A 251753-nucleotide genomic window follows, 5' to 3' on the forward strand; every position below is an offset into this window, starting at 1 on the left:
ATAGTTCCCCAGTTTGAGGAATGTGCTGATCTTTGTATGTTATGAGAACTACTTATTTCAACTTTCTGCACTCTTCCAGTTAGGTACGAATTAAACCATTTGTGCACTGTCCCACTCATGCCACAATACTTGAGCTTGTCTAGCAGAATTTCATGATTTACACAATCAAAAGCCTTTGAGAGATCACAAAAAATCCCAATGTGACGAGAGGGCTGACTTGGTAACTGTTGAGAGGCTGAATGCCTGCCAGCATGTGGCAAGAGCACTGTTACAGCACCCTTCGTCACCACCAAAATGACATGCTCCAGCAGGGTAATGTAAGACCCACACTGTGGTTCACAGCTCACAAGCATCACAACGACTATCAAGAACAGATTACTGGAAACTGATGTGAGATCTCCAGAGTCCATGCATTGTTTACCTCTGATACCATTTGCCAGGTGACAAGAGACTTGCAGAGCGTAGAATCAGTCAACTAGGACACTGAGTGGCAGTCTGTGGTGTTCAGCATGAGTCATTTGCAGCAGTCAGATCAACACCAAGGTAAATGTAGACGATTCGGTGAATGTCACAGGAGGCAGCGATACTCGAGACCTGTATCTCTCCAGCTCCTGGACTCGTGGTGTAGGGAGCTACTGGATATGACAGAAGGTCTGATTTGGTAGCTGTTGAAATGTCAAATGCCTGGCAGTATGTGGCACGAACCATGTTATCACACCCCTCATGACCAGTATACCAAATGGCATACTCCAGTAGTAAAACGGGCAATCCATTGTGCAGTTCACACCACAAACAGTTTGAGGAATGTACAGAACATTCACTGTCCTTCCTGGTATCTTCAGTTGTCGCCCACAGACCATGTTTGGGACGTGATCAAAAGATGTATACCTTAATACTAGCCTCTGGCTAGCAGTCTTCAACTAACACAGCATGCGTTTCCAGTGTGGGAAGAAATTGCTCAGGATCACATTTAAAGGCCGTTTGCTTCCATGCCACATTGAGTGCATGAATTTATTCATAATCGTGGATGTGACACGTCATACTGATGTTGAGCGTGGACATAACTTGCGAAGGGAATGAAAGTTTAATCATATGATACTCGTTATGTAATGAACATCTCCGCAAAATTTGATAGTTACTGGACTGGTACTTGATGGTGTAATGCTTACCTTTTGTGGAGATAGAGCCAATGTCATGTTTTACAGCATGTTTTGTAATAAAAAAAACTGCTTCTAAAAGATTCTTCTCTTTGTGAAAATATAGCACAACATTATTTGAAGTTTCCAAAACCTGACTAATGCAAAACTGATTAAGAAAGAACAGATTTCAGCAGTCTATCAAAGATAATTTGTGAAAGATAAGATAGACATACACTGCAAATGTTATTGGATCGATGAAGATTCAAAGTTTTACGTTCGCACAGACACTATACCACACATTCAACTTGAGCACCGCACCTTATTCGAGAAACATAGAAACAGTAGTCCATTTCATTCCACGCGCGGATCAACAGGTTCCTGTTTATTGGATTGATAGCTTCAACAATTCGATTTCTCAGCTCTTTAAGTGTAGCTGCCAAAGATGGGACAAAGATTCTGTTTTTTAATACCACCACAGGAAAAAATTGCAAGGTGTGAGGTCTAGTGACCTGGGAAGCTAAAAGCAATTGTTGTCCACCTGTTCCAATCCAGCTTTGTGGGATGGTGGTGTTAAGATACCGCCGCACCTGAAGGGGAAAGTGAGGTGAGACACCGACATGCATAAAAAGGAAATCATTCAGGTAACAAGAAATTTTGCAACATGTCTAGGCCCGACATTTGTGTCATAGTTCGATAAAAAAAAAAAAAAAAAAAGTGTAACCCCCAAATTTGTACATTATGACAGTTTACTTTACCCGACAGATGATACATCGATTCACCCAAAAACATCAGTCATTCAGTAAATATGTCCTCTGCCATATCCTGAAGAACTGAAATGCAAAATTTGTGCCTTCTGTTATGGTCGCCGTGCGCAACTGCTGTAGTAACTGCAATTTGCAAGACTTCATATCCAGCCGTCGTTTCAGATCACACCACACCTTTCTTCCTGCAGTGTGCAGTGTGCAATTTGCAAGGGTGGGGGGTGGGGGGGGGGATGGGGGGGGGACGGGGGGGGATGGGGGAGATTTCCCCCCCTCTGCATCAGACCATCCCCTCCTCTGGTTTTAGTTTATGCATCCCAACCTGGGATGTTTATTTCCCATGCACTGGAGTAAAACTTTACATATAATTTAAATTTGTGGAGCCGAACACTGAAAGTTTTTAATACAGTCTTACTATTATAACTATTAATATGTTTGCTTATTAATGTAATTGTTCTTGGTGATTTTAATGTTAACTTTAAGAATGATTGTAGTAAACAACAGCAACTGTGATTCATATATTGAGAAAGGTAACAACAAAATGAAGTCAACTTGGGAGGTAATAAATAAAAATATAGATAGACACAAAAGAAAAGATAGCAGCTTTGTCATTAAAAGTGGGGGTGAAGCTGTTAAGTACCCACTTCAGACTGTCAACATATTTAACAAACATTTCACAAATATAGCCATAAATTTAATTAAAACTAAATGCAGTTCCAAAAGCAAGGTAAAAATCTCCATGAATGACATGACAATGTTCTTTTATCCAGTAACTGAATCAGAGGTACTAAATGCTATAAATAAGTTAAAAAATAAAATGTCATGTGGGTGTGATGGGATTCCTGACAAAGTCATTAAGCAAAGTGCAAGAAACATAGCCTCACATCTCACTGAAATTATAAATCAATCTTTTAAGGCAGGGGTGAGTCCATCAAAACTTAAAATGTCAACTATAAAGCCACTTTACAAGAACGGTGATAAATATGATGTTAGTAACTTTAGGCCTTTATCAATGTTGTCAGGTTTCTCAAAAATAATAGAAAGGATAATGTATCATAGGCTATACAAATTTCTTATTAAGAATAGAATATTGGTTAATGCGCAAAATGGTTCCCGTACAAATTGTTCTAAATTCCATAAATAGAAAGGAATTAAATTGTGGATTGTTTATAGACTTATGGTGCTCTACCAGTGAGGGAATATGGTATAGTTGTAGGTAAACAACTAGAATTCTCTCATATACAGATTTATTCACACTTAGCGTCTACACAGATACAAGTCCGGAGGCTAACTCATGGTGTATGTCGTGGAGATGCAGCAGCATTTCCATATGTTACATCCGCAACTTAGAAGACTTGGTACACTCCACTAGCCACTTGTTTGTCCAAGATTGCAGCTCCAAGGATAGGTTTACACACTTCTTAGCTCAGCACACATGTTTGGTGTTAGCCGAACTGTCACTCGGCGAAGCGAAAGGAATATGTTTGTTAAGGGGGGGGGGGGGGTAAAACACAGTATTTTGCACAAAATCTAGTGCTTGAGGAAATCAATTCCGAGAATAGGTTGTTCAATTGTTGACACTAGAAACGTCCACTCCAGCTTGCACTCGGGCGAAAGTTTAACTGTATACAAAGTGAAACCCGAACACTGTAGGGTGGACAAGTTCACTGCGCGAAGTACTGTTTTGTGTGGTTGCACTCTATTGGTTGCTAGGCGAACCGGCAGCAAACAGACGTCTGCGCCAGTGTCTACCAGAAAACGTACACCTGATCGTAAATCGCGAACATAGACTCGACCACACTAACTGTTATTGTCTGAAACGGAGTGCAACGTGGGATGGTGCCCGTTGTTTACATCGCAGGAAGTGGCACCGTAGCCTACCTGCGGTCGGAGTTTGGGTAAGAACACGGTGACTGGCATTTGCGAGCTTGCTCCCCGAATCTCGCGTGGAAGAAACAGTAAGGTTGGGCGGGCCTGTGCCCTTGTGGGTAGTTGCTAGGCGACGGAGTATGTGCCCCAGAGTCTTCCACAGAGGCCGATGCACTGTCGTTGCGAGGAGTTGAAGGTGCAGGCAGGGTGGCTAGTTTAAAAAACTTGTTATCATCAGCACTAGACAAGGGCGTGGCGTCAGAAAGCGTCTTAGTGCGGTCACGTCCAGAATGCAGTGCACGGAGCTCACGTTGCCTGGCGGAGTATGCTCTGTCGGCGGCGCGTAAACGTTCATTTACTGGCCTATCTTCATACGCAGAGATTGCAGTCTGGACAGGCAAAGGCAGCTTTTCAGTCCAGATTTCTGCGAGTGTGTCATCAGGCATAACTTGCTCATCGACGAGAAGACGGATGCACCACCACAGCTGGGATGGAGACCTGTCGCCGAGACGCTCTTCGTAGATGAGCAGTCGCACATTTTCTCTCCTGGTTTTAGAGACCCGCTCCAGTATCGTTTGTTTCGCCACAGCATACTTCCCTGCTAGGGGGGGGGGGGGGTGCTTTGACCAGATCATAAATTAAATCAACGCGGTCGTGAAGATGGTTCATGGGGCAGGCGAAGCGTGCGTCATCGTCCAAAGCACAGACATTGAATGTTTGCTCAACCAGGTTAAACCAGAACTTCAGGTGAGCGGGTTTGAAGTCTGGTAATTTCAGCAGATTCGGCACTGCAGTCGCTGCGGAGGTGCGCCTATTACTTCGGACGGAAGTAGAGCATGCAGAAGATTGCGAGTCCGGATTATTGGCGTCCCGTAATGCGGGAATCGCGAAATTCACTTGACGCCGGGGGGGCGGCTGAGAAGCGACGGACGCTCGAACGGTGTGAGGATTGTAGTCAAAATGTGCATTCTCATTAACGTGGTAGCTCGGAGAGAAGCCACAAGTGCTTAAGTACGCCGGTGAATGTCCGTTATGCACACAGTATTCACTCGACCGTGAGTGGTGGGGCTGGTTGTAGATGTCGGAGTAATTACTATCCAGCACAGAATTGTTGACCTGATTAGAAGCAACACAAGGATCCCACACACGTCCACTAGGATACACACTCGGTGTGATATTTGCTGTTTGGCAAGCATTGAACACCTGTTGACTAGCCGGCGCGGAAGGATACACACGTGGTGGGAACTGATTCGAGTTTGAATTTACTACTGGATTTTCCAAAGTAGCAAAATCTCGCTCGACGCCACGAACTGTACTGAATTGTGTGTTCGACACAGGAGTAGAAATGTTCCGACCAACACACTGTGGAGAACACGTGGGAAGGTCCCGGCTAACAAAGCCAGAGTCCACGACCGTTGGCGGTTGGAAGAAACTGGCGGCACTCAATGAATTCCACTGCATGTTCTGGCTGAAGGATTCCGAAGATTCTTGCGGCATGTCCACTACGACGGCAGGAGTGCTGGAGAGATGTTGCTGGAATCCTGGCGGCGGTGAATGCTGAAAGGTCATTGTCTGGAGCTGAACAAAGGCCCTCGCGATCGCGGAGAAACCCGACGCGGTAGGCACGTAAATAACTTTCAGGCGGTAACTCAGACGCGTATTACACAAAAACGGGGTCAGACTTATCAAAGGCCTTTGATGTCATTGACCATAAGTTGCTGCTTAGGAAGTTATAAGCCTATGGGATACGTGGAGTTGCCCTCAAATGGTTTGAATCACATCTGTCGGACAGGTATCAGAAGGTGGAGATAAGCCATGCAGATAGAACATATTCATCAAGATTCGAGAGAGTTTTGTATGGAGTACCCCAGGGATCTGTATTAGGGCCTTTACTGTTTTTAATGTTTATCAATGACCTACCAAGTCAACTATCTGAAGCAGAGGCAGTTCTGTTTGCTGATGATACAAGTTTGTTTGTTAAAGCAAATAGTGAAGCTGACTTACAGGAAAAAGTCACATTAGCAACAGACGAAGCAGACAGATGGTTTAATGAAAACAGACTCATTGTGAATGCCAAAAAAACAATGTGGCTCAACTTCAGACATATTACAAATAAAATAAAAGCTAACCTTACAGTAGAACTGAGTAAGTGTAAGATTGAACAAGCATCATACACTAAATTCTTGGGAGTATGGTTTGATGAACACTTAAGATGGGAAAAGCATGTAATATCATTGAACAGAAAATTAAGTCAAACATGTTATATACTTAGAATGCTTAAAAACTCATGTAATATTAAAACAGTGTTATGTGTTTATTCCTATTCATGCATAATTTATTAAGATACGGTGTACAGTTTTGGGGGAACAACAGTCTAACAAAACATTCATTTAGACAACAAAAGAAGGCAATCAGAATAATAAAAGGTATAGGATATAGAGACTCTTGTAGGCATGCTTTCAAAGAATTAAAAATCATAACACTATCAGCCTTATACATATATGAAAGCATATGTTTCTTAAAAGAACATGAGGAATTTTCTACATAAAACAGAGAATTTCATAATTGCGAAACGGGTTCGATTCCCGGCGGGGTCAGGGATTTTCTCTGCCTCGTGATGGCTGGGTGTTGTGTGCTGTCCTTAGGTTAGTTAGGTTTAAGTAGTTCTAAGTTCTCGGGGACTGATGACCATAGCTGTTAAGTCCCATAGTGCTCAGAGCCATTTGAACCATTTTGAATTGCGAAACAAGGAATAGGGATGATTTCCACAGTGAAATTCATGAAACAGCTATGTATCACAAAAGTGTACTGTACCAACCCAAAATCCTCTACAGTGCTCTCCCCTAAGAACTAAAAATAATACCAAAACTGCACATATTTAAAAGAGAATTAAAAAACATGTTATTGAGCAATAGTTTTTTACAGTATTGAAGAGTTTATGAATCATTGACTATAAAAGCGCAGTTAATATTTCCCTGACATAATAAATATGTGTAATTGCTCACATTTAAATACTTGCTGTTTCTACGAAAGTGTGAAACAGTGTTAATGTAAGAATGGAAATAATCTTTGATGTGAGAACCACTAGCTTTTTTTTTTGTATGTTGTTATCCTACTAGTATATTTTTATGTTAATGTTCTTATAGTTCTATTAAAATTGTGATGTCTAAGTGACAAGTAAATTCAATTATAAATTTTCATGTACATGTATTTTAATTGTAATGTTTACTGACAAGTCCTGTGTCATTTTGATGATGCTAATAAATTGAATTGAATTCTGAAAAAGTGTTATGTAGCAGTAAAGCATTTCAAAACATTTAGAACTAAGTCATCATTCTCAAGTTGTCATTGTTCCTTTCGTGTAAGGTGCGTCATCCGCTTACTTGCGAGGGAAGTAGTGTGGTAGTCATACCGCAGAGTTGGGTGAGCTGGGGGCTGAAATTCCCACCCCGGACCCTGACGCAGGGTGGTGACCGGCCCGGTACCTGTGCCAACATTTACCGTTAGGCCACCTTTTGGCAACGGTATGCCGCGGACTAATTCGCCTCGGACAGTCTGACTTCCCTAGCCGCGAACCACGTGGGTGGAGCTTAACACAGGCTCCCCAGCGTCGCGTACTCCAAATTAATTGGTGCCGTTCGTTCGTTGCCTCGCGTCCAACAAACACACGGCGATCTTCACACGTTCCCGTTTCAGTAGCTTCATTAGTGAGTTGAGTGCGTCCGGGCCTGCAGGAACTACGGAATTTCAGGATGTCATTCAAACAAAGCAAAATTTATGATTTCCTTAAGAGCAGTGTATTACCTGATACGTGTACAAACTCTGACAGTCAGAGTCCGCCCCTGGTAGCTGAGTGGTCAGCGTGACAGACTGTCAATCCAAAGGGCCCGGGTTCGATTCCCGGCTGGGTCGAGGATTTTTCTCCGCTCAGGGACTGGGTGTTGTGTGGTCCCAATCATCATCACTTCATCCCCATCGACGTGCAGGCCGCCGAAGTGGCGTCAACTCGAAAGACCTGCACCAGGCGAACGGTCTACCCGACGGGAGGCCCTAGCCACACGGCATTTCATTTCATTTCTGACAGTCAGGATACTAACAGTGGTACTAAAAGAGTTAAAATACACAGTGGATGTAAAAAACAAAACGGTAATGATGGTGCTAATACAGGGGAAGAGGCTGAATCTCTGGTGACTGAAAACTGTGACACGTCTCAAGGTAGGAACGGGAGTAACAGATTGAGATTATAGTAGGAAATTGAGTTGCCTTATCACGTTTTCAAAACTGGCAAAAGGCGAAGCCGTGGCTGTCCGTAAATGACAAAAACTTAGTAATATGCACAGTGTGTTCACAAGTTCGTGAACTTCAGGTGGAAAGCAGTGAACGTGTGCGTATCGATAACGCGTTTTTAGCTGGTGTTTTTGCTAATAACGCCAAAAACTAAATGATAAAATCGGGAATCGTGCAAAGTGCAAATCACACATGAAGCGCGTAGAAATCAAGAAAGAAAAGTTTAGAAAAATGCGTGAGTGAAAGTGAAAAGTTGTGGGGAAAGCAGCATCAAGAAAAAGTAATCGCAACTGCTTCGTTGTTCAGATCTGCATATGTAATAGCTAAACAGAAATTATCGTTCAAATCGTATCCTGCAGTAATCGAACTACAAAAGCTTAACGGTTAATCAGTCGGTAATTTGCTTCATTCTGACCATGCATGCCGAAATATCATTATGTCTGTAGGAGAAGAAATGAAAAAGAATCTTGCTCACTTCCTTGTAGAATCGGGTACAAACTTAAGTATCATAATGGACGAAAGTACAACGGTTTCCAATATAACTTGTTTAATAATATATTTACGTTTGTCCTGTGAGGGAGTTGCTTGCAATTATTTTTTTGACATTGTTGAATTAGAAAGTTGGACAGGAGAATGCATTTTCAGCACACTGTTAGCAGCTCTTGAAAAGTATGGCATTACAAATGATGTACTAAAAAACCACCTTGTAGGTATCGCAACAGATGGTGCCTCAACAATGCTTGCACCTTACAAAGCCGTAGCCGCTCTACTGCGTAGTCAATTACATAAGGATTCATTGTATGAACCACAAAATGAAATTAGCTGTACACGATGCTATGAATGATGTAGCAGATGTATACCATATACAGGTTTTTTTAGATTCCTTACATTCTGTGTTTTCTCGAAGTCCCAAAAATCAGAGACTACTTGTAATCTCCCCACGGAAAATTACCCTCTACCACGCAATAATTAATAATGGTCAATCAAATCATCCACATTTATTCACTTTTGAAAAGTATCTGATCGGATTTTCTAGTAATATATGCGCCGACAGCTCGTCGACGCCAAGGTATTTTTCTAGTACGTTTATTCTTTGGAAGAACAGAGATACATATATGTATTCTCCATGGTTATTATAGACGGATAACTAGGACAGCTTCGGAAGTATCTGTTGGAAGATTGTCGGGTTGCTAAAAGAGACATATTTGCTCTTCTTCTCGCTAAAGCGAGCTATTAACGTTTGTGCCACTAGCGGGTTATTTGAAGAGAGAGAAAAACTGTAAACGCAAATTAAGTAAGACTTGGAATCAACAGAAAACGGAACATGTAATGGAGATGGATTGAATACACAATTTTCCTCAGAAATAAGGTTTGTGACCCTTTTATTCTAGAGTGAATGACGAATGAGTTCTCAGTCTGAATCATGGATGATTGTCTTGGCCCTGTAATTAGTGGGGAAGTTTCAGTTGTGACGAAGAGAGCCTGCAAGTCTTTATAAAATCGTCCAAAAAGGCTTCGGACACATCTGAAATTCTAAATCTGTCGTAAAATGAACGAATTGTTCAAACGATCGATTTTCCCAACTGAATGCAGCGCTTAACAATAATAATAGATATAAAGATCTTTTACAGCAAGCCAGCCGCTGAATGTTAAGACGAAGGGCTCCACCAGAGATTCTATTGGGCTGATTTCACGTAATGAAATATTATATTTAAAACTGTATATAGATAAAGGACAGAGAGAGAGAGAGAGAGAGAGAGCGAATGAAAATAGAGAAAATACGCAGAATCCTCCATTAGTATAATTGTTTGCCTGTCTTATCACGGATCAGCCTAAAGATAAAACAGGTGGCCCTTACTTTACTGTACAGGTTTATGTGTGAGAGACATTACACCAAGTTAGCGGCAAGCTGCATTCACATATATTCATCATTTACAGTATAAATCTATTATAATGGCCAATCCGTGACAGGACACGTTTTTGGACGTTGTTAAAATAATTTTGTTCTCTGTTTCATGTGAACTATGACGAGCCAACTTAACTGACGCTTGGAAAAGAGAAGAAATACTCGCAGTCACATTAAGTGGATCTACAAATAAGAACATAAGACATCACGCTGGGCGCAGAGAAAAGGACAGATCTATAATTTTATTATTAAAGCTTGCTAGTATAGATGAAGTATACGCTTTTCTATTTAGTATTATTGGATATTTGAACACTGATTAATTGTGTTCATGCTAGATGTAGTTTGATTGACTTGCCCCAGTTGCATTTATTTGTATAAGTACAGTAAGAAACTAGCCACAGAAGTACTCTTGTGTGAACGGAGTTACAAATAGTGACAGTAGAAGGGAGATATATATATATATATATATATTGACGGTAGAACATTTATATGGTTTTAACTAGGGCAATGTTTAAGATGAGTCAAGCAGAGCAGAGCAGCACTCAACAGCTTTCAGCTGTTAGCACTGATAATAATGATTCAGTAAGAAGTGTTGTAGGACCGATGGCTACAGATAGCGCAATAGAACGCCCTGTAGATACGGAGGGATATGTAACGGCAAGTACGCAACATGGATTAGATCCATTAGTCATTATCATGAGACACATGCAGATGATAACCGAGAGCATGAATAATATGAATACAAAATTAGCCTCAGTTACTGAAGGGCAGGAAAATTTGAAAAACGACATGAACGCGAAACTAGCCTCAGTTACTGAAGGGCAAAATGATTTGAACGCGAAATTAGCCTCAGTTACGGAAGGGCAGAAAAATTAGAAAACTGAGATTAAGCAGCAGTTACAAGACAGTTTTTCCGAATTAGAGCAGCGGATAGAGGCGAAGACAAAGGAACTTAAAGATCAGGCCGAAGAGACGGAACGAAAATTAACTGCACAAATAGAATTGGTGAAAGCTCAATGTGAGGAATCTACTCACCGCGTACGTGTAGAAATGAAGGAGTATGTGGCTATTAAGATAGATACCGTACGGGAACAGGTGGAAATGGTTCCGCAATTAGTACAAAAGCAAGATGCCATGTCATGTGCAATTGCGCAACTTCCTGAATTGGCACGTATGCAGACTAACCTAAAGGAAAGTGTTGAACATCTGACAGAGCGTCAAGATGTTATAGACCACCAAATTAATGTATTAACGGGTAAATTATCCGAAATCACATTAGAAAACAAAAGGCTAATGTGTGAAAACGTTGAGCAAAATGTTAAGGTAGCATTCCAGAGTCTATTTGGCAAACAGGAAGAGAATTTGTTTGCGAAAGGACTTGAGGAAGTGCGACAGCAGTTAGGTGCTGATTTAGAGCATTGGAAACAAACGATAGAAGAGTCGATGCGCGTTTCACAACAAGGCTCAGAACAAATGAATACAGGCCAGCAGCAGAAGTTGGCAGCGACTATAGAGCCAGTTACTGCACATTCGCATACGATACCGACTCGTGTAAGTAACTCAAACATTAAATTGCCACGAGCTAGTTGTTCGCGTGAAGTCTTATCTAACGGAGATTACGAAAGCCTTTGCCATGCCGAAGAAAAAATGATAAAGCATCGGCAATTCCAGATTTTTAACACTGACAAAAGGGGGGTCCATCCAATTGTTTTTATTCGAAGTTTCAGAGGAGTGCTACCCAGAAATTGGTCGGAGTGGCAGAAGATCAGTTTCGTTACAGGATATATACAAGGTTCGGGGGCGATCTGGGCTTCGGACATGACTTCTGTTTGCTCGACATATGACGATTTTGAGAAGGCGTTTTTAGCAAAGTTCTGGTCAGAAGGGGTACAGGAACGCCTGAGGCAGAGGTGCTCTACCCAGAGCCTTTCTCCTTTTCAAAAGGAAGCCTTAGGAAGTATTTTGAAAAATATATAAATAAAACTAGATACTGGGACAGACCTATGCCCTTGCCAGACATAATAAACATACTTAAGGCAAGACTACCAACTAGCATCCGGAATCAATTGATTTACGGCAATGATAAAGACTTGGAGTCGTTCCTCACGACGTTAGACCATATAGATATTATTGAAGAGAACAACCAGAAAGCCCGTAATAACAGATTCCAATATAGGGAGATAGAACCTCCGCCAAATGGTAGGCAAGGGAATGCACAGAGATCGTTAAATAGTGGAGAAACCCCTCAAAATCTCAATAGTAATACCGGCAATAGTCTTGCGAGGGGCTATCCAAGGAACAACAGGAATGGGAAAAGATACAATCCCGTGTGGGGGAACGAAAGGAATTTCAGACCTCAAGCCTGGAATAATAACAGTAATAGAAAGTGGAATCAACCGGGGGGAATGAACTCAAATAACCAACATCAGTGGGGACGGACATCTGCGAATCAACCGGTAATTACCGAAGTGACGGACGATGTCAACCAGCAGGCAAGTCAAAATCCAACAAACTTGTAAGGATCCACTCGTGCCCCGGAGGAGCGGTCAACAATTGGTTGAGGGGCAACAGGATATGTGTACCCATGCTAACGTATAATGATGGACGAGTACTGGCAGATGAACTGACCGAGGACTTAGAACCACAGAATGAGGATAAGGAACAGGTGGCAGTAGCCGAAGTGCAAGTCATTTTGGAGCCTGTACCTATAGTGGCGGTTTTAGACACAGCTGCAACCACAAATGTTATTTCGGAGGCACTATTCAACAAGATCAGAAATATAAGACGAGTACCAATTTTTCCAGTTCAAAATTGCAGAATAATAGGCGCCGTTGGGGCTAGATCGGCTAATGTAAAAGTGCAGTCACTACTTAGTGTAGAAGTCGGAATGTAGCAATATTAAGCACATTCCTTGTTGTGAAAAATTTGGTGGTAGACTGCATTATCGGAGTCGACAGCCTACGTCAATACGGATGCAGAATAGATTTTAAAACAGGAAAAATTTGGTTAAATGTAAATAAACAAGAAATTGAGTTGGACTTGTTGAAAAAAGAAAGCCTTACCAGAAAATATAATAGTGGGATCAGTGTGCAAGTAATCAGGACGGCACAAAATTCTAAACAGCACGTAATTAATGAGTTCCAAGTCAAAGGAGATTTCGGTCAATTAGTGTATGAGAAGTTAAATGAATCCGACTGCATTATTGAAGATCAGAAGAAGCAGCTCAAAGAATTATTATTGGCGTATGAAAACGTGTTTGATGAAAGGCCAGGAGTTATTAAGGGATACATATGCCATCTCTACGTTAAGCCGCACGAAACGTATTGTAGAACTTTCTATCCTGTTCCCTGGAGGTTAAAGGCTCAAGTTCAGAAAGAAATAGATCGCATGTTGAAATGGGGTTTGATCGAACCCTCTACAAGCCCACACTGCTCCCCATTGTTGGTCGTGCCAAAACCAAATGGGACTGTGAGACTGGTACTCGACGCCAGAGAAATAAATAAAATCATAATTCCAGTGAGAACACATCCGGAAAACATAGACGAACTTATACAACGGTTCCAGGATGTCCAATATTTGACAAGCATTGATTTGCGGAGTTCTTATCGGCAAGTCAAGCTGGATGAGTCATCAAGGAAATATACGGCTTTCATTTATTCCGGAAGAAGTTACCAATTTACTGTAGTTCCTTTCGGACTCAACATTAGTGCTGGAATCTTTATAGCAGCTCTAGATTATGCACTAGGCCCAGAACTAAGAACCAGGATAACAGTGTTTGTTGATGATTTGCTTATTGCATTGAAGACTTGGGAAGAGCATATTACCTTACTGAGTATTAGTCAAAAGACATACCAAATCATCCTTAATAAAGAAAAGTATAAAGAAATGGGAGTTACTATATACTGGCCCATACATTATCCTACAAATTCCGAATCCTGGGACTTATCTATTAGCATACCCGAGATCGAAGAAAAATAAAAGGGTTATTTTCCCATAACGACCTGAAAAAAATTTAATGAAGATTAGAAGATAGGGAGGAATGGTGTTGCGAGTGACAGAGATGAACGCTCGTGAAAAACATAACAATAAACTCTGTGTGTAGTGTTAGAAAACTTTAAATTGAAATAATTAATCAGTGACATAGATTATAGAAATAGTGACTAACTATTACTATCGAGTGTTGTAAAGAAGATAGTGGAGATAGGCTTCACCTGTGGTTTGGGTGAACATGGAACTTTAGCATTGCTAATGTCATCAAGATGTATAAAGGATCTAACTGACCTTCAAGAACAATGAAATGTTTCCCGTAAATGACGCTGAATAATCAAAAGAGGTTCCGAGTGAAGGTTCATATATAATTTCAAGTGCACGCTTAGATGTGTAAACGTGTGAAGGGATGTGTTGAGGTAGGGAATCATGAGTGACGGTTAACGCCACAAAGATAATTTCCCGCGCAAAACAGTTGACGTCGGCGCGAGAGGTAGAATCGATATAGACGACACAGATATGCTTCGTAAGAGACTCGCACCAAACGCGAGGGTAAACTGATTCATGTTAAACTTTAAAAAGAAAAGGTGTTATAATTAGAAGTTAAGAGTTTTTAATTTATTATTGAATGTTTAAAGAAAGTAATATTCATAGAATTAATAGTTATTTAATGGGTCGTGTTCGTTTGGAATTTTTGTTTGAAAAAAAAAAAATCCATTTCCATATATGTGCATGTGTGAACGCCGTATGAATCAGAGAATAAATGAAAGAAGTGAATCCGCATTCCTCAATGCTAATAGCTTTTACATTACAACAATCAATTGGAGAAATATGTGTATTTAGGATAAAAAGTTTTTGAGTATAGATAAATTTTATGACTTTCAAGGAAATGATGGATTATGTCTTTGTATAAAATGAACTTCACTTTCCATTATTCGATGATTTGAATCAAAATCTATTGTAAGTTGCATGAATCCTTTAAATTACGAAGAACAAATCAGTGATAGAAAATGTATCAGGATTTTTGGACTTATAAGCACAAGTGGGGATGCAAAGTCAAAGTATTCAAACGAGAGTAAATATGATGATGCTTTTGGCAACATCATTAGTTAATGGCTAAATTCCTTGAAGTACGTCGTAACAAAAAGGATCCATGAAGCCATAAGGATTTTGCTTTCAAAAAGGAGAATCTTGGATGGTGCAACCTAACCAGTTCTCTTACAGGAAGAGTTTCCCTTTTGGTCATTGCTAATTCTTTTGGAATGAATGTTGCATGTGAATTCGAGTATCCCTGTCCCTTCTACTCTTCCCATTGTGGGCCGCGTAGAAGACCGACTACAAAGTGGGCCGCGTAGAAGACCGACTACAAATGTGGACGTCGGGGACATGCAAGACCCGGGGGAGTTTTAGCACCTCAAGATATTGTCCTAGGAACAAGATTGTAAAACGAAAATTCACGTTATTTATTGTAAAATGTTTTTTTTTTTTTTTCTAGAGGCACAAATCACTCTTCTCCAAATCGTGATATAAATTGATCCCTGTCTTTCCTTTAGAGATCTATTTCAAAATTATTTTTTTTCTTCTATAGGCTTTCCTATCTTCTATGTACCGTAAGCTGGGGATCTAGGCTTAAGAGGTTTTCCAAGGTTTCCCTGCTTAAGAAAGTTCCCGAATGGGTAGACCCTGATAACAGTTTCATGAAAGATCATCTTCCTTGGTTGTGCACAGCAGACATAACACCTTGATGCACGTAAAAGCAATACAGCCGCGGTACCTGTCTCTTCATTTCTTCTGTTTTCAATATTTCTTTTCTTCGTCTGTCTTAAACATAATATTCTTTTTCAGTCGGAGGACTGACAATCATCACTTCCGGGTTATCCACACTAATAGATAGCTCGCGAAGTGTGTTCGGTAAATCAAAATTGAGCTCACAAACTTCGCTCGCTGCGAGGGGCATTGTAATCTCCCCACGGAAAATTACCCTCTACCACGCAATAATTAATAATGGTCAATCAAATCATCCACATTTATTCACTTTTGAAAAGTATCTGATCGGATTTTCTAGTAATATATGCGCCGACAGCTCGTCGACGCCAAGGTATTTTTCTAGTACGTTTATTCTTTGGAAGAACAGAGATACATATATGTATTCTCCATGGTTATTATAGACGGATAACTAGGACAGCTTCGGAAGTATCTGTTGGAAGATTGTCGGGTTGCTAAAAGAGACATATTTGCTCTTCTTCTCGCTAAAGCGAGCTATTAACGTTTGTGCCACTAGTGGGTTATTTGAAGAGAGAGAAAAACTGTAAACGCAAATTAAGTAAGACTTGGAATCAACAGAAAACGGAACATGTAATGGAGATGGATTGAATATACAATTTTCCTCAGAAATAAGGTTTGTAACCCTTTTATTCTAGAGTGAATGACGAATGAGTTTTCAGTCTGAATCATGGATGATTGTCTTGGCCCTGTAATTAGTGGGGAAGTTTCAGTTGTGACGAAGAGAGCCTGCAAGTCTTTATAAAATCGTCCAAAAAGGCTTCGGACACATCTGAAATTCTAAATCTGTCGTAAAATGAACGAATTGTTCAAACGATCGATTTTCCCAACTGAATGCAGCGCTTAACAATAATAATAGATATAAAGATCTTTTACAGCAAGCCAGCCGCTGAATGTTAAGACGAAGGGCTCCACCAGAGATTCTATTGGGCTGATTTCACGTAATGAAATATTATATTTAAAACTGTATATAGATAAAGGACAGAGAGAGAGAGAGAGAGAGAGAGAGAGAGCGAATGAAAATAGAGAAAATACGCAGAATCCTCCATTAGTATAATTGTTTGCCTGTCTTATCACGGATCAGCCTAAAGATAAAACAGGAGGCCCTTACTTTACTGTACAGGTTTATGTGTGAGAGACATTACACCAAGTTAGCGGCAAGCTGCATTCACATATATTCATCATTTACAGTATAAATCCATTATATACTACAAAGTGTTTCACAAGAATTATCCTTGCAGCTATTAAAACTAGGCTGTATTTTTCGCGTACGTTGGGTTGCTTCCTCATTTAATGCTGTTCGAGCTCTTCTTGAAAGTCACGGTTCCATTGTCCATCTTTTTGAAAAACTGAGACATGATGGTTCCCGATCAACTCAGGAGAGATCTAAATTTGAAGGTTTACTAAAACATCTCACAAAGTGGTTGCTTGTAATGAAATTAGTTATGCTTTATGAGGCCCTAGAAATTCTGCAAGTATTATCATTCTTTATGCAGAACAGAAATTCTTCAGTCCTTAAAACAAATGAGGAAATTGACGTGGCTATAAGAACTCTTGAAACACCGAGAACAAATGACTCACCACGAATTAGGATGATAGTACAAGAGTTGGAGGAAAAGCGCACATTCGAAGGGGTATTAATTAAAGAACCATCTTGTGATGAATATAACAGATTTCAGACGTTTCGGAAGAAATTTTTTGTCTTTGATAGATAATATAAAAAACCGCTTTGAGGACCTGGATTTCTTTTCGGATGTAGCCGTATTAAATTCAGATACATGGCCTTCAGATGATTATGAACGTGTGTTTTATGGTGACATGTCAATTTATCGCTTGTGTAACAAGGTGGATTTTAAATTACGTGAAAGCACGTGTGCGTCACTAGTTAAAGATTTTCGAATCTATAAAGAAAATCCTCAACACATGCCCAATTCTGTGAAGGAACTTGTGAAAGCAGTCGAAGTTATACCTATGTCTACGGCTAAATGTGAACGCGGATTTAGTGCCATGAATTTAACACTGACTGATCAGAGAAATCACAAATTCCGTCACTTTATTCCGACACTTTCAAATCTACTTTTCATTTTAGTAAATGAACCTCCACTGCATTGCTTCGATGCAGAAAAATTTGCTGCAAGGTGGATCAAGTCTCAGCACCATAGCGCCCTTGGCAAACCAACATGCAAACCCTCGAATCTTCAGGAGGAGTCTCATTAATCTCGTCTCTTCAAGTAAACTCTTTAAGTTAAAATGACAATTATATACTGTAGTACTAGCTGAACCGGCCACACTTTGCTGTGGCTTTGTCATAATACGATGATATAACAAATTAACGTTCACTTATAATTTCAGAGTGTTAAAATTAAGCACAAAACACAAAAATTTTAATTTTATTCATCTCATATTTTAGTATAGTTTGAGTATCGTATATTACATGAATCATTTATATGAAGATTTATAAATTTTATACATGAGGTAAATAAACGCGGCATTGCCCGGATGTCTCTACCTTCCCCTTATGTCCATCTCCTTTTCCCACTCCCCATCTTCTACTGCCCTTCTCTCTGTCCATCTGCTTCTCTCCTCTATCACCTCCTGCCCCCTCCGTCACGCTCCCCTTCACTAAGGTCAGTTTCTCTCCCCCTCTAAGTCAATCTCCTCCTCCCCTCTCTTTCCGTCCCTGTGACATCCAACGTTTACACATTGAAAGCAGTAATTTCTGTCTGCAATTGCCATAAGGACAATGCTGAATGTTTTTTTTGTAGTTGATGTATTCACTTCCAGTACTCGGAGGACACGTAATTTGTACATGTTTGCCATATATGGCTCCTATGCAGCGAGGGAAATTCCACTTCACTTCGCCGGCCGGGGTGGCCGAGCGGTTCTAGGCGCTAAAGTCCGAGACCGCGCGACCGCTACGGTCGCAGGTTCGAATCCTGCCGCGGGCATGGGTGTGTGTGATGTCCTTAGGTTAGTTAGGTTTAAGTAGTTCTAAGTTCTAGGGGACTGATGACTTTAGAAATTGAGTCCCTTAGTGCTAAGAGCCATTTGAACCAAAATTACGTCTCTTGTGGTGTAGTCGCAATGATGCTACAAACAAAGCGCAGCTGTCTCAAAACTTTGACCTTTCCTCTATACAGTGACATGCGCAATATGTTTCTATCTTTTATTGTCATCTGCACCTTATTTTTGAATCAACTGGTATTTTTGCCAAAATCAGACGTTTCCAAAATTGTCACAGTGTAACTTTAGTTTCTATCAACCACTACTTTAAAAAAGAACATTCACAGAATGATAATGAAGTTAGGAATATGTCGAGTGTTCTTTGCAGCTTTTTGCAGTGCTATAGCAGTCCAACAGCAGAATAGCAAGCAGCTACCAGCAGCAGTCATACCTGATTTGTACACGACATTTAGTTTAATCGTTTCCTTACATGTCTCTGTAAGTGGACATGGTCGCAAGAGCATTCATTCGTATTTCTGTGAACGTCAACAGTAACTTTTTATACACTACGTGATCAAAAGTATCCGGACACCTGGCTCAAAATGACTTACAAGTTCGTGGCGCCCTCCATCGGTAATGCTGGAATTCGATTTGGTCCACCCTTAGCGTTCATGACAGCTTCCACTCTCACAAGAATACGTTCATTCAGATGCTGGAAGGTTTCTTGGGGAATGGCAGCCCATTATTCACGGAGTGCTGCACTGAGAAGAGGTATCGATGTCGGTCGGTGAGACCTGGCACGAAATAGGCGTTCCAAAACATCCCAAAGGTGTTCTATGGGATTCAGGTCAGGACTCTGTGCAGGCCAGTCCATTACACGGATGTTATTGTCGTGTAACCACTCCGCCACAGGGCGTGCATATGAACAGGTGCTCGATCGTGTTGAAAGCTGCAATCGCCATCCCCGAATTGCTCTTCAACAGTGGGAAGCAAGAAGGTGCTTAAAACATCAATTTAGGCCTGTGTTGTGATAATGCCACACAAAACAACAAGGGGTGCAAGCCCCCTCCATCAAAAACACGACCACATCCTAACACCACCGCCTCTGAATTATACTGTTGGCAAGACACACGCTGGCAGATGACGTTTACCGGGCATTAGCCATACCCACACCCTGCCATCAGATCGCCACATTGTGTACCGTGATTCGTCACTTCACACAACGTTTTTCCACTGTTCAGTCGTTCATTGCACCAAGTGAGGTGTCGCTTGCCAGTTACCAGCGTGATGTGTGGGTTATGAGCAGCTGCTCGACCATGAAATTCAGGTTCTCACCTCCCGCCCAGCTGTCATTGTACTTGCAGTGGATCGTGGTGCAGTTTGCAATTCCTGTGTGATGGTCTAGATAGATGTCTGCCTATTATACATTACGACCCGCCTCAACTGTCGGTGGTCTCTGTCAGTCAACAGACGAGGCCGGCCTTTCGCTTTAGTGCTTTATGTGTCCCTTCACGTTTCCACTTCACTATCACATCGGAAACAGTGGACCCAGGGATGTTTAGGAGTGTGGAAATCTCGCGTACAGACGTATGGCACGAGTGACACCTAATCACCTGACCACGTTCGAAGTGCCTGAGTTCCGCGGAGCGCCCCATTCTACCCTCTCACGATGTCTAATGACTAATGAGGTCGCTGATACGGAGTATCTGGCAGCACAATGCACCTAGTATGAAACATTTATTTTTTTGAGGGTGTCCGGATACTTTTGATCGCATAGTGTATGTGTTGAGCCGTGTTTAGTAATTCTGTGTCTGCTTGCGTTTATTGTAAGCGCGTCTGTTACGTAAGATGATTGTAGGGTACTACTTGGCGTCAGCCACAGCCTGCAGCAGCAGGGTGGTAAGTAGTGGATTGAACACGTACACTCCTGGAAATTGAAATAAGAACACCGTGAATTCATTGTCCCAGGAAGGGGAAACTTTATTGACACATTCCTGGGGTCAGATACATCACATGATCACACTGACAGAACCACAGGCACATAGAGACAGGCAACAGAGCATGCACAATGTCGGCACTAGTACAGTGTATATCCACCTTTCGCAGCAATGCAGGCTGCTATTCTCCCATGGAGACGATCGTAGAGGTGCTGGATGTAGTCCTGTGGAACGGCTTGCCATGCCATTTCCACCTGGCGCCTCAGTTGGACCAGCGTTCGTGCTGGACGTGCAGACCGCGCGAGACGACGCTTCATCCAGTCCCAAACATGCTCAATGGGGGACAGATCCGGAGATCTTGCTGGCCAGGGTAGTTGACTTACACCTTCTAGAGCACGTTGGGTGGCACGGGATACATGCGGACGTGCATTGTCCTGTTGGAACAGCAAGTTCCCTTGCCGGTCTAGGAATGGTAGAACGATGGGTTCGATGACGGTTTGGATGTACCGTGCACTATTCAGTGTCCCCTCGACGATCACCAGTGGTGTACGGCCAGTGTAGGAGATCGCTCCCCACACCATGATGCCGGGTGTTGGCCCTGTGTGCCTCGGTCGTATGCAGTCCTGATTGTGGCGCTCACCTGCACGGCGCCAAACACGCATACGACCATCATTGGCACCAAGGCAGAAGCGACTCTCATCGCTGAAGACGACACGTCTCCATTCGTCCCTCCATTCACGCCTGTCGCGACACCACTGGAGGCGGGCTGCACGATGTTGGGGCGTGAGCGGAAGACGGCCTAACGGTGTGCGGGACCGTAGCCCAGCTTCATGGAGACGGTTGCGAATGGTCCTCGCCGATACCCCAGGAGCAACAGTGTCCCTAATTTGCTGGGAAGTGGCGGTGCGGTCCCGTACGGCACTGCGTAGGATCCTACGGTCTTGGCGTGCATCCGTGCGTCGCTGCGGTCCGGTCCCAGGTCGACGGGCACGTGCACCTTCCGCCGACCACTGGCGACAACATCGATGTACTGTGGAGACCTCACGCCCCACGTGTTGAGCAATTCGGCGGTACGTCCACCCGGCCTCCCGCATGCCCACTATACGCCCTCGCTCAAAGTCCGTCAACTGCACATACGGTTCACGTCCACGCTGTCGCGGCATGCTACCAGTGTTAAAGACTGCGATGGAGCTCCGTATGCCACGGCAAACTGGCTGACACTGACGGCGGCGGTGCACAAATGCTGCGCAGCTAGCGCCATTCGACGGCCAACACCGCGGTTCCTGGTGTGTCCGCTGTGCCGTGCGTGTGATCATTGCTTGTACAGCCCTCTCGCAGTGTCCGGAGCAAGTATGGTGGGTCTGACACACCGGTGTCAATGTGTTCTTTTTTCCATTTCCAGGAGTGTAGTTTAGTTGCAGCAGTCCTTAGATTCCATGACACAACTGGCTGGGCTGGCTTTTCTTATTGTACGGTTGAACGCAGGAAAAGATGGACAGTGACTCCTATGATGTGGATGTCCCTCCCCCCCCCCCCCCCCCCCCCACCGTTCCACACCTTCCAAATGTGACATGCCATCAATCACTTCCGCATTGAACACGCCACCAGTGCCAACGATTTTGACAATAACAACACTGACAGAAAGAGAGAACTGAACACGAAGAAGGAGTTGTGCGAGATAATTGGAAGTCGGTAGGCGTATTACAACATACGACATATGTCTATCCTAATGTCGCACTAGTAACGCCACTATGAGGATGCAAATCAGGTTTGCTGTAAATATGAGAAGTAACGGTCGTGATCATTAGTAACCTTTGAGATTGGACATAGTGATTTGATTTTAGACAAGAATGCCTTAAAAAAAACGACGAAGACGCCATTATGAACAGCTCACTGAGTTTGAACGAGACAGTGTAATAGGGCTATGAGAAGTTGGATGTTCCTTTTGTGGCATTGCAGAAATACTTTCGATACCACATTTGCATGCAGGGTGAAAAGAAGGAGGTACCACAGAGCTGGTAAGCTGGGTCCTGGAGAGAAAGCCACTGGACTTTTAGAACAACAATCTATTAGCGGACGAAGTTACAAATTGTTTGTCACTAAGCAACAGTTATTTTAAAAACTTTCCCCCACTGTAAAATTTCTGGGGACTACCTCACTGCAGCAGCTACTTTAGAATTAACATATGCAGAATAATAAATAAATTCACGGGCACAAACTCACAAAGTAGTTTTTTAAACACCATCTAAGAACTACAGGGACTATCCAACTGCAGCAGTTACGGTACTCTTTGTTAAACAGCATACGCTGGATATTGGACACTTTAAAATATTAAGTGTTTCCTCATGGAGCAATGTACAGGCGCAAGAAGCAATTACTCTTTCTTGAAAATTTTTTATTGAACTTTCAACTATCTTACAGCCAGCAGCTCAGCGCGACACTTGTCTTCAAAGAACGAATTTGTGTATACACTCCGTTCAAACTGTTCGACCATTAACAGTATGACATATTTTGACAAGAAGCTAGATTCAACTCCATTTACGAATGCTACATCCTGAGGCAGTTACTAACAAACTAGCAACAGTTTTATACAGTGCTTATCAAATGAGTTAATCACTGTTAACAGGCAACAGCACGTATTCTCCAACTAGAGACACGAATTCAAATGCATTTTCGAGTGCTAACACCCGGTTATGACGACTGCCAAATAGAAACGGTCTGTGCTACCGTTCCAATGAAATTTTCCGCCATTAACACACTGACATTTATACTTTTACTTTAAACAAATATTCAAATGCATTGAAGTGCGCTAACAGACTGTGGCAGTTACTCTCAGAACAGATACAGCCCTATACTGGCTATTCAAATGAAATTTTCAGCCATTAACACAATGTTACACCTATTCTCTGGGAGACAAACCAACGAAGAACCATAGGAAGCTTCCTAACCTTGTAACTATCTTTCAACCAGACAGTGGAAGATACGTAACTTGGTATATCACCCGCTGTCCTCGGCTCGTAGCAGATTGTGCCAGGGTGCTGCCAAATCAACCAAACTGTGCTTCGCGACTATGACGGTCACAGCCTCTTCCTCTCTACCGCTTCACACGCTAGACCTCAATCTGCAGAGTGTTGTGCTCCAAATCGACGGGTCCTTGACACACGACTGCTTCCACTGGCCTTCGCCAACCAATTACTGCTCGCGCCACTCACGGATGTTATCAAGAGCGCTGTTGATAAAATATCGATATATCGGCAGATCGATATTTTTCCATAAAGATATCAATATATGTACAAGCGATATTATTTCCACCGAGATATCGATATGAAAATGGCAATACCAAGTGTCGATATTTTTACTTTGTATTATTTTTTTCGCAACTCTCGGTAACTATTTGAAATTATTTCTTTGAAATTGTAGTAGAACAAAATTTTACTCTCAGTGGGTGAGGGAATCTTACTACTTTTTGAGCTTTCATCACGTCCAGTCTCTCTCTATGACTGTGCGAAGCAAGTACAGGGCTATTACAAATGATTGAAGCGATTTCATACATTCACTGTAGCTCCATTCATTCACGTACGGTCACGACACACTACAGATACGTAGAAAAACTCATAAAGTTTTGTTCGGCTGAAGCCGCACTTCAGGTTTCTGCCGCCAGAGCGCTCGAGAGCGCAGTGAGACAAAATGGCGACAGGAGCCGAGAAAGCGTATGTCGTGCTTGAAATGCACTCACATCAGTCACTCGTAACAGTGCAACGACATTTCAGGACAAAGTTCAACAAAGATCCACCAACTGCTAACTCCATTCGGCGATTGTATGTGCAGTTTAAAGCTTCTGGATGCCTCTGTAAGCGGAAATCAACGGGTCGGCCTGCAGTGAGCGAAGAAACGGTTGAACACGTGTATCTGGACATGCTGGAAAATTGGCTCGTGCCACAACTGGAGACCGACACCACCGACTTCATCTTTCAACAGGATGGTGCTCCACCGCACTTCCATCATGATGTTCCGCATTTCTTAAACAAGAGATTGGAAAACCGATGGATCGGTCGTGGTGGAGATCATGATCAGCAATTCGTGTCATGGCCTCCACGCTCTCCCGACTTAACCCCATGCGATTTCTTTCTGTGGGGTTATGTGAAAGATTCAGTGTTTGAACCTCCTCTACCAAGAAACATGCCAGAACTGTGAGCTCGCATCAATGATGGTTTCGAAGTCATTGATGGGGACATGCAGCGCCGAGTGTGGGAGGAACTTGATTATCGGCTTGATGTCTGCCGAATCACTAAAGGGGCACATATCGAACATTTGTGAATGCCTAAGAAAACGTTTTGAGTTTTTGTATGTGTGTGCAAAACATTGTGAAAATATCTCAAATAATAAAGTTATTGTAGAGCTGTGAAATCGCTTCAATCATTTGTAATAACCCTGTATAGGTGGCACAAAAGAAGAAGTCCGATTCCACTAGGGAGGTAAGGCGGGGGGCAGGGACGGGGGGGAGGCGGGGTGAAGGGAATAACAAGATTTCCGAGGTGAAGAAATAGTACACCAGTTACGTTCAAAAGCAATTTACAACACAACTAGTGTGCTATTTGTCCACATCGGCAGTCTTCGAAAACAAGTGCTGCAAATGTTGAACAAAAATCAAAATGACAAGATTGGTCTTTGCGTTGGTCGGAGACGGGTGAGAGCAAGTGCTGACATAACTGGCGCCACCAACAGAAACTGCAACGTTTAGCTTCATCGCACAATTATGACACTACACCTGCTAGGTCGCTGGCATTGGCAGATACGAAAAAAACAGGGAAGTCGACTTGAAGCATTCAGAAAAAATTCGATATGCGGCGAAACTGAACGACGGACTCGTCGAAGCCTATTGTTGTGCCACTTGCATGCAGTCACCATTGTCTGCAAAGTAGTCATCGCCAAGTGTGAACTCGCGTCGTTTTCTTTCAACTCTCACTCTGAGGGTGGTAGGCAGGCTGCTAGCTTGTTGATGTACATGTTGTCGTTGTTGTGGTCTTCAGTCCTGAGACTGGTTTGATGCAGCTCTCCATGCTACTCTAACCTGTGCAAGCTTCTTCATCTCCCAATATGTACTGCAGCCTACGTCCTTCTGAATCTGCTTAGTGTATTCATCTCTTGGTCTCCCTCTACGATTTTTATCTTCCACGCTGCCCTCCAATACTAAATTGGTGATCCCTTGATGCCTCAGAACATGTCCTACCAACCGATCCCTTCTTCTTGTCAAGTTGTGCCACAAACTCCTCTTCTCCCCAATCCTATTCAATACTTCCTCATTAGTTATGTGATCTACCCATCTAATCTTCAGCATTCTTCTGTAGCACCACATTTCGAAAGCTTCTATTTTCTTCTTGTCCAAACTATTTATCGTCCACGTTTCGCTTCCATACATGGCTACACTCCAAACAAATACTTTCAGAAACGACTTCCTGACATTTAAATCTATACTCGATGTTAACAAATTTCTCTTCTTCAGAAACGCTTTCCTTGCCATTGCCAGTATACATATGCCATGTACAGCATATAGAATAATAAATCAATACTTAACTTTACAGCTCTAATGCTGGCAGTATATTTACTATGTGCAGCCGATAGTTTTATAGACCCGTACGTCAATATATCTTGCACTGATATATCGATATACTTTTTCGAAATATCGAAGGCCGATGCTGACATTTTTAAATACTTATATATCGGATTCCCGAATTTTTTTAAAAAATATCAAGAGTCCTAGTTATCACAACGGCCAGTTTCCTAGCCAGTGCAGGCAAGCCTCTCTGTAGCGCACCGATACTAAGGTCGTTTCGGCAGAAATGCATCAATGTGGCAGGAATGTAGCCACCGTACAAGATTGATGGCAGCGGCGGTCACTGTCGCAAGAAAACCGTGCTTCGGACGGTCACGTGCCACTACCGAGAGAGAAGACCATTGTGTCTGGCACTACTTCCTAATGCATCTGTAGCAGCAATCTGAGCAGCGGTTGACACTCCAGTGACAGAACGAACTGTGACAAATCGGTTACTTCAAGGTCAGCTCCGAGCCAGACGCCCTGTAGTGTGCATTCCAGTGCCCCCAGACCACCGCCTGGGGGGCGGACTGGAGGTCTGTTGAGTTTTTCGATGAAAGCTCATTCTGTCTCGGTACAAATAATGGCTGTGCCTTGGTTAGGAGGAGGCCAGGGTGCCTATTCTGTATCTTTCCGCCATTGTGCCGATCATTTCGGTACTCAATAGCACCGAACGGTCTAGTACTCGAATTAGAGTCCTTGCGTTATTCAGTATGCATTCGGTAGCGATACCGTTCGGGTCTAGAGAACCGAAGTGCTGTTGTCGGTTCGTGTCGCGCAAGCCGATCAAAAGCAAGGGGCTGCAGATCCGCGCATGCGCACTGCAGCGCGCACAGCGCCACGAACACAAAGCGGCTAGCAGACGACACAGGAGCGCTATTCTTCCAAGTACTGAAAATTGCGTTTACGTTGCCATAGCGCATGACGACGCATTCCATCGAGCTGACGTGCCCGCCTTCAGCGCCCTTGCCTCCTCCTCAACAGTATCAGGCGCAGTATATTCATTTCCATGGTTCTCAGCTGAAATGCATGAAAATTTTTACAGTTTCTCTGACATGCATAATAACGATAGCGTATTTGACAGTATTCTGCAGATTGTCGTTTTGGATTTTACATCTTGGAAAATGAGTTAGGAATAGTGTGTAGTACCACATTGTACTAATACATCTATAAAAACACCCGAAAAATTGATTCTGAGAGTTTCAAAGAATAAGAAGATAAACAGAATGTTGTTATAACAAGCTCCTAGAGATGTAAATGATTAAGTAGCCCACTTCCCTATATGATGCGTCAACGATTTGGGCCTTAAAAGTAAAATTGAAAAAAAAAAACGCATTTTCGAGAGCTCCTTCAGTTCGTGGAAGTATATAACATGCATCTCATGAATGAAAATGTTTCGTATATGGTGCTACAGTCTAAAAATATTACGGCAGAGATCTTTCATCTCTGTCTACTGTGGCTGAGGATTCGATCGCAGATAAATACTTGTGACAAGCAAGATTATGAAGATGACTGTTGCTAGTTACATTCCCAATAATTTAAGTTGTGCTCTTAGATTCCTGTCTAAGCGCATACTCGGAAATCGTTACATATTCGGAAAAAATGGTGAATTATTTCTGACAAGAAAAAATATAAAGGTCACGGTCGGTTGTTTCACTCACAGCAATTTCATATTTCGTATTTTAAACACCACAGAAATCACAAAATAATTACTGAGGAAGTGCGCTCTTACATGTGAGTAATAACGAATACTGCAGAAAAATCTTGACTTGCACGAATAACAGTATCTCACAACGTGTTGCATTTTGGTCTGGGCGGACGTCGCAAGACATCTGTTCCATTTGATCGTTGATTCTTTGACTGAGTTTTTTTTGTTACAGAGAGCACACAGCCCTCTGACCGAACACGCTGAGCTACCGTGCCGGCAATCAGCTGGCCACGCCAAACAACAGACATGTAGTGCTCAATTCTTGTAGTATTGTGTAGAGGAACGTAGGCTGAGTTCGTTGCCAAACGGTGGTGCGTAAGTCTTAAATGCGTGATAGTTTGGAAGGTTTCCAATATCAGGCTTCAAATAATTGCTTCCCATTGTTACTTGAAAGTTGTAAACTCGTTTAAATAATTACTAAGTAACGCATTTGTGGGAAAAAGTACACAAAGGCACTTGTAACGTCAGTTCACACTCACGTAATATACCTAAGCAGAGCCGATGTCTTCATTTTTATGTTGTTTAAACTCTTATTTGCATAAAAATAACTCATATTTTGAGAGAATATTGACAGAAAATTTTTTTATGTAATCATTCAAACAACCTAACCTAACAATAATCTAACAAAGGAAAATAGTCTGTTACGAACTCACTTCCCAAGCAGACGCGTCCTCTGGTGATTCTTTGGTAACACAATCACTAAATCCAAAGCTAGAAGCTCTAAATATGTTTAAAATATCAAATTATAGGTGTACATAAACCACAGCTCACCGATCGACAGGGCCAGACCGAAATGCAAAACCTCTCGGTACAATTGTCGTAAAGTCGGTGGGAGGACTATTCGGTAACAAGTCTCAGAAGCTTACTGAGTAGGATATTTCGATAAAGAACCGAAAATGACGTCACTACCGAGACTAACCCACTACACCGATCGGTATGAACGATACAGAATAGGGCCCCAGGCAGGCGCCTGCAGCCAGCCTGTCTGCTGCCTAGGGACACTGGACGTACACCTGGAATTATGGTCTGATGTGGGGCTTCGTATGACAGCAGGACCACTCCTGTGGTTAACCCAAGCACCATGACTGCAAATTTGTACGTCAGCCTGGTGGTTCGACTTGTGCTGCCATTCATGAACAGCGTTCCAGAGGAGGGGGGGGGGGGGGGGTGTTTTCCAGCAGGATAACGCACGCATACATACCGCTGTTGTATCGCAACACGCTGTACAGACTGTCGACGTGCTGCATTGGCCTGCTCGCTCACCAGAACTGTCTCCAATCGAACACATATGGGACATTACCAGGCGCCGTCTCCAGCATGATCCACAGCCAGCATTAACTATCCGTGTATTGACTGACCAACTGCAACAGGCACGGAATTCCGTACCACAAACCGACACCCGGCACCTGTACGACACAATACATGCACGTTTGCATGCTTACATTCAACATTGTGGCGGTTACATCGGTTACTAACGTACCAGCATTTTACATCTGCAATGGATTTTCTCGCACCTACATTAACCTGTGACCTTGCAATGTTAATCACTTCATGGTTGAATTGATCGTTAAAAGGCGACTGGTTGCATATTTATTACCAGACAAACGCCAGTTTAAATTACAGTTGCAGTTCGTTATCCACAATGGATACACTGAAACTTAAAAATGTTACCTAGGCAAATATTTTCCCGAAATTTCATTACTCTAAATTAATTATTTCATTACTCTAAATTAATTATTTCTTGGCGTAGGGATTTTTTCCGTCAGTTTCAGGACAATAATAATAATCCCAACTAATACTATTAATGCGAAAGTATGTTTGTCTGTTACCTTTTCATGAGTAAAACGCTGAACCGATTTCGAGGAAATTCGTTATGGAGATAATTTGAACTCTGAAGAGGAACGTAGGCTATTTTAGAAAGTAAAAAAAGGATCGACCCCTAAGAAATGAGCAATGGAACGTTTTTTTTTACACCACGTTAAAAAATTACTAAATTTGTCACGTAATGTACACATTGTATTATGCTTAGCTACTTTAGTAGCACGGTGTATAGATGAGCGCAGCCGCTCACACCCCTCTGTATCCACCGCTCAGCAGCGACAATGTACATGCTGAATCGTCATGCGTTATGGAAGATCGGAGGGGTCGCACATCGGTGCTTTCGAAACAAGCAGACATGTGAGAGCATCTGACGTTATTGCATGCGCAGTAGCCTACTTACGAGCAATCACTCACCGTAACGAAACTACTGACATGCGAGCTCAGCTTCAGGTAAGAATTAGTAACAGTAATGGTTTGTTTGAATCAGTGTTTTAGTACATCCCTTTAGTATGACAGCCAAGAAAATTAAACTCTCAGAAACATAGAAAACTAAAACATTTTTTTTTTTCAAAAATTCACTTATGTCATGCAACTGGTTGAAGAAGTACACTCAAAGAAAATAAATGGTTGGAGGGCCCTACCCATAATGCACCAAATGTTCTCAAGCAGGGAGAGATCCGGAGACGTTGCTGGCCAACGTAGGGTTTGACGATCATGAAGACAAGCGGTAGAAACTCTCGCCGCAAGCGGACAAACATTATCTTACTGAATTGTAAGCCAGAGTGGCTTACCACGAAGGGCAGAAAAAAATGGCTCTGAGCACTATGGGACTGAACATCTGTGGTCATCAGTCCCCTAGAACTTAGAACTATTTAAACGTAACTAACCTAAGGACATCACACACATCCATGCCCGAGGCAGGATTCGAACCTGTGACCGTAGCGGTGAGAAGGGCAGAAAACGGGGCATAGAATATTGTTGACAAACCGCGTTGCTTTAAGGATGCCGCGTATGACAACCAAAGGGATCCTACTATGAAAAGAAATGGCACCCCGGACCATAACTTCTGGTTGTCGGGCTGTATGGTGGTTGACATTCGGGCTGGTATCCGACTGCTGTTCGAGGCGTCTTCAGACACGTCTTCGGCCTGGAATCTCACTGACTGCAGTATAACTGTCTTCAGTGATGAGTCACGCTTCGAAATGAGACCAATGAAGATATTTCTGGAGATGCAGTGGTGGGATACCAACTTGACAGTCATCCGACAACGAGGAGAGATGGTTCACTTCATACCAGGACCCATTTGGTTACCATCTGCGGCTGCCTTAGAGCACAACGATACGTCGACGATATTCTACATCTCGTTTTGTTTCCCTTCATGGCAAGCCATCCTGCGCTTACATTTCAGCAAGGTAATGCCCGCCCGCACGCGGTGCCAGTTCTGCTGCTTTTCTTTGTGCTCGCGAAACCCTACCTTGGCAAGCAAGATCGTCGTATCTCTCCCCAGTTGAGAACTTCTGGAGCATTATGGGCAGGATCCTCCAACCATCTCGGGATTCTGACGATCTAACGCGCCAGTTAGACGGAATTTGGAACGATATCCCGCAGGAGGACATCCATCTACATCTAAATCTACATCATATTGCGCAAGCCGCCTAATGGTGCGTGGCGGAGGATACTTTTTGTACCACTAACTGAGCCCTCCAACCCTGCTCCATTCGCGAACGGCGCGTGGGAAGAATGATTGTCGGTAAGCCCCTACGTTCGCTCTAATTTCTCGAATTTTCTCCTCATGGACATTACGCGAGACGTGTGTGCGGGGGAAGTAATATGTTGTCCGATTCTTCCCGCAAAGTACTCTCTCCAAATTTCAATGGCAAATCTCTCCGTGACGCACAACGCCTCTCTTGTAACGTCCTCCAATGGAGTCTGTCTAGCATCTCCGTAACGCTCTCGTGCCGACTAAACGATCCCGTGACGAAACGCGCCGCTCCTCGTTGGAACTTCTCTATCTCTTCTATCTGGTAGGAATCCCAGACAGATGGATATATTCGAGACTCGGTCGAACAAGCGCCTTATAAACCTTCCTTTGTGGATACGTTACACTTCCTTAAGATTCTTCTTATGAACCTCAGTCTGGCATTCGCTTTTCCCACTATTTGTATTATGTTGTCATTCCTTCCAGCGGTTTGTCATCAACTGTGTGGCTACACAGCAGTGGATTTCTTATCCTATGTACGCGCAGTATGTTACATTCAGGGCCAACTGCCAGAGCCTGCACCATTCATCAATTCTCTGGAGGTCGTTCTGCAAATCTTTACTATCTTCTGGTGTTGCTACTTTGTTACAGACAACCGTATAACTTGCGAACAGCTTTAGATAGTATCCGACATTTTATACTACATCATTTAAAAGTATTGTAGATGGTATCAGTCCTGTCTCGCTTCCTTGGGTTTCTCCGGAAGTTACTCTTGCATCTGTCGATTTTGTTCCGTTAAGAGCGACGTCTTGAGTTCTGTCTGCAAGGGAGTCTTGAATCCAGTCGCAAATCTCCTCCGATACTCTATAAGCTCGCTTTTTTTTTTCACAGAACGGCAGTGCGGGACGGTGTCAAGTGCCTTGCTGAAGTCAAGGAACACGGCATCGACCTGAGCGCCATCGTCTACGGCGCTGTGGAGGAACAGAGCGTGCTGAGTTTCTCAGGATAGCTGTTGAGGAATCCATGTTCATTTTTGTAGAGGAGATTTTCCTTCTCCGTGAACGTTATAATTCTTGAGCGTAAAACATATTTCATAACTTTACAACAGATTGACGTCAGCGATATAGGTCCATAATTGTGTGCATCTCTTCTGCAGCCCTTCTTAAAAACAGGAATGACCTGCACTTTCTTCCAGTCGCTAGGTATCCTTCGAAAGCGATCTACGATAAATTACTGCTAGAAGGTCTAACAACTCTACCACAACTAAGGTCAAAAATTAATTATGATTGTAGTGTTGCTCACGCTGCTAAATATTGCATTTTCGGGCAACAACAAAATTATATTATGTGGCAGGTGTCATTAGAGCACAGTTATTAAAGTCATTTCTTGAAATAATGGATAAACTAGGCACTCATCTTTTCGTGTTTCCCGCGTTGGTCTCGTTGTGAACTCATGGCTCAATCGTCGAAAATCTAGGTAGTGATGATTCCAAGACCGGATGCAAAGAGGCCTAGGTATTATTCTGCGATATTCAAAAGTTTTATAGATGTGTTTCATAAACCATTCTTGAAGATTAAACTTTTGCAAGTTAGGACAATGGTGATGTAAAAAAGTAAGCAGTACTCCGAATTTAAGTTACACTTCTTTTTTATTACTTTTGTTGCAACATCACTTCACAATATAAAACATACTTGAAAATATTTTCCTCACTGTTAAAGTTTTTATTTCATAAACTGACTACAATTTGCGTCTTTTCAACATGACGATCAAGACTTGACTCTCTCTAATAACCGCTTATGCGCCCAAAAATCAGAGCTACAAGTACGTCAAAGACCATAGTGACAAAAGAAAGAATACCCATAAGAATAATATCATTGCAATATAAACATATCGATGTAACAAAGTACCTCCACATTAATGAAACGAGCGGTTCTAGGCGCTCCAGTCCGGAGCCGCGCTGCTGCTACGGTCGCAGGTTCGAATCCTGCCTCGGGCATGGGTGTGTGTGATGTCCTTAGGTTAGTTAGGTTTAAGTAGTTCTAAGTTCTAGGGGACTTATGACCACAGCAGTTGAGTCCCATAGTGCTCAGAGCCATTTGAGCCAACCATTAATGAAATCAAATCTAAATGTTGTCATAGAAATATAACTATTTTACAGAAACACAGTAGAATATTGCTGGTATCGAGAGGTTGAGGTGTGGTGCCGCAATGGTTACGTAATTCAAGTACCATCACAAAGGGGAGCAAATTCTTTTGCATTATCTTATAGGTATCTCTTCTGGTACTGACGCCGCTCCACTACTAAGCGATTGTGGCTGCTTTCCAATTCTGCGATCGGTTATGTCAATATCTGCATTCCTACGTTCGTACGAAGATTGAAAGGAGGAACAATATTACGATCTTACGCGGTGAAACAACTTCGGAAGACCAAATTCAGTATTTCGGCCTTCTCTCTGTTTCTTCCGTTTCGGTGCTGTGTTGTTCCTGCGAGAATGAACAGAAGATTTTGACTCACTGGTTTTACATATGCCACCAAAATCTCTTAGGGTTTTTACTCAGGTCGGTTGACAACGTCTTACTTTCAAAATCATTGAACGCTTCTATCATTGCTCTCCTTATGTTCATTTTCGCCTTGTTCAGCTTTTGTTTGTCGGCTAGGTTTCTACTTCTCTTGAATCTGAGATGAAGTGCTCCTTGTTTACGTAGCGCTTTTCCAACACGGCTATTAAACGATGGTGGACCTTTCCCATCCTTAAAACCTTACTCGGAACATACTTGTCTAGGGCATATTGAAGATTCCTTTGAATTTTTATCATTTGTTCGCCACATCTTCGTCCTCATCATCGAATATTTGATGCTGACTGCTGAGATTCTGAAATTTGTATCCTGTCATCTTTGCTGAGCAAATATCTTCCTACCTTTCTTAACATTCCTTATAAGACCTGTCGTCACAGATGCTGTCACAACCTTATGTTCACTGATACTCTACGTTCAAAATGGTTCAAATGGCTCTGAGCACTATGGGACTTAACATCTGAGGTCATCAGTCCCCTAGAACTTAGAACTACTTAAACCTATCTAACCTAAGGGCATCGCACACATTCACGCCCGAGGCAGGATTCGAACCTACGACCGTAGCGGTCGCGCGGTTCCAGACTGAAGCGCCTAGAACCGCTCGGCCACTTCGGCCGGCTCCTCTACGTTAAATGATTCGATAAGTCCAGGTCTGTTTGTTGCCAGGAGCTCTAAGGCGTTACCCTCACGAAATGGTTCTCTAACCATCTGCTCAAAGTAATTTTCAGACAAGACATCCAGAACAGGGTCATACGAATCCCTGTCACTGGCGCCAGTTTTCATAGTGTGACACTCCCAGTCTACACCTGGCAAGTCGAAGTCACCCCCTATTAGAACGGCGTGATACGGAAAATTACTAATGATATCTGATGGTGTGTGGCGGAGGGTACCTTGAGTACCTCTAGCGGTTCTCCCTTCTATTCCAATCTCGCATTGGTCGTGGAAAGAAAGATTGTCGGTACGCCTCTGTGTGGGCTCTAATCTCTCTGATTTTATCCTCATGGTCTCTTCACGAGATATACGTAGGAGGGAGCAATATACTTCTTGACTCCTCGGTGAAGGTATTCTGCAAGTTCTGTCTGAAGCTCCTGACCCACCTGGTCTAAAAAAGCATCCATTTCTGACCGATCGTTGATACTGAACTTCACCGAGATAAATTCACTATCGCCGGCTGGGGTGACCGAGCTGTTCTAGGCACTACAGTCTGGAACCGAGCGACCGCTACGGTCGCACGTTAGAATCCTGCTTCGGGCATGGATGTGTGTGATGTCCTTAGGTTAGTTAGCTTTAAGTAGTTCTAACTTCTAGGGGACTGATGACCTCAGAAGTTAAGTCCCATAGTGCTCAGAGCCATTTGAACCATTTAATTTACAATTGGGATCTGTGATAACCTTGCTAGATTTTATTGTATTCTTTACTGCAATAACCACGCCGCTACCATTGGTGACTAACCCATCCATATGATTGATATTCCAATCTGAATTTAGGATTTCGTTGTCATCAACGTCTGGTTTCAACCAACTTTCTATTCCTAATACTATCTGTGCATTATTGCCTTCAGTAAGCGATACTAATTCTCGGACCTTTCCTTGAATGCCACCGCAATTTACTAAAATTATATGAATCTTTCCTATCTCTGATCTGCGACGACGAACGTTCTCTGAGGACATCGTGGCTAATTCATCAGGTAAATCGTCTTTGATCCCAAAAGAGGGTTTCTCTAACCTAAAAAACTCTCTTAATCATTGTCAAGTCGAATAACTGCTTGCATGAGGGCCTGAGGAGAACCATCACGCTATTGACTTGGTCAATCTGTGAGGCTCTTTCGCTTGAATAACTCATCAAATTTTTTCTGAAACTGTAATAATTTGTTTGTATGTAGATATACACTACTGGCCACTAAAATTGCTACACCACAAAGATGACGTGCTACAGACGCGAAATTTAGCAGACAGGAAGAAGATGCTGTGATATGCAAATGATTAGCTTTTCAGAGAATTTACACAAGGTTGGCGTCGGTGGCGAGACCTACAAGGTGCTGACATGAGGAAAGTTTCCAACCGATTTCTCATACACAAACAGCAGTTGGCCGGCATTGCCTGGTGAAAGGTTGTTGTGATGCCTCGTGTAAGGAGGAGAAATGTGTACCTTCACGTTTCCGACTTTGATAAAAGTCGGATTGTAGCCTATTGCGATTGAAGTTTATCATATCGCGACATTGCTGCTCGCGTTGGTCGAGATCCAATGACTGTTAGCAGAATATGGAATCGGTGGGTACAGGAGGGTAATACGGAACGCTGGATCCCAACGGCCTCGTATCACTAGCAGTCGAGATGACAGGCATCTTATCCGCATGGCTGTAAAGGATCGTGCAGCCACGCCTCGATCCCTGAGTCAACAGATGGGGACGTTTGCAAGACAACAACCATCTGCACGAACAGTCGACGACGTTTGCAGCAGCATGGACTATCAGCTCGGAGACCATGGCTGCGGTTACCCTTGAGCTGCATCACAGAAAGGAGCGCCTGCGATGGTGTACTCAACGACGAACCTGGGTTCACGAATGGCAAAACGTCATTTTTCGGATGAATCCAGGTTCTGTTTACAGCATCATGATGGTCGCATCCGCGTTTGGCGACATCGCGGTGAACGCACATTGGAAGCGCGTATTCGTCATCGCCATAGTGGCGTATCATCCGGCGTGATGGTATGGGGTACCATTGGTTACACGTCTCGGTCACCTCTTGTTCACATTAACGGCACTTTGAACAGTCAACGTTACATTTCAGATGTGTTACGACCCGTGGCTCTACCCTTCATTCGATCCCTACGAAACCCTACATTTCAGCAGGATAATGCACGACCGCATGTTGCAGGTCCTGCACGGGCCTTTCAGGATACAGAAAGTGTTCGACTGCTGCCGTGGCCAGCACATTCTCCAGATCTCTCACCAATTGAAAACGTCTGGTCAATGGTGGCCGAGCAACTGGCTCGTCATAATACGCCAGTCACTACTCTTGATGAACTGTGGTATCGTGTTGAAGCTGCATGGGCAGCTGTACCTGTACACGCCATCCAAGCTCTGGTTGACTCACTGCCCAGGCGTATCGAGGCCGTTATTACGGCCAGAGGTGGTTGTTCTGGGTGCTGGTTTCTCAGGATCTATACACCCAAATTGCGTGAAAATGTAACTCATGTGAGCTCTAGTATAATATATTTGTCCAATGAATACCCGTTTACCATCTGCATTTCTTCTTGGTGTAGCAATTTTGATGGCCAGTAGTGTATATCACGTCTAACGATTCCCGTTCCATTCAGATAATTGCATCGAGGTGCGTCGTTCTTTTCTTTGTGCTCTAGTGCAGGGGTCTCCAAAGTACGGTCCAGGGCTGAAACCGGCCCTCGAGAGCCGGCAAACCGGCCCGCGTTAGCTGGCCGGACATCCCCGGTATCCGGCCCGCCAGATATTTGAGGTGGTGCCTGTACTGCCAACAATTGTGTTTCGAGGCATATCGCGACCAATACACCGCGGCATTGTCGGAGCTCTATCTTTACAAAGCGGAAGGTCATGGTTAAACTTGTGGTTATCCACAATAAACAGATAGACCCATTCCATTCACCGTGCGATAGTGGAAAAAAAAGAAAAAAGAAAATTAACAGACTAGTTGGGCGAAAACATTTTAAGTAAAAAAATTCTTTGTATTTTATTCTACTCACGTGCCTGGTGCAAGTCTTTCAAAGGGACGCCACTTCGGCGACTAGCCTTAGTAATCAGTCATTATGGAAGATGCTTCTTAAGCAAGGTTTCATTTTCTTTTGATCATGTTGTAAAATACACATAGCAGGTAAGTCGTAAAAAATATTTTTATTTAAAGGCAATTTAAAGAAAATACAATACATGGTGTACTTAATGATATTGGATATTTTAGTTGTAACTGATGTATAAAAATAACTGTAATTAATTTATATCTTGAATACTTACAGTGTTAGAGTATTCACGTAAAGAAATTTAACATCTTAGTGATAATTAGTGTGACTTTTATGTAGCTGTAACTTTCCTTTCATAATTACCTCCAGTTGTGGATCAAGTTTACTGGTAGAGATAATCATCAGTGACTTCAAATGCTGATCACTTAATTTTGATCTGTAAATACTTTTAGCACGTTTCATATAGGAGAAAGTTTTTTCACGCAAATAAGTAGTGCCAAAAGCGGAAAAAAGCCACGGGCAAATTTATGTAAATTTGGAAACTGTGTGGATGGAAGACACTTACAAAATTCCAGTAATGTTGACTTTGAATGTTTTTCTTTAAAAAAGTCGCTACATCGCAAATTAATAATTTCAACTGAAGTTCTGCGGGTAACGCTTCTATAACGACGTCAAAGGGATTTTGAAATATCTTGATATCGTTTGAATTTGTGTCGATATCTGAAAAACGTGATTCAAAATTAATTTTTAAAGCGCCCAAAGCTTCAGTTGCTAATGTTACAGGAAACGGAATCTTAGTTTGCTGACTGAATGTTTGCCATGTATTAAAATACGGTGCAAAAATATTCAAGTCGTGCTATACATATTTCGATTTTCAGATTTTCCTTCTCTCTTCGAATTCAAACTTTGAATTGTCCCACACTTCGTCGTCTCACCTACTAGTACAGCGCATAAAACACTAAAAAACCCGTGAGACACTCGCAACATAGACACAATCACGCAACAGAACTATCAAATATATGCTCTGGCTCTGCTACTCGCTACAAGAGTACATAACTAAACTTATTGTTGCGTCGCTTGAAATAACAATGCGTTGACAACTCTATCTCTGTTACGTCTTGCAGTAATAGTGCTGCTAACAATGATTTTGAGATTTCGTTAACTTTGCAGGACGCTTTCGTGAAGAATGTGCAAGAACATACTTTTTTGTCGGTGAAATTCTCCAGAATAAAATACGCCAGAATTTCGGTCAGATACGTCCACCAATCAAAATTATGTAATTAAATAAATATCATAGTTGGTTTCAGTGCTAGCTATTCCCACAACCTTAGATTTTTTGCGATTTCATCTTTCCTTTAGCCTTACATTATGGTGATCGTGAAGTGCTAGGGAGCTTTAATCCCACTAGGCAGATCTAGGCCTTTATGACTTCGTGGAGGAGTTAATGTGGCCCGCGGACTAAAACGTTTGGAGACCCCTGCTCTAGTGTATAATAAGAACAAGCTCTCACAACCATGGCACTAGATTTTACAAAAGTGTGCGTTCGTTGGTGTAAGTATTTCAATGACAGGACCGTCCACTGTGGCTAGGCAAAGTATGTAAATGAGGAGAATACTGCTTTCTTTTAGTTATCTGCACCTATGTACGGGAACTGAGACTGTCTGTGTGTTTGTTTTTTTTTTCCTTAGTGGAAAAAGGGGGGGGGGGGTAATTCCCTTTCTGAGTTTCCTTGCCAAGCGTTCTGTGGTTTGCTAGGAATATTCGTGAGCATTCGAACCGCGTCTGTGGCAGGTGAAGTCAGCTTGTGAATGGGCCACTTTGCCTAGCTGGAAAGTTCTCCGCAGACATTCTGTACTCAGCTTGTCGTAGAGGGCCATTCCGAAACGCCCCTTGTGAGCCAATGAGCGCACAGTAGATGAACTGTCGACTACAGACAGGCCTGAGAGCGAAACATTCGGCGCCGCGTGCTACCAACACCGACTCAAAGGAAGGCCTCGGCGCTTGTTCGTGACGTCATGGTCAGCTAGGCACGGCGAACGCCAGGTCTGTTGCATGCATACTGATAATGGTGGTGTCTCCCTCTCTGACATAGGAAAATGTGAAACTATTGGCGGTAGTTGACCAGCACACATTGTTCTGAGAGATTTCTGCAATCAATTAATTGTGCAATTCATTAAACTTCTTAACAAATAGTGCACTCCTGAACTTAAATTTCCACCTGTTTTAAGGATTGACATACAAAAACAACTTCATGGTCCAGCAGCAACAGAATTCGTGCTTCTTTACCTCATGAGGAAGTTACGTTTGTACTGGGTTGCTTTTACAAGAAACTGTGAACATGTTGGTGGTCTTCTTTAGGTATCTTGGTTGACTATGGGGTGAGGAGCACTGAATGTTAATGAAATATCTTGCGATTGTACACGTTGGGGAAGGGGGGTGGGGGACAGAAGAAGCGGCAAAAGAGAGATACTTGTTTTATCAAATGAAATTTGTTTATCTTATAAAGTTTCTCCTTTCAGTTGCAATAAGGGAATATTTATCTTATCTAATGTGCATGTTTAAAATAAGTTTTAAGCTCAGCAGTATTTTCGATGCATGAAGCTATTTTGTTTCCTGTTTAGAATTCCGTTCGTTGAAAACAAGTGTAATCTAGTGACTGGCAACAGTTGGACATTTACACATGTAAATTAGTTCACATTTACAGTGACGATGTCAAACGAAAATAAAAAAGAAACGAGTTCATTGTAAGGGGGTTGGGGGAAAGTTTCGATAAGAAAATGGATCAAGTAAATATAGTTACTTGAACGTAAAATTTCCTAAGCTTGCAATGGGGCAAAGCACCTTCTCATATTGGTCTACGTTTGTTTCGACAGGATTCAGTAATACAAAACTATTATCTTCATTTGTAGCTTTACGATAGTAAGAAAATCTTTCATCTAAATAAAACTGCAGAATCCAAAACAATACCGAACAATTTGCCCAAAAATAAGAGATTTATAGTGATAAGCACGCCGAGGCGTTTGTGCCTGCAACAGACCTGGCGTTCGCCGTGCCTAGCTGACGTGACGTCACCAACAAGCGCCGAGTCCTTCCTCTGAGTCGGTGTTGGTGCTACGCACCGCATGTCGTCAGCGGAGAACGCGTCGTGGTAGCGCTCCCCCACCCCTCCTCCGCCCCCACCCCCTCCCCAGTCCCCACCCCGACCACACGGGAACGGCGGAGACCGCGAGGCTGGGTCGCTCGCCACAGTCCTCAAGTGCGCGGCGCACACACCACGCGCTCTTCGCTTCCGCGGGCCTTTTTACGACCTGCTCTGAGGCGCTCAGGTAATCCGCTCACACGCAGCGCACTACACCACCACCTTGTCCGCTGCTGCGCTAGAACTCATGCATCTCAGCTTCGTTTCCCGGTTGCACGGCATCTACATCCACGCTCCTATAAACCACTGTGAAGCGTATGGCAAAGCGTACCTTCCACTGTTCCAGTAATTAAGGCTTTTTTTCTCGTTCCATTCACGTATCGAGCGTGGGAAGAATGACTGCTTAAATGGCTCTGTGCGCGCTGTAATTAATCTGATCTTGTCCCTGCGAACCTTCGGGAGCGACTTACGTCTATCTTCAAGAGCCTGCTACTTCAGTTCTTTCAACGTCTCTGTAACACTCTCCCGCGGGTCAGATAAACCTGTCACCTTTCGTGCTGCCTCCTCCCCTGTTAATCATATTTGGTACGGTGCCACACACTTGAGCTATACTGTAGACTGCGTCGCAAGAAGCAATCTTCCTTGTAGAGTGATTGCATTTGCCTGATATTCTATCAATAAACCGATGTCTGCTACCTGCTTTATCAACGCCTGAGACTTTGTGATCATTCCATCCTACAATGTCTTATACCCCAGTATTTATATGAGCTGACCGATTCCAGCCGTCACTTACTGCTACTATAATCATAGGATAAAAAGTGTTTTCGTTTTGAGATGTGCACAGTTTTACATTTAAAGCAGGTTGCCAATCTTTGCACGCCTTTGAAAACTAATTAAGACCTGATTGCATATTTGTGCAGCTACTTGCAGACTGTACTTCACCACAGGCAACTGCAGCATCTGCAAAAAGTCTGAGGTTACTATTAATGTTATTCCACAAGGTCATTACTATACAACATGAACAGCAAGAGATCCAACACACTTCCCTGGGGCACGCCCAAAGTTACTTCTGCATGTGTCGATTACTCTCCATTCAAGATAACTTGGTGCGCCCTCCCTGTCAAACAGTCCCCAATCCAGTCGTAAATTTTGCTTGATAGTTGATACCCCATGCAGGCGTAATTTGATAACAAGCGTAGGTGTGGTACTGCGTCAGATGTTTTTCGTAAATCGATAAACACTGCATCTACCTCACTGCCTCGATCCATGGCTTTCACTATGCCATGTGAAAAAAGTCTTTCTTCTTGATGCGACTACAACATTTTTTAAATTTGTGCGTAGTGTGTGCACTGATTCGAGTTAAGAAATTAATGATAGTGTAACATTAGCTATTTACATTGTGAAATAACTTTGTTCCAAGAATGTACAAATGAGGCAGTATTCCAGAATGAGATTTTCGCTCTGCAGCGGAGTGAGCGCAGATGTGAAACTTCCGGACAGATTAAAACTGTGTGCCGGGCCGAGACTCGAACTCGGGACCTTTGCCCTTGCCGGGCAAGTGCTCTACCAACTGAGCTACCCAAGCACGACTCACGCCCCGTCCGAGGTACTGGCAGAAGTAAAGCTGTGAGGAGGGGGTGTGAGTCGTGCTTGGGTAGCTCAGTTGGTAGAGCACTTGACCGCGAAAGGCAAAGGTTTCGAGTTCGAGTCTCGGCCCGGCACACAGTTTTAATGTGCCAGGAAGTTTCAAGGCAGTATTTTACACTAGGGATAAACCGAACGAGGTTACGCTGTTTTAAGCTTAATGATCTTGTTTTCGATGTATGGAGGGTCAAATCCCCACCTTGTCATCTTGGTTTACGTTTCACGAGACTTCTCTAAATTACTTCAGGCGAATGCTGGGACCGAGAGAACTGGCGCAGTGGTTAGCACTCTGGACTCTTATTCGGGAGGACGACGGTTCAAACCTGCGTCCGGCCGTCCTGATTTAGGTTTTCCCTGAGTTCCCTAAATCGCTTCGGGCAAATGCTGGGTTGGTTCCTTTAAAAGGGCACGGTCGACTTCCTTCCCCATCTTTTCCTTTATTCGACGGGACCGATGACCTCGCTGTTTGGTCCCCCCACCACCAAATCACCCATCTACTTAATTGTTGCAAATGCCAGAATTTTGTTACTATAAAGCCACGGTCGACTACCTGTCCAATCCTGGTTGTATTAGACGCGTGTGTATGTAGTTGCTTCTATATGTGAATTACGTGCCGGCTGTGGTGGCCGAGCGGTTCTAGGCGCTACAGTCTGGAACCGCGCGACCGCTACGATCGCAGGTTCGAATCCTGCCTCGGGCATGGGTGTGTGTGATGTCCTTAGGTTAGCTGGATTTTGGTTCAAATGGCTCTGAGCGCTATGGGACTTAACTTCTGAGGTCATCAGTCCCCTAGAACTTAGAACTACTTAAAACTAACTAACCTAAGGATATCACACAGATCCATGCCCGAGGCAGGATTGGAACCTGCGACCGTAGCGGTCACGCGGTTCCAAACTGAAGCGCCTAGAACCGCACGGCCACTCCGGCCGGCTTAGTTAAGTTTAAGTAGTTCTAGGGGACTGATGACCTCAGAAGTTAAGTCCCATAGTGCTCAGAGTCATTTCAACCATTTGTGAATTACGTGTTTGTGTCTAAAATTGTAATACTGTGAAATATCCCACACCGTGTAAAAGTGATCCACGGCTGAATAAAACTACTACTAGATATATGTTTCTCCCCGTCCATTCGAGCTAGAAATGTTCAGCCATCGACTATACGAATAAATTTGTTACTAAACGACTTTTACGATATCCACATTTATGTTGCAGATATCATCGCATTCTTTTATTCATCTATCATCCTACCGCTCCACTGAAGCGAATTCTGAAATGGTTACTGTGAATAGACCATTGCATAATTCGTTTCCCAATTTTGTCCAAGCACCAATGATCTCTCCTTAGAAGAGACGTTAAACTGCAATCTTTCTTTCTGACAGTTATTTCCATGGATTCTGGGAATAAACATTTATTATCTCCAAATTTCCACCGAAATGTATTCGCTTTTATTACTGTACTAGAGCGATGGTCATGTACAATCCGCGTTCATAATCTGGACCGTTGAATCGCGTACATCCGGTGACATTCAAGCTAGAGGTAGTCGATTAGAAGAATCATGATAGTGGAATAATTGTTCAATAGTCTTTGGCCCACAAGGTGAAAAGAAACGGTGGTGAACAATTCCTGATTACCAAAATGGACGCCTGTCTTCTTATGTTCGTTTAGTGTTTGTCTCACTGTGGCAGTTCCGACTTCTGATGAACAGTTGCCCATCTACGGTTTAGCTGTTGTTTTATTATTTTAATTCTGTATTCACATGTCCCTCCTGCTGCCGCAATATTGAGTTTTTCAGCTGTGCGATTGGGCGATTGGGTTCATTTCCCGCCTGAAAGGTCACAGGTGGGAAGTCAACTAGTGTAACCGAAGTCATATCTGGGGCTTCCCACAGGAAGAGTTATAGCCCCTCTTCTGTTCTTAATCTATTTAAATGATATAGGAGACAATCCGAGCAGCCCTCTTGGAGTGTTTGAAGATGACTGTGTCGTTTGTCGTCTAGTAAAGTCATTAAGAGATCGAAACGAACTGTATTGGACCGCAAACAATGATATTTGTGATGTCCTGTACATGAGTACTATAATCCGATCCACGAACGATGGCGTTTCGCCCATGTCGAGGCGCATACGTTGCGTTATTGACGATTGCAAACGACGGACGGGGTTTCACGATTCGAAACGAAAGTTGCGGTACGCGAATGCGCAAGTTATATCTCTCGCATGTTTCTGCAGAATTTACCACTTACGCCACCATCAGCGATGACAACTCACAACAGATGGAACAGTAATTCGCTAAGCAACTCGCTAAGATCCCGCTTACTGAACCCATTAGTTACGGTACTAACGGTAGAACGCTCACAATACTACTAAACGCTCACTGGCTTACGAAGAATGCGGGACATTCGCGCAAACAAAGTTGACATTCGGCACGGTGGCCGATGTGAGCGACTGTAAGTGGGAAATGCCTTTACGGTCGCTCCCATCAGCCACTGCGCCGAGTGTCAACTTTGTTTGCGCGTGCGCAGAGCAAGACTAAACTCGACCGCCATCGTACGGGACTCCCAACTGTAGAAAACCTCGGTTTCACGGTAAATCGCGCAAATTTAACGGTTGACGATTCAGCTGAGGATATAGGGGTTACAATATTGCCTATAACTTAAATTGAAATCATTACGTACAAAATATTGTGAGAAGCGTAACAAAAAATTTCGTTTTATTGGCAGAACACTTAGAAAATGCAACAATTCTACCAGAGAGACTCCTTGCACTACGTTTGTTCGTCCTCTTCCGGAGTAATGCTGAGCAGTATAGGATCCTTTCGAGATAGTATTGACGAAGGACAACGAAAAAGTTCGAACAAGATCGGCTCGTTTTGTATTGACGTCGCAAACTTCCTCCTCCGAATGCCAAAATATTTTTTTGACTACCATCTACTTAGGGAGAAACACCCATCATAATAACACAAGAGAAATCGTAAGCGTTACGTGTTCACTTTCCCACGTGCTGTTCGAAAGTGGGAGGTTGACAAAAGTAGTCTTAAAAGTGTTTATATGAACCTTCCCCCCATGAACCATGGACCTTGCCGTTGGTGGGGAGGCTTGCGTGCCTCAGCGATACAGATAGCCGTACCGTAGGTGCAACCACAACGGAGGGGTATCTGTTGAGAGGCCAGACAAACATGTGGTTCCTGAAGAGGGGCAGCAGCCTTTTCAGTAGTTGCAAGGGCAACAGTCTGGATGATTGACTGATCTGGCCTTGTAACAATAACCAAAACGGCCTTGCTGTGCTGGTACTGCGAACGGCTGAAAGCAAGGGGAAACTACAGCCGTAATTTTTCCCGAGGGCATGCAGCTTTACTGTATGATTACATGATGATGGCGTCCTCTTGGGTAAAATATTCCGGAGGTAAAATAGTCCCCCATTCGGATCTCCGGGCGGGGACTACTCAAGAGGATGTCGTTATCAGGAGAAAGAAAACTGGCGTTCTACGGATCGGAGCGTGGAATGTCAGAACCCTTAATCGGGCAGGTAGGTTAGAAAATTTAAAAAGGGAAATGGATAGGTTGAAGTTAGATATAGTGGGAATTAGTGAAGTTCGGTGGCAGGAGGAACAAGACTTCTGGTCAGGTGACTACAGGGTTATAAACACAAAATCAAATAGGGGTAATGCAGGAGCAGGTTTAATAATGAATAGGAAAATAGGAATGCGGGTAAGCTACTACAAACAGCATAGTGAACGCATTATTGTGGCCAAGATAGATACGAAGCCCACACCTACTACAGTAGTACAAGTTTATATGCCAACTAGCTCTGCAGATGACGAAGAAATTGAAGAAATGTATGATGAAATAAAAGAAATTATTCAGATTGTGAAGGGAGACGAAAATTTAATAGTCATGGGTGACTGGAATTCGAGTGTAGGAAAAGGGAGAGAAGGAAACATCGTAGGTGAATATGGATTGGGGGACAGAAATGAAAGAGGAAGCCGCCTGGTAGAATTTTGCACAGAGCACAACATAATCATAACTAACACTTGGTTTAAGAATCATGAAAGAAGGTTGTATACATGGAAGAACCCTGGAGATACTAAAAGGTATCAGATAGATTATATAATGGTAAGACAGAGATTTAGGAACCAGGTTTTAAATTGTAAGACATTTCCAGGGGCAGATGTGGACTCTGACCACAATCTCTTGGTTATGACCTGTAGATTAAAACTGAAGAAACTGCAAAAAGGTGGGAATTTAAGGAGATGGGACCTGGATAAACTGAAAGAACCAGAGGTTGTACAGAGTTTCAGGGAGAGCATAAGGGAGCAATTGACAGGAATGGGGGAAATAAATACAGTAGAAGAAGAATGGGTAGCTTTGAGGGATGAAGTAGTGAAGGCAGCAGAGGATCAAGTAGGTAAAAAGACGAGGGCTAGTAGAAATCCTTGGGTAACAGAAGAAATATTGAATTTAATTGATGAAAGGAGAAAATATAAAAATACAGTAAGTGAAACAGGCAAAAAGGAATACAAACGTCTCAAAAATGAGATCGACAGGAAGTGCAAAATGGCTAAACAGGGATGGCTAGAGGACAAATGTAAGGATGTAGAGGCCTATCTCACTAGGGGTAAGATAGATACCGCCTACAGGAAAATTAAAGAGACCTTTGGAGATAAGAGAACGACTTGTATGAATATCAAGAGCTCAGATGGAAACCCAGTTCTAAGCAAAGAAGGGAAAGCAGAAAGGTGGAAGGAGTATATAGAGGGTCTATACAAGGGCGATGTACTTGAGGACAATATTATGGAAATGGAAGAGGATGTAGATGAAGATGAAATGGGAGATACGATACTGCGTGAAGAGTTTGACAGAGCACTGAAAGACCTGAGTCGAAACAAGGCCCCCGGAGTAGACAATATTCCATTGGAACTACTGACGGCCGTGGGAGAGCCAGTCCTGACAAAACTCTACCATCTGGTGAGCAAGATGTATGAAACAGGCGAAATACCCTCAGACTTCAAGAAGAATATAATAATTCCAATCCCGAAGAAAGCAGGTGTTGACAGATGCGAAAATTACCGAACTATCAGCTTAATAAGTCACAGCTGCAAAATACTAACACGAATTCTTTACAGACGAATGGAAAAACTAGTAGAAGCCAACCTTGGGGAAGATCAGTTTGGATTCCGTAGAAACACTGGAACACGTGAGGCAATACTGACCTTACGACTTATCTTAGAAGAAAGATTAAGGAAAGGCAAACCTACGTTTCTAGCATTTGTAGACTTAGAGAAAGCTTTTGACAATGTTGACTGGAATACTCTCTTTCAAATTCTAAAGGTGGCAGGGGTAAAATACAGGGAGCGAAAGGCTATTTACAATTTGTACAGAAACCAGATGGCAGTTATAAGAGTCGAGGGACATGAAAGGGAAGCAGTGGTTGGGAAGGGAGTAAGACAGGGTTGTAGCCTCTCGCCGATGTTGTTCAATCTGTATATTGAGCAAGCAGTAAAGGAAACAAAAGAAAAATTCGGGGTAGGTATTAAAATTCATGGAGAAGAAATAAAAACTTTGAGGTTCGCCGATGACATTGTAATTCTGTCAGAGACAGCAAAGGACTTGGAAGAGCAGTTGAATGGAATGGACAGTGTCTTGAAAGGAGGATATAAGATGAACATCAACAAAAGCAAAACAAGGATAATGGAATGTAGTCTAATTAAGTCGGGTGATGCTGAGGGAATTAGATTAGGAAATGAGGCACTTAAGGTAGTAAAGGAGTTTTGCTATTTGGGGAGCAAAATAACTGATGATGGTCGAAGTAGAGAGGATATAAAATGTAGGCTGGCAATGGCAAGGAAAGCGTTTTTGAAGAAGAGAAATTTGTTAACATCCAGTATTGATTTAAGTGTCAGGAAGTCATTTCTGAAAGTATTCGTATGGAGTGTAGCCATGTATGGAAGTGAAACATGGACGATAAATAGTTTGGACAAGAAGAGAATAGAAGCTTTCGAAATGTGGTGCTACAGAAGAATGCTGAAGATTAGATGGGTAGATCACATAACTAATGAGGAAGTATTGAATAGGATTGGGGAGAAGAGAAGTTTGTGGCACAACTTGACCAGAAGAAGGGATCGGTTGGTAGGACATGTTCTGAGGCATCAAGGGATCACCAATTTAGTATTGGAGGGCAGCGTGGAGGGTAAAAATCGTAGAGGGAGACCAAGAGATGAATACACAAAGCAGATTCAGAAGGATGTAGGTTGCAGTAGGTACTGGGAGATGAAGAAGCTTGCACAGGATAGAGTAGCATGGAGAGCTGCATCAAACCAGTCTCAGGACTGAAGACCACAACAACAACAACATATGAACCTTCGTAAGCGTGAACTGCAGAGTAGTCTTCTGGACGCAAATGTCACGTGTCTTCTCAAAGGTACTAAGTAAGGAAAGTTTTGCTCACCATCCGCCTCTGAATCGTCTGTTTTCTTATTTTAGCTGACCGTTTATTGAATATCACAGGTGGATATGGGAAAACAGCCCGACATTTGCCTGCACGAATGTGGAAAACAATGCTCTTGTGTACCATATTAATGGTCGCAAATCGGAACCTGTCACCCTCATGTCTTTGGAGTCAATGCATAGCGAGCAGGTGCAAACTTCGCGTCAGTGTCTTGTGTTCAGTCCGAAACAGTTCCTCCACGTCCCATCGAGTAAAGACCAATGGCGTAGTTAATGATTCGCCCGTCGGATGATGACGGTTCACTTATGAGCGCTTTTTAGTCAGATTTCAGAGGTTTTCTTTCATCAAATTACACCTTCTCCCTTCATTTCATTTCCAAATTCATCCGTAACACTCACTACACTGGCCCTAACCCAAGGAAGGAAGAGAGATTAGGGTTTAACGTCCCTTCCACGACAAGGTCGTTAGAGATGCAGCACGAACTCAAATTGAGTGAGTGAGGGAAAGGAATTCGGTTGTGTTCTTTTCAAAGGAACAACCCCGGCAATGGCCTTAAGCGTTTTAGAGAATGGCCGGATAGGATTTGAACCACTGTCATCCCGAATGCGAGTCCAGTATGGTTCATTGTGCACAAGTCAGTTGCAGGTTGCCTATCTAACGGCTTCGAGGGGTAAGGAAAATTTGATTTTAAATGGCTCAGTTTCGCCAAATTTAAAAATTCAAAACGCTGTCATAATCTACTCATTAAGAGGCATAATGTTATATTAAAGGCTTACCGAAATAAGACAAGTACTGCAGTTAAGGACTATGTATACGAATACGTCGTGAGGTAATGTACTTCACAGCGCTCAAATTACGCTCTGTTCGTCCAGTATTTGAGAAAGAGAGCACTTAGCGACTTGCAGCAAACATTACAGATAATTTTAAATCTTTAGGCTGACACCACTCAGAAAATGTTTATCGCTTACCGGTACTACATTTCGGTTTTTCATGCAGCAAAAGTTCAGCATTAGGCTTGACGTTCTAACTTATTACTTAAACTTATGCCTCCAACCCCATGAAGCCCGTACAAAGAAAGACTTTTTGTAGTCTCTTCCTCCTCCCTGCACCCTGCACCGCCCCCCCCCCCCCCCCCCTACCTCACACCACAGTGATGGTAGCAGATTGCCAGCTATCAAACCAAGTATCAAATGGCCTGTTGGATTTCATCTAAGAATGCACGGAAGATAGTAACAGCCTTTCTTAGCAGTGCCGTGTTAGTTCCATCTAGCTCCCTGTGTACAAGAGCATGTTCTCTCGAGCGCTTAACACCTCAAACACAGACTTGTGTCAAATTCTTCTGACGTCACAAAACATAGCGTGGTGGTGCTGTCTATGCACTATATCCTGGAACAAGAATACTAATAGATAAATACAATAACTTTTCCTTCAGCAGTCTTCATTACTATAAGCTTCATGACCACAGCCTACCACGAGATTGAATGCCGCCTGGAAGCGTTGCAGACACATGAGGCGTTGCTTAAAGTACACTGCTCTGCAAAACTTAAAGGACGTGGTAGATAAAGTAACGCAGCACGTTAATAACTCGGTGGAAATGAATGACAGTGCGGGAGCACTGTTAGCAGAGATCTTCCGGTCGTGCACAGAAAACTGGACATCACATGCATGAGGTTAGGGTGACTGTAGCGCCAAATGTGACTCTCCCCGCAACACGAGGCAGTTGAAGGAACGGGAAAAGTCAATGTTTATCAATCAGCGAGCAGTTTTTGTGCACTGTGGTGGTGTCCTTCATTAAAACATGGCCTAGAGACGACATTTGGATGATTTCATACGGGAGAGAACCATCGGGAAACTGGAAAGAGGACGAAATGTGACAAAAGTAGCCCAGTAGTTTGATATTGTCCACAGCATTGCTTAAGAGCATAGGGGGGCGTTCCGAACCACATGTAGCCGGCCGGAGTGGCCGAGCGATTCTAGGCGCTGTAGTCTGGAACCGCGCGACCGCTACGGTCGCAGGTTCGAATCCTGCCACGGGCATGGATGTGTGTGATGTCCTTAGGTTAGTTAGGTTTAAGTAGTTCTCAGTTCTAGGGGACTGATGACCTTAGAAGTTAAGTCCTATAGTGCTCAGAGCCATTTGAACCAATTTGAACCACATGCACTGCTGTCGGCAGGAGCGGAGGTGGGCGACAGCAGCAGATGACCGCAACATTGTGCAACAGGCAAAAAGGGACCAATGTCAAACAGCAGGTGTAGTTTCAACCACACTTAACAGGACTACAAGACACGCAATCCCATGCTCCACAGTAGCACGGCAACTGCATGGGGCTGGTCGCTTTGTCGGTGACCACTACGTTGTATTTCATCGGCGGCACCAAATGTGTGCTATGATTTTCAGCTAACACTGACTGTTTTGATAAACTAGGAGTATTTTTAATGTAACAGCTGGCTCTTCTTATCTGCAAAGGCCAGTTTTTTGAATTTGTTAGGGAGTTGCGACGTAATGGTTTAGGTTACTGGTGTCCGGGCACTGAGCCCCAAATCTAAGGGTCAGTTCGTAAGGCTACATTGTTATAGTTGGAGTCAAGAACGATCGCGGTCGAGTTTAGGCTTTTTTTTGCGCACCTGGGTCACGTATTCTCCGACTGCGAATGGGGGTTCAGCATGTTCAGAGCGCTCTGCTGAGAATGCCGTAGCTGATGCGAGCATTAAACGTGATCGTAGCGAATTGTTTAGTGAATTTCGATTCCGTTTTTTGCGATTCGTACTCGCTGATTGTGGTGGTAAGTGACGAATTGTACATAGGTGAGCGGGAGACGTAGTTTGCAGGATATACGCTTTCTCCAAGCGAAAAACCCGCCAGGGTAGCCGAGAGCGCTGACGCGCTGCTTCCTGCACTCGGGTAGGCCCCGGATCGAATCCGCCCGGCGGATTAACGACGAGGGCCGATGTGCCGGCCAGCCTGGATGTGGCTTTTAGGCGGTTTTCCACATTCCGCTAGGTGAATACCGGGTTGGTCCCCAGATTCCGCCTCAGTTACACAGCTCGCAGACATCTGAATGCTTCCACACTATTCCACGGATTACACTCTACGCAGACAGTTGGGGTACACTAATTCCGTCCCGGGCGGTACGGGGTGGCGGCAGGAAGGGCATCCTGCCACCCCTTAATCATTAACGTGCCAAATCCGATTATCGATGGCTGACCCTGCGTAACTGTGGGACAAGGCTCAAGCGATAGAATAGAATAGACGCTTTCTCCAAGCGAAAAGCACGCGCATGCGCGAACCGCATCTGTCGCTTGGAATCGTCAACACTGCAGTCCGCGAACCTCCTTCGTTTGTGGATCGGACTACGGTCGATCACACGTCTCACGGATCACTGCACGCAACACTTCCCTTCGCAAAGACCGCGTCCAGTTCGCTACCGCATTCTCCGATAATTATTCTTTTGTTTCTTTGGATCTCATGAGTGTAATTATTTGGCATGAGTATTCAGGTGCAATTTTTTTCAAAGTTTCGTTATGAAACACGGGCAATAATTCGACTTAGTCCAAAAGTTTATAGCCATTCTGAAAATGATATATGTATTTTTCAGGAAATAACTGTTTACCGAACTTGTGTTTGTGTTGCGAATGCTACAAATGGTTCTCGACGTTCAGGGGTAAGAAGAATATGTGTTCTTAGGGAAATGCCGACATGATTTGTTGTACGGAAGAAGAAAATGACCAAACCGATCACAGTTTCACTTCTCCAAAAGTCTACTAGCTTCATGATAAGCCATATTTCATTCTCTGTTGAGTAAGTGGTTGTTCCTGACTCGATATATCATGTTATATTCCAGTAGCTGATCACCACTTCGTTTCTTATTTCGACGAACGCAAACAAAAAAGTTAATTAGCCCATGTTCTGTTAGATCGTCCTGTTATATCTTCTCATTTCCATTCCAATTTCACTCCTATCTGTTCTTTTGCTCATATGTTAATCTGTCTGTCCCTTTATCCTAAACGTGGTTCTTTCCGTTGGCTATTGAACAACTCTGAATTCTTGGATAGCTTTCTGGAACAGGCAGTGCATGGGGGTCGTCGATTGCATGTTTCAAACACAATGGAAATTTAAATACATTTTTAAATTTCCCAAATGCAATCCTAGCTATTTTTATTCTTCTGTTTATTTTTTCTTTTCTAGTTTGCCCTCACGTTGTTTTCAGTTTCCCAAGGTACACGTATTCGGCTACTGTTTTGTAAACTTTCTATGAAAATGTCTGTATGTGAGAAACTGAATTTATTGATTTCAAAAATTTTCTCCTGATATAATGTGTACCTGTGGTATCGTGTTCAACTGCTCAGCAAAACTAGCTGTTGTTTGACCCTGTGTTGCGTGTGTGCACGGTGTCTACAATAGAACTTTGAAGTTCACGAAACGCAAAATTTGCAATAAGGAAAATGAATCTAATTAAATGCCAAAAGAAACTAATTGTGCGCTCAACTAAAACTATATAAACAAAAATCAGTACCGATGTACGTTATGAATGTTGCGTGATACGAAGTGCAGTGTTTGACTTGGAATATTCACAGGAATAAATTATCGGCAAATTACCAAACTACGCTGTGGCGGTGTACATGAAACAAAAAAAACCTTCCAGTGTTCCTCTTCAAAATGACATGTGTATGAAATCTGTGAAATGTTTGGTTCTTGTGCAATAAATAAGCGAAAGTATTCCCGGACTTTATGTACACCCTGTATAATCACGGAGGTGGGCTTCACTTGAAAGAAAATAAACTCTGGTTATTACTAAAAAGACTGCCCAGCATCTGACAATTACAGAATCCCCTCATTACAAAAATTAAAATATTTCAACCGGTTGCGTTATTCGTGAGTTAATGTAAACAAAGAGAGAAAATTAACACTAAACTTGGATGTTATTAGTTATATAAGGGACAAAGTTTTTCTTCAATTAATAGTTCTGACAAACAGACGTATCATTCTTGAGCATTCGACGGTTACCTTGTAATTCCTACAAAATTTTCTCCGTCCGTATAAGGAACGAGACATAATTAAAAATGAGTTTTCATCTCAATAATAAAGTATTCCAGATAGCTTCTCCCCGATTCACAGAAAAACAAATCTCATTCTCTGAGAAACTCAGCTGCTCGCCACTAAGCCCCAAATAAGAATTCCCCAGTACTGCACAACTAACTAGCAAATAACCACAGATAAAATATTTCGTCGAATGGAACCACCAGCATTCTTTTAATAAGCTTCTTCTTTCTACAGCTTAGTGTACAACTCTCAAGCTATAAAAAACATACACTGAGGTGACAAGAGCTATTGGATTCCTCCTAATATCATGTCGGACCTTCTTTCGCCCATCGTAATGCAACAAGTCGACGTTTCATGGACTCAACAAGTCGTTGGAAGTCCGCCGCAGAAACATTGAGCTCCGCTTCCACTATAGCCATCCGTCATTGCGGAAGTGTTGCCGGAGCAGGATTCCGTACACGAACTGACCTCTCGATTTTGTCCCATAAATGTTCGATAGGATTCATTTCGGACGATCAGACTAGCCAAATCATTCGCTCTAACTATCCAGAATGCACTTCAAACTAATCGCGATCATTTGTTGCCTGGTGACATGGCGCACTGTCATCCACAAAAATGAAGTCCATGAATAGCTGCGACTGCTACGGTCGCAGGTTCGAATCCTGCCTTGGGCATGGATGTGTGTGATGTCCTTAGGTTAGTTAGGTTTAAGTAGTTCTAAGTTCTAGGGGACTGATGACCACAGCTGTTAAGTCCCATAGTGCTCAGACCCATTTGAATAGCTGCTAATGGTCTCCAGGTAGCCGAACGTAACCATTTCCAGCCAATGATCGGTTCAATTCGACCAGAGGACCCAGTCCTTTCCATGTATACGCAGCTCACACCATTGTGACACCAGCACCACCAGCTTGCACAGTCCGTTGTTGACAACTTGGATCCATGGCTTCGTGGGGCCTGCGCCACATTCGGACCCTGCCATCGGCTCTTACCATCTGAAATCAAGACTCATCTGAGCAGGCCACGGTTTTCCAGTCGTCTATGGGGCAACCGATATAGTCATGAGCCCAGGTGAGGCGCTGCAGGCGACGTCGTGCTTTTAGCAGACACTCGCGTCGGTCATCTGCTGTCATAGCCGATTAACGTCAAATTTCGCCGCACTGTCGCAACGGATACGTCCATCGTACGTTCCACACTGATTTCCGCGGTTATTTCACGGAGTGATGCTTGTCTGTTAACACTGACAACTCTACGCAAATACCGCTGCTCTCTGTCGTTAAGTGAAGGCTCTGTGCCACTGCGTTGTCTGTAGTGAGAGGTAATGCCTCAAATTTGGTATTCCCAGCACACTATCGGCACTGTGTATCTCGGAATATTGAATTCCCTGAGGACTTTTGAAATGGAATGTCCCATGCGTCTTGCTCCAACCACCATTCCGTGTTCAAAGTCCCTTACTCCCGTCGTGCGGCCATAATCATGTCGGAAACCTTTTCACAGGAGTCACTTGAGTACAAATGACAGCTCCGCTACTGCACTGCCCTTGTATACCTTGTGTACGCGATACTACCACCATATCGCTGCCTCATGACTTTCGTCACTCCAGTGTATTGTTTCCTGCCTGGAGACAGAGCAGCGTTTGTAAGTTCATTCTGACAAATTGGCAATCTTCCGTCCAGTTCCTCACCAACTAAAGGACTGAAGATTTAAATAATCGTTTGCCGTGACTGCAGTACTGTTTTGCAGCGAGTGTGTACGGGGCTAATCCGGAAAGTAAGGTTATACGAATTTTTTGAAGTACAAAAAATGACTATTTTAATAAAATTTACATGCATTGTAGTACAGGTCTTGCATTATTTTTCCACACAATCACCATTTACCCCAATACATTTTGTCATCGGTGAGACGAGATTTTTGATTCCTGTGTCATAGACGTCTCCCGCCGCCTCCTTCGGCCAGGTTTTTACTTCGATTTACATCTCGTCGTCGTCGGAAAAGTGTTTTCCAGCAAGGTGTTCCTTCAATTTAGTGAACAGATAATAGTCACTAGTTGCTGTGAGAGGGGTGGCTTAAAACGTACCAACCAAACGAAGTCAACAACTCTTGTGTTGGACGAGCGGTGTGCAGGTGCGCGTTGTCATGAAGGTGACGGACTCCCGTTCTCTGCATCCCATGCCGTTGTATGGCTCTGCGAAGTTTCTTCGTGGTCTCACATATATTGCAGCATTTATTGTTTCACTTCTTTCCAAAAAAATCAACCAGCAGAATCCCTTTTCTGTCGCAAAACACTGACACTATGAGTTTCCTCGCTGTTTGTTGAGTCTTGAATTTTTTTGGCTGAAGGAGAATGGGAATGGCACCACTGTATTGATTGTCGTATACTCTCTGGAGTATGGTGATAAACCCAAGTTACATCTCCTGTCACTATACAGTTGAGAAAAGCCTCGCTCTGAGTCTCAAAACGGTCTAGAATTTCGTGAGGGGCACGGACTATTCATTTTGTGTGCTTCGGTAAGCATCTTGGGCACCCATTGTGCACGCAATTTGCGATAATTTAGTCGATCAGTTACGATTGCAGTTCGTGAAATGTTTGGATAAACTGCATGCAGATCGTCAGTTGTCGAACGGCGGTCAGAGAGAATTTGTTCTTCAATTTTCTGCACTACATCATCAATCACAACAGACGGTCTTACAGTTCTGTCATCATCGTGAATTTCCGTCCTTCCAAAATTGAAATTCCGCACCCATTTCGTCACGTGCTGCCTTGAGATTAGTCCCTCTCCATACACTGAAACAATTTCGCGATGAATCGCAGCGGCGTTGATGCCCTTAGCATTTATGTAGTGAATTATAGCGCGCATTTAGTACTTGGTGGGAGCCGGAATGAGAACGCTCTAACAGTCACCACAACACTAATCGACGAACTACTGATTGTTGCGAATGCTCGTACCTTCCACAGGCTTTTTGCTATACGGCAGTGAGACCAAATTCTCCCAGGGACATTCCCTACTAAACTCCCTTAGTTTTCTGATAACCCTCGTAATAAAAACGATTATATGTTCGCTGAGAAATTACTTCAGTTTTTATAAATGATTTTACACACTATCGCGAAGGCGAACCATAGAACATCAAATCAAGTACGTAACTAACAGGCCAAACACTCGTTCCGAGAATTACGGTCACACTGTAACAAACCCCACCCGCAAATTTCGCATCAGGCTGTTACGTAAGCTAGTTTGGTGGTGTTCACTTGTCTTCCTCCAAACCCGCACACTTCAGATGGTTCCGCGTAGTAAAAGCGTGGCTCGTCAGCCCATCCACCACGCCAAGAAACGTCTTGCCACTGTCTTGTGGCGACGTTGCATACGTCACCTGAGGCAACACCGCCTCTCAATCACTGTCACCACGTGAAGGGCCTTCGTGCAGTAAAATCACGGCGCTGGGAATAGAGACAAACTCGGTAAGCATTGCCGTTTTTCCGAGGCTGCTGGTTTAAAATAAGAGCAGTGGCTAAGAGATTGGACTCACACCCGGGAGTGCAGGAGCTCAAGTCGCTGTCATCCGAGATGGCTTCAGCGGAATGTACAAAGGCCTCTGTGAAACATAGTACGGCCGCTCTGCCCCACGTACTGCTCAAATGGAGGGCTCCGTCTCTGATGATCTCGATGTTAATGGAACATTTCATGTATATGGCTACGTTCCGAAAGCCTTCATAATGTTAATGTTATACTTGTATTTCATTTATTTATTAATGGTGCCGGCTTAGGTGGCTGAGCGTTTCTAGGCGCTACAGTCTAGAACCGCGCGGCCGCTACGGTCGCAGGTTCGAATCCTGCCTCGGGCATGGATGTGTGTGATGTCCTTAGGTTAGTTAGGTTTAAGTAGTTCTAAGTTCTAGGGGACTGATGAGCTTAGAAGTTAAGTCCCATAGTGCTCAGAGCCATTTGAACCATTTTTTTTTAATTAATGGCGCTTATTACTTGTTTGTCGCTGATTTCAAATTGCAGGCGACTGTTAGCGCCGAAGTTCACAAGGAATGGAGTTGGACCTGGATACGTGAGACTGGTTAACTGAGAAAATCCTGTATGTGAGCGTCATAGTTAGGCTAGATATTTCACGCCCAAAACTCTTATATGAAATATTATTTTTCATGTACGGCATCTTCGGATCTCTTTATATAGGTCCACCCGACCTTCCACCTCCGTAAGTGAGACTGATTTCCAGGAAATGCGAGGAAACACTCATTTCATCTACACAGTCAATTTATCTGTAATTTGAAATATATGCATAGTGTTCTTACTTCGGGATTTAGATGAATTGAATGCTGATTGTTTGTACCCTTGGGAATGGAATGCGCCGTGCATGTTTTGGCAACAATTTAATTTAACAGTGCAATTTTCTCCCTTAAAACTTAACTCATTCATTTGCTTTCTCTACATTCAGGTTAACTTTATTGGATAGTGGCCAACTGTAAACTTCCTTGCTTTCCGTTGAAGGAGTTCTTTGGTTTTTTCAGTGATTGGAACCTTGCTGTCATTAGCAGAGAAAGTTTTTTCCGGTGACTAACACTATTTTTTGTTTGTGTCTGTATGGTGAAACTGAAGTGCAACTAACTTTGGGGCTGGACTTCAACGTGGTAGGTAGAAGGGCAACAACATTTTTATTTATGTCTTATGAGGACTATGGGCTCATCATCCTTAATCCCTTATTACAGGTAGGTTACTGGTGTTGACGTAATTGAGGGACTTCAATGAGGGCACGAGGCGCCATATTGCAGTGCTAGCGTTGAGACGTGACAGAGCCCGTGGATTCCAGGCGTCTCGAGTGCGGACGCAGGAGTTCGACCTCACACAGCAATTTGGTGGTGCATATGATCGACCATTGAACAGTCGGCTGGTACAGATCAGCATGTAGATCTGGGACTCGTGCCCACCTCGGTGCCCCCAGGATGAGACACAAGCACCGGTTCTGAAGTCTTTGAATGAATTGGAGATTGGAAGGACATGTTCCCCACAGAGAACAGCCGTACAAGGTCATTGGGGGACTGTTGCTCGGAAGAGGCGAAGTTTCGCGTGGACTTGCATTTCAGTGCTGGCAAGCAGAGAGTAAAGTTGAACGATGAGGCGAAGGATCTGAACCCATTTCTCCTGGACATGTTGTTTAGAGATGAGTTTGCTGTCCAGAATGACCTGAAGCATTTGACATGGTCAGCCCATTGCAGTTCTCTAGAGTGAAGAGTGAGCCTGTCTCGGAGGTCAGGGCGCTGTCGTATAAACATTAAAGCGCGGGTCTTGGCAGTGTTGAGGGTGAGGTCATTGTCTGCAGCCCACCGTTCAGTGGTAATGAGCTGTTGCTGAAGATGCCAAATAACTGCAGTCACTCAATGAATGCCCGTCAGCAGGGTGCTATCATCAACGTATTGGGCCAATATTAGCCACGGCAGAGTTAAAAATCTTTCACATAGGTGACGAATAGTAATGGTGACGCCATCCACGAGGTGTTTCAATCTGGAGCGACGCCCTTCAATCTTAACTAAGAGATGTCGAAGCTGGAGGAAGCTCTCAATGAGACAAGTGTAGGGGATAATTGTGCCCAAGTTATGAATTTTGACCAGTAATTTTTCTTTCCGTACATGATAGTAATCCTTCTTCATACCAAGCAACCGTATATCCATAATGAGATTTTCACTCTACAGCGGAGCGTGCGTTGATATGAAATTTCCTGGCAGATTAAAACTGTGTGCCGGACCGAGACTCGAACTTGGGACCTTTGCAAAGGACCTGAGTTCGAGTCTCGGTCCGGCAAACAGTTTTAATCTGCCAGGAAGTTTCAGCAACCGTGCAGTTTGATACATTAAGGTTGTAGATGATGTACCCTGCCACTCGTAAATGATGGGGTTTGGTGGACCGTTTGAGCTTGAACGCAAGCTGATTGGATCTGATAATGTGTGAGTGTGTGTGTTGCTGCTTGCAGGCGCCCAACGCCGAGGTTATCAGCGCCCTGACACACATTGAAAGAAACGAATGTGGACAAAATTAGCAAAAATGGGATCATTCACGCAAACACAGCGGGCAAAGACGAAAAATACTGCATAAGGAAATCAAACGTAAGTAAAACGTGAAAGGAGCGTCAAGGACGCCACAGTAAATTGTTGCTGGAAGATATGGGCGAGCCAATCACCGTATGAACAAATTAAGACCCTCTACCTAAAATCGTGGTAAAAACATTGGACAAGTCACAGAACTTTAAAACTTTAACCACATTCGTTTGATTATTTCGTAAAGGGGATGGCAGATCCGCCGGCAAGTCAGTCGCGGCCCGCTGGTCAGAAAATAAAACTCAATCCAATAAAACGTGGCGCACAGTGACCTGGACGCCACAAGCACCACACATTGGAGGGTCCTCTAGCCGGAGCAGGAAGCCATGCGTCACAGGGCAGTGGCCTGTGCGAACACTAGTGAGGAGATACTCGTCCCACGTATGTGGCTGAAAGGAAGTAAGTACACCACAAACGCGTTGTGGGCTTGACTAAACGGAGCTTATTGTCAGTCATTTCCTGCTACTCTTCCTCCCACCGACGCAAGACTCTTGATCTCAACAGCGAGGTGAGTGCGTGCAGGGGGATGGCACAGTGAAACACCTGCTGGTCGAGGTAAGCCTCGTTGGCTGGGAGATCTGCCCGTTCACTCCCAGCAATGCCGACGTGCCCTGGCACCCAGCAGAAAGACACCTGCTTCCCCAGTCGTCGTAGTTGCACGAGGGCACACTGGATGGTCTGGACTATTTTAGTTGCTGGATACAAATGTTGCAACAAGTGAAGGGCACTGAGTGAATCGGAACAGACAAGAAATTTAGGACAGGGAGAGTGTCTCATCTGCTCCAGTGTCCACAAGATAGCAGACAACTCTGCATCAAAGACAGTAAACGCTTGAGGCAGTCGGACCTTGAGGACATGATCCAGGAAAACAACAGAGCAACCAACAGAATCCCCCCTGTTTTGATCCATCCGTAAAAACAGCTACATAGTCGGGGTGCTCAGGTAAAATGGCAGTAAATGTTGCATTAAAAACAGAAACAGGAGTGCAGTCTCTCATGTACCACACAAAATCTAAAATCACTCAGGGCTTCTCCAGTAACCAGGGTGGCAACTGGTTAAAACCCTGGATTTGGGGCTGGATGGGCTCCACACTGAGGGCTCCAGCACATGTTGCACGTGGATCCCAAACGACATCGTGGCTCAGGGACGGTGGGAAAAAAGATGGTCCAGAGGTGGATGAGCAACCGTGAGTGAAGTTGGAGCCTCAAGAAACTTACACACCTGGCGCACCAGAAGGAGCTGCCACCAGATGGTAAGTGGCGGTTCCCCAGCCTCAGCACAGAGGCTGGGTATGGGACTGGTCAGATAATCACCCATGGCCAGTCAAATACCCGCATGGTGGACAGTGTCAAGGATCCACAAATAAGAGGGCCTCGCTGACCCATGCACCGTGCACCTGTAGTCCAGCTGTGACTGCACAAAAGCCTGATAAAACTGGGGGAGACACATCCTGTCTGCTCCCCATTACCTGTGGCTGAGGCACTTGAGAATGTTCAGTGCCTGCAGGGTTCTGGCTTTCGAGTCTCACAGGTATGGCAAACCTGACAATCTGGAGTCACAGAGGAGGCCCAGAAACCGCTCTGTGTCTCTAAACTGTAGGGTAGTGTCCCCCATATTCAAAGTAGGCAAATCAAAAAGACGACGAGACCAATTAAAATGAAACACACACTTATCGGAAGAAAAGTGAAATATCATTGGACAGAATTGGTTGTTTCAGTCTGACAAGGATGATCCATTCGAGAAGTTTTGATAACTTGGATAGTAATCTGATTGGTCTGTAGTTGCTAACTTGCATCAGATCAGGCTGTGGCAGCTGGACTGCATGGGCAATCCTTCACTGAGGTGAGACAAATCCCAGGAGCAGGCTCTGGTTAAAGATCCGGGTGAGAAGCACAAATGGCTTTCTTGGTAGGTGTCTGATTTGCATGTTAGTCATCCTGTCTGGGTTGGGAGCTGAATGGATTCCCAACCAACAGATTAGGGTCTTGGTTTCAGCAGGTGTTGTCAACTCTGACAATATCAGAAGAGCTGTGGCTCTGATCTCCCGTGCTAGTTGTCGCGTCCATGCCATGTCTTCATCGCCATCATTAGAGCTATTGTATTTTGGGCCTTAAATGTTGTGGTGAAGACTTTGACTTTGCTTAGAGGATCATAACTCTGGCCTGTTGGGCCATAGATGGCCAGTTCTGAAGGTTGTATATGTTGGATTGGTCGTAGCACGCTCCATTCTTTCCTAGAGTGCAGAGTGAGAAGTGGCTATCTTGTTCTTCCATTCTTCAATTGAGAATTCAATGGCTCGGATGTGATGCTCCTGTTGCAGTCTCTTCATCTCCCTGCTGTTGGGCAGACAAGGTTGTTGAGCCATACCGTGTACTGATCCCAGTTCGTGACCGTAGATATGGGGAGTTGCATGTGGTCCACAGCATTCCTGATTGTACCAGTGACCAGGTGGTGGTCTGAAGTGAGGTCCACAATGGTGTCGAGCTGGAGATCGAGATAGAGGTTCTTTAGCATCGCCACATAGAGCACATCAGGGCGATGGTTCCTGTTGTGTAGAACATGTGCTGGATCATCACGGCCGAAAGTAATTGCTCCCAGGCGCTCCTCAAGGGAGTGGAGTTGCTCTACCTTTGGGTGGTTTCAGCGAGAGTTCCATCTGTAGTACTTCGCATTTAGATCTCAACATAGGAGGATCTGATGAAATTTTTGTGAAGTCTCTTTCGTCGAATTGTCTCTGCGGACTCAGGTAGGCTGCTATCATTATAACAACACCATGGGCCGTGTTGATTGTGATAAACATCACCTCCAAGGTGATAAGTTGAGGAAGGGTGATAGGTGTATGCGTGATAGCCTTGTTGATGAATATGACCATGTCCATGGTCTCTGGCACGATCAGCACAGTAACCAATCATATTTCCTGAGCTTGAAGAAGAGTGTGCGCCAGAAATGGGTCTATGTCAAAAACAGAACTTGAAAGTCGCGAGCTCTATCTTCTTATCTCGTGTTTTCTACTGAAAATCTCGTGCTTGTACTCTTGTTAACTTCACTATTACAGAGATCGCCTGAACTTTATTTTTTTTATTGGTCCTGTGCGCAACAAATAACTTACTTGGTCTTTCTGCTGCCACAGCTTGATCTGCTGCATTCCATTATTTAACAAAACATAAAAAAACCTACTATTCATGCTGAGTGCAATGCATGTTCTGTATGGCGGCTGCTGCTGTTGCTGCGGCTGCTGCTGCTTACTACAACTACATATAACTCAAGAGAAAGGGTTTGGTCAAATCTAAACTCGATAAATAATATCCCAAACAATTAATTCCTTTCTTCAAAAACTATATTCTGGAAGCGATTCTTTCTTATTCAATTAACAAAACGCTAGAAGCTCTTTGAACAATCGCTTCGTATGTAAATCTGCCTCCAGTGGCATTAAAGCAATATTACAAATTAATCAAACTCTTGAGACAGATTGAAATACTTCTCAATTAAATATATAGTGAAACAATTCCCTGACAGTTACAAAAGAAATCAATGACAAAAATCAATACTTAATCTTTTCGCCTAACAATGGTTTCCCTTAAGAATTCAACTCCTGTCATTATCAAAATTACCGTCTGCTGCTACGCACCTACACAAACCCTTTTCTTTAAATTAATAATCGCGCTGCAAATTGTAAAAAATATCAACTAAATACCAAATCCTGTGTCGCTGCTGGCGGACACGGCAGTACGGCAGCTCGGCGTCGACCCCTCGCCCAACACACGTGCGCACTACAGCAGGCGGGCAGGCGGGCTCCTACACTGGCTTCCCAGCTGCCACTAGTCAATCCGTGCGCTGAGAAGCGTGACAACAATATCTTAGATTCCAGAGCTTGTGTATGTGCGCTGTAGCCAACCTTTAAATCCTAAGACAGTATTGCCAACTCTCAAACTTTTTTACATATATGCCTGCTACTACGCCTTCGTGACTTTCCGTGTTTCTGTAGCTATCTTTAGTACAACTGAAAAGATGCTTCACAATGAAAAATTCGACGAAAAGGAATAACGTCCGTGGCTAGCGTAACGGAATCTGACGAAAATAAATGGTTAAAATTTAGGATATCCTTCTCATGCCACCAAATCATATAGTTACAAGAAGCATTTCTGAGAAATGCTGGTTCTATCAGCGTTTGTTATGCAAACGGTACTGTGTTCTGGAAGTCGCTAAAGATCAATTTACTAAATCATTTAAGCTGTATTACTTCAGTGAAGACAGGTGTTTGGGGAGTGTAGCTGGATGTTTAGACGAAAAGGGGAGGGGGAGGGCGGGAGGCAGATGTCTGATGTGGTAGTGTGCTGTGAAGCAGGTTACCACAGTCTGCACGCACATACACGTCATAGGATATCGTCTTCGTCTCTGAGCCATGAGAGCAACGCACGACCTACTTTGATGTTCTGTTTATATTCAAAGCGGCCAGTCGGAAATTTGTCTGTCTATACTTTCTATTACTCTATACGTAAGAAGATGTACACTTCCAACGATACATACTTTCAAAAAAATACCATACAAATGCGTAACAAATCTAATGGTTCGTTTTGCTGCGAGGTGCCGAAGCACCTGCTTCTGTTCATAGTAGTGTCAGAAATGGGGCTGGTACACTTTGTGTAGTGTGACACTTGTGCGGAAGGACATCTCACTGGAGCCTAGTGTTCTTACAGTCTGGTTGTTAGGCAGAGCCAACGAATGTGAAAACGCGAACCGACCCAAAGTGCCGTGTGCTCCCTAGAAATGTCAATATGTTCCATCTCTACACAAGTGTCACTTTGCATAAAACTTAGAAACAAGTCACAAACCTAGACTTTTTGTTGTGCTCATCTTGTTTTCTTGCTCAGATGAACCATCTATTGTATAGCATCCCAGGCCACGTCAAGTACAAATTTACACAGAATAGACAATACTGCCTTACGAAACACAGTGAAAATCTTGTAAACGAAATTCTTTTATTGTATTTCTCAACGTCAGGTCACAGAAAGTTAACGTAAGAGATTTTACTTTTTAGTAAGACATCGTCAAACTATTTGAATTCGTTACACAGAAACTCCTCGAAGTACAACTGAACAGGGCAGGAAAGGCACTCACGTTGTGATATGTCGAAGCGAGTTGTGATACACTTCGTGTGACCTGAAACTGAGAAATACAATCAAAAAGTTAATGAGTTGTACATTGTACAGGCCCTCAATTCTCAGTGATTTTTTTCGTGTGTTTGCACTTTTTAGTTCTGCAGTGACGACGTATAAGGAAGATGATCGCAGATTAGAGCAGTCGCAGAATTCCCATGAGTTCTATCTCACTTCTACCGTTATGCGTACACTCCTGGAAATTGAAATAAGAACACCGTGAATTCATTGTCCCAGGAAGGGGAAACTTTATTGACACATTCCTGGGGTCAGATACATCACATGATCACACTGACAGAACCACAGGCACATAGACACAGGCAACAGAGCATGCACAATGTCGGCACTAGTACAGTGTATATCCACCTTTCGCAGCAATGCAGGCTGCTATTCTCCCTTGGAGACGATCGTAGAGATGCTGGATGTAGTCCTGTGGTACGGCTTGCCATGCCATTTCCACCTGGCGCCTCAGTTGGACCAGCGTTCGTGCTGGACGTGCAGACCGCGTGAGACGACGCTTCATCCAGTCCCAAACATGCTCAATGGGGGACAGATCCGGAGATCTATCTGGCCAGGGTAGTTGACTTACACCTTCTAGAGCACGTTGGGTGGCACGGGATACATGCGGACGTGCATTGTCCTGTTGGAACAGCAAGTTCCCTTGCCGGTCTAGGAATGGTAGAACGATGAGTTCGATGACGGTTTGGATGTACCGTGCACTATTCAGTGTCCCCTCGACGATCACCAGTGGTGTACGGCCAGTGTAGGAGATCGCTCCCCACACCATGATGCCGGATGTTGGCCCTGTGTGCCTCGGTCGTATGCAGTCCTGATTGTGGCGCTCACCTGCACGGCGCCAAACACGCATACGACCATCATTGGCACCAAGGCAGAAGCGACTCTCATCGCTGAAGACGACACGTCTCCATTCGTCCCTCCATTCACGCCTGTCGCGACACCACTGGAGGCGGGCTGCACGATGTTGGGGCGTGAGCGGAAGACGGCCTAACGGTGTGCGGGACCGTAGCCCAGCTTCATGGAGACGGTTGCGAATGGTCCTCGCCGATACCCCAGGAGCAACAGTGTCCCTAATTTGCTGGGAAGTGGCGGTGCGGTCCCCTACTGCACTGCGTAGGATCCTACGGTCTTGGCGTGCATCCGTGCGTCGCTGCGGTCCGGTCCCAGGTCGACGGGCACGTGCACCTTCCGCCGACCACTGGCGACAACATCGATGTACTGTGGAGACCTCACGCCCCACGTGTTGAGCAATTCGGCGGTACGTCCACCCGGCCTTCCGCATGCCCACTATACGCCCTCGATCAAAGTCCGTCAACTGCACATACGGTTCACGTCCACGCTGTCGCGGCATGCTACCAGTGTTAAAGACTGCGATGGAGCTCCGTATGCCACGGCAAATTGGCTGACACTGACGGCGGCGGTGCACAAATGCTGCGCAGCTAGCGCCATTCGACGGCCAACACCGCGGTTCCTGGTGTGTCCGCTGTGCCGTGCGTGTGGATCATTGCTTGTAGAGCCCTCTCGCAGTGTCCGGAGCAAGTATGGTGGGTCTGACACACCGGTGTCAATGTGTTCTTTTTTCCATTTCCAGGAGTGTATTTAGGCGAGCTAATCGCCCGCCCAGTATTGGTAGGAGATGAAATAGTTGTACAGCTGAACCCTAGCGGGCCAAGGTTCCAGAGGGCGCGGCGGCAGTTCCGGATTCCGGCTAGGTGACCGATAAGAGCGAGTCCAGGTAAAAAGGACCGGATGTGTAAAAATCCCAGTACAGGGAATTGTGGCGACGGATGGTCGCTTATGAGGACAGACAATGCTCCAAGAAATGGCGGAGTGTCAGATAATCTTAAAGTTGGCTAAGTTACAGCTCTCTGAACTTCGACAATAAGTCACAGTTACATACTAAAGCGAATCTGAATACGTTTGCGATCTCAGGAAAATGAGGCACATCCAATGGCACAACAATATTTCATATCTTTAAAACTATAGAAGTTAATATTTCACAGTGAATAAACATTTACACAGTGAACATCTGAATTAACAACTTTTAATCGATTCATGTGATTTCAACAAACGATGTGTCTCAGACGATAGTGTTGCATTATAGCTATCATCCTTGAAAGCTATAAATCTGCATCTATTTTTTATTGATTTATTTCGTCTTTTATGTCTTTTTTATTACGCAGATGTTTGTCAGAACATCGTATCCGCCACAATTAGACAGTAAATGAGCACAGCTACTTATTTAATTAACAGTTTACTTTTTTCCAGTAACTTTATTTAAGTCTTGATCGCAAGTGCTATTAAAAACTCTGCTAATTTATAAGTGGTCAATCTCAGTGTTAGCGGATACAACAATTGAAAAGCGAACGAAAAGACGCTTCTGTCAAGCAGGCATAAAAACTGTTTAAACAATACTTAAGGACAGTCTACCAGGTGTACCGGTATGAAATGAGCGTTTTTTTGTGAAAATGAAACACTAATTTTAAATTGAAAAGTAAAAATATTTTATTCAAAGTACTGACCATTGCTTTCTATACATTTTGACCACCTTTCTGGCAATTTGTGGACACCGCGCCAATAGAAATGTTCGTCTTTTGAAGCAAACCAATCAGACAGCCAATTTTCTACTTCTTCGTAGGAATCAAAGTGTTCCTCAGCCAATGCGTGTCTCATTGATGAAAACAAATGGTAGTCGGAAGGGGCCAAGTCTGGTGAATACGGCGGGTGGGGTAGCAGCTCCCAGCCAAGTGTTTTGATTGTATCCTGAACCAGTTTTGCTTTGTGTGCAGGTGCATTGTCGTGTAAAGAAATTACTTTGCCATGTCTTTTGGCCCATTCTGGTCTTTTTTCGATCAATGCATAGTTCAAATTGATCATTTGTTGTCTGTAGCATTAGTATTCACAGTTTCACCGGGTTTTATTTAGATGCTCATGATACACCACACCTTTCTGATCCCACCAAACAAGGAGCATTCTCTTCTTGCCGAATCGATCTGGTTTTGCAGTCGATGTTGATCGTTGTCCCGGATTAACCCGTGATTTTTCCGTTTAGGATTCTTAAAATAAATCCATTTTTCATCGCCAGTAACAATTCGATGCAAAATTGATAATCTTTCATGTCTTTGAAGCAAAATTTGACAAATGGTTTGTCGGTTTTCCATCTGTCTTTCATTACATTCATGTGGCACCCATTTTCCACACTTTTGGATTTTTCCCATAGCTTTCAAACGCCCAGACATTGTTTGTTGTGCAACATTTAGCATTGCTGCCATTTGCTTCTGACTCAAAGTTACATCTTCATCTAATATTGCTTGCATTTCGGTGTCTTCGAACTTTTTTGGTGGTCTTCCACGTTCTTCGTTTCTTACATGAAAATCACTATTTCCGAACCAATGAAACCATCTTTTGCATGTTGCTTCTGATAGAGCATGATCACCATATGCCTCGAAAAGCATTCGATGCGACTCTGCAGCACTTTTTTTTCAAATGAAAACAAAAAATTAATGCTTTCCGCAAATCATCACTTTCTGGTACAAAATTCGACATTGTTAACACGATGAAAACATATGATGTTGTTTCTTCCATGACTTGATGTGTACTAAATATCTTTGACAGACGTCATACCATCCATACAAAAAAAAATAAAGGCTCGTTCACAACAAATGTTCCCTATCGACACATTTGTATCTTAACGCTCATTTCATACCGGTACACCTGGTACTATCGTTTATCGCATCACATTTGCACTAGAGTGCTGGCTTATTTATTTATGAACCAACTATAGCTTACTTTTGTTGTAAATGAACTGAGTGAATGTTAAAGACATTTCTTTATTTAAATATTGTTGTAATATATTAGTTTAGTTCGTAGAGCTTAAGGACAATGTATTTTTGGTGGGGATGGCTTTCAGCCAATGGAAAAGCAGAGAGTAGTCAAGTGGAGACTGGAACCTCTCGAGTGAAGAGCTCAAGGAAGCGATTCTGGACAATTTTATGTCGAGTGCTGAAGTCACGCAGACCTGCCTATGGTAAAGTGCGTGCTTCGGTCGTATAGGTGACGGATTTTGGGGCTGTGAACGGCCGCTGTAATACACTAACTTTTGAAGGGACTTTATATTTCGAGAGGTCTGAATGCGCGCTCCAGAACAGGTCTCTATATAGTTTTTCTTGTTTGTATTACGGAACTGAGGACAGACAGAGTATGAGTTACTAGTCTTTGTATCGCGTGTGTCAATTTGTGAATCATCATGTTGAAGTCTGAACTGTTTCGAGCTCTAATATATTTCATATATCGTAATTGCGAAGCGGACTTTGTCAAGACCGACGTTCACCATTAATGGATTAAAGTTAAGTATTCCACCAGCTACGTCCGTTTTTCTAAATTCTAATTTCCTTGTCCTGTCCCAGACCTCACGCCAGCCCGCGTGAGATAAAACGCGTGCCTTTCGGCCTCCTTCTAGTAACACGCTGTTGGCTCTCCTGCCAACCAAAACAGGGGCAGTGGACGTTATTAGCAATAAATAAATGATTATACGTTTACTTTAGTCTCTGAAGCAATTAATCGTACATATCTTACTTTTGACAAACAGTACGCATTATACCACTTTGGCTTCTTCTGCTGATCAAATACAAAGCCCATTTCTAGGATATATAAAACGGATTTTAAAAAATGTTTTAAGTAATCATAGGCTTAATGTGGCTTGGGGTATTAATCGTTATTATCAAAAGATCATCTATCATGTTAATCATTTAAAATCATACGAGTGGTCTTACTTCAACAGCTCAACGGGCTTATTAATCAGTCTTAACAGATTACCGCCCATCGTCTCCTTAACAGCAGCTTCATAAGAAATGTAAAACTGATCCAGTTGGTGAAAAAAAACCTAGGAATTAGAAGAAATAATGAGCTTGCTGAAGGAACGAGGCCAACATACGTGTCGGATAACCGCACAAAATCGTAAGAAACGTTAGTCTATGTTGGGCCTTAATGTATTGTTCATGACATGAGGCCCGATCGGCTACGTGGCTGGACGTAGACTTGTCTGAACAAAAAAAGAAGAAATCCTGTTTTATTTGCCAACGAGTCGTCGCGAAAACTTTCGCAGAAGGTGTGTGTGTGTCTGGATACGCGAAGAGAAGGTATTGTGAATTCTAGCGAGTTCTAACGGTCGGCCGCTGTGGCCGAGCGGTTCTAGGCGCTTAAGTCTGGAACCGCGCGACCGCTACGGTCGCAGGTTCGAATCCTGCCTCGGGCATGGACGTGTGTGATGTCCTTAGGTAGGTTTACGTAGTTCTAAGTTTAGGGGACTGATTACCTCAGATGTTTAGTCCCATATTGCTCACAGCCATTTGAGTTTTAACGGCAAACGTGATCTCCTGTTCCTTATGGAGCACCAGTCTGGAGATGGCATAAAATATTTTGCAATACAGGACTCATCTGTCACCGATGAAAACATGGCTGAGTGGAAATCTTCTTCATAAACCGCTAAAATCCGCTCTCAGAGCCAGCCAACACATGTATTTCATTTATTTGTTTATAAATTTCCTTTACGTCTATCGTCACAAACTTTTTGTCAACAGATGGCATAAAATTTGTGACCATAGACGTAAAGTAAAGGAAATTTATTCTATATTCGGGTCACTGTTTTACTTGCGTCGATGTCGCAGCTTCTGATATTTGTTTATATATCTATTTCTCTTCTTTTGATCCGTTACCGGACAATTAACGCAGACAATATATTCTGATCATACTGTGGGCTTTCACCAAAAATTATAGGCTAGTCTTTCAATTTTTTTATTTGAGATCAACCTCCTCGACTAACTAAAATTCCCTTGCCGTTAGCTTTTTGCTTCATCTCATTTTTGAAAGGACCTTACGGAACTGTAATGTATGATTAGGTATACATAGCCTATGAAGCACCAGACATCGCAAACATAAATTAAAATCCAGAATGAGATTTTCACTCTGCAGCGGAGTGTGCGCTGACGTGAAACTTCCTGTCAGATTAAAGCTGTATGCCGGACCGAGACTCGAACTTGGGACCTTTGCCTTTCGCGGGCAAGTGCTCTACCACTGAGCTACCCAAGCACGACTCACGTCCCGTCCTCACAGCTGTACTTCTGCCAGTACCTCGTCTCCTACCTTCCAAACTATACAGAAGCTCTCCTGCGAACCTTGCAGAACTAGCACTCCTGAAAGAAAGGATATTGCGGAGGCATGGCTTAGCCACAGCCTGGGGGATGTTTCCAGAATGAGATTTTTCACTCTGCAGCGGAGTGTACGCTGATTTGAAACTTCCTGGCAGATTAAAACTGTATGCTGGACCGAGACTCGAACTCGGGACCAAGTCTCGGTCCAGCATACACTTTTAATCTGCCACGAAGTTTCATAATTTAATATAATTATTGCATGAAGGTCTTGGAACTAATCTTAGTCTGAAAGCTACAGTCAGACTTCGAGCACGTATTTATCGAATTTTTTCCTGCCATTAAAGATGCTAAAAATAAAAAAAAGAAGAGAGAAGCGTGTAGACAAGCACATAAAAGTCTTTTAGACGGTCAGGTTGCGGAGCTGTCTGATGGTGGTGGGTGGCAGTTTCTTCTCGTTCCCGTTCCGTTCAGGAAGCTACATCCACGCTAGTGGCAGTTCTCCAGGGCTCGGAGGCCGCTGCCCGCCGACGGGACGAGCAAAAATAGTTCGCACGCTCATTCCGTGGCTCCACGCAACTCTCCGCAAAAATTTGCCTACGTCCGACGTCGGGGCCCCAATCCGTTCACACACGCGCACATATACACGCGCTGCCCTCACTACGCGCTGACGGAGACCGGCGACGAGCGAAAAGTGTTTTCTGGCTTCTGTTCCGACACAAGGAGTTTGTTCCCTTCACACACTGGGCTCTTTGCAAGGTACTCCTCCTCATGCACTCAGAAGCTGTTTCACAGTTTCGTTTACGAGAGACATTCAATAATTAAAGAGAAAAATTGATTTAAATATGAAACAGTTTGTAGGAGGAGTTATTTACTTTCACGATTTTAGGTTGGTATCACTGGGATGAGATGAGAACAGCTGACGGATACAAATTGTTTTGTTTGTAGCCTAGGTATTGCACTCAACGACGCCGCGTCCGCTTGAAGTTTCCACGTTAGTTGAACAACGTTCAGTGATCCGTTTTTCCTTTATTTCTGGAGGTGAAAAAGCGTCTAAAATCTTTCCTTGCAGGATTTTACAGTACGGTGAAATTTTTATAAGTGGCTAGAAAAGTTGAAGATTGCATTTTACTACGGCAGCAGTGGCGTAGTGTGCTGAGGTTGGCAACGAACACTGAATGCTGGGAATTATGTGACGTTCATACTAACGCAAACGTTTTGTTATGAAATGGTGACTTTACGAGGATAATTAATTTACTGAACGGGCAAGGGTACAAACGAGAATTTGTCAACTATAGAGCAGGAACAGCATTAATTATTTACTTCATGGCCGGTCGTTGCCAACATTAGCACACTACGCTGCCGCTGCCGAAGGTAAAATTTGACCCAGTTCAAAAACGGTCGAACCTCAGTGATTGACGAGCGACGTCCTAGCCGGTCAGCTGAAGTCTCAACTCCTTCACTCGAAACCATCATTGACGGCATCATTCGTGAAGGCCGACGTGTAATTGTTGAACCTACAGCAAAAACAGTTGCAGTAAGTGTTGGCACAGTTCATATCGTTAACAGTAACAAGCTCAAGTACAGCATACCACATGCAAGGTGGGCCCTGAAAACAGTCAACGCGACAACGCAAGGAAACAAGACTCCAAGTGCGTGCAGACTTGAAAGAAAGCTCTGAAAAGGAAGATGACCTTTTGTTAAATAAGATTTTAGCGTGTGATGAAACTTGGGTTCACCATTTTGATCCAGATTTGCGACGGTCCCTTTTTAATGGATATTCGACTGAGTAGTTGCTTCTCTAATCGGTATCTCATACGAGCAAAGCAATTCCGACTTTACCTGATGTTGCTCGCACCTTAGACAACTGTGTTATGCACGGCACTGTTAAAAAAAAAGGCTTATAATGTCGTAGGGTTGAGGGCCGCACGTCTGCTTTCATAGCCAGTAGCTAACTCGCTGCAGGTAGAAACCTGTAGCTGTGATTCTGTAGTAAAATAGTCTATGCATAGGCTAGATTTGCCAATTAATAAAATAAACAGAAATATTAAATATAAGACAAATGAATAATTGATAAAAAGGCTTCTACTCCAATATCTGTAATTTATGCAGACGACACCAGAGAATTATGTTGAATAACGTTTGGTTACGATAGTAAATATCAAGTATACAGAAAGTGGTCCTACAATATTCGTTTATAATGCTGACAGAAAATAGCCTCGTTAAACGGAGTAAGGTTGCCTTGAGAGCGTTACAAGAATGTTAGCAGAATCCAAAAGCTATCTAATCATACGATATGCATGGAAAACTAAGTCCATTTCGTGGCCACAATACGCGAAATATTCGCCAACTCAAAATATTTCATACTTTAGTATTGCAATTTAGACAACAGCACACGAGAGATAACGAGTAGAAACTCGTATTCTCTCTATTCTGAATTCTGTAACGCAACTGGAATCAAAGTATTGCACTTGAGCACGTCCAAACCACACGAAAAAGAGTCCCTTCAAATGATAAAGTATTGTAGCGCCGGTTCACTGCCCGGAACCAATCACCCACATGAACGCATCTTACACTTCTCTCAGCTGGCATCTGTACAGATATCATTGGCGATCTTGCAGCTCTCGAGTTATGATATAATCTAGACCTTTCGCTGCTTACAGGTGTTGATAAATATCAACGAGCACAGTTGAAAAATGTGTGCCCTGACCGGGACTCGAATCCGGGACCTCCTGCTTACATGGCAGATGCTCTAACCGACTGAGCCACCGAGGATCTTCTTCAGTGCGGATGCACTCAAATTGCCCGAACTCTTACGGGAATCGGTAGACTGAGTGCCGCGAGTAATGAGTATGGTGAACAGGGGCACTACAAATGTAGTGTGTGGTCAGAAAGTTTAAAGTGTGTGTATCACGGGGAGCGTGCCAGCGATAAATCCCTGCAGTCGCACTCGGTGACTCAGTCAGATGGAGCCTCTGCCATGTAAGCAGGAGGTCCCGAGTTCGAGTCTCGGTCGGGGCACACTTTTTTTCAACCGTCCCCGCCTGTAAGCAGCGAAAGGTCTAGATTTCATTATAACTTGATCCTTCAGATATGTCGGTCTTCTTCCAGAATCTCTCTCCTGAGTGCTCCATTCGACAAGTGTCTGTCTCTACTTGATCCAGTAGTGTTCTGCCACTGCCTACTTCTCCACTGGCTGAAGGCCGTCCCCACCAAAATACTTCCTTCTATGTTCTGCAGACATGACTTACACTCATCTTGACCACTTCCTTGAGCTAAACTATTGTAACAATATTTAATTAAAGAAATGTTATAATGATCCAGGGACACACCATCCACAATAAATTTGTAGATATAGGTTTGTTTATAAACAAATAAGCTAGCCTACTTGGGGTAGAGCCCCTCATGTTGAAATGTCATGAAATATTTTCAAACAATTTTTATATCTGGTTTATAGAAGAGTGTTTTGGCGCTTTTTCCAACGATGGTGTTAGCTAACACATGCAGTTGATCGCTTTCAAATTACACTGGTCTGTTATATCGACTGTAACGATATTTAAATAACGCTGTTGGCAAAATAGTAACATATTCCTTAAATAACTACACAAGTATGACAAGATATGAGGTATTCATGTTATATGATAAGATATGAGGTATTCGTGCTGCTTTCAGTTGCTGTTTTATTGTGGATGATACGATGTTCTAACAAACATTTGCAAAATGAAAAAGATGTAAATACATAATAAATCAATAAATAAATGTGATAAAGATTAGTGACTTTCAGGGATGATAGATGTAGTGTAATGGTATCACCTGCGAAATCATTTGTCGAAATTACATGATGTGTTTAAAAGTTGTTAATTCCAAAGTTCATTGTCAAAGTATTTAGTCACTGGAAAATATTAACTCCTGCAGTTTTTAAGTTATTGAAAATATTACTGTTTCATTGGACGTGCCCCATTTTTCAAATATCGTAGATGTGTTTAGGTTTGTTCTGTTATGTAACTCTGATTTATTACAGAACTTCTAAGAGCTGCAAGTAGCCATATTCCAGACTGTCTTACGCTCCATCTTTTGTGGTGCGTCATCTGTCCTTTCGGCTAAGCGAACCGTGCCACAAAACTTTTCCCTGTTTACCCGTTGCTGGCCACGCTGTCAGCTTTTGCACCTGGTCAAGGCCGCACCGGTCACCTTGCTGGACGGGCCGCAGAGCGCCGTCAGCCCTCAGACTGATGACTAGTAATTCAGCTGCGCAAAAAAATTCATCACCTACCAATTCTAGGCGGCCGAATAACTCGTCTTCAGCCATGTAAGATTACAGAGTTTAAAACACATTACGAATTGGAAGCTCACACGTTCAAAAAAGTGTCCGTGGGAGAGGTCATGTTGACCATTTACTGGTATGCCTAAGGTATCGTAGTTTGTGATTATTTGGAAGATCAGCATACTGCCTACTACTCAGACATGTTGATGAACAAAGTAAAGCCAGCAATGAGAAAAAAAACAGCATTGATCTGAAAGAAAAGAGGTGATATAGCTAGCACACAGGTGACTCAGGAAACCATTGGAAAAGCTGGTTGGGAGACACCACCTCACCTTCTCTACAGTCCAGATTTGGCTCCCTCTGATTTTCATTTGTCTGGTCCACTGATGGCGGCATTACGTGGAAAATTTTCACTAACAATGATAAGGTAATACAAATTGTGGGGAAGTGTCTCAGACTACAAAAGAAAGAATTCTTTGCATCAGGCACAAAAGAGCAATTCATTGTTGGGTCGATGTATTAATATTGGTATAAAAAAAGCAGTTCACCATTGGGACGATATGTTAATATGGCGAGGATTGTGTTGAGAAGAATTAAAGTGTCATTTTGCAAAAATATTTTTTTTTCTACCTCAGTGTCTCTTTAATTATTGAATGTCTCTCAGAAATGAGGTCAGTTATGGCTTTTGATTATGTAGACAAATCGGCTAAAAACTAGTCACCGTCGTGCTAAGACCGAGCAAGTCGCCGTTAGCAATGATGGCGACTCAGTTCGGAGAGGGAGAGGACCCACAAATTTCTTCACGTATGCACATCCAGCTGAAGCCGCTCACTGGCGGCTAGATTTCCTAGAGCTACACAATTTCGGGGAATTTTCGTTGGTACGTTTCATTCGCTGTTTGCAGAGTCACACATTTTCTGGTGATATAGCGATCCATTCAAGGTGCGACTGGGTGTCTTAGTGTACGTCAAATCAGTACCGTATGTCTGAAGCCCTATGAACACGGCTGTTGACATCTTGGATGAAGATTGTATCCACAGCATACGTATGCTGAAGATGTAGGAGAAAGGGCAGCACTTGCTCACTGTTGTTGAAATAAACATCGTGGCTCAGGTTCAGTGCAAGCTGAATGAGTGAGTCCAACTCACAGTACGAAAAACACCGCCGAAACACCACAGAACCCCTCCAGACTGGAGCATACCTTCCTCACACTGAGGGTTGAACGCCTCATAGGGCAGGTCGGTGACCTCGACGCCTCCAGTTGTGTGGCGAATTGTACAACTGCAGCTTTATATGGCGCTGTGACAAGTGGTCTTTTGCGAGGTACTCGACTCCAACTCTAGTGACGCTGCATCCATTGACAGTACCAATTCCTGTTGTGTTTGAAACTGACAGTCATTGGCAAGGCGTGGATCTCGTCTCCCGATCTACTGGACTGGTGTACAAGTTCATAGCGTTTTTCGATAAGTTTAATAAGCACAACAGATACACACAAAAGAGACTTTAGTCATCAATAACATGAGCGTACCCAGCGAGGGGCAGGGGGGGTGGGGGGGGCAGCTGCCCCCCCCCCCCCCCCCCCTAGATGATACTCGCAGTTTTTTACTAGTTTACTGTTTTATTTAATAAGAAATGCTGCATGTTTTCTCGGATTGTACAAGTGCATTCTTGTATTTAAAATGTTTATTAAAAGCAGTTTTTCACTGGTTTACTATTTTCTTTAATAAGAAGTGCTGTATGTTGTCTCGAGTCCTTGTTTCCTGAGACTAGTATGACCTGACCCCTCCCTCCCCCCCCCCCCCCCCCGCCCCCCTCCCCTCGATCAGATCCTGGGTACGCCCTTGATCAATAATACATTCTCCTTCAGTGTTCACAACAATCTGCCAACGCTGGGGTAACTCTTCGATCACCCGACTGTAGAAACCACGTGGTTTTGAGGCCAAGAACTCGTCCAGCCATATTTGGAGAGCATTTTCATCGGGAAAGTAAGTTCTTTGAAAGTTGTTCGATAGACATCGGAAAAGGTGAAAATCTGACGGCGCAAGATCAGGCGAATAAAGTGGGTGCGGAATGGCTTTCCTACCCAACCCCTGTACAGTGCTTTTGTCAGTCTGACATATTGTGGGCGACCGTTATCGTGGAGTAGCATTACTTCACGCAGTATTCCTGGTCGTTGTTCTTGAACTGCGCCTGCGAGACGCCTCAGTTTGTCGACAGTAAATGTCAGCAGTTATGTTTTGTGGATGCGTGCATGTCTTCGTGCGGGGAGTTGCATCTCTGTTTGCGCTCAACCGTTCCTTTCTTTTCCTTGTGTGGGCATAAAGACATCATTTCTCGTCACCAGTAACGCACAGTATAGGAATGGTCGGTGTTGTTCACGAGCGAATTGATGACGAGCAAATGGAGATGCACATCCGTCCACCCACTGAGTTTTCTGATTTTTGGCTTACAGCATGTGGTCCCCAAACATGCTATTTTTCAACCTCTTCCATTGGAAGCTAATTTCGCACGGTGGTGGAATGGTTGGTTGGTTGGTTTAAAGGCGGGAGAAGGGACCAAACTACGAGGTCATCGATCCCTTGTTCCTAATAAAACGATGCCACAAGTTTGAGAATAAAATGAAGGAAAAATATAACACAAAACGGAAAGAAAGGAAAAGCCACAAGAACGAAGGGAGGGCAAAGAACACTAAAAGGAACAAAAGAGGACAAGAAAACAACAGAGAGACGCTAGAAACAGAAGAGAGTAAAACATGAAAGCAGATTACAGTGGTTGGGCAACCACGAGATTAAAAAGGGAAAGCCAGCCACTCTGCAACTCATTAAAACCTCCACTCTAAAAGCGCTATGGTGGAGGAGACAGAGGGACAAAGAACTTGCGCTAAAACCTACATAGAAGTATAAAACCCACTCTCACGGGTAAAACGTAAAACTAAAGATGCTGTGGTGGCATTGTCGGCCAACACCGAAGGCAGGGTGCTTGGAAAGTTAAAAGTCTGCCACAGAGCGGCTAAAAGTGGGCAGTCCAGCAAGAGGTGGACGACTGCCATTTGGGAGCCACAGCGACACTGAGGTGGGTCCTCGCGACGGAGTAGGTAACCATGCGTTAGCCACGTATGGCCAATGCGGAGTCGGCAGAGGACAACTGATCCCCTGCGAGAGGCCCGCGTGGAAGACTTCCATACATTCACAGTCTCCTTAATGACACGCAGTTTGTTATGTATGCTGTTATGCCATTCCGCCTCCCAAAGCTGGAAAACCCTGCGGTGTAGAACGCACGTCAACTTCGGAGATGCGTATCTCCAGAAACGGTTTCAGCAGCCTGCCGGCAAGTTCGTTCGCGGGGATTCCGACGTGTCCTGGGGTCCACGCAAACACTACGGAGAAGCGGGACTATTCCAGGGCATAGATGGACTCCTGAATGGACGCTACCAGAGGGTGGCGAGGGTAGCACTGGTCGACAGCTTGTAGGCTGCTCAATGAGTCAGTACACAGGAGAAATTACTCGCCAGGGCATGAGCGGATGTACTCAACAGCACGAAATATGGCCACCAGCTCTGCAGTGAAAACACTGCTGCCAACTGGCAAGGAGTGCTGCTCAATATGTCCTCCATGAACAAATGCGAAGCGTACGTGACCATCAGCCATTGAACCGTCGGTGTAAACCACTTCAGAGGCCCGGAACACGTCAAGAATCGAGAGGAAGTGACAGGGGTTAATGGAGCCCTTAAGGCCATTCAAAACACGTCAAGACGAAGCTGCGGCCGAGGCGTACACCGTGGAGGCGTACGTAAACGGACCACAAGTAGAGGTGGTAAAGGGAAGGACTCCAGTTCGGAGAGAAGGGACCGCACGCGAACCGCAATCGCTAGCCCCGATTTGGGCCGCCGATGCAGGAGATGGACTGCCGCGGGCGGGAAAAGGAGACGGTTGTTCGGATGCCCAAGGGAACTACGAATGTGTGCTGCGTAACTGGCGAGCAGTCGCGCACGTCTGATCTGCAGTGGAGGGACACCAGCCTCCACCAGTACGCTGGTCACCGGACTCGTCCTAGAAGCTCCTGTCGCTGATCGCACCCCACAGTTCATCACATTTGTCAGTTCTCGAGTACGCCGACGTGGATCATTGTGGATTTATGTGTTTCAACGATCTTCATCAATGTCCGAAGGTCGTCCTGAACGTTGAGAGTCACTAATGTCAGAACGATAGTCCATAACGTGAGAAAACCATTTTCTTGCATTGCTCTGTCCAACGGAATTATGCTCATAAACGGCGAAAATGTTTCTCGCAGCTTCCGCTGGTGTAATCCCTCTATTGAACTCAAACAGAAGAATATGTCGTAAATGTTCCAATTTCTCCTCCTTGGTACTCCGCTTTCTGGCGTCCACAACTCCACTATTTGCGAATGTCAAAACGATGATGTGTAAACTCAAATAGCAACAGTGAACTACAAACAGTCCACGTTGATACACGAACAAATCGGACAACTCCATTCATGGCGTGGTCATGTGCACGCCAAAAACGATAGGCCGCGAGGGGTAGCCGTTCGGGCTGAGGCGTCTTGTCACGGTTCGCGCGGCTCTCCCCGTCGGAGGTTCGAGTCCTCCCTCGGTCATGTGTGTGTTGTCCTTAGCGTAAGTTAGTTTAAGTTAGATTAAGTAGTGCGTAAGCCTAGGGACCGATGACCTCAGCAGTTTGGTCCCATAGTCCTTACCACAAATTTCCATAGACGATAGTTCCTCTGTGCCAATCTTGTATGTCTCAGCGCCGACCCAAGTTACTGGTTAATTCCGTTTGACCCCACTGGCAGATCCAGTCCACTTCGCTGCTACGACTGACGCCATCCTTAGAGTATCATATGACCATTTGGTACCAGCCGTGCAGTATCTACAGCGTTCCGAAGTGACATCTGTGCTCATTTGTCTTCTGAGCTTTTTTTGCTCCTCGACACAGTGATATACGCATCTTACTTTATCTTGGAGCGAAGTAGTGCATTAAGATCGAGGGAGTTAGGACAGCCTAAGACAGTGGACTCATATGTTGGAGAAGTGGCGTCCAAATTCTCGTCAGGCCATACTTATCTAACTTTTGGGTGTTTTCACTAAACTGTTCTACAGGTTTTGGATAGGTTCTTCAAAGAGACCACAATAGATTCCTCCACAGCTCCATGAAATGCTGCCTGGAATTTATTGAGCTCGATGTAGATATGGTTCTGGGATGGAACTGCGCCGCTACCATAAATAAATACGAACCGTTATTGGTTCCGCTCGGACAGTGGTTATCTTCAGCTTGCCGATATATAAAAGGAAGAGACAGAGACTTATTAGTTACTTGGGAGATTTTACAGATTCAATAATCATTCTCTTCCTTTCTGTTGATAGGCGGAAGATGACCACAGGGTGGCTGAAACCAGTTACGGAATTGTGTAATGCTCGTGTGAATGTTTCCTAGCACAAACGGGAAATAAAAGAACGTAATCGATCTATCGCATAAGCTCCATGGACAGCTTACCATTTATTCCGAAAGGAGACTTTCGGCCGACTTAGATGTGAGCCCAATGTGTAATGCAAAACATATCCAGGTGACAGTCCCACTTCGTGGAGGTCGCTCAGGCAAGTCTGGTGTGATATTCTACTATAATTTTTTTAATGTAAGGTTCGCCCCACCTTCTGAATATTTAAAAACACTAATACGAAACAGCAGTGCCTGTGTTACTGACAAGTACGATGGCATGCTTACATGCATGTCCGTAGGAACCCAGCATAGTACTTCTTAATAACTCAGGCGCTGTTATTTCGCCGATACCGTGCCGTCGACTTTCAATAAATATGTCCTTTCTAGTTCGACAAGGGATGGATCTCATGTAAAAAACAAAATTGCAAATCTAGCCTTTAAACCAGTACAGAGATAATCGATTTTTACTGACTCCAAGGACACTTACCCTAAGACTCCCATCGCCATGTTTTCTTTCATGGTGGATGTGTCCTCTATCGCGAAATGTTTCATTACATCTGCGAACCGATGTCGGAGGAGGAATAGGAGATCCAGTTTGCCGTGTGAAGCCCCTTAAACAGCAACACTTTCTCTACGCCTATGTCCAATCACACACCAGCTACGATCGGCCTACATTCCACGTTCTACGAGAACACTTCCGGTTAAATATAACATTCATGTGCGTCTACACTACAAGATTTCTTCTTTGAGAGTGTAATAAGACCATGAACTCTAGAAAATCAGTTGCGTACCTTTTCTGTATGATCTCTGCTGACATAAGACGCGTTATTCACATTTAATCCGCACGTCAAAGAATGGCAGATAACGTGACGTATTACGGTATTTAGAAGCACTTTGCAGGAAGTGATCCCTGTGCAACAAGTGTGATAACAAATTTTTATTATGTGAAGGTAAGTTGATATCTCACTAGAGTGTTGGTTTATATAAACGCAGAACTTCGTTGCATGAATCGAAAGCAAAAGAGAGCGACGGCTAGGCACCAGGGATTTTATCGCGACACAATAACTGACAGTGCGTACGCGAGAGCATCGGAATAACTGAGGAAGATTAGAACGAAAGCCAGGAGAAACGTGAGTACTTCACGTAGTTGGGTTACCGAAAATATTCATTGATTACTTTCACTATAGTCATTAAGTCGAACACTAAATAATATCTAGGACGTACAATCTGATGGTGATGTTGGTGTCTATATTACTCGTTATATCGTCAAAAAGTAAAGCAGTATCGCTCAGTTTAAAGCAGACACTGTCAACGTAGAGCGTTCGTAGCGGCTTTGTTACAGCTAACGCAAGACGTACATCAAGAAGTTCGAAATCTCTGAAAATTCACAACGAAATCAAAAATACACAAAATTACAAGATTAAAAATTCCACTATGTAATACGACGGTAGTCCACAAAGTAAGTTACATTTCTATTTCTGTTCGCGGCAGCGCTACGATCGCACTTCCGAGCATGTGCGACAGTTACTCTGACTCAGGGAGAAGACGTGTACACCATTTTCAGATCGCTCCTGCCGACTTGTGCTTTTTAGTGCTTCTTTATAATGCCAGCCGTAATTGAAAATGCCGCCGCTTGTGAAATCAGATCTGTGATTCGTTTTCTAAATGCAAAGAAAGTTAAACCAAAGGAAATTAATCGGCAAATCTGCGAGGTTTACGGACAAAATGCTATGAGTGATTCAATGGTTAGAAGATGGGTCAGACTGTTCAATGAAGGACGTGATCAAGTGCACGATGAAGGACGAAGTGGAGGCCCGTCTGTGGTTACTGATGAACTGGTTCACACAACTGAAGAGAAGATTAAGAACAACCGTAAGTTTTAACTTAGTACCTTTGCTATGGAAGTTACGCAAATCTCACGATCACTAATTCATGAAATTGTTAATGAAAAACTGAAATTTCGAAAACTGTGTTCACTTTGGGTACCCAAAATTCTTACTGAACAACACAAAAAACAACGGATGGGCAGCGCACTTCAGTTTTTGACACGCTGCGATGAAGAAGGCGGTGGTTTTCTTTCTCGGGTAGTCACGGGGGATGAAACGTGGGTATCGTACGACACCCATGAATCAAAACGGCGATCAATGGAATGGAGGCACATCTCATCCCCAACGAAGGTTAAGCCTAAGTAAATCTTGACACCTCGAAAAGTCATGTGCACCGTTTTTTGGGACAGAAAATGCATTTTGCTGATTGATTTCTTATCACGAGGCAAACAATCAATGCACATGGTTACTGCGAGACCATTAAGAAATTGCGCTGTACAGACCAGAACAAGCGCCGAGGATTACTTTTCAAAAGGTGTTGTTTTTTTTCCACCATAATGCCCGACCTCACACGGCGAATGTGACCAAACTAGTCATACGGGAATTTCACTGGGAAGCGTTTGATCATCCTTCGTACAGCCCGGACCTCGGTCCTAGCGACTTTAATCTCTTCTTACACCTAAAATCTGTCCTTGGTGGTCAACACTTCAAGATGATGACGAGCTGAAAGAACATGTTACCACATGGTAGAATACACAGGCGGAAACCGTCTATGAAAAAGGCATACAAAAACTTGTGGCACGCTATGACAAGTGCCTACAAAATTTCGAAAGCTATGTAGAAAAGTAGTTTAAAAGTTGTAGATTTTTGTACAATAAATATATTTTCTGTATCTGTACACGTTTGTTTTATACAACCGCCGGCCAGTGTGGCCGAATGGTTCTAGGCGCTTCAGTCTGGAACCGCGCGACTGCTATGTTCGCAGGTTCGAATCCTGCCTCGGGCGTGGATGTGTGTGATGTCCTTAGGTTAGTTAGGTTTAAGTAGTTCTAAGTTCTAGGGGACTGATGACCTCAGATGTTAAGTCCCATAGTGCTCAGAGCCATTTGAACATTTTTTTATATAACCAAACAGAACTTACTTGTGGACATACCTCGTATAAAAATGCAACGATCATTTTGTGGGAACACTGTTCAGCGGGGTAACATCCCTGACGATCGATGTGGCTGATATGCAAAAGACTCTTTGACCAACATTGGCCTAATAACTTGAATGTGTTCGGATGCCTATGTATGTATTCTCTTACCTGTGATAAATATTGTTCTGCTGTGCATTAGGGCCGTATGGCTATTCGTTGTGATCGCTCCCTGCATCATCTTCTAATCTTCTTTTTTTAATCTTTTTAGTAGAACAGCAAATTCTATAATACAAGATAATTTCATTTTGCCACCGTACTACGGCAGAAAGTATATGCAGAGACAATAGAAGACCTAGAGAGATCTAAGAATAATGACTTTATAAAACTTCCTACCAGATTAAAACCATGTGTCAGGCCGAGACTCGAACTCGGCACCTTAACCTGTCGCGGGCAAGTACTCTACCATCTGAGCTACCCAAGCACGACTCACGCCACGTCCTCACAGCTTCACTTTCGCCAGTACCTCGTCTCTTACCTTCCAAAATTCACAGGTTTGGGAGCTGCATCTCAAATATTTTTATAGACATCTAAGCTTATATTTAAATAAATATATACTGCTTAATATGCGTTTTTAGTGTGCAGACTAGCACTATCAATGTTACTTGTTATTGCTGGATCCACGTACCACCCCACTGATCCTGGGACATCTTCGTGCCAATCACAATTAGAAGATCACGTGACTGGAAGTGCCGCCATCATGGTCTTCACCCGATAGTTGTTTGCTACTACTGTGAATAATCATCGCTGGTAAAAAGCATTTGCCGTTGATGGTTATATCGCCATGCTATGATGCGGCCCTGTGTTTGCCCCTTCTCTTTATGAATACTAATGCAGACCGATGTGGCGTCTAAACCAGCTTCTTCCGGAGAATCACATGCTTTCGACTTGTGTGGCTGTGCAAGCATTTCGTGTAATGATGTCCGATAACTGATTATAAAGCTAAGCAGTACGTATACAGTTTTAATATTTAATCTGGAAATGGATTACATGAACTAGCAAAACAGCGATGCAGACAGTTCTGCTGTGGACTATTTGTAGGTTGGATGAATGTCCATTCGTCGTATGTAACCACTATTGGATACAATGAGTGTCCTCCTAGAGATTTTTTGGGGTTCCCTGCCTCAGTTGGTAAAAACGAAATCCTTATAGGATCGTTTTGTTGCCCGAGTGTTAAAAACCCTTCTTCTCCGAAAGAGATAAACGGTTCAAGTTGAAATTTATGTCACATACTGAGGTCTATGGTTCCTTGGCGGTGTAAAAAATCGAAGCTTCTGAGTCAATGCAGTCAGGAGATACGACCATTTATGTCACATCTTTTAACACTCGCAAACTGACTCATCAAAACCTACATGGTACTTCCCGTTTGCCTACAATCACAGAATTTGTCAAAAAGAAGGGTTTCACAGTACAACCAAAGGAAAAAATCCGAAACCTGTAAAACTGTGATTATATCACAGGAAAAAATATTTCTTTTACTGCCCGCATCTCGTGGTCGTGCGGTAGCGTTCTCGCTTCCCACGCTCGGGTTCCCGGGTTCGATTCCCGGCGGGGTCAGGGATTTTCTCTGCCTCGTGATGGCTGGGTGTTGTGTGCTGTCCTTAGGTTAGTTAGGTTTAAGTAGTTCTAAGTTATAGGGGACTGATGACCACAGATGTTAAGTCCCATAGTGCTCAGAGCCATTTGAACCATTAGCCATTTCTTTTACTATTTGTTATCCGATTTCAAACTTAAAATGAAAAAAAAGATCAGTAGTTCTGCATTCAGGCTGAGTGGGTCGCGGTGGTAAAGGTCAACCGTCAGGCAAGGAACGACTTTATTGCATGTATGACTCGTTTCGGAATTTATCCATCATCGGATATCCAGGAGGGATTACTGCATGTAGATATGGCGTTTCAAGTTTATATAAGAGAAGCATTTGCAGACTAGTCAATGAGCAATGAGCAGCAAAGTCATTCCTTGCCTGGCCTAATAATCAGCAATTCTCCACTCAAGCTGATTGAGTCGCAATAGTAAACGTCAAAACATCAGGCAAGGAATGACTTTGCTGTATAATGGTTTTGTTTTTTATAAGTATATCTGCGACACTATATCTATCCCTCCCACAAATCAATAACAAAAATCTATATATGTTTTCCTCTGGATTTACGACGAGCTCTCTCTCTCTCTCTCAACCTTTAGAGCAGATCTCAGTCAATCTGGAGGCAGATGGCGCTGTGATTCGCATAGATGACACATCCTTTTAGCTTTCTGGGAAAGTATCCAAGAGATCTCTCCACACACTATGATTACCGATTATGTCACCTGTCGACTACACTCTAAGTATAAAAGCAGATACTCTATGTGACCATATCATATCCGGATTTTGCACCGATTTTTTCCATGTTTATTTTCATATTTATACATTTTTTCCTTATTCCACATGCAAATGTACAGTTGTATGTATGCTGTTATTGCTTTCATAATCAGGTGTGACTTTGCTATTTTTTATACCATCCAACTTTGATACAGAGTTCCAACCTAGACAGGTTATCGAGTTACTCCTCCAAATGTTAGCGCTAAGTGCCAAAACAGATGCTAAAACATAGGCATGCACGTATATGGATTGGTCTGGGCGTATAGTGATGTTATTATGTTGCAAACATACATAACACAGTAACATTATTTCGTGGGTTGACTTTCGACAAGGGTCCACTCTCCCTCCCTCCACAACTGCCAGAGGTATCGCCAGTGGTGGCGGCGGGGGCGGCGGCGGGGGCGGCAGCAGCAGCACTACATTGGATGCGGGATATTACTAATGGTCGATCCACAACACAATATGTCCAGGATCATTATTATTGTTATTATTGTGTCTCCAGCATGTGCTATGTCTGGGAATATTGTTCAGGGAGGATCCACCTGTGCAAAAGCTGGAATAACAGTTGGATGGATTCATATACACAATAAAGAATAATGTTCTGTATGGATCCACTCATGTATAATCCAAGGTATCGCCTTAAAGGCGGATGCGCCAATGTTATATCCAGAAATATTATTCATGGCAGATCCACCTATGGAAACCCCCGAGTAATGCTTGGGATCGATCCAGCTACACAGAAACATTCTAGGGCTATGTTCAGTATGGATCAATCCACATATGATCTAGAGTAGGATCCAAACGGTGCCTCCTCCTACATTAGGTCTGACGTCACTGCCACCCCCTCCACCACCACCTCTGTAGCTGTCACACACACTGCAGCCATTTCCGCCATTACCGCTACCACCCCAACGATGCCTCTGGTGTTAGTGGAACGAGGGAATGGCGACCCCCACTGGAAGCCAACACACAAAATAGTGTAATTGTGATATGTGTCTTTACAACAGAATAACTTCAACATTCTATCCCCACAGCGATCCATGTATGTGCATGTGTGTGGTTGAGCGCTAGTTTTGGCATTTAGTGTTGCCAGTCAGTATGAAAGTGGTGTTCAGGTGAAACAATAGACACATATGCCGTCATGTCAATAAGTGGACTTGTTGCTCACAGTTTTGGCATTCTTGTATGCAGTAGTTGATGCCATTTGGCACCATTTTGTGTAATTAGTTACAGGTAATAACAAGGTGTGTGTTTGAGAATGGGCGAGTCATCAGTGTAGCAATAAATTGTATATTCATGCAACTGAGATGGACAAAATAAAAAATGTATCAAATTTTCCTCAATATTATACATTGTGGGCCTACCATTCTGAAGCAGTATGCCCCTAACCACCTCTCTGAATATATCTAACAGTCTGTCCATGACAGGTGGGTGTTGACTGGACGTCGGTGTGGAGCAGCTCTCTAACGCTTAAGGTGTCCTCTGGCGATAGTCACTATTTCGTTTTTCCGTTTTATTTCCTCTGCTTAAGAGAGAGAGTGTAGTCCACCACAGTGCGCCAGCTCTGTTGGGCCTAGACTATGCTCACATGTTTCTGTATAGAAACTATATTTGCATTGTGGGGAATAGCATTTTTGTACTTTACCACATCGTGTCACTTATATTGAAGAATTTAAAGGGACAGTTCAGTAGTTGGTCTCACAGCCGAAGGGATCTTCGCCCATGATAGTGTGAATTTTGTTACAAGAGTAGCCTGAACAATACTGGTTTTTAATTCAGCTGGCTATTACTGTAGCTCTCTGGGGTGAGCATCAGTATTTGCTATCGCTAGGCAGCTGTTGGGACGACGAGCTGAGGAAAACGCAGTAGATCTAGGAGCAAAAGTAACAGAGTACGCAACTGAAAATTGATTGTTACTTGATGGAAATTTTATTGGCGAGATATCCTCATATGTAATTTGGGAACATCTTTCTTTTGAAGACATCCAAACTTTTCTTAAGGGAATAATACATTCGTTTGTGTGAAGAGTTACAGGTTGGTCTTAAAAATTAAATGAACAAGTTATACACGAAATGAAAAACTTTTCGGAATAACTAGGAAAACGATTAGTGGAAGTAGAGACTGAGTGCGGTGGCACGGGCCTTGTATTCGAGAGAACGCCAGTTCAATTCAGCATCTGGCCATCTTCGGCTAGATTTTCCAGGATTTGCCTAAATCGCTTAAGATAAATGTTGAGATGATTCGACTCAAGAGTACACAGACGGTTTATTCCCTTATCAATTCCTAGTTCAAGCTTGTACTCCATAGCCAACCCATTAATGCCCGAATTATTTTTGTCAGTTTTTTTACATTTATTATTTTTACAATGAAAAAAGAAGCGTTTAAAGTGAAAGAGCAATTTTTACCTTTCTAGTTTTAATATTATATACAGTACCATGTATGTAATGTTAAACACTATTGAGAGCAAAACATACACTTACATAAAATGGTTACATATTTCTATGTTGAAAGAAACAGATTTTTAAACGTGACTACAAATGACAAATAGGAAACAAACATAACAAATTACTTGGTATGATAAAGCAGCAAAACATTCAGCACGCAATATCACGCTACATTTCACTATTGAGTACGGTCCTTATGTCCTGCTGTTTAGTCCAACACATCCTCTTCTTTTGAGTTCCTGTATTTTCAAAATCGTGTGCTTCATTCCCTTAAACTCAAGCTCATTAGCTACAATACTGGAGGGCGGGGTTCGCTCAAGTCCCTTAAGTGGCGTCGCATACCTCCTCAAGTATACAAGAACTAGTTCATCAAAAATTTATCATTTTTGCTTTAGCGCAGCAGGCATTGTGTACAGCTACATCCAGTAACCAACTGAAATAAACCCTGTACGTTTTCCTGTTACAGATATTTGTCCTGTACTGATTTACATTTAAAGCTGCTCAATCAGTTCCACCCTCGTGTTTGAAGTATCCTGTAAGGATGTAGGATGGAGGAACTTCAAGTGTTTCCTTAACCACTGAGGATATCTTTTAGCATTAGTTACTGGGTTGATGCCAGTAGCATTTGATTCTGCATAAACAGAAGTTTTTTTGAGTGGCAGAATCAGTAGTACCTCTTTCATCTTCCTCTATTTACTTATGCTTTGGAAGAGTACAATTTTGGGGAATAAAATTTTCTCTAAATCCTAGTGACCCAAAATTTTGTTCAGTAAGAATAAATACAAGAACAATAAGTATAATAGAACAATTCATAAAAATTATTAAATGCTCTCACTTGTGCTTAGCTTTAAATTTATGGGAATTACCATGTGTCCCTGTGATTCAAACATTGCTGCATTAATTTAAATTAATTACAAGTGATTCTTGACTCATTAAGGAACTCTTTATGGTTTTTGAATATGAATGAAAAATTATTTCATTGTTATACTTACTTTAAGTTCATGGCATGATGAGGTTCAGGCTACAGAAATAATGTTTGAATTCAGTTGCTAATTGTTCTTATTAATGTGGTACTTCTCGCAAGTAACAACACAGAAATGAAAGAACAGTTGTTCAACAATCCTTAAACAAGCGTAACAAGATTATTGTCCCAAAAAATGGTAAAAGTCGGACCTCTCACATGTAATATTACTGAAAAGCTGGGCACTAATGGGTTAATGACCTATTCACAGACAGGCCATTAAATGCTGATCTACTTTCCGTCGATGAAACAGACGACAAACAAAACTACATTATGTGGTAACATATTTAGTACTACGTAAGAATTGCACACTTTCGTAGGAAGCAGGTATAAAGGTATAGTGAAATTTGTCTTACCAAAGGGAATGTAACGGATTCGGAATTTCGTCTCTCTGTATGTTTCAGCAAATGGCGCGCTTGTGCAATTTAACACTGATATTGAGTCGAAGAAATATGCCCGTTTATGTGAAAGTTTTGCAGCCGACTTGTGGCTAGTTTCACGTAGTAGATGCTGACATAAAAGCTAAACGATGGCAGACACAATAGAAAAACGAGGTACAAATAAACATAGCCAACACAGGTCTGCGAAACAGCCGTGTAACTTACGGTTTGAACGATAGCAAGAACGTCATTGGCGTGTCGCAGTCCTTACGTGAAGTATAATCTACAGATTTGAAATCAGCTCATAAGAAAGGGGCATAAAGTTCTACACAAACTGCCTTGGGCGATTTCGTCAGCGTTCTACTGGTTAACAGTCTTCGACTTGAAACTACCAGAAGTCTCGAAACGATCGGTCGTGACATCAGCAGACCATAACTTGCAGATGTTGGCGGCTGCACCTGAAATTGGATTGCGATAGGCCGTTGTTGAAAGGGAAGACAGGACGCTGTGATGTGACGCGAGATGGACTGGTTTAACACCGAATTATGTGTTGCAACACTAAAAATTGGGGAAATTCACTTACAGTATTTTTATTTAAACTTTAAAAACGTTAAAGGCGCTGTCTCAGTAGACCCCGAGTTACAAACAAAGGGAGAAATAAAAAACTATGTTACGACCTGAGCCGGGATCGTGTTGTTATCAGGAGATCGACCCTTCAGAAAAGACTTCCTAACACTTAAATTTATAATCGATGTCAACAAATTTCTCTTCTTCGAAAGAGCTTTTCTTACCGTTGCCAGTTTACATTTTATATTCTCTCTACTTCAGTGATCATCCGTTATTTTGTTGCCCAAATAACAAAACTCATCAAGTATTTTAAATATCTCGCTTCGTAATCTAGCTCCTTCAGCATCACGTGTTTTAATTCGACTACGTTCCGTTATCCTTATTTTGCTTTTGTTGATGTTCATCTTATATCCTCCTTTCGATGCTCTGTCCATCCCGCTCAACTGCTCTTTCAAGTCTTTCGCTGTCTTTGAAAGAAGTGCAATGTCATTGGCAAATCTCAAAGTTTTTATTTCTTCTCCGTGAACTTTAATTCCTACTTCCTACTCCAAATTTTTCTTTGGTTTCCCCTACTAATTTTTCATTCTACAAGACACTGATATAAGACACTGATATATATATAAACTGGTCACAGCAGCCGTGCTATGAATTGCATTTAACTATACACATTTTTAAGCGTATGTCAAGTAGCTAAATGAATCTAAAACAGTTCTCTTCCAAGGGCTCAGCAGGCCGCATCCCCGCTTTCTTTCCAAGTGCATGAAGAGAAAACGATCACAACTTAACAGAATTTAAATTGTCGGGATACATTAATTTGGGGCGCATCTTGCATCAGATTTGAAACATGAAAATGCTGTTGAAGGCAAATTAAAATGTATGCATACGTCAGTAGAATAGCTGAATCGCTATTTGCGAAAAGCACGTTTAAAAAGAGAGCTAAAATTCAGCTGAATGTGGTGAGGCTAGGACTGACTCCGATCTTTTCGTAAATGCATACTCGAACCGAGATTCGTATATGTCAGCTAACTACAAGTAACTCTTGGCTTTAGTCTGAACACCACTTCCTTCAGATGCCTAAATACTCCTTCGTATTCTTTCTTCTACGAGGTCTGCTTTTTCAGGATTTGCCTAGTTTTGTTTATTATTTAACTTTGTGGCCAGGTGCTTTCCATAACGCCACAGTCATCAAGATGACGTGTGCTATCTGTCTGTGACTCCTCGCGTAAACTTCCTTTTGTCTGTTATCATAATTACATTACCTGTTTGTGTACTGTATTCTGAGATGGAATTTGGAGACCAGTCCAGCGTTTGTCTAAACGAGCGTGACAAACTGCCCAAAACACACATTCAGTCTGGCCCAAGTACCACCAGTCCATCCTCGTTAATCCTCGAATTCGACCCAGGTCTAGCTGGCCTCCCTCACTCATGAGCTAGTGCGATGCGCATTACGCCGTGACAGTAGGTCTGAATGTTCATTTCGATTGAGGCACCACATTACAAAATTGCACGTTGGAGATATTCACAGGAAACACGCAACGAGATACTTACCGGTACAGACTAACGATCGACTGACGTTCGGCCAACACATGAAAGAGGCAATTTGTAAAGGAGAAAAACGTGTACACAATCTCGCATGCATCAACACAATCACTTACTGACTTCAGCTATAAGCTGTGGGAACGTATGAGCGTGCCTTGTTTAACTCAGTATTGCAGGGTGGTTATAACTCAACTCTCGCTACTTGAGAGGGCCCCATGACGAACGAGTGATCGTAGGACAATGAAACTTTGAGCAATTATTCGTATGGACATGCGGAAGAGAAATGAAGAATAAAGCACTGAAAGAAACACACTTTAATTACGACTTGAGAGGGTAACATTTGTTAATTGCTTACCAAGTTTACGTTCCTGATTACAAACGTTGCTCTGTGTGACGCACATCTGCGTCGACGACAGCCTGCAAGAGCACCAGAGATCGCTCAACTGCTGCCCGAAACGACGGTGGACCACATGATATTCAAATGTCGCGACACAGCTCGTGCCCTGCTTGAACATCGCACACTGCGTCCAGTATTCTCAGCCACGGCCACAGCAACTTCTTGAACGGTGTGTGGCGCAGGTGGCCGTCGGCCTCTCGCAGGAGCAATTCCCAAATCGTCAGTTAATTCGATCTTTCGAATCACGTCCTTCAACCCCCGTGCGGACCTCTCCGTAGATCCTTCATGCACCGACACACGCTGAAGAGGAGCAGCACAATTGCTGCTGATTTGATGCAACAGATTTACGAGTAAAGCCCTGTTCACCTCGGCCAGACCCATGTCGGCTTACTGAAACTGTAAAGCACACGTATGCTTTTGTTTCAGATCCTACGTCGCCTTGCCAGCAGCGGCACTTAACAGCAAGTCATTACACTAACGCTACTAACAACGCAAATCCTGCAGCGGACACTCTAAACATCATTCGTATAAATGTGGGAACCCTTAGGGTTAACAGTTTTCCATCTACACTGATTCAAGTAGCGAAAGTTTTATTACTGCATTAGCACTCTGTATGTTTCGCGGCGAGCACATTGGCTCAAAGACTCTGGTCTTACAACGATCAGAACCGTTATTTGGCGAGATCAGGGAACTGTTCTGTAACATGTCAGTAGAAGCACTGTGCGTGGTGCTCGCAATATACGTGATTGACCTAACAGTCCGTGTATGACTACATGAAGATGTCCGAAAGAACAGATACCATCTTCATATATTTAAGGCTAACCGGCCGTTGACCTTCTTCTGTACGGATGCACGCATATTGCCCGAACTCTCTTACAGGACTCGGTAAGATTGTGTGCCGCGAGTAATGAGTGTAATGGGCAGGGGCATTACGAATGTAATGTGTGGCCATTAAATTGGGAATGTGGGTCTCACGGGAAGCGTGCAAGGGATAAATCCCTGCAGTCGCACTATCCTCTGTGTCCTCGGTGGCTCAGATGCATAGAGCGTCTGCCATGTGAGCAGGAGATCCCAGGTTCGAGTTCCGGTCGGAGCACGCATTTTCAACTGTCCCCGTTGGTGTATATCAACGCCTGTCGACAGCGTAGGGTCTTGATTTAATAATCATTTCATAACAGTCCGTGAGCGAGTCGCGACATATTGGTTAAAGAGGGGCAGAGTAGACGAATTAATAGAAATTACGCGGGATGATTTAAGGGACAAGTGCGGGTGAATGAGTGGCAGTGAGTGACCAGCCAGTGTTGAGGGCCATAAAGTTTACCCCATTTTCCCAGACATCCGGGAGCGGCTGAAAATGCGGTATGCGGACCCCACTCGAGGCATTGTGCACTTATTAACAGGGAATGGCCACTACCCAATACACCTTCAAAATGGTTCAAATGGCACTGAGCACTATGGGACTTAACATCTGAGGTCATCAGTCCCCTAGAACTTAAAACTACTTAAACCTAACTAACCTAAGGACATCACACACATCCATGCCCGAGGCAGGATTCGAACCTGCGACCGTAGTGGTCGCGCGGTTCCAGACTGTACCGCCTAGAACCGCTCGGCCACTTCGACCGGCAATACACCTTCATCGAATGCGCCTCGGTCAGCGAACAATGTGTTCCTGCTGGGAACCAGGAACACGTCAGCATCCAGTTCGAATGCGCCTCGGTCAGCGAACAATGTGTTCCTGCTGGGAACCAGGAACACGTCAGCATCCAGTTCTACCTTACACACTACATCTGCCGGCCTGACAAGCAAATTTCGCACATGACGACGTCCACGAATCCGTAAGAGAGCCAGGCAAATGGTAGGACCGGAGCAGAGCCGCTGACACTACATCAGTTAAATTATGTGCCGAAAACAATGAAACAGACCGTACAGACGAAGAAGACAGACAGTTATCCGAGACGAACCTGGCCCTTGGGAAGTATCCTACACAGAACAGAACGAAACCACTGATTCCGAACCAGGCTACACCAGAGTATGCTGATGCAATAGCCTCATACTCCGCAATTATATGGAATCGTTCACTTAACGAAAGATTCGTACCAATAGACTGGAAAGTTACACAGGTCACAGCAATACTCACGAAAGCAAACAGGAGTAATCCGCTGAATTATGGACGCACAGCACTAACGTCGATTTATAATAGGATTTTGGAACGTAGACTGTTCGAGCGCTATGAATTCCCTCGAAGTAACGGTCTATTGACACACAATCAGCAAGGATTCAGAAAATATATTTCTTGTGAAACACAAAAAAGCTCTTTATTCGCACGAAGTAATGAGTGCTATGGTAAGGGGATCTTAAATTGATTCCATATTTCTAGATTTCCAGAGGGCTTTTGACACCGTTCCTCGCAAGAGACTTCTAATCAAACTGCCAGCTGTGCGACTGGATCCGAGATTTCTTCTCAGAAAGGTCACAGAACTTAGTAATCGACGGAAAATCCGGCGTTCTCCAAGGAAGTCTTATAGGCCCTCTGCTATTCCTAATCTACATAAACGATTTAGGAGAAAATCTCAGCAGCCCTCTCAGATTGTTCGCAGGTGATGCTGTCATTTAGCGTCCAGTAAAGTCATCAGAAGATCAAAAACAATTGCAAAATGACTAAGACCTGATACCTGAGTGTGGTGAAAAGTGGAAATTGTCTCGCAATAAGGAGAATTGTGAGATCATCCGTATGAGTATAAAAAGGAATACGAAAATTTCGTTACACGATAAATCGTAGAAATTTAAAGGCTATCAGTTCGACTTAATGCCTAGGAATTACAGTTACGAACAATTTAAGTTGGAACGATCCGATAGGTAATGTTGTGGGGAATGCAATCAAAATAGTACGTTTTATTGGCAGAACACTTACAAGAAGTAACTGATCTACTAAAGAGACCGCCTGCACTAAGCTTGTTCGTCCTCTGCTTGAGTATTCCTGTGCTGCACGGGGTCCTTACGAGACGGGATTGACGGAGGATATCGAAAAAGTTCAAAGAAGGACAGTGCGTTTCATGTTATCGCGAAATAGGGGATATGATAAGCGAATTGGGAAGGCAGTCATTAAAACAAAGACGTTTTTCATCAAGGCGAGATCATTCCTGAAATTTCAGTCACCAACTATCTCCTCTGAATGTGAAAATATTTTATCGTCCTACATAGGGATAAATGACCATCATAATAAAGTAAGAGAAATCAGAGCTCTTACAGAAACAGTTCAGAGTTCAGTTTTCCCACGTGCTGTTAAAGAGTGGAACGGTAGAGAAATAGTTTGAAGTGGTTCGAAGAACCCTCTGCCAGGCATTAAATGTGAACTGCAGAGCACTCATGTAGCTGTAGATGTAGAGGAAACGTCTAGAAACTATAACTAGCTCTAACCGTGCCAGGGTGTGGCCTAAATAGGCATGTTAAACCTGTAACAGCTATACTATAGAAGTAGTACCTCTAGGCCACTATACTGTATATAAATGACACTAACCACACACACAGAGCGACACAAAGGCCTATATTATATCAGAATAGAATAGTTATTAGAATGTGATTGTATAGAAGGCAGACTAAAGACAACCACTCCATGTTCATTCGGAGATGCTTCGCTACAGTTAATCAATCAGTGGGACCAGAAATAACTATGCCACTCAGAGGTGAGTGGTTCGAAGTGTACTACAGAGGTCCTTGCATTTGGAATGGCGCAGGTCATATCTTCTTTTTTTTCCTTCAACATCAAATAATCTTGAGTTAAATTCTTCTAATTTCTCAATCTAACTTTACTTTTTTTGTTTTTATTTAATTGTTAACTCATAAGAACGTACAAGGATACGATAAAATGTCTTTTGTACAACTTGTAAAAATATGAAGCAAGAAACTGTCCATTTAGGTAGTTGGATGATGGAACATCGATAAGATAAACGTCAAATGTAAATGTTCCCCCATGAAAAATAAATTATTTCCTCATTGCTGCCACGGCAGAAGCCGTCGCCGCTTTCTGCGGTAGGCTACCTTGCATTACACGAAAAGTGTTCCCTTTTCTGATAGAGGTGACGCTGCTTCACAGCGTTAGAAGCGTAACTTGAGCAATCATTTTTCAATTTCCTTTTCGGGTTACACAGTTTATGTTTTCGGTGGTTTTGGTAAGCTGCTCCAGAATGTTATACGGTTCTCTTCGAAATTATTGCGCTGTTCGAAAAATTAGAATTTGTTTAAAAATGAAATACGACTGCTGAAAACGGAGAACTAATGCAATCGCAGTTTGCACCAAGCTGATTTTCGTTCTTTCCAGCCTTTGAGAGTACTCAGTGAAGGAGTCACAACTTAGCGGGCTTCAGTCGCCTGCGTTCTTGAAGCTCATCTGAAATTTTATTAAGCCTGACGGGTAGATGGAAAGCGTGTGAAACCGCGCATCAAGTTTCGCCTTCGCCCGGGCGCGGCAAAATCCTGAACGTACTGGTTACATCTAGCGCGAACAGGCAGCGCTCTAGTTAGATGTCCAGATCGCACAAATTCCAGCAGCCTCTCGAAACGAAGCAGAAATAGCAGTGGATGTCGTTGAGCGTCACCTACTGCAACCGCGTAATGTAGTTGCGCAGTGCGTACCGGCGGACATCGCGACGTTATGAAGACCTACGATTGGTGCTAGATTTTGCTGCTGGCCTTGGCCCTAAATAAATAAAACGTATTGCGCGTAAATAGCCGAAGACATGTCATCAATGTCATCAATCCTAAGAAATACGTGTTCGACTCCCGATCCGGCACAAATTTTCACTGTCGTCATTCCGTTATACAGCTGATGGTTGCCTACATTCGCAACTGCGGATACATTTCATGTATTTTATAACGGCTATAGTCACCGCAGTGCCTGTTCGTTCAGAGACGCCCACATGTCCGAACGAAAACTGCGTCGTACATCCGAACAACAAGACACTGCAAATCGTAATCCGAAGTTTGGTTGCCTCCTCCGAATTTCGAACTGATTTACCAAGCCGTTTTATAGAGGCAACATAACAGTGTAACGTGGATTCAGAATCACGGTTCACTTCTGCATTTTTTCATATCAACAACATTGCAAGAGATGAAAGAAGTTTACACGTGACAGATAATCCTAGGACCGAAGGACTCCACTATTGGTGACAAATCACTGGAAACAGTAGCTACTGCAAGACATCTAAGAACAGCCTCCCGGAGTGATATGATGCGGAATGACCAGTAAAACAAAATGGTTCAAATGGCTCTAAGCACTATGCGACTTAACATCTGAGGTCGTCAGTCCCCTAGACTTAGAAACTACTTAAACCTAACTAACCTAAGGACATCACGCACATCCATGCCCGAGGCAGGATTCGAACCTGCGACCGTAGCAGGCGCGCGGTTCCGGACTGAAGCGCCTAGAACCGCTCGGCCACAGTGGCCGGCCCACGTAAAACAAATTGTAAGAAAAGCATGTATCATGCTGAGATTCGCTAGTAGTATCTCATGCAAATTTAATTCGTCCACAGAAGAAATGACTTACAAAACACTTGTTTGATGCTTGAGTACCAGTTAACCTCACTTCTTTAAGAATCGAAGTCTCATGTGTAAAACAGCTTCAAACTTCTGATTACTTTACGAATGTGTTAAAATGTTAGATACAGTCACGGAAAAAGAATTGCATAACCAAGAAGTAGTTCTGCGACAGAAACGAATGTTGGTACGTATGTTTCTGGATGTGAAAGATGACGTCTATTCAGATTTCGCACCAGTCGCGTGACAGTGCGCTAGTAGCGCCATTATGAGGATGCAAATCGGGTTTGTACTAAATACATGGTGTAACGGTCGTGAGCGCTAGTTACCTCTGAGATACGACCTGTTGAGTTGATGTTAGTCAAGAATGCCTTTAAGGCAACAAAGACGCCATTATCAACACCTCGCTGAGTTTGAACGAGGTCGGGTAACAGGGCTGCAAGGAGGTGGATGTAGGCTACCTTCTGCGATATCGCAGAAGGACTTGGCAGGGATGCAGTCACTGTACATGACTGCTGGCAGCTATGGTCACGAGAATGTACGATCGCAAGAAGACCGGGCGGCGGACGGTCACGTGACAGTTCCGAGGGGGAAGACCATCGTGTTCGGCGTACGGCTCTGGTGCACCGTACTGCATCTGCAGCGGCAGCCTGAGCCCCAGCTGGCACCGCAGTGACAGAACAAAGTGATACACATGACAGCTCCGAGCCAGACGGCCTGTAGCGTGCACTCCGCTGACCACAAACCCCCGCCACTTGCGACTGCAGTGGTGTCAAGCGATGGCTCATCGGAGGGCAGGGTGCAGGTGTGTTGTGTTTTCTGACGAAAGCTGGATCTGCTTCGGTACCAGGATGGCCGTGTATTGATTAGAAGGAGGCCAGTAGAGGTCTGCTAGACACACTGCACCCACACCTGGAGTTATAGTCCGGGGTTCGATTTCGTATGACAGCAGGAACACTCTCGCGCTCATCCCACGCACCCTGACAGCAGATCTGTACGTCAATCTGGTGATACGACCTGCTGTGTTCCATTCCTGAATAGTATTCTAGGTGGTGTATTCCAACAGGATAACGCTCGCTCACATACCGCTGGTGTAACCGAACGTACTCTACAGTGTCGACATGTTGCCTTGGCCTGCTCGATAACCAGGTCTGTCTCCAGTGGACAGGCATGGAATTCCATCCCACAAACTGACGTCCGGGACCAGGACAACACAACGAATGCACGATTTCACGCTTAGACTCAACATTCTGGCATTTACACCGGTTACTTACGTACCATCTTTTCACATTTTCAATGACTTACCTCACGCCTACATTAACCTGTGATTTTGCAATTTTGATCACTTACATATTTTACCTAGACAGATGTAGCCCCGAAGTTTCATTACCCTACAATAATGATTTTATGGTATTGCGATTTTTTCCGTCAGTGTATTTCATGTTGAGCATGTAAGCCAGAAAAAGGTTAGCAAAGGTTTGAATTTATGTTCAATGTTTGTTAGCAGCCGCTACGTGATCTCATTATCAAACACTGGATGAGTATATACTGGCTAATTTGCGCTCCGTTTTAAGCAAGAGTTAGTTTTTCACACATTTCAATATTTATGTCATATTTCCCCCGGACCTTTCACCTATGTAATTAATCAGGTACACTCAGAGCTATATATGGACATAGTTTGCAAAATATGTTGCGAATACAGTTAGTAGTAAATAACAAGTAAATTAATACGTCAAGCCTGATAGGGCAGTTTCACTGCATGAACAATGAAAATCTAGAAAGTGATTTTTTTCTTACTTTCATCATATTGTGCGTGGTGTCAGCTACATAAAAGTTTCGTAAGGCTTTGCAATTACGTGTAAAATTTGTGGTAAGTGATTGAGTGCTTTCCTTCTCAAATACTGAATGAATGTACTCTGGGTATTTGTATGCAGTGAGTTACAATGTCCTAAGACTTACACACAGTTCCTAAGTATAATACTTGCCTTACTGTGTTAAACCTGTAACATTAGGTTATACCTCATAATGAATAGATTGCCGGTCGGAGTGGCCGAGCGGTTCTAGGCGCTACACTCTGGAACTTCGTGACCGCTACGGTCGCAGGTTCGAATCCTGCCTCGGGCATGGATGTGTGTGATGTCCTTAGCTTAGTTAGGTCTAAGTACTTCTAATTTCTAGTGGACTGATGACCTCACAAGTTAAGTCCCGTAGTGCTCAGAGCCATTCAAACCATTTTTTGAATGAATAGATTACGTAAATATTTTAGATGGTTCAGATGGCTCTAAGCACTATGGGACTTAACATCTGAGGTCATCAGTCCCCTAGACTTAGAACTACTTAAACCTAACTAACCTAAGGACATCACACACATCCATGCCCGAGGCAGGATTCGAACCTGCGACCGTAGCAGCAGCGCGGTTCCAGACTGAAGCGCCTAGAACAGCTCGGCCACAGCGACCTGCGTGAACATTTTAAATTCGGTCACTATTTATATGAAATATTCAAATTCAATTTTTTTCCGATGGAAGCTGTTACGGTCCCGTAGACTTGAGATACGACCGGGAGAGCGGTGTGGTGACTACATGCCCCTCCGTGTCCGGTCGGTACCGTTGGGCCTTCATGGACTGTTCTGGCGGAGTTATTTTTTAGTTTTTATGCAACCGCCTCGGGGTTCCGTGGCCTGTCATAGTCGCTTAATGACACTGATTCCTCATCGGCCTGGGAGTTTACCGGGTTGCATTAATAAAAAGTGATTGAAAACATTTAACGAGGATCGTTTAGTCGGTGTTGGGGCGTTAGGGAGGTGTTCAACAAACCACAGTGGCAGACGCTGCAAGAGACACGCTGTTCGCCAAAGACAGAATTACCGTTAAAATTTCTAGAGCGTACGCATCGAGACATCAGAGAAATTAGAGTTCATACGGGGGTTTACCGAGAATCATTATTTTTGATTCACCATTCGAGACTGGAACAGGGAAGAAGAGGAGATATAGTATTACCAGACGTACCCTCTGCCTGACACTGTAAGATGGTTTACGGAGAATGTATGTAGGTGTTGATGTGAAACTAAAATTCTTATGCCAGTTAATGAGTTAATCGCATAGAGGATTAACTCAACCGGAATTCTATGCAAAAATTTCGTTATGTTTTTTAGTCTAGTTTCTCTCTCGTACTAGGCAATCATCAATTTATCCCGAAAGGGATCGCCGTTGTTACCAGTCTGGTCAAAGACATGTTTAAACGAGATAAGTTAGAGTGGGCGGTGAACGAAGGCATGCACGGGCATCTGAACTATGTTGCCGTTCTTAGAGCTGGCCAGAAGCACACAGGCGCAGAAAAGTCCACGCGTTTACTGCCCACTTTACGCTCAAAATGCACTGCTATAAAGAAACGAAGAGTGGTATATCTTTACGTTGACGACGAGGTGATTGGCGATGGCGCACAAAATCTAACTGTACAGGGAAGAGGAAATAAATTAGCTGAGTCCTTTTCAAAGGAAGATTCCAGCATTTGCCTTAAGTTGCGTAGGAACACCACGAAGAACCTAAACCTGGTTTGTCGGAAGGAGATTCGAACACCGTTCTTCAGTTGTCTATCAAGATACTGTCTGGTGCATTGTGTAAATTTCTGCCGCCAAAATTCTCTAGCCAGTCACAGTTTAGTATTAAAATGATGAGTAAAAATGACAGCAAGTTGCATTATTTCCGTGATATTTACGTAAAATGGAGTACACACACACACACACACACACACACACACACACACACACACACACGCACACACAGTCAGTCCACGATGTACCACCTCTAATGAGAATCTAGTATTTTGCAGCCATTAAAATAAGTCAGTGTAACACAATATAGCCCATCTTGGTTATGCTTGAAAGTATATGAACGACCTGATGTACGAGGGTTGGAACTTAAATAGTGGCAACTATTTATTCACAACCGACGCAAAGGAGTTACATGTTTGCACCTGTTACTGTCCTTCAAAGTAGTCACCAGCGTTGTGTAGAACCCGTTGCCAGCGATGTGGAAGGCGTAGTATACCGTTAGCAGAGCCTGTTCTGTTGATGGTGCGGATGGAGCGGTCTACTGCCTGTCGAATCTTAGGAACAGTTCTGAAGCGAATGCCAGGAAGTGGTTCTTTCATCTCCGCAATCAAATCAGTCACAAGAATTTAAGTCCGGGGAGTGTGGTGGGTGGTGCAGTACTTCCCAGTCCCATCGACCGAACAGAGCAGCTGTATGCGCCCGCGCATTGTCGTGCAAAATGATGGATGGGTTGTGCAGAAAGTGTCGCCGCTTCTTTCCCAAAGCTGGTCGCAGGTCAAGCTGCAAAAACGACCAGTAGTACTGTGCATTGACGGTCTGCCGTGGAGGAACGTAATGCGTTAGGATAACACCATCACAGTCGTAAACGAGGATCACCATAACTTTAGACCGCTCCATTCGCACCATTAACAGAACAGGCTCTGCTAACGGTGTACCACGCCTTCCACATCGCTGGCAACGGGTTCTACACAACGCTGGTGACTACTTTGAAGGACAGTAACAGATGCAAACATGTAACTATTTTGTATCGGTTGTGAATAAATAGTTGCCACTATTTAAGTTCCAGCCCTGGTATTTATCAAAAATATTACATTTCTGGAATTTCCACATCTAAAATACGTCACACACATTAAAAATATCACAGTTACGTAAAAACACAACAAAATTATTGTCATCTATGTTGCAAAAATCGTTTATGGACTGGTTCACGCTGTGAAATTCGTTGGAAGCTTTATATCATTCGCTGTGGAATAATAGAGCCAGTATAAAACATTAACACGTACTCCACAATGTAATTAAGAAAGTAGTGTTAGGTAGTTACTAAAGATAAGTATCACTTTCAGTATTGCGCAGAACTTCAAACAACACAAAATAAAATCAACTGCACATTTATGCATCCAGTTTCCTGTCTTTGCCAACAGATGGCAGCATTCAAAGTTCAATTTGAGTACCACGTTTGGTTTAAGAAACAGCTGAGCCTCAAATTAATCATTTCCCACTTTTATGATGCTTCTCAAATGTCACAATATTCTAAAATGTCTGCAAAAATGCATCGAGGATACATAAAGTGCAATATTTGCATTACAACACTATGTAAGTATTTACATCTACATATACATCTACATGGACACTCTGAAACTCACATTTAAGTGCCTGGCAGAGGGTTCATCTAACCACCTTCACAATTCTCTATTGTTCCAATCTCATATAACGCGCGGAAAGAAAGAACACCTATATCTTTCCGTATGAGCTCTGATTTCCATAATTTTATCGTTGTGATAGTTTCTCCCTATGTAGGTTGGTGTCAACAAAATAGTTTCGGATTCGGAGGAGGAAGTTGGTGATTGGAATTTCGTGAGAAGATTCCGTCGCAACGAAAACGCCTTTCTATTAATGACGTCCATCGCAAAACCTGTATCGTTTCAGTGACACTCTCTCGCCTATTCCGCGATAATACAAAACGTGCTGCCCTTCTTTGAACTTTTTCGATGTACTCCGTCAATAGTACTTGGTAAGGATCCCACACCGCGCAGCAGTATTCCAAAAGAGGACGGACAAGCGTAGTGTAGGCGGTCTCCTTAGTAGATCTGTTATATTTTCTAAGTGTCCTGCCAATAATACGCAGTCTTTGGTTAGCCTTCCCCACAACATTTTCTATGTGTTCCTTCCAATTTATGTTGTTCGTAATTGTAATTCCTAGATATTTAATTGAATTTACGGCCATTAGATTAGACTGATTTATCGTGTAGCCGAAGTTTAACGAATTCCTTTTAGCACTCTTGTGGATGACCTCACACTTTTCGTTATTGAGAGTCAACTACCTATTTTCACACCATTCGAATATCTTTTCTAAATCGTTTAGCAATTTGTTTTGATCTTCTGATGACTTTGTCAGTCGATAAACGACAGCGTCATCTGCAAACAACCTAAGACGGCTGTTCAGATTGTCTCCCAAATCGTTTATATAGATAAGGAACAGCAAAAGGCCTATAACACTGTCTTGGGGAACGCCAGAAATCACTTCTGTTTTACTCGATAACTTTCCGTCAATTACTACGAACTGTGGCCTCTCTGACAGGAAATCACAAAAAAAAAAAAAAAAAAAAAAAAGGTTCAAATGGCTCCAAGCACTATGGGACTTGTCATCAGTCCGCTAGACCTAACTAACCTAAGGACATCACACACATCCATGCCCAAGGCAGGATTCGAACCTGCGACCGTAGTAGGAGGGCGGTTCTGGACTGAAGCGCCTAGAACGGCTCGGTCACAGAGGCCGGCAGGAAATCATAAATCCAGTCACATAGCTGAGACGATATTCCATTAGCACGCAATTTCACTACAAGCCGCTTGTGTGGCACAGTGTCAAAAGCCTTTCGGAAATCCAGAAATACGGAATCGATCTGAAATTCCTTGTCAAAAGCACTCAACATTTCATGCGAATAAAGAGTTATGTTTCACTAGAAAGTTTTCTAAACCCATGATGAGTTTGTGTCAATAGACCGTTTTCTTCGAGGTAATTCATAATGTTCGAACACAATATATGTTCCAAAATCTTGCTGCATATCGACGGTAACTATACGGGCCTTTAATTAAGTAGATTACTCCTACTACCTTTCTTGAAAATTGGTGTGACCTGTGCAACTTTCCAGTCTTTGGGCATGGATCTTACGTCAAGCGAACGGTTGTGTATGTTAAGTAAGGAGCTAATGCATCAGCATACTCTGATAGAAACCTAATTGGTATACAGTCTGGACCAGAAGACTTGTTTTTATTAAGTAATTTAAGTTGCTTCACTACTCCGAGGATATTTACTGCTACGTTACTCATGTTGGCAGCTGTTCTTCAGTCGTGTTCTGGAATATGTATTTCGTCATCTTTTGTGAAGGCATATCGGAAGGCTGTGTTTAGTAACTCTGCTTTGGCAGCACTGTCTTCGATAGTTTCTCCATTGCTATCGCGCAGAGAAGGCAGTAATTGTTTCTTGCCGCTAACATACTTCACATACGACCAGAATCTCTTTGGATTTTCTGGCAGGTTTCGAGACAAAGTTTCGCTGTGGAAAGTATTATAAGCATCTCGTATTGAAGTTCGCGCTAAATTTCGAGCTTCTGTAAAAGATCACCAATCTTGGAGATTTTGCGTGTTTTTAAATTTGGCATGTTTGTTTCGTTGTTTCTGCAACAGTGTTCTGACCAGTTTTGTGTACCAAGGAATATCAGCTCCGTCGTTTGTTAATTTATTTGTTATAAATCTTTCAATTGCTGCCGATAATATTTCTTGGAATTCATGCCACATCTGGTCTACGCTTATATTATTAATTTGGAAGGAATGGAAATTGTCTCTGAGCAAGGCGCCAAGTGAATTTTTATCTGCTTTTTTGAATAGGTATATTTTTCGTTTATTTTTGGAGGATTTGGGCTTACAATATTCAATCTCACTACGACAACACTGTGTTCACTAATCCCTGTATCGGTTTTGATGCTCGTTATGAACTCAGGATTATTTGTTGTTAAGATGTCAAGTGTGTTTTCACAACCGTTTACTATTCGCGTTGGCTCATGAACTAACTGCTTGAAATAATTTTCAGAGAGTGCGTTTAGCACATATTTCGGATGATGTTTTATGCGTACCTCCGGAATTAACATTTATTTTCGCCAACATATCGAGGATATATTAAAGTCACCACCAACTATAATCGTATGAGTCGGGTACGTGTTTGAAATCAAACTCAAGTTTTCTTTGAACCTTTCAGCAACTGTATCATCTGAAATGGGAGGTCGGTAAAAGGCTCCAATTAGTATTTTATTCCAATTGCGAACAATGACCTCTGCCCATACTAACTCACACGAAGTATCCGCTTCAATTTCACGACAAGATAAACTACTTCCAATAGCAACAAACACGCTACCGCCAACCGTTTAGCCCATCCTTTCGAAACACCGTTAGGTTCTTCTCAAAAATTTCGGCTGAGCTTACATCCGGCTTTAGCCAGCTTTCAGTGCCTATAACGATTTCAGCATCAGTGCTTTCTCTTAGCGCTTGGAGCTCTGGTACTTTCCCAAGACAGTTACGACAATTTACAACTGTTATACGGATGGTTCCTGTATCTACGTTCTTCCTGTGTTCGGCCTGCACCTTTTGTGACTGAAGCCCTTCTTATGTTTTCCCGAAATCCACTAACCTAAAAGCCGCCCAGTCCACGCCACACAGCCCCTGCTACCCGTGTAGCCGCCTCCTGCCTATAGTGGACACCAGACCTATCCAACGGAACCCAAAACCCAACCACGCTTTGGCGCAAGTCGAGGAATCTTCAGCCTACACGGTCGCAGAACCGTCTGAGCCTCTGATTCAGACCTTCCACTCGGCTCTGTACCAAAGGTCCGCAATTGGTCCTGTCGATCATGCTGCAAATGGTCAGCTCTGCTTTCATCTTGCAAGCAAGACTGGCAGCCTTTACCACTTCTGTTAGCCGCTCGAAACCAGAGAGAATCTCTTCTGATCCAAAGTGACACACATCATTGGTACCGACGTGAGCAACAACCTGCAGTTGGCTGCACCCTGTGCTCTTCACGGCATCTGGGAGGACCCGTTCCACATCTGGAATGACTCTCCCAGTATGCACACGGAGTGCACATTGGTTTTCTTTCACTTCTTGGCAGTCATGTCCCTAAAGGGACCCATAACGCGCCTAACGTTAGAGCTCCCAACTGCCAATAATCCTACATTCTCTGATTGTCCGGATCTTGCAGGCTGAGAGGTTTCCTCTGAAACAGCACAGGCGACAACATCTGGCTCAGCGACAGTGTCAGCCACAGACAGCACCTGGAACCTGTTTGTCAGACAAACCAGGGAGGCCTTATGTGCGGCCACCTGGGGAGTCTTTCGCCGCCTGCTACGCCCCTGGGCAACTTCCCACTCCAGCACAGGTGAGGGGTCAGCCTCAGTCCGAGCCGTAACTGGACTGGCCACCGGTGAGGACCGATCGGAGGACTCGGACGTCCGTTGGATCCCCACGGCCGGACCACAGCAGTGGTGCCCATCCACTGCAGCCTCAAGCTGTGTAACCGAAGCCATCACAGCCTGCAGCTGAGAGCGAAGTGTCACCAACTCGTCGCGCATCCACACACAACAATCGCAGTCCCAGTCCATGCTAAAGACGGTGAAAAAGTAAACTATGCAGATAAACGGACTATCGACACGTCCTGTTCAACTCTACTGAAGACCCTGACGAAAACGCAGGAACTGTGTTTAATAAATTACATTAGTACGCAGAGATTCAAAAACCTAACTACCGAAGCACTCAGGTGAAACTAAATAATTCGCCCCTGTTGAGGAGTTTGTAACATGTCGCAAAATCGGTTTACTTTCCGACGCAAACGAAAACGCGAGAACTATGGCCATTAGATATTGAATTTACAGGCAGAAACTCAAGAAATTAAACTGTTAAAGCAAACAGATGATATTATAAATTTCGCTCCTGGTTAGGAACTCGTAAAAGTCACAATACCGGTTACTTCCTTGTTGCTGCTTGTGTCTTGGCCGGCTACTGCAGCCTGACTGAATTTAAAGTGTGTTCAATCTGATGATGTGTACTGTCATCACCTGACGTGTATCATCGTTAGTTAAGGAGAGAAGCGAAGAGAATTTATCACTAAAATATGTAATCGATTGCAACTACAGCAAATGACTGGGATTAGCTGAAGTCAACTGCATAACATAGACTCTCAAATTAATGATTTACCTTATATTTTTGACATTATGTCAACTGCTGGAGGCGATCTGAATTGTTATACTATTCTGAAATATCAGGTACGCCAAGATCACATGTAAATGTTTTTATTGATTCCCAGTTTCAACAGATTTGTGCTGTCATCATCGTATCTGAAAATTTAATACACAAACATTCCAAGTCAATGTGGCTAATACATATATGATCTTATTTAAATACGGTATACATTACTGAAGCATTAGGTTCTACGCGCTTCAATCCGGAACCACGCGGCTGCTACGGTCGCAGGTTTGAATCCTGCCTCGGGCATGGATGTGTGTGATGTCCTTAGGTTAGTTAGGTTTAAGTAGTTCTAAGTCTAGGGGACTGATGAGCTCAGATGTTAAGTCCCGTAATGCTTAGAGCCATTTAGAGCCATTAGAACGTATCTTGTAACACATTAACAGAAGTTCATGATCTTTACAAACTTGCAAGTTACATAGTAATGTTGCGTTGTTTATCAATAAAAGGTAACAAGGTACATCAGCATGTCAAATAAAATAAGTGATCAATAAAAAAGTGTACAAGCGATCTTGGCGTACCCAATATTTCAGAATAATACAATTATTTACCATATTCTCAATGCTCGCCTCGTGTCACAGTATTCTAAATTGTCTGCAAAAATTCAACACCTACAAACCAAATGTGTAATATTTACATTAAAACTGTACTAAATACGTAAAGTGTTTGTAGTCTGACGATGTATACGTTCATCACATAACGTTTTCCGTTAGCAGTTCAGGAGGGAAGCAAGGATATCATGCCACAAGAAAACTATAATCGATTACAATCACTGATTTCTCTTACAGATGACAGGATATATTAGAAGTTAACTTTGAAATGGAACTCCTGCAATCTGAACTATGGTTTTTTAAAAGCTTTTATCAGCTACACCAACAAAAAGACTGAAAATACCATTACATTCATATGTACAACACGATTTTAGGGAGAAAGAACATGTGTTTATCACTTCGATTTTAGAACGAAAGCAGAAAGTAAGAACTTATTTTTTTATTACGAAAATCACTTAAGCCAGGTTCACACACAGAACTAACGTGGTGCCGCAACTTGGTGCTTTCTGTTGTGGCTTCGTGAGCTACCGTTCACACAGGACGCCACAAATTCTACTTAGTTGCACAGCTTTCAATATGGCGTCCATTGAAATCACATGGGCGGGTATGAATACAAGGAAGATGAAACCAAAATGTTGGGTCCGAAAATGAATTTCGTACAGGGGTAAATTAGGGTCCATAAACACGTTTATAAGCGAAGTAACACTCGGAGACGAAAATGTTGTCTGCAATGGCAAATAAACCAATAGCTGCCATGTAAATATCATCTGCAGACACGACATTCTTCCAAGATTTTAGCATCTTATTGTATCCGTTGATATAGGCATTTCGAATAACTAATTTTTAGTTTAACAGCTGACACATCTCACTCGGGAGCCATTTCCTGCATATAATCCACAACTTACAGAATGCTTGGTCTCGCAGCTCACGAAGTCTATACGACTCGCTTTTTTGTTACATATATTAAGTTTTTACTGCTGACGCGTTTTACATTTTAGGAGCTTCAGATATTTCAAACATATGAGGGGCAAGCAAATGAAAACCGAAAATCCCCCACATTGGCGTTAAAACATTTGCCCCACTGAAACACAAGACGATCAGTTCCTTTCTCATAGAACGCGGTCGGCCGCTGATGAATACACACCCACATCCACTCTTGCACTTCCTCGTTCGACTGAAACCGACGTTCACGCATGTCTTTCATAGGGTCGCCAAAGATGTGGAAATCACACGGTGAAAGATACGGGATCTACACAGGATGTTGCAGTGTTTTCCAACCAAACTGCTGAAACCTTCGTCCCACTGCGCGGGTGAGTGTTATCGTCCAACGGGATGATTATGTCACGCAGTATTCGTGGGCTTTTTAAGTTAACGGCGCGTTGCGGTTTCTGCAAAGTGTCTTCGTAGCACTGCGCATTGATTGTGGTTCCACGCTCGAGGAACCCGTCGGGCGGAGGTAGCTTTCTGTCGCACGATAACGCCCTTCCCCACACTGACAATCGAACTTAATGAGGAAGAAAACCCACCAAATACGAACACCACAAAATGTGGCAACTGCAATGTCCAACCTGTGACGTAAAACAATGTCGAATCTCATTGGCCACGTTACCCTCCACGAGACTAAAAATCTAACATGCCAGATTCTTCATTTCACGCTCTGCAGTGTAATGGGACGTGGAATTCCACGCCGTGACGTCACCAGCTCCTCGTCCGATTGCTTTTTCGCGTCCCATGAGAGGACGGCTTGGGACGTCTGCCCGCACAAACTGTATCTTACTTTTAGTTCTTTCCCTTCGTATCCATGCTTCAAGAATCCTACAGACACTCTGCTCCCCCGCACCCGATAGGTGACTTGCATTTTAATGGACTCTCAGCGGCCCACATCGCTACAATGGTCGCACACGACCGTTCGCGCGCTCCGGCGAATTCTAACGATATCCCACAGATTTAAGTAACTACGGAGTGGATTACTATACGATTTGGACCAATCAGTCTCAAATGGAAGAGAGTACACATTAAGAGTATGTTCCACTATCGTTCCTTCACATAATCTGATGACTTGTCTACGTATATAAAGTAGTGAGACACGAGCGAGGTCAGTGAGACAGCAAATCACTGCCGCGCCTCACAATTGTTCGGAAAGAGTTTAAGCATCGTTCACATGACAAAATGTGATGAAAGTCGATTGCGTAGAGAACGTTGAACTCTGAGAGAATTAGTAGATGGTTGCTTGTTAGCATATTATCGAAAGCATTACTAATCGCAGGTTCGATATGCAGATTCCCAGCGGTTGCGATGTCTTTTTTTGTTATGTGCTCGACGGAATTATGTCCGACCTTACACCAATTATAGGTTGCTTTTACTGTAGTTACCACAATTTTCATATAATCAAGTGCTGTCCATTCTGCCTAGGTAGGACGTGCACAAGGTAATAAGCCACTTATGACTCCCTCAATGCTCGTTACAAGAAGGTCTGCAACGGGTGCCTGAACACCTGCAGTGGAATGCAGATCAGTAGTGAAGGAATGTCGACTTCATGTAAGAGTGCTGACAGCTGGCGACGTGGTAGCGGATGTGTTTTGAATTGGAGACCAACGAATATCCATTATCACTCATCAATCAATCTTGGAACGGATATCTCTGGACAGTTCAGTGTTTGTGAGTCGCGGGACGTATTTTTAGGTGAACGTGCACATCTCTACGTCTTTCAGCGGGGAAATGGCACTGAGCAGACGTACACATATGACTTCTTCGTACGCTGCCTTACGCCACTATAATGAACGATGGTGTGTCATTAGACGAGACGACAGCTGTCGACCACACCTGCACGCCTCGCTGACGAAACAAACAGTGCAGAGCGCTGAGTGGCTAATGCCTGAACTATGAAACCTCACTAAACACGTCTGGAATATTCTGGTGAGGTGTCCTGATGCTCGCATTCGTCTCATCCAGATTTTATTCCGATAGCAGCTCAGCCATAACAATGGTATTTAGGTCCTGTGAGACTCATTGAGACACCATTAACAGCATCGCACGTTACTGTGTGTGCTGCACTGCTGCGCGGAGAAATGAAGACGCCACTTGTGCTGTACCGAACTGACAAGGAAACTTTACCAACTTGCAATCATACTTTAAGGAGAAAAAAGCACACTTGCAAGAAATAAGCTAGTACAATCGATCTCCGGCGATAGTTTGGGCCATAATACTGACAGTACGCAGTTACGACCTTGTACAGCTTTTAAACTTCAGCGCGCACCGACTGTTTGTCCTACAATGAAGCGCCAAAGACACTGGTATAGGCATGCGTATTCAAATACAGAGATATGTAAACAGCCAGAATACGGCGCTGCGGTCGGCAGCACCTATATAAGACAACCAGTGTCTGGCGCAGTTGTTACATAGGTTACTTCTACTACAATGGCAGGTTATCAAGATATAAGTGAATTTCAATCTGGCGCTATAGTCGGCGCACAAGCGATGGGACACAGCAGCTCCAATGTAGCGATGAAGTCGGGATTTTCCCGTACGAGTGTACCGTGAATATCAAGAATCCGGTAAAACATCAAATGTCCGACATCGCTCAGCCCGCAAAAAGATCCTGGAAGAACGAGGCCAAAGACGACTAAAGAGAATCGTTCAACGTGACAGAAGTGCAACCTTTCCGCAAATTGCTGCAGATTTGAATGCTGGGTCATTAACAAGTGTTAGCGTGCGAACTATTCGACGAAACATCATCGATATGGGCTTTCGGAATCGAAGACCCACTCCTGTACTGTTGTCTGCTCGACACAAACGCCGGCCGGAGTGGCCGAGCGGTTCTAGGCGCTACAGTCTGGAACCGCGCGACCGCTATGGTCGCAGGTTCGAATCCTGCCTCGGGCATGGATGTGTGTGATGTCCTTCGGTTAGTTAGGTTTAAGTAGTTCTAAGTTCTAGGGGACTTATGACCACAGAAGTTGAGTCCCATAGTGCTCAGAGCCATTTTTTGGCACAAACTTTTACGCCTCGCCTGGGCCCGTCAACGATGACATTTGACTGTTGTTGACTGGAAACATGTTGCCTGGTCGAACAAGTCTCGTTTCAAATTGTATCGAGCGGATGGATGTGAAAGGGTATGGAGACAACGTCACGAGTCCATGGACTCTGCATGTCACCAGGGGACTGTTCAAGCTGGTGGAGGCTCTGCAGTGGTGTGGGGCAAGTGCAGTTGGAGTGATATGGGACCCCTGATACGTCTAGATGCGACTCTGAGAGGTGAACCGTATGTAAGCATCCTGTCTGATCATCTGCATCCACTCATGTCCATTGTGCATTCCGACGGATGTGGGCAATTTCAGCAGGAAAATGCGACACCCCACACGTCCAGAATTGCCACAGAGTGACTCCAGGAACACTCTTCTGAATTTAGACACTTCCGCTTGCCAACAAACTCCCCAAACATGAACATTATTGAGCATATCTGGGATGCCTTGCAACGTGCTGTCCGGAAGAGATCTCCAACCCCTAGTACTCTTACGGATTTATGGACAGCCCTACAGGATTCATGGTGTCAGTTCCCTCCAGCGCTACTTCAGACATTATTCGGGTCCGTGCCACGTCGTGTTGCGGCATTTCTGGATGCTCGCGGGAGCCCTACACGATATTAGGCAGGTGTACCAGTTTTTTTGGCTCTTCATTGTAGAAGACTGCAAAATCAATGTAGACTCATGAAAGTAAGTGTAACTCAGAAATTCAACACAATGGCTGCGGTAAAACATTTCACCACCATGCTGTCTCACGTGTTTGAGCACATTTGACAGGTAGGTGTTAAGCTATTGTATTTTTCTGAGTTAACCCTAAAATACTGAAACAAGTAAAATAAGTAACAATTCACATCACGATGATGGCTCGACTGTGGAAAAACATTAAAGAGACTAGTGATATAAAACATCTAGAAACTAACATTATGGCGAAACACGTAGTGGACGAAGATCAGCACACAAAAAACATCGTTATATCAGTACAAGCCTCTCACATTGAAGTCCATTATATGTTACCCTGTGAACGATGTGTTGAGTACTTACGCAGTGTTATGAACACTAACGAGGGCTGCTTGCCTAGTGGCCACTTCACATGCCAGATATCGCTCTCAATAGCAGTCAAGTCGATCGTTTACTTGTTCGTTCATAGTCTGTTAAGGGCTTGAGGCATATGCTGTAAAAGGCGACGTGGAGACAACTGGCAACATGTCAGCTGAAGGCGGAACACTTAATTGGGCTTTCCATTATTACCTGGATGTTTGGAAACGAGAATGGCGACTTATTCTAAGTCATCAGAAAAACCTCACGTACCTCGTGTGTGAGTGTCCGTATCCTTCCCTTCAAGGTGCGTGACTTCCCCCATCCATTTCTTCAATCATAATACAATGCGTCACTCTTGTACAACCTCCGTCTCTGCAGCCGAGTGGTCAGCGCGGATGACTGTCATGGGGAGGACGCATATACGATTCCCGGAGTTGCCAGTGAGTTTTCCTCAGTGGGAGGATTGGAAGGGAGCGTATGCAGACTTGTAATGCCGACTGAGGATCTACTCGATCGAGTAGTAGCGGCTTCACACATGTATGAGACATTTGTGTCGAAAGAAGTTACTGGGTTAATACCTCGTATCACTCTGCTGTAGTTATGCAGCATCTATTGTATTTTCCCTTGAAAAGCCCTCCGTAATTCTTAAGCGACAGAATACATAGTGTGGAAACATTTCCTCTGTCAGAGTCGGCCGGGGTGGCCGAGCGGTTCTAGGCGCTAGTCTGGAACCGCGCGACCGCTACGGACGCAGGTTCGAATCCTGCCTCGGGCATGGATGTGTGTGATGTCCTTAGGTTAGGTTTAAGTAGTTCTAAGTTCTAGGGGACTGATGACCTCAGAAGTTAAGGCCCATAGTGCTCAGAGCCATTTGAACCTCTGTCAGAATCAGTTCATAGAGGCAACACCAGTAGGGGACCAAACTGCTGAGGTCATCGGTCCCTAGGCTTATACGCTACTTAACCTAACTTAAACTAACTTACGCTATGGACAACACACACACCTATGTCCGAGGGAGGATCGAACCTCCGACGAGGGAGGCCGCGCGAATCGTGACATGGCCCCTGAGACCGCGCGGCGACCCTGCACGGCTTTTAATTTGTGTTTTATCATTTTTTTCCTAGATCAGTTACAGGTTCTGTTGTTTCCGGAGAGCCTGAAATTGATACATGGTAGGGTAAAAACGCACAGTTGATGGAGTATACTGGAGATGTTCTTCCAATGTACTTATTTTATTTCATTTCAAATTAAATCACTTTTGAAAGATAAGCGATGTTACAAATTTGGCATGCAATGACAGAAGCTATGTCCAAAATATACTGCATAAGCGCTTTTTGAAACTGAAGATGGAGATGATATTGAAGGAACGAAGCACAAGTGAACAAACAGGTCACTGGCTAATATGGTGTAATAACGGATTTTAACGACGTATGACAAGTGTGAAGATGGAATATTTAATAGGAAAAAAATTTTTTGATTACGAACGACAACAAAATAATATTTCTAATATTTGTAAATTGTGACTCCGCAACACAACGATTCACGATTGCAACTAGCATCTGCAATAAAGATTGATGCTAAAATCAAATTTAATTTCATTTTTGTTTAAAAATTTCAGTATTAAACGATAGGACCTTTACCCAATATCAATTAAGTACACTTTTTGGCACTAGGAGGAGTTACGTAGGTTGTTCTCGAACCCATCAACCCACTTTCATCATAAGGAAATCTTTTTCCAAAGAGTACTCTCCTTCCAAAGCTGCAGCCGTGGTACGCAGTGACAGATTCGCGCTGCATGATGCTCTTTTACAGTCCCTCAAAGAGCTACTCCACTAAAGGCTCAAGATGCACCGCAAGCCGGGTTGGAAGGTTAGAGATGTACGTCCCATCTACAGCGGGGTGACTGGAAATGGGCCTGGATCTTTTTTTGCGAGGGAAGGGGGAAGAAACCAGACGTGATCTAATTGAATGACCCGTTCCCGGTTGAGCCGGATGTGATCCGTCAAATAGCCCAGAACCTAAACGTGTGGTGACTGGGGGATGATTTTAGTTTAGTTTCTCCCGAATGCAGTGCCAAACTACTGCACTACCTCACTTGGTTCACGCCCACCTAGTTGTGTTGGAGCTTTGGAAACGTCTGTTCAAAAATGTTCAAATGTGTGTGAAATCTTATGGGACTCAACTGCTAAGGTCATCAATCCCTAAGCTTACACACTACTTAACCTAAATTATCCTAAGGACAAACACACACACCCATGCCCGAGGGAGGACTCGAACCTCCGCCGGGACCAGCAGCACAGTCCATGACTGTAGCGCCTGAGACCGCTCGGCTAATCCCGCGCGGCAGGAAACGTCTGTCAACTTAACGACTTTGAAGCGACTTGATTAATTTTTATGCGGTATAGCGTCTTCTATGTCCAAGAGAATATTTCATCTGCAGCTGTGGCCATATTCCACCTAGGATTGTTGCACGAAAATAATCTCGCACTATTGTTTAACGTGTGGCAAACACTTTGGTCGCAGTTTAACAGATTCTATTTGTTCCTACAGCGATTTAATCAAGTCAGTTCCTGAGCGTCAGTCAGTTTCATACGAGACTGACATCCTGCTGAGGGGGACTGCCTTGGGAAAATTTTCCTACTGTAGGATACATAACACAATAGAACGTCACCGAGCGTGCATTGCTTATAATCTTGCTGCCCGTAATACAAATTCCTTGGAAACTGAGTCGTGTAATGCAGCGTAAATAATGACAAATCCCCTCCCACCTCTCGCGCCCGTCTCTCGGCGAGGTAATACGTCTCTCTGGTGCGGTTTGTTATCGTTACGTAAAGACTCTCTAAAGCCTCTTGTTATGCTGTAGCGACGACGACTTCCTTTCAGCTGCGTAGGGAATCATTTCTGCTTCGCAGACATGTCATTTCGTGCGACAAGGTCACTAAGAGTACCTACATACGATGTAGCCACCGAAATTACACTCACATTCCACAGTTCTGCGTGGGAAACTGTCTTGTCCTTCCACCACGTTCTCAATACCATCAGGTCTGAGTATAGCACATGGCAGAAAAGGCTTCCTGTAACGACTGTAAAAAGATAAAATGAGTACATTCTACTACATTTTTATTAATTCAATAGATGTTTGGAATATACAGCTGAACAAGATAATTATTTACAACGTACACAGTGGTGCAGAGGAAGTCGAGGCGAGCAATTTTATACAGGATACTTGTGGTCTATCAAGCCGGGAAAGTACCTTAAGTCGATCTACAAAGACCGCCTAAGCTATAACGCATGCGCGTCCGCGAGGTTTTCATATTCTCTCGCTCTCTAAGCGCAAACTATTACTCATTGAGACAAAAGAATATGAACTTTTGTGTAGCAAAGGTAATATATTTTAATTTTACGCTGGTGTACGAATTATTTCCCATATTCGACATCTTTTGATCTTCATTGACAAGGCCATTACCCAACTAGCACAGTCGGGATAATAAAGGAAACCACTTTCGTAAACGTTACAGAAAAACCGGTAAAGTTGACAATTCAATCCAAACTTAATGATTTTATGCTGTTAAAGTTCTCAGTTTGTAAGTACATGACTAAGCCACTGGCGTAATAAACCGAGTCAATGAGGACCAAAAAAGTTCGAATATGGGAAATAATTTGTGTAGTCGCTAATTCGAATAACTCGAAAACCTTGGAGTCTAGCGTAAACTTATCCCAGCAAAAAATTAAATAACATCAAATTTCCTATAAAAGTGGTCTTATTCTTTTTGCTCTGGGACTAAGAGACGTAGCGAATATGAAAACCTCGCGCAACTTTTTCTTAGTGTGTGTGTGTGTGTGTGTGTGTGTGTGTGTGTGTGTGTGTGTGTGTGAGAGAGAGAGAGAGAGAGAGAGAGAGAGAGAGAGGGAGAGGGAGAGAGAGAGAGGGAGGTGTAAGAGTAGTGCTACCAATGTATGGCTGGACTCCGAGAAAGTAAAAGCAAACGGCTACTCTTCTCTTTATTTATTGGTGAAAAGGACTGTGGGCTCTGGGTCCACGAGTCCCTCTGCGGTGATGGTTTCGACACTTTTTTGTTGGTTACTGAGGAGCTTCGATGATGGCCAGCGACACCCGAATCTGGTGCCAACGCCGTGGGGCAAATCCGACGTAGTCCGGTCGTAGGGTGATCGGACGGGGTCTTCAACAGTTCCCACAGGCTTACAAGTTGTCTTCCTGATGGTGTCCTGTGTGGGGTCAACGTCAAGTTCTTGAAGGAGGTCCCCCGTGTGGGCCCACTGAGGGGCTTACAGAATGAGCCGAAGACGGCGGTTTTGCAACGCCTGTAGTTGTTTAATGTTTGTGTTGATTGTGGTGCTCCAGGAGGAGAAGCCATATAATACCGAGGGTAGGACCGTTGCTCGGTACAGCTTAAGTTTTATGCTAGCAGACATGAGAGAGCATGCGGGCAAAGCGCTCAAGTAGTGTATCAGGTGCGACGTTTCAGCCTTTTTAGCGTTGGCATGTTCCTCAAGGAATGACTCCCAAATAACGGACATTGTTTACAACCAGCCTGTAACGAAAGTCACTTCATCGTCTGGTGAAGAGAATTGTCCCCGTCTTCCACCCGTGTTGATGTGCCATTGCCCATTGTTCTGTGACGTTCAGCTGCCGCTGTAGGCGCCACATAGCCGCGATGATGTTCTGATTGCTTGCTGATAACGCGGTGTCGTCCGCGAATTGCGCGAGGACAACCGCTGGGAGCACTTGCATGTCATTTACGTACAATATTAAAAGCATTGGAGAGAGGGCGGACCCTTGTAGTAAGCCTTTTTGTAATTCCAACTGGAGCGTTGTCCGCTTATCTTGGTATAAGCCCTTGGTCCTTGGAGAAAACTGTCAACAGTCTTGATACAGTAGTCGATCCTAAGGCGTGAAGTTAGGTGACCAGTGTCTCCTTCCACACAGGGTCACAGGCTTTCTCGACATCCAGGTACGCAGCTACAGTATACTTCGAGCGATTAATATTGTGTGCTATATATTCTGTAATTCGGATCAGGTGAAGTTCTGGCGACAGCCCGGGTTGAAATGCGAATTAGTCTGGTCTAACTATGCCCTGCATGCCGATGGGCTGTCGAAGTCGTTTTAAGATTATCCTTTTGAAGACTTTTGGCAGAGTGGGTTTTAAACTGATAAGCGGATAGTTTGTCGATAGGCTCAGGTCCTCTCTTGGCTTGGAATTTGGTGCATGCAGAGTGGGTTATAAACTGATAAGCGGATACTTTGTCGATAGGCTCAGGTCCTCTCTTGGCTTGGAATTTGGTAGCTCAGTTGGAGACAACAGTTGGAGATCAATGTGATGAGCACCAATGGTTTCCACGGCAACAGCTCCTGTTGTTCGTTTATGATCTCATCAGGTAGTGGAGCTGACTACAATCCGAGGTTGCGAATAACAGCCCTGACTTCCTCCGTTGTTGTTAGAAGAGGGTCATCCCTTCATACAGTTTGTTGAATGTCCTCCGCCTGTTGGTTAACCCTGTTAATATCTTCGTCTTCTTCCATGACGTCTGGTGCGTTTTGTGCCGTGTAAATAGAGGTGAACAGTTCTGCCTGTCCTAGGGGTCCGTAAACATGACCCTGTTGGGCTCTGAATGCCTAAGTTGGCTGTTGAGTGCTAATACAAGTTTCCACTATTCATAGACTGAAGTGCCAGCGTAGCCATTTTGTAGTCTCGGTCTTCTAATCTGTGTTCCACTGCGTGATTGTGTAGTTCATTTGAAAGGCGTTTCAGTTCTCGTCTGCCCTCCGGGTTCCGGAAATGTGACCACCGTTTTTAAGAGCCTTCAAGTCCTGTAGTAAAGGCGAGAATTCGTCGCGATGGCGAGCATGATTTTCAGTGGTTACGGATGCTTGGCGAAAGTGTCGCTTTATCTTTTCGATGAGTGTACCAATGGACTCTTCAAAAGAAGGTTAGTGGCAGCTATGTCCAGGGCCGACATTGTTGTTAGGACATGCCTTGCAGTGGTCCCCATTGGTTTGTTTCATGGCCATACATGAACCAATGCTTTGGTTAGTTAGCCAGTCACCGTGTGATGGTTAGAAGTCAATTCGTTACCATCTTCGGCTGGAGGTCGAGGCGAAGATTCCTGAGAACAGTGATATCTCGGACATCGGATGACTGGTGTGGATTTGAGGGATACATGTGGGTTTCTCTGGACCAAATGCTATGGCATCCAGGAGGTCGTTCAGCACACGTTGTATGTTGCCCCCCCCCCCCTCCTCCCCCTCCAGAACTGTTTATCAGAGTTCCACGCGAAACACTTCGCGCTTAAATCTCCTCATGATAGGATCTTATAGTAGAGGTCGAAAATGCCAAGCTGGTCCCTTGTCCGAATGTTCGCTGGGGACAAAGATGTGCTGCAACCAGGACGATGTTACTGCCGTCGCCTCCAGTGGTGTTAGTTGAGGTACGACTGTAGCTGTGTGTATGATCGAACGTCATCCCCACGATCATTAGCACGGTCCTTCCAATATCCAGTCATGTTCTTCAGCTTGAATTGTTGGGTAGGTTGGACGTGCGTTTTCGTCAGACAAAGTGCATCAACCTTTGATCTCGTGATAACATCCTTCAGTTCTCGCTTCCCAAGAAACACACATCGGCATTATAGATATGAAATGTGATGTCATCTCTCCGTGATTGACTACATGCTATCTGCGGGCGGCAGACAGTTTCATGGCATTTTTTAAGTGGGTGAGTATTTTGGGAATAACGTCTGGTGCAGTTTTGAACTGTTGAAACGTTTCTTGAATAATGGCGAGGATGTTCTAGTGTCAGAATGTTGGCAGGAAACCCATTGTAATGTCTCTTGCAGCGGTCTCTCCGCGATATTTTCGGAAATTTTATAAATTATATAACTCAGTACATATCTCGAAATATCTCTTCTTATCTTACCGATTCCTAAACTTTAATATACGGTGATTATCACTGCAAAGTAGTTTCAAGCCCTATTATTCCTTGGAGCGTCCATTTACTCTATGGAATAGCTTCTCTGCTATCTATGTTTGCTCTTATAAAAAGAATGAAGGGGATCTTGCCGATTAGCCGTGAGAGAATGTATATGTACGTATTGTTGAGCTAGTCGCCATCTTGATGAGATTCTGTATGAGAATGAATTTAATACATGAACTAAACTAAAGTAAGTGTGTTCGCGTATTATTTAACTGATTATTATTGACAGTGTCTGCTTACTACGCTGTGTTGCACGGGATCAGTGGGGAACGTCTGATTTACACTGGACGAACCTGCTGTTTTGTATGCTCAAGATATCCAGTTTATTACTTCCAATAAATAGGCTAACACGGTCTTACCAGCAGATCTCCGGTCTTCCCCATGTGATCACCGAAAGTTAATAATTATTACAAATGTTTTTAGGAGATCGACTGACAATTTTCGTCGCACCGAGACTTCGAAATTGCTTCACTGCCTTATGGAATTTAAGTTAAGCTCAATTTAATCAGGATAGAACGGTATTGAACTATGTGAATGTGATAAGCCTGCTTTGTGAATTAATATACGCATGTTTTTTACCATCCTGATCAGTGAAGCTAAATCAGGCCGATGTGAGAGAGGTTTTTAAATTTTAGATCCCACAAAAAAAAAAAAAAAAAATAATAATTAAACCATGATACTTTAGAATGTCTCTTTGAGGTCTGAGAAGTCGGAGATGACCTGACTAGATGTAGGGGCGATTGTCGGTTGTTGGATCTCATTGCAGCTGTTGGGCATGCTGAGGATGTCGCCCTCGTTGTCAACGTGGGGAATTCTCCGGTGTTGTTGCGCTGTGTTGAGCAGTAACAGTGGCTGGTTGTTGATTTCGGAGCCGACCTGGCTGGCCTTGAGCCATGTATATCCGTGGTGCTTGCTGGAAAGTGGGGCAGCCTTTCCATGTTGCACGATGTTCGCCTTCACAGTTCACACATTTGGGTTTCTGGGTCTCAGTCTTCTGACAGTTCTTCGATGCGTGGTGTCCTGTTCATTTCACACGTCTCGCTCGCAAGTTACAGTAATTCGCTGTATGAAATTAACGCTGACAGCATTTCCATTGCTATAGACCTTCCTTTGGAATAAAAAGTTTCAATTCGGACCTTAGTGTCCATCAAGTGTATTATATCCTAAATCGACTCACTGATTTGCCCAGCTGGCAGCGTCACGAAATAAACTGGCTGCAGAAATAATTTGGCGGCCATTTCGTCACGTGATTTGGGCTGATGCCCGAAGGAAATCGTTTCCCACATCCTCCGCTGGTATCTCAAACGACAAGTATTTGACTATGGCTTTAAATGCCTTCTCCTCTCCATAGACGGAGAGGGGATTTTCGCTTCCTGAAAGAAGTGAAACCCTATACTTTATCAGTGTTTCAAAATGGTATTTTATAGTTTCGCTTTTGCACAAGGTGAAGAAAAAAATGCCGCGCTTCGCGGTCGGCATGCGATTCCTCATCTCAGTCCAAGACAGAAGTGTATATAGCAAAACCTAGTCCCGCCACAGGTTTAATAGAAATACGATTTTACAAAAAACGAGGCCTTAGCAGCCCTGTAACTGCGTGCAGGGTGACCAAAAACAGCGTAAGGTCTGTGCTATGCCGGAGCTGTCCCATTAGCGCGACTGTTGGTTTTAATGATGCCGCACGACGGATCTTCACCTCTCTGTTTGCTGGTGTGCAGTCTGTTGACGTGAATGGTTGTCTTACTTGTCCCATAGAAGTGTGTAGAGGTGTCCTGCAGGGTAGCCCCATTTCTATGTCGTTATTCGTGCTACTTCTGGAAATCTTACTGCGGTCCATAGATGCTCGCGCATATCCCTATGACTTCATGGTCTTCTCCGTACTCATGACGACGTACCAGTGCTCCAGGACGTTTTGGATGCATTTTGTCGTCTTACAGGACCACAGATTAACGACCAGAAGTGTCGGTTACTCAGTTAGTGGGGAACTGGCGCGGCTGAGATTCTTTGTGCTGTAGCTGTCGCCTGCCATCGATCATTGGCCGTTATATCTGATCGTTAACCAATGAAGATGGCTACGTTGAACTGGAAGTGCGTCACTGACAGGATTCAAGGAGCGATCCTTGAACACGAGCGTCGCTCTCTAAGCTACTTCATAAGGCTGAGACAGTGGAAACACATGTTAAGCAAAGCCTATTTTGTTGCCCAAATTTTTCCCCTTCATGCGATGATGTCATGAAAGCTGCAACGGTTATCGGGCAAGTTCATCTGTCGAAACTCTATTTTTCGGGTGCGCTATGAGGTTATGGCGAGACCCCGGCTGATGGGAGGTTTGGGCTTCCCTGATGTTCGGGTCCAGTCTTCTGCTTCATTTTTTCGACGCACTGTTTTAACGTGTCTTTGTCTCCCCCAACCACCTACAGCTCACTTTTCGACTGTCTTTGACCTGCGAGGTTAACCCTTCCAATAGATGTTGGTAGGGTAAATAATAAATTAAGGCACATTTGTGAAATTTTTATTGATGTCAGTTACTTGGGGGCTGATATTTCTCAGTCATATCTCTCTGCCAAAATGCTGTTACGTCTCTAGATGTTTCCAAATCGCGCTTCCTCTGTGGAATCCCTGTCGCCAGAGACAGACTAGGAGGTTGTTTCGTCCAACGCCGGCCTACATTTTTTTTTTCAGATGGAAACCATGTCCTCAGCAACCGTTCGACTTTTTAGCATTAGCCTTTGTGACATAGATCGACGCACTCGTTGCCATGAAACGGATACTTTATGTCATCGGCTGGTCGCCTGCGGACATTGACATTGGAGTTGGCTCCGTCGACAATTGGCCTTTCTTGTGAGGGCGACGGAAGCGGCAACCTCCAGTGATATTCTCCTGCGTCCCGATTCAACCTTGTTTTCCTGAACGAGGACCAATACGGTTGTATGGCTCTTCGGTAATTATGTTCATTGCGTGTTTGGGAGTTGATATGGCCCGGACTCTTTTGCCTTTTACTTATATATAGTTACGGTCCATTGGACATAGCAAAAGATGCCACCCTAGCGGGACCTTTTCGCGAATATGCTGTACCTTATTTTCAATCGTCAAGGAGTTGGATGAAGTTTGGAGTATCTTTTCTGTTCGTAGGTTTCATTCTCGTTACCTTGCTTCAGGTAAATTTGACAAAAAAAAGTTGAGTTAACTGGTCCTCTTGGTATTTTCGTCATGGTCCCTTTTTAGGTGTATTGTTAGAGAGTTAATTCTTTTTTGTGGCTCTGTTTGTCTTGGCTTTTTAATTAATAAAAATAACAAAAATTGTTGCAGGCTACGACTGGAAACGAAGTTTTTTCTTTTTTCAGAGGCTGAAACGAAGTGAATCAGTCCTATTTTGTTTCTTGTAAGGTTTTAACATAAAAGGAAATGAGCCTGAAACTGATTGCTTCCGTCCTTTCTTTCCTGCACCTAAAGGAAAGAAAGAGTAACGTAATCGCTCTAGCTCTATGCTAGTAAGCCATAGAACCTTGTCCATCCGTTCAAGTTCTCTGATGCAGTTAGCTCCAGGATTAATTTCCATACGCTGTAGCACTTTCACCCTACCAATGATGCCATCATTAAAAGCAATAACAGCACCACTGACCCCCCACTCTAGTGTCTTCATTGCAACAAAAACATTTTTTGGTAAGCGAGTCCATAAAAGGTTACTAAACGACTCATTGGGATTTTGAGTCTGACCATGCAGTCAGTAATTCAGGATTTGACATGTCTCTGTAGATAGGATTTATGATATCCATGACTGCTGCTGGGATGGAAATTTTTATGGTTGTATGAACTGTGTGAGCGCTGGGCATTGTGGTAATTGCATCACGAATCAGATCCAGGAGGGCAAAGGTGGTGTACTGGTTTTTCATCAGTTGACAGTCTGTGGAAGAAGGTAGCCCATATCGCCTGCTTCATTTTCAACAAATCCTCAGTATTGTTTCTAATGACCAGACAATAATACTGCTGTAGCTCATCAGTAATTTTGTCTGTCAGCCTGCCTCTTATGGTTTTACCAACAGAAAGTTTCTTGTCTCTCAAACTTTGTTTCAACTTTCTCTACCTGGTGCCCATCCTCTTCTGGACATGACCTTTATAACGCAGCAATCTACAGCCTTGTTCCACAAAATTTCGGGCGAACTGCCGGATGTTTGCAACTTCCTGCCACAATATTTCGGCGCAGAGTCTTCTGGCCGTCTTCAGGTGATACTGGCGGAAACTCCCTGAGCTCTGGTATTTAAGGTCCCTCCGGGGCATGCGTGGTGGATTTACTTGACGTTGCACGTGCGCTACTTGAGCGCGTTCCCTTCTGCTGCGCCGCGCGCCTTCCGTGGTGGAAACTCGTGGTATCGATATCAATTCGATCGTCTTCTCGCGGTTCCATCACAGAACTACGCCGCCTACGGAGGACACGAAGTTTTCGACGACTAGATTCCATGCCAAATTCAATTGGTAACCGCCGTCACGATTAATAAGAGCCTCATTGTCAGACAGCCGTATTTCCGCGGATTCATTAATAATAGAACTCCAAAAGTTAGACACATGTGCCACAGTTTTCGTCTCATTGTAATTGACGGCGTGACCAGGGCAAATACAATGTTCGGCGATGGCAGACTTACAAGGCTGAAGAAGGCGAGTATGCCGCTGATGTTTTACAATGTGATCCTGCACAGTACGCGTCGTTTGCCCTATATAAGATTTGCCGCATTCACACGGAATCCTATAAACACATGCCTTGCGCAGCTCTAGGTCGTCTTTGACTGATCCCAACAGCGACGAAATTTTTGCAGGAGGGCGAAAGATTGCTATCACTTTATATTTTCTTAGTTTATCTGCCTATTTGAGCTGAAATATTACCAATATATGGTAAATAGGCAGTCGTTTTTAAGGCCCCTTCCTCTTCTTTGCTCCGTCGTTTACAGGTGTGCAGCGCTCTCACCACTTGCTGGGATGCATACCCATTCTTCAGAAATACAGTCTGCAGGTGCTCCAGTTCCCTTTGCAAACTATCGGTGTCAGAGATGACGTAGGCTCTGTGGAATGTCTTCAGAACACCAATCGCTTGTGCCGGATGGTGGCAGCTAGCGGCTTGCGAGTAAAGGTCTGTGTGAGTGAGCTTTCTATATACCAAATGACCAAGTGTGCCATCGCTCTTACGTCGCACCAATACGTCTAAGAATGGCAAGCAACCCTCTTTCTCCAACTCCATAGTAAATTTTACGTTTTCGTGTACGGAGTTCAGATGTTGTAGGAACTCTCGAAGACGATCCAAACCATGAGGCCAAGCTATAAAAGTATCGTCAACATATCGCCAAAATACTGTTGGTTTAAAAGTGGCTGAGGCGAGAGCTCGCTCCTCAAAGTCTTCCACAAAAATGCCAATGCCACCAGGGGAGACAAAGGACTCCCCATGGCGACGCCGTCTGATTGCTCATAAAACTCGTTGTTAAATAAAAGATATGTAGAGGAGAGGGTGTGCTCAAACAGCGCTGTAATGGCAGCTCTAAATCTATTGACAATGAGGTGTAGAGAGTCCACAAGAGGTACAATTGTAAATGTTACGCCGGCAAAGTTTTAAATCTCACATCCACAGCCTTCTACATGAAAAATGACCAATTTTATTAGATCTTGAAATAATGCATGTAAAAATTTTAACATTTTCAACCGGTGTAGATTATATTTTTTAAAAATAAAATAAAATACTTCCCATGTGAGTTTATAAGTGATATATATATATATATATATATATATCCGATTTTATATATATAATATAATATATATATATATTAATAAAATTATTTATATATATATATATATATATATATATAATTTTATTCAGAAAATTGGAAATTTTATAATGAGATAAAAATCCGAAAGCGTGAAAAAAAATTCCGTTCTAACTTCCTGTAACGGTCGTGGCCGTCGGTTACCTTTGAGACTGATCGTGGTGAGTTGATTTTAGTGAAGAATGCCTTTAAGGCGACAAAAGCGACATTATCAAAACATCACTGAGTTTGAACGAGGTCATGTAACGTGGCTACGAGAAGCTGGATTTTCTTTCTGCCATATTGCAGAAGGACTTCTCAGGAGTGTAGCCACTGCACGTGACTGCTTGGCAGCGGTGTTCACAGAAATGTTCTGTCGCAAGAACACCAGACTCCGGACGGGAATGTGGCACTACTGAGAGGAAGGACCATCTTGTTCGGCGTATGACTCTGCCACATCGCACTGCAACTGCAGCAGCAGCTGGCACCACAGTGACGCAACAAACTGTTACAAATCGGTTATTTCGAGGACAGCTCCGAGCCAAGTGCCCTGTAGCGTGCATTCCACTGATCCCAAACTGTTATGACTTCAGTGGTGTCAAGCAGGAGCTCATTGGAGGGCAGGGCGGAGGTGTGTTTTGTTTCCTGGCTTAGGTGCCAGTGATGGCCGTGCGTTAGTTAGGAGGCCAATTGAGGATCTGCAGCCAATCTGTCGGTGTGCTGGACACACTGAAGCTACAGCTGGAGTCACGGTCTGGGGTGCAAGTTTGTATGACAGCAGGAGCGCTCAGCATCCTGATTGCAAATTTGTAAGTCAGTCTGGTGATTCGACTTGTGCTACCATTCACGAACAGCATTCCAAGGGGTATTTTTCAACAGGATAACGTTCGCTCACACACCTCTGTTGTAAACCAACGTGCTCTACAGAGTGCCGACATGTTGCCTCAGCCTGCTTGATCACCAGACCTGTCTCCAGTCGAGCACTGTGGGACACCATCAGACGACAACTCCAGCGTGATCCACAACCAGCATCAACCGTCCCTGTGGTGAACATCAAGTGCACCAAGCATGGAACTCCATGGCAAAAGCTCACATCCCGCACCTGTACAACACAATGCATGCATGTTTGCCTGCTTGCATTTAACATTCTCGCGGTTACGCCGCTCGTTAATGTACCACCATTTCACATTTGCAATGACTTATCTCATGCTTTCATTAACCTGTAACCTTGCAAAGTCAATCACTTACATATGTTACCCAGACAAACATAGTCCCGAAATTTCATTACTCGCCATTAATTATTTGGTGTTACGGCTTTTGCCATCAGTGTATATATATAGAGTGGTCCATTGATCGTGACAGGGCCAAATATCTCACGAAATAAGCGTCAAACGAAAAAACTGCAAAGAACGAAACTTGTCAAGCTTGAACGGGGAAACCACATGGCCCTATGGTTGGCCCGCTAGATGGTGCTGCCATAGGTCAAACGGATATCAACTGCGTTTTTTTAAATAGGAACCCCCATTTTTATTACGTATTCGTGTAGTACGTAAAGAAATATGAATGTTTTAGTTGGACCACTTTTTTCGCTTTGTGATAGACGGCGCTGTAATAGTCAAAAACATATGGCTCACAATTTTAGATGAACAGTTGGTAACAGGTAGGTTTTTTAAATTAAAATACAGAATGTAGGTACGTTTGAATATTTTATTTCGATTGTTCCAATGTGATACGTGTACCTTTGTGAACTTGTCATTTCTGAGAACGCGTGATTAGCTGTAAATACCACATTAATGCAATAAATCCTCAAAATGATGTCCGTCAACCTCAACAGCGAGCAGTTCGCCTACCGTATGTTCGCACTTGCATCGACAATGCGCTGACGCATGTTGTCAGGCGATGTCGGTGGATCACGATGGCAAATATTCTTCAACTTTCCCCACAGAAAGAAATCCTGGGACGTCAGATCCGGTGAACGTGCGGGCCACGGTATGGTGCTTCGACGACCAATCCACCTGTCATGAAATATGCTATTCAATACCGCTTCAACCGCACGCGAGCTATGTGCCGGTCTTCCACCATGTTGGAAGTACATCGCCATTCTGTCATCCAGTGAAACATCTTGTAGGAACATCGGTAGAACATAATGTAGGAAATCAGCATACATTGCACCATTTAGATTGCCATTGATGAAATGGGGGCCAATTATCCTTCCTCCCATAATTCCGCACCATACATCAACCCGCCAAGGTGGCTGATGTTCTACATGTCGCAGCCATTGTGGATTTTCCGTTGCCCAGTAGTGCATACTATGCCGGTTTACGTTACCGCTGTTGGTGAACGATGCTTCGTCGCTAAATAGAACAGTGCAAAAAATCTGTCATCATCCCGTAATTTCTCTTGTGCCCAGTGGCAGAACTGTACACGACTTTCAAAGTCGTCGCGTGGGGCGGCGGGTGGAATAATTGTTGATGTTCCTATTATTTATTTAATGCTGTTGTTTGCCGTTCTCAACACTGGCTCTCTAACTACAATATTGGGAGCCAGAAAGTGATTAGCAAAACGTGAAGCCTGTAATTAGAATTCCTAGTGCCGACTTCATCTGAGAATTACATTTATAGCTACAGCTTATAGCTCTGAGGAATTAGGAGATTGTCTGGGATTCATAATCAAAAATCATTCTCTCTAAAATGTTCACTATATTCTGAAAGTCACAGACCAAAAAGAATCCACACAATCCAACTACCAGAGCAGTTCAGAGTCTAATGCGCTCATGCAACTATAACTGTTCAAATTAAATGTTTAAGTGAATGCTCGCCATAATTTGACGATAATGTTCATCAAACGCCACGCTAATAATGGTAGAATGTCTGTACTGCAGCGGCACGTGAAAATACGACATACACAAACTAAAGATGGATCATTAACGTCATCCAAAAATTAACACTTCACTCGAAAACGATTTCGTGGTTACGCGTATCCCGAGTAACTTATTACTGCATCCGAGGCTGTTTATAGCAATGATACCGACGCGACGCAACTCCCGACACAGATGGTGTGCTATTCAGCGTCTGGAGAGAACTGGGGCCTTGCTTCCTCGCGCAGTGGTCTTACATATAAAGCCGCGGTGCGGACGGTTAAGGGAACGCCTTATCAAGTCTGCTCTCCCGACTAGCCGCTGGGCTAGTAATGCACCACTTTAAGTTATCGAATAAATCATTGCTTCCTTTGCTGATGGCCGATGAAGCTTTCAATTTAATTGTGCAATCAGCACACAAGTAAGTAACCATAATAAAAGTCTGACGTGGCTAAGTCAAATATTTTGAGCGGGAGAATTAATTTAATTACACTACACATAGTAGACGAGCTCTGAACTTGCTCTTTGGAGATACGCTATCGCTATAGTTTTATAGTTGTTCTGTTGAAACTTTTCACATTTTTATGATTATAGCGGATCTCCCTTCTACTTAAATTTAAACATCTTAGCTTTATTTATTCGCCTACTTAATCTATCTTGCTTCCTTAATTTCTAAGGCAAAAACCAGAAAATCATGAATTTCAACTAAAATTTTAATTTGTGAGATCCAGAATACTGTTTCTACTAAATTATTATGCAAAAGGAATCTAAATATGAATTTTTAAGTTTCTAGCTCTTTTCTGTTGCGCCAATGATTTTTACAGAAAAACATCCAAATTTCGAAAATGGTTAAAGTTATTGAACTGATGTCCAACACATATTGATTTTGTATTACTCCTGACATGCTAGAAACGTTTCAGGTTATTTACTTCAATTTAAAGTATTGCGCAATATTTATAACGTCAGAGCTAGTTACAGCGGACTAGGCTGGCACACAGTGGAAAGACTGATGTGAATTTTATAAGGCATGAGTAGGCTGCTTCCCTACAGTCGCCATGCAATGCCCGGTGCATAGAAATATGGTACGGGTGCAATCGATGTTGATGTAGCATTCTCAACACCGACGTTTTTGAGATACCCGGTTCTCGCGCAGTTTGTCTGCTGCTGATGTGCGGATTAGCCGCGACAGCAGCTAAAACACCTACTTGGGCATCATCATTTGTTGCAGGTCGTGGTTGACGTTTCACATGTGGCTGAACACTTCCTGTTTCCTTAAATAACATAACTATCCGGCGAACGGTCCGGACACTTGGATGATGTCGTCCAGGATATCGAGCAGCATACATAGCACACGCCCGTTGGGCATTTTGATCACGATAGCCATACATCAACACGATATTGACCTTTTCCGCAATTGGAAACGGTCCATTTTAACAAGGGGAATGTATCACGAAGCAAATACGTCCGCACTGAAGGAATGTTACATGATACCACGTACTTATACGTTTGTGACTATTACAGCGCCATGTATCACAAAGCGAAAAAAGTGGTCCAACTAAAACATTCATATTTCTTTACGTACTACACGAATTTTAAAAAACGCAGTTGATATCCGTTTGACTTATGGCAGCGCCATCTAGCGGGCCAACCATAGCGCCATCTTGTTTCCCCCTTCAAGCTAGACGAGTTTCGTTATTTGTAGTTTTTTCGTTTCATGCTTATTTCGTGAGACACACTACTGGCCATTAAAATTGCTACTTCACGAAGATGACGTGCTACAGACGCGAAATTTAACCAAAAGGAAGAAGATGCTGTGATATGCAAATGATTAGCTTTTCAGAGCATTCACACAAGGCTGGCGCCGGTGGCGACACCTACAACGTGCTCACATGAGGAAAGTTTCCAACCGATTTCTCATACACAAACAGCAGTTGACCGGCGTTGCCTGGTGAAACGTTGTTGTGATGCCTCGTGTAAGGAGGAGAAATGCGTACCATCACGTTTCCGACTTTGATAAAGGTCGGATTGTAGCCTATCGCGACTGCCGTTTATCGTATCGCGACATTGCTGCTCGCGTTGGTCGAGATCCAATGACTGTTAGCAGAAAATGGAATCGGTTGGTTCAGGAGGGTAATACGGAACGCCGTGCTGGATCGCAACGGCCTCGTATCACTAGCTGTCGAGATCTTATCCGCATGGCTGTAACGGATCGTGCAGCCACGTCTCGATTCCTGAGTGAACAGATGGGGACGTTTGCAAGACAACGACCATCTGCACGAATAGTTCGACGACGTTTGCAGCAGCATGGGCTATCAGCTCGGAGACCATGACTACGGTTACCCATGACGCTGCATCTCAGATAGGAGCGCCTGCGATGGTGTACTCATCGACGAACCTGGGTGCACGAATGGCAAAACGTCATTTTTTCGGATGAAACCAGGTTCTCTTTACAGCATCGTGATGGTCGCATCCGTGTTTGCCGACATCGCGGTGAACGCATATTGGAAGCGTGTATTCGTCATCGCCATACTGGCGTATCACTCGGCGTGACGGTATAGGGTGCCATTGGTTACACGTCTCGGTCACGTCTTGTTCGCATTGACGGCACTTTGAAAAGTGGACGTTACATTTCAGATGTGTTACGACCCGTGGCTCTACCCTTCATTCGATCCCTGGGAGACCGTACATTTCAGCAGGATAATACACGACCGAATGTTGCCGGTCCTGTACGGGCCTTTCTGGATACAGAACATGCTCGACTGCTGGCCTGGCCAGCATATTCTCCAGATCTCTCACCAATTGAAAACGTCTGGTCAATTATGTCCGATCAACTGGCTCGTCACAATACGCCAGTCACTACTCTTGACGAACTGTGGTATTGTGTTGAAGCTGCATGGGCAGCTGTACCTGTACACGCCATCCTAGCTCTGTTTGGTTCACTGCCCAGGCGTATCAAGGCCGTTATTACGGCCAGAGGTGGTTGTTCTGGGTACTGATTTCTCAGGATCTATGCACCCAAATTGCGTGAAAATGTAATTACATGTCAGTTTTAGTATAATATATTTGTCCAATGAATACCCGTTTATCATCTGCATTTCTTCCTGGTGTAGTAATTTTAATGGACAGTAGTGTATTTGGCCCGGTCACTATCAATGGACCACCCTGTATATATAGGGTGTCCATAATCAAAGTTCCAGTTTCAAAAGGCTGTAGAAAGAGAATCACTGAACAGAATGATGTCAAATTTGAGCAGCACAAGCATTGGAGCAATAGATGGAACTGTAAGCGTCAGAACGTGCACACCAACAGATTCGCGACACACGGCTATTCCTCAGTCTGTGTCCGAGACGTCCTACATGACTGTCTCCAGGAGGGATAGCGCGCTGCTGGTAAAGCTCTCTTACAAGAACAGTGACTGTGCACCGGTAGCCCTGTAGAAGTTCACGACACTCGGGGGTATGAAAAAAGGCATTGGTCCTGTGTCTGCTAAGAGTCTGGAGAAAATGATTGCAAGATTCGCAAAAGCAGGTTCTTTTGAAGTGCAATGTGGCTCATGGAGGACAACCATTGATTCGACGTCTTTCAAAGATGCGGCCACAGCAGTGCAGGAGGGATCGAGCGGTGGTCTGCAACATACAATGCCCGAAGGTTGGACATGTCTGCAGAGAACGGTGCGTAAAGTCTTGCGAAGCACCCTGCAATGCTAGCCACACAAAATCACCCATGTTCAGGAGTTGCTTTGTAATTTCCTGGTCGCATGAAAGTAGAAAATGAATGACCATGGAAAATTCTGTGGACAGAGAAAGCCCCTTTCCATCTCCAAAGAAATATCAGTAGCAGAACAAGGGCAAAGGAATATTCGCACGCACATCAACTGTTACCACTTCATTCTGCAAAGGTGGCCGTGTGGTGCGGGTTGACGGCATCGCTTACCGTAAGACCGTTTTTTTTTTTTTTTTTTTTTTTTTTTTCTACAGCGTTTTGAAACTGGAACTCTAAGTATAGACACGCTGCATGCCGAACCTGCCGTGATTATGAATGTGCGATTTTGGTAAATCAACGATGCTGATTTCAATTTCATCGTCGACGTCTAAGCATAGACCGCCGATAATAATCGATCCAAAAATATCGATGGTATATACGAATCTTTAGCACGCGGTAAAAAACAACGCATAATACATCTTACCTCATGTTCATTAATCAATATGTACAGGAATAATTACAATAATTAACATTAAATATTTCACAGCTTTTTGTCTACAGATTTCTAGTTTTGAGAGGAGTTTCCTGTTTAGTCTCTTGAGTTTTTAACAAGAAGCATAAACTGCTTTTGAGAACAGTCTTGCAGAAACTGACGGATTTCTATACATTACAAGTATTTAAATTCAGTTTCTTGCAGTGGTGTATACGTAGTACCAATGATAAGATTTCATCCTTTCAGTGGTTCTTGTTAAAGATTTAGAAGGCACTCTTGTCAAAGATTTGGAAGGCAATCTTTCAGATAATAACTGAAATGTGGTGACAATTCAGTTTCTGTTCAAGTTTGCAAATTATTCTTTTCATGTGCTATTTTATAATGTACACACTATTAAATTTTATTTCTCTGTTTTCTCATGTTTCCCACAGTACCTGACACCATGAAAGCGTGGACTAAATGGACAGTGCGTTTCTTCTCTTGTTTCTGGAGTATTCTGCTGGTGCAAAAAAAAAAAGTGTCTCTTCAGTGCCTAATTTCCTATAGTCCAGTGGAGTAACTGCACGATCTTCCTTAAAACCATCATATTCATATCCGGCGGAGTCGTATTTCTGGACACGGCCTTCGTTACTTCTCCGGCCAAAGTTATTTTTGTAACGCACCTAGATCTTTGACAGCGGTAGGCAGTGACCACTCCCACGCACAGAACACCGCACGTCCTTGATTTCACACACCCTAATATTAGACCGCAGCTCTTACCCAGGTGTCCCAGATGCAATATCATTACGAAGAGCTGGGAGATTTGGTAATAACTCTGGAAATAACACTTGCAGAATGTGACAGGAATCGTTTGACTTAGTGGGGGATGTATTTTACAGCAAACATCGTTGCACGAAAACACGGTAGCTCGTCGGTCTTAGATGCACTGTTAATGTGAACAAAACAAGCGTATTAGATAATGTTCCCGATATTACGCACATTACGTGAGCTTTTACGTGTAGAACAAACGTGTAATATAAATAAGTCTGACACACACACAAAATATTGTCCTGGATACTGCAGTGCAACTACCTTGCTGGGAATCAATTTTGTCAAAGAAAATCATTCAAAATAAAGATCTTTACGAAGTATTAATTTCATCAGCAGTAGCCGATATAAATGTTCCTGAAGTTCTTTGGTGTAACTCAGTTTGTTAAAATAATAAATGTTGACCAAAACTTATCTCATTTCGATGCTTCGCTGCAGTTGACTCCTGTAAGTTTCTCAAGTGAAGACGGGCCGGAGAAAACCGTGTTTCTCAAAAGGCGTGAAAAGTCAGTCAGCCAGTTATAGTTTCAAGTCTACAATTTATTATGTCATATATTGCTGCTGAAAATCTTGCATCTTACTGCCCCCTACAACACGATTCCGCGTGGGCCTTATAAACTCTTGCTAACAATTTATGTATTGCTGCGTATAGTAAATTCGCTAATTATAATTACAGAAGTTGTTGATAATTACAGAAAATTTTATATAATACAGCAGCCTAAAATAACACTTTGTTTACATTTTTAATCTTGTTTTGCTGTGTGGATTACAATAAATACGTAGTAATTAGATGTAGTTATGTTAGCCAATGGCACAGCAAGCTGACAGTATGACAAACAGAGTTGTTACAGGTTTCAAACATTATAACTACAGCATATTTGATACCTTTTTGGTTATTGTATTGTTCGTAAATGAAAAGCTCTAATCACAACAAAACAAAGGGACCGCACATGTTCTTACCAATAGATGGCAGTAATATTAGTGAGTACTTTGACATGAAGTTGTTGAAAATTATATTATAGAGCTCAAAAGGTGAAATTACTAATTGGGCCCCACCCAACTGCGTAACAGTTAACGAGCAATCCAAATTAGCTTTGAGATCGTATGTAAAATGAGCTGTCACGTTTCAATATCTTCTGCCTTTATGTACAGGCATATTTGCTTTTCCACACAACGTAGATTTTCACGGTCAATATGTAGTTTATATCCTTCGTGAAACTGGTTTTACAGGCGTTAGGCGTAGTCTAAGACATATTTGTGCGCCTAACGTTCGATCCGTCCTGACGGGACATCGTCAGAAGCTATAAAGACGTAGTTAGTTAATTTTGAAACGCAAACTTGTTTAGCTAGCTGAAACTGCCGAACTGTTTACTGGTGACGGCGCAACGAACGAGCTGTGACATCTTCCGATCGCTGCCAAACAGCGGAGTCGCGCTAGATTAACCAGAAAAGATGGCGCTGTTTTCTTCATTTGGCATTTGCTATCTGAGGAAGATGAATAAATCCGCAATAGCAGATTGTGCTTTGCGCCCAGGGTAGCACGAAGTTCGATTCTCTGATATCAAAGTTTTATCAGGGTTCTAACTCTATTAAGATAGGATGTACAGGGAGGCCGCAGAATTTCAGAGACAAAAACAACGTTGACAGAATAAAAGGGCTTAAATTATACAACTTATGCACCTTAGTGTTAAAGAAAGCAAACAACGCCAACTCTTCTGCTGTTCAAGTTCTACAACTCATGGTCTTTGGCAGTGGTGGTTGACGCCACAACTGGACGGTTACGCAGTTGCCATTTAACAGTAGGGCAGTTTCGGTTAGCTAAGCAAGTTTACATTTGACAGCAAACTAAGTACATCTTTATAACCTCTGAGGATTTCCAGACAGGAGGGGTCGAAACAAATGGCAGAGAAACATGTCTTATATCACGACCTAATGCCTACGAAACCACTGTCACGAGCAATACCTTGCAAAACTCTAGGCAACCTCTTAAGTAACATGATAAGCAATAGGCGGTTTAAAGTACATCAAGGAGAAGAGAAAAGCAGATGGCATGTACTCAATGACGGATTGCCTCAGGGCTCTGTTCTTGCTCCAGTGTTATTCAACCTCTACGCAGCTGATCTGCCGAAAATTTCAATATGCAGATGACCTGGCAATTTCATATCAGAGTGAAGACCTTTCTTAATGTGAAGAACACCTAACGAACAGCCTTACTAAACTTTATGAGTATTTTGAGACATGGCGACTGAGACCAAATGTTTCTAAAACTGAGGTAAGCCTGTTCCACCTCTTTAATCACCTTTCATCAGCAAACATCAGTCCACAGTTCGGCCCTCTTGGCACAGTCAGATACAACGAAAGCCCAAAATACCTGGGAGTCACTCTGGACAGGGCTTTAACATACAAAAAACGCCTTTCCAACTTGGCCAAGAAGATACAAACACGAGTGAACCTTGTGAGAAAGCTGGCAGGCAGTACATGGGGAGCAACGACATCAGTCCTCCGAGGAGCATCACTTGCACGGGTATACTCTCCAGCAGAATACTGTGCACCAGTTTGGCTCCAAAGCGCCCACGTAGTGAAAGTAGACGCCCAACTGAACACTGCTATGAGAGTAATTAGTGGTACAGTCCGGTCTACACTACTTGCTGGCTACCAGTGCTTTCAAACATCTGTCCACCAGACCTCCGTCGAAAGGCTGCTCTTTACAACCTCTGTCAGCAAGTTTCTGAAAGCAACTCGATCCCTCTTCATGACGATTTGCTATCACTGCCCAGGAAACGCCTCAAATCTAGAAGACTAGCATATGAAATCCACAGGATTGGACCAGGACGCAGAGTGGAAACGTGAGTGGCAAGCTACAAGAACCTGAAACCACGAACTTGCAGACAATCCAACAGTTCCAGATCCAGGCTTGCACCAACCAAGGCAGGTGTGGGTGCAGTTAAACAGATATCGGACCGAAGAGGGTAGGTGCAAATTCGACATGCACAAGTGGGGCTTTTCAAGTCACAGTGTGTGTGACTGTGGAGACACCCAAACAATGAGCCACATTGTGAATGAATGTCCAATGAGACGTTTCCCTGGTGGCATTGATAAGATCCATCAAGCACCCCACGAGGCACTCCACAGGATAGAGTCCATCAACATCCGCGTGTAGTCTGAGCCGTTTTAAAACTTGTGTACTGTATATAATTTCATATGTTCATTTTTGTATATATTTCTTTTTCTTGCTAAATGTTTATTACTGTAATTGATGCATACGATAATAATAATAATAATAATAATAACGAGGAATATGTTTGTGTTTGCTAGAACCTGATAAATGTCTTGTACAAAATACATAGATTGTTCCGTTAAGAGTTCAGTGGTAACCCCATGAGTCATTTTCTTCAATCACAAGAAATCGAACTGGAGTTAGATACTGTGGTGGAGAGAGCGAGAGCACTTCTGTCGACACGGCGAATGAACTAGTTCGGCGTGTCACGAGACTGGGATGTCGTCATAGGTTGCATTTGTCACTGATGTGGCAGCCGAGCGCAGAAAGGGCGAAATGATCGCTGTCGTATTGACGCGACGGGGCACCTCGTACCCACTATTATCACGCGCACTTGGGTCAAGAGTGTGCCCTGTGTATTTCTATTCAGGGAAGGCGATTGCCCCCATTCATCTACCGTGAATAAGATACCCTGACGACGAGGGTCGTCGTTAGCCTTAACCCACTGTAAAAGACAGGTCACAGTGAAGTAATCACTCTCCAGTTAGAGTTTACTAATTGATCATGTGCACCCTTTCGTTGGTTTACAGCATCCCAAAAACTCACTGTGCTTTTAGCAAGACAGTACTCCATCCGTCTCTTCCGAACTGGTCGACATAGTTTGAGAAACACCTTATGGCATGAGGATGCCAGATCAGTCCTGTTGAGAACACCAACTAGTGAGTAATGTGCGACTGGGACCTAACTTCGACCAACGCCCTGGTATATCGTGGAGTTCATGGTATGACACGTTCCGTCCATTACAAGAGTAAAACGGAATGTTGCAAACTTCTGCGTTGTTGTCGTAGTTTTCGGCCTGGATACTGGTTTTATGCTACTCTGGACACTAGTGTACAAGTTTCTTCATCTCTGCAAAACTACTGGGACTTACACCTGTTCACTGTATTCAAGCCCTGACCTCGTTCTATAATTTTTTCATCCCACAGTTTCCACCATCATCAAGTTAACCATTCTTTGACGACTCAGAACACATCCAATCAGCCTTCCTCTTCTTGTAGTCGATCTGTGGCATGAAGTTATTTTCTCCCCCCGATTCGATTCAGTACCGTTTCAATGGTTATCTGATCTAACAACAACTGTTCATGAACGTTAAAGAATGTGGCATTGTTGGCTGGCATGTCCCAAGGGGGGAGTCCAACTACTTGTCGGAGAGGGTGTTCTTCCTCCGCGCAGATTGACCCCTTTTGTAGTGGTTAATAAAAAAGAAAAGGAAGAGAAGAAAATAAAAGGTTGAAAATGGTGGGAAGAAATGGTGAATAAAAAGGGGGTTTTAAAATCGTAAATGACCGTGAAAAAGGGAAAGAATGAAAACCAAATCGGACTTCGTGTTACAGAAAAGATATCGAACTTCGTGATTCGGAAAAGCTATTGTTGGGATGGTCCTTGTGGCTTTTTTGAGCAAAAGTTAAACCAATTTCCACTACCAAAAATTATTGAAGAAGAACAGAGAATAACAAAATGTAACTGACAGGGGGAAATGGCGTAGCTTAGAGTTAATTCTTTACCATGTTAACATGTCTTCTTGTTTCGTGCGGCGTCCAGGTCTTCAAAAATCTCCTACTTCATTTCTGCGTGAAAAGTCTGCTCCGAAATCTTGCAATAAGTTCCATTGTCCAGGAATTTCTAATGTACACAAAACCGTCTTGATATTAAATGCAATTTATTTTACGTTGCTTCCCTCCTCCAAATTTCATAACAACTTCCTAAATATGTCTACACATTAAAATCAGATCAAGACTAGCTATTAAGTTTTTTACGTCAGCATGAGATCACGTCTGCATTAAGCTTCCGCTCTCGAGAGACAAATAGAGAAACGGGTAGAAAAACAAAAAAATTTACAATTTTAGTATTTTCTCTGCCGTCGAGCGCTCATACCGCTGCGACGGTATAATTTTTATCTGAGGGAACGAGTGTAGCGCGGCGAAATTCAAAGTCCCGCTACACTTACCTTGCGGATATGTGAGAGTTGCGTCGTATTTATATTGGGATGAAGGTGAGTGTAATGGATGCGCGTATAGTATAGTGTTAAGTTTGTGTTCTGTGATGATGATATTGAGGGAAGGGAGAGGACGAAACCCTATGCCAGCACATACCATACTCCTCCCGAATAGCACCAAGGGAACCGCCGAGCTCAGACATTGGTGGAAAGCCTGATGTTCAGGAACTGTACGCCGCCACGTCTCCTCCTCTTGCCGACCAAATACTGGTAGAGAAAATTTCATCCACTACCGTGACTCGAACCGTTTTACCTCAGAGTCGCGAGCCACTGCAGAGGCGTGAGTGTGCGACTTTGGCTGCAGAAGTATTTAAGCACACCCGAAGGTTCTACAAAGCGGGTGGCGCACTAGCTAAAGACACTTAGATCACATTTGGGCGGTCGGCAGTTCGAAGCCCCGGTCACTATCCAAATGTAGAGGACTGTGGGATTGGGTTGGGTTGTTTGGGGGGAAGAGACCAAAGTGCGAGGTCATCGGTCTCATCGGATTCGGGAAGGATGGGGAAGGAAGTCGGCCGTGCCGTTTCAAAGGAACCATCGCGGCATTTGCCTGAAGTGATTTAGGGAAATCATGGAGAACCTAAGTCAGGATGGCCGGACGCGGGATTGAACCGTCGTCCTCTCGAATGCGAGTCCAGTGTGCTAACCACTGCGCCACCTCGCTCGGTAAATTTAGAGCAAATGTTAGTATGGTCCCATCTAAAACGATATGGCCGATTTCAATCCTGGTCTTTTCGCAGTGCGAGCGCAAGCTTGCTCTGTAATAATCACGTTGATGGGACATTAAATCCAACTGTTTCTTGTCTTCATTATTGTACTTTGCTGTGGTTAAAGTATGTTACTGCATCGCCTTTCTATTTAAGAAAATCTATCCGAAAGAACCCTAAACATTTTCATATTTTGGCAGAGGTTGAAAATACCGCTACAATTGTAAGGTTCTTTTTATTTTTCAGTACTTAAACACGACCAGTTTCGAGCTCTTACATGCCCATCATCAGGTATTATAATTTTGCGCTATGACCCCGAGCGGCGGGGTCATGTCACAAAGCTGATGCGCATGTAAGAGCCTGAAACTGGTCGTGTTTAAGTACTGAAAAATTAAAAGGACGCCACAACAGGAGTGGTATCTTCAATCTCTGCTATAATGCTCAGCTGTGTACGTTCCTCCAGCAGGATTGGTAGTTTTCATGTTTTGGCTCTTTGCAGCTAATGACGCTGTCTAGGTCTATGGGGTGGCGTGCAATACTGAATCGCAAATGTTTGTGAGTTACAGAGTACCGCAACAACTCAAAGTTTTGGTATGATGTAATACCCAAAGGTTTCAAGTGCTATAATAGTAGTGGTACGCCATCGTCTTCCTCTATCCTATGATTTAGGCTAAGTAGTGTGTAAGCTTAGGGACTGATGACCTTAGCAGTTAAGTCCCATAAGATTTCACACACATTTGAACATTCGTCTTCCTCTGACGTCAGAAACACCTCCTTACCCAGACAATCTTACTTGAACATGTTATTTAATATGAAATGGGAGAGGGTAAATACCTGCATAGAGCCTGCTCTTCTCGAATAGCACCAAGGCGGACGTCGAAGTTGTCCCCACACGACGAAGGGATCATCGTCAACAATATCGCATTCCCTCAATTTTTTGACACTCAGAAGAGATTTGGAATTTAATCCAGGACACTGGGATGCAAAAAGCCTAGTCACAAAATGACAACAACAGCCATTGGAATCGACTACTGTACATTGGCAATTCCAACCTGTCAGCTAGCCTCGCTGCCTCCAAGCCTCGCTTTATAAATCATACTTGCGTGGTATCACTAACGTGACACACTCATTTTTAATACATAAAACTTGTTGGCAGGAGAAATTCGGTTTCTATTTCTAATTTAAGAATGAAGAACGACAGAGTCTGCTGTCAAGCTTCGCCGTCTATTTCAACAAGGCGGATCGATGAGCGCCAGCGAGTACTTTCCGTTGCCCGAAATACCTTCCGGTATCGCGTTCCCGAGGTCGGCAACAGGCGGCCGCTTGCACCGTTGCGTGTTATTAATTCTGCATTCCATGGGCGGATCCTATCTCTTGCGTGAAGCAACTGAAACTTCCGATGAATATCTCTTGCCGTTAGAGCGTGTCTCGAGCCATTCTACCGTTAGAGAACAACTTACGTGGCACAACTTCTGCGACTGTCTTTGCCTCTCTTCGGCCTGATTAAAGGTAAATAATCGGGATTTGCTTGGCACAAAAGCAATACTACTTCCCGTGTCACGAATTTCCTTGAATCACGTTGACGCAGACAGTTTTACTGATTAATACATTTCAAAGTTTGCTGGTCGCGTGAGTGTAGCGTGTTTCCGTGTCTTAAGTACTTTGATGATTATCCACTAACCGACATAACCTGGAAATTGTAGATCGAATATCGGTACCATACGCTTGTCTCAACAGAGAAGGTCATGGTTCACAACTGCGAGTAGCGTAGGTTATTTTTGGTTGTTATCCTCGGCCACCTGCGCCAGAAAACTGATAGTAATCGAATTCCACCCCCAACGTTCATTTCACATATCAACTTTAACTTATGTGTTCAAATTCAGGTCACTACATTTTCGCTTTTAATGGTGAGCTTCCGAGTGTTCAGCCGAGTTTTTTCAATATTTTGTACTACAGCAGTTCGGCTGAACAACACGAAGCTCACCATTGATTACATTCTGTCAGACCGGATTTCTACTTTTCACCGCCAACATTTCCGTGACCCCTGTACTGAAATATATCTGTAGACCTTCGAATAACCACCGTACAGTGACAGTCACTCGTCATTTTGCCGCCTGAAACTCGTAAGTTAAACGCAAACTCCGACAACTCCTCTGAGCTGTATAATTCAGATACGGACATTTCCATCATCTCATAAGCTCTAGCCAAGTAGACCATATGTCACATCTTACCAAAAGCCGGTTCTGGGGCGCTCAATTTTGAGCCTTTGCTTCTTTATAGACGTATTTGTTTCTATGTATAAAGAGCTAAAGTTAAGATGTTTAGTTAATTTTATTACTGTTTACTTTTACTATATAAGTTTTTGCAACACTATTATTTTGCATTTATTATTTACTGACACAGTGTCACTTCTCTACCGTACTTCCCACAAAGCAGGCATCCTGATCAGAAGTATTCTACTTTTAGGAATCGTATTTCATTGACGATAAACGATATAAAAGCATTCACCATTTGTTCTAAGAGAATGGAAAAATCGCAATGACCCTAAGTTCTAGCATCGGATCTTTGCGTCAGCTGGAGAATGTCATGACAGGGAGGAAGTTGCAAAGCATCTTTGCGAAACAAAGGGTGAATGTGAAGTGTTCCGTTATTTCAGAACTGGTTGTTGCATGAACATTAAACCTCATTTCTTTCATAAAGAATATGACTTATTTTCCATGTATGTTCAAATATTATCAGAAATCTACTTTTGGTGATTTTATAAGAAATAACCAACATATAAAATATTCTTTACTGTAACAATACATCTAAAACGCACCAATGTGTGATTTGGAAAAAAAGACTGCTGCGACTGTTAGAATCCTTTACATCTACATCTACATCTACATTTATACTCCGCAAGCCACCCAACGGTGTGTGGCGGAGGGCACTTTACGTGTCACTGTCATTACCTCCGTTTCCTGTTCCAGTCGCGTATGGTTCGCGGGAAGAACGATTGCCGGAAAGCCTCCGTTCGCGCTCGAATCTCTCTAGTTTTACACTCGTGATCTCCTCGGGAGGTATAAGTAGGGGGAAGCAATATATTCGATAACCTCATCCAGAAACCTCTAGAAACCTGGACAGCAAGCTACACCGCGATGCAGAGCGCCTCTCTTGCAGAGTCTGCCACTTGAGTTTGCTAACCATCTCCGTAACGCTATCACGCTTACCAAATAACCCTGTGACGAAACGCGCCGCTCTTCTTTGGATCTTCACTATCTCCTCCGTCAACCCGATCTGGTACGGATCCCACACTGATGAGCAATACTCAAGTATAGGTCGAACGAGTGTTTTGTAAGCCACCTCCTTTGTTGATTGACTACATTTTCTAAGGACTCTCCCAATGAATCTCAACCTGGTACCCGCCTTACCAACAATTAATTTTATATGATCATTCCACTTCAAATCGTTCCGCACGCATACTCCCAGATATTTTACAGAAGTAACTGCTACCAGTGTTTGTTCCGCTATCATATAATCATACAATAAAGGATCCTTCTTTCTATGTATTCGCAATACATTACATTTGTCTATGTTAAGGGTCAGTTGCCACTCCCTGCAACAAGTGCCTATCCGCTGCAGATCTTCGTGCATTTCGCTGCAATTTTCTAATGCTGCAACTTCTCTGTATACTACAGAATCATCCGCGAAAAGCCGCATGGAGCTTCCGATACTATCTACTAGGTCATTTATATACTGGAGAACACGACCGGTATCACAAATTAAATTTGCATCTTCAGGTGCATCACCGTGTACAAAGGGGCAGAAGAACTTATCAGAAACTTAGCCATGCCAAGAAGCGGACAAATAAAATCGATAAGGTCTGTGTCCACTTACAGTCAAAAAATTAAAGGTTCTATTTAAACCGGATAAAGCTATTCCCAACTTTTATATCCACGTATCTAAAATTTCTGACTCACGAATATGCGAGAATCTATGATGAAATGTAGTAAAAATGTAAAAGTAAGAAATAATAGCTAGTAGTAGTAGTAGTAGCTATTAAAATAAATTATAAAAATTAAGAAAATACTTAACAAAATGCCGCATTTGTAACATTAAAAGAGAAACATTTGTCAATAGTGTCACACTTTACCTCCATAATAGATAGCATGGGGAAACCGGTCGTGTTCTTCAACAAAGAATTCTAACAGTTGCAGCGGTCTTGCCTATTCAAATCATGGAATATTTCGGCTGTGTTTGCCCTGCATAATATAAAGTAGTGCATACATGTATTACATTGTCCGCCTCCGTAGCCGAGTGACCAATGTAGATGGCTCTCATGCACAGGTCTTAGGTCTGATTCTCAGTACTGCCAGGAATTTTTCCTTAGTGGAAGCACTGGGATGGTGTCCACCCTGCATTGTCTAGCCAATGCAGTAGCAGTGGTCCCAGGCATTGAGCGCAGAAGTAAACAAGAGTGGCCTTCGGGCGGCGCACGGTGTGTCAACCTTCCCCCTCCCTCTGGGTACCCACACCCACTGAAGTGCTCGTCGCTCCGAGGGACACATATCGCACGACACATGGGGAGTGAAATTTCGAGTCATCCGATTTGCCTTAAAAAAATTGTTTTGCTTAGATTACATAAAGGTACATCAATTTCTGTAGTGCGTTTTTCAGCAAAAGTTTTACTTTTCGCGTAAAAAAACAAAAACCAGTGTTTTGGCATTCCTGTATGGTCTCCACTATGCAGTCTTTCCCGTTCGATTTTGAGGAAACTATTCGGTAAGAAAATATTATTTTTCCGCATACGAGTGCTGCACGGCGGCTTCTTCTATTAAAGAGACGCCGAATGCATATGAATGAGCTTTCCTGTCTCGTAAAGAACGTGGCGCGTACTATACAGTCTGCCCTCAGTTATAGGAATAACCAGACAAGTTTTACGAATATATGAGATGACGGGAGAAACGTTCTGTTACATACTCGAGATAATTCGTGGTGACTTTGAAGAGTCACCTTCAGTGACTGTCATTTAGTAAACGAGTGGAAGATAAGCATAAAGTGTAGCACAAGATACTCTGGTAACCTAAAGCACTTAAAAGTGGGAATACATACCGTACACCAAATTTGCAAACCACTTCATATTAACAGAATCACTACTTTACTGGCACAAAACGCCAGTAGGCAGTAATGATAATTTGTAGACAGCTAATGACAGCCTACCACAAAAAAGATCCAGTAAGTAGCTATAAACGTATAAGACAAGCCATCCTTCTCACTTGAACAAATTCACTTCTGAGATTACAATCTATGCCTAAAATTCCCAACAAATATTTTGCCTATTTGAGGTTTCGAATAAACCTGCGATTTCAGTCCATAGATTCAGTACTATATCCCGATTATCGTATTTTCATCCTCAGGATGTCACAAACTCACTCTTTCTCGCGCTCCATATTTCGTGTGCGAGAATGACGGTCGATTTGACCGAAGAAAACAAACTGATTTGAATTTCACCGATTGTCGTCCAAAATCTGTACATTCGGGAGATAAAATCGGCTATATTATAACTGCGCACGTAGTAATTTCAACAGATCAGCCTCCTTCGGCCGATGTCGGTCGTCGGCGGAATCCACCGATGTCGGAGCCACCGTGACCGCAGCCTTACTTCTATGCCCTGTGGATCCAGGTCAGCTAACCCGACAACAGCCGGCAAAGCGGCGTAGAGACCAAGCGCCCCTCCATACCGCATCCAAGTAATGTCATTGGTTGATTGATCCGTCCAGTACTATTGGCTCGCACGTGGGCAGAAGAGCGGAACGGAGCATTCACACGAGTTCCTTAGCCTAAGCCTCCAAATATTTATACCTAATTAGTGCACCACTGGGATACTGTCATCCGTCATATCAGTTTCAGCAACAAACCCAGACAAGTTCAAAGCGTAAATTTGTAAGGGTAAAGATGTTGACCCTATACTCGAAGGATCCAATCTACCCTCACTCTCTTTGGCTACAGCACAGGAGCATCGCTGACGGAGATGCCCCATACTTCTAGAAGCGAGAGATTGGCGCCTGGAGGTCTTTTGGTGCGAGGGAGTGGAGCCTGAGCAAGCCTGAGCAAGCCTGCAGGGCAGATGCAGAGACTTCGTGCCCCGCGCATTGCGAGTAAAAACAATGCATTAGCTGAGTGATATTGCAGAATATTGCCGGTAGAGCCGGATCACTACTGCAGAGCAGATCCATCCACCTCTGTATCTACGTGGGTAATCTGCAGATCACACTTCAAGTGCCTGGCAGGGCGTTCATCGAATCACCCTCACAGTAATTCTCCAATCTCAAACAGCGAGAGGAAGCTTTCCGTGCGAGCTCTGATTTCCCTTATTTTATTACGAAGATCTTTTGTGCATATGTAGGTCGGCATCAACAAAATATTTTCGCATTCGGAGAAGAAAGTTGGTGATTGAAATTTCGTGAGAAGATTCTGCCGCAACGAAAAACGCCTTTCTTTTAATGATGTCAATTCCAAATTCTGTATCATGCCAGTGACACTGTCTCCCCTACTTCACGATAATACAAAACGTTCTGTCCTTCTCTGAACGTTCTTCATGTACTCCGTTAATTCTATCTAGTAAGGATACCACACCTCGCAGCAGTAGTCCAAAGGAGGACAAACAAGCGTACTGTAGGTAGTCTCTTTATTAGATCTGTTACAAGTGTCCTGTTCGTTAAACGCAGTCTTCGGTTTGGCTTCCCCACAACATTTTCTGTGTCTTCATTTCAATTTCAGTTGTTCGTAATTGTAATTCCTAGGTGTTTAGTTCAATTTACTGATTTATTGTGTAACCTAAGTTTAACGGATTCCTTTTAGCACTCACGTGGATGACCTCACACTTTCCGTTATTTAGCGTCAATTGCCATATTTTTGCACCATATAGATATCTTATCTAAATCGTTTTGCAAAGCCGCGTGGGGTAGCCGCACGGTCTGAGGCGGGGGCCCCGGTGTCGGAGGTTCGAGTCCTCCCTCAGGCATGGGTGTGTGTGTTGTCCTTAGCGTAAGTTAGTTTAAGTTAGATTAAGTAGTGTGTAAACCTAGGGACCGATGACCTCATCATTTTGGCCCCATAGGGTCTTACCACCAGCACCATTGTTTTGCAAATTGTTTTGTCTGCTGTTGACTTTACTAGACGACAATCGACAGCTGCAAAAAACCTAAGACGGCTGCTCAGATTGCCTCCCAAATCGTTTATATAGATAAGAAACAGCAGGGAGCCTATAACACTACTTTGGGGAACGCCACATATCACTTCCGTTTTACTCGATGACATCCTGTCAGTTACTACGAACTGTGACCTCTCTACAGGAAATCACAAATCCAGTCAAATAATTGAGATGATAGTCCATAAGCATACACTTTCACTACAAGCTGCTTCTGTGGTACAGTGTCAAAAACCTTCTGGAAACCTAGAAACACGGAATAAATTTGAAATCTCTTGTCTATAGCATTCAACACATTGTGTGTGTAAACAGTTATAGATGGAGTCATGGACGATGGCGGTCGAATTTACGCTTGTCCTGCGCACTTACGTCGCCCATTCTCCGAAAGCCAGTGAACGATCAGTAGTATTGTGAGCGCTCTGCTGTTAATGCCGTAGCTAATGCGAACATTAAACGTGGTAGTAGTAAGTTGTTTAGTGAGTTTCTATTCCATTTGTTGCGATTGGCATCGCTGACGGTGGTGGTAAGTGATAAATTATGCACAAGCAAGCGAGAGACATAATTTGCGGGACATACGCTTTCTTCAAGCGGAAAGCACGCGCATGCAAGTACCACAACTGTCGTTTGGAATCGTCCGTCAACAATGCAATCCCCGTCTGTGCCTGGACAAGCGCGAACTGCCGTCGTTCCTGGATCGGACTACAGTCGTGCTGTACAAGAACGATGTTTTTCTAAATCCATGTTGAGTTTGTGTCAATAGACCATTCTCTTCGAGGTAATTCATAATATTCGAACACAATACATGCTGCAAAGCCGCGCGGGATTAGCCGAGCGGTCTCAGGCGCTGCAGTCATAGACTGTACGGCTGGTCCCGGCGGAGGTTCGAGTCCTCCCTCGGGCATGGGTGTGTGTGTTTGTCCTTAGGATAATTGAGGTTAAGTAGTGTGTAAGCTTAGGGACTGACGACCTTAGCAGTTAAGTCCCGTAAGATTTCACACACATTCGAACGTACATGCTCCAAAATCCTGCTGCGTATCGACGTTAATGATATGGGGCTGTAATTTAGTGGATTACTCCTACTACCTTTCTTGAATATTGGTGTGAGTTGTGCACCTTGCCAGTCTTTGGGTACAGATCTTTCGTCGAACGAGCAGTTGTATATGATTGTTTAAGTATGGAGCTATTGCATCAGCTTACTCTGAAAGGAATCTTAATTGTTATACAGTCTGGGCCGGAAGACTTGCTTTTATTGATTTAAGTTGCTTCTCAGTTACTATCTACTTATAAGTTACTCACACTGGCAGCTGCTCTTGATTAGAATTCTGGAATATTTACTTAGTCTTCTTTGGAGAAGATATTTCGGAAGGCTGTGTTTAGTAACTCTGCTATGGTAACACTGTCGTCGACAGTATTTCCATTTCTATCGCGAAGAGAAGTCATTGGTCGTATCTTCCCGCTAGAATACTTCACATACGATCAGAATCTCTTTGGATTTGGAGTGTATAAAAGAGATGATTTTGAAGTCAGAGTGGGTCGCCCAGGAGAGCTGAATGGCTTCGAACGTGAGCTACTCATTGCGTGCCACGTGAGTAACAAATCCCACAGGGACATTTCAGCCCTTCTAAAGCTGCCCAAGTCGACTGTTGGAGGTGCGACTATGAGGCGCAAACGAGAAGGAACAACCACAGCTCAGCCAAGACCAGGAAGACCTCACATACTGACGTCGAGTGTGAAATCAGCGGAAGGAACCGCTGGTGAGTTCCAAAGCGCTAACAGCAGCCCAGCTAGCACATTGACTATATGTACGGAGTTAAAAAGAAAGGGGTAGAGTGGTCGAACAGCTCCTCATAAGCCACACATTTCCATAGACAGTGCTAAGGGACGCTTCATGTGATATAAGTACCGCGCCATTGGACAATGGATGTCTGGAAACGAGCGATTTGGAGTGATGAATCACGTTATACCCTATGGCAATCCAGTGGAAGTGTTTGGGTTTGACGAATGCCTGGAGAACGTTACCCTGCCAGTATGTGTAGTGCCAACAGTTAAGTATAGATATTAATATGACGGTTTTGTGGTCTTTTTCTTTATTAGGGCGTGGTGAGTGGTCCCCTTACCGCCCTTGAGAAGAAGCTAAATGCTGAAGAGTATTAAAACAGTTTACAGCTCTGTGTACTGCGTGCAGCAGGTGAACAGTTTGTAAACGACGATTGTTTGTTTCAGCATGACAATGCTCCCTATCGTAAAGCAGCAGCTGTGAGCCAATGGTTTGCGCACAGTTAACATTCCTGAAAAGGCCTGGCCTGCACAAAGCCCCACCGAAACTCATGGAAAGCCTTTGGGACGGGTTACAACGACGACTTCGCTCCGTACCCCAGCGTCCAAAATCACTATCCCTCCACTGGGGGTTGATGCTGCTCCACGTGCGTGGGTGTAAACCCGAAAATTGCCCCACACGTGACCCCTGGGTGGTGCTAAGAAGGAAACAAAACTGGCGGCCGGACAATCTTTCTACATCTTCTGGCTATTCGAGAAGTACATAATCGAGAGGAAATGACTCATAATCACATCTAAAGCGCTTCTCAGGGACAAACATCTAGGAAACTTGGAACAAGTATTAAAATATGGCAACTGAATATTGAGGGCACTAGTAAAACCACATGCCAAATTCCTGAAAAGTTATTGACTAAGCACAATATTGACGTGGTTGCCCTACAGGAAACCCACACAGATAACGAAGATCAACTACACTCCAGAGGAAGACTACCAGGATACGATATCATTGGCGCAACATACCACCATGCCTACATACGTTAAAAATAAAGTAGAGAACGCTCACCTGCTATACACTACCACAAATGACAATATCCACTCTGTGATAATCAGAATAGGTGCACAGGTCATAAGTAACATTTACAACCCACCAGGATCCGCTTGGCCAGCAGATGTTCTCCAATCACACCGCCATCCCGCGGTCTTTGTAGGAGATTAACAGCCACCACACGCAACTGCGATGCAGAACAACTGGTACAAGTGGTGAAGCCTTAGCAAACTGGGCAGAAGAAAACAACATCTACCTCATTTTGGATGCTAAAGATCGCGGTTAATTGAGATCAGCAGCTTGGAAACGAGAGTATGACCTAGACTTGTGCTTTGTCACAGCTGATGAAAATCACCAGCTGGTCGACACAAGCCGAAATGTTTTGCCAGGTTTCCCTCATAGTCAACACCGTTCAGTCCTAGAAGAAACCGGCACAAGTATTCCATTGATATCCTCGACTCCTCGACCCAGATGGATCGTGCAAAAAATGGATTGGAAAGCTTACTCTGAACACCTAGATAAATGCCTGGGACGGATCCTTCCATATGCTGATAGCTATAAAAGATTTGTGCGAGCAGTCATCAGTACAGCAAAAAAGCACATACCTAGAGGATACTGCAAAGAATACATTCCAGGCTGGAACGAGAAATGTGTGGAACTGTATAATGACTGCCAAAGTGACAGAGAAATATCAGATGAACTCATACACAGCCTTGATACTGCACGACGACAGAAGTGAATGGAAACTACTCATGCTATGGACTCTATTAAAGTCTCCAGCAGAAAAGCATGGTCCCTGCTTCGAAAACCAGGAGGGGCCAGCCGTATCACTCGAGAAAAAAAAACCACAACAGCTAACAACGTTGGTTTGCACATTGTTAAAACGTCTAAAGCGGTAAACCACCGAGAAACAACAATACGCATTAAACGTGAACTTAGAAAGCTAAAAGCAACAGCCAGTGTTGACACTAAATATTCATGCGACATCACCCCCGAAGAGATCTCGGCAGCAATAAAGGACACAAAACCAGGAAAAGCCCCTGGCTCAGATGACGTCCTCCCAAACTTCCATGTCAAGCCTGGAAAATATACGAAAATATGGTTAGCGAAGTTCTTCACATAACTAGTGCAGACAGGAAACATACCCTAAGAATTTAAACGTGCTAAGATAATAGCCCTCCTAAAGCCAGGTAAACCGGGAAATCTTCCGCAAAACTACCGGCCCATGGCACTACGTAGCGTGGTTTACAAGCTTCTGGAACGTGTACTACTTAACAGGATCGGTCAGACAATACTCACAGCCACCCCAGTAGAACAAGCCGACTTTCGTCCCAACCGAAGCTAAGCAGACCGTCCTGGCCCTTACAACACCCGTTGAAGTGGAATTCCAAAAGAAATTTAAAAAAAAAATTGTCAGCAACCTATGATACCGTCTGGAGATAAGGCCTACTCTATAAACTGATGAAAATAATTTCCTGTCAAAAAGTGACAAAGTATATTGGTAACATGATTAGTAACAGAGGATTATACGTCATCGTGGGAAACAAAGTCAGCAGCCAGAAATTCCTTCAAAATGGGTTACCTCAAGGCTCGGAATTAGCCCCACTGCTTTTCAGCCTGTACATTGCTGACATGCCAGAAACAGCTTGTACGAAATTTGGTTACGCTGATGACTGGGCCATTGCAACAAGGCACACCGATATTGATACAATGGAAGAAATCCTAACATCTGATCTTTCTTCCCTGGCAGCATACTTACGTAGATGGAGACTTAGGCCTAATGCCACGAAGACAGAAGTAACTTGCTTCCATCTCAATAACAGAGAAGCCGACAGAGCTCTAGAAGTATACTTTGACGACACACGTCTCAGCCACAACAAGGAGCCAAGGTACCTAGAGGTCACGTCAAACAGAACCTTGTCATTTAAATCACACCTTACATAAACAGCTGCCAAGGTGAGAACAAGAAACAACCTCATCCATGAACTCTGCGGAACCACCGGGGGATCAAGGGCAACAACTCTGCGAACGTCTGCACTGAACCTGGTATACTCTGCGGTGGAGTACTGTGAACCAGTATGGCTAAACAGTAGCCATATGAAGAAAATCGATGTTGATCTTAACGACACCATGCGAGTTATTTCGGGAACCGTAAGGGCTACACCTAACATATGGCTACCTGTCCTGAGTCATATACCACCCCCAAAAATGCGACGAGAAGCAGCCTTGGTCAGGGAATACAACAAGATCGGAGCAAACCGCGAACTAGCGGTACATATCGATATACCTGATCTGCGTTTCAAGAGGCTTCGTTCAAGACATCCTCCTCTTGCTCTCGACAGCCTCACTGGGGCTGACGTCAACTCTTGGAGAAGAGAATGGCTCCAAAATGCCCCAACAACTTGCCACCTAATGCCTTGTATTACTGAGGCAGTTCTTGGGTTTGATCAGCCCTGCAAGATCTGGCCAACTCTGATCCTACTAAGAACTGGGCATGGAAGATGTGCTGACTCACTCTTCAAATGTGGACTGCTGTCTTCGCCAGCATGTGGCTGCGACGCGCGTAAGCAGACCATCCAACACATCAGAGAAGAATTCAGTGCCAGAACGTTCAGTGGGGACTTCAAAGAATTCCTCATGGCATCCCAAAACTTCACTGGATATATACAAGGACTAGATGTTTTTCTGTGAATATATGTAGCGTTATGTAATGTAGAATAACGTGATACAATACTGAAATCTACTTAAATGCCATACGATAAATAAATAATAAAACCCCTACTTTCGGCCTGTAGAGGTAGTATGTGCTGCCATTCTCCCACAGACAATCAGACACCAAATTGAAAGTATCCCCAGCAGAGTTCGAAGGAAGGAAGGGAGATCAGGGTTTAACGTCCCGTCGACATCGAGTCTTCAGAGATGGTGTACACGATCAGAATGGGGAAGGAGGGCTGTCGTGCCCTTTCAGAGGAAACATCTCGGCATTCGCCTTGAATGGTTTACTGAAGTCAGGAAAAACCTTAATCGAGATGGCTGGACACGGATTTTAAACCGTCATCCTCCCGAATGCAAGTCCAGTGGCAAAGTCCAAACCATCACAAGGGCGAAGGGTGGGAAAACGCTATATTAACGTCTACTAATAGGAGCCCGTTTACTTCGATCAGATAGGGTATTCCTCTCTGCATCTCACACACTATCACTCTTCGGTATTCACTGAAACACAAAAGAAACTGGTATTAGCGTACCTATTCAAATACAGAGATATGTAAACAGGCAGAATACGGTGCTGCGATCGGCAACGCCTATAAGACAACAAGTATCTGGTGTAGTTGTTAGATCGGTCACTGCAGCTACAATGGCTGGTTATCAAGATTTAAGTGAGTTTGAACATTGTGTTATAGTCGGCGAAGCGCTGGGACACGGCGTCTCCGAGGAAGCGATGAAGTGGCGATTTTCCCGTACGACCATTTCACAAGTGTACCGTGAATATCAGGAATCCGGTAAAACATAAAATCTCTGACATCGCTGCGGCCGAAAAAACATCCTGCAGAAACGGGACCAACGACGACTGAAGAGAATCAGCCAACGTGACGGAAGTGCAACCTTTCCGCAAATTGCTGCAGATTTCAATGCTTCAACAAGGGTCAGCCTGCGAACCATTCAACGAACCATCATTGACATGTGCTTTCGGAGCCGAAGGCCCACCTGCGTACGATACAAAACTTTACGCCTCGCCTGGTCCTGTCAATACCGACATTGACTGTTGATGGCTGGAAACATATTGCCTGGTCGGAAGAGTCTCGTTTCAAATTGTCTCGAGCGGATGGCCGTGTACAGATGAGGATACTACCTCAGGAATCCATGGATCCTACATGTCAAAAGAAGGCTCTGTAATGGTGTGGAACGTGTACAATTGGAGTGATATAGGACCCCTGATAGATCTAGATACGACTCTGACACCTGACACGTACGTAAGCATACTGTCTGATCACTTGCATCCATTCATGTCCATTGTGCATTCAGACGGACTTCCGCAATTTCAGCTGGACAATGCGACACTCGACACGTCCAGAATTGCTACATAGTGGCTCCAGGAACACTCTTCTGAGTTTAAACACTTCCACTTGCCACAGGACTCCCCAGACACGAACGTTATTGAGCATGTCTGGGATGCCTTGCAACGTGCTGTTCAGAAGTGAGCTCCGTCGCCACGTACTCTTACGGATTTATGGACAGCCCCGCAGGATTCATTGCGTCAGTTCCCCCCCAGCACTACTTCAGATATCACCTGGGTTCATGCCACGTCGCGTTGCGCTACTTCTGCGTGCTCGCGGGGGCCCTACACGATGTTAGGCAGGTACCAATTTCTTTGGCCCTGTAGCGTATAGTAGCGTATAATAATATTCAGACATCAGTCGAGTCCATGCAACCTCGTGTTGCGGTAGGTGAACCAGTTTCTTTGGCTCTTCATCTAACTAATCCTGTCCACGCTGAAAATCGTGAAGGTCTCTTATTTTTCCTGTATTTAACTTTTGGGATGGAAAAGATGAATAATGATTAATAAATAAGTCAAGTTCCAACTTGATGTGCGACATACTGAACTTCGAAGCAGTCACGTTTTATGTTTCTGGTTTAGTGGTTAGCTGCTATACCATGCCGTTAGAAAACTCTACGTTTCGGACCCCTAATCGTCAAAGTACCTTCTCCTGCAGAAAGTGGAGGTTCAGGAATCTGCTCGTTCATTTTCAACGGTTAAGAAATGGGCAGATGAATTCAAACAGGATCTCACTTGTCCTGTAGATGACACGTATAAAGGAATATCCAAAACTCGATTCACTGATGAAGACGTCGAATAAGTGTACAATAAAGTATTGGACGATCGTCTGTAAAATATATACGAAACACCAAATACACTCCTGGAAATTGAAATAAGAACACAGTGAATTCATTGTCCCAGGAAGGGGAAACTTTATTGACACATTCCTGGGGTCAGATACATCACATGATCACACTGACAGAACCACAGGCACATAGACACAAGCAACAGAGCATGCACAATGTCGGCACTAGTACAGTGTATATCCACCTTTCGCAGCAATGCAGGCTGCTATTCTCCCATGGAGACGATCGTAGAGATGCTGGATGTAGTCCTGTGGAACGGCTTGCCATGCCATTTCCACCTGGCGCCTCAGTTGGACCAGCGTTCGTGCTGGACGTGCAGACCGCGTGAGACGACGCTTCATCCAGTCCCAAACATGCTCAATGGGGGACAGATCCGGAGATCTTGCTGGCCAGGGTAGTTGATTTACACCTTCTAGAGCACGTTGGGTGGCACGGGATACATGCGGACGTGCATTGTCCAGTTGGAACAGCAAGTTCCCTTGCCGGTCTAGGAATGTTAGAACGATGGGTTCGATGACGGTTTGGATGTACCGTGCACTATTCAGTGTCCCCTCGACGATCACCAGTGGTGTACGGCTAGTGTAGGAGATCGCTCCCCACACCATGATGCCGGGTGTTGGCCCTGTGTGCCTCGGTCGTATGCAGTCCTGATTGTGGCGCTCACCTGCACGGCGCCAAAGACGCATACGACCATCATTGGCACCAAGGCAGAAGCGACTCTCATCGCTGAAGACGACACGTCTCCATTCGTCCCTCCATTCACGCCTGTCGCGACACCACTGGAGGCGGGCTGCACGATGTTAGGGCGTGAGCGGAAGACGGCCTAACGGTGTGCGGGACCGTAGCCCAGCTTCATGGAGACGGTTGCGAATGGTCCTCGCCGATACCCCAGGAGCAACAGTGTCCCTAATTTGCTAGGAAGTGGCGGTGCGGTCCCCTACGGCACTGCGTAGGATCCTACGGTCTTGGCGTGCATCCGTGCGTCGCTGCGGTCCGGTCCCAGGTCGACGGGCACGTGCACCTTCCGCCGACCACTGGCGACAACATCGATGTACTGTGGAGACCTCACGCCCCACGTGTTGAGCAATTCGGCGGTACGTCCACCCGGCCTCCCGCATGCCCACTATACGCCCTCGCTCAAAGTCCGTCAACTGCACATACGGTTCACGTCCACGCTGTCGCGGCATGCTACCAGTGTTAAAGACTGCGATGGAGCTCCGTATGCCACGGCAAACTGCCTGACACTGACGGCGGCGGTGCACAAATGCTGCGCAGCTAGCGCCATTCGACGGCCAACACCGCGGTTCCTGGTGTGTCCGCTGTGCCGTGCGTGTGATCATTGCTTGTACAGCCCTCTCGCAGTGTCCGGAGCAAGTATGGTGGGTCTGACACACCGGTGTCAATGTGTTCTTTTTTCCATTTCCAGGAGTGTATATGTAACTTACGCCGTGCAAGATGAGTGTCGATTTGTTGAACGCTTGCTGGGTGGGAATAAATGTAAAAGACAAAAATAAAAAATAGAAAATTGATTTCTCACCAATGTTTTGAAGTTTTACCAATAGTCGAACTGATTCTGTGCACCGATTCGTTGCTAAGAAAGAGAGGTTGTTGCAGCATTTCACCAAATAGAATGAAGTCGATTTCATTTGCCGGAAGGGCTATAACCAGTATTTTCTGATTTTCATTCATTGTTTTCTTTAGAAGGAATAAAAGATAAACTACGAATGCCAAATGAGCAAGCTTCCTACCAGCAAGACATAACCTCCTGGCCACATCATAGGCTACTACAAGAAAACTCAAGTGCTTTCCATTAAGAACATAATTGTGCTACGTGCTTTTCAAATGACGGTATTGATGTTACCGTCGAAAAGCCTGATATAAATAAATGTGTTACAACTGATGCAGAATTTGTAATATTTTTTTTTCCATTTAGATTGGCCTACACAGTTCTTACGAGGAAGTGTTTAAGAGATCAAGTAGTTCATTGGTGTTCGGATGCACGTCACCACCTTTCTTTTCCTTGATGAGCACGTACTGAAGATCATAATTTTTCCTCTGCAGCCCCTGAACCGGTTAATTCTCGTTCAGGCATCTGCACAACACTGCTATGCACCGATCTCGGTCACGGCCGTATGTTGTGCAACGCCACTTGAAGGCTTCAGGCAACTTGAAGGGAGCTTTCTGTCAACCGCCTTCGGTTATGAGTTTGTGAAGGTGTTGAGGAATACGTTTTTCTTGTTTCCGTGAGTGTCAAGCATTCACCTACACCTGTTCTCAGGGAAGCTGAACACTATTGTTCAGAAGAGCTGCTCCAGTTCCTACGAGGCAGCGTTGCTTAAGCTAACGCACTCAGATATATGACATTACTTGCACGTCATTAATCTCATAAAACCTAAAAGTTCATACAGGCGCTGACTTTGCCTCCTTATGTAAGGTCAGAATGAGCCTCGTTTAAACACAGAAGACAAAGGGAACAGTGTATACTGTTGCAACAGCCACAGAGAAATGTTACGGTAGCTTACCGTGAGTTGTTTGACGTATGACGAAGCTTTCTGCTCTCTGTCAGGACTATCTCTCCAGTTTTTCTTCAGCGAATGTCGGGGCCTTGCGTCCCTTGTACAAGACAATCCCTTTGCAACACGATTTTTGTGAGTATAACTGAGAGGGGCGGGCGTGGACATGCGGTGCCGTGGGCTCCCGGGACATTTCACGAGAAATGGGTTCGGAGGAATCTGGCGGCGAAGCGGTGTTGAATGCTGGCACAGCGCTCCTCTGAAGGTGTAGACTGCAGAGCCAGCGGCGTGAAACTTGGGTGATTTTCCTGGTGACACGGTGGTCACATCATGCTCAGAGAAGGAAAATAATTTCGTTCCAGCAACACTTCTAGTGGACTCGGTGAAGGCCCACTGGACACAGCACTCTGATTGTAGTAATGTAGAATATAGTTATAGCGAGTAACTATACTTTGAAACGGCCAGTGAACTAGGTGCTTGGGGAGTGGAAGGGCTAGGCCGCAAATAAACGTCATTAGGACAATAACAACGTTATTGAGATAAGCTACCACTGCACTCATTAAATAACGAAATACAAATGGTTGCCCAAAGGTTTATAGCACAATTATGAAATCCAGTTAGCTTTCTTTTACAATCAACCAAATTAAGCAAGGACTGAAACTCAATTCCAGATCACAATATTGCATGCACCGTTCTATAGGACGCTGGCCGAGTAGCGCACTGACTGGTTCTTCTAAAACATATAAACAGAATACATTTAACAAAGGTACAATAGCCAATTCACAAAAGCGGGCGACTCAGCAAGGTTTCACAGGATTACACATTGCATTTCTCACCTAATGAAATATATTTAAAATAACTTCTCACAATGCCATTAAAATTTTAAAGCCTACAAATAAGAATAATTAAAACAATAGTACCTGTATCTAATGCCAATAACTATTGACTCTTGAATAATAAACCAACAACAAAATCTGTAAACATAGCTAGGCTGAAAGTTGCAGGAAACAGTGCTGATGGTGGAAGCCTAACCAAACAGACTCAAGCGAAAGGTACAACACCGATTAGAACGAGTTAAAATAGATATTAATAATCTTAAAACTGCACGCACTCACCAAGCAAGTTCATACCAGCTGTATCATTCAAAGCTCTTCCCCGATACACCTCGGTACTCAAATGAATAAATGGTCAATTTAAACCTAGGGCAATCAATATTTAAGTTCGATCCAGGAAACCAGGAACAAGTTAACTAATGGGAGCAATTTAACACCGAACACTGAATAATCAACTGTTTTGTAGTCTGTCAGCGCCAATAACAAACAGTGTGCAAGAAAGCGACTGCAGCCAATAGGAAGGGATGTTCCGGTAAAGGGGCACTAAACAGACTGCACTATACACTGAAGTGATACCAGTCATGGAATAGCGATATGCACACACAGGGCGTTTGGGGAGGAAAGGTCAATATTTCACATAGTGATGGTATAAGTAGTTATGTGCGCGGCTCGTGGTCTTGTGGTAGCGTTCTCGCTTCCCGCGCACGGGGTCCTGGGTTCCATTCCCGGCGGGGTCAGGGATTTTCTCTGCCTCGAAATGATTGGGTGTTGTGTGTCTTTCATCATCATCGACTCGCAAGTGGCCGTAGTGGCGTTAAAGAAGCTGTGGAGCGGCGACCGAACCGCCCCACGAGGGGTCTCCCGGCCACCAATGCCATACGCTCATTATTATTATAAGTAATTATGAACAAAAAAATGTTATATGAACATAGGTACGCAAATGCTTCGTTAGGGAGGTATGGGTATTGAAAGGAACTTTAATTTTGCAAAACTCATGTGCACAACGTGAACGTATACGCCATACAACTGGACCGTAACGTGATTTTCTTGAAAACAATGCTACAGAGAAGTACAGTTACGTTACACATTTTATGTAATGTTTACTTACTTTGCATTTAGTACATAATGCATTATAACACGCATGTTACATGTGTTCAGTTGAAAAAGACCTACGACGTCTTTTACAAACGGCTTTAACACTTATCGTACAGATGTTGTACAGTTCGCAGAACAAGTTCGAATATCCCAACATGAACGTCAGTGCACTTTTGCGCTCTAGCGCTAACATGTTGTGTTGCTTGTTCAGTTGCCTGTGGTTGATTCCTAATCAATTCAGCAGCGTCCATGATGCAACGAAGCAGTTCATCTCGCATATTTACCTTCACTTTGTGCACCTCTGATTTCATCGAACCCCATAAATAGGAGTGTAAAGGTGTAAGGTCAGGTGATCTTGGAGGCCAGTTAATAGCACCGCCGCAGCCAATCCAGCGATTAGGGTGGGTGCGGTTCATATGGTCCCTCACACGTAAGGTAACATATGGAGGGGCACCTTCATGTTGGAAGTACATTCCAATTCACTTGGCTAAAGGAACGTCTTCCAGTAGTTCCACAAATGAATTTTCTAAAAAATGCAGGTACCTCTCTCCCGTGAATCGCTAATTGATAATAAATGGACCTATCAAAAGGTTACCGATCATGACGCACCACACATTTATGGCAAAACGAACTTGGAAATTGCTATCCACTGAAGCGTATGTATTTTCCCATGACCATCGATGATTATTGCGTGTGTTGTTTATTCCATGTCGTGAAAACTGGGCTTCGTCAGTGAATAGTATGTATGGAAGCAAATGACTATTCTCAATTACGCAGTGGCAAAATTGAAGTCGTTGGGCATTGTCGCCAGCGTGGAGACTTTGGACTCGCTGTATGTGAAATGGATACAAGTTTTCTTCATGTAATGTTTCCCATACACCTGTCTGTGGGACATTCATACGCAGGGACATTTTTCGTATGCTCGTACTAGGACTTGGCTCAACACTTGCGATAATTTCTTCCTGTTCTTGCAAAGTTTCTTGGCGTGCACGGTCGGACGAAAAATGTCTATTTGCAAGAGAGCCTGTTGCACGAAAAGTGATAAACACTTCGGTAAACATCCTGCAATCAGGTAATCGTCGAGTCGGAAAGCGCCTGTGGTATTCTTCTCTTGCAGCGGTAGCACTACCGTCCCAGAAGCCATAAACATACACCATACCTGCGTATTCCTCATTACTGTAGACGTGTGGCATTGTTAGCAGTGCATGTACGAACACAGTTAACACCATACACTACACAGCTAACCGATCCGTCGCCGGTACACTACACGATGCGGCTTACACGGCACAACTGCGCAAACAACGGGTGATTGTACTACGTACTACCTACGTCACATGACCATAAAACATGGTAGGTTGCGTAGCGTGAAGATGGTATGTACCCGTGCATTGTTTTCAAGAAAATCACGTTACGGTCCAGTTGTATTGCGCTTCAAAAATGGTTCAAATGGCTCTGAGCACTATGGGACTTAACATTGTGGTCATCAGTCCCCTAGAACTTAGAACTACTTAAACGTAACTAACCTAAGGACATCACACACATCCATGCCCGAGGCAGGATTCGAACCTGCGGCCGTAGCGGTCGCGCGGTTCCAGACTGAAGCGCTTAGAACCGCACAGCTATTGCGCTTCAATTTTGCAGATTTAAAGTTCCTTTCAATAACTATATCTCCCTAACGAAGCATTTGCGGACCTATGTTCATATAAAATTTTTGTTCAGAATTACTTATACTATCACTGTTTAAAATATCGACCTTTCCTCCTCAAACACCCTGTATACAGACGGCGGTAGTATCGCATATACAAGATACAAAATGGCAGCGCATTGGCGGAGTTGTCATTTGCACTCAGATGATTCGTGTGAAAAGATTACCGACGTGATTTAACCGCACGACGGGAACTAACAGACTTTGGAAGCGGAACAGTAGGCTGAGCTAGACGCAGGGGACATCCGATTTCGGAAATCGTTAGAGAATTCAATATTCCGCAATCCATAGTGTCAAGAGTGTGCCGAAAATGCCAGATTTCAGGCAAATACCTCTCACCTCAGACAACGCAGTGGCCGACGACCTTCACTTAACGACCGAGAGCAGCGGCATTTGCGTAGAGTTGTCAGTGCTAACAGACAAGCACCACCGCGTGAAATAACCGCAGAAATCAATGCGGGACGTACGACGAGCGTTTCAGTTAGGACTGTGTGGCGAAATTTGGGGTTAATGGGCTGCGGCAGCAGACTAGCGACGCGAGTGCCTTCGCTAGCAGCACGACATCGCCTGCAGTGCCTCTCCTGGACTCTTGATCATATCGCTTGGAGACTTGCTCTGATGGGTCCTGATTTCAGCTGATAAGAATTGATGTTAGGGTTCAACTGTGGCGCGGACCCCACGAAGCCACTGATCCAAATTGTCAACAAGGCACTGTGCAAGCTGGTGTGGCTCCATAATGTAGCTGTATTTATGTGGAATGGACGGATCATCTGGATGTTCAGCTACTTGCAGACCATTTGCAGCCATTCACGGACTTCATGTTGTAAGATGTCATGGTCTCCTGACCTTCATTGCTTACATATTCCGCCCTCACAGTCATATCCCGCACCCGCACATCTAGACGCTTCATTCGAACGCAAACTCGATAAGATAAAGTCAATGTTATATGAATTCATGTAAACGATGCGCAAATAACAAGTAAATCGCAAGTGCGCACCGAGGTTGAAATACTCGAGGCTGGTCTACACACACACACACAGTCAAGACACGACAGTCACAAAAGCTTTTAGTTCGGGAGAGGCAAACTGCACGCCAGGAGGCCGGTCCCTTCAGAGGACGAGTCAACCTATCTACGTCGGCCGGCGACCGCCCGTAGAGCAGACAGCATTTGCCCGAGGGAAAGGAAGAACGACCCCATGTTCGGCTTAAAAGCAACTTCCGCTACATCGTGTAGGAACACCCTGCCTACGCATTCTTTACAAACATAGCACGCAGTTTCAGAGGTTTTCACAGGGAGACAGCAAACGCCAAACGACGATGCTACAGATTTCCGGATTGGTCACCTTAAACGAAACGTCATTCTTCCGTTTTAGAAGAGCAATGCTGAGTGGCAGACGATATTCCTGACGCCTTGAGTTGAAGGAGTAATGGAAGAGACCGAAAGATACACCCCTTCACGTCTGGCATGGAGAGGGGCCGTTCCGCTGTCGCTCTTGGAGCGAGAACACGTAACGAGAGCGTGCGCGCTCGTACGTGTACTCAAAGAGCGAGGAACAAGTCTCTCCTCAGTACCTCACTGGGAGAGCACCTCTGTCGAGAGCGAATCGGAGTGCGACTCTATATTGAGTCTTTGCGATTAAGTGTTGTTCACTGTGTTGGCCGCCACACTTATTGTGCAGTGTGAACGGGCAGAGTTATAGTTAAACGCCTGTGAGCAAATTTTTGAGTGGCATCGCGGTGGACTGGTGTACCACGCCAATAGTTAGACTAGGGGCGAATAGGAGTCCTTGACTTCAGCAAGGCGTAGGGAGAGTTCGATTGGCGAAGGTCAATCCAGATAGAACGAGAGTTACCTTATTTGTCATCAGCGAGTGGCGCAGACAGCAGTCATCGTAGCTTACAGTATTGTGCGCTACAGCTCTTGCGAGCCCCATATTTCCTCCACAACAGTACACTTCACTGCATTTCACACGCTACACGCTCGACCGTACCTAGCAACATTCTAACATAATTATTCGAGTTGAGTAGGCGCAGCTCTCAGCCATTCTGCCAAGTCAATAACAGTCTTAAATTCTCTATAGAAATTTCATTAGCGAATCCTATCCTTAAGAGGTAACTTCAGATTACGAAAAGAACCCGGAAATAACTTGTTCAGTTCATAACTAAAAGTGCCATAGTGACTTCTCAGAATTTTTGCAAAAAAAACAATAATTTTCGTTAGTTTCATGTTTTTCTTACACGAACTACCACCCAAGTATCCCACTAAGAACGTAAGAAATTTTGTGAATTTTTGTGTCATTTCCTTACAGCGGACGACTCCAGAAGACATTTATTGCTGAAACTTTTTCAGGCATTTCTCTTTAGAACGTTAGGAGTGTCTGTCTGACTTCTGTAGTAGTGTGGGGGTGGAAACTGCATCTTGCAGGAGCCACAGGGTAAAGGGTACATCTCAGATTAATCCGTTGCGCAGAATGACAGAACAGCACGCACACGTTCACCACAGAATGTTCCCAAACATTGATGGAATTTTTATGGATGACAATGCCCCATGTCGGCAGGCCACAATTGTTCGTGATTGGTTTGAAGAACATTCTGCACAATGTGAGCGAATGATTTGCCACCCTGATCGCCTGACATAAACCCTATAGAATATTTGTGGGACGTAATGGAGAGGTCAGTTCGTGCACAAAATCCGGCATCGGCAACACGATCGCAACTGTGGATGGCTATAGAGGCATCATGGCTTAATATTTGTACAGGGGACTTCCAACGACTCATTGAGTCTATGCCATGCACAGTTGCTGCACCAAACCGGGCAAAAGGAGATCCAACACGATATTAAGAGGTCTCCAGCTCACAGCTGCAGGAATGTTCCGTAACGTTCTCACCAACTTCAGTTCTTTTGGTTGAACAGGGGCCACAACAAGTGGCAACTGGTACATCAACCTTTCATTTGCCACGCCCCATGACCCCACGGTTTGATCCTCCGATACACAGCCGCCCACTTCGCCTCCCGCCTGCACGCTCACATAGCCACCACTCGGCCACTTTGCCAGCGGTGCTCTGAAAGCGCCCGCTCAGCTTGTCCGCTCGTCCCGGATGTCGATTCACACGCCCTGTAAGCCTCCACGGACGAACCGTTGCTGGGTAACAGTCAACGAGCGTAAACACATGCAACATCGTTAAGAGCCAGCATGGCTCATGCTTAGTTTTCTTGAATGGTTGATTACAGAGTCTGAGTGGCGAAGGACCAGTTGCACCAGCAATACCAGGTCATAATTGCTTTCTAAAATTGCATGTCTACTCAAAATGACTTAATCTTGATATTTAGTTTTAAGCGGTTAGGAGGTGGTTTCTTAGGATTGATTCTTCTAGCTGTAGCATATTTATTCAACACCGAATAATGATTGTATGAATGCATGCTTTAATATTTTGTACAATCACAATTAGTGACGTACAACCTGCATTAGGTGATGAGTTTCAAGTTTAGCTTATGAGCAGCAATAAATAAATTTCTTGAACATTCCCTCTCTGTGCAACTTCTTCCAGCACAAAATTATTTCTGGACACCTTACAAAATATACTCACCTAGTTCTCCACTTCTGCTAAACGATATTGTGAAACGGATTCACATACACTGGTATTTAGAATTAAAGCAACCAGCCGCTATTTCCCCTCCCTGTGTCTCATCCACAATATAATCATACAAACTGTCAACAGATGTCCGTGTGATCGTGTCCTGAACGGAAAATGGCATTTCGGTCAACGGAAGACCACGCCAACGATGACGTCAGGACGACTATCAAACGGAGTATTGTTTGCTGGGTAGTCCCACATCCGCAACTGCTGCGTACACAGTCACCGACAGTGCAGTACGGCATAGACAAGACGCTTACCACACTCTCTGCGACGGTGGACCATAGGAAGAATGGAAGAGGGGAAAGTCGCAAAATCATGTGGGCCGATGGCTTAACGTGAATCGTTCTGTTGTTTCCTGCATGTGGTGACAGTCTATAGAGACCGAAACTGTACCACGAAGACCAGGGCAGGACCGACCAGGTGTGGCATCAGGAAGAGGGTGTAAGTAGGCTGTTTAGGTTTTTATGTTGGTAACGCCACGTAGCGCTCTGTACGAAAATCACTGGCTGTGCTGTGTGCAGTCTGTGGCTGATTTTGATTTTGTTCCATTGCGTCTAACTTTTGAAGATTTTGTTCCATTGTGTCTAACTTTTGCTGTGTTTGTCTCTGATTTTGTTCCATTGTGTCTAACTTTTGAAGATTTTGTCCTATTTGTTTCTGATTTTGTTCAAGCGTTGTGTCTAACGTTTGTAGCCTTTGTCCCATTTGTTGCATTAACTGTAATAACAATGCACTGGTGTCTGAAACATGTTCCTCAGTGCTATTCGGCAGTGCATTTGAACCGGCAATATTAGCATCTTGAAAAGCAGAAAAAGTGTGTTGACTTATTTGAGAAAACGGTGAGGACCCAAAACCTGAATCTGCAGTTTTGCAAGATTGTGTCCTGTCTTTTAGGATTCCTGAGGCGAGCTGTTGCCGACCGATCGATCGATAATGCTTCCCTGTTCACTAATTGTTTCACTGTCTACACCATTGTTTGCCGCCCGCTCCATTTCCCTATGCACAATTACCTAATTACTACTTTGAATGTCTGTTAATCCATTACACAGTGGTGCTGATAAGCTACGCTCGTCGTCACTATCATTTCTCAATTTACTTTGGAGCCTAGTATTACGTTTTTTACACGCCATTTATTGTCGCAATATTTCACACGATAACACAGAAAAGCATAATTTGAAGAGCAAAATAAAAAAAAAAAAACACATTAACATAGCCCCGAAAATAGTATCTCGTTAATTGCTAGTGCAGCTGCGAAATACTTGGCGCAGATCTACATGCATGCCACAACTGTTTTACTGTACAACAATGAAAAACTACAACTACAAAGGCAATTCTCTCTATAATTACGTGCTAGCAATAAACAATAGCTACACTTATTACAGAAACTACAAGAAAAAATCAGAAAATTCCAGTGAGGTATCCTCGGCTAAGGGTCGACATATGAAACGTCCCCTTAGAAAAATTATAAAAGACTGCTTAAACTGACACAATATTTTTTGCGCAACGCAATCTGACTTTCAATAATCCCTACAAAAGAATGGCCCTGACTAACATTAACCTATACCTTTCACAAATCACTTACCTCACAAAAATCTTCGTTACTCGAACTACTGCAATACAACGAGCGCCACTACTGCCAGCTAAATAAAAGATTTAAACTACTGAATGCACTAACTACTGATAGGCGTAGTTAGCAAAAGAAAGATTTTGATAGAGAACGAACAATGTATTTACGTTAATAGTATTCAAACGTATATATATATATATATATATATATATATATATATATATATATATATATATATATATATCAGTTCACGACATCCAGTCTTACAAATTTACTGTCTCTGATGGACACACGTCCAGATCATCCGCTCTCAAAACTCCGCCATTTCTCTTCCCACATCCACCACTGCTGGCGGCCCACCTCCAACTGCACAACGCTACGCGCTGTTAACAGCCAACTGCCCAACACTACATTAGCAAGCAACAATGAAAACCAGCCACAGACTGCCCACAGCACAGCCAGTGATTTTCGTACAGAGCGCTACGTGGCGTTACCAACATAAAAACCTAAACAGCCTACTTACAAGGGGACCGTTATTTGGCTGTAAGGGCACCACGGTACCGCCTTAGGACTGCGCAGCAACTGGCATCTGACCTCGCAGCATCCACTGGACGTGCTGTATCGAGGCAAACGGTGTGCAGAAGGCTTCGACAGAGTGGCCTTTATTGTCGGAGACCTGCTATTTGTGTACCTCTGACTCGTCTTCACTGAAGGGAACGTCTGGAGTGGAGTCGTCAACATGCCGCCTGGACAGCCGAAGAGTGGGCCAATGTTCTCTTCACGGGTGAGTCCTGATTTGATCTGGAGACTGATTCTCGACGGATTAGCATCTGAAGGGAATGTCGAACACGATTTCGAGACCAGAACATTGCGGAAAGAGCCCGACATCGAGGAGGGTCGCTAACGCTATGGGCAGGGATTACGTCGACCACTCGGACATCTCGAAACTGTACTGGTGGATAGGGACGCTTTAACCATTGTCAGGCACCGTGACGAGGTCTTTGGACCTCATGTACGGTTGTTGTGAGGTGCTGTACACCCAGACTTCTTGTTTGTAGACGATAATGCGCTATCTTATAGAACACGAGTGATCGATGTTTTCTTGGAAGCGGGAGATGTGAATCCTACAGACAGCTTCTCAAACTGGTGGCACTAATGCGCATTTCGTGCAACTGTTTCAGCGTCATGATCGGCCTCATCTTAATGCGGCTGTTAGACGCGTTAACATGGGGCTGGAGAGGGCGCTGATGGCAGATCAGGCTTTACTAGGCACGGCCTGCAGCTCAGTAGGTATGGGAAGGGGAGGCTACCAAAGCTTGTGGTTCAAATGGTTCAAAGGGCTCCAAGCACTATGGCACTTAACATCTCAGGTCATCAGTCCCCTAGACTTAGAACTACTTAAACCTAACTAACCTAAGGACATCACTCACAGCCATACCCGAGGCAGAATTCGAACCTGGGACCGTAGCAACAGCGAGGTTCCGGACTAAAGCGCCTAGAATGGCTCTGAGCACTATGGGACTCAACATCTTAGGTCATAAGTCCCCTAGAACTTAGAACTACTTAAACCTAACTAACCTAAGGACATCACACACACCCATGCCCGAGGCAGGATTCGAACCTGCGACCTAGCAGTCCCGCGGTTCCGGACTGCAGCGCCAGAACCGCTAGACCACCGCGGCCGGCAGCGCCTAGAACCGCTCGTCCACAGCGGCCAGCAAAGCTTATAGGTGACAGTGTAGTTGGTGATGATGGGATCACTCATGGAAAAATTCTTGTGGTAGTTGGCGTTAGAGGTGCACCTTTTTTAGATTGCAATCGGCTGATAGGTATACCTGCTTTTAAGGAAGTCCCTCTAACTAAGGGCACACCTCCAGAGGATGTCATGTTCCCAAGTAGAGAAGGAATTAGCATATTTCATCAAAATATAAGAGTTATTACAGATAAAGTTAGTGAACTGCTTAGAGATGTTGATCCTGAAATTACTGGTATGCCGGAGCACCACTTAAATAATTTGAAAATTCAGAGGCTTCATTTACGAGGATACAGATTAGCTAGCTGTTTTTCAAGGAGTTCCTTACGGGGTGGGGGAGTGGCTATGTACGTAATAAAACAGTATTCCATTTGAGTCCATAGACCTATCACGACACTGCACTGAACAGATATTTGAATATTGTGCAGGGGCAGTCGAATTTAATGAAACTAGACTTCTAATTGTTGTTGTTTATAGGTCCCCTAACTCTGACTTCAGAGCATTTCTGCTCAAGCTAGAGAGGGTTCTTGGTACACTTTGTGCCAAGTACCAAAATTAGTTATATGTGGTGACTTCAATATAAATTTTGTGTATGATGGTGCAAGAAAAAAGATGTCGATAGATCTCCTAAATTCATATGATCTAGTGCAGATTGTGTTTTTTTCAACTAGGATGCAGGGGAACAGTATCATAGCCATAGACAATATTTTTATTCATTCTTCATTACTAGATGGGCATTCTGTTTGTAAAAGCCTGAATGGCCTCTCAGACCATGGTTCACAAATAGTAACACTAAAAGGCTTTTGTAGACAAATGTCACATGTAATTATAAACTATGTAGGAAAGTTAATCCAACAGCAACAGGGAGTTTTTTAAACCTTGTCAAGGAACAAGTGTGGCTGTATGTTTATAGTGCCGATAACACAGACGGTAAATATAGTGCTTTCCTTAACACATTTCTCATGCTCTTTGAGAGCTGCTTTCCATTAGAACGTTCTAAACGGGGTACTAGCAGTAATAGGCAACCAGGAGCTTCAGTAGCCCTTTACAAATAGTATTGTAAGGTGCTTAAAATGTGATTAGGAAGGCAAAGAGTATGTGGTATGCAAACAGAGTAGCTAATTCACAGGATAAAATTAAAACCATATGGTCAGTTGTGAAGGAAGTGTCTGGTAACCAGCACAAGGTCGACAATATAAAGTCAGTTTGCAGTAAAAATATTTCCATTACTGATAAATCAGATATATGCACAGTATTTAACAATCATTTTCTGAGCATCGCTGGTAAATAAGTAAATATTTAGCTTCTACAAGGTATCATATAACTCTCTTGGCACATGCCTTTCTGAGATTGATGTCTGAAATACTCCTCTGTGATACAGACAAGGCGGAGATTGAGTCAATAATTAAATCACTGAAGACTAAGGACTCTCGTGATTATGATGGGGTGCCTAGTAGAATATTAAAGTACTGTGCTGCACATGTTTGCCCTGTATTTAGCCATATTTTTAATTTTTTCTTTAGGAATGGTCAGTTTCCTGGACGATTAAAGTACTCTGTAGTAAAGCCGCTTCATAAAAAGGGAGGAAGGGATAATGTAGACAATTTTAGTCCTTTCTCTATGCCATCACTGTTTGCTAAAGTTATTGAAAAGGCTGTGTATGTAGGGATAATTGATCAATTTATGTCACATGATTTGCTATCAAATACACAGTTCGGCTTTAGAAGTCGCTTAACAACTGAAAATGCTATATTCTCTTTTCTATGTGAGGTGCTGGATGTGTTAAAAAAGGTTTCGAGCGGTAGGCATATTTTTTATTTAACTAAGGCGTTCGTTTTTGTTGATCACAAAATATTGCTCCAGGAGTTGGACCATTGTGGGATACGGGGAGTAGCTCACAATTGGTTCACCTCTTGCTTTAGCAACAGGCAGCAAAAGGTCATTATTCACAATGTTGAGAATGGCTATGATTTGGGGTCTGAGTGGGGTACGGTCAAGTGGGGTAGGGGGGGGGGGGGGGGTGCCCCTGGGATCAGTGTTGGGGCCATTCCTGTTCCTTATTTATATAAATGATATGCCCTCTAGTATTACAGGTAACTCTAAAATATTTCTGTTTGCTTATGGCACTAGCTTGGTAGTAAAGGATGTTGCGTACAACACTGGCTCGGTTTCAAATAGTGCAGTACATGACCTCAGTTTATGGTTTGTAGAAAATAAAGTAATGCTAAATCACAGTAAGAATCAGATTTTACAGTTTCTAAGACACAATTCAACAAAACATGACGTTTTAACTTCACAGAATGGGCATATCATTAGGAAAATGAACAGTTCAAATTTCAAGGTGTTCAGATAGATAGTAAACTGTCGTGGGAAGCCCACATTCAGGATCTTGTTCAAAGACTTAATGCTGCCATTTTTAGTATTCAGACGGTATCTGAAGTGAGTGACTGTTCGACACGAAAATTAGGCTACTTTACTTATTTTCATTCGCTTATGTCGTATGGTGTTACATTCTGGTGCAACTCTTCCCATTCTAAAAGGATATCTTTGGCTCAGAACGGGCGGTTAGGGCAATAAGTGGTGTAAGTCGACGAACCTCGTGTCGACTCCTGTTGACGAGTCTGGGTATTTTGACATTGGTCTCTCAATATATACATTCCTTTCTGTCATTTCTAGTTAACAATATTAGCTTTTTCCCAAGAGTAAGCAGCTTTCACTCAGTTAATACTCGGCGGAAATCAAACCTGCGTTTGGATCGGACTTCCTTAACTATTGTGCAGAAATGTGTGCAGTATACTGCTGCATCCATTTTCAATATGCTATCACTCGAATTCAAAAATCGTAGCACTAATCCATGAGCTTTCAAATCGAAAGTAAAGAGTTTCCTAATTGGTCACTCATTCTATTCTGTCGAGGAGTTCTTTGAAAAAGTAAGCTGATTCTTGTTGTATTGTTGATTGAGTTTACCTAAACTTTTTCGGGTTCATAAACATTATATTTTTATCTGTTATTACTTTTATGTTGTAATTTCATGTACTGACACGTTCCATGACCTTGGAGATTTGCTCCTCAATTTAGTCTTACAGAACTTGACGTGTAAATAATAATAATAATAATAGAAAGAGCATGTCTGGAATGCACTAGGGAGACGGGTTGTAGCACGTCAACACCCAGCAACCACTCTCCAAGACTTTCGAGCAGCTCCACCGGAAGAATGGGCGTTGTTGCCCCATCATGGCACTGATGCCATGCTCCCATCGTTGTCAGGCCTCTGTTGCTGCACAGCTGGTCACTCCTCATAGTGAGCACATTAATCAACTGTCGGAATGTGTGTGCTAATCTGTTAAGTTGGAAAAAACGAAGAACTTTTTCGTCTGCTGTTCCGCATGTTGCAGTTGTTTACGTTCTGTATTGTTTACATTGTTCCTGCTTTGCTGTTTGCTGTCACCTGTTTGTACTGTTTTGTGGCAAAATAAACGCAACTTTCCAAAATTAACGTTTTTTGCTTTAAATATGGACACCAGTGTATGTACTAGCATCAGCTGCTTGTGATAAATGAAAATTTGTGCCAGACCGGGATTCGAACGCTGATTTCCCCCTTGTAATGAGCAGCCGCCTTAACAATTTAGGCTATCCGAACACACCTCCAGTGTCGTTAAAACCTCCACATGTCACGCAGTCACAATCAAAATGCTCGCACTTTCGTGAAACTAAGCGTAGGAAGACAAACATTATTTTTGTGTAGTCATTTGAGTCCTTCTGTGTGTGATTATTTCATTAATGGCGACAGTGTCTATGTTTATGCGGTATCTCCATTTATTACGATATAATGTCCTCCACTGGTTAAGGCAACCGCTAATGACAAGTGGGAAATCCGGGTTTGAGTCCAGGTCTCACACAAACTTTCATTTGCCACAAGTAGCTGGCACTAATACACATTCACAAACTCTGAATTCGTTACATCATTTCCACAGCTGCAAATCATCAAAGACAATGCCTGTTTCTTCAGACATGCATGCATGTGTGAAGGACATTGTACTGAAATAAATGCAGTTGCTACATGAACACAAACACTATCGCCGTTAATGAAATGTTATTGCATTTGTCTTTCCTCACTCACCCCAGTGATTCAAACTGTTAATTATGTCATTATTTCTTTTCTTTTTTTTGAATTCATTGTCAGCATTTCTCTGTAGCATTGTATTTCCAATTATTTCCATTTTCACCGTTACCAGTTTCCCGATGGAATTCGTTTTATTTTCATGCACTCGTGAACTCCAACTCTACAGCATCAAAAATTATTTCAGTCTGACACAGTTTTCGTCATAGGTTGACAATAACAGGGGTAATTTATTTAAAGAATTCTTTTCCTGTGACAATCTGCTCTTCATATACAGGAAGTCTCCAGCCTCCTCTTCAAATTTATAGGACGTGTACAGGGAACAGTATAGATAATGATTTTAAAAGAACGTGCCACGTTAACAAACATCGCACGAAAACTGCAGTTAAGGCACTTTACACACTTTGGGAATGAGCGGTATACAAATTCTCTTCTGGTCATTCACATTTAGCTTTTCCTTGGATCCTCTAAAACCATTAACTCGATTTCCAGGCTCTTTACCTTTGCAAAGGATACAGTCGATTTCCTACTCAACTGGGCTTATCCAATGCGAGTTTCTGCACCGTGTTTAATGAGCTCGTCGTTGTATGCGGGATGCTAAACTATAACATTACTTCAGCCGTCGTTTCATTATCTTCTTGTTAGCGATACACAAAATTAATTAGTAGAGGTAAAGAAACCCTACTGACTATTCGTATGGAAATTGTTAACCTTATCTGGCTAAAGCGCAAGGAATGATCAGTTGAATAACGTGATTTTTACTTCAAAGTTTTTCATTGGAATCGGACCAATCACAGTTGTCATGAATTTTTTTCAGTGACTTAATGCAGCCTGCAATTCTTCATTTATAGTTCATTTGTGCACTATTGCACTGTATCGGCCCTAGACCACTTTAAAGTACACTGTTAATAGTTTTTTTTTACACAAAGCAATGTTAGATCTTCGGTGCATTGTTTTTAATTAAGGTTAAAAGCAGCGACGAAACAGACCATTTTGACAATATTATATATATATATATATATATATATATATATATATATATATATATATATATATATATATATATATAAATTGTTAAAAAACCTTTTAACTGTCTAGATCGCAATTACACAACAGTAATAAGATACCTAGTTTCACGAAAAAGTCAACCATCTTCTGATCCAGCTTGGTGAAAAATCAGTGACACCGTATGTGAAACGTATAACACACAGCATCTGAATATCTGGCAGTAGTCCCATTAAAAATGTATGAAATGAACATTTGTGTATAACAGTGGCGTATCATGAGCGAGATACGTTCATTAAAAATAGGCCGTACAAAAACATGAGAGCAATAAAATGTTTCTAAAAAGCCAGATGCACAGAAATATAAGGTGAAAGTCTGTGCACTGTATTGTTACAGGAAGTAACTTTCGACATCTAATTGCTGTCTAGACAATTAAACGTTTTTAAAGGATTTTGAAAAAGTTATATAAAAATTATTTTGGGTCGCTTCTCTCCGTGGCAACAATATGAGGTAATAGTGACAATATTTTTTACCGCATAAATTTAAGTGCCCAACAGCCTATGGATGTAAATTTTAAGTTACTGGTTATAGCGTAATTTACGCTCTGTTTAGTCACTGTTTACGAACTAACTGAATAAAAAAAGCTGTGCAGCAGTCCATAAGCAAAGTAAAAATTAACTGTTGAAGACGACGTGGAGTCGTTAAGAAATGATTTTATTTATTAGACAAACAAGACCGTCTTCAGTGTAGCATTTACCTCTTTGTGGAAATTGGTATCATGATACGGAAGACCTTCTGTAAACAGTATTCTTCCGAGATAAGATACTGTATATGCTGTTCTTAAGAACTTACTAACGTACTTACATACCTGCCTGCTCCAGTGTTTACAATCTGGAGTCGCCACTTCCAAACTGTAAAAGTAAGATAATTGGTAAATCGTAGCATTAACCGGTGAAACTTAAGATTTACCCTTGTGTTGTGGTTAAAGTCCGAAATTTCTCATTATATGCATAGATTTCGAACTTTTACCAAGAGACATTGGTAAATCCTAAGATTTACCAATGCAAACTGGTAGAAGCTCGATCGAAGACTCCTGCCTCCATCGTGCAAGTTCAGACAAGTTTCATTGTTGCCAATTTTGTGTTCAGAGAAGTTTCTTTGTCGGCAATTACGAGTTCTCAGTCCGCTCACCGCTCCCTAGTTTCAGACAGCGTCGAGCATCATGCATACGGTCATATTTGCGACTCGTTTTAGTGGTGTTTCTTGTGCAGCTTTGCATCAGAATGAGTGATGTTATGCGTAACAGATTTTACGAACTTTTAGGTGAATCAGTGAATAAGAAGGAGGACAACAATTTTTATGTAACTACTGAGCAATATTCTGTTAAGTGAAAAATGCAAAAATCGTTTCCGATAAAAAAATCTGTTCACTACAGACGTTTGAAGCGATGTGATGTTCTCAACATCGGAGATCAAGAGAAACTCATAGCACCGGTGTCTGCTGGAAAAGAAGAAATTCGTTATTACGTTCGTTTCGATGGACTGTTTAACGTACCCACATTGCTATAGGCCATGGCGGCCGAACACGGATGATAGTGGAACTGAATCGTAAGTACAAGAATGTGGCTGTTGAATCAATCATTACTCATTTGAGATCATGTGAAACATGCCAGAAAAAGCAAAAAACATTGAAAAGAGATGTTGTAGTGAAACCTATCGTACACAGTGTAATGAATTCACGATGCTAAATTGACTTAATCGACAAGCAGGGAAACGCAGACAATAAGTCAAAGTTCATACTTGTATCCCAAGATCATTTGAAAAAATTTGTTACCTTCCGCGCACTAGCTTCGAAAAGGGCTGATGAAGTAGCAAATCATCTTTTGGACATTTTTACCACCTTGTGTGCCCCAAGTATCTTTCAGTCTGATAATAGTAGAGAGTTTTGTAATCACTTCATTCAAAGTTTATGTGGGTTGTGGAGTGATATAAAGATAATCCACAGGAGGCTGAGGCTCAGTCAGTCTGAGGGTTCAACTGAAAGAGCAAATCAAGATATCGAAAATATGTTATCAACTTGCATGGAAACAAATGAAACTTCAAAATGGTCTGAAGGGCCGAGGTTTGTGCAAGCAATGAAAAATAGGGCTTATTATGAAGGGATCGGATGTTCATTACATGAAGCCATGTTCGGGGTTTCAATGAAAATGGGCATTGATGCCTCAGTTGTTCCATGTGATTTAATAAAAAATATAAACACTGAAGAAGACTTGGAAAAAATGTTAAACACCACTGCCACTGACTCACAGGGAACTGAAAATGACGGCCAAGGAACTGATGCCAGTGAATCAAGTACTGGAACAAATGGAACAGCAGGTGAGGAAGCTCCAGAGACACCGGGTTTGACTACATTTAACAACGAGACGCCGACACCAGCTGAAAACCTCCAACAGTGTTAATAAAGTGAAATGAATCCAAGAAGCTGCCAAAGAAGATCTTCAATTGCAGGCAAAGGAAATGAAAGCAGCCTCATGTAACAAAATTCCAAAACCTTCAGTTAGACAGAATGTGAGAATTAAAGTACCGGATGTAGACAAGGCAAAAATTGATGCAAAATCAGTAATAACAGTAGTGATAAATATTCGGGATGATGAATTTTATCACGTTGGTACAAAACCTGATAAACTCAAGTCATTGTACACTAGGTACCAATTTATGTCGTGCAAGGAAAACTTTATCAACGTCGATGAAGTAGCAAGAGAAGAAATTAGTCTACAGGAAGTGGTTGCTAAACAATCTTTTGTTGGAGGACAAGGGTTCATAAAGTACAGCTGCTTAAAAAAAGTGTTCAGCTAAACAATGCTTGTGTAAGCCATCTTCCATATTACGTAATTCGAAATGCGACAATAGTCAGCCTTGTTGTAACAAAAATTAACGTTCACAGCGTAACATTTTTTTACAACATTTTTCACTAATATAGAATATTGCTCATTATAATCACATAGGAATGCAACAATGTTTAAAATACATAAATTTACGATAAATACAAACTGTTTCAGTTAATTGCTAAGCTAATTTTTTAAATTAAATACGGTTTTACTAGTTTTTAACGGCACATCCTAAGATTTACCACGTATCTTGGTAAAAGTTCGAAATCTATGCTTATAATAAGAAATTTCGGACTTTACCACTCCGTGATGGTAAGTCTTAGGTTTCACCAGTTAATTCTAATATTTACCGATCATCTTACTTTTACAGTAACATACTTTTAACCATCTCTGGTCTTCATAAGTTGCTGTACCAGTGTTATTACTTTGTCTATTGAAAGGCAAAGCTGTTTTACTTCAGATGGAAGGGAGCAGCGAACCGAGTGCACTATTTGCAATATACCTGTCCAGACGTTTCACAAAGTTTATGCAGCAAGATGACTGGAATATTAAATCAAGGCGTCCGCGCCGTCAGCGGAATAGCAGCTACCATCGAAGCCAATTTGTAAGTTGCCGGGAATAGTCTTGAATTAATATTGCTGTAACAGAATTTATCGCGAAAGTTCGAAGTACTCATCTTTACCTCTCTCATGTCTGAATAGCGGGATTTTGTCAGTTCGTAGACCCTTCGGATATCTGTGGTTGTGATGGTTGGTTGGTTGGTTGGGGGAAGGAGACCAGACAGCGTGGTCATCGGTCCCATCGGATTAGGGAAGGATGGGGAAGGAAGTCGGCCGTGCCCTTTCAGAGGAACCATCCCGGCATTTGCCTGGATTGATTTAGGGAAATCACGGAAAACCTAAATCAGGATGGCCGGACGCGGGATTGAACCGTCGTCCTTCCGAATGCGAGTCCAGTGTCTAACCACTGCGCCACCTCGCTCGGTGTGGTTGTGAGAGATTTGATTTGTTTTTATGTGATACTGACTGCTGCACACTACTGCCCCAATGAAAACAGAAGTCACGCGAACTCCGTTGTTTATGAATTATATGAGATTATCACGATAGTTTGAAGCAGATGCACGCTAGCCGCTTTCAAATGAACGTACCAGAAAATTCGTACTCATTTCCAGTTTTCATAGTTTTTAAGGCAGCTCGATGAGCATGTTCTTAAAAAAGTCACATCGATAACGGTTATAATAAACCCATACTAAAATCTCACGTGAGTAGTTGTTCATGTAGCTTTCAAAATCAAAGCTGTTACCTTCCTTAACTACGGAATACTTCGACGTCATTGTCAAGAATGTGAAACAAAAAGTACTTTAGAAAGTGAAAACATCAACAATAAGAGTCTACTGTAAAAAGAAGATTTGTTTCAGGGGAAAAAGAAAGGCTGCTTTTAAAGAAGTTCTAAATATTAAATTAGCAGACATTACACTTGGCACGAAAAGCTTACAAATTAATAGCTTATCAAAATTTTGCCCTTAAAGAATTGACAATATAAATTAGTTTCATGTATTCTGAGGTACAACCACACGTGACACTAGTACGGAAGTCTTGGAGAAACGCTGCTGTACATTTATTTATTATTATTATTATTTTTTTTTTTTTTTTGAGTCATCAGTCTTCGGACTGGTTTGAAGCGGCCCGCCACGAATTTCTCTCCTGTACCAATTTTTTCACCTTACAGTAGGACTTACAACCTACGTCATCAATTATTTGCTGGATTTATACCAATCACTGTCTTCGTATGCATTTTTTTGCCTTTTACAGCTCCATCTAGTATTATGGAAGTCATTCCCTGATGTCTTAACAGATGTCCTGTCATTCTGTCCCTTCTCCTTGTCAGTGTTTTCAACGTATTCCTTCTCTCTCCGATTCTGTGCAGAACCCCCTCATACCTTACCTTATCATTCCACCTATTTTTCAACATTCGTCTGTAACACCACATATCAAATGATTTGAGTCTCTTCTGTTCCGGTTTTCCCACAGTGGTCCAAGCATACATTCTCACACATTCTTCCTCAAACTAGGGCCTATGTTCTCATACATTCTTCCTCAAACTAGGGCCTATGTTTGATACTAATAGGCTTCTCTCGACTAGGAATGGCCTTTTTGCCAGTGCTAGTCTGCTCCGTCCGTCATTGGTTATTTTGCTGCCTTGGTAGTAGAATTCCTTTACTTCATCTTCTTCGTGACCATCAATCCTGATGTTAAATTTCTCCCTGTTCTTACTTCTGCTACTTCTCATTACTTTCACCTTTCTTCGATTTACTCTCAGTCCATTTTCTGTACTCATTACACTGTTCATTCCATTCAGTAGATCATGCAATTCTTCGTCACTTTCACTCAGGATAGCAATATCACCAGCGAATTGTATCATTGATGTCCTTTACCTTGAATTTTAATGCCGCTCCTGAACCTTTCTTTTATTGCCATCATTGCTTCTTCGATGTACAGACTGAACAGCAAGGGCGAAAGACTGCGTCCTTTATGAATCTGAGCACTTCGTTCTTGGTCGTCCACTCTTATTATTCTTTCTTGGAACTTGTACATACTGTATACTATCCGTCTCTTCCTGTGGGTTACCCCTACTTTTCTCAGAATTTCGAATATCCTGCACCATTTTACATTGTCGAACGCTTTTTCCAGGTCGACAAATGTTATGAAGATGTCTTGATTTTTCTTTAGCCTTGCTTCCATTGTCGACCGCATCATCAGAATTGCCTCTCTGGTGCCTTTACCTCTCCTAAAGCCAAACTAATCGTCATCTAACACCAATTTTCTTTTCCATTCTTCTGTATATTATTGTTATAGGCAATCTGGATGCATGAGCTGTTAAGCTGATCGTGCGATAATTCTCGTACTTGCCAGTCTTCGGAATTGTGGGGATACATTTATTGTTGTTGTTGTTGTTGTTGTTGTGGTCTTGAGTCCTGAGACTGGTTTGATGCAACTCTCCATGTTACTCTATCCTGTGCAAGCTTCTTCATCTCCCAGTACCTACTGCAACCTACATCCTTCTGAATCTGCTTAGTGTATTCATCTCTTGGTCTCCCTCTACGATTTGTACACTCCACGCTACCCTCCAATGCTAAATTTGTGATCCCTTGATGCCTCAGAACATGCCCTACCAACCGATCCCTTCTTCTTGTCAAGTTGTGCCACAAACTTCTCTTCTCCCGTATTCTATTCAATACCTCCTCATTAGTTACGTGATCTATCCATCTAATCTTCAGCATTCTTCTGTAGCACCACATTTTGAAAGCTTCTATTCTCTTCTTGTCCAAACTATTTATTGTCCATGTTTCACTTCCATACTTGGCTACACTCCATACAAATACTTTCAGAAACGACTTCCTGACACTTAAATCTATACTCGATGTTAACAAATTTCTCATCTTCAGAAACGCTTTCGTTGCCATTGCCAGTCTACATTTTATATCCTCTCTACTTCGACCATCATCAGTTATTTTGCTCCCCAAATAGCAAAAGTCCTTTACTACTTTAAGTGTCTCATTTCCTAATCTAATTCCCTCAGCATCACCCGACTTAATTCAACTACATTCCATTATCCTTGTTTTTCTTTTGCTGATGTTCATCTTACATCCTCCTTTCAAGACACCATCCATTCCGTTCAACTGCTCTTCCAAGTCCTTTGCTGTCTCTGACAGAATTACAATGTCATCGGCGAACCTCAAAGTTTTTATTTCTTCTCCATGGATTTTAATACCTACTCCGAACTTTTCTTTTGTTTCCGTCACTGCTTGCTCAATATACAGATTGAATAACATCGGGGAGAGGCTACAACCCTGTCTCACTCCCTTCCCAACCACTGCTTCCCTTTCATGTCCCTCAACTCTTATATCTGCCATCTGGTTTCTGTACAAATTGTAAATAGCCTTTCGCTCCCTGTATTTTATCCCTGCCACCTTTAGAATTTGAAAGAGAGAATTCCAGTCAAATACATTTATTACGCAATCATAAATTAGTCTTAAATCTCAGTATTACTCGAAAAGAGGTCGAATACAAACCATGTCATTCGAGCGAGCGTAGAAACCAAGATTTACGTTCTAAAAAAATTAAAAAAGCTGTTTCAAAAGTACAACACTTGATCGTAAATCACATGAAAAAATTGGGTATTTTACAAGTACAACGAGGTGACAAAGACGGTGGTATACCTCCCAGTATCGCCTCGGATCTCCTTTTGCTCGGTGTAGTGCAGCTACGCAAAGTGGCAGGGGGGCAACAAGGGGGAAGTCCGTGCAGAAGCACCGAGGCATGCCGCTTCCATAGGCGTCCATAATTGCGAAAGTGTTTCCAGTGCAAGATTTTGCACACCAACTGACTTCTCGATTATGCCCTATGAATGTTCGATGGGATTCGTGTAGGGCAGTCTAGGTGGCCAAATCATTCACTTAAACTATCCAGAATGTTCTTCAAACCAGTCGTGACCAACTGCGGTCAAGTGGCATGGTAATTCGTCTTCCATAAAAATTCCATCGTTGTTTGGGAACACGAAGCCCGTGAATGGCTGCAAATGGTCTCCAAGTAGCGGAACAGAATCATTCACAGCCAATCATCGGCTCAGTTGGGGCAGAGGGCCCAGTCCATTTCATGTAAACACAGCCCACACCATTGTGGGGCCACCACCAGCTTGCACAGTTCTTTGCTGATGACTTGGGTCTTTGGCTTCCTGGGTTCTGCGCGACACTCGGACTCTACCATCGGTTCTCATCAACTGAAATCGGGACTCATCTGGCCAGGCCACGGTTTTCCAAATGGTCTACTGTCCAACCGGCAAGGCCAAGAGCCCAGCAGAGGCGCTGCAGCCGATGTCGTGCTCTTAGCAAAGGCACTCGCGTCGGGCGTCTGCTGCCATAGCCCGTTAACGTCAAATTTCGCCGCAATGTCCTAACGTATACGTTCGTCGTACGTCCTATATTGATTTCTGCGGTTATTTCACGCAGTGTCGCGTGTCTGTTAGCACTGACAACTCCACGCTCTGCTCTCTGTAGTTAAGTGAAAGCCATCGGATACTGCGTTATCCGTGGTGAGAGGTAACACCTCAAATGTGGTAGTCTCGGGACTCTCTCGACACTCTGGAATTCGAAATATTGAATTTCCCAACGATTTACGAAATGGAATGGCCCATGTTTCTAGCTCCAACTACCACTCCGCGTTAATTCCCGTATTGCCATAATCACGGAAACCTTTTCACGTGAATCAGCTGAGTACAAATGACAGCTCCGCCAATGCAGTTCCCTTTTTATAGCTTGTATACGCGATACTACCGCCATCTGTGTATGTTCATATCGTTATCACGTGACTTTTGTCACCTTAGTGTAAACAACGACGATAATTACTTTGCTGTCGGCTGCTAATCGTCTAAGGAGCAAATAAACTGCTAGATATTAATCTTCTATAATTTCCAATGATGAATCAGATCCTCCGTACCAATATACCTGGCGTTCCTCGCGGCAGTGCGAAAAATATGGATGATACAGTGTGCGCAGTCACTGTTGCTGCATCTCAATTGACACGAGAAGAAATATAACCCTGCAAAGTCCGACAAAGCGAGGTTAAGTTTCACGTAGCGTTACTGACACGCCCCTGGTAACGTTACTCATACGCCCGTATCTTCTCGGGTGACGTCAGTAAGATAACGTTATCCTTAAGCATCTCTGGACTCAGCAGTGAGTTTTACGGTTGCTTGTTTTCGAAGGCGTCTAGCTGGGAAGTCGTTAAAGACTGAGTCTTCGGGGCGGGTCGGTCGCGAACTGCCGGTCGGAGAAAGCCAAGTAGTGGACTGACTTTTACGATCGCGTTCCAAAGAATACTGAACAGTAATTCGCATGTAAGAAATTTCTCCAAGACGGACAAAGGATATAATAAACGAATAGCGGTATCTCAATCTGTTATGCTTACGGGTCTCAGGATAGCCCTTTCTTTCCATTGTTAAGATAGCGCTTATAAATTACATGTTTTCTCAGAAAGCGTTTCAACTAGGAAGTTGAAGTTTTTGCGAGTTATTTATTGGAATATTGTCTACAACTTAAAACAGGGATTTTTAAAAATTTGAATTCAACTGTTATAGATTAATTTTTTCTATTGTAATGAAAATTCACTACTTCTTGTGCCTTTTTGTTTATAAATTCAAAAACTAAATGTTTTTGGAAAAAGGCTGCATTAAGTTGCGGAGAAGGAACTGTGTAACGTTTCCTGAAAATCTGAAGCAAATTGGTTTGATAGATCCTGAGAAAACATGTCATTTGTATGAAAAAATAAAACTTTTGGGAATCGAGTGGCGAAGTTTGGATTACCTTTCTAGTGCATTCCAAGTCCGTAGGACGGATTATCTTCACCTTCAGCAAACTCTTCCTCCAGATTCCTCTTTGTTCTCCTGTTTACTCCGGCTTCTGTTTCTAGGCTATTTACAGCCTGTCAGCAGTCCGAAGACGTTCCTTGTCTAAAGCAAGCAACGTTCGTACCATGTTGAAACGTATCTCCATTCCAATATTTCGAAATACTTTACACGTTACAACATTGCCATCATTGAAAGAAGCAACAGCATCACACACAACAAAGTGAAGTGTTTCTATTCCAACAAACACAGTCTTGGCCATATAACACTATTTACACTTTCATTAGGGTTTTGAATTTTTCCACGAACACACTTTTCCAACAATTCAGGTGCTGCTAAGTCTCTGAAAATAGGTTTTATCATCTCTATTACCGCATCAGACAGACTATGCTTATGAGTGTACACTTCACCATTTAGCAATCCATAGTTGTATTTACACCAACTGTTTTCTCCTTTGGGACACAATTAATGACGGGGACTTTCATCGGTTGAAAAAGTATGAAAAAAATAGCTCAAACAGCCTTCTTCATTTAATCGACACTCTGAGTGTTTTGCCTAGTGGCCATTCCATAATAGCTCTGCAGTTTGTCAATCACACTGTCAGTTTACCTTCCCTTCCCATCCAACCCTTTACTGTCACCGAGTGTTTTTTTTTGTACGAAGCTTTCAGTCGCCGAAGTCTTGATCCCATTCGTTTCTGAACGTGTCCAATACACTCAGGTTTCTGCTCTACAGCATCATCACCATAGAGCTTCAGTTCTTGAATATGTTTGAAATTGCCACTATGGTTAGCTGTCTTTCACGTGTCTCTTTATTTTTTTTGTGGACACCTACAATGTTTAGATATTACTGCTACATCTAAAACTGCCACTGTATACATGCTGGTGGCAGATACTACACCATGAAGACATGTGCTCCCCGTTTATGCCAGGTACCATTGAATGGTTCAAATGGATCTGAGCACTATGGGACTTAACTGCTGTGGTCATCAGTCCCCTAGAACTTAGAACTACTTAAACCTAACTAACCTAAGGACATCACACACATCCACGCCCGAGGCAGGATTCGAACCTGCGACCGTAGCGGTCACGCGGTTCCAGACTGAAGCGCCTTTAACCGCACGGCCACATCGGCCGGCTTACCATCGAATGCTGTAGTCAAACATCTGTTACCATTATTTCCTACTATTGCCTCTTCCACAGCTTTCTTCATAGATTCTATATAGGCATCTTCTACTTTACACCCTACAAAGCTGTTATACACTGAAGAACCAAAGAAACTGGTAGACCTGCCAACATCATGTAGGGCCCCCGCGAGTACGCAGAAGCGCCGCAACACGACGTGGCATGAACTCAAATAATGTCTGAAGTAGTGTTGGAGGGAACTGACGCCATGAATCCTGTAGGGCTGTCCATAAATCCGTAAGAGTGCGAAGGGGTGGAGATTTCTTCTGAACAGCACATTGCAAGGCATCCCATATATGCTCAATAATGTTCATGTCTGGGGAGTTTGGTGGCCAGAGGAAGTGTTTAAACTCATAAGAGTGTTCCTGGAGCCACACTGTAGCAATTCTGGACGTGTGAGTTGTCGCATTGTCCTGCAGGAATTGCACAAGTCCGTCGTAATGCACAATGGACATGAATGGGTGCAGGTAATCAGAAAGGATGCTTATGTAAGTATCACCTATCAGAGTCGTATCTAGACGTATCAGGGGTCCCATATCACTCCAGCTGCACACACCCCACACCATTACAGTGCCTCCACCAGCTTGAACAGTCCCCTGCTGACATGAAGGGTTCATGGATTCATGAGGTCGTCTCCATACCCGAACACGTCCGTCCGCTCCATACAATTTGAAACGACACTCGTCCGACCAGGCAACAGGTTTCCAGTCATCAACAGTGCAAAGTCGGTGTTGACGGACCCAGGCGAGGCGTATAGCTCTGTGTCATGCATTCATCAAGGGTATACAAGTGGGCCTTTGGCTCCTAAGCCCATATCGATGATGTTTCGTTGAACGTTTCACAGGCTGACGCGTGTTGATGGCCCAACATTGAAATCTGCAGCAATTTGCGGAAAGGTTGCACTTCTGTCACATTGAACGATTCTCATCAATCGTCGTTGGTTCCGTCCTTGCAGGATCTTTTACCGGCCGCAGCGATGTCGGAGATTTGATGTTTCACCGGATTCCTGATATTCATGGTACACTTGTGAAATGGTCGTACGGGAAAATCGCCACTTCATCTCTACCTCGGAGATGCCGTGTCCCATCGCTTTTACGCCGACTATAACACAACGTTCAAACTCACTCAAATCTTGATAACCTGGCATTGTAGCAGCAGTAACCGATCTAATAACTGCGCCAGACACTTGCCTTATATAGCCGTAGCCGACTGCAGCGCCGTATTCTGCCTGTTTACATATCTCTGTATTTGAATACCCACGCATCTATCAGCTTCTTTGCCGCTTCAGTGTAGTTAGTAAATTTGGTTGGCGGATTTCGAAGATTCATCATGCCCCAGAAAACTTCACCTGCTGTACCACCTTAACAATTGTACGCAAGGAATAAACAAATCTAATGTTGTGTTCATACATTTTGCTACCATTTTTTTCATCTGGAGTTACTGCAACTCTGTTACACTTACCGCACTTCAGAGAAAGCGGAAAAACTTCCACTGGCAAGTTCTACGTTATTTTTTATAGAGCGTTCCAGATGGACTTCAGTACACTGAATAAATCTTACACAGTTTGCAAAAATTCCGTCGAGAACTGACATACCAGGTATTTCATTCATATCTGATTCGCGCCGTAAGACATTCATTCCTTCCTCTGCGAAGTATTTTCTTTCTCACTTTCATTACAGTGGCCGGTCGGGGTGGCCGAGCGGTTCTAGGTGCTACAGTCTGGAACCGCGCGACCGCTACGGTCGCAGGTTCGAATCCTGCGTCGGGCATGGATGTGTGCGATGTCCTTAGGTTAGTTAGGTTTAAGTAATTCTAAGTTCTAGGGGACTGATGACCTTAGAAGTTAAGTCCCATAGTGCTCAGAGCCATTTGAACCATTTTCATTACAGTGGGTAGGTGTACCAGCGAGGTTTGGTTCACACACTTGGTTATGGTCTTTATTGTTTACGTTAATAACACCTACCTTTGGCTTTCCAACATTTCTCCTTTTCTTAAAAGCCTTCAGTGGATTTCTAGTCACTTTACATTTACCCATGATTACCTTTCAATAAAACAGAGACTTCACCGAACAGAATTCACTGCAAATATTTTCATGATTACATAAGAGTAACACACGGCAATCGAGCGAGCGATATATATCGCACTATCACAAGTTAGCTCGAACATTTATTTTATAACACTTACTTTCTTTCATATCACTAAAAAGTATATGATGAACATGTAGATTCATGAGTACAATATTTGACAGCAGTTTAACAGCGCCAGAGTGGGTCACGCCCATGCAGAACATATTTAAAAAATATTTTAAAAACAGATGTAGTCTTCTGAATTGAATAAATTATATATCAATTGAAAGGGCAGAGTCTGTAGATTTTTAAAATGCAAAAAAGTAAAAATTGAACCTTTCTTGATTTTGAGCCTTTCCGGAGTCCCTTAGTGAAGTGAACCCAACCGATCATTGAGTAATACCACAGTCCGATCCCTGAACGATGGCAGTTGGCGCATGTCGAGGCACAGATGGGGATTGCGTTGTTGACGATCCCTAGAGGTCTGCGCGGATAAGAAAAGTGCAATCCGCATCCGCACCGCATCCGCAAGGTCCTAACCCGCAACCGCATCCGCTGCAATTAATCCGCATCCGCAACTTCCTTATCCGCATCCGCATATATTTAAGTTTTGAATGAGTAATTAATAGTAATAGACAGTAGTAGTTAGAATTATGGTATGTAATGACATAGTTACTGTTAGAGTGCCATTTCTCCGACAACTTAACTACTTTTGACTTCTTAAATCACAGGAAATGCTCTATACCTACTGTAAAGCAGACCATTCCAAACAGGAAAGCATTGGCGCTCCGGAGCACACACAGTAGCGGCTCGGATCTCGTGAGATTGGAAACGCTATTTAAAAAAATGAAATTCAATGTAATATTATTACATGGAATGTTTTAGCAAATTTGAAGTTCCACTTTTGTGTCCAGTGTAGGAATATACTTTTTTATATGCAAAACAAGCCACTGTGTCTTTTATCTTTTCGTTGCCATCAAATACGTATCCGATTTTTTTCCAAATTGGCGATTTCAATTTGTTTTCCTTCACTAATGTAAAATCACCTTTTTTCACCTTACACGAAATTGTATCCATCGATGTGATGTTCATTTGAAGAAAGAACTCTCACTGATATTTGCTACGATACACGTTGTCACTTGGTCACTATAAAGCGCTAACTGAAGGAGGGGGAAAATTGCAACGGGCACCTGTCTGGTAGACAGTGGGCAGGTTTGCCACCCAGAGAGCACTTCACAGGCCGCACAAAAGACACGGTCGCGGAAACGGATTAGGTGCAGGTCTCTTGGGTACACCTACGTCGGTCGTAGCCAGGGGCTGAGGACATCCGCTCTACCCGGGCCCTACAAGATTCCAAGAATGTCAACAGACTTGAAGTTTTCAACTAACATTGCAACATACGTACTGGGCAGATGCCTTGCTCACTATCCGCAGATGACCCGCGGATACCCGCGCCGGTCGCGATTTTATCCGCCAAGTAACAAATACCGCGGATATATCCGCAGATACCCGCATCCGCGCAGACCTCTAACGATCCCAAACGACAACTGCGGTACGCGCATGCGCGTGCTTTCCGCTTTTAGAAAGCGTATATCCTGCAAATTTATGTCTCGCTTGCTTCTGCAGAATTTATCACTTACCATCACAATTCCCAACAAATGGAATATAAATCACTAAACAGCTCGCCACGATGACGTTTAATGCTCGCATTAGCTACGGAATTAACAGCAAAGCGCTCGCAATAATACTGAACGCTCATTGGCTTTCGGAGAATGCGTGCCGGAAGAGCGCAGAGCAAGCCTAAACTCGACCGCCGTCATTCGTGACTCCAACTATAGTGGTGGAACAATCTGTGGCGTAGTAAACAGGAGAGCGAGTAGTGCAGTAGAATAACTCTGGACCTATATGACAGACGAAAAAGAGAATGTTTATTGTTGTTTTGTAACCTAGTTATTTTATGTAAATTCCTTGAAGTTTTAATGTGTGTTCGTGTTTCGGAGTTATCGAGATTTCGGAAGTAATAAAAATAAAGGAACTACAGTTATGGAATCTTTTAATCGATTGTGGGATATAGTATCCACAAGTGGCGACCCAGACTATTGCAGAAGGTACGTCAATTAAGAGAGCAATCATTTCACGTAACGGGGTGGGCTGTACAGGCGGTCTCTATACTCCCGGAACGCATATTAGGAGCGGGGGAAGAACGTCACGGTGTTCCACAACTAAGGTGAACGTTCGAGCAAGTCACGGACGTTTCGCCAACGGGCTGCATCGCGTCTTCCGCGTCGCATTGTAAACCGGTCGCGCCGCCGTGTGGGCTGCAGCAGCCAGAGCTTTGGTTCTGGCTTCTCGAACTCCCTTTCGAAGCCTGTGGAATCGCAGACGATACCTTGTAATTAGTCATCACCGTGGGTGCATTGGACTTGCAAACTTCACTTGTACTAGCTGACGTGGTGCAAACCATTTTCAGACGAATTTGGAAGACTTACTGAACATGGACAAATGTGTCCTTCGCCAACAAGCAGTGGATTTTATGGCGTATCAAATAACCCCGGAAGAAATTAAGCCCTTTGCAGTCCAAGGTAGACTCGTAACAGGTGGTACCGCTCCCAGAAATATGTATGTGGCTGAGGTACTATGAATCATTGCTAGTCATTTTCTTCCCTGTTACATCCGAAAATTTAGTGAAGGAAAATGATTGCTTTTGTTCCTCTATGTGGGTCGTTACGCTAGATGTCCACTTGAGGCAGCAGAAACATTCTGCTGTCTGACCAAATGCTGATTTCTTAAACTTTCTTAATGTTGTTTCGCGAAAGCAGCGACTCCCTCCCCCCCCCCCCCCCCCCCCCCAAAAAAAAAGATCCTGTTTAATTTCAAGTGACGTTTCCATCATAGCACTCTCGTACTAACCGAGCTGACCAGTAACAAACGAACGATCTGCTAACCCGACCTCGTACAATAATTAAGAGTGGTTGAAATTTCTCATAATTAGAGACTGTATGTAGCGACCTGTATCTGCTTTGAAGAAACTTTTAGTAGCCAATATCGCATTTAGTGTTATTTATTCCGGTCTACTGGTTTCAACAGTTAAGACTGCCATCGTCTGATCTGTCAAGTGACGCATTTACATAGGGAACATTTACAGTCATCTTTATATTTGCCATTACAAATGAGAAAATTGACATTCTACATTTCCGTACCTTCAAAAACCTGTTATACTTTCTGTTCCATTATGGCTTCATCACATATGCCGTGAAGTGGATTTGTGGACACACGTTCACTATATTTGATTGCTGGCGGTGAAAAATATGTCCTTAATTTTTGGCACTTTCTTAATAAACGACATTATGCAGTTGTCCGGAATACCAAATACAGACAATTTTTCTCTACTTTTCTTTATAGTGTTTTTTCTTAACCCACCCCGGAGTTGATGTGTTACTGCAGTGAGCAGTTGATCCACGCATTTGCCACTCTTAGTACCGGTTATTCTCTGATCAGTGAAGTATTCTTTTTGGATTGTCCCACCGAGTGTGTGAGCTGACGCTCCCTCCTCCTTGCGATGTCGGTTTGCTGCTGTGCGTGTTGGTGTATTTTCTTTTTTATAGAAACACCCTTGTCACATTGATATGTTTTGTACCTCTACTATTGCTCGTTCCCTGTGCTTTCGTTGTTTCCTGGCGGAGGAAATGAGGCATGGCGACCAGGCATCGGGCTGCGACCCTTGCCCAATTTGCCCCCCCCCCCACCCCGCTTCCCTTCGGGATCCGCGAAGGCTTTATATATATCACCGCAGGTAAGTAACTTTGGACCCGGCTAGTCCTTGGATGGGTGACCGTCTAGGGAAATTGAAAGATCTGCACCAGGCCATGGTGCCACACGAAATCTTTGGACCAGAGCTGACTTGATGATCTCATCGTTGATACGCCATAGCGAATTCAAACCTGCATCCGAGCAAGTATTGATGTTGCTCAGGAGTGCTGTGGAAAACCTCCACATGGGAAAAAGACGATTTTGTCGCTACACAGATCTTTGTTTTTTTGATTTGGTGATCTAAGACGCAATGTAAATGCAATGCATGCCTCGGTGTCAATTTTTGTTTTCTGTGCCATGAATTTCGAAATAAAGGAGTGACGCAAAACTTTTGTTAATGTATGTACATAGATGTGGATGTACCACCCGGTTCGCAGTTTTGATGTTTGTTTGTTGCTAATCTCATTGCTGATGCCTTTCTATACCTTTCCCTTTCTTTGGTACACTTTCAATCCGTATGTTATGCTTAGTGGACTTTTCGTTCCTTTTAGTAGTTTTTGTAATTGACATGCGTCTCGCGTATTGCCTTTGTTGACATGCGACTCACTTCAGTGCGACGAAACATGTAGGCCTACTTTTCTGTGATGGTGGCTAGGAAGATTTCCCTGGCATCCACATCTATAAAAGTATGCTTCCCTACTCTTCTCTAAGGGTCACTGACCCTTATAGTACGTAAGTAATAGTAGCTTAAGTTTTAGTGTTACAATAGGGTCTTTTCACTCATGAATATATCTGTGTTGTTTGTTATTGTTGTAGTATATGCTATTGTAATAGTTCTAAGTAGAAACAAATAAACATAAGAAAAAATTGAGAAATTTCTTGTCAACGGCTTACAAAGGAGTTTTCCACCTCACTCAGAAGTTAATGGCTCTGAGCACTATGGGACTCAACTGCTGAGGTCATTAGTCCCCTAGAACTTAGGGCTAGTTAAACCTAACTAACCTAAGGACATCACAAACATCCATGCCCGAGGCAGGATTCGAACCTGCGACCGTAGCGGTCTTGCGGTTCCAGACTGCAGCGCCTTTAACCGCACGGCCACTCAGAAGTTAATATTCAGAATAAAGAAAAGAAAGAAAAATGAATAGATTACCATAAACATTCAAGTAAATTTAATTTTGTATGTAACGGTTCATTGCTATCATCAAGAAATTCGACAACACTATATCATCATCATCATCATCATCATCAGTGTTCTGGCTGAAGGCAGGTTTTCACATGGTAGTTCTCCAGGCTGTCCGGTCTTCTGCCATCCTCTTCAGGTCTGCATAATTTCCTCTTCCCTTTGTGTCGTCTATCATCTTGTATCTCCTTCTTCCTCTCAGTCTTCTCCCACAAACCAATCCTTCCAAAGCATCTACTAGCAAGCACTCCCTTCTCAATGAATTTCCCAACCAGTTCTTTTTCCTTTCTCTTACAACCTTCAGCAGACATCTTCCCTCACCAACCCTTTCCAGTGCTCTTTCATTACTCACTCTTTCCATCCAGCTTATTCTCTCCATTCCCCTCCACATCCACATCTCAAATGCTTCTCACCTTTTTTCATCCTCTCATCTCAGAGTCCATGTTTCTGCCCCATATAGTGCCACACTCCAGACAAAACATTTGGCAAGCCTTTTCCTTAGTCCTTTATCTAATTTGCCACATAAGAGTCTCCTCTTTCTGTTGAATGCCTCCTTCGCTCTGGGAATTCGAGTTTTCACCTCCTGGTGACATCTCAAGTCTTCAGTTACTGTGCTTCCAAGATATTTAAACGCACTTACTTGGCTAATGGTAGATCGTCCTATTTTAATATTGGGCAGTCTGCGTCCTGTACTGATGACCATACTCTTTGTTTTTGCTGTGTTTATTTGCATCCCATATTCCACACAAGCTTCATTCAGATCTTTGAGCATGTAATTCACTGTCCGCTCACTTTCTGCCACTAATACCATGTCATCAGCAAATCTTATACATTCTATTCTCTTTCCACCAATACATATTCCTCTTTTCCCATCTAAGCTTTTCGCAATAATCTCTTCAAGGTATACGTTAAACAACAATGGGGAAAGGCAACAACCTTGTCTAACACCTCGTCCAATGCTGCTTCCTTCTGATAAATAAAATAAAATAAATAACTCCAGAGGTACATCATAACATGTAAAATTCAGTATTATGATGAGTTGGTGCATGTGTCAACGCTAAATGAGTGCATTTTGGATGTTGCGTGTAAGAAACAGTTCCATGTAGCATGCTGATACGTTTTGTTGCTGTGATTTTCCCTGTGCTTAATGTTGTAGGAAACGAGTTCTGTAATGGAAAGAAAGGTATTTCGGACCCTCGTCCACACAGTTTCTTCTGTTCGTTGAGGAATGTCTCCTGAAAGTACCGCCGCATCTTTCTGTTACTCCTTCAAGTGCGACACCGCTGCATTAGTGCTGACAATATGGGCGAGGGGGGCGGGGGGGGGGGGGGGGGCGGTAGTTGAAGGAGAAAGGGAAGTTCCTAGACGAAGGAAACCGACACTGTTAGGACCAGTTCTTGGTAAATGCACAAGGCGGTAACCCACGCAGCGCAAAGGGGCGAGGAACCTTGACGGACATGCGGGCCACTCTTCAGTGTGCCTGGCGCTCGGCTCCCCCGCATTCCGTTCCTCTGACGGGCCCTCGACACCAGCCAGTCGGGCGTCAGCGACCTCTTAAGTGAAGCCTGTTGACGCGGCGGACACCGTTGTCCCGTCTGCAGGCTAGCGGCCGGCGAACATCGCGTGTCGAAGCGAACGATTTGCGGCGCTCATTGTCAGCAGCATCTGAACTGCTGGTACTCTAAACTACCGGCCTTGCCTCCGGGCATTGCTGCGAACGGCTTCCACGAACGTCCATAAAGCTTATCGCAGTGGGCGTTTCTTCAGCACTTTGCTTCCAATGCCTCAGTTTTAAGACCTCGCACACGTTTTACGATACTCTTACGTTTAACGAGATTATATTGGAGCCTTAAGAGCTATATTCTCCCTTTGGGTTACCACGGACGTATCGGTTACCGGTATTCTTATGCGATCAGCATCTGTTCTGTTCTTCAGATGTCATGGCATAGCCACACTCTACACGTCGCTGTGAGGTTACAAGTGTACTCGTTACCCCCAGTTCCGTACCCGACGAACCACAGCAGAATATGTGGCTGGTGGTACTTTGTTTGTTTGTGTCTCTGATTTCCTTTATTAGCATAATTAGGTGACAAACACGGCACTGTCCGAATATTCATTTTGCCAATTTCCTATTAGCAATGAAAACAAAACAAAAATCTATGTTTGCAGAGAAGTATCGAAAAAATTTCATTTCCGTGTCTTTCTGAAAACGCGTTTGAAATTATGAAACAGTCGTACAAAGAAATATGTACAAATGTGTAGGTACAGTATCCAAGATTAGAGACATGATTAGAGACAATTACTGTTCGCTGGACGCAGCTGCTTCGCGCACAACACGATTTTGTAAACGCCACTGGGACAACGCCTTTGATAGCTCTTGCGCTTTGCAGTTGAAGGCTGTCAAAAGCGTTGACAGATGCAGGCACTTCCTTAATTTGACTCGAGTGTATTTGTGGGGAAGAATAAATGCATTATAAAAAGTTTTACGCTTCTCAGTGTTTATGATGTCATATCTCCTGACCCGTGTGTCATACAACGATATAATTTTGTAGATACATTCAGCGGCATAAATGGATGCTGTCTGCAAAATGTGTTGAGAATAGAGTTAATATAAAACAAGAAAACAATCAAACGTCATGCGGAATGCGCCAGTTTTTCGTGCATCTCAGTGTTTATGACATTATCTCTTGAACTATGTATGGTACCATGATGTACTTTCGTAGGTGCGTTTAGCGACATATGTGGATACTATCTGCGAAATTATTTGCGAATACATTTCGTAGCACAGAAGTGATACGTATAAACGTCATGCATGCTGCAGCAATTTTTCACGCATCTCATTGTTTATGACATCGTATCTCCTGAAATATACTAGGAGGTGGTTCTTAGTCCCACAGTGATTGTTGCCTGACAGTAAGGGACATGTGTACCAAGTTTTGTTGAAATCGCTCTAGTGGTTTAGGAGGAGATGTGGAACACACACAGCCGGCCGGAGTGGCCGAGCGGTTCTAGGCGCTATAGCCCTTGTGAGGCCAATTGAGGAGCTACCTGACTGAGGAGTAACGGCACCGATCACGAAAACTCACAACGCCGAGGAGAGGGATGTGCTGACAATATGGCCCTCCATATCCACATCCGGCGACGCCTGAGGGCTGAGGATCACACGGTGGCCGGTCGGTAAAGTTCGACCTCCAAGGCCTGTTTAGACAGCGTTTGTTTGTTCAGTGCTTGATTTATGACGGTACACATCGGTACGCCGTACCGGTGCCTCTGACGAAAAAAAAAAAAAAAATCAGAATCCCAGATTCTGAGATGTGCGATAGAACTTTTGCTGCGCTTGAAGCTATGTAAATCAAATGTTGTATTCACACTTTTAATATGCTCAGAAAAGCGTTAAAATAACGCTTACTGAATTTCGAAAACACCCTCTGGAACATCACAGTACCAGAATCTTTTTCTTTTTCTTTTTTTTTTCACAAATCAAGCATTGGATATGCTCATAACACACACGTATATGTAATTCACTGTAAAGTGTATGACATAGGGTCCTTCCTACTGTACCACTTATCAAGGGTTCTTCCTGCTCGATTTGCATGTGGAGTGCGAAGAATGACTCCTTCAATGTCTGTGGGCGCTGCAGTTAGTCTTAATATTTCCTTTGCGGCACTTACGGTAGCAATACTTAGAGATAGTAATGTATTCTTAGATTCCTGAATTAGTACAGTTTCTTGAAACTTAATAAGTTGGCTTTCACAGAATACCTGGCCTCTATCTTGGAACGTGTGCCACTTCAGGTTTCTCTGCATCTCAGTGGGTCACACAAACCTGTGATCATTCGTGCTTCGCGTCTTGGTATTTGTTCTGTATCCCCTGTTGGTCTCATTCGCCATGAGTTCCACACACTTGAGCACTACTCGAAAATGGGTTGCTTTGCAGGCAACTTTCTTTCTAAACTGATTGCATTTTCCCAGCATCCTACCAATGAAATGAAGTGTCACCTCCTCCACCTACGTTTCAGCCTTTGTGATCATTTCATTTCATATCCCTACAAATTATTACTCATGTTACCGATGATGGTGCCACTAAGGCGGAGTTACTAAATACAGTTTTCCGTAATTCCTTCACGAAAGAAGACGAAGTAAATATTCCAGAATTCGAAACCATAACAACTGTTAACAAGAGTCGTAGGAAAGTAGGTATCTTAGGTGTTGCGAAACAACTCAAATCACTTAAGAAAGGCAAGTCTTCCGGTACAGATGGTGTACCAAACAGGTTCCTCTCAGAGTATGCAGACACAATAGCACCTTTCTTAGCAACCATATACAACCGCTCACTTGGCGAAAGGTCTGTTCGTAAAGACTGGTAAATACACTACTGGCCATCAAAATTGCTACACCAAGAAGAAATGCAGATGATAAACGGGTATTCATTGGACAAATATATTATACTACAACTGAGATGTGATTACATTTTCACGCAATTTGGGTGCATAGATCCTGAGAAATCAGTACCAAGGACAACCACCTCTGGCCCTAATAACGGCCTTGATACCCCTGGGCATTTGAGTCAAACAGAGCTTGGATGGCGTGTACAGGTACAGCTGCCCATGCAGCTTCAACACGATGCCACAGTTCATCAAGAGTAGTGAGTGGCGTATTGTGACGAGCCAGTTGCTCGGCCACCATTGACTAGAAGTTTTCAATTGGTGAGAGATCTGGAGAATGTGCTGGCCAGGGCAGCAGTCGAACATTTTCTGCATCCAGAAAGGCCCGTACAGGACCTGCCACTTGCGGTCGTGCAATATCCTGCTGAAATGTAGGGTTTCGCAGGGATCGAATGAAGGCTAGAGCCACGGGTCGTAACACATCTGAAATGTAACGTCCACTGTTCAAAGTGCCGTCAATGCGAACAAGAGGTGACCGAGACGTGTAACCAACCACACCCCATACCATCACGCCGGGTGATACGCCAGTATGGCGATGACGAATACACGCTTGCAATGTGCGTTCACCGCGATGTCGGCAAACACGGTTGCGACCATCATGATGCTGTAAACAGAACCTGGATTCATCCGAAAAAATGACGTTTTGCCATTCGTGCATCCAGGTTTGTCGTTGAGTACACCATCGCATTCCCTCCTGTCTGTGATGCAGCGTCAAGGGTAACCGCAGCCATGGTCTCCGAGCTGATAGTCCATGCTGCTACAAACGTCGTCGAACTGTTCGTGCAGATGGTTGTTGTCTTGCAAACGTCCCCATGTGTTGACTCAGGGATCGAGACGTGGCTGCACGATCCGTTACAGCCATGCGGATAAGATGGCTGTCATCTCGACTGCTAGTGATACGAGGCCGTTGGGATCCAACACGGCGTTCCGTATTACCCTCCTGTACCCACCGATTCCATATTCTGCTAACAGTCATTGGATCTCGACCAACGCGAGCAGTAACGTCGCGATACGATAAACCGCAATCGCGATAGGCTACACTCCGACTTTTGTCAATGTCGGAAACGTGATGGTACGCATTTCTCCTCCTTACAAGAGGCATCACAACAACGTTTCACCAGGCAACGCCGGTCAACTGCTGTCTGTGTATGATAAATGGGTTGGAAACTTTCCTCATGTCTGCACGTTGTAGGTGTCGCCACCGGCGCCAACCTTGTGTGAATGCTCTGAAAAGTTAATCATTTGCATATCACAGCATCTTCTTCCTGTCGGTTAAATTTCGCGTCTGTAGCACGTCATCTTCGTGGTGTAGCAATTTTAATGGCCAGTAGTGTAGAACAGGTCACACCAATATTCAAGAAAGGAAATAGGAGTAACCCATTGAATTACAGACCCATATCACTGACGTCATTTTGCAGTGGGATTTGGGGGCATATACTGTACTCTAACATTATGAATCACCTTGAAGAAAATGACTTATTGATACATAACCAACACGGGTTCAGAAAATATCGTTCTTGTGCAACACAGCTGGCTGGGCGCTGTAGCAGAGCGGTTCTAGGCGCTTCAGTCTGGAACCGCGCCACTGCTACGGTCGCAGGTTCGAATCCTGCCTCGGACATGGATGTGTGTGATGTCCTTAGGCTAGTTAGATTTAAGTAGTTCTAAGTCTAGGGGACTGATGACCTCAGATGTAAAGCCCCATAGTGCTCAGAGCCATTTGATTATGCAACACAGCTGGCTCTTTATTCCCATGAAGGATGAGTGCTGTCGAGAAGCGATCTAAGATCGATTCCATATTCCTAGAAGGTTTTTGATACCGTTCCGCACAAGCGACTATTAATCAAATTGCGTGCATATGGAGAATCGTCTCAGTTGTGTGACTGGCTTCGTGATTTCCTCTCAGAGAGGTCACAGCTCGTAGTGATGGATGGTAAATCATCGAGTAGAACAGAAGTGATATCTGGCGTTCCGCAAGGTAGTGTCATAGGCCCTCTGCTGTTCCTGATTTACATAAATGACCTAGATGATAGTCTGAGCAGCACCCTTAGATTGTTTGCAGATGACGCTGTGATTTACCATCTAGTAAAATCATCAGACGATCAATTCCAATTACAAAATGATCTAGAACGGATTTCTGTATGGCGCGAAAAGTGACAATTTGCACTAAACAAAGGAAAGTGCGAGGTCATTCACATGGGTACTAATAGAAATCCGATAAATTTTTGGTATACGATAAATCGCACAAATCTAAGGGCTGTCAACTCGACTAAATACCTAGGAATTACAATTACGAGCAACTTAAATTGGAAATACCACGTAGATAATATTGGGGGGGGGGGGGGGGGGGGGGGGAAGGCGAAACAAAGACTGCACTTTGTTGGCCGAACACTTCCAGAAGATGCGACAAACCCACTAAACAGACAGCCTACATTACACTTGTGCGTCCTCTGCTGGAATATTGCTGCGCCGTATGGGATCCTCACCAGGTAGGATTGGCGGAGGACATCGAAGGAGTGCAGGGAAGGGCAGCTCGTTTCGTGCTATCGCGCAGTAGGGGTCAGAGTGTCACTTAAATGATTACGCGACTTGGGGTGGCAGTCACTGAAACATAGGCGGTTTTCTTTGCGGCGAGATCTATTTACGAAATTTCAATCACCAGCTTTGTCTTCCGAATGCGAAAATATTTTGTTGACATCCACCTACGAAGGGAGAAGTGATCATCATAATAAAATAAGAGAAATCAGAGCTCGAACGGAAAGATTTAGGTGTTCCTTTTTCCCACGCGCCATTCGAGAGTGGAATGGTGGAGAAGTAGTATGAAAATGGTTCGATGAATTATAATAATAATATTTTAGTGTCGTTAAGCTTACAGAAGCAATAGACAACGTCAAATTACAAAATATAAACAAAATTATATGCAGGAGTTATAAGTGCAATATTACAATAGTTTTATAAATAGTCAATAGACAGGAGACACAATATATAAAGTGAGGTAGTACAACCAAATCAATCAGAGTGTACCAGTACAAAATACAGGAAAAAGTGAAAAGATGAACCCTCTGCCAGACGCTTAGGCCTAAGAGCGAATTGCAGAGTAATCGTGTAGATGTAGACGGGTATTTAGATGAGTCGATTGATTCACTGATTTCACAGTCAGGGCATGCTACATTTTTGCGTATGTGGAGTGAAAAATGTCACATTTCTGAATACCTGGAGGAAGTTTCCCTGCGCCACTTATAATTCACATCAAGATTGGGCGGAATCTATGCCCACTTTTTTTTCGGACAGTATTTCATTATAGACAACTGCATCGTCTGCAACAAGTATGAGGTTACTACTAATACAGTCTGCCAGGTCAGTAATACAAAAAATGAACAGCAAGGGTCACAACACGCTTCCTTCAGGCGCGCCTGAGATACCGACTCCCGTTCAAGGTAACACGCAGAGCCCTCCCTGAAAGGAAGTACTCAGATCTACGAAATGTTATATCATTATATTTGCCTCATACAGATCTACTATTATGGCGCAAAAAGCAGCATAGTTCCATTTAAGAAAATAAAGTTGATGGGCCTACCTGCATCCCAGTGATAAATGAAGTTTTACCTGTCTCCTTGCGCACTTAAATTTTGTCTTCGCGACCCCTACAGGAGCACAGGAGCAGTACGTGACCTTTTGCGGCTTTTTTTATTTCCTTTAAAGAAAGAAAGCCTTATGATATCGGTTCCATGCCTACTTTCCGTGAGAAACATTTGTACGCACCACATAAACCTTACAGAATTTGCTAACTGTTAGGTTACGAAACAATTTTTAGCGAAAGATGATGTTTCCTGTAGGTAACTGAACTGCCACTTCAACAGACTGACACCAGGTTAAGTTACGTTCGCTACACACAAAGGCCCTAAATTCAAAGAAATTTTTAGTAAATTATAGTAGAGCAATTTGTTATTTTTATCATCTAAATTGATAAAAGCTAACAAACTGCCCTATATAAACAGTCCTTTGGTCCGTTACCGGTACTTAAACAATCGTTCTGTGGACCTGTACCGCACGATACTAAGTTTTGTTGTCCCCGAAACTCTGATTATTATCAATGTTTGACAATTAATTACTGTGACAACACGTATGCTGACACTTCTACAGTTTCAGATGCACGAAAACTAAACATCTGATTAAATATTCCATAAAAAATATTAAGTGTAATGTAATATTTTGTGTAATGTAGTATCTTGTATAGACACCTTTTATTAACCTGACACGTTCCACATCATTATGAAGTGTCGTATTCATGATCTATCGAACAAGTACTAATCTAATCCAATCTCAAAGACATTAGGATAATTTTAAGAATTTCATTTGGTGACAATACAGTTGTTCCCCCCTTGTAATGTTACTATTATTTTAAACATGTGCTAACGACTACATTTTTCTATTTCAGAATGTTAACCTTGGATATAACGAAAATAGAAGGGTCTTTTAATGTACAAAAGGCAAAGAACAACGGAACGGAACTAAAGGATGTGAAACCGTTACTGCCACAGGTACTGTGCAACACTACATTAAAAATATATACTACTTATCATAATTTTATTTGACATTTATTTCTCTTGCGTGAAATAAAAGATGAACTTGTTGACTATAGTCGGTGGAAAACCTTTGTCTAAATATTGAAGTTGCTCAGAAGTAAAATGTAAATTCAGTCTTTTGTGTAAAACAAGGCACCCACTGGTAATTAAACTCTGATGTGGGAGCAGTGTGTGGGCCACTTACAGACAGATCCAAGTCCTAGTAATATAGAGCAAATGATGTATGGTACTCAAATCATGCCCGGACACAAATGAAAACATTTTATGCAGTGAAGTGTGTTTGGTTGAAAAGTATCTGAGAAACTCCTCTTACAGTACCAGCCCTTGGAATATCCTTCTCTATAAAATAAAAAAGTTAACAGTTGGCCAGTCAGGACACATTGTCGTCATCTAGACTTTTATTCCTGGAAATAGGGTGATAAACCATTTCAGTTTTATACACTCCTGGAAATGGAAAAAAGAACACATTGACACCGGTGTGTCAGACCCACCATACTTGCTCCGGACACTGCGAGAGGGCTGTACAAGCAATGATCACACGCACGGCACAGCGGACACACCAGGAACCGCGGTGTTGGCCGTCGAATGGCGCTAGCTGCGCAGCATTTGTGCACCGCCGCCGTCAGTGTCAGCCAGTTTGCCGTGGCATACGGAGCTCCATCGCAGTCTTTAACACTGGTAGCATGCCGCGACAGCGTGGACGTGAACCGTATGTGCAGTTGACGGACTTTGAGCGAGGGCGTATAGTGGGCATGCGGGAGGCCGGGTGGACGTACCGCCGAATTGCTCAACACGTGGGGCATGAGGTCTCCACAGTACATCGATGTTGTCGCCAGTGGTCGGCGGAAGGTGCACGTGCCCGTCGACCTGGGACCGGACCGCAGCGACGCACGGATGCACGCCAAGACCGTAGGATCCTACGCAGTGCCGTAGGGGACCGCACCGCCACTTCCCAGCAAATTAGGGACACTGTTGCTCCTAGGGTATCGGCGAGGACCATTCGCAACCGTCTCCATGAAGCTGGGCTACGGTCCCGCACACCGTTAGGCCGTCTTCCGCTCACGCCCCAACACCGTGCAGCCCGCCTCCAGTGGTGTCGCGACAGGCGTGAATGGAGGGACGAATGGAGACGTGTCGTCTTCAGCGATGAGAGTCGCTTCTGCCTTGGTGCCAATGATGGTCGTATGCGTGTTTGGCGCCGTGCAGGTGAGCGCCACAATCAGGACTGCATACGACCGAGGCACACAGGGCCAACACCCGGCATCATGGTGTGGGGAGCGATCTCCTACACTGGCCGTACACCACTGGTGATCGTCGAGGGGACACTGAATAGTGCACGGTACATCCAAACCGTCATCGAACCCATCGTTCTACCATTCCTAGACCGGCAAGGGAACTTGCTGTTCCAACAGGACAATGCACGTCCGCATGTATCCCGTGCCACCCAACGTGGTGTAGAAGGTGTAAGTCAACTACCCTGGCCAGCAAGATCTCCGGATCTGTCCCCCATTGAGCATGTTTGGGACTTGATGAAGCGTCGTCTCACGCGGTCTGCACGTCCAGCACGAACGCTGGTCCAACTGAGGCGCCAGGTGGAAATGGCATGGCAAGCCGTTCCACAGGACTACATCCAGCATCTCTACGATCGTCTCCATGGGAGAATAGCAGCCTGCATTGCTGCGAAAGGTGGATATACACTGTACTAGTGCCGACATTGTGCATGCTCTGTTGCCTGTGTCTATGTGCCTGTGGTTCTGTCAGTGTGATCATGTGATGTATCTGACCCCAGGAATGTGTCAATAAAGTTTCCCCTTCCTGGGACAATGAATTCACGGTGTTCTTATTTCAATTTCCAGGAGTGTATATACTGTGTGTGTGGCTCAATATTTATTTGATTGGTGCCAGAATACAAATTTAAAGGTCCGTTTTTCAGGCCTCAGTCAAAACTAAGAAGATTTCTATCACTATAATAATCACCTCTTATGCCTCTGGCAATGATTATGTAATGTGAAGAATGATAAGCTGACCTGGTTTAGCTGTGCTTGTTAAACTGTATGTCTTTCTATAGCTGGGTGAGTGACGGACAATGCTTTACTCACGTCAATGTGTGAACAGGCCGCCTTTTTCCAGTTCTGTGATAATATGTTCCATGTTGTTGTGGTTTTCAGTCCTGAGACTGGTTTGATGCAGCTCTCCATGCTACTCTATCCTGTGCAAGCTTCTTCATCTCCCAGTACCTACTGCAACCTACATCCTTTGAATCTGCTTAGTGTATTCATCTCTTGGTCTCCCTCTACGATTTTTACCCTCCACGCTGCCCTACAATGCTAAATTTGTGATTCCTTGATGCCTCAAAACATGTCCTACCAACCGATCCCTTCTTCTAGTCAAGTTGTGCCACAAACTTCTCTTCTCCCCAATCCTATTCAATACCTCCTCATTAGTAACGTGATCTACCCACCTTATCTGCAGCATTCTTCTGTAGCACCACATTTCGAAAGCTTCTATTCTCTTCTTGTCCAAACTAGTTATCATCCATGTTTCACTTCCATACATGGCTACACTCCATACAAATACTTTCAGAAACGACTTCCTGACACTTAAATCTATACTCGATGTTAACAATTTTCTTCTTCAGAAACGCTTTCCTTGCCATTGCAAGTCTACATTTCATATCCTCTCTACTTCGACCATCATCAGTTATTTTGCTCCCCAAATAGCAAAACTCCTTTACTACTTTAAGTGTCTCATTTCCTAATCTAATTCCCTCAGCATCACCCGACTTAATTCGACTACATTCCATGATCCTCGTTTTGGTTTTGTTGATGTTCACCTTATATCCTCCTTTCAAGACACTGTCCATTCCATACAACTGCTCTTCCAAGTCCTTTGCTGTTTCTGACAGAATTACAATGTCATTGGTGAACCTCAAAGTTTTTATTTCTTCTCCTTGGATTTTAATACCTAGCCCGAATTTTTCTTTTGTTTCCTTTACTGGTTGCTCAATATACAGATTGAATTTAATCGGGGAGAGGCTACAATCCTGTCTCACTCACTTCCCAACCGCTGCTTCTCTTTCATGCCCCTCGACTCTTATAACTGCCATCTGGTTTCTGTACAAATTGTAAATAGCCCTTCACTCCCTGTATTTTACCCCTGCCACCCTTAGAATTTGAAAGAGAGTGTTCCAGTCAACACTGTCAAATGCTTTCTCTAGGTTTACAGATGCTAGAAACATAGGTTTGCCTTTCCTTAATGTAGCTTCTAAGATAAGTCGTAGGGTCAGTATTGCCTCACATGTTCCAATATTTCTATGGAATCCAAACTGATCTTCCCCGAGGTCAGCCTCTACCAGTTTTTCCATTCGTCTGTAAAGAATTCGTGTTAGTATTTTGCATCCGTGACTTATTAAACTGATAGTTTGGTAATTTTCACATCTGTCAACACCTGCTTTCTTTGGGATTGGAATTATTATTTTCTTCTTGAAGTCTGAGGGTATTTCACCTGTCTCATACATCTTGTTGACCAGATGGTAGATTTTTGTCAGGATTGGCTCTCCCAAGGCCGTCAGTAGTTCTAATGGAATGTTACCTACTCCCGGGGGCCTTGTTTCGACTCAGGTCTTTCAGTGCTCTGTCAAACCATTCACGCAATATCATATCTCCCATTTCATCTTCATCTACATCCTCTTCCATTTCCATAATATTGTCCTCAAGTACATTGCCCTTGTATAGACCCTCTATACACTCCTTCCACCATTCTGCTTTCCCTTCTTTGCTTAGAACTGGGTTTCCATCTGAGCTCTTGATATTCATACAAGTCGTTCTCTTTTCTCCAAAGGTCTCTTTAATCTACATCCTTACATTTGTCCTCTAGCCATCCGTGCTTAGCCATTTTGCACTTCCTGTCGATCTCATTTTTGAGACGTTTGTATTCCTTTTTGCCTGCTTCATGTACTGCGTTTTCATATTTTCTCCTTTCATCAATTAAATTAAATATTACTTCTGTTACCCAAGGATTTCTACTGATCCTCTGCTGCCTTCACTACTTTATCCATCAGAGCTACCCATTTTTCTTCTACTGTATTTCTTTCCCCCATTCCTGTCAATTGTTCTGTTATGCTCTCCCTGAAAATCTGTACAACCTCTGGTTTAGTCAGTTTATCCAGGTCCCATCTCCTTAAATTCCCACCTTTTTGCAGTTTCTTCAGTTTTAATCTACAGTTCATAACCAATATATTGTGGTCAGAATCCACATCAGGCCCTGGAAATGTCTTACAGTTTAAAACCTGGTTCCTAAATCTCTGTTTTAACATTATATAATCTATCTGATACCTTCTAGTATCTCCAGGATTCTTCCATGCATACAACATTCTTTTATGATTCTTGAACCAAGTGTTAGCTATGATTAAGTTACGCTCTGTGCAAAATTCTACCAGACGTCTTCCTCTTTCATTTCTTACCCCCAATCCATATTCATCTACTATGTTTCCTTCTCTCCCTTTTCCTATTCTCGAATTCCAGTCACCCATTTTCATCTCCCTTCACTATCTCAATAATTTCTTTTACCTCATCATACATTTCATCAATTTCTTCATCATCTGCAGAGCTAGTTGGCATATAAACTTGTACTACTGTAGTAGGCATGGGCTTCGTGCCCATCTTGGCCACAATAATGCATTCACTATGCTATTTGTAGTAGATTACCCGCACTCCTATTTTTTATTAATTATTAAACCTACTCCTGCATTACCCCAATTTGATTTTGTGTTTATAACCCTGTATTCACCTGACCAAAAGTCTTGTTCCTCCTGCCACCAAACTTCACTAATTCCCACTATATCTAACTTTAACCCATCCATTTCCCTTTTTAAATTTTCTAACCTACCTGCCCGATTAAGGGATCTGACGTTCCACACTCCGATCCGTAGAATGCCAGTTTTGTTTCTCCTGATAACGACAGCCTCATGAGCAGTCCCCGCCCGGAGATCCGAATGGAGAACTATTTTACCTCCGGAATATTTTACTCAAGAGGTCCCCATCATCATTTAACCATACAGTAAAGCTGCATGCCCTCGGGAAAAACTACGGCTGTAGTAACCCCTTGCTTTCAGCCGTTCGCAGTACCAGCACAGCAAGGCCGTTTTGGTTAGTGTTACAAGACCAGATCAGTCAATTATCCAAACTGTTGCCCCTGCAACTACTGAAAAGCCTGCTGCCCCTCTTCAGGAACCACATGTTTGTCTGGCCTCTCAACAGATACCCCTACATTGTGGTTGCACCTACGGTACGGCCATCTGTATCGCTGAGGCACGCAAGCCTCCCTACCAACGGCAAGGTCCATGGTTCATGGGGGGGATATGTTCCATATGATGCTTCATTCAGATCTTGTAACTTCAATAGCTTTGCTGTCCTGTGTGTTTGTTGCCAGCTTTGTCACCATAAAATGGTAAAAATATATAATATTTAAATGGTCTTCTGAAAGTATTAATAAATTGGCACTATTTTCATACTTAACTCTTGATTGTCTCCGTTGCATAAGCATATAGTGAAAAGAGATCTGCTTCTCACGCAAATTTATACACTTTTTTAAGTAGTAGTTTTATTTAAGAGGCAGCCGTATTTTTACAGCATCAAAGGCCATTTGTCACATCATAATTACCACGGTTCTCATTTTTCTACTCATTGTCCTGTTAACTTCTTGCTGCATATCATCTTTTATTCTCTCGATCTGTTTTTTCTTTAGTCTACTTCATTTTCTGTCCTTCACATAAGTACTCCTGTATTATAGAAGCATACAGCTTTTTTAAAAAAATCCCCATTCTTCTTTTAATTTCTGGCATCCCAGTTTAATCTACAGTCATACAACACGGTTTCCAAAATCCATTTTCTATACTGCTTAGTGTTGATTTCAATTTTGTTCTCCTGATCCATAGGCAGTTGTGTTCTCCACAAATTACTGAAACATATTGATATTTCACTTTTTTCTGATGTCATCATTTCATAAGATGAATTTTAGTTGCCTTATTGTAGACTTTCCTTGCCTCATTTTCTACAGCAAATCATTTTCACCTGTTCCCCCTTCGCCCCTCCCTCCCTGCTCTGAATTCCTGAACATTGATAATACAATCTCCAGTCCCTACCTTGTATATTCTTCTACAGTGCTTCTAAGTAAGACAGCCATTTGACTACTGTTTCTAGTTCAGTGCCGAAGAATCACTGATATGCATTTTTTGAATAATGTTAGTAAGAGATAACAACTTTGCCTGAACTCCTTATTTACAGGGAAAAATGTAAGTTCTTCTTAACCTGATTTTTGGTTTGAGCAATACAGTAGAAGTGATCTGAAAACTCTGTGCAAGTCATAATTTTATTTATATTAATACAAATAATGTGAGGGTAAAGGAGACCACTCACTGAATAGTAGAAGCATTTGAACTGTTGACAGGCATCCATAAAAGAATGAGAACTTTGCTAGCTTTCAGAGAACTCCCTTTGTGAGCTTGAGTACACATACATATGCACCCTGAGACACAAACCTGTGCATCTACATTGTACCGGCTGAACACATAATCCAGGAGTGTGCCTATGAAACAGCTCCAAAGGAGAGCCCCCACCCCCAATTATAACCCAGTATCATCCAAGACTGGAGCAACTGAGCTATGTCCTTCACCTGGGTGTCAACTATCTATTATCATGCTTGGAAATGACATCCTACCCATGACTCTTCTCAACCTTCCTAAAGTGGTATTCCACCTCCCACCAACACCCTAGTACATTCCACTCCCAACCCCTTTCCACAGAGGTCAAGACCCAGGTGCAAGACCTGCCCAATTCATCCTTCCATCACATACTACACACTCCTGTCAGAGGCTTATCACCTCCCATCAGAGGCAGTCTACCTACGAATGCAGCTACATTGTATACCAGTTCTGCTACAATTGCTGTGCAGCATTTTACGTGGACACGACCACTAATGAGCTGCCCACCAGAATGGAGGGCCACTGCCAAACAGTGGCCAAGAGCAGACTTGACCACCCATCGACGGAACAAATTGCCAATCACAAAGTACTCAAGTTCATGGCAGTTTTGCAGCCAGTGCTGTCTGGTATCTTCCTGCCAGTACCAGCTTTACTGATCCCTGTGAATGGGAGTTATCCTTGTAACACCTCTTTTCCTCTGCTAATCCTCCTGGCCACAGTGTCCACTAATTCACTGCACTCACCCCTTCAGTGATATTCCCTTCCTCTGTCCTGTCCCCGCTCAAAATCCGCACCTCCACCATATTATTGCAATCCTGTGCCAAGTGAACTTACTGGCTCAGAATTGCATCACTATGCCCTGCACCAGCTGCTTCTCCCATCTACACTCCAATCTAATAAACCTGCTGCCTCCCTCTGAGCTGCCAGCTACACCTCTGTAAGCTCTCCATCTGCTTCCCATCTTTCAGTGATTGGTATCTACCCCTACATTATATTCATTCTAGGACTAAAAAAAAAAGAACAAAAAAAGTCATGTACCACAAAGGAATTATCCAAATGTGATGGAAATTGGTAGATGTGATGTACATATACAGACAAACAAATGATTACAATTTCAGAAAAAAAATGTGTGATTTATTCAAGAGAAGGAGATTCACAAATTGAGCAAGTCACTAATGTGTTGGTCCACCTCTGGTCCTTATGCCAGCAGTTATTTGACTTGCCATTGATTGACAGAGTTGTTGGATGTCCTTCTGAAGCATTTTGTGCCAAATTCTATCCAGTTAGTGTCTCAGATTGTCAAAATCACGAGATGGTTGGACGGCCCTGTCCATAATGTTCCAAATGTTTTCAGCTGGGGAGAGACCCAGCAGCTGTGCAGGCCAAGGTAGGGTTTGGCAAGCTTTGATACAAGTGGCAGAAACTCTTGCCGTGTGCAGGTGTCATTATCTTACTGAAATGTAAGTCCAGGATGACTTGCCATGAAGAGCAACAAAATAGGGTTTAGATTGTTGTTGGCATACTAACGTGCTGTAAGGGTGCTGCATATGACAACTAAAGGGTACCTGGCACGCCAGACCATTACTCCTGGTTGTCAGGTCATATGATGGGCGACAGTCACCTTGGCATCCCGCTGGTATCCTGTTCCTCTCCAAACAGGTCTTCAGACTGGAATCTCACTGACTAGAGTAGCATTGTCTTCGGTGGTGAGACCTGCTTCAAACAGAGCTCTGATGGCCAGCAAAGACATGTCAGGAGAAGTCCCACACAGCAGTGGGGTACCAGCCTGTCACCCACCGGATGGGCTGACAACCATGAGTGATGGTGTGTGTGGGGGCAGGGGGGGGGGGGGGGTGCCAGTTTTTTCGTAGCAGCACCCTTTCGGGTATCACCTACAGCATCCTTACAGCACCTTGGTACATCGACAATGTTCTATGCTCTGTTTTGTTGCCCATCATGGAAGCCATCCTGGGTTTACATTAAAGCAAGTTAACACCCCCTCGCAGATGGTGAGAATTTCTACTACTTTTCTTTGTGCTTGCCAAATACTACCTTGGCCAGCAACGTCACCGGATCTCTCCCCAGTTGAGAAAGTTTGGAGCATTATGTGCAGGGCTCTCCTTCCAGCAAGGGATTTTGACAATGTAAAGCGTCAGTTGGACAGAATTTGGCACAATATCCCTCAGAAGGACATCCAACAACTCTGTCAACCAATGCCAAGCTATATAACTGCTTGCATAAGGGACAGAGGTGGCCCAACGCGTTACTGGTTGTTTAATTTGAGGCTCCTGCTCTTGAATAAATCACTCAATTTCTCTGAAATTGTAATCATTTGCTTGTCTGCATCACTTCTAACGATTTCCAATCCATTTGGATAATTCCTTTGGGGTAGGTTTCTTTTTTTTTCCCTTAGAATGTACATTCTGTCAGAACTTTCCGTACCATATTTTACTGAGGTTATCTGGGTGCACTGTGCAATAAAATTAAAGAGTTACTTCTTGAAATCCCATTACTGTCTTCCATTGCAAAAGAGAAGTTTGAAATGTGGCTCAAAAGTGCCTACAACTTATGTGGCTCAAAAGTGCCTACAACTTCCCACTGTAATGGTGCAAAAGCATGGTGCCCTCAATGTCTTGTCAGAGGTGGAAAAAAAAAAAAAAAAAAGAATTGTGGGGGCAGAGCTCACGAATTCATGTGAAGTATAAGTAAGGTATGTTAATTATATCACACTGGCACCAAATTCAACACAATTCTGTCCAATACCACCCTAGACATGTTGCATGATGGGAAGGTCGGTCACATCCCCTCTTACCCACATTTCACTCCCTCTTTAGACGCCTCTGCAGTGAAGGTCAAATTGTGATGCCCAGTTTTGAAATCATGCGGTTTTATTATGGATGGCATAAGAAATCATTTTAGACATATCATCAATTAGAATCAATACTAAAGGGCCTCAGGGGTGGAATAATTGTGTCAGTGAGACCACCTCTTTGCAAGGGGCATTTTTTCACACAATTTTCGTGTTCGAAAATGACAGACTACAGTCAGTGAGCAACAGAATGATGTCCTTGACAATCTTTGAGACTTCCAACTTCCCATAGACAATTTTACATTCTCTAAGAACATGGTGGGCCTGTAACTGCATTGAACATAATCGTACCCCTTTGGAGTGTAGCATGACTTTAATTTTTGCTCTTCTGTACACAGTAGAACCACTAGGGACCGTTCAAAACCATTCGATGAAATTTGAATGTGATCTGAAACAGCAAAGACCATTTCTGCTTTTTCAGCCTCCTATTTAGTGCCCTCCTGTGTCCTGATAACAGGGGGTGCGACAGTGACACATGTGTAAATAAAATGGTGAAGAGTCCCTCTAAGACCTCCCCAGTTCAGCAACACCCTCAGCAGCAGCTGCGCACCTTTGTTGAGTACTTTAAAATGTACCTGGACAGAGGCAACCCATGATGGATTCTTAGATGCTTGCTGGCAGGCAACCCCTTAGACATCCCTCAGGTTCCACATGTCCACAAGCATGCGCTAGAGCACCAGCATAGCAGCACTCTGCTGAAGAGTGCCAAATTTCATCAAAAAGTTTTGAATGGTCTCTAATGGTTCCATCCTGTACACCAGAGCAAAAGTTGTGGTCGTGCTACACTCCAAAGGGGTATGATCGCATTCATTGGGGTTCAAGTCCCACAGTGTCATTAGAGGAGGCTTCAATCATCCAAGGGGGTGTCAGCAGTGTCAAAGGTTGTCAAGAACATCATCCTGTTGCTCACCACACTGCGAACCACTGTTTTTGACTATGAAATGTGTGGGAATCAGCACCTCAAGTGAAGGAGTGTTTTCATTGATGTTCTTTATGTGAACCCTTCAGGTTTCTTCGTCTTGATTCTGAGCGGCGGTATGTCTTGGCACCCATAAGAAAACTGTATGGTTTCAACTGGGCATCATGGTTCTGACATCCATGGCAGAGATGTCAAAAGAGTGAGTGAAATGTGGGTAAGAGGTAGTGTGAGAACCTATCCATAATGGTAAATATCCGTTGTGGTGTTTGGTAGAATTGTGATGAAATTGGTGTCAATGTGTCATTATTAACCCATCCTACATCTCAAATGAACTTCTCATCTCTGGCCTTTATCAGCATGTGTCAACACTTTGCTGTTTGAAGCACCAAGCTCGTGATGTTGGAGAGTACTATGCTTTTACACCATTACAGGGGCAGATTGCAGACACCTTTGAGTGCAATTTAAAACCTCTGCATTACAATGAGTGACAATTATGGGTTTTTTGAAAAGGTGGCCATTTAACTGTGTTGCACAATGTATAAACTATTCACAGCATTAATGTATTTTGAACATGTCATTTAGTTTCTTTATTGAGTACAGTTTATCGATTGGTATGCTATAACACACTTTTTTGTTGTTTTAATTAATAAATATGTATAGCTCATTAACATATTCATTGTTGGTTTTTCTGTTAGTTGCTGAAGAATAATCATATTACCCTGATATGGTCTCCAATCTCAAAACCCCTGTGACTTCAAGTACTCTCATTTTGCCTCAATCCCTACCCTCAAGATTCTTTTATGGAATCTAGCTGATAAAGCATTTACACTCAATCTTCTATAATTTATAACTATCTTCTGTCTCTCTATTTTTTTTTGTATATAGAGCTATGTCAGCAGGTTTCCACTCTGATGGCAATAGTTCTCCATGTAGGCACCCACTTAACAAATTAGGTACTTCCTGTAATTCTACTACGTTTTCATATTTGTAAAGCTTTACGGGTATGTCATGGACCTTCTTCCTTTATTTAAAACAATAACAGTATTTAAATTGCAAATTGAGACAAATGAACTGCAAATTAATTTCTTTGACACTGTGAATTAACATTTTCACCTGTTTTGTTTGGCAGATAATTATTACAGGCCTCTGTTGCCTATTGTTATTTGATCTTGGAATGATGATCTCCTTCACAAGGATGACTCCAACTTTGTATGAGAAGTTGTCAGTTGATGTAATAGACGCTTCTTGGCTTGGTAAGTCCTTATGCACATTTTTGTTTTAAATACATAGCTGAGGTGAACAAAAATTTAATTTAAAGACCTTAATTAAAAAAATAAGATTGTGGCAATTTTTCAATATCTTATTAATACATCAATGGTTGAGGCAAAAATGTATAATAATTTATCAAATGAAATCAAAGCAACAAAGAACCCAAGAGCCTTCACACATAAGTTAAAAAAATATCTCTTGGACCAATGCTTTTATGCAGTTGATCATTTTTTGAAAGGGGTTAAAATTGCAAACAATTTTATAATAAATGTTCAATTAGGTCTGAAAATTATATACTGTGCATGTCTATGAAATATACTGGATTATTTTACTATTACATTTGTATTAGCTGTTTGTATTTTACTATACAGCCTTTGTATTTACTGTTTTGTCAAAGATAGGTAAGTTCCCCATTACAAAACAATGTAAAATCAATTTATTAAAAATTACTTACAAATATGTTCTCTTGACCTGTCCAATATCATATGTACAACCGTACAATTCTATGATTTGTATTGACTGTCTTGTTTAAGATAATAATTTCCTCGCTACAAAATAATGTAAAAATCAATTTGTAAAAATTACTTGTAAATATGCTCTCTTGACCTGTCGAATATCATATGTACAACTATACAATACTATGATTGCCTGGATCAATAAAATACAATACAAAAGCAAGCATGCACATTTGATCTTAATTGCTAACACACACACACACACACACACGGGGGGGGGGGGGGGGGGGGGGGGGGGGGGTTGATGATGAGAATTAGGGAAAAGAAGAAGAAAAAGCATTTCTGTCTTTGGATAAATAGACGGACTCAAAAGAATAATGTCAGTACCTGCTGACTGTTAATGATTTTGTCAGTCAGTGGTCAGTGTTAAATTGTACCAATGCACCACAGTGCCTTGATTTCAATGACCTGTTCTTTGTACTACCACTGCATGTTTAGTCATTATAATTTCTGTTGTCATTTTAGGTTATGTGTTTTGATAATCCATGACTTAATTTTTCACAACACTATATAGTCTGAGACTCTCACACAAAAATACACTTTACACTTGAAACTCTGTGCTTGACAGTTGTACCAACAAATGTAATATTGATACAAACAAAACCTCCAAGATAAAAATTTCCATGTTACCAAAGCTTCTTCAGTACTTTGTGATGAAACTGTCATTATGTTCCATCCTAGGATTCTACATTTTATCACTCTATGCCACACTTCCCTTTCCAAAATGCCAATCCTCATGTGGTTGTCCAGTGAAAACACTCTTTCATACTTCTTTTTTTGTTTATCCTTGGTGCTAGATGATCTGTTATCATTCAGACTGGACTTAGCTGTAAGTTAGTTTTGCTTTTTTATTTGTTAGTTTGTTGATTTGGGGGAGAGGACTAGACAGCGAGGTCATCGGTACCATCAGATGGGGGAAGGATGGGGCAGGAAATCAGCCATGCTCTTTCAAAGGAACGATCCTGGCATATGCCTGAAGCGATGTAGGGAAATCACAGAAAACCTAAATCAGGATTGACTTTACCTGCCTCTGTCTCTGAGACTAGTGATGGACACAAGGTGGATTTTCAGAGATGTTGCTATTGTGCCCTTTTCTCACAGCTACCAAGTAGCTCTGGTTAAGTAGGAAGTGAGGAAATTTCAAACACCTGATTTCCACCATATCTGGGTAGCACTGCTTCTTTGAATCCCACATATACAGTGAGGCATCTGTTTCATTTTAGGCACTTTTTGATATGATTCAACATATGCCCCAATACAGCTGATCGACTCAGACTTCGATTCCACTGTGCTTCATTCACATCTTCAGAAGTACATCACACAATTGACTGAGTATCTTCTATCATGGCGAAACATTTTATTAACACTTGTGAAATATGCCCATGCCTCACTCAGGCCCATATCCTTGGATGTCATATTTCCTAAACTATGTGCCATCTAATGATTTAATTTTGCAAATAAATTCAGTAGTATATTTGGATACTGTCTGCAAAATTTGGTGTGAATAGAGTCAGTACTAAAGAAATAATAAATTAAAACATCATGCCTGTGAGACTGACATATGTTTCATCAGAACTTTTCATTAACCTTTCGAGAATAAAGAACCACTTGCATGCAAGCTCAGATGGAAACCCAGTTCTAAGCAAAGAAGGGAAAGCAGAAAGGTGGAAGGAGTATATAGAGGGTCTATACAGGGGTGATGTTCTTGAGGACAATATTATGGAAATGGAAGAGGAGTTAGATGAAGGTGAAATGGGAGATATGATACTACGTGAAGAGTTTGACTGAGCTCTGAAAGACCTAAGTCGAAACAAGGCCCCGGGAGTAGACAACATTTCATTAGAACTACTGACAGCCTTGAGAGAGCCAGTCCTGACAAAACCATCTGGTGAGCAAGATGTATGAGACAGGTGAAATTCCCTCAGACTTCAAGAAGAATATAATAATTCCAATCCCAAAGAAAGCAGGTGTTGACAGATGTGAAAATTACCGAACTATCAGTTTAATAAGTCACAGCTGCAAAATACTAATGCGAATTCTTTACAGATGAATGGAAAAACTGATAGAAGCCAACCTCGGGGAAGATCAGTTTGGATTCTGTAGAAATGTTGGAACATGTGAGGCAATACTGACCCAACGACTTATCTTAGAAGAAGGATTATAGAAAGGCAAACCTATGTTCCTAGCATTTGTAGACTTAGAGAAAGCTTTTGGCAATGTTGACTGGAATACTCTCTTTCAAATTCTGAAGGTGGCAGGGGTAAAATACAGGGAGCGAAAGGCTATTTACAATTTGTACAGAAAGCAAATGGCAGTTATAAGAGTCGAGGGACATGAAAGGGAAACAGTGGTTGGGAAGGGAGAGAGACGGGGTTGTAGCCTCTCCCCGATGCTATTCAATCTATATATTTAGCAAGCAGTAAAGGAAACGAAAGAAAAGTTTGGAGTAGGTATTACAATCCATGGAGAAGAAATAAAAACTTTGAGGTTCGCCCGATGACATTGTAATTCTGTCAGAGACAGCAAAGGACTTGGAAGAGCAGTTGAATGGAATGGACAGTCTTGTAAGGAAGGTGTAAGATGAACATCAACAAAAGCAAAACGAGGATAATGGAATGTAGTCGAATTAAGTCCGGTGATGCTGCGGGAATTAGATTAGGAAATGAGACACTTAAAGAAGTAAAGGAGATTTGCTATTTGGGGAGCAAAATAACTGATGATGGTCGAAGTAGAGAGGATATAAAATGTAGACTGGCAATGGCAAGGAAATCGTTTCTGAAAAAGGGAAATTTGTTAACATCGAGTATTGATTTCAGTGTCAGGAAGTCGTTTCTGAAAGTATTTGTATGGAGTGTAGCCATGTATGGAAGTGAAACATGGATGGTAAATAGTTTAGACAAGAAGAGAATAGAAGCTTTCGAAATGTGGTGCTACAGAAGAATGCTGAAGATTAGATGGGTAGATCTCATAACTAATGAGGAGGTATTGAATAGAATTGGGGAGAAGAGGAGTTTGTGGCACAACTTGACAAGAAGAAGGGATCAGTTGGTAGGACATGTTCTGAGGCATCAAGGGATCACCAATTTAGTACTGGAGGGCAGCATGGAGGGTAAAAATCGTAGAGGGAGACCAAGAGATGAATACACTAAGCAGATTCAGAAGGATGTAGGCTTCAGTAGGTACTGGGAGATGAAGAGGCTTGCACAGGATAGAGTAGCTTGGAGAGCTGCGTCAAACCAGTCTCAGGACTGAAGACCACAACAACAACATGTGTGAACATGCATTAGTATTTGGGTGGGTTTACTTTTGGCCTTTCATCATTATAATAATCTGTGTGGTATCATTTTAAATGATCTTGGAAACATGACACTGCTGCATCTGTGGTACAGGACTGGCAACAAAAGGTACTTACAGTACTTTTTTGGTCCTCCAGACTTTCCAAAAACTACCAGTCATTTTATATATGTTTTATCTTACTGTACTTGATTAACTCAAGGACACAAAAACAACAGTGTTCTTAGCCCTCTGTTGCCAACACTGAAACTGATTTTATTGCATGGTTTCCCTCCCTGTCACTCTAATAAAGCCAACCAGTACCCTTAAAGAGCAGTAGGAGATCCTTTACTGCCGGAAGGATTCAGTTTCTTAGGAATAAATGACCCAAATATTCTGTCTCTTTTGACCTCCAGTGCTTCCAGGTGGAAGATTAAGTGCAGTGCAGTTTCATCCCCCACACCACATAGTCTGAACTTGGGGGCGTCTTCCTGTACATTATGGTGACAAAAGTCATGGGATATCAAGATGCACGTACACAGATGGTGGTAATATTGGATACACAATGTACAGAAGGGCAGTGCATTGACAGAGCTATCATTTGTATTCATGTGATTCATGTGAAAAGCTTGCTGATGCGATTATGGCCGCATGACACGAATTAACAGACTTTGTGCACAGAATGGTAGTTTGAGATAGATGCATAGGATATTTCTTTTCAGAAATCATTAGATAATTAGATATTTCATGATCCACAGTGTCAAAAGTGGTCAAGAATAGCACATTTCATGCATTACCCCTCACCATGGAAAACACAGTGAAGACCTTCACTCATCGACTGAGCTGCTGCGTTTGCGTGGAGTTCAGCGGTGTTTGCGTACAGTTGTCAGTGCTAACAGACAAGCAACATATCATGAAATAACTGCAGAAATGTGGGACTTATAACTAATTTAGTCTTTAGAACACTGTGGTGAAATTTGGTGTTAATAGACTATGGCAGCAGACAACTCACACTAATAGCATTTCTAACAGCACAACATTACCTGCAGCACCGCTTGTGGGCTTGTGACCATATCAGTTGTCCCTAGATGACTGGAAAACTGTGGCCTGGTCAGATAAGTCTCAGTTTCAGTCAGTAAGAGTTGATGATGGGGATTGAGTGTGGCACAGACCACACAAAGTTGTCAACAAGTCACTGTGCACGCTGGTGGTGGTTCCATAATGGTGATAGACTGGGCCCTGTGGTCTAACTGAACTGATTGATGACTGGAAATGGTTATGTTTGGGTACTTGGAGACCATTTACGGCCATTCATGGACTTCATGTTCCCAGACAATGACAGAATTTTTATGGATGACAGTGCTCCATGTCACTGTGATTGGTCTTAAGAACATTCTGGACAGTTCAAGTGATTGATTTGCCCTTTCATATTGCCTGACATGAATCCCACTGAACATTTATGGGACATAATCGAGAGGTCAGTTCGTGCACAAAATCCTGCACCAGCAACACTCGCAATTATGGATGGCTGTAGAGGCAGCATGGCTCAGTATAACTGAAGGGCACTTCCAACAACTTGTTGAGCCCATGTCACATTGAGCTGCTGCACTATGCTGCACAAAAGGAGTTCTGACATGTCTGTTTCCTGGAGCTGCCATGGCCAGTCATTAGTTCTGTCATGAAGCCTGCCTCCTGTTTAAGGTCAAGACTACACAGCTTCTCTTAAAACATTGTTTTGGCATCATTAGCTTGGCCCCTTTTTGTTTTTGGTTCTTAGTCCAATAATTTGCATGCTATATTCTGATCCAACCACACAGCTTTGATTTTACCATTGCATTAATGATGGTTAAGGCGGGTTATGGTCCAAAATATGGAGGTGTCACTCCTGTCCTGCAGAGCCTATCAGCTCATTCTTACCACTAATTCCTGGGTGACCAAGGACCAACAACAGGTTTACCCAGCTACATTTCCGTAGCCTTACAAGGGCTACATGGCTTTCTGCAATGCATTTTCATCTCATTGCAGGGTCTGATACAAATTTCAGAGCTGCTTCGTTGCCTGAATGAATATAGATGCCATGATCCTTGTAGTACCTACACAGAATCTCCTCTGCACACACTCTGACAGCAAATATCTCTCCACTTGGAACAATGTGGGTAGAGTTCCTAGAGGACTGACTAGTTTAGGTTGCACCCCATAAACTGTGGCCCAAGCATCTTCATCTGTTTTCAGCATGTCAGTGCAACAGATTATGTCTTCTGAATGGTATCGTGCTTCAGTCTTACACTGCTCCATACTTACAATTCTTGGATTTCAAGGTTTATTGAAGGAGCAGGAAACAGTTGTTTAGTCAGCCAGCATTTCCCCAACCAACACTATAGTTACTGCTTTCATTATATTAGTGTGGGATTCTGCATTGCTAAAGCAGGGGTGGCCAAGAATTCAGCTCATGAGCCATGCCCTGGCTCATGTGCCATATAGCTGAGCCTGGCTGCACACTTCCCCTACCACCACACTGTACTGTCTGTAATAGGAAGAACCTGCAAAAATGCCATATTTAGATGGCAATGCAGTTGCAGTATGTATGAGTTGGTATTATATTTCTCCACAACATAGACCACAGATGAAACAAATTTTCAATATTATATAATTATTTTTGACACACTGTAGACATAATGTAATTTTTATCTGATACAAGCTGCTGGCATACACACAGACGGGGACAATTTCATAGATTTTCGCACTCAGGTTGCCATCTAATTGTGACTTATTTAGTTCCATAATTGAAGAAAGGTCTCTGACACACATATGTTGATCAAAATATTGGACAACTTTTGAAACCTCATTAAGAAAACATGGAACCTCTACCTGAGGAAAGCAATATAGAAATTGTGGGTAGTTTTAACATAAAAGGATTTTTCTTTAAAATGGCCATTATAGTGCAGCTCAATCACTTTCATCTGCACATGCACAGGGACTCTTTCAACCAAATTTACAAATTTTATTGAAAACAGATGTAAGATTGGTTGTGTCCTCAAAAGGTTTGGAGAACAACCCGTGCAATTCTTTTGAGGCCACAGTGCATCCTTTAAACCTCACGTTTTCTTTGACACCAGTGAGTTTAAGGAACTGAACTGTGTTTGGCAAAATTTTTCCCATCCACATTGCAATTTTCTTTTTAAATCAATCATATCAAATCAGAAATAAGTTGTTTCTCAACTCCAGTGTTTTACTGTGGTCTCTCAACTCCAGTGTCCTACTGTGGCCAGTGTGTAGTTAAGTCCAATTAAAATGTTAGATCTGCAATCCATTCTTGATGTTCTAATTTTCTTTCCTGCAATTCTTCTTCCTCTGTAAATTCAACAACAGTGGGGTTTAATTCAAAGAATTCATTCCAGGCATGCTCCTATACAAAACCAATGTACTTTGTGGTAATACATAAAATTTATGTAATCTTCCTTCATTTCCATCAAAAACTGTTGTAATTGGCAGTGCAATAATGTGTGCAACTTCAGAAATTTTGCTATTTGTACCACCAATTTCTTCATTCGCTCCATGCGTGCAAATGTAGCACACAGTGCTTCTTGATGCACAGAACAATGAATTCCATCTAGTCATCATTATAATTTTTTGGTCTTTCATTAGCAACTAAATTTTCAAATTCTTTCTGCACGGCATTATAATGTTGTTTCATTGCAAATTTGCGGTACCCATCAATTATGTCATGTGCTTTATGAGGATTTTCATCCCTCTCTTCTCTCATTTTCATTCAGTTTTAAGGGCTTGTGACAGTAGATCACTAGACAGCCTTTTCTATTGTGAACAGCCACTGGACCTTTGAATGTCCTTCATATCAGGAACAAATAGACTGGTGGCACAATGCTGATGAACTGAAGAGTATTGTGCCAGCTGAAAAGTACCACTGCTGTATTGGGTATTACCGAGAAGAACAGAGCAAAGCCGAAACACTTCGAGCCTCAACCTGCACTTACAGCTCATATGTGGTCTGGCAGACCACACCTGGCCCTGTCCTAAAGGTTTCCAATTTTTAACCTGTATGCCCCTGCTGCTGCCACTGTTGTAACCCAATAATGTAATGTGGCTATGTGAAGCAAGTTCTCCATCCCTGCAGTGGGTAAGCTGCTGACTCTGCCTATTATAGGCACTGCACATACCCATGGTTCTTTGCAGCCACCTTCTTTTCTTATTTATTTCACCACACTGTAGCCCCGTAAGTTTTCATAGGTTGTGTATTACAGAAATGCATGACCCTGGGACTTAGATCTTGGATTTTATCACTGCCCATTCTGGTTGACATTTATGTCAGGGGTCCATGTTGGCTTTGCTTCCAGAGTTACCCATAAATACTTCACTCCCCCCCCCCCCCCCCCCCCATCCCCGTCCCGTCCCCCCCTCCACACTCACACAATAGAATTTCATCAAAGAGCTTAAGATTCCAATATAAGTCCTGGATATGCTTCCTCATGAATAATATGCAACAGTTTTCCTGGAACTCAACCTTAGATCTTGCATCCTCCACCAGTTTTGCACAGTGTTCAGATTGCATTGCACTGTTGTTTTAATGGTACTTGTAACTTTGCAAGTATTATCATAACTAAATTGTTTGCACATCCTCGCCAAAAGTAACCTCTAGCATTTAACTCTTTATTGAGTTCATTCAACACTAGATTACACAGTAACTGGAACAAAATCCCTCCTCACAGATACTCTGTGGTGGTGGTGTTGATCACTATTTTCTCAACCATCATGGTGACTACAACCTTTCATCTGCTCAGCGTGGTTTTAATTCACTTCAAAATAATGGCCATAATTGCATACTTTTCTTCGGGTCTAACCATGAATTTGAAGGTATATTGCTAAAAGCCCCCTCAATATCCAGGAAGATGCAGAGACCAGTTTCCTGAAAATATAGAGCTTTTCCCATCTTACCACAAACTGATGAAGTACTATTTTGCTTGATTTGAATGGTTGGTATGCATGTTAGTTTTCATGTAGAGGAACCTCAGTTAACCTCCTTTATTTGCTGTCCACATTAACCAATTTTTCTATTGTCTTTAAAAGAAAGACTCTTTGATTTTATAACCTTAGGCTCTGTATGATCATTTCTCCTTGACTTCAGAATGAAAACAACCTTTACTGTCCTCCAAGCATTATTATACCTGCTACTAGAATGACTCTGAATGGTGTGAATAGAAGTCTGATGTCTGGATGACTTTCATATGCCACCCTTTGTCCTTCCAGGATAAAAATTATGTAGCCCATCTAGTTTGCATCTTGTGTTATCCATCTGAAAGTGTATGTGTGTTTTTGAAATGTTTTCAGATGATGTAAGTGAGCTGGGACGTGGATACCTGACCAGTAGTCATCTATTTTGATGAGGGAAACTGCGTAGAAACCACATCCAGACAGGCTGGCACACAGGCCCTCATTGTTAATTTGGTGGGCGGATTCAGTCCGTTTACACACTGCTCATCAAATCCCAAAAGCGGCATGGTCATGTGCATTGTTGTTTGGGTGGGTCTATTTTTGGCCCTACATCATTATAATAATGTTTGTGGTATCATTTTAAATGATTTTAGAGTTTAGATGTTCCTTCACTTGTGAAATACGACTGCCCACAGAAAGCGACTTACAGGTCATTTTTGGACCAGCACTCTCTCGAAAACCTACCACACATTTTATCTCTGTTTTGTCATACCATACTTACAGGATAATCCAGGATGGAATGTAACAATATTAGAGAAGGAAAGTTGCTACTCACCATATAGCGGAGCTGCTGAGTTGCGATAGGCACAACAAAAAGATTCACACAATTATAACTTTCAGCTATTAAGGCCTTAGTCAGCTATAGGCACAAATACCCACATGCGCACACATACACTCATGTAAATGCAACTTGCACACACATCTGCAGTCTCAGACAACTGAAACCACATTGCGAGCAGCAGCACCAGTGCATGATGGGAGTGACGACTGGCTGGGGGTAAGGAAGGGGATAGGGCTTGGAGGGGGAGGGATAGTATGGTGGGGGTGGCGGACAGTGAAGTGCTGCAGTTTAGACAGAGGGCAGGAGAGAAGGTGGGGATGGGGGGGGGGGGGGGGGGGGTAAGTAGCGGAAAGGAGAGAAATAAAAAGAAATTAAAAAGACTGTGTGTGGTGGTGAAATGATGGCTGTGTAGTGCAGGAATGGGAACAGGGAGGGGCTGGATTGGTGAGGACAGTGACTAACGAAGGTTGAGGCCAGGAGGGTTATGGGAACATAGGATGTATTGCAGGGAAAGTTCCCACCTGCGCAATTCAGAAAAGCTGGTGTTGGTGGGAAGGATCCATATGGCACAGGCTGTGAACCAGTCATTGAGATGAGGGATATCATGTTTGGCAGCGTGTTCAGCAACGGGGTGGTCCACTTGTTGGGTGCCAACACCAGCTTTTCTGAATTGCACAGGTGGGAACTTTCCCTGCGATACTCCTATATTCCCATAACCCTCCTGGACTCAACCTTTGTTAGTGACGGTCCTCACCCATCCAGCACCCTCCCTGTTCCCATTCCTGCACTACATAGGTGTCATTTAACCACCACACCCAGTCTTTTAATTTCTCTCCTTTCTACTACTTATCCCCTCCCCCCTTCCCCACCTTCTCTCCTGCCCTCCATCTAAACTGCAGCACTTCACTGTCCGCCACCCCCACCATATTATCTCTCCCCCTCCCCTCCCCAGCCTCCTTCTTACCGCCACCCAGTCACCACTCCCATCATGCACTGGTGCTGCTGCTAGCAATGTCGTTTCAGTTGTCTGAATCTGCAGACATCTGTGCAAGTTGTGTTTGCATGAGTGTGTGTGTGTGTGTGTGTGTGTGTGTCTATTGCTGACAAAAGGCCTTAATGGCTGAAAGCTATAATTGTGTGAATCTTTTTGTTGTGCCTGTCGCAACTCAGCATCTCTGCTATATGGTAAGTAGCAACTTTCCTTCTCTAATATTGTTACATACTTACAGGATATTTATATTATAATTAATCTGTGATAATATTCTAAGAGAAAGTATTTTCACAGAAAGAATCAAATTCGTAAGTCAGAAACTCCCATAGCTAGCTGGATCTGCTGACTAGGTAAACCAGTCAAATGACTGACCCCCACTTGATATGACTGGCCTTTGATTGTTTGTTGGCTCCTACAGTAGCATAGGAAATAATCAGAGGGAAAGCACTGCTCAAAACTCTGACCTATTGATTAACTGCCTAAGCTGACCAGTGCTAAATGGGACTAGACTTCAATAAACTTTGTAACTGATTTATGTCATCTAATTAAAGTTCTACAAAATTTTAAAAAAATAGTATTAGGAAGAGTTATTATGCTAGTTTGTGGTTCTAATATCAATGTGAGTAGCAGCAGGCTTAATGAATTGCAGAACACTTCAAAACTTTTTGTAGAGGGAAGGTATAATATGAGTACATTATTGCTGTTATTTTCACCAGCAAGTGAGAGTGTGAAAATCTCTAATTACAGTGCTCTTTGAGATAAATGAGATAAAGATAACTATTAATTTTGCTTTTCTGTTACTATCTTCTCCTGTGTAAACTATGACAAACTAAAAGAAAGTTACTTAACAAGTGTACCTCTCAGTCATGTGCAATGTGCAGGTAGATATGATACGCAAGATGTGTGTGAGAAGTGATCTATTTGCAACAATGGTGATACTATTCTTTATAAGTCTGTGCCTAACCATTACCAGTAAAAGAAAAAGCTAAACCAAAGCTATTTTCATTTCTGTACACTTTAAATAATGTCTTTTACCATGCTACTTTATTAGTTTGGGAAAAACAGCATGTTTGATTTTATCATGTTCTGATATTTATTTATCGCAAAGTACTGGATTGGCAAGAAAGCAAAAATAACATGGTAATACACTCATCTACAGCAAAAATTTACATTTCATTACAGCATGTGAAATATAATAGAAATGTGTGTATTAGTATCAGCATATGACAGTGCTGAAGCTTGTATCCACTCATTCTCTGATTAACTCATTTAACCTGATATGAAATTGCTGTATTCTATCACTTGTGTCATATGTGAACTTAGCAAATACTAAACAAAGATATGCATTAGTATGAAATAGACTCAAAATTATTTTATTACATTTCATTGAACTGGCCTAAAGAGAAAATAATATTATTTACCTAGGGGAATGCAGAAGTAGGTTTAATAATGAATAAAAAAATAGGAGTGCGGGTTAGCTACTACAAACAGCATAGTGAACGCATTATTGTGGCCAAGATAGACACAAAGCCCATGCCTACTACAGTAGTACAAGTTTATATGCCAACTAGCTCTGCAGATGATGAAGAAATAGATGAAATGTATGACGAGATAAAAGAAATTATTCAGGTAGTGAAGGGAGACGAAAATTTAATAGTCAGGGGTGACTGGAATTCGTCAGTAGGAAAAGGGAGAGAAGGAAACATAGTAGGTGAATATGGATTGGGGGGAAGGAATGAAAGAGGAAGCTGCCTTGTTGAATTTTGCACAGAGCATAACTTAATCATAGCTAACACTTGGTTCAAGAATCATAAAAGAAGGTTGTATACCTGGAAGAATCCTGGAGATACTAAAAGGTATCAGATAGATTATATAATGGTAAGACAGAGATTTAGGAACCAGGTTTTAAACTGTAAGACATTTCCTGGGGCAGATGTGGTTTCTGACCACAATCTATTGGTTATGAACTGCAGATTGAAACTGAAGAAACTGCAAAAAGGTGGGGATTAAAGGAGATGGGACCTGGATAAACTGAAAGAACCAGAGGTTGTAGAGAGTTTCAGGGAGAGCATAAGGGAACAATTGACAGGAATGGGGGAAAGAAATACAGTAGAAGAAGAATGGGTAGCTCTGAGGGATGAAGTAGTGAAGGCAGCAGAGGATCAAGTAGGTGAAAAGACGAGGGCTAATAGAAACCCTTGGGTAACAGAAGAAATATTGAATTTAATTGATGAAAGGAGAAAATATAAAAATGCAGTAAATGAAGCAGGCAAAAAGGAATACAAACGTCTCAAAAATGAGATCGACAGGAAGTGCAAAATGGCTAAGCAGGGATGGCTGGAGGAGAAATGTAAGGATGTAGAGGCTTGTCTCACTAGGGGTAAGATAGATACTGCCTACAAGAAAATTAAAGAGACCTTTGGAGAGAAGAGAAACACTTGTATGAATATCAAGAGCTCAGATGGCAACCAAGTTCTAAGCAAAGAAGGGAAGGCAGAAAGGTGGAAGGAGTATATAGAGGGTTTATACAAGGGCGATGTACTTGAGGACAATATTATGGAAATGGAAGAGGATGTAGATTAAGATGAAATGGGAGATAAGATACTGCGTGAAGAGTTTGACAGAGCACTGAAAGACCTGAGTCGAAACAAGGCCCCGGGAGTAGACAACATTCCATTAGAACTACTGATGGCCTCGGGAGAGCCAGTCATGACAAAACTCTACCATCTGGTGAGCACGATGTATGAGACAGGCGAAATACCCTCAGACTTCAAGAAGAATATATTAATTCCAATCCCAAAGAAAGCAGGTGTTGACAGATGTGAAAATTACAGAACTATCAGTTTAATAAGTCACAGCTGCAAAATACTAACGCGAATTCTTTACAGACGAATGGAAAAACTGGTAGAAGCCGACCTCGGGGAAGATCAGTTTGGATTCTGTAGAAATGTTGGAACACGTGAGGCAATACTGAACTTACGACTTATCTTAGAAGAAAGATTAAGAAAAGGCAAACCTACGTTTCTAGCATTTGTAGACTTAGAGAAAGCTTTTGACAATGTTGACTGGAATACTCTCTTTCAAATTCTGAAGGTGGCAGGGGTAAAATACAGGGAGTGAAAGGCTATTTACAATTTTTACAGAAACCAGATGGCAGTTATAAGAGTCGAGGGGCATGAAAGGGAAACAGTGGTTGGGAAAGGAGTGAGACAGGGTTGTAGCCTCTCCCCGATGTTATTCAATCTGTATATTGAGCAAGCAGTAAAGGAAACAAAAGAAAAATTCGGAGTAGGTATTTAAATTCATGGACAAGAAGTAAAAACTTTGAGGTTCGCCGATGACATTGTAATTCTGTCAGAGACAGCAAAGGACTTGGAAGAGCAGTTGAACGGAATGGACAGTGTCTTGAAACGAGGATATAAGATGAACATCAACAAAAGCAAAACGAGGATAATGGAATGTAGTCAAATTAAGTCGGGTGATGCTGAGGGAATTAGATTAGGAAATGAGACATTTAAAGTAGTAAAGGAGTTTTGCTATTTAGGGAGTAAAATAACTGATGATGGTCGAAGTAGAGAGGATATAAAATGTAGACTGGCAATGGCAAGGAAAGCGTTTCTGAAGAAGAGAAATTTGTTAACATCGAGTATAGATTTAAGTGTCAGGAAGTCGTTTCTGAAAGTATTTGTATGGAGTGTAGCCATGTATGGAAGTGAAACATGGACGATAACTAGTTTGGACAAGAAGAGAATAGAAGCTTTCAAAATGTGGTGCTACAGAAGAATGCTGAAGATAAGGTGGGTGGATCACGTAACTAATGAGGAGGTATTGAATAGGATTGGGGAGAAGAGTAGTTTGTGGCACAACTTGACTAGAAGAAGGGATTGGTTGGTAGGACATGTTTTGAGACATCAAGGGATCACAAATTTACCATTGGAGGGCAGCGTGGAGGGTAAAAATCGTAGAGGGAGACCAAGAGACGAATACACTAAGCAGATTCAGAAGGATGTAGGTTGCAGTAGGTACTGGGAGATGAAGAAGCTTGCACAGGATAGAGTAGCATGGAGAGCTGCATCAAACCAGTCTCAGGACTGAAGACCACAACAACAACAACCTTAATTAACATTTCAAAATATTGTCTAGATACACTATGTGATCAAAAGTATGCAGACACCACTGAAAACAAACATTTTTCATATTAGATGGATTGTGCTGTGACTTACTGACAGGTACTCCATACCAACAACCTCAGTAGTCATTAGACATCATGAGAGAGCAGAATGGGTTGCTCCATGGAACTCACGGACTTTGAATGTAGTCAGATCATTGGGCGTCACTTGTGTCATACGTCTGTATGCAGGATTTGCACACTCTTAAACATCCCTAGGTCCACTGTCTCCGATGTGACAATGAAGTGGAAGCATGAAGGGACATGTACAGCAATAAAGTGTACAGGCCGACCTCGTTTGTTGACTGACAGAGACCGCTGACAGTTGAAGAGGATCGTAATGTGTAATAGACAGACATCTATCCAGACCATCACACAGGAATTCCAAACTGCATCAGGATCCAGTGGAAGTACTATGGCAATTAGGTGGGAGTTGATAACACTTGGATTTCATGGTCGAGCGGCTGCTCGTAAGCCACACATCTTGCCGGTAAATGCCAAACAATTCCTTGCTGGGTTAAGGACGACTGAACAGTGGAAAAGTGTTGTGTGGAGTGACAAATCATGGTACACAATGTAGCGATTCAGTGGCAGGGTATGGGCACGGCGGATGCCCGGTGAACGTCATCTGCCAGCGTGTGTAGCAGTGCCAACAGTAAAATGTGGAGGCGGTGCTGTTATGGTGTGGTCATGTTTTTCATGGAGGGGGCTTGCATCCTTTGTTGTTTTGCATGCTACTATCACAGCACAGGCCTACATTGATGTTTTGTTTAAAACTTCTCACTGTTGAAGACCAATTTGAGGATGGAGTTTCACCTTCCAACATGATCGAGCACCTGTTCATAGTTACACGATGCCGGACGAAGTGGCCGAGCGGTTCTAGGCGTGTCAGTCTGGAACCGCGTAACCGCTATGGTCACAGTTCGAATCCTGCCTTGGGCATGGATGTGTGTGATGTCCTTAGGATAGTTAGGTTTAAGTAGTTCTAAGTTATAGGGGACTGATGACCTCAGATGTTAAGACCCATAGCGCTCAGAGCCATTTTTGAAGTTACACGACAATAACATCCCTGTAATGTACTGGCCTGCAAGGAGTCCTGACCTGAATCCTATAGAACACCTTCGGGATGTTTTGGAATGCTGACTTCATGCCAGGCGTAATCAACCAACACCAATACCTCTCCTCAGTACAGCTCTCCATGAAGAATGGGCTGCTATTCCACAAGAAGCCTTCCAGCACATAGTGTACTTATTCGGATCTGTAGATGAGCTTTTAACTGCTGCAGAAACGCATATTGTGTTTTGTACTGTAATTTTCCATATTCATTCTACTTTGAACAAGGTCTGTGCTTATATAAATGTGTGGTACAATGATATTAATCAAAATCATTAGCATCAGTCATATTCTTTCTATTAAAGGCTATTTGTATAATACCGTGTTTACAAAAGCACAGATATTTTTATGTTTGCCCAAAGTTTAGTAACGGGCTTTTAAAGTTAAGAATATGCATCTGGAAAAATCATGTTGTGAATAATGTTCTAGCCATAAAACTTCTGAAATTTTAGTGACATCAATAAAATATGAAAAGGGCTCTCTCATATTACAAATCTTGCCAATGTATTAAGTTATTCACATATACAGAAACAAGCAATATTTACCTCAGAATAGCTATTTAAATAGTCAAATAATATTATGACAAAGCTGTCTACACCTAACTATGCTCATTTATTATATACAAATAATTTTAAAACTCGATTGTCTTACACAAAAACCATTACTGTATCACAGAAAATTGAAATCTAGTTATCCATTACAAATGAGCACTGCTGTCTGAAATTTCCTCTTCAAGATATCTACATTGGCATCCACAATCTGCCAACCACTGTGAAGTGCATGACATGCAATACATCCCATTGTGCTAGTTAATAGGCCTTCTTCCCATTCCATTCACACATGAAGTATGGAAAAAATGTTTAAACACCTCTGTGCTTGCTATAGTTAGTCTAGTCTTGTCCTCATGATCCCCACGGCAGTGATGTATGGGGCATAGCAATATGTTTCTAGACTTGTAATTGAAAGATAGTTCTTGAAACACTGTAGGTGGACTTTCCCGGGATAGTTTGTGTCTGTCTTGAAGCAGCTGCCAGTTCAGTATCCTCAGCATCCATGGCACACTTCTGTTAGTCATACAAGTCTGTGAGCATTTTTTTTGGCCTTCCCTGTATACATTCAATATCCACTGTTAATCCTGTTCGGTACAGGTCCCTCACAATAGAGCAATATACTTGGATAGAGTGCAAGAGTATTTTGTACTCACCTGGACAGCCAAGCATCTGAGATGGGGAGGTGTGCCAGTCCTGGGTCAAATCCACCCAATGGATTAACAATGAGAATCAGTATGCTGCCCAGTCTGAATGTTGTCATTTTAGGTGGTTTCCCATATTCCACTTGGTGAACACCCAAGTCCCACCCCAGTAACATTATTTGTGAACACTGAGAAAACTTCCAGTCTCTTTCAAATGAATAACACTACACACAGACAGTTCTGTTACATACATTCTGTCACAGGGGTAATGGGATGGTGACAGGAAGGGCATCTGGCCAATGCTTAAAGTGACGATGCATGCCCAATCCATCACCAACCATGCTGACCTAGTGCTGACAGGGGTCAAAGGCAGCAGAAAAATAAGATGAAGAAGCTGCAGGAGTATTTTGTAAGCAATCTCCTTTGTACACTGGTTGCATTTCCCTAGTTTTCATTTATATGAAATGAGGATGAGGTAAGAAAGGGAAGGATTGGGTGGGAATTCATGATTTCAAGCTACACAGGGCAATGTGGGAAAGTTGAAAATTTGTGCCAGCCTGGGACTCGAACCTGCATTTACCATTTTGCATGATTGTTTGCCTTAACTGTTTTGGCCATCTGGACACAGTCCCCGACCATCTCAAATTTTCAAATTGTCACATGTGCCATAGTGAGTAGGGAGTTAATTGATGATGCTGCGTTACGGTATACAATAAGTTAGAAATTTTTGTTGGTTGGAGGCTGTGGCTGGACGGCCGAAACGGTTAAGGCAACCACTCATGAGAAGCAGTAAATTCAGGTTTGAGTCCTGATCTGGCATAAGTTTTCATCTTTTGTCATCGGATTACCACAATTCTCTGTGTGGCTGGAAGTCATGAATCCCTACCCAGCCCTTCCCTTTCTTTCCTCATTCTCTATTTCATATAAATGCATGCACCAACTGTGTCATCGTAAGTGGTGTCTGTTCTGTTGGACACGTCTGACAGAACAAACACCACTCAAATATATACACCCCTAATATTCTTCCAGTGATCAAAAATCTGTCATCTGTTTTACCTATGATTGAGACGATTGTTTTATTTCGTACCACTACAAATTAATACCCTCAGGTATTTGTATGAGTTGGCTGATTCCAATTATGACTTGCTGATATTGATGTCATAGGATACTGCATTTTTCATTTTGTGAAGTGCACAATTTGACATTTCTGGACATTTAAAGGAAGCTGATAATCTTTGCACCATTTTGACATCTTACCGAGATCTGACTGAATATTTGTGCAGTTTTTTTAAAGACAGTACTTCGTTACAGATAACTATATCACTTACAGAAAGTGTGAGGTCACTATTAATTTTGTCTGCAAGTTCATTAATGTATACAACATGAACAGAAAGTGTACCAACACAATTCCCTGGGGTACCTGTTGATGCCTGTGCATTGAAGATAACATGCACATCCTCGCTACCAAGAAATCCTCAATCCATCCACACATTTCACTTTATGTTCCATATGAGCATACTTTCGATAATAAATGTAGACATGGTACTGAATGAAATGCTTTTCAGAAAAAAGAAATAGTGCTTCTTTCTGGCTGCCTTTGTCCAGGGCTTTCAGTATGTTATGGGAGAAAAGTGCAAGTTGGGTTTCACGAGATCAGTGTTTTTAGAATGTGTGCAGGTTGACACAGCATGGACAGTTGTTGTTCTCTTTGATAAACTGCTCAAAACATTTTGCATACCCAGTCAACTTGCATCAGTTGTATCTTTTTTAGTTTGAAAACCTCTTTCTCCCTACTGGCTGATGACAGGAAATCACTACAAACAGCCACCAGAGTAATGGGGGTAAAAGTAAACCTGCATTCTTAGTGCAGTTCAGTAGAGCATGTCTCCAGTCATGAACAAGATAATGCAGTTTGTGCACACAGTTCTATCTGCCAGTTTTACTCAAAGGGTCATTTCAAGCTTAGACCATGCATGCATTGTCGTTTATGAAAAGAAGGGTTGTCAGCACGAGACTGCACCAGCCAAATGCGTGTGCACCACTGAGACATCATCTGAACATTGAGTTGCTATTATTAGAAACAAAAGATTGAAGAGCTCCCTTAAATGAATTCCTGCTGTCAGTAACGCCTGCTAATGACTGCTACCTGTAAATTATGGCTCATTAGTACTCCAACAAATGCAAGAGAACTGCATGCTACCCTTTTGTTGTGCTATGTACACCTGCTTAGTACAAACCCATCTTAATATGATTAGTTTGATTCCTAGGTAATCTTTATGAACAAAAATACAGAACAGCCCCCTCCCAAGCCCCATGGTGCATTGACAATGTGCTAAGGGAATCACAATGTATTTCCTTCTGTATCTTTTTCCAGTTAATGCTATTCTAGTACCATTAGTATGCTATACAGTAGTGAGACATTTAATTCTAATCTTTCTTTTATTTTTGGAGCATACTTATAGGATAGGAAATGCCAGTCACTACAGCATTTACTCATATGGCAGGAAAAACTAATGTGCTCCATATCAAAGCTGACATTCACAGATAAATCATAATAATAACAATAATCATAAACTTAGCTGTCCTGGAAGTAAATTAAGTGCTGAGTCGACTGTTATTCCTAGGATGAAATTGTTGTTGTTGTTGTGGTCTTCAGTCCTGAGACTGGTTTGATGCAGCTCTCCATGCCAGTAAAGCTGCATGTCCTCGAGAAAAATTACGGCTGTAGTTTCCCCTTGCTTTCAGCCGTTCGCAGTACCAGCACAGCAAGGCCGTTTTGATTAATGTTACAAGGCCAGATCAGTCAATCATCCAGACTGTTGCCCCTGCAACTACTGAAAAGGCTGCTGCCCCTCTTCAGGAACCACATGTTTGTCTGGCCTCTCAACAGATACCCCTCTGTTGTGGTTGCACCTATGGTACAGCCATCTGTATCGCTGAGGCACGCAAGCCTCCCCACCAACGGCAAGGTCCATGGTTCATGGGGGGAGGATGAAATTAATATTTAAATATCATACAACTTTTTGTTACTGATGATGCATTATGTGTTTTATGTTGCTTATGAAACATTAACACCTTTGGCAATCAAGAAATCAGAAGAAGATTGTATTAATCATAAGTACCCAAATGCTAACGAACTGTGTTAGTGGTGAAACAAAATAAGAGGCATTGTAATTACAGAACACTGGAAACATAACTGTTAACGTATATTAGTAAATGTGGGCATTCACAAGGGAACCAGTACACACAGGAATAGTGAGATGTGAAATTTCAGTTGTTACAATTGCCAAACCATTAGCTTTTATTTTTAATAAATGTGTGGAATTTGGAGTTTTTTTCAGATGCACTTAAGGTGTCAAAAGTTGTCCCAGTTTTTAAAAAAGGGGACAAACATCTTCCTCAAAGTTACAGACAATTGTCCATTATTCCAATATTCTCAAAAACATTTGAGGCACTGATACATGCACAAATAAGCAGCTTCTTTGAAAAACACAGTATCATGTGTAACAATAAGTTTGGTTTCCACAATGGAAGAAACACAACAGGGACCATCTTGGAAATCATTGACCAAACCTTAACAGCTTTTGAAAACAATAACATGGTGTCACTGATATTGTGACCTAAGCAAAGCTTATGATTGCATTCCTGTTGATGTACTACTGACAAAACTAGAGTTTTATGTGGTGAGAGGGAGCACAAGTTCTTATTTAAGTAACAGAAAACGATTTTTCAGTCAGAAATATAAATTCTTCTGTAATGGAAATCAGTACAGGTGTACCACAACAGTCTATCCTTGGACCTTTCTTATTCATTGTAGCTGTAAATGATTTACCTAATAACATAGCCCACCCTGTCATATGTTATGCTGATGATACAACACTCTTACCACACATCAGAATACTTCACATCTACATTTACATCTACATCTACATCCATACACCGCAAGCCAGCTGATGGTGTGTGGCGGAGGGTACCCTGAGTACCTCTATCGGTTCTCCCTTCTATTCCAGTCTCGTATTGTTCGTGGAAAGAAGGATTGTCTATATGCTTCAGTCTGGGCTCTAATCTCTCTGATTTTATCCTCATGGTCTCTTCGCGAGATATACGTAGGAGGGAGCAATATACCGCTGGACTCTTCGGTGAAGGTATGTTCTCGAAACTTCAACAAAAGCTACTGAGCGTCTCTCCTGCAGAGTCTTCCACTGGAGTTTATCTATCATCTCCGTAACGCTTTCGCGATTACTAAATGATCCTGTAACGAGGCGCGCTGCTCTCCGTTGGATCTTCTCTATCTCTTCTATCAACCCTATCTGGTACGGATCCCACACTGTTGAGCAGTATTCAAGCAGTGGGCGAACAAGCGTACTGTAACCTACTTCCTTTGTTTTCGGATTGCATTTCCTTAGGATTCTTCCAATGAATCTCAGTCTGGCATCCGCTTTACCGACGATCAACTTTATATGATCATTCCATTTTAAATCACTCCTAATGCGTACTCCCAGATAAGTTATGGAATTAACTGCTTCCAGTTGCTGACCTGCTATTTTGTAGTTAAATGATAAGGGAACTATCTTTCTATGTATTCGCAGCACATTACACTTGTCTACATTGAGACTCAATTGCCACTCCCTGCACCAGGCGTCAATTCGCTGCAGATCCTCCTGCATTTCAGTACAATTTTCCATTGTTACAACCTCTCGATACACCACAGCATCATCTGCAAAAAGCCTCAGTGAACTTCCGATGTCATCCACAAGGTCATTTATGTATATTGTGAATAGCAATGGTCCTATGACACTCCCCTGCGGCACACCTGAAATCACTCTTACTTCGGAAGACTTCTCTCCATTGAGAATGACATGCTGCGTTCTGTTACCTAGGAACTCTTCAATCCAATCACACAATTGGTCTGATAGTCCATATGCTCTTACTTTGTTCATTAAATGACTGTGGGGAACTGTATCGAACGCCTTGCGGAAGTCAAGAAACACGGCATCTACCTGTGAACCCGTGTCTATGGCTCTCTGAGTCTCGTGGACGAATAGCGCGAGCTGGGTTTCACACGACCGTCTTTTTCAAAACCCATGCTGATTCCTACAGAGTAGATTTCTAGTCTCCAGAAAAGTCATTATACTCGAACATAATACGTGTTCCAAAATTCTACAACTGATCGACGTTAGAGATATAGGTCTATAGTTCTGCACATCTGCATCTCTCTGATTTTATCCTCATGGTCTCTTCACGAGATATACGTAGGAGGGAGCAATATACTGCTTGACTCTTCGGCGAAAGTATGTTCTTGAATCTGTTCTGAATAGCGTAACAAAAGAAACAATTGATAAGGCCCTGGACTGGTTTGCACTCAATAACTTTTTATGGGAATATCAAATGAAGTAGGCAGTAAGTCAGTAAAACTCTTAGGTATTTACACTGACTCAAAACTCTATTGGGAGGGCCATGTCAATCACATCTGTGAAGAAATATCTCATGTGACATACCTTATCTTGAAACTAAAAGAGGTAGTGAGCTTGAAGTACCTTAGCATGGCATACTTTGGGCTAAGCAGTCCCCTCATATCAAGAATGTTTTGAAATTACAAAAAAAGTCTTATGCATAATATTTAAAAGAGGTCATAGGGAGCACTGTGTCCTCTTTTTTCCAGACTCAGAATTATAAATTTATGCCTTTATGTGTCTGTCAGAGGCGATTCTAAAAGTTGGTCAGGGGGGGGGGGCTAATGGGGGGGAGGGGGTTTGGGGGAATGGAATATCGTTAACAAAAAGAGAGTTCTCCACTGACAAATTGGTAAAATTTGGTGTTGCTTAAAGGAATTTTGTGTTAACTGTTTTGGAGTTCAGGGTAAAAAAAAAAAAAAAAAAAAAAACTTTTTATAAATCACATAAACCATAAAAAAGGTCAATTTACAACAAATAAGTTTTTATTAATTTTCTGGATACAGAAGATGACATGAATGTAAAAACTTGACATGGATGTAAAAAATTTCTGTAGCAAAATTCACTGGATATTTCCATCTTCAGCCCAATTTGTCATGGTCATTCGCCTGTTCCTTTTTACTGAATATGTCAATGATATTTTTAATGTCCATATCTCTTTCTTTATGGATATTTGCAAGAGCCAATACACTTAGTCTTAGCCTCACCTACCCCATTGTGTTATGCAAATAAGTCTTTATTCATCTCAGAGTAGAGAAGCTACATTCAAGAGTGCTTGTGGTGACAGGAATAGGACCAAACATTTGAAGTAAAACATATACATTTAGGAAAAACTACTTGTTACAGTTCTTTAAATCTTCAGTTGCTGTTTCAGATCTTTTACTTTCATCTACCCACTTTTTCTTCTGTAGTTCCAGCTCTCCTTCTGGATCTGTTGAAGTAATATAATTGCTTATTTCTGAAGCCATTTTATCCAGTGTAATATGATACTCCATTGGGGGGGGGGGGGGTGGAGCTATAGCTCCCATAGCACCCCCCCCCCCTTACTTGCCACTGCCCCTGGTGTCTGTACTCTGTATTAAAAATAATATTTCAGAATTTGTTGCCAGACGGGAAATACATGAACGCAACTCCAAAGCTAACGGTAATTTACACATACCACATCACAGATTAGCAATAACAGGATATTTCCACAAAGTAAACCCACTCAAAATGATCAATAAACTGCCAGGTCATGTTCAGTTTTTGGATATAATTTTTTTTTAAATTAAGTAGTACAGCTGGCTGTCAGATAATCCATTTTATCATATTAAAGAATTCTTTGTGATGCCTGAGGAGGCTATTAGCATTTAGAAGTTTTCTGTAGTTAAACATATTTTTGCACGAGAAAGTGATTGTAGATAGACACAACAAAAAACACACAAACACACACACAAATTTCAAGCTTTCACAACCCAAGGTTGCTTCATCAGGAAAGAGGGAAGGAGACGGAAAGACAAAAGGATGTGGGTTTCAAGGGAGAGGGTAAGTAGTCATTCCAACCCTGGGAGCGGAAAGACTTACCCCCAAAGGTAAGGGGGTGTGTTTGTGTGTTTTTTATTGTGTCTGTCTACCAGCGCTTTCTCGTGTGGTAAGTCACAGCATCTTTGTTTTTTATATATATTTTCCCCATGTGGAATGTTTCTTTCTATTATAAACATATTATTGTGTGCTTTGGTTAAGGAATGTGTAATTACTTAGTTATCCAATACACAATACACTATGTACAAAGTATACTATACTGTTGTTGTTGTGGTCTTCAGTCCAGAGACTGGTTTGATGCAGCTCTCCATGCTACTCTATCCTGTGCAAGCTTCTTCATCTCCCAGTACCTACTGAAACCTACATCCTTCTGAATCTGCTCAGTGTATTCATCTCTTGGTCTCCCTCTACGATTTTTACCCTCCACGCTGCCCTCCAATGCTAAATTTGTGATCCCTTGATGCCTCAAAACACGTCCTACCAACCGATCCCTTCTTCTAGTCAAGTTGTGCCACAAACTTCTCTTCTCCCCAATCCTATTCAATACCTCCTCATTAGTTATGTGATCTACCCACCTTATCTTCAGCATTCTTCTGTAGCACCACATTTCGAAAGCTTCTATTGTCTTCTTGTCCAAACTAGTTATTGTCTATGTTTCACTTCCATACATGGCTACACTCCATACAAATACTTTCAGAAACGACTTCCTGACACTATACTATATTATAGTAATTATATTATAATACAGTATAGCTTACTGCATTAACTTTCAGAAACTATCCTGGTGTAATTTGGTACACTGCCATGCTTAAAATAGATACCATAATGTATTGACATTAGTTTATTTATTAGTATTATGTATGTTCTGCTACATCCCGTATGACGAAGCCAAAATCATTGTAAAATGATCTTGATTCTTGTCATGAGGACTCTGATATCCAGTTCCATTTCTTTTCATCTGTAGAAGAATGAAAGAGAAGGGAAGATTAGGATGTAATGTTCCATTGACATTTAGGTCAATAGAGAGAGTGTAGAAGAATGAACATACAGTTTCAGGATGTGCATGAATGTTCAGTTCTGTTTGTGTTAATTTCAGCATGTCATTTCTATTCCATGATATAATTTTCTCCTTTCAACTTTATTTTATGACTATTTCTCACATACAGTTCGAAATTTTCATTTCAGGTATTACAACCTACATTATGCTGGCACTAGGAAGTTGCATATCAGGTTTAACTGCTGATGCTGGAGGCAGGAGGGTAGCAATGATACTGGCAAACAGTGCATCTCTTTCAGGATGGATTGCCACTGGATTGTGTAATAGCACTGAAGTGCTGTATGTGTCCAGTGCTCTAACTGGTCTAGGCATAGGTTTTACCATGACACCAGTGCTTGCATATCTTGGTGAAATCAGTCAACCACAGTTTCGCAGCATGCTGATTGCAGCTACTGGTCAGCATTGATTTTCTTTTATTTCGTTACAGCTGAATTGTTATTTTCTATGCAGAATCATATTATTAAAATGTTATTAGATGCTCTTAAAAGGGAGCTGATATGTGTGAGTGATGCCTATATAGAAGCAAGCAGAGGACATTTCAAATGTGATCTTTGTAATATGTTCTTTCACTAATAACTAAAAACAAAAGGTTTTTGGTTAGATATTTATAATTTCTTCCCTTTGTTTTGGCACATGAAATAAACCCCAAAGTTTTTAAAAATAATTCTGATATACTCTATATACATAAAAAAGCAAGACTGCGTCAAACCTTTATAGTCCTTGTTTACTGAATAGTGTATGCAGTTCATATGCTGTGAACTGTGTCATCATTTTGTATTATTTGTGTTGCATGTAACTATAATCCAAAGCCAGGGAGTAATCTGTAACTGTGTCCAAAGAATATAATAAAGGAATTTGTTTTTTGTAAAATAATTCTAAACCTTGTAGAACTTTCCTCTTGCCAAGTCATCAAATGAATTCTTATGTTTTGCAGGTACAATGCCACACATAGGATGTCTACTTATTTACAGTTTGTGGCCATATGTGCACTGGAAATGGATAGCATTTGTAAGTGCTGTAGTGCCAGTCATCTCTGTTCTCTCTATTCTGTGGGTAAGCATCATTTCTATATTTTGAAATATGTGTGACTTCAAAAGCAAAGTTTGTAGTTTTAAATGCAGTTACATTTTATGTGTGATAAAGAAGAGCTGGAGGTGTGGGATGCTTCTACTATAATTTGTCCAGTACATGAGCTGATGCTTATGAAGTGTTGCAATTATTCTATTTCAAACAGCTGCTGTCTGTAGTATCACTGTTTGGTTTCCGAAGTGGCAAAAACACTGAGTCGCCCATAGTAGAATTTACAAAAGTTGTACTTGATCCTCTTGACAAAGATGAGTGTGTCACAGGCATATTTTTGGATCTTTCTAAGGCCTTTCATACAGTTGACCACAAGATTCTACTAAATAAATTAGAAGCATTAGGAATAAAAGGGGTAGCTAATGACTGGTTTCGATCATACCTAGCAGATAGGGTACAAAGAGTAGAGATAACACATACTTCAAATAGGCCCAAACATTTAGTAAACCACTTATCAGAACCAAAATACGTTACTATAGGGGTTCCACAAGGTAGCATATTAGGACCAATACTATTCCTGATACACATCAATGACTTTCCCAGTAGTTTTACTCATGGTGAAAAAATTCTCTTCGCTGATGACAGCAGTATTATAGTCACTGAGAAAACAAGAGAATTCCTTGCAGAGAAAGCAAATGAAACTCTCAAGGAAGTTTATGATTGGTTAATAAGCAATAAAGTGACATTGAACATGAAGAAAATTAATGCCGTGAATTTCAGTTTGAAAAGGGAAAATGACAATGTTAAATTAAATGTAGATGGTACATCTATAGATTGTGTACCAAATGCAAAATTTCTAGGAATGAATATTGATTCCCAGCTGAAGTGGCGTGAACACACAAAGGTTATTGCAAACAGAATGTCATCAGCATGTTATGCCCTCAGAATCCTATAATCAGTGTGTAGCATGCAGTGTCTTTTACTTGCATACTATGCATATGTACACTCAGTTCTTAGCTATGGCATTCTTTTTGGGGAACAAATGCACAAAATATAAACACAGTTTGCAGACTGCAGAAAAGAGCCATAAGAGTAATAACCAAAAATAGTAGACGAGTTCATTGTAAAGATCTGTTCAAAACACTGGGGATTTTAACTGCTCCACATGAATACATTTACCAGTCAGTTGTACACATCAAAAATAACATTGGTAATTACTGCACAAACAGCTCTGTCCATGACCATGGAACGAGAGCTACACTCAAATTACACTTACCAAGAAAAAATAAACATAAAACTCAAAACAGCATTTTCTACCAAGCAATAAAACTGTACAATAAATTACCAAAAGAGATTAAACAAATTGCAAAAATACACTTATTTAAAAAGGCAGCTAAAAACGACCTTTTGTGGGTCTGCTCCTGTGATCTGCAAAATAGGCCAAATGAAGGAAGTGAGTAGGAGCAGGAGAGATAAAACACTTCCGTACTGCATGTAAAGTAAAAGCACATTTAATAGAGAATATTAGTCAAAGACACAATTATGTGTAGCTTTTGGTAAAGATGAGCACGTAGGTGCGAAGCCGTTGTCCATGTATCAAAGCTAACAGTTACTAGTAGTTGGACAAATTATAATTGAAGAACCAAGGCAAAGTATGTAATGGCTAGCCCCCTGTGAAGTAGAAGCTAAGTTGCTTGATCGTCTGCTCTTGATCAACTGGGCAGAAAGCAGAGCGGAGCTTGTTGAGCTTCACAGTGTTGGCTAGAGGGCAGTGGTTGGCATAGTTTGTCTGCTCTTGTAGTGCCAACCTACGAGCGTGCACCTACGCTGTGGCATCGGCACTATCGATGCCACAGTACCTGGTATGCAATACATTTTGTACATAGAAGGATTATTTAGACAAAACAGAGTAGGGTTTGGATAAAAAAAGTTGTACAAATAAATAATAATAATGATTATAAAGCATCCAACATCCCACATAACACTTTCACACTATGGTTTTTTCCTTTTGTAGAAAAACTGACTCCAAGCTATGCATAGCACAATACTAACACCTCTTCTTCTTTCTGAGCTCAACATCTCACTCATTATAGAGGGATGCTGAATTGGTTTTTCAGGATAGCAAATGGGAAGTTGCGGTACAGAAAATGGCCCAGAGATCACCACAGTGTGTGTGTGTGTTGTGTGTGTGTGTGTGTGTGTGTGTGTGTGTAGTGAGTGAAGTTTTATGAAACAATGTGTGTGTAGTGTGTGCAGCGACTGGTAGTGAGATACTGTATACCAGGAGTAAATCTAATGACTGTCTCTAACTAGAAGTCTGTAATAGTACATGTACATGAATTAGCTTATTTTAAATTGGTCTAAACTTGTAAATACTTTGACATGTCCTACATCCTCGTAAAAAGAGATCTACAGATGAATAAAGCTGCTGCTGCTGCTACTACTACTATTGCTGCTACTACTATTACTACTACTACTACTACTACTACTACTACCACCTCTTCGGATGTGCATATTCAATGACTTGTCCACAGTCTGGATGTTTTTTATTATGTTGAAGTGAGACACATTAAAGGGCATATCTTCTTACTAAAGTATAAAGTTTTTACCTAGTTGATTGTCTTGATGTTGGCTTCATTGGCTTCTTTAGAGGCATGATAATGTCTACAGTGTGACGAGAATGGAGAAAATTAACTGACATTAGGATGAACTAGGTATGGACCAGGCATGTGACACACGGATGTCAGAGCCGGTGGGGAACGGTGCATAATGAAGGTGACATGGAGATGTGACTTGGGCGGAGATGATAGGACAGAGGAAAGGGAAACTGCTGGGTGGAGAGTGTGGGATGGTGGATGTATGGGGATTGTGGTCAGGAGGTTTATGGTCCCTCCACCACCACCACCAAACCAGCCCCCCCCCCCCCCCCTCTGAGCTGCCAGCTGTGCACCCCAACCAACTTCCTGCCTCCCATCTCTCTCTCTCCTTTTACTTACTCCTCTCCATACAACCTTCATTCATGCCAGTCCATCTGTTGAACAGCAATCCTGGCATTGTGTGTCCAGCTGAAACCACATAGGGACATGTGGTTTGTGTGTGTGTGTGTGTGTGTGTGTGTGTGTGTGTGTGTGTGTGTGTGTATGTGTGTGTGTGTGTGTGGGAAAGATAGCAAGTTTTCTTTCTTTTTTGTGTGTACCTGCCACCGACTCAGCACATTGCTTTTCAGTGAGTGGTTTACATTCATTCTACCAGAACTGCCCTACTATAAATAATTAATTTTAGTTGACATGGTTTTGATATGAAATTCTCTTTTTCCAAATGTATCTGCTGGTATTGTAGGATCTGCACTGTGTCTTGGGCTTGCTTATATTACATAACCCCCAGAATTCCACAAACAAATATTTATGAGTGATAATATGCTAGTATGTGATGTAACGAGCCAATACTAATAACATTTTCTTTTTCATTAGTACAAAATAAATTAGACGTTACAAATGTGTACTATATGTATTGTTTTATCTTCTGGTCTTGATTTAAAATCAGTTGTCTTGTACCAGTAACCATGATCCTCACTCTGTTGTCTATTCTCCTGTTATCCTTCTATCATTTTTCCATCTGCTTGCATACCATATTAGCAGTCTTCCGCTTCATTGAGCCACCATCAGTTTGCCTTACAACTTTTTCTTAGTATCAATACACAGAACCAGGTCCTCTTAACCAAGAGGAAACACATACATGATAAACAAGAATTAATAGACAAATATGTCAAAGAATTTGAAGTAAAATTTCTCAATAGTACAGCACTTAATCTACAACAAAAACAAGTACCATCACCAGCAATTTTCATAGAATCTGTTTTCATGTATGAAGTTAGGTAATCAATAGCATATTCAAATAACAATCAAATAACTATAAGTGTACATAAATTTTACATACCAGAAAACTTAATCACGAGATGTCATAAACCGAAGTGTATACCAAAGGATAAATGGAAGTCATAATGGTAGGCTAAAACATGCAAGACTATGACTTGTAATCATTTACCATATTTCACAGCATATGTGTGGCTTTTCCATGTGAACTAAACTTAGCAAAGTTTTTAATATGTACTTTCCAATAATACTACCTCCTACACCTTTTGATACATTTTCCATAGTGCTTTAACAGTAAAATAAGTTATTCACACACACCATAATGAATCTGAGTAACTAAATCCCAAATGTATATCTAACCAAATAGTCATGGCAATCAAAATAATTTTAATGAGAAAAGTTTTTCAAGTAGTACAATTAACACAGTAAAATTATGCATTAATAATTACTGCCTCAAAACTTCTTATAAACGTACTGGCACCAATGTATCACATTCAAGAACTGTTACCAGTGTTTTCATTTTAAAAGTTCCTTCTTGAAGAGCACAATCTGCCTCCAAATAATGAGAAAAGAAATACCTTGGAAAATTTTTTAGCAATCCTACAAAAGATTGTAGATTGTATTTTATTGGTCCTGTTTACATAGCAGCTTATGCATAAGACATTGGACAAGTCAAGTTATAAATATACAGGCTGAAAGTCATTGCAAGGCATACATATTTAAGCTTACAATAATACACTTTACACGTAAGTATTTATATAACACATTTCATAAATTTAAATATTCTTCAATGGAGTAAAAGCAGTGATGCTGTAAATATGACTTTAGAGATTTTCCAAATGTATTGACCTCAGTGATAGCTTTTATGTTTTCAGAAAGTTTGTTATAAAGCTTAACTCCCATGTGAAAAGTACCTTTTTGGCACAGTGCTGTGCTGGTTTGAGTCATATGTAAGTTTCTGTTTTGTCTGGTAAAGTGCTCATGTATATCACAGTTTTTTTGCAGTCTCCGGTCCTTGCCTATTACATTTAATTTAAAGAACAAAAGGGTTTCCATAATGTATACACATGGTAATGGAGGAATACCAGATTTCTTAAACAGGGGTTTACAAGAGTCTCAAGGCTTGCACCCAAACAAGATTCTAACGGCCCTTTTTTGTAGTTTAAAAGTGCTATTAGCTGTTTTAGAGTTTCCCCAGAAGGTGACCCCATATCTAAGACGAGAATGAAAGCACGCATGATATGCATTCAATACTGTTTTCTCACTACAGCATGATTTTAATGAACAAAGAAGGTAACATGTTTTGCTCAGTTCTGCATTGAGATATTCAATATGCTTATTCCATCTGATGTTACTCTGCAGCCAAAGTCCTAAGAATTTGGTTTCAGTACTGTTACCAACTGGTTCATCATTGATAGAGACTGATGAGATAAACATGTCCTTGTTAGGAACATTGTGGAATTTTAGAGCAACGATTTTCTTACTGTTTATTACAAGCTGATTACTCCGTGCCCAGCTGCTAAGTTGTTTCGTGACCGTGTTTACTGTCTGCTGTAACTGTTCATCATCGTCTCCTTTTAGTAGAATCATTGTGTCATCTGCAAATATGATTGTTTTGTGTGCATCCGTATTTAAACTTAGATCATTTATGTACAGAAGAAACAGAAGGGGCCCCTATAGTGATCCTTGGGGTACACCACAATTTATTTGTTTATAGTCAGATAAGTGATTAAATACAGTTTTTAGTTCAATATTTGTGTGCCTGATGCACACTGCCTGCATACGGTTAGTCAGGAAGAAACTGATCCACTTGTTGGACAGACCTCGAATACCATATCTTTCTAGCTTTGATAGCAGAATTTTATGGTCCACCATGTCAAAAGCTTTTGACAAGTCAATAAAGACTCCTATTGTTTCCTGTTTTTTGTCCATCAGGTTTAGGATGGAATTGATGCACTCATAGACTGCAGTTGTCGTTGACCTCTTATTTCTGAATCCATGTTGTTCATGACATAGGATGCTGTTTTTATTTATAAATTTCATAAGTTTCTCATACATAACTTTTTCCAGTACTTTAGAGATGCAGGAGGAAATTGTGATGGGTCTGTAGTTATTTACATTGTCTTTATCCCTTTTTTATATGCAGGAATAACTTTTGATGTTTTCAACACATCAGGGAAAGTGCCAGCCTGAAGTGAGCAGTCGCATAAATGTGTGAGTACTTCAATTAGGTTTGATGCGCTCTTCTTTAACATTGTTGCGGGTATACCATCAATACCTGCCAATTTGGAATTTTTTAGTCCTTTTATTGCTTTAGCTACTTCATCTTGTGAAACAGAACTGATGTACATTGATCCTCTACATGCACTTATTTTATATTCATTTGCCTGGGTGCTCTTAAAGTTTGATTGTGACATATTTTCAGCAACACCTGTGAAAAAGTTGTTAAATGTGTTAGCTACTTCTAAGGGGTTTGTCACTTTTTTATTTTTATGTGATAGTGTAATATTTTTTCAAGGTTGTCTGTATTCTCCACATTCTTTTTTTTATAACACTCCACATAGCTTTTGATTTATTAGCTGAATTATAAATGATTTCATCATTATGCATTATTTTTGCTGCTCTTATTACTTTTCTTAATATTTTGGAGTATTTTTTATAGTATGTACGTACTACAGGTGAGCAATTTTTGGAGTTACATATTTCATAAAGTAGTCTTTTCTTCTGGCATGAAACCCTAATTCCCTTTGTGATCCAGATGTTTGTTCTAGAGTTTCCCCGTATGGTTAATGTTTTCAGTGGGAATGCAAGTTCAAAGAAATGAGTTAATGTATCAATGAAAGTGTTGAATTTTTCATTTATATCGTTCATTTTGTACACTCCTAGCCATTTTTCTTTCTGTAATAAGTTGTTGAAGTAGTTCACATTATGCTGATTATAACTTCGATATGCTGTTCTGAAAGACGTGTTGTTAATAATACTGCCTTGTACTTTTATGCTTAATATTTGAGCAAGATGATCACTAAAACCTGCATTGAAAATTTTTAGTGAGGTGTTGTGTAAACTCTTCTTGACTAGAAACTGATCAAGAGCTGTTTGGCAAGTTTCTGATATTCGGGTAGCTGCGTTTACTTCAGCCTTTAAATTGTAGGACGTTGTAAGGTTCAAAATGGTCTCCCTATTTCCACTATTCGTGAGGAAGTCAATATTGAAGTCACCACAGATTATCAATTCACAATCCATTTTATTTACTTTATTTAGCAATGACTCCATTTTGTTTAAGAAAAGTTCAAAATTCCCGGATGGTGATCGGTAAACTGTAGCAATAACCAGGTTGAACTGAGTAATTTTTATAGCTGCAATTTCATAATCCTTTTCGACATTTGCCCTAGTTAAGTCAGGTAGTGTATTAAAATCTACATTTTCCTTTGTGTAAATTGCTACCCCACCCTGCTTGCTGTTTTTCCTGCAGTAGTAAGCAGCCAAGACAAATTTGTTTATTTTCCAGAATGAGATTTTCACTCTGCAGCGGAGTGTGCACTGATATGAAACTTCCTGGCAGATTAAAACTGTGTGCCCGACCGAGACTCGAACTCGGGACCTTTGCCTTTCACGGGCAAGTGCTCTACCATCTGAGCTACTGAAGCACGACTCACGGCCGGTACTCACAGCTTTACTTCTGCCAGTATCTCGTCTCCTACCTTCCAAACTTTACAGAAGCTCTCCTGCGAACCTTGCAGAACTGGTTCTGTAAGGTTCGCAGGTGAGCTTCTGTAAAGTTTGGAAGGTAGGAGACGAATACTGGCAGAAGTAAAGCTGTGAGTACCGGGCGTGAGTCGTGCTTCGGTAGCTCAGATGGTAGAGCACTTGCCCGCGAAAGGCGAAGGTCTCGAGTTTGAGTCTTGGTCGGGCACACAGTTTTAATCTGCTTGTTTATTTTCGTATTCTGGATTGATTCTGGGTTAAGCTAGTGCTCAGAAATGCATAACACTGAGATATCATTAAGTTCATGTGTTAATAGAACGTTAATTTCATCAATCTTATTATGCAGGGATTGCACATTATGGTGATAAATTTTTAGTTCGGGCATATTCACGATTTGGTAATTGGGAATCATATTTACAGCATCACATACCTCTAGTTTAAATTAGGAACGTCAGCAGTGTTGTAAATCATGTACCAGAATGTACTAAAGGACCATATCAGCACACATAATGAAGTATTGAAATTACAATTAAACACAGACTGATATAAAATGTGAATCCCCTTAACCACTCACTTAAGCTGAAAATATTTTCAATATTCGTTCATAAGTATTGGTTTGCTCAATTATATTTAAAGCCATAATAGTGTATGTCTGTGTTTCTGCACATTAAAGTCAGTATAATATAATCACGTAGTATACTTACTCTGTCACGTAGCATGTCTGATTCAATTCCCTCACATTTCATACAGCATACACATATCCTGAATATTCAGTTGCTCAAGACTAATAAGTGTCATCAAACATTGTTCATAGTGTATACAGTCATCAGTGTTCATAATGTAGTAAATCCATACTTTCTCCACGACTTTCAAGACATTAAGTTTCAAATTTCACTGTGCTGTACATGGGCTTTTGCAACAAGTGTTTTTCTCCAATTGAATAATTATAAGTGATATCAATATAATGGAAGGAAACATTCCACGTGGGAAAAATTATATATAAAAACAAAGATGAGGTGACTTACCGAACAAAAGCGCTGGCAGGTCGATAGACACACAAACATACACACAAAATTCAAGCTTTCGCAACAAACTGTTGCCTCATCAGGAAAGAGGGAAGGAGAGGGGAAGACGAAAGGAAGTGGGTTTTAAGGGAGAGGGTAAGGAGTCATTCCAATCCCGGGAGCAGAAAGACTTACCTTAGGGGGAAAAAAGGACAGGTATACACTCGCACACACGCACATATCCATCCACACATACAGACATGTATGTGTGGATGGATATGTGCGTGTGTGCGAGTGTATACCTGTCCTTTTTTCCCCCTAAGGTAAGTCTTTCTGCTCCCGGGATTGGAATGACTCCTTACCCTCTCCCTTAAAACCCACTTCCTTTCGTCTTCCCCTCTCCTTCCTTCTTTCCTGATGAGGCAACAGTTTGTTGCGAAAGCTTGAATTTTGTGTGTATGTTTGTGTTTGTTTGTGTGTCTATCGACCTGCCAGCGCTTTTGTTCGGTAAGTCACCTCATCTTTGTTTTTATGAATAATTATAAGCATTGTTTAATGTTCAGTGATAATACAGTGTAACTCTTATAAATAATGATAATAATGGATTCCCTATTAATTAAGAATAACAATACTGATGGAGAAAGATAATTTCAGTAGATTGACGGACTAGGAGAAGAATGGATGTAGCACAGAAATTAAAGTGAAAAACATTTCTAAATAGCTGGAACCCTGTGCTTGCCATGGCACATAAAATACAGTAGATGTGTGTCCTCCTGAGATTGATACAATTCCTCAATATAGAAATAAAGAATAAAATTTTATGTCATCAGTTATACGTGTTTTTCATAAGCAACAAAATATTTTTAACTAACAAAAAGAAAAGTTTTCATTTTGGTCTGTGACATATAACGTTTTCACTTTCCATTCAAAACTTGTAGAAACTTTGTGTAACCAGTCAGTCCCCCAAGTAAATCTTCACTTAGCTTTGGAATTATCAAACAATCATTTCAAATTCTACACCTTCAATTTCAAATGTCAGTAAAGTTTGATTTCTTACTACTTTGTTGAGTCTACCAGTAGCCCCTCTCATCCTAACTTCTGTTACTGATGTTTCAATGTAAAACCTGTTTTGTCTAATTTCATCAATTAAAGCTGATATTTCAGAAATTCTAAATACCTTAATTAAGCAATGCTTTCCCTTCCCAGATTCCTGTTTTCACATAAACATTAGGATTTTGTATTTCAGTGTCCATCTGCATATCAAAGTCTTCATCTAATAAGTCCTTTTCATCATCACTGAATTCCATATTCTTGTTGTTTTGAAAACTTTTGTTCTTGTTTCTAGTTAAGTCACTTACCTTCTTCATCCAATTAATATTTAAATCAGAAACATCATTACTACATATGTTATAGTGATCAATACACAAGTTACCAAAAAACACAGTTAAATCTGTACTCACTGCACTTTTCTTTTACACAATTAATAAATCTGATTGCAATTTTCTTTCCAAAAATCGGGGTACTCTCTTTTGCACAAGATTCATAATTTTTTCCAAAATGAGTCACTAAATAGCTCTTCCCAAACATTTGTCCAAATTGTGCACAGAAGTGTTTTATTACAAACCTCAGGATTTAGTACTGAAAGCTAATTACACAATTCACATACAGATTTGTTCTGAACACTTTCAGTGACTGAATTATGGGCGTCACAGTATTTGGGTATATGATGGATTTAAACATTTCATTTGTAACTTCATTTACATTTCTACTTTCCTCTGTCAATGAATAATCTTCCTCCTCATTCAACAATTTATCTTTTAATCTAACAAATAAGAATCTATATTTTCATTTCCATCACTTTTAATTCTTCCCTCATCAATAACATAATTTACGTTACAAATTAATGCACACTTTCATTTTGAGTACTTTTAATTCTTCCCTCATCTCTAACATAATTTACATTATAAACACTATTTGCACCTTTATCTGTTATGATTATTGGTGCATGTATTATTATTTGCTTTCACATTGTGGACCTTCAATAGAATTACCATTAGTTTAGTGGCTCATCAATTTGTGCACCCTGACTCGAATGCTGAGCTGCATGTTGATTGCAGTTTCTATTATGTCATTCATATTTCCTGTTACATTGTGTCCCTCTGTTATCAGATTCTCTTGATGGACCCCTTACTTTAGTTCTATGACTGTTACCTTAACTCATCCAAGATAATTATTTTCTCCCCAACTTTATTGTAACCTCCCATTCTGAAATGATTTGAACCAAAGCTATACCTATTATTTCTTTCAAAATATTTGCCCATCTTATCTACATATTTGAGGAACCGTTCAACTGATTCGTCAGGCCCATATACCTAATGTCACTGAACATCCTAAGGTAACCTTCTTTTCAGTGCATCAGTTTGTCAATTTGTCAAAAGTGTGGTTCAAATGAACAGGTTTCTTTAACTGTTTTTTACAAAATTCTTTCATACCCTATTTGTGTCATATGTAACTTGAGCCATTGTAAAATTCACTTTCAATTCCAGCCTGTTCCAACTCTAACCAAAATGTGTCAAGGATATTACTTTCAAAATCTTGATATGCTAAATCTTGTGTAAAAGTTTGATTTCTCCAAGACAGTGCTTCACCATCCATATATATTTTCATAAATTTAATTTTGGGACTGTCAGTTAAGTTTGGAATGAAATTGTCTCTACAGTATTGTAAGAAATCAAAAGTATGCAAACTACCATCTCCAGGGAAACTTCTCACTGGCGTATCAGACGAAATATTACGACCTATGTTAAAAAATGTTTTTGCAACCATCTGTTCATGTACAGTATTTAGTATAATTGTTTCTAACATCAAACAAATTTTTCTCCAAACATGACACAATATTCTTACATTCATTGTCTTGTCCCAAATGTTCTATTTAACAATACAAATTTTTGTTTAACAGTATTGTTAACAGATACAACTTTATTACATAGGTTATGTTCTACTTCTGAAATTTCACACTGCAGATTTACTTCCAAATTGGTTACTCTTGCTTAAAAATCTGGGCACTGGATTCTGTTGTGACTGACTATGTCACCTAATTCTGTGATTTTTTGAATTTGTGGTTTCAGTTTGATTATTTAATTTGCTTCTGATGGTAACAAGCTGATTACCGGAGCTCTGTTCTTCTTGGGATGCCAGAATATGATTTCCTAGCTCCAATTCAACAGTCTCACAATTTTCAGAAATCCTATTTCCTAACTCAATTTTCACACTTCACAGTTTTGTTTTAATTCGTTTTTAGGCTCTTTTGTATTAATTTGTGTTTTATAGCATCACCATCAGAATTTTTTTATTGTTTCAGAAATTAAATTGTTTGTGTCAGTAATTTGCCTGCCTAGAGGGTGACTGTTTCTAGATAAAATATTTGAAGCTGTTATCATGTGGCTCATAAATTATTTTGTTTACTGAACTTCTAATGCTGAATCAACTTCCTCAACAAGTCCTGAGTTGAATCACTGTTCTCTCATTTTACTGCAATTTTCAAAGTTTGAACAACGATGTAATTTTTAAAAAATTCACATACAGAACTAGAGACAAAAGTAATGAATGTTCTGTCACTGTTCTTTCTGCAACAAGGTAATTAAAAAAGAAAGCTGAACTAATGTACCAGTACTCAATTTCTGCCATTATGTGCCTGGTTACATCCTCTTTATTCTCCAGTCCTATGTTCAGATATCTTGATTACTTTCCAGTTTCATCTCCACTTTTTACTTTTGCATTCATTGTAGATTTGTCTCTCATTCTCTTGTAGGTTATCTGAAAAATACATCAGATCAGTACTATTTTGTGCTAAATTAATATCCTAGGACAATACACCCACATGTTATAAGCCTCTTCAGTGCCGCGTATTCAATGACTTATCCACAGTCCAGCAGTTATTCATTGTTTTAAAGTGAGATGCATTAAAGATGTAAAGATATTACTTATATTTAAAGTTTTTACATGGCTAATTGTCTTGATGTTGTCTTCTTTGTCTTCTTTAGAAGCATGATAATGTCCACAAAAAATGGCTCTGAGCACTATGGGACTTAACATCTAAGGTCATCAGTCCCCTAGAACTTCGAACTACTTAAAGCTAACTAACCTAAGGACATCACACACATCCATGCCCGAGGCAAGATTCAAACCTGCGACTGTAGCAGTTGCGCGGTTCAGGACTGAGCACCCAGAACCGCTCAGCCACCGCAGCCAGCTAATGTCCACACGCTGGGCTAGTACATAGTAAATTAATTGATGTAAGAAATGTGAATATCTGGTAAATTTCAAGTTACAAAGAACAGTAAAACAGCTGAACTTTTAAATGTTTATATTTTAAAACTCTTCACATGTTATGACACAACTTGAAATAACAACTCAAACAATATGTTTGCTTTCTGGAACTTTACAAAATAACTTGACCACCATTCACTATATCCTATCACAAAATCAGTATATGATGAAGAAGTAGTATAAACATAGTATAAACAAAGCAAAGATTTTACATCTTTCTCAGGGACAATCACCAGCACTTTTTTTCCAGCAAAACGTAACAGAACTCCATTTATAGACTTTTTAAAACTTCAACATTGTTTTAAAGACATGAATATAAATATTTAAACATGAAATAATTAATTTTAATTGACTTACTTTGCAACATGAACTTCTATTTTTGTAAATGGAGATATCAACATCAACTGGTATCATAGGATTCATAATGTGTCTTTGGCTTGATTACATTACATGTTGCAGTATAATTTTTAATAGCACAGAGGAAAAATAGTGCTTTTGTGCTACACCCTACAGTTTTTATGTCACAATAAATGATTCCTTAAAAACTATTACTTTTCACTGCTTAAAGTTACAGGTATTGTAACTTAGCTTGTATGTGTAGTTATATGAATTTAATTTAGGCCCACTATGACCTTACTTCATTAATCACTAGTAATGTCAGCTAGAAAAAATCTAAAGGTCTAAAGTTACAGTTGGTCCTAGCAATTTTTAAATGACTTATGCTGCTTTTGCCTCTGCCAGTGACTTGTTAATGAGAGAAGTGCCAGGTGGTTTGAAGTCCACATTAAACTGTATGTTCTCCTATAATTAGCTGCACAAGTCAGTTCAAAGGTTCAAGGAGGAAAAGAGCATACCATATCCAATGATCCATATCTATTAACAAGGCATAAAAGTAAAGCACCGTGGTGTTCAAACAAACCTTCAGGTTAAAGACGTTATCATTATTACTATTATTGTTAAGCATTAATTTTACACTTTATCTGTTAATGTACAAGTATTCCTTGTACTCACACTAAAATTAAGTACTACCTCATGACTATCAGGTTTCTGTTAGTATTGTAACTTTGGCCAGAAATGAGTTTTTTAAGTGTAGCTTACTGTGGCGTGCAGTACCAAATGAAGTGTGACAGATTTTCATCAA

General features: G+C 42.6%; 1 protein-coding gene across 1 annotated transcript; it reads left to right on the plus strand.

Moving 5' to 3' along the window:
• Positions 1–40980: 40980 nt before the first annotated feature.
• On the plus strand, positions 40981–237759 carry LOC124615591 (sugar transporter ERD6-like). Its single transcript, XM_047143576.1, has 5 exons — positions 40981–41040; positions 199926–200028; positions 211472–211595; positions 236811–237077; positions 237617–237759. The coding sequence occupies exons 2-5, from the start codon at positions 199927–199929 to the stop codon at positions 237757–237759; spliced, it is 636 nt and encodes a 211-aa protein (XP_046999532.1). The 5' UTR covers positions 40981–41040; position 199926.
• Positions 237760–251753: the final 13994 nt, after the last annotated feature.

This window comes from Schistocerca americana, chromosome 5, assembly GCF_021461395.2.
Source record: "Schistocerca americana isolate TAMUIC-IGC-003095 chromosome 5, iqSchAmer2.1, whole genome shotgun sequence".
Classification (NCBI taxonomy): Eukaryota; Metazoa; Arthropoda; class Insecta; order Orthoptera; family Acrididae; genus Schistocerca; species Schistocerca americana.

Excerpts from the sequence above, each read along its gene's own strand:
- LOC124615591 (XM_047143576.1), top strand. The coding sequence starts at position 199,927 with ATGTTAACCTTGGATATAACGAAAATAGAAGGGTCTTTTAATGTACAA. Across the intron at positions 200,029-211,471 it reads TGAAACCGTTACTGCCACAG|ATAATTATTACAGGCCTCTG; the intron begins GTACTGTGCAAC and ends TTTGTTTGGCAG. Across the intron at positions 237,078-237,616 it reads CATGCTGATTGCAGCTACTG|GTACAATGCCACACATAGGA; the intron begins GTCAGCATTGAT and ends TATGTTTTGCAG.